General features: G+C 43.9%; 1 protein-coding gene across 2 annotated transcripts; it reads right to left on the bottom strand.

Annotated features, from left to right (window-relative positions):
- Nucleotides 1-73,216: 73,216 nt before the first annotated feature.
- On the bottom strand, nucleotides 73,217-276,226 carry si:ch1073-15f19.2 (T-cell surface protein tactile). 2 transcript variants are annotated; one of them, XM_068032910.1, is made up of 13 exons: nucleotides 276,103-276,225; nucleotides 184,067-184,417; nucleotides 169,364-169,476; nucleotides 143,355-143,568; nucleotides 135,333-135,397; nucleotides 133,410-133,497; nucleotides 126,986-127,162; nucleotides 122,193-122,308; nucleotides 118,997-119,135; nucleotides 106,978-107,040; nucleotides 105,828-106,214; nucleotides 98,571-98,682; nucleotides 73,217-73,773 (listed from the first exon to the last, which is right to left on the bottom strand). In XM_068032910.1, exons 1-13 carry the CDS (start codon nucleotides 276,167-276,169, stop codon nucleotides 73,689-73,691), a joined length of 1,977 nt encoding a protein of 658 aa, XP_067889011.1. In that variant the 5' UTR covers nucleotides 276,170-276,225; the 3' UTR covers nucleotides 73,217-73,688. The 2 variants fall into 2 exon arrangements, with proteins under 2 accessions (XP_067889011.1, XP_067889012.1); XM_068032911.1 differs by lacking the exon at nucleotides 98,571-98,682 and having other exon boundaries at nucleotides 276,103-276,226.
- Between the last annotated feature and the right edge of the window lie 12,132 nt (nucleotides 276,227-288,358).

The following is a 288,358-nucleotide window of genomic DNA, read 5'->3' as shown; positions in this document are numbered from 1 at the left end:
GGATATTGAGGGTCTGGTCAGGACAAAAAAGGAGGCATATGTCAGGTATAGGCAGCTGGGATCGAGCGAGTCCCTCGAGGAGTATAGGAGATGTAGAACTACACTAAAGAAGGAAATTAGGAGGGCGAAAAGGGGCCATGAGATTTCCCTGGCAGATAAGATAAAGGAGAATCCTAAAAGATTCTATAAGTATATTAAGAGTAAAAGGGTAGCGAGGGAGAGAGTAGGTCCGTTTGAGGATCAGTGTGGCAATCTATGTGTGGAGCCACGGGAAATGGGCAAGATCTTAAATGAATATTTCTCATCCGTATTTACCGTGGAGAAGGTCATGGAATCTAGTGAATTCAAGGGAGGGAACACCGATATTCTGGAGGTATTGGAGGTTTTGAAGCACATTAAGGTGGATAAATCCCCAGGGCCTGACCAGGTGTATCCTAGGATGCTTTGGGAAGCAAGGGAGGAAATTGCTGGGGCACTGGCAGAGATTTTTGTATCATCGTTAGCTACGGGTGAGGTACTGGAAGACTGGAGGATAGCTAATGTTGTGCCTTTATTTAAGAAGGTCAGCAGGGATAAGCCAGGGAACTACAGGCCGGTGAGCCTTACATCAGTGGTGGGAAAGTTATTGGAAGGGATTCTGAGAGACAGGATTTATATGCATCTGGAAAGGCAAGGTCTGATTAGGGATAGTCAGCATGGCTTTGTGCGTGGGAAGTCATGTCTCACGAATTTGATTGAGTTTTTCGAGGAGGTGACCAAGAGAATTGACGAGGGCAGGGCGATGGACGTTGTCTACATGGACTTTAGCAAGGCCTTTGACAAGGTCCTGCATGGTAGGCTGGTCCAGAAGGTTCAAACACATGGGATCCAGGGTGAGCTAGCCAATTGGATACAAAATTGGCTCGGTGATAGGAGGCAGAGGGTGGTAGTGGAGGGTTGTTTTTCAGATTGGAGGCCGGTGACCGTTGGTGTGCTGCAGGGTTTCGGTGCTGGGCCCTCTGTTGTTTGCCATATATATTAATGACTTGGATGTGAATATTAGGGGCATGATTCATAAGTTTGCAGATGACACCAAAATTGGTGGTATAGTGGACAGTGAAGAAGGTTGTCTAAGTTTTCAACAGGATATCGATCAACTGGGAAAGTGGGCAAGGGAGTGGCAAATGGAATTTAACGCAGACAAGTGTGAAGTGATGCATTTTGGGAAGTTAAACCAGGGCAAGACATATGCAGTGAATGGCAGGGCCCTGGGGAGTGTTGTTGAGCAGAGAGACCTTGGGGTGCAAGTACATCGTTCCCTGAAAGTGGCACCACAGGTAGACAGGGTGGTGAAGAAGGCGTATGGCATGCTTGCCTTCATCGACCGAGGCATTGAGTACTGGAGCTGGGACGTCATGTTACAGTTATACATAACGTTTCTTCGGCTGCATTTGGAGTACTGTGTGCAGTTCTGGTCGCCGCACTATTGGAAAGATGTGATTAAGCTAGAGAGGGTGCAGAAAAGATTCACAAGGATTTTGCCTGGTTTGAAGGGCTTGAGTTATAAAGAGACATTGGATAGGCTGGGTCTGTTTTCCCTGGAGAGAAGGAGACTGAGAGGGGACATGATAGAGCTATATAAAATTATGGGAGGCATAGATAGGGTAGATAGCCAGAGTCTGTTTACCATGGTGGGGGTGACTGAAACTAGAGAGCATAGATTTAAGGTGATAGGGAGGAGGTTTAAAGGGGATCAAAGGGGTAAATTTTTCACACAAAGAATAGTGGGTATCTGGAATGAGCTGCCTGAGGAGGTGGTGGAGGCAGGAACAGTAGGGACATTTATGAGGCATCTGGACAGGTACTTGAATGAGCAAGGCATCGAGCGATATGGAATTAATGCAGGCAGGTGGGATTAGTATAGATAGGCATTATGGTCAGCATGGACGCTGTGGACCGAAGGGCCTGTTTCTATGCTGTACGACTCTATGTCTCTATATCTCCCCTCAGCCTCTCTGCTCTAAGGAAAACAACCCTAGCCTTTTCAGTCTCTCTTCATAGCTGAAATGCTCCAGCCCAGGCAACATCCTGGTGAATCTCCTCTGCACCCTCTCCAGTGCAATCACATCCTTCCTATAGTGTGGTGCCCAGAACTGCACACCGTACTCCAGCTGTGGCCTAACTAGCATTTTATACAGCTCCATCATAATCTCCATGCTCTTATATTCTATGCCTCTCCTAATAAAGGCAAGTATCCCAAATGCCTTCCGAACCACCTTATCGACCTGTGCTGTTGCCTTCAGTGATCTATGGACAAGTACACCAAGGTCCCTCTGACCCTTTGTACTTCCTAGGGTCCTACCAGCCATTGTATATTCCCTTGCCTTGTTAGTCCTCCCAAAATGCATCACCTCACACTTCTCAGGATTAAATTCCATTTGTCACAGCTCCGCCCATCTTACCAGCCCATCTATATCGTCCTGTAATCTAAGGCTTTCCTCCTCACTATTTATGACCTTACCAATTTTCGTGTCATTTGCGTACATGGACTGCAGCGGATCAAGAAGGCAGCTCATCACCACCTTCTCAAGTGCAATTAGGAATGGGCAATAACTGCTGTCCTAGCCAGCGACACCCACAGCCCATGAATGAATAAAAAAAGCCTAGATAATTTGTTTTTGTGATGTTGATTGAGGGATAGTTATTGATCAGGACACCAGGGATAGATCTCTTCTTCCAAGTAGTACCATGAGATCTTTTACATCTACCTACAAGGGTAAACAGGGCTTCCGTTTAACGCCTCATTGGAAAGACAGCACCTCCAACATTGCAGCACTCCAATGAACAGGAAGGCATCAGATTTTATTCCCCAATCTTGTCGAGTGAGCTGGTTTAGACCAGGACCCAGGACTATTGCTGAAATTAGCATCAGCTCCCCTAAGCTATAAAGGAGAAAAAATTATGCTCTGAAACTTGCCCATTGATCCCTTCTGGAAAATGTAGCTGTTACTTTTCTGGCTCTGTGATTAATAGCACTCAGAAAATCATGCATAGTGCAATCCGGTGACACAAAGCCTGAAAATTATACCTTACACCTCTGGAGTTGAAGTGAGCTGAGAATCAGCATGAATGATGGCAGCCCTCACAGCAGAATACTCAGCTGACACTCATTGTCTGGGCTCACACATGAGGAATGGCCATTTCAGCAAAGTACTGAGAAGCTGTGTATACCCTTTGAAATATAACCTGAAAAGAGTGAGCACTTTATTGAGGGAAGCAGGCAAATGGGTTAAGAAGGGAAGCACATGGAATTGTATCGCACTGAAGGTCCCATTTGTCCCATCATGCCAGTTCTTTCAAAAAGCTGTCCAATTAGTCCCAAAGTCCTGCTCTTTCCCCAAAATGCTGCATATTTATCCAACTCCCTTTTGAAAGTTACAATTAAATCTACTTCCCCCACTTCAAGCAATGCACCAGATCATAAAGAAAAACAATTCTCCTCATCTTCCATGTGCCAGCCTTGGTTTTTCATGTTTGTGCTTTTGAACAGAGCTGTTCATTATTCTGTCATTAACACTCCCTCTGCACTAATGCTTTGTCTTTCACCACACCATTAGCACACTCTCTTTGCCTTTGCCCCATGACCTCCTTGTCAGTTAATTTCTTCTGCCCTCTGTCCTATCACACATTTTCCCTTTTGTTCTCTTCCCTGCCACCCCCACTTCACTTGCTTAAATCCTATTATATTTCTAACCTTTGCCAATTCTGATGAAAGGTCACAGACCTGAAATGTTAATTCTGCTTCTCTCCACAGATGCTGCCAGACCTGCTGAATATTTCAGGAACTTTTTTTTTTAGAGATACAGCACAGAAACAGGCCCTTCGGCCCACCGAGTCTGTGCTGACCAACAACCACCCATTTACACTAACCCTGCAGTAATCCCATATTCCCTACCACCTACCTACACTAGGGGCAATTTACAATGGCCAATTTACCTATCAACCCACAAGTCTTTGGCTGTGGGAGAGAAAGGCAGAAGCAGGCCTAGGAAATTCTCATATTGAACCTCCAACTGTCCGATTAGCGAATACAAAATGGCTAAGAAAATTAAACAATAGGCTTTTACACTGGCTTTCCTTAATTAATCCTTATTTGTCCAACTGACAGTTTTGTCCCAAATTATTGTTTCTAAAAGCTTTCCCACTACCGAGATTAAACTGACAAGCGTGTAGTTGCTGGGATCACTCATCCTTACACCTTTTCTTGAATAAGGGTGTAATATTTGCTATTCTCCATTCCTCTGGCACCACCCCTATACATCATGAGGTTTGGAAGATTATGATCAGTGCCTCCGCAGTTTCTATCGTTATTTCCCCCAGTCTCCTTGGATGCATCTCATCCAGTCCTGGTGACTTACCAACTTCAAGTACAGCCAGCCTATTTAATACCTCTTCTTTATCAATTTTTAGCCCATCCAGTGTCTCAACTACTCTTTTACTATAAGGGCCTAATTTTGTAAGTGAGTAGGTTTTGAATGCGTTGAAATCTCGCCCTTAGTTCCAGATTGACTTTGACGTGTACTCTGCCTACGGTGTGTAGCTAAAATCGTTTGCTATTGTATGAGATGTGAATCTGTACCAACTGTTTGGACAGTTTTGCTGTACACAGTGAAGTAAATCTCTCTAATATTTTATCTCATAGAGATATGCATCAGCTGTGGAAGTCTACAAGTGATTACTCAGCATCCACTCTTTGAAGGAGGGCTTTGTGATCCATGTAAGGTACTGTACATAAAATGAACTAGAGAGAAAATGCAAATGAGAATTGGAGTGTGTGCCAATTATGTTACCTAGTAAATGGCCTGTGGCTTTGCCACAGTAAGAGGGAATGGGATATCGTATCTATCGTAGACTTACAAATATTTTATTCAAATGGAATGGAATGCAAATTGTTTGTTTTACAGACTACAAGTGAAGATACAGAGTGGTCATTGTAAACAAATCTCATCTAACTGAAGAACTCACTTACAGAATGAGAAAAATGAAGAAAATATGCTACAGAACCACTTTTAGCAAGCACATTTAACTTTTCCTGATCACTCCTCGAATTCTGAATGGTTCTGGACTTGAGATGTGTGATTTTCTCCTTGCTTAACCTTTCTTGCCTCATGGGTACAAGCTGATTTGGTTTTCGAAGTACCTGCCTTTCTAGATGACTTTGAACTGCAAAATCGGCAACTTAACTTTCAGTTTGGTGCCCAGGCCTGTTCCTCATGTTTAAAACCCCATGAAATGATTTTCTTTTTCTTTTCTTCCTGTGTTTCTAGAAAGTGGGAGCGCTGTTTCCAAGTTGTTCCCCATTCAGGAATCCACCATTGGGTTTGGCAACCAAACTAATTACTTCCTTTTGCAACAATATATTCTCAGCAGATGCCTATTACTGGAGTCACATGATTGGAATCATATGCACAATAATAAGTGTGGATTTTTATTTAGGTCTCCAGGGACAAGAAAATGTGTTTCTTATTGTACTTTCCCCATTGCAGACAGCAAAAAGGATAGATGGCTCATACCTCCTGAGTCTCAGTAGCTTTGCATCCACTTTGTTTTAAAAAACACCATTTAAATATAAATCAGCCTAAAAACATTTCTGTGAAGAAAGAAAGATCAAAAGTTCCAAAATGTGACATCCATTAAAAGTAATGCTGTTTGCCTTTGGGTCCCACCTCTGGGTTTTTATCAAAATCACAAAAATATTGCTAAATAAAGATAAAATAAAATACATGTGACAAATATGGACAGGTAGGCATTCTGTGGGGCTTGCTGATCTCCCAGTATAACTTTAGAGGAAACTCCAGTGGTAGTTTTCGCTAGTTGTTGAGGGCTAACACCAGTCATTGAGGGTTTCTGCCAGTTATTCAGGGTTTCTGCCAATTTCCCACTGAAATTACAACTTGAGAGCTGCGAAGCTCCACAGAAACTCTAGGTGGCAGGTTCATGAATTGAAAGTTTTGTAAATTCAACACCAGAACATTAGAATTCTGTGTAAATGGCAACTGTCAGGTCCCATTACTTTGGCTTTATCCTTAAATTCAGAGATACAGCACTGAAACAGGCCCTTTGGCCACCGAGTCTGTGCCGACCATCAACCACCCATTTATACTAATCCTACCACATCTCCACCTTCCCTATATTCCCCTACCTATACTAGGGGCAATTTATAATGACCAATTTATCTATCAACCTGCAAGTCTTTGGCTGTGGGAAGAAACCGGAGCACCCGGCGAAAACCCATGCGGTCACAGGGAGAACTTGCAAACTCCGCACAGGCAGTACCCAGAATTGAACCCGGATCGCTGGAGCTGTGAGGCTGCGGTGCTAACCACTGCACCACTGTGCCGCCCAAATTAATAAATAATGCAAAAATACCATCAATTCAGGATATGCTATACTAAATCCTGCATAAGATTGTTTTTAAAAACATTATATTGAATTGCTTTAAAGATTAGGGCAAACGTTTATTGTGCATCCTGGGATTGCAAAAATAATGAATGAAAAGTATTTGAATTAATATTGAATTAAAAACAAAAATGCTCAAAATTGACTGGGTAATTGTACAAAATTGTACAAAATATTTGCCCATTACTGATGCAATCATTTCTAGGTTGCTCTGCTGATGGGTGAGGTTCCATCCAGGATTACAGTTTTTAAATATATTCTCTAGGCTCAATTCACATCCCTAAAGAGAAAAAGACAAGTTAGTGTTCCCGGTATAATCTTTACACAAAGAGCACTGAATCTGACAAAAGGTTTACACCTAAAACATTGGCCACTTCTTTGCTCCTTTCAGATACTGATTGACTACCATGCATATCTGTGTTTGCCTTTTTATTTGCACTGTAACAGCTGTGTGTTTCTTTCACAAGGACAACATCCTGGAGACTATATTCTTGTATGATCAGGATGGATACCAGTCCTTTTGCACAATTTGCTGTGGTGGAAGCAAAGTCTTGATGTGTGGAAATTCTGGGTGTAAGAGGTACATCAACCGTGCCTTTAAGGCATTATTCATTATTTATCAGAAGCTTTAACGTAAAATCTATAGGAAAACATTGGTGTCCTTGTTCTAGTGTACCACAAGTTGCCACCTGAATAAAGAATTAATTTCAAAGTTGATTCTCTTTATCCTATCTCTTGGACTAACTATGATAGGGCAGAAAATTACAAACATTCTACATGTACAGTCTGTGAAAGAAAAAAAAATTAATGTTTCACGTCGGTGAACTTTTATCACAAATGCTAAGTTAGGGATGTAATAGGTTTTAAGCAAGTACAGAGGCAGGAAAAGTGAAGCAGGGTAAGAAAGTACAAAAGAGAAGATCTGTGATAGGATGGAATGCAGGAGAAATTAACTAACTTTGTCTTAATGCGCAACATCTGTGTGTTAATGAGAAATGCCTGTCTGTAATAGTGTCAAGTACCTGTCTTAGTGCGCAATAGTAAAAGTTAGCATTGAGCTGGTATAATATCAACAGTATGCATCAGATGAAACTCAAACACATTACACTGCAGCAAAAATCCCACCAAAGCTTACACCATATGAGCTGCATTTATTGTACAGATGTGAGGATACATTTTGCGTATCTGTCTTCCGAACACAGAGCTTCATATGATCGGAATGTACATTAGTCCTTAACAGGAACAGATGTTGAAAATTCAGATGGATCAGGTCAGTGCACATTTTTGTATGGGATGCATTAGTTTCCATCCCCATGTTCCCCAGGGCATGTCCTTGCCATACAAGCTCTGCCCTGCCAGCATGAACTTTGAAAATCTTTCTTGTGGTGAGATGTAATGACTGATGAAAATGGCCCAGCCATCAGAACTTTCACAGATACTGTCACAGAGGTAGAAAAATAATAGATTAGTGATTTAGTACAAATGTTTGTTTCATTGCTTAACATGTGAACAATACAATTTATTACAGTTGCAGCATGCACCTGCTTAAAATTGACAGTAATTCTCATTTATTTTTGTTTGTCACAATCACAGAATTGTTACAACACAGAAGGAGGCCATTTGGCCCATAGCCTTTGCGCTGGCTCTCCAAAAGAGCAGTTTAACTCGTGCCATTCTCTGGCATTCTCCCCAAACCCTGTACATTCTTCCCCCTTAGATAACAATCCAACTCTCTCTTGAAGGCCTCTATTGAACCTGCCTCCACCACACCCTCAGGTAGTGCATTCCCTATCTTAGCTGTGTGAAAAAGTTTTGCTTCTTTTGCCAATTACCTTAAATCTGTGCCCTCTTGTTCTTGATCCCTCCACCAATGGAAACAGTTTTACCCTCTCTACTCTGTCCAGACTCCTCATGATTTTGAACAACTCTATCAAATCTCCTCTCAACCTTCCCTTCTCCAAGGAAAGCAGTCCCAACTTCTCCAATCTATCCACGTAACTGAAGTTCATCATCCCTGGAACCATCCTCGAGAACCTTTTCTGCACTCTGTCCAATGTCATCACATCTTTCCTAAAGTATGGCACCCAGAGCTGGACTCAGTACTCCAGTTGAGGCTGAACCAGTGTTGTATATAAGTTTAACATAACTTCCTTGCTTTTGTACTCTATGCCCCTATTAATGAAGCCTAGGATGCCTTTTGGTCTATTAGCTGCACTCTCAACCTGACCTGACACTTGCAATGATTTATGCATATATACACTCACATCCCTGTGCTCCTGCACTCCCTTTAGGATTGCACCCTTTATTTTATATTGTCTCTCCGCATTCTTCCTACCAAAATGAATTACTTCACACTTCTCTGCATTAAATTTCATCTGTCACTTGTCCACCTCTTCCACCAACCTGTCTACATCCTTTTGTAGTTCTGCACTATCCTCCTCATGGTTCAGTGTTTCCAAGTTTCATGTCATCCTCAAATTTTAAAATTATGTCTTGTACACCAAGGCCTAAGTCATTAATATATATCAAGTCCTAACAACATGCCCACCCCCCCCACCCCCCCGGGGAACTCCACTACAAACTTTCCTCCAGTCCGAAAAACTTCCATTAACCACTACTCTCTGTTTCCTGTCACTCAGCCAATTTCGTATCCATGTTGCTACTGTCCCTTTTATTACATGAGCTATAGCTTTGTTCACAAGTCTGTTGTGTGACACTTTATCAAATGCTTTGAATGAACAATGATGCCAATGCCTTGCAGGTGCTACTGTTGTGAGTGTTTGGATGCTCTTGTGAAGCCTGGCACTGCAGAGGAGGCTGAAGCAATGGAACTCTGGACATGTTTTATGTGCCATTCGGTTAAGTCTTTTGGGCTGCTCCGAAGGAAGAGGAGGTGGCAGCTAAAACTGAAGCAGTTCTTCGACCAGGAGAGTGTAAGTGTATAAGTGTAACTGCTACTTCAGTTGATTTTTCATGGTACTTAACAGCAGTGACTACACTTGCTTCAGTTGTCATTCATTGGATGCTTTGGAACATCATGGGGATAACATAAGGTGCTATATAAATCTACAATTTTCTTTTCTATAGATTGATTTTGTGTGGAGAGCTAAATGTGTGACTAAAAATGTCGGCTGGTCCAATCCTTCCCGATCAGTCATAAACAATTTATTTCTGTTCCATTGTAACTTCCTCCATCCATCTAGGCAACCTACTGCGCCATCTAACTTCTTATACTTTTTTAGATTAAAACAGGAATTGCAAAGGCTTTACTCTATGTAATGATATTATGGTACTGAAAGCTTAAACAATGAAAGAATAAAAACTAATGTATATACAACACTAATTTTATCTGTTAATTATAAAAAGGATACAGCCAATTTTCTTTATGGTTCTGGTGCTCAATTAATGCTTTAATTGCTCAGAGAAAATATTAGATTTCTGAAATAATTTAAAGCATTTTCAAAATGCAAGCAAGTTTATGTGCAAAAGTTTAACAGTATTATCAAACATTAATTTTGTAACAGAAACATCTTCGAATCTATGCACCAATCCCTATAGATAAACAAAATCCAATTAGAGTCCTGTCCCTCTTCAGCAATGTGACGAAAGGTAAGAACCAATTCATCCTAATTACTAACATAAAACTTTTCTGTGGCTTTTTTCACATTAATAAATGTGTACAGGTTTAAGTTAAATGCAGTGACCTCACAATTGTTACTGCTCTGTCTCCAACTCTCACTCCCTTAAAGCAAAGCTGCATGCCAAGAGCATGAGAGCACTGAATTTACCTGGTATACAGTGAATTCTTGATCTCTGCCAGACGGTCTGAGGGTGCATTCAGTGCAGTTGAGTCACACCTGTTCTAGGAGGGATGAAAAATTATCTCCAGATTACTTCCTTGCACCTTACAATAAACAGGTTCTGAAATACTCCTGAGGGGTAATTTTAGAACTCTGCAGTCCTGGCAGGCAGCCTTATCTTCTAGAAGTGCACATCAGAAGTTCAGGTTTGTGATTTTCCAACCATGTGCTGCCTGTCCCTAATTTTCAATATGCTCTTCTATCCCTGCTGAGAATATGAATTTGGTATGTTGGCCTACAGGAAAAAAATAAGCAAAATAAAGAGGGGAGAAAATTAAGTAAAAGTAAAATAATACTTCACGGTGATTGACGAGAACACAAAATTAATATCCAGAAGAGAATGGGCTTTTCCAATTACTCGCCTGGTGAATGCTCTGCTCAATGTGGACTGCAGTCATGGAGGCCACTTGAGCATTGGGATTGGCATTTAACTATTTCTACATTAACCAGAGTGATAGTATGGCAGCTGCAAGAGACCTCAGTGGCCTTGGATTAGTGGAGGGAGATAAATCAGCCATATTTTCTGCTTCTCAATGTCCAGTGAGCCCTGCTGAAAAGTGTTTGTGTCAGGGAAAAACAGCAGGGGTTGAACGGTGACAGGTTCAAACATAAAATATGATTCCACCATCTGGTTTTCTCACTGCAGAGTGGCACAAGACAATTACAGGCATGTTGCCTGATGATTTTAATGGATAGAAAATCATCAACTGCCTGCTCCCAATTTGTTGAGATGTGAGGCCCGATTTTTTTCAGCTCTAATGGTGTAAAGCCACCATTATGTAGGCGGGTGGGGCAGAATTTGGGGACGGGCCCGGGAAAGACATGTTTACGCCCCCTTATTTCACTGATTTTACAACTGGGCTGGGCTTTTATTACATCTACCCCCTTCCATTCAAATGTCACACAAAGGGATGGGGCTGGCAGGATGATGCCCTCTACCAGGATTCGTGACAGCCCTGCCTCTGTTGTCTCCAAACTATCGGAGGATCTGATCCTGACAGCAGTGTGGTTCACTGTCCTTTCAAAGGAGAGTTTCGCTGTGGCAACACCAATCCCCTGTGGAAAATCAGCAAGTTCAAATTAGATTTTAAATAATTGTTTTGAAGATCCTCAGTCCTCACAGCTCTCCCAGCCCACTGCCTCAGTTGTTCTGAGAAATGTTTCTGCCCCTCCAAAATATGTTAATGCTCCTGTACTCATCATTTGGGACAAGATCATGAGGACACGCATGGAATTTTCTTGCTCCCATCCTGATCTACCCCCGCTTGAGCTTCCAGTGAGTGACACTCCCCACTGGGAGCACCAGACTGTGGAGAGATACTTGAGAAAAGTCAGTGCCTGTGAAACTGTATCCCCATACAAGGCAGAGCTTTCACGAAATTGAAACAAAGCAGAAAAAAGAATGAATAGAAACAGAGAACAATAAAAGCAATTACATTTCAGTTGACTCATTCATCTCTTGTCTTCCTCTCCCTTATTGTGCACTATAACAAGCAAATTCATTGATTCCATGTTCCCAGCAGGTAGCCTTTCTTGAAGAGGGCATGGATTGGAAAAGCAGTGTCACCAGTGTTACATCACTATCTCCTTAAGCTGTGGCTCCACTTAGGGAGCACAGAATCAATGAGTTTACCATTAAATATGTAATTCCCTCTGTTGTATAGTATTTACTTTCTATGTTAATTCAGATTTACAGGACATTGGAATTTTGGACAGGGTTCATGATTCTAATCAAGAAATGTTAACATTTTTCAAGGATTTGGATGACATTACTCGGCAAAACGTAAGGACAACAAAATTAATCTTAGAAATAGGCTTTTGTGTACCCTTGACATCTTTGTAAAGGAACATACCACCATATATGTGATGAAGTATGCTCTGACTTCCTCATAATAGATAGAACAGAGAGGACCATTTGACTTTGTGATTGGTGCCTGCCCACAGAATGCTTCAGTGAACCATTATTCAGGTAAGAGCTGCTAACAGTCAGTTAAAAGCTAGTCTAATGATGGCCATGGAACCATTGTCGATTGTTGCAAAAACCCATCTGGTTCACTAATGTCCTTTAGGGAAGGAAATCTGCTGTCCTTACCTGGTCTGGCCTACATGTGACTCCAGACCCACGGCAATGTGGTTAACTCTTACATGCCCTCTGAAATGGCCAAGCAAGCCACTCAGTTGTACCTAACCGCTACGAAGTTAATAAAAAGGAATGAAACCGGACGGACCACCCGGCATCGACCTAGGCACTGGAAACGACAACGGCAAACCTAGCCCTGTCAACCCTGCAAAGTCCTCCTTACTAACATCTGGGGGCTTGTGCCAAAGCTGGGAGAGCCGTCCCACAAACTAGTCAAGCAACAGCCTGACATAGTCATACTCATGGAATCATACCTTACAGACAATGTCCCAGACACTGCAATCACTATCCCTGGGTATGCCCTGTCCCACTGGCAGGACAGACCCAGCAGAGGTGGTGGCACAGTGGTATACAGTAGGGAGGGAGTTGCCCTGGCAGTCCTCAACATCGACTCCGGATCCCATGAAGTCTCATGGCATCAGGTCAAACATGGGCAAGGAAACCTCCTACTGATTACCACCTACCGCCCTCCCTCAGTGATGAGTCAGTACTGCACCATGTTGAACACCACTTGGAGGAAGCACTGAGGTTGGCAAGGGCACAAAATGTACTCTGGGTGAGGGACTTCAATGTCTATCATCAAGAGTGGCTCGGTAGCACCACTATTGACTGAGCTGGCCGAGTCCTAAAGGACATAGCTGCTAGACTGGGTCTGCGGCAGGTGGTGGGGGAGCCTACACGAGGGAAAAACATACTTGACCTCGTCCTCACCAATCTGCCTGCTGCAGATGCTTCTCTCCATGACAGTATTGGTAGGAGTGACCACCGCACAGTCCTTGTTGAGACGAAGTCCCGCCTTCACATTGAGGATACCGTCCATTGTGTTGTGTGGCACTATCACCGTGCTCAATGGGATAGATTTTGAACAGATCAAGCAATGCAAAAATGGGCATCCAATAGGGGCTGTGGGCCATCAGCAGCAGCAGAATTGTACTCAACCACAAATTGTAACCTCATGGCCTGGCATATCCCCCACTCTACCATTACCATCAAGCCAGGAGACCAACCCTGGCTCAATGAAGAGTGCAGGAGAGTATGCCAGGAGCACAAGTCTTCAGTACTACAGCCGAGATGATGTCAGCACCCATAGCCTTTGCAGTATCTAGTTCCTTTAGCCATTTCTTGATATCATGTGGAGTGAATCGAATTGGCTGAAGACTGGCATCTGTGATGCTGAGGACCTCAGGAGGAGACCGTGATGGACCATCAACTCTGAATGAAGATGGTCGCTAGTGCTTCAGCCTTTTCTTTTGCACTGATGTGGTGGGCTCTGCCAGCATTGAGGATGGGAATATTTGTGGAGCCTCCTCCTCCTCCTCCAGTTAGTTGTTTAATTGTCCACCACCATTCATGACTGGATGCGGCAGGACTGCAGAGCTTTGATCTGATCTGCCAGAAAGAAAGAGGCGAGTTACAGCATGGTGGAGGAGCTGTGTCTCTTTATTTCTCTGAAGTCTAGTTTTTTAAACACTATTTTTAACTTAGTGCCACACCTCTGGGGCGATGGCTAGTCAAGTTCTCACAAATATAATCCACGACTGATTTAACAGTTCACTTGTTTTCTGCACAACATGTAGGTGTTTAAAATGACCTCTTGCTGGCCTGAAAACGCTCTTGTTGTCATGATGATCTATCTGCTGCGTGGTCTTTTACGATGTATCAAACATGCGAGTGCCAATCTAGATCAGACTTTTGCTTCCTACAAATTTTCACTACACAATGTAACAATAGATTATTCAATATTATTCTTCTTTTGCATAATGACATTATTGTCCCTAACAAGTACTAGTGCGATGCAATATAAATTTAAAATTCAAGAATGGATACGGATGGCCAAAATTTACAACTACACATAAGGTTTCTGTCTGAAGGATAACATTTACTTAAATTCCAACCCGTGCACCATTACCTGTGGTGACCCCAAGGATCTATCCTTGGTCCCCTCTTTCTGATCTACACACTACCTCTCAGCAAAATCATTAGTTTTCATAAGTACACTGACGACACCCAGCTCTATCTCACGACCACCAATCTCGACTCCTTCACTGTTGCTAAATTATCAGACTGCTTATCCAACATCCAGTAATGAAGGAGAAGAAATTTCCTAAAACTACATATTGGATAGACTGGAGCCATTGTCCCCGCTTCAAACTCCATTCCCGAGCTACCAACTCCATTCCTACCCCTTGAAACTGTGAGACTAAACCAGACTGTTTGCAACCTTGGTGTCAGATTTGATCCCAAGGTTAGCTTCCAATCACATATCCACAGCACCACTAAGACCACCTATTTCCACCTCTGTACCATCACCCAACTTTGCCTCTGCCTCAGCTCACGTTCTGTTGAAATCCTCGTTCATGCCTTTGTTACCTCCAGACTTGACTATTCTAATGCACTCCTAGCTGGCCTCCCACATTCTACCTCTGTAAACTTGAGGTGATCCAACACTCTGCTGCTCGAGTCATTACTCGCACCAGGTCCCATTCATCTATCATCCACGTGCTCAATGACCTGCATTGGCTCACAGTCAAGCAATGCCTCTATAGTTTAAAATTCTCATCCTTGTTTTCAGATCCCTCCATGACCTTTCTCCTCCCTATCTCTGTAATTCCCTCCAACCCCACAACTCCGAGATATCTGCGCTCATCTAATTCTGGCCTCTTGTGCATCCCTGATTTTAATTGTTCCACCATTGGTGGCTGTGCCTTCAGCTGCCTTGGCCCTAAGTTCTGATATTCACTCCCAAAACGTCAGTGTCTCTCTACCTCTCTTTTTCCTTTAAATCCCACCTGCCCTAATATCATCTTATGTGGCTCGGTGTCTAATTTTGCTTTATAATGCTTCTGTGAAGCACCTTGGGGTGCCTTATTACATTAAAGGCACTATATAAATATAAGTTGTCGAATATTTGTAACATTGTGTATCCTAATGGATTTTAAGAAAGTGTTTGGTAAAATCTCACATAAAATGCTGGATAACAAAATTGAGGCCCATGGAATAGGAGGGCCAGTGGCCAAATAAGTAAAAAAAAATGGCTTAAGGGCAGGAAACAGTGAGTCGTTATAAATGGTTATTTTTCAGACTGGAGGATGGTAGACAGTGGTGTTCCCTGGATCAGTGCTAGGCCCACTGCTTGTTTTGCTATATATAAATGACTTGGATCTTAGAATGCAGAGCAGAATTTCAAAATTGACCGATGATACCAAACTTGGAGCAGTAGTAAAACAGTAAAGATGACACAAACCACCTGCAACAGAACATGGATCGGCTAGCTGAATGGGCAGACGTGTGGCAGATGGAACTTAATACAGACAAGTATGAGGTGATGCATTTTGGCAGAAGGGATAGGGTGAGGCAATATAGACTTAATGGCACAGTTCTAAAGAGTGTGCAGGAACAGAAGGACCTTGGGGTGCACGGGTATTGATCTTTGAAGGTGGCAGGACATATTGAGAGAGTGGGCTTCATAAATAGAGGCAGAGTATAAAATCAATGAAGTTATGCTGAACCTATATAAAACTCTATGTAGCCCCTAGGACACTAGGTGACCAGTTCTGTCACCACACTTTAGGAAGGATGTGAGGGTCCTTGAGAGGATGCAGAGGAGATTTACCAGAATGGTTCCAGGGATGGGGGATTTTAGTTACCAGGTTAGGTTGGAAAAGCTGGAGTTGTTCTCCCTGGAGCAAAGAAGATTGACGGGATATTTGATAGATGTGTACAAGATTATGACAGGTTCAGCTAAGTTAGACAGGGAAAGACTGTTCCCATTAACTGATGTTACAAGGAGTAGGGGACACAGATTTTGGGCAAGAGTTGCAGGGGGAATGTGAGGAAGAATTTTTTTATGCAGTGAGTGATAATGACCTGGAACTCGCTGCCCATGAGGGCGGTGGAAGTGGAGACAGTCAATGGTTTCAAAAGGAGCTTTGATGCGGACTTGAAGGAAATAAACTTGCAGGGCTATGGGAATCGAATGGGGGGAGTAGGACTGACTGGTTTGCTCCACGGAGAGCTGGCATGGACTCGATGGACTGAATGGCGTCCTTCTATGCCATTAATGACTCTATGACTTTAATGGGCACCACTAACTTTATTGCCAATTTATTTGGTTAGTGTAAGGCAGTAGGTTCGCCTTAGATCATACATATGGTGGCAACACAATATCTTCCTTGCTCTGGACATTAGTTCCCTTTATGTTCCATAGATTAAACTATATAGCTTAGTTAGGGGATTCTTCATGCAGGGTGACAGCCAGTATTCCCTCTCTTTTTTTCAGAGTGCACAGCCCCTTTAAACTTTTTTGTATGTCCGCGCACATGCCGTAAATGCAGCTTAGAGGGAACATTGGTTTGAACATAGTGTGTGTCCCCATTGTGAGAAGCTAAGTGCCGGGAATACTAAATCGAACAGTTTACCTCCCATGTTAATATTGTTTGGTTCTCAGCAAGAAAAATTCTTTTTTTTCTGAATCAGGAAGGACTATCTTTCAGTATTACCGCATACTTCAATATGCAAGACCCAATGAAGCAGAGGAACGACCCTTCTTTTGGATATTTGCGGATCCAGAAACCTTAACTCGAAATGATATAAATGATGCCTCACGTTTTCTGGAGGTATTGTGCACTATCCACTTTATGGTTGCTTATGCCCAAGTCTCAGTTCCACTAGTACTTGCAGGTAGATAGATCATTATTAGTCAGACTAGAAATAACTCGGGCCACATTATACTGTTTTTGTATGTGAGAGATAGAAAGACTGCAGACCATAACTTCACACATGTTAGGAGTGGCTAGCAATCTTCATTCTAAGAAATGTTAAATAATGTGTTGCTCTGGATTTTGATGGTTGTTAATCATTTCCAATAGAACTGAGAGAGAAAATCGTTGTATGTCTGCAATTAGTACTTCAGCAGCGAAATGGTATCAACCGTTGTGGTGTCACAGGGCAGTAATGTACAGATATTCACATGAGCAAGCCAAGAAGAAATGCAGTCTTTGTGGGAGATTCCATAGTTAGGAGAACAGACAGGTAATTCTGTAACCATCATAATGAATCCTGCATGATGTGTAGCCTCCCTGGGGCCAGGATAAAGGACATCACGGTGAGGATACAGAATATTCTTCAGGGGGAAGGGAGTGAGCCAGACGTTGTGGCACAAGTTAGTACCAACGACATAGGGAGGGCAGGTTTTGAGATCCTAGGGCCAGACTTTCAAGAGCTATGGAGAAAGTTAAAGAGTAGGGCCTCGAAGGTAGTAATCTCTGGATTACTTCTGATGCCATGCACCAGCGAGAGTAGAAATAGGATGACAGGGAGGATCAATTGTGTGGCTTGAGGGATGGTGCAGGAGAGAGAGCTTCAGATTCTTGGGGCATTGGAACCAGCTCTGGGGCAGGAGGCACTTATTCAAAAGGGAAGGTTGACCTCAACAGGACTGGGATCAATGTCCTCGCAGGGAGATTCAGTAGTTTGGTTTGGCAGGGGATGGGCACCAGCATATAGAAGTAGAAAAGAGGAATGGGTGCATAAAGGAATGAGAGTGTTGGATAGTACAAGAGAAGGAAATAGTACTGTTACGACCAGGTGAGAAAGGTGTCTTGGGGTCTTTTACTGTCTTCACCTGGTCTTATTGTAACAGGGTTTATGTTTTAATCACACTATGTTTTATGCTCCCCCTTTGTGAATCCTTGCTCACCACTTTCCAATTATAAGGCAAAGAAATGAGCATTAACAGGCTTTCTTAGGCTTAAAGAAGAAAAGTGACATTTTATTTAAACTTAAACTCTAATTCGGTTAACGCCTACGAATACATGGCGCGCCCCACGTTAGCATGCATATATGATATGCACATGCAAATAGGGACATAAAAGAGCAGAAGTAAAATAAAATGGAGAGGTTTGAGGCAATATCAGAAGAGTGTCTTGTTTATTGTGCTTCGAGCTCACTGTAGTCCTTTTGTAAGTAGTCTTTCTTTTCGTTGGGGCCCAGTATTCTTCTTAAACCTTGTTCACTGTAGGAGACTTTTCTCTCTTGGGGTCATATATCTTCAGTGGTTTCCAAAGTTTGTGAGAGCGAGATGAGAGCAGACAGGAGAGAGGTCTTTTCCAGTCCAAGAGCAAACAGCCTTCTAAGTTTTAACCCTGTAGCCAGTTCAAATTCAAAAAACTCCAACAGTCAGTTAGTCATGTGACTAAACTGGTCTGACCAAGTCTGTTTATGTATTTGGCCTTCTTAATAGTTAACCTGGAATTCTTCAACGTCTGGTAATTAAAAGTCCATTGTGGATTAAATTGGGGCAGGGAATAGCCCCTTTATCCTTGGAAGTACTGTCTGTTGATATGCTAACATCTCTCCAACCAAAGTCTCCAATTGTTTTTTAAAGCAAGTTCTTTCTTCACCAACAATTTAAAATCAATGTTCATGCAGAAAAATTAATTTTCCTCATTCTTGGCAGGTGGGGGGCTTGCCTGACAGTACCATATTAGATAGGAGCAGACTAAGAAGGACTACAGGAAATAGAACAACAGGTTTAGAATGCATTTATGCAAACACACAAAGTATGGTGAATAAGGTTGGTGAGCTACATAGCTGTGTGAGAGTATGATGTACTAACAGCAGTAATGGAAATGTGGCTTTAAAATGGTGAGGATTGGATATTTAATATTCACAGTTACAAAGTGTTCAGAAAAGATGGGGACAGAAAAAAATGGAGGTGGAGTGGCAGTACTGATTCGGGAAGACATGCAGTGCTGCAAAGAGAGGATGTCCTTGAGGGAGCAAGGAGAGAATCTATTTGGTTAGAGTTGAGAAGCAAAAAGGGTATGATCATACTACTGAGGGCTATAGGCCTCCAAATAGTGAGAGAGAGATAGAGGAGCATATCTGCAGGGAAATCAGAGAGGTGATATTGGGGGACTTAAAGTACTAAATATTGATTGGAATAATGTGAGAGTAAAGGGTAAGAACATGGACTTCCAAAAGGCATTTGATTAAGTGCCACACAATAGGCTTGCCAGCAAAGTTGAAGTCCATGGAATAAAAGGGACAGTGTCAGCGTGGATATGATGTTGGCTCAGTGACGGAAGCAGAGTATAGTGGTAAACAGTTGCTTTTCAGACTGGAGGAAGGTATACAGTGAGGTTCCCCAGGAGGTGGTATTTCCAGCATTTTCTGTTTTGATTCCAGTTTACCTGGGATAAGTCTGTTCTCATCCCACTGAAATTAGCCCTCCTCCAATAAAGTAGTTTTACTCATGATTGCTACTTGTCCTTTTCCATAACTGACTAAACCTTATGATACTATGATCACTGTTCCTTAAAGGTTCCCCTATTCATGCTTGATCCACTTGAGCCACCTACTTCTCCAGAACCAGATCCAGCAATGCCTCTCCCTTGTTGGGCAAGAAACCTACTGAGCAAGAAAATTTTTCTGAACACATTTCAGAAACTCTTCCTCCACTCTGCACTTTACACAATTACTATGCCAGTCCATATTAGGATAATTAAAGTCCCCGATTATCAATAGTACTGTGGGTGTACCTACACCACATGGACTGCAGTGATTCAAGAAGGCAGCTTACCACCACCTCCCTGAGGGCAATTATGGGATATGCAACAAATGCTGGCCTTGCCAGCAATGCTCACATCCCAAGAACAAATGAAATAAAGCTATTCGATAGTTTTTACATCTCTCTGTAATTTCCCTGCAAATTTGCTGCTGTATATTGTTCCTACTAGTTGGTGGCCTATCTGATACACCCAGTAATGTAATGGTACCTCTTGTTTCTTAACTGTAACCAAATAAATTCCATTTTTGACGCCTTCAGGACATCCTCCTTTTCCAGCACTGCATTATTCTCCATAATCAATGCTGACACCCCTCGTTCTTCCTTTCCATCCCAATCTTTCCTGAACACCTTGTATCCAAGAATATTTAGCACCCAGACATGCCCTTTTTTGAGGTAGGTCTCCGTTATCACCACAGCATGATATTCCTATGTTGTTGTTTGTGCCTGCAGCTCAGCAGCCTTATTTATCGCACTTTCCATTTATGTATCTGCACTTTAAACCTATTTTAGACCTTATTGCATTCCCTCTTACTTTGACCCTACCAAACACCTTATTATTTCTGGATTCACTCAGCAGGTCTGGCAGCATCTGTGGAAAGAGAAGCAGAGTTAACGTTTCGGGTCAGTGACCCTTCTTCGAGTTCCGAAGAAGGGTCACTGACCCGAAACGTTAACTCTGCTTCTCTTTCCACAGATGCTGCCAGACCTGCTGAGTGAATCCAGCATTTCTTGTTTTTGTTTCAGATTTCCAGCATCCGCAGTATTTTGCTTTTACCTTATTATTTCTTACTGGAGTGCGATATGTATCTCCCAATCCTTGTGCACCTTGTTTCTCCTTTAAACTGTTACATCCTGGCTCCCATCCCTCTGTCAAGCTTGTTTAAACCTTCCCCAACAACACTAGCAAACTGCCCTGTAAGGACATTGGTCCTTGATCTGGGGTCCTTGATCTGTTAAGGTGCAACCTGTCTGGCCTGTATCAGTTCCACCTTCCCCAGAACTGGTCCCAATGTGCCAGGAATTTAAAGTTCTTCCTTCTGCACCATCTCGCCAGTCACAGATTCATCTCTATCCTCCTATTTCTATACTCAAAAGCACGTGGTACTGGGAGTAATCCAGAGATTACTACCTTTGAGGTCCTGCTTATTAGTCTTCTTCCCTAGCTCCCTAAAATATGCCTGCCTATGTCATTGGCACTGATATGGACCATGACCTCTGGTTGTTCACCCTCCCTGCTCAGAGTGCTCTGCAGCTGCTCAGTGACATCCTTGACCCTGGCACCAGGAAGGCAACATACCATCCTGGATTCACATCTGCGGCCACAGAAACATGTGTCTGTTCCCCTAACTATAGAATCCCCTATCAGTATTACTCAGTATTATTTTCCCAATCTTCCTTCTGCCCACCTGCCACCGTACAGCTGATCTGTGGACTTGACGCTGGTTGCACTCCCCAGATGAACCATCACTCTCACCTATATTCAGAATTGAATACCAGTTGGAGAGTGAGATTATGAGGCCAGAATCATGAGCTGAAAAGTGACGTATACCCTAGTTAAAAACACACACAGCTGAAGAGGTTATGTCAACAGCAACACAAAAAGACAACATGTGAATATGCCACTTGCTAGGCTATTGAACCATGAAGATGAGGAAGGTTAGCCATGGTTACAGTGGAGCACTGCAAATGGCCTCAATGCTCCAGGCTAGAAAAGGATAAAAATTGTCAAGGATTCCTGCTTTTGAACAATATCCAGTGAAATGTGTATGTGTAATTGCTGGGTGAGAATAGAATCCGACACAGTTATGATGCCTTTATGGTCAAATCACTCACTTTTTCATAAAGAATAATGAATTGGCAGAATGCCTCATCGCCAAAACTTTCAAACAAGCACGAAGACGTAGCTTGGCTGGTGGTAAGAAGGGCCGTCCCTATCAGATCCTTCTTGCACTCCCGGAGTCTCATCGCCTCCGCACGCTGCCCTCAAGGTGACTGTGGGGGGGAAGAGAGCATCGCCCACCTCCTTCTGAAATGTGTCTTTGCAAAGCAAATGTGGAAAGAAATGCAATGGTTTCTGTCGCGGTTCATCCCGAGCAGCTCTGTAACACAGGAGTCTGTGCTCTTTGGGCTGTTCCCTGGGACGCACACCGAAATATACATCAACTGCTGCTGGAGGACCATCAACTCAGTGAAAGACGCTCTTTGGTCTGCCTGAAACTTGCTGGTGTTCCAGAGCAAAGAGTTGTCCATGACCGAGTGTTGCAGACTGGCACATTCCGAGGTCCAGGACTACGTGCTGAGGGATGCATTAAAGCTTGGGACAGCCGCCGCAAAGGCTCAGTGGGGAAAGGCTATGGTGTAAAGTCCTCCTGTCATAGTATCCTGAGAGTCTGGAACCCGTGAAAAACCCCTTGGGCTATATGCAAAAAAATATGGTTTTGCTGCGTAATGCAAATGTACGTTGCATGTAAAATGGAATGGCAAGGGTTGTGAGGCAACTCACATTCTGTATCGAAGGAAACTGATTTCCTTTGCACTTTCTGGAATGTCAACTTGGAACTGTTTTGTCATGTCTTTTTTTTTATAGATTTTTATGAATAAAATATATTTTACAAAAAAATAAAGAATAATGAATTGGGTGAGATTCCAGAGGGCCAGTGGCTGCTGCCTGTTGAATTGTACTCCAGAGTCTCTCTACTATCATGAGAGAAGGGTGAGGGCAGAAGAGAAACACAGGACTGAATTTTATGTTGCTGCCGCCCTAATCGGCAGGACATTTTTTGAAAAAAATAAAATTTACTGATCTAGACCCTCTCCCACGCCCCCCCAACAACCATACGTTTAATTCCTTGCCCTTTTCCCCCCACCCCCACCCCCCACCCCCACCAAATATTTACCTTGTGCATCTGACCTTACCCGCCCCTAAACTTTTACCTTCAGACCTTTCCCACCATCCCCTACACCAATCAGGTTAGTTTGACTCCTCTACACCCACCCCCCCTACCTGCACTGAAATACTTACCTGCTCCGCCCTCCCCACCAGTGTTCCATATCTGATCTCCAAACGGAGATCCAAAGGCGGGGCAGTGCCAGTTGCCGCCACCAATATGGTATTGGAATGGATAGCGGGAACGGGTAAGTATTTAATTCATTAATTTAACTAAATTACCATATTTAAATTTTGATTCCATCTCTGGGCCACCACGAGGCCTCGCCGCTGGCAGCAATATTGGGCCGGACCTTCCTGGTGTTGAGGCCCATGGCGGGCTTCTCCCGGAGGCATTTTCCAACCTCCCCCTCAACAACAACCCCCCCCCCCCCCCCCACCGCCACAACCCCCGACATCGGGGGGGCTGTAAAATCCAGCCCACCATAATGGTGAAGAAATAAATGCAAAGCAGAAAAAAATAGTTTCCCTGCTGTCTACAGTGCGTAATGGAAATGTGCAGAACTGGGAAGTGCTATTTTTGATCCTCCAGGATTTATCATAAGCTACAGCAATTGGAAATTGTGCGCTGTCAAAGTTTGCAGAGGATATAAAACTAGACACTATAGTAAACCATGAGGAGGATAATAACAGACTACGGGAGGAGATAGAATGATGAAATGGGGAGACACATGGCAGATTAAATTTAACACAATGAAATGTGAAGTGATACATTTTGGTAGAAATGGTACAATTTTAAAGGGGTCACAGGAACAGAGAGGCCTGGGGTGTATGTAAACAAATCTTTCTAGGTGGCAGCACAAGTTGAGCAGGCTGTTAAAAAGCTGATCCTTGGCTTTATTCTTAGAGGAAAAGACAAGGCAGTTATGCTGAAACTTTATGAAGCACTGTTTAGGCCTCAGCTTAAGTATTGTGTTCAATTCTGACTATCACACTTTCGAAAGGATGTCAAGGCCTTGGAGAGGGTGCGAAATAAATTTACTCGAATGGTATCAGGACTGATGAACTTTAGTTAAAGTAGAGAGACTGGAGAAGGTGGGGTTGTTCTTCTCGCAGAGAAGGTTAAGAGGATATTAGATAAAGGTGTTCAAAATCATGAATGGTTTTATAAAAGTAAACAATAGGGAACAGTTTCCTGTGACAGAAGGAGCAAAAGAACCAGAGGCCACATGAGGAAACTTTTTTTTTTACACAGCAAGTTGTTATGATCTGGAGTGCACTGCCTGAAAGGGTAGTGGAAGCGATTCCACAGAAATTAAAAGGAAAATTGGATAAATACTTGTCGGAAAGAAAAATACAGAGCTATGTGGAAAACAGGGGAGCAGTATTAATTGGATAGATCTACCAATAAACCAGCACAAGCATGATGGGCCAAATTGCCTCCTTCTATGTTGTAGGTTACGGCCAGGTAGGAAATGATAGGAATGGTTTCCCTTTTTGCCTGTCAGCTGACCGCAGTGTTTTTATTAGAATTGTGTTTTAACCGTTGAGCATTTTAATGGTCAGTAAACAGACAAATGACTGGTTTTCTCATAGGCTTAAAGAAAGATAAATGTTTACTAAACAAAACCTGAAAATTTGCAACTTCACGCACATGCATGCGCACACGTGAGACAAGACAGAAAATAAAAAATAGCATGCATTTAAGTCTGGTGTTTTTAAAAGAGTTCATTGTGATGCCTTGTCTGTTTGCCCAGGAGGAAAATTTAAATGAAGAAGGCCTGTACTTCCTTTTCTCCTGGTTCACTGAAGTCAAGCTTTGCAGAGTTTCAGGTGGACGGATTATTTGCTGCAGACTTCTTTGGTTAAATCTTAGCTACAGTCCAATGGCGAAGATCCTGTTTTAGTCTCTCAGATGGGGAGTTTCCAAAGGTCACTTTTTCATCTCAGCCTCTAGGTAGTTTTTAAAGATGGTATTCAGCAGTGTCTTCTTGGCTGGAATAGAATTCTCCCAGCCTTCTGGCTGCTGGCTTTCTAACTCTGCTCTGGCTTTCTGCAAAGAAAAGTCTCTTTTTAAAAAAGAATTATCAGGCATTATTTCTGTCAGGTGACCAAAGTTGCTGTCCACTGGCGTTTTCAGACAATGTCCCGAAATGTGTGACCACAGTTAGACAATGATGTTTGAATGTTGCTCATCTTGAAGAAGCAGTGTTTGGTCACACCTATTATCCTGAGTTTGGGTGTGGAGACTCTATGGCCAGAATTGTTTGCTTGTCGGCCGGGACCGTTTACCGACCAAAAAGTCTGTGGCGATCCTGACTCCACAGGGCCTGGGGATCCAGACTGGATTTTACAGACCCCAGGCCCTTAAATGGTCTTAAGCGGGACTTCCACCTCATTGAGGCAGGAAGTCCCACCTGATGGAGCTACCGGCCAATCAGCAGGCCAGCAGCTCTTAGTCCCAGCAGCACCACCAGGAGCGGGGACTACACACAACTTCAAGATGAAGAGGAAGGACATTCCAGAAAAGAGGTAGGTTTTTGGGGTCTCACCAGGGGTGATCGGTCGGGTCCCAGCAAGGCAAGGGAGGGTCAATTAGGGGGGACAGGGGCATGTTGGGCGTTGGTGGTGATTGGGGCATCGGGGGCGGCACTCCATTGGGCACAGGGTGCCCAATCAGGAGGGCCCCCCCAGACTGTCAGAAGGCTGCCTGCTTTTGTCAGGCGGCTTTTCTCAGTCATGGGCCGTCCGCCTGCAACGGTAAAATCCCTGTGGTGGCAGGAGGAGGCCCTTAAGTGGCCATTAGTTGGCCACTTAAGAGCCTTGATTGGCCTGGGGTGGGCGGGCCGTTTCCTGCTGCTGCTGCCCAGCATAGAATGGCGGTGGAGGTGGGAGTGGGTCGGGAAGGGCCCCCCCGAGCCTCCCACTCCATTTTACGAAGCCCCCCCCCCCCCCCCCCCGCCATCAGCCCGCTCTCTGGGGGGCATAAAATTCGGCCTATGTCCGTAAAGGTCATTGTTATGCCAACTGTTTGACAACAGTAGTATTAACATTGAATGGGGTCTTTACCATTTCTAATGCTTTCTTCAAAGCTGGTCCAGACATGATAGGTTCAGTCTCCAGTGGTCATTATGTATATTTGCAGTACATGAGAGGTCACCTGACGTCTTACTTCATTTTTTCTTGTAGAAAAAGTGTGTCCATTCTGGGAGGTTAATTCATCAGTTCATTTTCAATAGTTCATAATTTCTCCTTGCACGACTGTGACCTGTATAATTCAATAAGCCTATAGCCTGGTACCGGCGATATGCTCCCGATCTTGCCATCTCCGAAAGCAATAAAAGAGTACGTCCCAAATAGCGCTAGGGCTTCTTTAGGTTGAATATAGAAAATTCAGAGAGGAAGTAAAAAAGGAAATGAGAGAGGCAAAGAGAGAGTATGAGAAGAGACTGGCACAAAAATAAAAGGAAATGTGTTCTGATGAAAAGTCACAGACCTGAAACAGTAACTCTGCTTCTCTCTCCACAGATGCTACCTGGCCTGCTGTGTATCTCCAGCACTTTGTTTTTGTTTCATATTTCTTGCATCTGCAGTATTTTTCTTTTATAAAAGGAAATCCAGATGTCTTATATAGGCACATAAATAGTAAAAGAGTAGTAAGAGGAGGGGTGCTGCCAATTAGGGACCAAAAATGAGGTCTACGCATGGAGGCAGAGGGCATGACTGAAGCACTAACTGAGTACTTTGCATCTCCCTTTACCAAGGAGGATGATTCTGCCAAAGCCATAGAATGGTTAAAGCATAGAAGGAGCTCATTCTCCCCATCGAGTCTATGCTGGCTTTCTGCAAAAGCAAGTTAGCTAGTTCCACTCCCTTGCCCTTTCCCTGTAACCTTTCAAGTGCTTATCCAATTCCCATTTGAAAGCCACAGGCAATGCATTCCAGATACTAACCACTTGCTCCCCAAAAAGATTTTCCTGATGTTGCCTTTGGGTCGTTTGCCAATCACCTTAAATCTGTATCCTCTGATTTTAGACCCCTGTGCGTCTGCCCATTCTACCAGCCTGTCTTCAAGGTGGAATAAGTGGACAAGTGGCAGATGAAATTTACTGCAGAGCAGTGAGTGGTGATACTTTTTGGTAGAAGAACCTGAAAAAGCAATATAAAATAAAGCAATTTTAAAGGGAGTGCAGGAACAGAAGGACCTGGTGTTTTATTTGCACAAATCATTGAAAGTGGCTGGACAGGTTGAGAAAATGTTCTTGAAATTTATAAGTAGAGGCAAAGAGTACAACATCAAGGCAATTATGTTGAACCTTTATTAAATATTTGTTCGGCCTCAACTGGAGCATTATGCCCAATTCTGGGCACCACACTTTAGGAAGGATATGAAGGCTTTAGAGAGGATGCAGAAAAGATTGAAAATGGTTCCAGGGATGAGGGATCTCAGTTACATGAATAGACTGGAAAAGCTGAGATTGTTCTCATTAGAGAAGAGATGGGTGATGGGGATTTGATGGAGGTGTTCAAAATAATGGAGTATAGACAGAGTAGATAGGGAGAAAATGTTCCCATTGCTGGAACAGAGAACCAGAGGACACAGATTTTAAATTATTGGCAAACAAACCAATGGTGACTAAGATTAATGTGTTGTTCCTCTGTCCATTACATTGATGGTGGCATTAGCCCATTTAACATCAAATACTCATCCATAAATGTTGTCAAGGATGGTGAATATGTCTAACATTTTGATATGTAATTCATCTGCTGGCCATTCCCCTCAATAATACGTATACCGTTTTGGATACGGTTGGGGTTACGACCTACCAGACGAAAACCGCAGTGGCCAGGTCTCTGGCACTGAGCCTGGCTCAGTGGCTCAGAAGGGAAGAGGGGAGAATAGGAGAGCGATAGTGATAGGAGATTCAATGGTTAGAGGAACAGACAGGAGATTCTGTGGTCGTGAACGAGACTCCCGGATGGTATGTTGCCTCCCGGGTGCCAGGGTCAGGGATGTCTCAGATCGAGTCCACAGGGTTCTTAAAGGGGAGGGGGAGCAGCCAGAGGTCGTGGTACATATTGGTACCAATGACATAGGTAGGAAAAGGGATGAGGACCTGAAAAGCGAATATAGGGAGTTAGGTTGGAAGCTGAAAGGCAGGACGAGCAGAGTAGTAATCTCAGGATTGTTACCGGTGCCACGTGCTAGTGAGGCTAGAAACAGGGAGCGAGTGCAGCTGAACACGTGGCTACAGAACTGGTGTAGGAGGGAGGGATTCAGATATGTGGATCATTGGGATACCTTCTGGGGAAGGTGGGACCTGTACAAGAAGGACGGGTTGCATCTGAACTGGAGGGGCACCAATATCCTGGGCGGGAGGTTTGCTAGAGCTCTTCGGGAGGGTTTAAACTAGTTTGGCAGGGGGATGGGAACTGGAGCCACAGATCAGTGGATGGGGTAGCTGTTGAACAGGCAGATACCGAGTGCAGAAAGTCTGTGAGGAAGGTTAGACAGTTGACAGGGCAAAGTTGCAGCCAGTATGATGGGTTTGAAGTGTGTCTATTTTAACGCAAGAAGTGTCAAGAATAAGGGTGATGAACTTAGAGCATGGATCAGTACTTGGAGCTACGATGTTGTGGCCATTACGGAGACGTGGATATCACAGGGGCAGGAATGGATGTTGGATGTTCTTGGGTTTAGATGTTTCAAAAGGAATAGGGAGGGAGGTAAAAGAGGTGGGGGAGTGGCATTGTTAATCAGGGATAGTATCACAGCTGCAGAAAGGGAGGTTGTCGAGGAGGGTTTGTCTACTGAGTCATTATGGGTGGAAGTCAGAAACAGGAAAGGAGGTCACTTTGTTGGGAGTTTTCTATAGACCCCCCAATAGCAACAGAGACATGGAGGAACAGATTGGGAGGCAGATTTTGGAAAGGTGCAGAAGTAACAGGGTTGTTGTCATGGGTGACTTCAACTTCCCTAATATTGATTGGAACCTCCTTAGTGCAAATAGTTTGGATGGAGCAGTTTTTGTCAGGTGTGTCCAGGAAGGTTTCCTGTCTCAATATGTAGATAGGCCGACTAGAGGGGAGACTATGTTGGACTTGGTGCTTGGCAACGAACCAGGCCAAGTGGCAGATCCCTCGGTGGGAGAGCATTTCGGTGACAGTGATCACAACTCCCTGACCTTTACTATAGTCATGGAGAGGGACAGGAGCTGACGGGATGGGAAAATATTTAATTGGGAGAGGGGGAATTACAATGCTATTAGGCAGGAACTGGGGAGAATAAATTGGGAACAGATGTTCTCAGGGAAATGCACGACCGAAATGTGGAGGTTGTTTAGGGAGCACTTGCTGCGACTGCTGGATAGGTTTGTCCCGATGAGGCAGGGGAGGGATGGTAGGGTGAAAGAACCTTGGATGACAAGAGATGTGGAACAGCTAGTCAAGAGGAAGAAGGAAGCTTACTTAAGGTTGAGGAAGCAAGGATCAGACAGGGCTCTAGAGAGTTACAAGGTAGCCAGGAAGGAACTGAAGAATGGACTTAGGAGAGCTAGAAGGGGACATGAAAAAGTCTTGGCGGGTAGGATTAAGGAAAATCCCAAGGCGTTCTACACTTATGTGAGGAACAAGAGGATGGCCAGAGTGAGGGTAGGGCCGATCAGAGATAGTGGAGGGAACTTGTGCCTGGAGTCGGAGGAGGTAGGGGAGGTCCTAAATGAATACTTTGCTTCAGTATTCACCAGTGAGAGGGACCTGGTCGTTTGTGAGGACAGCGTGGAACAGGCTGAGGTTAAGAGGGAGGATGTGCTGGAAATTTTGAATGATATGAGGACAGATAAGTCCCCGGGGCCAGACGGGATATACCCAAGGCTATTACGGGAAGCGAGGAAAGAGATTGCTGCGCCTTTGGCGATGATCTTTGCGTCCTCACTGTCCACTGGAGTAGTACCGGATGATTGGAGGGTGGCAAATGTTGTTCCCTTGTTCAAGAAAGGCAATAGGGATAACCCTGGGAATTATAGACCAGTCAGTCTTACATCGGTAGTGGGAAAATTATTGGAGAGGATTCTGAGAGACAGGATTTGTGATTATTTGGAAAAGCATAGTTTGATTAGAGACAGTCAGCATGGCTTTGTGAGGGGCAGGTCATGCCTCACAAGCCTTATTGAATTATTTGAAGATGTGACAAAACACCTTGATGAAGGAAGAGCAGTGGATGTGGTGTATATGGATTTTAGCAAGGCGTTTGATAAGGTTCCCCATAGTAGGCTCATTCAGAAAGTAAGGAGGCATGGGATTCTGGGAAAGTTGGCTGTCTGGATACAAAATTGGCTGGCCCATAGAAGTCAGAGGGTGGTAGTAGATGGAAAGTATTCAGCATGGAGCTCGGTGACCAGTGGTGTTCCACAAGGATCTGTTCTGGGACCTCTGCTCTTTGTGATTTTTATAAATGACTTGGATGAGGAAGTGGAAGGCTGGGTTCGCGTGTTTGCGGATGACACGAAGGTTGCTGGAGTTGTGGATAGTGTGGAAGGCTGTTGTAGGTTGCAACGGGACATTGACAGGATGCAGAGCTGGGCTGAGAAGTGGCAGATGGAGTTCAACCTGGCAAAGTGTGAAGTGATTCATTTTGGAAGGTCGAATTTGAATGCGGAATACAGGCTTAAAGACAGGATTCTTGATAGTGTGGAGGAACAGAGGGATCTTGGGGTCCATGTCCATAGATCGCTCAAAGTTGCCACCCAAGTTGATAGGGTTGTTAAGAAGGCGTATGGTGTGTTGGCTTTCATTAACAGGGGGATTGAGTTTAAGAGCCGCGAGGCTATGCTGCAGCTCTATAAGGCCCTGGTTCGACCACACTTGGAATATTGTGTTCAGTTCTGGTCGCCTCATTATAGGAAGGATGTGGAAGCTTTAGAGAGGGTGCAGAGGAGATTTACCAGGATGCTGCCTGGACTGGAGGGCATGTCCTACGAAGAAAGATTGAGGGAGCTAGGGCTTTTCTCATTAGAGCGAAGAAGGATGAGCGGTGACTTGATAGAGGGGTACAAGATGATGAGAGGCATAGATAAAGTGGATAGTCAGAGACTTTTTTCCAGGGTGGAAAGGGCTATCACCAGGGGGCATTATTTTAAGGTGATTGGAGGAAGGTTTCGGGGAGATGTCAGAGGTAGGTTCTTTACACAGAGAGTGGTGGGTGCGTGGAATGCGCTGCCAGCGGTGGTAGTAGAAGCAGATACATTAGGGGCATTTAAGCAAGACTTGGATAAGTACATGGATGATAGTAGAATGAAGGGTAGGTAGTTAGTTTGATCTTCAAGTAGGTTAAAGGTTTGACACAACATCGTGGGCCAAAGGGCCTGTACTGTGCTGTACTGTTCTATGAGAGTGAAGAAATCATGGTTTATAACCTAGGATGTGCTGATTTTGGCCTGAAAGAGTCAAGGAGTTGCTTCAATTAGAATAGCTTATGCAATCATAAAAACCTTAGTTTCTGAGACCTGTTTGATTTGCTGACTGAGGTATTAGAGTCAGTGCTGATGTATCTGGGAAAAAGCTCAATCCACTTCCTCAGCTCAACTCCAAAGCTCTTGCCCAATTCCCAAACAAGCAGTGCCTTTCTGAGCCACCTCCCATTTCTCTATCCCTCTGTGCCAAGCTGATTGCAGGGCTGCTTTGTACTCAGACATTTTTGACTTGTATCTGTTATTTTCACAAAGGTAAATTGTGGTCTTTGCTGCAGGCAGTACAGAGCTTCATGAATAAGCAGAAAATTAGGAGCGCTGTGATTTGGGCTTGTGCCCATATACCAGATACCTGTTTCTGATGAAGCACTCAAGAAAATATACTTCTTAATATCAGTTATTACATATCCCAGGGAGCAAGATTAGTCAAACCGAAGCAAAATAATGAGAAAAAGGCATACATTATGCTAAACTGCATTCTAACAGTTCTATCTCATGGGAAAAAATTGGACACAATGGAAAACATACGCCACTTAATGATGAGAAAAAGTTGAATTGCTCTAGTCTTATGTTATTGATCACAGAGTGTAGAAAGTATTAAATTATACAGCATAGCCCAGGAAAAAGAATGTCAGTTCGATTTAGTATATTGTGTTATACAGTGATCTTCAAAATGACAAATTGGACCAGGCGAGTATTATTAAAACAACAGTGACTAACAGAAAATTAACCAATTTTTGGAGTGGTGAAATCACTCAAACACCTCTCAAAACAAGGAAAATTTTAAGCAGTTTCAACTTCTGTCATTAGGATAGGGATAAATCAAAGGAAGGCTGGATTCTTTGAGTTGTTTAGTACAATGACAGTGATTACTACGGCAACATTTGACTGTAAAAACTGACTTGCTCCTTCTCTACAGTGTGATCCTGTAATTATTCATGATTTCTGTGACTCAGCAGTTCGATTGTGGAGTAATATACCCTCACTCAAGAGGTAAGATACTAATTAGATGCTAATTAATGGCTGGAGCATTGGGAACGCCATGAATCAGGTACATCAACCTCCATGTCTACCCATTATGCTCCTATCAAGAGAAACTATACTTTGAGTAGAGTCTTTGCAAGTTTGTCAACAGTAACAATTTGCTTTGATGTGTAGTACCTTTAATATTAAAAACATCCAAATGCATTTCAGAGGTATAATGAAAAAGTGGGCACAAAGCTTAATATAAAACAAAAAAGAGCTATAAATAGTGTGGCCAAGAGTTTTAAGGAGAGTCTTACAGGAAGAGAGGGAACGACCAATGAGGGGCAAGGGGGTTGTACAAGAGGTCATTGAGAAATGGAGGGTTGGGGAGGTGTAGATGGGGCTGTTGTAGTGCTGGTGGAAATTACAGCGATGGTATGAGCAAGGCTATGAAGAGATTTAAACATATGGAAAAGAATTTTAAATTAGAAATATTAGACGACCAAAAGTTAATGCAAGTCAACAAGGACAGGTGATTGTTCAGGGCCATGGGAAAGAGCAAGGGAGTGGGAATAATTTGATAGCTCTTTCAAAGAGCCAGCACATGAACGATGTCATCAGTGTACATATGGAAGCTGACCCTATGTCTACAGATGATGATGCCAAAGATAAGTATTTGGTTGAAGAAGAGGAGCGGGCCAAAGAGATTCTGGAAGACAAGGAGGGATAACACACTGTGGTTGCTGTCACAAATTTTTGTTCGTGACAGGTTAATGTCATTTTGGTGCTTTGAGAGGGTGGAAACTTGAGTGGAGAAATTCAAACATGGATCTAGGAAGGGGGGAGTACTAGGAGAGGAAACTGTTAGCTAGCTTAGGGGCCATGAAGGGAAGTTGGATGGTAATTAGTTTAATGAGAGTGGTTTTAAGAGAGCAGAAAGTATCCTTTATGGAAGAAAGAAGCTCAGAGAGAGCATGGGGTAGACGGGAGAGAAACAGGTTTCAAGGCTAGGACAAGTAGGAGTCTTAACTTCCTGGTCCAGAAGCAACAGAGACAACTGAATGAACAGTCTTTCTTTTGGTTACGTTACAAAGAAGTTCATGAGCTCCTCTTATTTGTTATTGGAGATGAGGGTGGAAGACACAGGGGAGAAGGCTTTGAGGAGATGGTTAATAGTGGAGGAAAGAAGCAGGATGATGCTGGAATAATGGTGAATTTTGAGGAGGGTAAGACCTGTTAGAGTTTGATATGCTCTAGTCAGATCTAGCAATTGATACCTGTTGTGTGCCAGTTACACATGTCTGCGCCCTGTGAATTTGAAGGAACGAAGATAGGGGCCATACTAAAGGGATCGGCCGGCATAGGAGGCAGCAAAGGTTCTTCTGGTGAGAAAGGAGGAGTAAAATTAGTGATTAAATAAATCAATGGCTGCAGAGATATTATGGTAAATGGAGGGCCAAAGGCTAGGCTCTTCAAAAGTGCAGTTATGAGTGATTTAAGGGAGTCCTTTCAAAGGCAACACTGAAGGAAGTGGAGTTGGAAGGGGGTAGAAGGATCTGGGTGGTGAGGGATCCCAGTAAGTGGCAGGAAATGTTCCCACCTGCACTTGGGAGTGGTCATGGATGGGGACAAGAGGTAAGGTGATTAGAAATCATGACCACGGGCAGCAGTTTAAAGGGGTTGGCAGAAAGAAGGGTGGAGCCTTGTGGATACTGGAAACACCTGCCCGTGGGATAGAGTACATTGATCACGCTATGCCATTGAAAGGGAGGGGTGGGTTTTAGGGAAATACCCTCAGACAGTGGAGAAAAGTAACGAAAGGCACTGCCAGCAATAACAGATAGGGATGCTGGGCAAATGGGAATATACAGTGGATCAGAGCTGGAAAGGTGAGGTGAGGAGTGTGTAAAGTGAAATAGGACTAGAGGGTTGTAGAGGGAGGCACAGCCATGGAAGGATTTGCAGAAAAAGTTGTAAAAATTCCATTGTTGCATGTCTACACTGTGATCTTTCATCCATTCACTTTAATGGGACAAAATTGCAGGCTAGGTGAGTGCAGGAGAAAAATTGAGACCCCAGGGACTTAAGATTGATGTAATTGGAGATGGAGAGTCAATGGAGGTCAACACGGCCATGGGTGGGAAGTGAGCAGGAGTTTGTACCAGATAGGATGTGGGTGGCAGATTTGTGGGTTAGTTGGAGTTTATGTAAAGTGAAACTTGAAATGCATTGTAACAGCCCACTCCCTGGCACTAAAACTAAAACATAATAAAACAGATTTATTTTTATTTCATTCACTGTGTGTAGATGTCACTGGCAAAGCCAACATTTGGTAAGATACTGAGGGGCCAGGATGAAAATCATGGTAGAAGCAAGTTTAAAGTTAAACATAATCCAAGCTAAAGCCAGAAAGACAGTTAATTGACTCAATAATTGCTCATTCTGCATCAAAAGTGGGGAACATTAGTATAGGAACAGGAATAGGCCATTCAGCCCGTTGAGCCTGTGTCATTCAGTACGATCATGGCTGATCATCCATTTCAATGCCTTTTTCCCCATATCCCTTTATGTCATTGGTAATTAGTAATCTGTCAACCTCTACTTTCAACATACTGAGCTTCCACAGCCCTCTCGGGTAGAGACTTCCAAAGATTCACAACCCTCTGAGTAAAGAAATATCTCCTCATCTGGCTTCACCCTTACCTCGAAATGGTGTCCCCTGGTTCGAGATTCCCCAACCGGGGGAAACATCTTACCTGCATCTACCCTGTCTATCCCTTTAAGTATTTTGTAGGATTCAATGATATCACCTCTCATTCTTTGAAGCTCTAGAGAATACAGTCCCAGTTTCCCCAATCTTTCTTCATAGAACAGTCTCACCATCCCAGGAACAATTCTGGTGAACCTGCATTGCACTCCCTCCATGGCAATAATATCTGTCCTGAGGAAAGGGGACCAAAACTGCACACAGTACTCCAGGTGCAGTCTAACCAAGGTTCTACACAATTGAAGCAAGACTTCATTACTCCTATACTCAAATCCTCTTATGATAAAGGCCAACATACCCTTAGCCTTCCTAATTGCTTGCTGCACCTGCATGTTAGCTTTCAGTGATTTATTGACAAGGACACCCAGATCCCTTTGTACATCTACACGTTCTAACCTCTTACCATTTAAGAAATATTGTGCACATCTGTTCCTCTGACCAAAGTGGATAACCTCATATTTTTCCACATTATATTCCATCTGCCATGTTCTTGCCCATTCACTTAGCCTGTCCAAAACCCCTTGAAGCCACTTTGCATCTTCCTCAAAACATACGTTCCCACCTTTTTTTTTTATTTATTCATTCATGAGATGCGGGCGTCACTGGCCAGGCCAGAATTTATTGCCCATCCCTAATTGCCCTTGAGAAAGTGGTGGTGAGCTGCCTTCTTGAACGGCTGCAGTCCATTTGGGGTAGGTATACCCACAGTGCTGTTAGGAAGGGAGTTCCAGGATTTTGACCCAGCGACAGTGAAGGAACGGCGAAAAAATCCAAGTCAGGATGGTGTGTGACTTGATGGGGAACTTGCAGGCGGTGGTGTTCCCATGTATTTGCTGCCCTTGTCCTTCTAGTTGGTAGAGGTCGCGGGTTTGGAAGGTGCTGTCTAAGGAGCCGTGGTGCATTGCTGCAGTGCATCTTGTAGATGGTACACACTGCTGCCACTGTGTGTCGGTGGTGGAGGGAGTGAATGTTTGTAGATGGGGTGCCAATTAAGCGGGCTGCTTTGTCTTGGATGGTGTTGAGCTTCTTGAGGTTAGTTGGAGCTGCACCCATCCAGGCAAGTGGAGAGTATTCCATCACATTCCTGACTTGTGCCTTGTAGATGGTGGACAGGCTTTGGGGAGTCAGGAGGTGAGTTACTCGCCTCAGGATTCCTAGCCTCTGACCTGCTCTTGAAGCCACAGTATTTATATGGCTACTCCAGTTCAATTTCTGGCCAATGGTAGCCCCTAGGATGTTGACAGTGGGGGATTCAGCGATGGTAATGCCGTTGAATGTCAAGGGGAGCTGGTCAGATTCTCTCTTGTTGGAGATGATCATTGCCTGGCACTTGTGTGGCGTGAATGTTAGTTGCCACTTATCAGCCCAAGCCTGGATATTGTCCAGGTTTTGCTGCATTTCTACACGGACTGTTTCAGTATCTGAGGAGTCACGAATGGTGCTGAACATTGTGCAATCATCCGCGAACATCCCCAATTCTGACCTTATGATTGAAGGAAGGTCATTGATGAAGCAGCTGAAGATGGTTGGGCCTAGGACATTACCCTGAGGAACTCCTGCAGTGATGTCCTGGAGCTCAGATGATTGACCTCCAACAACCACAACCATCTTCCTTTGTGCTAGATATGACTCCAGCCAGCGGAGGATTTTCCTCCTGATTCCCATTGACAGTTTTGCTCTGGCTCCTTGATGCCATACTCGGTCAAATGCAGCCTTGATGTCAAGGGCAGTCACTTTCACCTCACCTCTTGAGTTCAGTTCTTTTGTCCATATTTGAACCAAGGTTGTAATGAGGTCAGGAGCTGAGTGGCCCTAGCGGAACCCAAACTGAGCGTCACTGAGCAGGTTATTGCTAAGCAAGTGTCGCTTGATGGCACTGTTGATGACACCTTCCATCACTTTACTGATGATTGAGAGTAGGCTAATGGGGCGGTAATTGGCCAGGTTGGACTTGTCCTGCTTTTTGTGTACAGGACATACCTGGGCAATTTTCCACATTGCAGGGTAGATGCCAGTGTTGTAGCTGTACTGGAACAGCTTGGCTAGGGGTGCGGCAAGTTCTGGAGCACAGGTCTTCAGTCCTATTGCCGGAATATTGTCAGGACCCATAGCTTTTGCAGTATCCAGTGCCTTCAGTCGTTCCTTGATATCACGCGGAGTGAATTGAATTGGCTGAAGTCTGGCATCTGTGATGCTGGGGACTTCAGGAGGAGGCCAAGATGGATCATCAACTCGGCACTTCTGGCTGAAGATTGTTGCAAATGCTTCAGCCTTATCTTTCGCACTGATGTGCTGTGCTCCACCATCATTGAGGATGGGGATATTTGTGGAGCCAACTCCTCCAGTTAGTTGTTTAACTGTCCACCACCATTCACGGCTGGATGTGGCAGGACTGCAGAGCTTCGATCTGATCCATTGGTTATGGGATCGCTTCGCTCTGTCTATCGCATGCTGCTTACGCAGTTTGGCATGCAAGTTGTCCTGTGTTGTAGCTTCACCAGGTTGACACCTCATTTTTAGGTATGCCTGGTGCTGCTCCTGGCATGCCCTTTGCACTCTTCATTGAACCAGGGTTGGTTTCCTGGCTTGATTGTAATGGTAGAGTGGGGGATATGCCGGACCATGAGGTTACAGATTGTGGTTGAGTACAATTCTGCTGCTGCTGATGGCCCACAGCGCCTCATGGATGCCCAGTTTTGCATTGCTAGAACAGTTTGAAATCTATCACATTTAGCATGGTGATAGTGCCACACAACACGATGGACGGTATCAATATGAAGGCGGGACTTCGTCTCCACAAGGACCGTGCGGTGGTCACTCCTACCAATACTGTCATGGACAGAAGCATTTGCGGCAGGCAGATTGGTGAGGATGAGGTCAAGTATGTTTTTCCGTCGTGTTGGTTCCCCTCACCACCTGCCGCAGACCCAGTCCAGCAGCTATGTCCTTTAGGACTCGGCCAGCTCAGTCAGTAGTGGTGCTACCGAGCCACTCTTGGTGATGGACATTGAAGTCCCCCACCCAGAGTACATTTTGTGCCCTTGCCACCCTCAGTGCTTCCTCCAAATGGTGTTCAACATGGAGGAGTACTGAGTCATCAGCTGAGGGAGGGCGGTAGGTGGTAATCAGTAGGAGGTTACCTTGCCCATGTTTGACCTAATGCCATGAAACTTCATGGGGTCCGTAGTCGATGTTGAGGTCTCCCAGGGCAACTCCCTCCCTACTGTATACCACTGTGCCACCACCTCTGGTGGGTCTGTCCTGCCGGTGGGACAGGACATACCCGGGGATGGTGATGGCAGTGTCTGGGACATTGTCTGGAAGGTATGATTCCGTGAGTATGACTATGTCAGGCTGTTGCTTGACTGGTCTGTGAGACAGCTCTCCGAACTTTGGCACAAGCCCCCAGATGTTAGTAAGGAGGACTTTGCAGGGTCGACAGGGCTGGGTTTGCCGTTGTCGTTTCCGGTGCCTAGGTCGATGCTGGGTGGTCAGTCCGGTTTCATTCCTTTTTGCTGACTTCGTAGCGGTTAGGTACAACTGAGTGGCTTGCTAGGCATGTAAGAGTCAACCACATTGCTGTGGGTCTGGAGTCACATGTAGGCCAGACCAGGTAAGGACAGCAGATTTCCTTCCCTAAAGAACATTAGTGAACTAGATGGGTTTTTACAACAATTGACAATGGTTTCATGGCCATCATTAGACTAGCTTTTTATTCCAGATTTATTAATTAAATTCAAATTCCACCTTCTGCTGTGGTGGGATTTGAACCCATGTCCCCAGAGAAATACCCTGGGTCTCTGGGTTACTAGTCCAGTGATAATACCACACAGCCACCGCCTACCCTAGTTTTGTGTCATCCACAAAATTGTAAATATTATATTTGGTCCCCACATCCAAATCATTGATATAAACTGTGAACAGCTGGGGCCCAAGTGCTGATCGTTGCAGTAGCCCACTAGTCACAGACTGCCAACACGAGAATGACCCATTTATTCCTACTGTTTTCTGCCTGTTCACCAATCCTTAATATTATATTAATATAAAAGCAAAATACTGTGGATGCTGAAAATCTGAAATAAAACAAGAAATGCTGGAACCACTCAGCAAGTCTGGCAGCATCTGTGAAAAGAGAAGCAGAGTTAACGTTTCAGGTCAGTGACCCTTCTTCAGAACTTCTTCTGAAGAAGGACTCTTCTGAAGAAGTGTCACTGACCTGAAAAGTTAACTCTGCTTCTCTCTCCACAGATGCTGCCAGACCTGCTGAGTATTTCCAGCATTTCTTGTTTTTATCCCTAATATAATATTACCTCTCATCCCATGTGCTTTAATTTTGCTAACCAACCTCCTGTGGGGGACTTTATCAAAAGCTTTGAGAATCGAAGTATACCACGTCCACTGACTCCCCTTTATCAATTTTGTTAGTAACATCCTCAAAACTCCAACTGGTTCATCAAAAATGATTTCCCATTCATAAATCCATGTTGACTACACACAGATCGTTATTATCCAAGTGTCCATTTATCACATCCTTGGGAAATTCTAGAATTTATTCCAAACGACTGATGTAAGGCTAACGGGTCTTTAGTTCCCTGTTTTCTCTCTCTCTCCCTTCTTAAATAGTGGGGTGACATTTGCAACCTTCAAGTCTGCAGGAACCCCTGTTCCAGAATCTATAGAATTTTGGAAAATAATCACCAATGCATCCACTATCTGCAAGGCTACCTCTTTCAACACTCTGGGAGTGGAATATCAGGTCCCGGGGACTTATCGATCTTCAGCCCCACTAATTTCTCCAATACAACCTTCTTACTAATACTAATTGCCTTCAATTCCTCATTCTCCCTAGTCACTTGGATCTTTAATTCTGGGAGATTTCTTGTATCTTCTTCGGTGAAGACAGACACAAAGTAATCATTTAGCTTCTCTGCCATTTCTCTATTCCCCATTATAAATTTTTCTGACTCTACCTGTAACAGACCCAAATTTGTCTTAGCTAACTGTTTCTTTTTTACTTATCTATAGAAGCTTTTAGAGTCAGTTTTTATTTTTTGCTAGTTTACATTCATATTCTATTATTTTTTTTCAGTTTCTTGGTCCTCCTTTGCTGTATACTAAAAACCTCTCTTCAGGTTTACTGCTACTTCTGGCAACTTTATAGGCCTTTTCGTTTAATCTTATACGATCCTAACTTCCTTTGTTAGCCACGGTTGACTGACTTTTGTTTTTGGGTTTTTGTGCCTTGAAGGAATGTACAGTTACAGTGAACTATGTAATATTTCTTTAAAGACTATCCATTGTTTCGTACTGTCATACCTTTTAATGTATTTTCCCAATCCATCTTAGCCAATTTTCCCCCATACCTTCATAATTTCCTTTGTTCAATTTAACACCCTGGCTTCAGCTTGAACTGCCTCTCTTGCAAACATAATGTAAAATTCGAACATATTATGGTCACTCATCCCTAAAATGTTCTTTGACATCAAGATTAATTCGCCCTTTCTCATTACATAATACTAGATCTAAAATAACCTGTTCAAGTCAGTTCCTCAACATACTGCTGTAGAAAGCCATCCCCAATAGATTCCAGAAACTTGTCCTCCATAGCATTAGTGCTCATTAGTTCTACCCAGTCTATATGCAGATTGAAGTCACCCATGATTACTGTATTACACATGCTACATGCTTCTCTAATCTCATGATTAGACCATGCCCCACACTACCACTCCTGGTTGGTGGCCTATAAACAACTCCTACCAATGCTTGCTGTCCCTTGCTGTTTCTTAGCTCCACTCAAACAGATTCCACATTTTATTCTTCCGATCTGAGATCCTCCTTTACTAATATACTGATCATCCTTTATCAATGCAACACCACCTCCTTTTCCTTTTGCCTGTCCTTCCTAAATGTTGAATATCCTGTTCCCAATCTCGGTCACTCTGTAGCCACATTTCCGTAATGACAATTAGATCATATCCATTTACCTCTATTTGTGCCTTTAAATCATCTACCTTGTTGCCAATGCTATGTGTATTCAGGTACAGTGCCCTTAACCTTGTCGTCTTGACATGATTCTGCATTCTAAGCCTAGTTGATGCTTGCCTTTGTTTCACTTGCCTTCTAATGTCACTTGCTACTTTCCTACCTCCTGTTATCAGTTTCACTTACTTCCAATTTGAGCTACCCCTCAGGCTCCCATCCCCCTGACAGGCTAGTTTAAACACTCCTCAATGGCACTAGAAAATCTTCTGCGAGAATATCACTTCCAGTCCTGTTAAGGTGTAGCCCCTCCATATAGTACAGGTCCCACCTGCCTCAGAAATCTGAAGCCTCCCTCCTACACCAATTCTCCAGCCACATGTTCAATCAATCAATCCTCCTATTCCTGTGCTCACTAGCACATGGCACTGGAGTAAACCTGAGATTACTGCTGAGGTCCTACTTTTTAATTTCCTTCCTAACTCCCCAAAATCTGCTTTCAGGACCCCATTCCTCTTCCTACCTATGTCATTGGTACCAATGTGGACGACAACCTCTGGCTGTTTGCCCTCCTCCTAGAAGAATGTCCTGCAGCCACTCCATGACATCCTTGACCCTGGCACCAGGGAGGCAATACACCATCCTGCAGTCACATTTACTGTCACAGAATCCCCTATCACTATTGCTCTGCCACTCTTCTTCTTCCCCTCCTGTGCAGCTGAGCCACCTGAGGTACCACAGACTTTGCTCTGGCTGCACTCCCCTGAGGAACCATCACCCTCACCAGTATCCAAAATGGAAAAACAATTAGCAAGCAAGATAGACTCAGGGGACTCCTGCACTGCCTATCTGGTTCTCTTAGACTATTTGACAATCATCCATTCATTCTCTGCCTGCATACTCCTACCTGCAGTGTGATCACCTCCCTAAACATGCTATCCACATAGTCCTCTGCCTCACAGATGCACAACAATGACACCAACCACCTCTTAAGTTCCAAAACTAAGAGCTCAAGCTTCTGCAGCCAGTGACACTTCTTGCAGATGTGTTCATCTAGGACATATGGTGCATCCATGACTTCCCACATACTGCAGGATGTACATTTCACTTGGCCAAGCTGCCCTGCCATACTGTAACTTGAAAAACTACTTATTACAATTAGAAAGTTATTCACCAATCAGCTTTTTCCCCTGCACTGAAGAAAGACCAGTACTGGAGGCTGAAAAAAGATAGCAAAAAGGAGTCCCTCTCTCACCAAACTCCCACCTTACATTCTGTGCACTCAAAGCAGCACTAAGGAAGCCCTGCTTTATACTTTCTGAAAAACAACTGATTCAAGCTTCTGAAAACCAGTTTAAGCCAGCTCCTAAGTAACTTTTTGCAGCTGCTCCCAGAGAGTTTGTTAGCATTGTTTTAAGGCTGCAATAAAACTTAACTGCTCTTTACTCAAGGAGTAATTTTAGTTAACTGCTAAATTGAAAAAAAAACTAGACTTTAGATAGAAATTAACCCTTAAAACTCATCAGACTTACCAGACTCAGAAGCTCTCGGTCCAAGCATGTTTTAAGTTGATTTTAAACAGTCAATCTATTCAAGCACTCCTTTCTTTCAGCAATTTTAATAGTAGAGCAAATGTGACAGAAAGGGAAATATTATTCCTGTCTCTACATTTAAACAAGAAATAGTTCAAATTTCAGCACATACTAAGATTTAGTTAGAGAAGAGGTATAATCTATGCACTTTCTATACTATAAACAAAGAACATAGCAGTGAGTCAACGGCTGAAAAGATTGTAAGCTGGGTAAACAATAAAAATGAGGGATCTGTACTTTTATGTTTTGGCAGATGTAGCTCAAGGTAGCCAAATGGTATAAGAATGGGACATATTTCTTCTATTAGTTAGATAAACATCTCATTGGCAGACAGCCCACTGTCATATAGGCATCCTAGAGAGATCACTTTGGGCCTGGGAACCAGGTGATAGTGTTTGCATGTCATCTTTACTTTAATATAACACTTGTAGAATGGTTATATAAAATGGTTATTAGTCAATGTAATAAAGCTTGTTATTAGAAAAACCATCGTATGCATCATCAGCAAAATTATTGTCACTAACAATGCTTTGTTGCAACAGAGGCATTAAGAAATCCGCGAACAGTCAGGAACAGAATGTCTCACTGCTACCTTAATCTAACTGCTTCAACACCAAAACTGTGAATTCAGTGTTTATGTAACACTTACAGGCAAACTCATTCTGGATGGCTGGTGTGGGAAATGGGCAAGATCACATTCGGGCAATAGGAGCACACTTCTGAGGTTGGGGTAGAGCAGATGGAGCTTAACCAACAGACCTGTACCTGCCCTGGGAGTGCTTAGTCCTGATGTTTGGCCACCAAAAGGGAAAGTGTTCCATTCCTCAGCACTGGTATCATGTACTTTGACCAACACGATGTTCAATATGTGAATATAAGAGCATAAGAAATAGGAGCAGGAATAAGCCATTTGGCCCCTCCAGCCTGCTCCACCATTCAGTAAGATCATGGCTGATCTAATCGTGGTCACAACTTCATTTTCCTTCCTGCCTGACCCCAATAACGCTTTGACTCCCTTCTAAGATTAAAAATCTGTGTAACTCAGCCTTGAATATAATCAATGACCCAGCCTTCAGAGAAGGCAGACAAGTCGCCAGGACCTGATGGTCTATATCCAAGGGTTTTAAAGGAAGTGGCTGCAAAGATAGTGGAGGCATGGGTTGAAATATTCCAGAACTCACTGGATTCTGGGAGGGTCCCAGCAGATTGGAAAACCACTAATGTGACGCCCCTGCTCAAGAAGGGAGGGAGACAAAAAGCAGGAAACCATAGGACAGTTCCGAAGAAGGGTCACTGACCTGAAACGTTAACTCTGCTTCTCTTTTCACAGATGCTGCCAGACCTGCTGAGTGGTTCCAGCATTTCTTGTTTTTAAACCATAGGACAGTTAGCCTAACATCAATCATCGGGAAAATACTAGAATCCATTATTAAGGAAGAAATGGCAGGACATTTAGAAAAGCTTAATGCAATCAAACCGAGTCAACATGGTTTTGTGAAAGCGAAATCATGTTTGACAAATTTGTTAGAGTTCTTTGAGGATATAACAAGCAGAGTTAATAAAGGGGAACTGGTAGATGTAGTGTATTTAGATTTCCAGAAGCATTCGATAAGGTGCCACATAAAAGATTATTGCACAAGATAAGAGCTCACGGTATTGGGGGTAATGTATTAGCATGGATTGAGGATTGGTTAACTCACAGAAGACAGAGAGTCAGGATTAATGGGTCTTTTTCAGGTTGGAAAGACGTAACTAATGGAGTGCCACAAGGATCAGTCCTAGGGCCTCAATTATTTACTATCTATATTAATGGCTTGAAGGAGGGGGCAAAGGTTGAGTGAGTGGGCAAAAACTTGGCAGATGAAGTTTAATGCAGCAAAGTGTGAGGTCATGCACTTTGGTAGGAAGAATCAAAAGGCAGACTATTATTTAAATGGAGAGAGACTCCAAAAACGTGAAGCACAGAGGGATCTGAGTGTTGTTGTGCACGAAACACAAAAAGTTAGCATGCAGGTACAGCAAGTAATTAAGAAGGCAAATGGAATCTTGGCCTCTATTGCTAGGGGGTTGGAGTTTAAAAATAGGGAAGTCTTGTTACAACTGTACAGGGTGTTGGTGAGGCCGCACCTGGAGTACTGCATACAGTTTTAGTCCCCGTATTTAAGAAAGGATACACTGGCATTGGAGACAGTTCAGAAGAGATTCACCAGGCTGATTCCTGGGATGAAGGGGTTGATTTATCAAGAATAGCTAAACAGGTTAGGCCTTTATTCATTAGAGTTTAGAAGATTGAGGGGTGATATTATTGAAACGTACAAGATTTTGAGGAGGTTTGACAGGGTAGATGTTGAGAAGATGTTTCCACTAGTGGGGGAATCTCAGACTAGGGAACACAGTTACAGAATAAGGACGACACTCATTTAAAACTGAGATGCGAAGGAATTTCTTCTCTCAGAGGGTAGTGAATGTTTGGAATTCTCTACTCCAAGAGAGTTGTGGAGGCTAGATCACTGAATGTATTTAAAGAGGAAATAGACAGCTTTTTGAAATATCGGGGAGTTAAGGGATATGAGGAGCTGGCACGAAAGAGGAGTTGAGGTTTGGGGCAGATCAGCCATGATCTTATTGAATGGAAGAGCAGGCTTGAGGAGCCGAATGGCCTACTCCTGCTCCTGTTTCTTATGTTCTTAGCCCTCCTTAAGTAAGGAGACCAAAACTGTACCCGGCACTCTTGGGGTTGAATTTTACAACCCCCCACCCCCACTGGGGGGGATCGTGGCGGGTGGTGGGGGGGGGTGCGGAGGAGGGCCAGAAATGCCACCGGGAGAGGCCCGCCATATGCCTCAATGCCGAGAAGACCCAGCCTGATATTGCCGGTGGTGGCGAGGCCTCATGGCGGCCAGCAACACCACCCCGCACCCCGTCGCCTGGCAACAGGATCAAAATTTAAATATGTTAATTGAGTAAAATAAATGAACTAAATACTTACTTCCACCATCGGCCCTGATGTGATATTTGTGCCGGTGGCTGGCACTCCCGTGCCTTTGGATCCCCAGCCGGGAATCTGAGGCGGAACACTGGTGGGGAGGGAGGAACAGGTAACCTTTCAGGGTGGGAGGGGGTGCAGCGGGGTCAAACTAATCTGATTGGTGTAGGGGATGGTGCGAATGGATAAAAGTTAAAGTTTATGAACAGTGTGGGTGGGGGGGGGAGAAGGTCAGGTACACAAGGTAAGTATTTTGGGGGGGAAGAGGGCAAGGAATGAACTGTAAGATTATTGGGGGGTAGGAGAGGGGCCAGAAACATTTATCTCTTTAAGTATTTAAACTAAATGGAAGGGCTCGAAGCCCTTTAAAAATGGTGTCAGGGCCTGTGCAATGGCTTCTGACGCCATTGCCGGGGATGGACAGCCCTCCCCCTCTTCGTCATCGTCGTGGGCGGTCCGCCCTGGCCATTTAAATGATACGCCACGTTTAATATGGCGGCGGTTCCACGACGAGTGGTCAATGTGGGCGGACCGCCATAGTTTATGGCGGCAGACATGTACAATGCAGTCTTAGGTGTGGACTTACCATGCCCTGTACAGTTGTAGCAGGACCTCCCTATTTTTGTACACCATCCACCTTGCAATAAAGACCAACATTCTATTTGCCTTCCTAATTACTTGCATGCTAACATTTTGTGATTCATTCTCAAGGATACCCAGATCCCTCTGCACTGCAGCATTCTGTAGTCTCTCTCCATGTAAATAATATTCTGCTTTTCTATTTTTCCTACCAAAGTGGATAATCTTGTATTTTCCCACATTATACTCCATCTGCCAAATTTTTGCCCGTTCACTTAACCTATCTATATCCCATTGCAGACTCTTTGTGTCCTCCTCATAACTTGCTTTCCCACCTATCTTTGTATTGTCAGCAAATTTGGCTACAGCATACTCTGTCCCTTCATCCAAGTCATAAATATGGATTATAAATAGTTGAGGACCCAGCACTGATCCCTGTGGCACCCCTCTCGTTACAAATTGCCAACCTGAAAATGACCCATTTATCCTGACTCTCTGTTTCCTGTTAGTTTAGCCAATCCTTTATCCACGCTAATATATTACCCGCAACACCATGAGCTCTTATCTTTTATTGTAACATTTATGTTGCACCTTATCAAATGCCTTTGGGAAATCCAAATACATTACATCTCCTGGTTCCCCTTTATCCACCTTGTTCGTTGCATCCTCAAAGAACTCTAATAAATTTCATAAAACCACGTTGGCGCTGCTTGATTGTTTTCTGATTTTTCTAGATGTCCTGCTACTACTTCCTTAATGATGGATTCCAGCATTTTGCCATAACAGATGTTAAGCTAACTCGCCTATGTTTTCTGCTTTCTGTCTCCCTCCTTTCTTGAATAGGGGTGTGACATTTGCAGTTTTCTAATTCACTGGAACCTTTCCAGAATCTATGGAATTTTGGAAGACTGCAACCAATGCATCCACTATCTCTGCAGCCACTTCTTTAAAGACCCTAGGATGCAGGCCATCAGGTCCAGGGGACTTGTTAGCCTTTAGTCCCATGAGCTTTCCTAGTACTTTTTCTCGAGCAAGTTCCTCCCTCCCTTTTGCCCCCTGATTTTCTACAATTATTGGGAAGCTTTTAGTGCCTTCTACTATGAAGACTGATTCAAAATACTTGTTCAAAGTCTCTGCCATTTCTTTGTTCCATTATTAATTCCCCAGTCTCATCCTCTAAAGGACCAATGTTTACTTTAGCTACTCTCTTCCTTTTTATGTATTTGTAGAAGCTCTTGATATCTTTTCTTATATTTCTTGCTAGTTTACTCTCATATTCTAATTTTGCTTTTTTTTTAGTCATCCTTTGCTAATTTCTAAAAGTTTCCCAATCTTCTGGCCGACAAGCAATCTTTGCAAAATTGTATGCCTTTTCTTTCAATCTGATAGATTCCTTAACTTCCTTAGTTAGCCTTCTCGTAGAGTATTTCTGAAAGGAATACATCTTCATTGAGAATTATGAAATATCTTCTTAAATGTCTGCTATTGCTTATCTACAGTCTTACCTTTTACTCTGTTTTCCCATTCTACTTTAGCCAAATCGATCATCATACCTTTGTAATTGCTTTTAAGTTTAAGACACTAATTTCAGACCCAACGTTCTTAGAACAGTTATAATCACTCTTCCCAAAAGATTCCTTACTAAGTGATCATTAATTAAGCCTGCCTCATTACACATTACCAAGTCTAAATAGTCTGTTCGCTGGTTGGTTCCCCAATGTATTGTCCCAAATACATTCTGTGAACTCAGCCTCAAGGCTACCTTTGCCAATTTGATTTGTCCAATCTATATGGTTCTTCATAACTACTTAGCATCTGTCATCACAAAAGAGAACAATGCAGTTCGGAGGAGGAGTGTGAATTACTGGATGTGATAAACATAGGGAGAAAGGAAGTATTAAGGGGATAAGCTTGCTTAAATCACCAGGGCTGGATGAAATGTACCCTGCTGTTAAAAAAGCTAGCGAGGAAATAATGGAAGGTCTGGCCATTATTTTCCAATCCTCACTCAATACAAGTGTAGTGCTGGAGGATTGGAGGTCTGCTAATGTTGTATTTTGTTTAAAAAGGGAGTGAGGGATAGACCAAATAATTAGAGGCCAGTCATTCTAACCTCAGTAGTGGACAAATTATTGGATTCAATTCTGAGAGACAGGGATAAACTGTCACTTAGAAAGGCATGGATTAATCAAGGATAATCAGTGTGGATTCAATTAAGGGAAGGTTGTGTCTGACTAACTTGATTGAATATTTTGAAGAAGTAACAAGGAGGATTGATGAGGGTTGTACAGTTGATGTAGTCTACATAGATTTAAGCAAGGCTTTTGTCAACGTCTCACAAGGCAGACTGGTTAAACAAAAAAATCCCCTGGGATCCAGGGGAATGTAGCAAGCTGGATACAAAATTGGCTCAGTGGCAGGAAATAAAGGATAATTGTTGACCGGTGTTTTTGCGACTGGAAGGCTGTTTCCAGAGGGGTTTCGCAGGGCTCAGTTCTGGGTCCCCTGTTTTTTGTGGTATATATTAACAATTTGAACATAAATGTAGATAAATGATCAAGAAGTTTGCAGATGACACAAAAATTGGACCCATGTTTGATAGCGAGGAGGATAGCTGTAGACTGCAGGTGATATCAATGGACTGGTCAGGTGAGCAGGAAACTAGCAAATGGAATATAATTAAAAGTGTGATGTGATGTACTGGGGGAGGTCAAACAAGGCAAAAGAATGCATAATAAATGGGAAGATAGTGAGGGATCTTGGAGTCCATGTCCACAGATTCCTGAAGGTAGCAGGACAGGTCTAAAAGGTGGTTAAGAAGGCATATGGAATTCTTTCCTTTATTAGCCAAGGCATAGAATATAAGAGGAGGGAGATTATGCTGCAACTATATGAAACATTATTTAGGCCACAACTTGATTACTGTGTGCAGTTCTGGTCACCTCATTACAGAAAAGATGTAATTGCACTAGAGAGGGTACAGAGGAGATTTACGAGGATGTTGCCAGAACTGAAAAATTGCAGCTATGAGGAAAGATTGGATAGGCTGGGATTGTTCTCCTTGGAACAGAGGAGGCTGAGGGGAGATTTGATTGAGATATACAAAATTGTGAGGGACCTGGATAGAGTGGATGGAAAGGGCCTATTTACCTGAGGAGAGAGGTCAGTGACTCGGGAGTATAGATTTAAAGTGATTGGTGGAAGGATTAGAGGGGAGATGAGGAAATCATTTTTCACCCAGAGGGTGGTGGGGGTCTGGAACTCATTTCCTCAAAGAGTGTAGAGGCAGAAAACCTCATCTCATTTAAAAGGTGCCTGGATATGAATCCGAAGTGCCGTAACCTGCAGAGCTACTGGCCAATTGCTGGAAAGGCTGGGTGGCTCTTTTTTCTGGCCGGCACAGCCATGATGGATTAGGTGGCTTCTTTTTGTGCTGTATACTTTCTATGATTCTATATGAAGATTAAAATTGCCCATGATTATTGCTGTACCTTTCTTACAAGCCCCCATTATTTCTTGATTTATACTCTGTCCTACAGTTTAACTACTGTTCGGGGGCCCATAAACTACTCCCAGCAGTGACTTCTTCAACTTTCAATTTTGTATCTCCACCCAAACTGATTCTACATTTTGATCTTCCAAACCAAGATCATTTCTCAGTACTGTACTGATCTTATCCTTTATTAACAGAGCTACCCCACCTGCTTTTTCTTTTCTTCCTATCCTTTTGAAATGTCAAATACCCTTGACTATTCAGTTCCCAGCCTTGGCCACCTTGCAACCAGTATCTAATGGCCATCATATCATAAGTACATCATTAATTTCAATTTGTGCCATCAATTCACCTATCTTGTTATGAATGCTCCCTGCTTTCAGACAAGTTGCTTTTAATTCTGTCTTTTTACCATTTTTCCCTACTCTGACTCTATTTGTGGGTGCACTCTGACGTTTGTAAGCTCTGGCCCTTACTGTCATGCTCTGGTTATCGTTACCCATGTTGCTACCCTGCACTATTGCCTTGTCCTTTCTCTTAAACTTCCTAAATTTTCCTAAATTGAACCCTCCTCCCCTTTACTTTATTTACTTTAAAGCCTTCTCTACAATCCTAGTTATGCCATTCACCAGGACACTGGTACCAGCTTGGTTCAAGTGAAGCCCATCCCAATGGAACAGTTTCCTCTTTCCCCAGTACTGTTGCCAGTGTCCCCATAAATTGAAAGAGTGTGAATACAGGTTATCCTAAAGTAACACGTTTATTTTCCATGTCTTTTTCAGTAAATTTGCTGCAGATATGTATGACCCAGCTTGGGAGAAGAAAGGAAAAAAGGCTACAGAAGAAACTTATATGAAAATGGTCAAACAATTCTTGGTTCCCCTGAAAGATTATTTTAGAAGTTACTGTTAGTATGACGTTCATTTGTATTTTTGTGGTTGACTGGCTGATTTTACTTGTAAAATCTTGTTCCAACTTGTTCGCATGCTCTGTGTAGTGTACTGGTATCTTTACATGGTATATTTCCTGATCAGTGTCGTTCAGGATTGAATGCTCAATGTGCTCAGACTGGAACTCTGTGTGCTCCCTTTTCAAGCAGATGTTAACCCCTTTTAAATTATCAGATTAACGCTTAGGAAAATATAGCACACAGAAGAACGGAGGACTGATCAGAAATTTGACCTACACATTATAACCCTGCGATTCAGAATGGATATTTTAATAGTTTTACTTTAATGGGATGTTTTTGTGCCAAATATGTTCTTTTTCTTTGGTGATTAAGCAACTTTTTATTTTACTTCAAGTTTTTATTTTGACAGTTGCGTGGCAAGCTTACAAATAAAGTTCAGCAATTTAAAGTACCACAGAGTTGATTTTATTACTAGCCTAAACTCATAGAGCTAGACATTCCACTAGAGGCACAATTCCCCCCCAAATCGGCTAAATCAGTGCAAAAGGTCGAGAAATGTCAAGTGCAAATCAATCATGTTACTCACAGATGGTGGACTGCATACTCATTAAAAAAAATTGCAAACCCATTTTTATCCGTATTAATAAAACTGCATTAGATTAGCACTCGTAAATATATTTTAAATATATTTTAATGTAGGAAAATAAAAATAAACAATTACTTCCTAAAATCTGAGCTGCCCAATTGCACTAGTTCATGGAATATTTTATATTTGTGATTATGAACATAAGTTTGAGCAGAAACTTGAACTGTAACTTCACTTAGGAAAACTAACGCACTTTTGAGCACTATTTATGCCTGGATCGCTGATTGTGCAGCAAGTGGACGCTACCTCATAATGTCACTGCAAAATCGCACTGTGTGCAGTAGAGTTCCAGGTTTGTGTTGTCTGCAGGGAGCACTGGTCGCCAAGTGTTCATATCATGAACTTGTGACATCCAGTCCAACATTTCCATCCATTATACTGAACGGACAGAAAATCGTAAGCAGCGCATCTGCGGTTTACGGATACGCGGTAGCAATGGCCAAGGCTCTTCACCCACAGCATGATCTCTGCACAATGGGCCTGTAACATACTTCACAGTGCGGTGATTTTGCTCCTAAATATAGGAAAACCAACCTGTGACCCCAAAAGCTACTGTCCCATTGTCCTTCTCCCTATGATTGGATGGTCGAACAGCTCATCCTCAACCAAACGAAGCTAGTTTAAGAAGCCGCCTTCCCAAACAAGCAGGCGAGCTTCAGAGAAGGAAAAAGCTGCTCTGGCCATGTCTTTGCACTCATTGCTAACTTTGAGGCAAGGTTCTAGAAACAGCTGAAGACTGGCTTTAAGTACAGCTAACCACTGCCATGATGACTGTGTCAGGGACACCTAATTCCACTCCAACTGAATGCCTCCAGGTCTGTGTCCGGGTTCTGTCTCACGTTACCCCACCTGCCATTCGACACCGTGCCATCATGCTCCATGAGATGGAAGAATTCAAGAGTGTGATCTGGGAATAGGGTGCTTTGTAAAACGAGTGCTAATTCAGGAATTTGGTGTAAGTGGGATATCTCTGGAAGTGTTTCTCAATCTGTAATTTAGATTAGTAGTTAGAATTTGACTTAAAACTTTAAAACTGCAAAAGAAACTGCGAGCTAGTTAAGATACCTAGTTAACAGAAACTGTCTGACAGAGGCAGTTCACTGTCAATCAACTGACAGTGGTTGCTTAAATAAGTATTAGTTCGCAGTTGAAACTTGGGTGTGAGTCAAAGCTGTCTATGTAAGTAAACATTTTGCTACCGCACAGAATTGAAGCACACACAGAGTGATAAAGGGACACGTAAACCAAGTGCTAAATTGGAAATTTTTGCCAGTGGGCATTCTGGGCTGAGGGGAAAGGAGGTGGTGCCTTAAATCTTTTTATTTTACCTCCAGTAGCTGATGGGTGTTTTTTTGTCTCCAAGCTAGGAGACTGTAACTTGCTATTACTTTATTTAACTAGTTACTAATTTAGTAAAATAATCAAATAATTAAATTGTAGACAGACATGGCAGAGCAGGTGATGTGCCATGACTGTAACATGTGGGAGTTTGTGGAATGCATTGCAGTCCTAGACAACCATTAAGTAGAGCTTCAGAGTTAGTCAGTGGTCAGGGACAGGAGGGTGTGACTGTGAGTCAGGCAGATATAGGGATCACTTATGTAGAGTTGGAGGAGTAAACCGACCATGTGATGCAGGATGCTATTCAAGTGGGGGGAGTGAAATGGAATGTGATAGTGAGGGGGGACAGTACAGTGATGAGGATAGATACTGTTCTCTGCAGTCTCGACCGGGAGCTCTGAAGGTTGTGTTGCCTGCCCGGTGGCAAGGGTAAGGACATCTCCTTGTGGCTAGAGATGAACTTGGAGTGGGAGGGGGAGGATCCAGGTGTCATGCTCCACGTAGGAACCAGTGACATAGAACTAGGAATGCTGTTCTGCTGAGGGAGTTTGAGGAGTTTAGGGTGCAAATTAATTAAATTAATTTAAAGAGTGTGGGAAGAAGGGGTTTCGATTCATGGGACACTGGCACTGGTATTCGGGAAAGAGAGAGTAGTTCCGTTGGGATAGGCCCCACACAACTGGACTGGGTGCAGTGTCCTGGTGAATCATATGGAGAGGACTTAAAACTAAAAAGTGGAGAGGTTCAGGTGAAGGGAGATTTAGAAATCTGAAGAGAAAAGTCAAGACTATAGAACAGTGTAGTGATTTGGGTAAAGACAAGAATGGGACAGGAAGGGACAGAGAGTTTAATGGTAATGGTGCATCAGTGAATAAGGTTCATGAAAATAATAGTAATAAAAAATTAAGTGCTCTTTATCTGAATGCATGAAGGGACCTTACCAAGGCGGGAGGGGAGGGGGTGCCTCTGCCGCGCGGGGAGGATGCCTTGCAACACGAGCGCCCTCCTGGTGCGCTTGGGGTTACCTCCTTCATGGGCAATTTGTGGTCCACAGAGGACCTCCACCGAGAACAACTTTACTCCCTGGGACCCAACTCCTGCTGGACTGCACGACCACGCCCCCACCCCACCTTGCCGGGGCCTTCCAGACTGGCCCCGGCGACACTACCTCACCTATCTCTGGTCTGGGGTTCCAGCGCTGGGTCTGGGTCTGAGGCATCTGCAGTATTGGCAGTGCCGCCAGGATCAGTCTTGGTGGCATTGCCGATACTGATGAGCTGCCGGCCCTTTGATTGGCTGGCAGGTCTTGGAGGCCGGATCCCCGTCTTTAAAAGGACAAGGATCTCAGCTCCATGAAACTTTGAATTAAAAAGACTGCAGAATTGCTGTGCAGGGGCATGAAAAGGCAGAGGAAGGGCTCCCCCCCGCCTTTTCGGCCTGGCGCAGGGAGCCCCACCTTCAACACAAAATCCAGCCTCCAGTTATCAGGTGACCAAGGTTGGGAAATAAATATTCCAGGATACGTAACATTTCAAAAAGACAGAATGGAAAAGGAGGAGGAGTAGCCCTGATAGTAAAGGATGATATAAAGACAGTAGTGAGAAAGGATCTTGACTCAGAAAATCATGAATTAGAATCAGTATGGGTGGAGATTAGGAATAACAGGGTCAGAAAACACTGGAGGAAGTAGTTTATAGGCCTCTTGACAGTAGCTATACTGTTGGACAGAGTATTAAGCAAGAAATAATTGGAGCTTGTAACAAAGACAATGTAATAATTGTGGAGGACTTTAATCTTCATCTAGACCTGGACCAATCAAATTGGCAAAGGTAGACTGGAAAATGAGTTTGTAGAATACTTTTGCGACAGTTTTTCTGGAACAATGCATTGTGGAACCAACTAGGGATAAAGCTATTTTAGATCTAGTGTTGTGCAATGAGGCAGGGTTAATTAGTAATCTCATTGTAAAAGATGACTGAGAAAAAGTGGTCATAATACAATTGAATTCCATTTTAAGTTTGAAAGCAACATACTCCAGTCCCAAACAAGAATCTTAAACTTAAACAAAACCAATTACATGGGTCTGAGAGGAAAGCTGACTAAGGTTGATTAGGTGAATAGCCTAAAAGATATGGCGGAAAATAAACAATGGAAACATTTAAAGAAATAATTAAAAATGCTCTGCAAAATACTTGACGTTAAAAAACAAACACTCTGCAAGGAAGATATATCCCTGCTTAATCTGTATTAGATTAAAAGAAGACAGGCATTTCTGTAACCAGCATCTTGAGTCCTGCATGATGTGTTGCCTTCCTGATGCCAGTGTAAAGGACATCATGGAGAGGATGTAGGATATTCTGCAGGGGGAAGGGATGAGCCAGAAGTTGTGGTACACATTGTTACCAACAACATAGAGAGACATCCTACGGTCAGATTTTCAGGAGCTAGAGTAAGGCCTTGAAAGCATTTATCTCTGGATTAGTCCTAGTGCCACATGCTAGCGAGAATAGAAATAGGACAATTGGGAGGATCAACGCGTGGCTTGAAGCATGGTACAGAACGGAGGGCTTCAGGTTCTTGGGGCACTGGGACCAGTTCTGGAGCAGAAGGCTCAAAAGGAAAGGGTTGCACCTCGACAGGACTGGGACCCAATGTCCTCCCGGGGAGGTTCATGAGTGTAGTTGGGGAGGGTTTAAACTACATTGGCAGGGGGTGGGTACCAGCATATAGAAGTAGAAAAGAGGAATAATGTGCATAATGTGAGAGTGTTGGATAGTACGAGAGAAGGGAGTAGTTCCATATTAGAAAGGGGTGGACTGAGAAGGACTACAAGGAATGCAAAGACAGGTTTAGAATGCATGCATGTAAATGCACCAAGTGTGGTGAATAAGGTTGGTGAGCTGCAAGCACAAGTAGCAGTATGGAAAAATGATGTAGTGGCAATGATGGAAGTGTGGCTTAAAAATGGTGAGGACTGGATGCTTAATATACAAGGATAAAAAGTGTTCAGAAAAGCTAGAGAAGGAAGAAAGGTAGGTGGAGTGGCCATACTGATTAGGAAAAACATTGTAGTCTTGGAACGAGGGGATATCCTTGAAGGAGGCAAGGACAGAATCCATTTTGTTAGAGTTGAGAAGCAAAAAAGGTAGGATCATGCTACTGTTGGTATTCTATAGGCCTCCAAATAGTGGGTGAGAGAACTTGGGGTGGCACAGTGGCGCAGTGGTTAGCACCGCAGCCTCACAGCTCCAGGGACCCGGGTTCAATTCTGGGTACTGCCTGTGCGGAGTTTGCAAGTTCTCCCTGTGACCACTTGGGTTTCCCCCAGGTGCTCTGGTTTCCTCCCACTGCCAAAGACTTGCAGGTGATAGGTAAATTGGCCATTGTAAATTGCCCCTAGTGTAGGTAGGTGGTAGGGAATATGGGATTACTGTAGGGTTAGTATAAATGGGTGGTTCTTGGTCAGCACAGACTCGGTGGGCCGAGGGGCCTGTTTCAGTGCTGTATCTCTAAATATAAAATATAATATAAAAATCTGCAGGGAAATCACTGAGATGTGCAAGAACTATAGAGTGATGATTTTGGGGTACTTTAATTATCCAAATATCGATTGAGATAATGTTAGAGTGGAGGGGGAGGAATTTCTGAAATGTGTTCCGGAGTATGTCCGTGATCAGTATGTTCTTAGCCCACCTAGAAAGGAGGCATTGCTGGATCTGGTGCTGGGGATTGAGATGAGCCAAGTGCACCAAGTGTCTATGGGGGAGCACTTGGGTAAGAGTGATCATAAGGATTAGACTAGTAATGCAGAAAAGCAAGGAATGATATAAGATAGAATGTCTAGATTGGAAGAGAATTAGTTTCAATGTGATGAGAAGGGATCTAGCCAGGGTAAAATGGAACCAAAGACCAATAGGAAAAATTGTAATGGAACAAGGAGTTATTTTTAAGGAAGAGATGCTTCAGGTACAGGCTAGGTACATTCCAACAAGGGCGATAGGTAGGGGAACCAAAAACACGGTGCTGTGGTTGACTAGGGAGATGGATGTTATGATGAAACAAAAAAGGTGAATGAAGCATGTCAGGTGAATAATTCAAGTGAGAACCAGGCCAAGTACAATAGGTTAAGAGTGGAGGTAAAGAGGAAAATAAGACTGGTAGAGAGAGAAAATGAGAATAGAATGACAGTCAACATAAAAGGGAGCCCAAAAATCTTCTACCAGCATGTAAACAGTCAGTGAGTAGTAAGAGATGGAGTGGGGCCTTTTAGGGACAAAGAGGGTTTGTTTAGAGGCACAGGGCAAGGCTAGAATACCTGATGGGCACTTTGTATCTGTGTTTACTAAGGAAGGGGATTCTGACAAAATATCGGTACAAGCGGAGAGAGTAGAAGTAATGTATAGTGTAAAAATTGAGAGGGGGGAGGTACAGGAAAGGCTGGCTCTACTTAGGGTAGATAAGTCACCAGGTCTGGATGGCTTACATCCCAGGTTAGTAAAGGAAGTGGGAGTGGAGCTAGCAGAAGGGCTTGCCATAATCATCCAATCTTCCCTGAATATGGTAGGGTGGGGGTGGGGGGTGGGGGGGAGAGTGTGATGGTGCCAGAAGATTGGAGAGTGGCAAATGTGACACCCTGATTCAAGAAAGAGTGTCAGGACAGTCCTAGCAACTACAGGCCAGTTAGTTTAACATCAGTGATAGGTAAGGTTTTAATAACAATAATCAGGGCAAGAATCAGCAGGAACTAGGGGAGAATTCAGTTAATTAAGGATAGCTAGCACAGATTTGTAAAAGGCAGATTGTGCTTGACTAATCTAATTCAATCTTTTGATGAAGTAGCAGAGAAGGTTGATGAAAGGAATGCAGTGAATGTTGTCTATATGGATTTTAAGAAAGTGTTTGATTACGTACCATAAAAATGGATGATGACCAAAATGGAGGCTTATGGAATAGGAGGGTCAATGTTCAAATGGATAAAAATTTGGCTTAAAAACAGGAAACAGTGAGTTGTGGTAAATGGTTATTTTTCAGACTGGAGGATGGTAGACAGTGATGTTCCCTGAGTCAGTGCTAGGAACATTGCTTTTTTTGCTATATATAATTGACTTGGATCTTGGAACACAGAGTAGGATTTCAAAATTTGATGATGTTACCAAACTTGGAGGAGTGTCAAACAGTGAGGATGATACCAACCGCCTGCAGCAGGACATAGATAGGCCAGCAGAGTAGGCAGACAAGTGGCAGATGGAATTTTATAGAGTCAAGTGTGAGGTGATGCATTTTGACAGAAGGGATTGGGTGAGGCAATATAGACATAATGATTGTATTGAAAATGGTGGAGCAGGCTTGACGGGCTATATGGTCTATGCCTACTTTTATTTCTTATGTTCTTATGTTCATGAGCAACACTGACCTTCCCATTTAAGAAGACTTGAAAAACCCACCAAGAAAGCATTTAAAATCATGCTGGTCATTCTAGGAAACAACAACAAATATTCATGCAGCTGATTTCAATCCACTATCCAGATGGACAAATCGTGAAATGCATGCAGCATAAAAAACCAACACCTCATCACTGGTCCAACAGTAGAGGACCCTGGCTTTGATGTCCATCGGACAGCACTCTACTGCATTTGCACAGGCAAAGACGATGCAGCCACCTGCTCGATATGTGGAAGATGAGGGACAAGCCAAAGTGCTATTGTGGCCATGAGGCCCATGAGATCATGGAACACATCACACCAACTAGCCCACTAAGATCTGTTATGGGAGTCACCTCATTTCTCCACTCAACATCTCAGAAGGCCATCGAATAGATATCCCACTATAAGTTTTTCCCATCATATTAAAGTAATTGTAGCCGCATTTGTTATATTTTGTCGCCTGCCTCGAAAGTTCCACTAAGGAGCAATGATGCAAGTCAAAACACGCTAATGCAGAGGCAACTATCAACAGATTGGGCTATTTGCTGGATTATTGGAAAATAGAATGCTTTGCAACAGTTTCAGGCAGAAGCCATTACATTTTTTAAGGGAAAATCGGATAAATATGTAAAGCAGATGAAGGCACAGATCTTTGGGGAGAGCAACAGGGCAGTCAGATGTTTTGGATTGTTTTAGCAAAAAGCTGTCACAGACATGATGGGCTGAAAGGCCTTCTTCTATTGTTGTGATCCCCCTGGAGAGATCAACAAACCAAAAGAACTGAACCTACCCAATGACCCCTATTAAAATAATGGACAAAATCTCACTTTTATAACTTTTACTTTAACAATCAAACTAAAATCAAAATAAATTAAATATGAATTAACAGACAAATCACAGTGAATGTATATTTTATAAATTGCATGTTAACTATCAGATACAACAAAGATAGATCTCATGGATTTACTAGGCAATCCACTCAGCATATGTGGCACCTATTACAGCCACAAAGTCCTTCAAAGCTCTGATCTTCCTCAGGTAGATCTCTAGATCCCATCTTCCAAGATGCAGCCACTGGTTCTCTGTCAATAGGTCTCCTTCATTCACGAACCACATGGGTACGGTTTCCAGCAAAAACGGAAGACTGCTGCAGAACCTCCTCAGCTCTGCGCATGACAGTCTTGATGGCATGGATCCACCCGTATTATCTTAAGTAACCAAAACGGCTGTAGCAACTCGTATTTGCCTATGCCAGTTCTTGGATCCCACTTTCGCCTCCTTCAACCTGCTTGTACTGCCTGCTTTTGTGATCTGAGCTTGGATAGCTCTGAGTCTGTTATATTTGGTTTCAACCAGTTCTGTCTCCCCAGAACCGTGAAGTTTTTAGTTTCACTTTTAGGTAGGGACTGTCTCAAAAAAACAAGCTTTGAAACCAGAGTCAGTATAACTAACACAACATTCAACAATAATAAAAGCAAAATAGTGCAGATGCTGGAAATCTGAAACAAAAACAAAAAGTGCTGGAGATACTCAGCAGGTCTGGCAGCATCTGTGGAGAGAGAAGCAAAGTTAACGTTTCAGGTCTGTGACCCTTCATCAGAACTGGCAAAGGTTAGAAAAGAATTAAGTTTTAAGCTAGTGAAGTGGAGGGGGCGGGGGAGAGAACAAAGGGGAAGGTGCTTGATAGGGCAGAGGGTGATTAAATAACAAAGCTGTCCTGGGACAAAGGCAAAGCACGTGTTAATGCTTGTGGTGAAAGACAAAGCATTAGTCCAGAGAGACCGTAAAGAGCTGAATAATGAGCAGCTCTGACTACAGGCACATGGTTAAAAAAAAAATTTCAAAAAGCCTGTCATGCTCTGAAGTTATTGAACTCAACATTCAGTCCGCAAGGCTGTAGCGCCTAATCGAAAGATCAGGTGCTGCTCTTCGAGCTTGCATTGATGTTCACTGGAACACTGGAGCAGGTCATAGAGTCATAGAGACATACAGCACCGAAGCAGGCCCTTCGACCCACCGAGTCCGCGCTGACCATCAACCACCCATTTATACTAATCCTACATTAATCCCATTTTTCCCTCTCACATCCCCACCTTCCCTCAAAGACAGGTCAAAGACAGAAATGTTGTCACGAGAGCAGAGGGGAGTGTTGAAATGGCAAGCAACTGGAAGCTCGGGGTCATGCTTTCGGACTGAGTGGAGGTGTTCCACAAAGCAGTCACCCAATCTGCGTTTGGTCTCCCCATTGTAGAGGAGACCGCATGTTGAACAGCAAATACAGTATACTATAGTGAAAGAAGTACAAGTAAATCGCTATTTCACCTGAAGGAGTGTTTGGGGCCTTGGATAGTGAGGAGAGAAGAGGTAAAAGGGCAGATAATACACCTCCTGCGGTTGCATGGGAAGGTGCCATGGGAAGGGGACGAGGTGTCGGGGGTAATGGAGGAGTGGACCAGGATGTCATGGAGGGAACGATTCCTTCAGAATGCTGAAAGGGGAGGGGAAGATGCGTTTGGTGGTGGCATCATGCTGGAGGTGGCAGAAACGGCAGAGGATGATCCTTTGGATGTGGAGGCCGGTGGGGTGGAAAGTGAGGACAAGGGGAACCCTGTTGCAGTTCTGGGAGGGAGGGGAAGGGGTGAGGGCAGAAGTACGGGAAATGGGCCTGACATGGTTGAGGGCCCTGTGAACCACAGTGGGGGGGAATCCTTGGTTGAGGAAAAAGGAGGACATACCAGAGGCGCTGTTGTGGAAGGCTGCATCATCAGAGCAGATACGTCGGAGACAGAGAAACTGGGAGAATGGAATGGAGTCCTTACAGGAGGCCGGGTGTGAGGAAGTGTAGTCGAGGTAGCTGTGGGAGTCAGTGGGCTTGTAATGAATTTTAGTGAACCGCCTATCCCCAGAGATGGAGACAGAGAAGTTGAGGAAGCAAAGGGAAGTGTCGGAGATGGACCATGTAAAGGTGAGAGAAGGGTGGAAATTGGAAGCAAGGTTGATAAAGTTTTCCAGTTCGGGGCAGGAGCAGGAAATTGCACCGATACAGTCATCAATGTACCGGAAAAAGAGTTGGGGGAGGGGGCCTGAGTAGGACTGCAACAAGGAATGTGCAACATATCCCACAAAAAGACAGGCATAACTAGGACCCATGCGGGTACCCATAGCAACACCTTTTACTTGAAGGAAGTGAGTGGAGTTGAAGGAGATGTTGTTCAATATGAGAACAAATTCAGCCAGGCGGAGGAGGGTGATGGTGGATGGGGACTGATTGGGCCTCTGTTCAAGGAAGAAGTGGAGAGCCTTCAAACCATCCTGGTGGGGGATGGAGGTATAGAGAGATTGGACGTCCATAGTGAAGAGGAGGCTGGAAACTGGAAATTGTCAAAATGACGTAGACATCCGAAGAGTCACGGATGTAGGTGGGAAGAGACTGGACCAGCAGAGAAAAGATAGAGTCAAGATAGGAAGAAATAAGTTCAGTGGGGCAGGAGCAGGCTGAAACGATGGGTCAGCCAGGACAGTCCTGTTTGTGGATTTTAGGAAGGAGGTAGAAATGGCCTGTGTGGGGTTGCGGTACTATGAGGTTGGAAGCTGTAGAGGGAAGATCTCCAGAGGAGATGAGGTCAGTGACAGTCCTGTGGACAGTAGCTTGATGTTCAGTGGTGGGGTCATGGTCCAGGAGGAGGGAGGAAGAAGTGTCTGAGAGTTGGCGTTGAACCTCTGCAAGGTAGAGGTCGGTACACCAGAAAACAACAGCACCACACTGCAGGTTTGATCACAATGTCGGGGTTAGACCTGAGAGAACGGAGTGCAGAAAGTTCAGAGGGGGACAGGTTAGAGTGAGTGAGGGGAGCAGAGAAATTGAGATGGCCAATGTCTTGCCGACAGTTTTCAATGAAAAGATCAAGAGTGGGTAAGAGGCCAGGGGGAGGGGTCCAGGTAGAGGGAGAATGCTGGAGGCAGGTGAATGAGTCTGCTGGTCGGGGGGAGGACTCCTGGTCAAAGAAGTGAGCATGGAGATGAAGGTGACGAAAGAAGAGCTCAACGTCATGCCAAGTGCAAAATTCATTCAGATGGAGACGTATGGGGATAAAACTGAGTCCTTTGCTGAGTATAGATCATTCAACATCAGAGAGGGGAAGGTCAGAGGGTATAGTGAATACACAGCAAGGGGTCAGATCAGAAGGGATGGGGACAGAGGGAAGTGAAGGGCAAGAAGGATCTGGAGGGGCATTAGTCTCCATCAGCTGCTGGAGCCTGCGTTACTTAACACCTGACAGGAACAAAAAAAGATTTTTGTTAATGCGTCGGATGAGACGAAGGATGAAATGAAACTGCGGAGTAGAACAGCTTTGAGATAAGGTAAGGCGGTGCTTCTGGAAAGAGAGGCCCAGTGTGTACATGTGGCGACACATGGCACTGAGTGTGGATCTCAGGATGCGGTGAGAGCAGCAGTCCGAGGAACATTGTATGTTTCGGAGATACCTGTAATCCTGGGCAGATTCAAAACATGATGGGTGAAACTTCAGTTGGAATCCACGTGGAATAAGTCAGAGCCGGAGACTATCACTGAGGAAGGAGATGTGGCTGTGAAAACGAGTTTTATTAGACACTTTATCAAACACCAGGAGGGAAATAGAAAGCAATGAAGGTGAGCAAGGTAAAAGAGATAAACGAAAATCCCGTCGGAGAGAAGAGCAGAACTTCTTCAAGATAGGCGTTCCTGGAAGAGAAGTGGCAGTGAATTAAATACTAAAATAAAAGCAAAATACTCCAGATGCTGGAAATCTGAAACAAAAACAAACGGTGCTGGGAATATTCAGCAGAGAAACAAAGTTAACATTTCAGGTCAACATTCAAAAGTCATCTGTACAGACAACAGCTTGCACATATTTCTCCACTGGTCTCGCAATCCACCGACTCCATCACACTGTGTTGGATGCCTTCTTCAGCTTTTCCAAAGATTTATGTCATGTCCATGACTAGAATTAGCAGACTGCATTTTCTATGAACCGAGACCTGAGTATTTATTTAGTGATACAGCACTGAAACAGGCCCTTCAGCCCACCAAGTCTGTGCCGACCAACAACCACCCATTTATACTAATCCTACATTAACCCCATATTTCCTACCATTCTCCTACCTACCTACATGAGGGGCAATTTATAATGGCCAATTTACCTATCAACCTGCAAGCCTTTGGCTGTGGGAGGAAACCGGAGCACCCGGCAGAAACCCACGCAGACACAGGGAGAACTTGCAAACTCCGCACAGGCAGTACCCAGAACTGAACCCGGGCTGCTGGAACTGTGATGCTAGCTCCTGTGCCACTGTGCGGCCCATAATTTATTCCATTTTGTAGCATGGGGGTATAAGAAAGAGGAGCCGGAGGAGCAGTCATGTTTTAAGACTCTTGTTGGCTCCTACTGACTCCTCTGGCTCTGCTTCCCACCCCCTCAACTAGTCCTGGAGATGTCAGAAACAAAACTTGGAGGGGAGAAACAGGTGGTTTTGCTGTGTTTTTCCCTCCATCATGCTATTTCCAACATTGGCAGGATTGAGGAGCCAGGCGAGGGGTGGGGGCAGGAGCCGGGAGGAGCTTGTGGTGGGAGGGAGTGGAGCCAGTGGAGAGGAGCTGGTATTGGGGGGATAGGGGATGGGACCCGGGGATGTATCCCGGGGAAGCCGGGATGCCAGGGTGGATCTGGGGTTGCCGGGGGTTCTGGGGGCCGGGGAGGTGGTGGGAGAGGAGCTGGGCAGTGCTAATGTTCAATGGACAGCCCCCAGCAGTCTTTTAAACTGTTATAAAGGTGATAAATGTATTTTAAACTTTATAACAGTTTTAGGAAGTGTCCTAATTATTTTAAAATTTTAAAAAACATTAAAAAAACTTTGCTGTCATTGAGCGAACTCAAGGGGGCATGCCTTCTGCTTGTGACGTCAAAAGAGGCAATGACTTCACCAGCAGCACACCACGCTGCTTGTCCTGATGATAGGCCCAGCTGCAGGAAGAAGGGGAAGTTTTCCCTGCAAACTACGAACCAGGTAAGTTTGTATTTTTTGTGCAGTCAGCAGCGAAGCTGATAGGAATATCTGGGCTTTTGTATCATGGTCACATCATGCTCTACGTATTACGAACATACGAACTAGAAGCAGGAGTAGGCTTTTCGGCCCCTCGAGCCTGCTCCGCCATTCTATAAAATCATGGCTGATCTGTTTGTGGACTCAACTCCACGTTCCTGCCTACCTCCGATACTCTTTCTCTCCCTTGCTTGTCAAGAATCTGTCTACCTCTGCCTTAAAAACCTTCAATGACCCTGCCTTCACCACTCTCCAGGGAACAGAATTCCACAGACTCACGACCCTTATTTATTTAGAGATACAGCACTGAAACAGGCCCTTTGGCCCACCGAGTCTGTACCAACCAACAACCACCCATTTATACTAATCTTACATTAACCCCATATTCTCTACCACATCCCCACCATTCTCCTACCACCTACCTACACTAGGGGCAATTTACAACGGCCAATTTACCTATTAACTTGCAAGTCTTTGGCTGTGGGAGGAAACCGGAGCACCCGGCAGAAACCCACGCAGACACAGGGAGAACTTGCAAACTCCGCACAGGCCATCCCCAGAACTGAACCCGGGTCGCTGGAGCTGGGAGGCTGCGGTGCTAACCACTGCGCCACTGTGCCGCCCGGAAGAAAGAAAAAATTTCTCCTTATCTCTCTCTTAAATGGGAGACGCCTTATTTTTAAATTGTGCCCCTAGTTTTAGTCTCTCCCACAAGGGAAAACATCCTTTCCAGATCCACCCTGTCAAGTCCCCTCAAGATCTTATACGTTTCAATAAGATCACCTCTCATCCTTCTAAACTCCAATGAATACAGAACCAACCTGTCCAACCTTTCCTCATAAAACAACCCTCTCCTCCCAGGAATCAGTCGAGTGAAGCTTCTCTGAACTACTTCCAATGCAATTATATATTTTCTTCAGTAAGGAGACCAAAACTGTGCACAATACTCTCAATGTGGTCTCACCAGTGCCCTGTACAACTATAGCAAAACATCTCTACTTTTCTATTCCATTCCCCTTGCAATAAATGACAACATTGCATTTGCTGTACCTGCATACTAACTTTGTGTGTTTCATGTACTAGGACACCCAGATCTCTCTGCATCTCAGAGTTCTGCAATCTCTCTCCATTTAATAATATGTTGCTTTTCTATTTTTCCAACCAAAGTGGACGAGTTCACACTTTTCCACATTATACTCCTGTCCCTTCATCCAATTCATCGATATAGATTGTAAATAGTTGAGGCCCCAGCACTGATCCCTGTGGCACTCCACTGGTACAGCTTGTCAACCTGAAAACAACCCATTTATGCCTACTCTATTTCCTGTTCGCTAACCAATCCTCTATCTATGCTAATATGTTACCCCCTACACCCAGGGCACTTATTTTGTTTAGTAACCTGTTACGAAGAGGTGAGAAGGGGTCTAGGGGTTCCCTCTCAGCCTTTGCCTGGTTTAACCGTAACAGGGTTTAATTTTCAAAACACCGTGTTTTTAGCTTCCCCTCAGTGAATCCTTGTTTACTGCTCCAATTGTAAGGCAAAGAAATCAGACAGGTTTCCTTGGATTTAAACACGAAAGGTTGTAGTTTATTAATCTTAAACTCTAATCCGGCTAACAACTACGAATATGCGACACGACAACGCTAGCATGCATACGCAATAAACACACATGCAGACAGAGACAGAAAAAGTAGAAAGAATAAAGGGTGAAAGTTTGAGGCAATATCTGTTAGTTATTTACTGTCCTTTGAGTTCAATGTGAAGTCTTTGGTTGCCGGTAAGTCCTGCTATTTGTTGGGGCCCAGTTCATGCTTCAACTTGTTTCAGTGTAGGAGTCTTTTCTCTCTTGAGGTTTATATATCTTCCGTGGGTCGGGTGGCTTGGGAGAAAGCGAGAGAGAGAGACAGGCAGGAGAGGGGCTTCCTTGTTCCAACTTCAGTTGCAACCTGCCATCTGTTCCTTTCTATGTGGCACAATTCAAATAACCCCAGGTTGGTCCAGCAGGTTAGTCATGTGACTCGTTCCTTATTTGGAACAGTCTCTCCTGTGAGGTTTGTGGCTTGTATTATCTTAGCACTCTCTGGAATGCGCTTCCTTACACCTTCAATGTTTGGTGATCAAAATCCATTTGGGTTAATTGGATCAGGGAATAGTTCTTTGTCTCCACAAGCAGCGTCTCTTAGTATGCAAATGTCCGTCCAGCCCAAATATCTGACGATCTCTATAACAAGTAATTTCTTCACTCCAGCCACAGTTTAAAATTAATGTTCATATGATGAAATTAATATGCCTCATTCTTGGTAGGTGTGGGTCTGCATGACAAACCTTTAATGTGGCACCTTGTCAATTGCCTTCTGGAAATCCAAATACACCACATTCATAGGTTCCCCTTTATCCACGTTGCTTGTTACGTCCTCAAAGAACTCTAATAAAGTAGTCAAACATGACTTCCCTTTCACAAAACCATGTTGACTCTGGCTGATTGTATTACATTACATGAGATGGTTTCTCAGAGTTCCTGCTTTCCATTACACAAAACAGGCTCACCGAAGACCTTGATATTGTCCCTGGATTATAAAGGTGCCCTTTTTCTTTCAAAATTAAACAATTCTTTTGTAATAATCAGATAATCAAACTGTTAACAGATTTTTGACATTTTGGTAAACAAAGTGATAATTGTTTCAAATTTCTGGCTTCCTTTATAAATTTCCAAGATTGGGTTTCAGACATGACCATGAATAGAAATTATTAATCGTCTCTCAAGTTTCATACCATTAACATTACAAACAAGTTATATCACTCAACATAGTAACTTTATTTTAATTGATTTTAAAAGACTTGCATCTATATAGCACCTTTCACAGCCTTAGAGTACTTTATAGCCAATGAAGTACTTTTTGAAGTGTAGTCATTGCTGTAATGTAGGAGATGCAGCAGCTAATTTGCGCATAGCAAGTTCTCACAAACAGTAATGTGATAATGACCAGTTAATCTAGTTTTTTCTTTAAAATAAGGAATAAATTCTGGCCAGGACATCAGAGATGACTAGGGATGCTCTACTTCACAATCGTGCCACAGGATCTTTTACATCCACTTGAGAGGGCAGTCAGGGCCTCAGTTTAACATCACATCCAAATGACAGTGCCTCTGACAATGCTGCACTGAAGTGTCAGCCTAGATTATGTGTTCATGTTTCTGTAGTGGCACTTGAACCTATAATTTGCTGACTCAAGAGGTGAGAGTGCGACCAAATGAGCCATGGCTGACACAAGGCATCAGTACATGTCTAGTCTCTTTCCTGTACTCTCTTCTGAAACTTGGGGGGGCCAGGGTAGGTGGCGCGGGTGGGGGTTGGATTTTAACTTGGAGGAGAGTGTGTGTTTGGGTGTGGATTGGGGGAGTTAAAACTGGAAAAAACATCAACGAGTCGAAAAGCTGGCTCCAACCCGCCGACTTCCATATTTCACTAGAGCACGAGTGAAACCTCCTCAGGAGAGGTGGGTTGCCAATCAACATATGTAAAGCTCTCAGTTGGATGATTTGACAGATATTTGTACTTAGAATCAGATGCGCAGGTTTCCTGGCTTGTGGGAAAAAATATACAGTGAGTTATTATGATCTGGAATCTACTTCCTGATAAGGTGGTGGAAGCAGATTCAATAAAAAAAATTTTCGAAAGAAAATTGGATAAATATTTGAAGGAGAAAGATTTACAGGGCTATGGGGGTATGTGAAAACAGCAGGTGAGTGGGACTAATTGGGTAGCTCTCTCAAACAGCACTGAGACAATGGGTTGAATGGCCTCCTTCTGTGCTGTATGATGCAATGTGCATTCTATGATTTTCCAACCGTTCACATTAATGTGTACAGATGCATTTGGAGTGTGGCTTGAATTCCATTTAGCCCTCATCAAACAAATCTTTATACCATGGCTGCAATTTATAAAATAACCTCGATGCCCTCAATTGTCCCACCTGCACTCGGTACTCGTGAGGCTTTGCACGCCATACACTCTTTCTCTGTAACCATGCGATTTGTCATAGCAAACACCAAGCATCAAGTCCCTTCACATTATTTTTTTTCTAAATTAAATTTTGTCCTGTTATATAATACCTGTCTAATAAGACAGGCATGCTCTGCTGCAGTTGCCTTTAAAGTTTTGAAGGAAGCTCAGCAAAGAGGCAATTAAGTAGCTGCAGACAAATAGTGTGGTAATGATTTATAAGTGGTTGACCTGGAAAAGTGAAGTTAAATGTCTCAAACACCAAGGTTTTATTCACGTGTTTATTAAAAACATTTTAATATTTATGTGCTGGGAAGTCTAAAGGCTTATTTCCAACGTTGATATAATTCAGCTCTTTAAAAGATGGACCAAGCCAAGTACATTAGATTACTTATGTTAAGTTACACTGATGAAACAAGAAGAGTGATGGAGATATTTGAACCAGAAGTTTAGAAGTTATTAATTTAAACACTATTAGAGGAGAAGCATTCTGAATATTAAGTGGGAGCTTGTACTACAAATTTGTTCTATGTACATAAATCACTCTTTGCTGACAATTTACATTGATTTTAAGTATGCACTTATTTGCATTGCTGCTCCATTTGGTTTGACAAGAGTGCTTTTTAGTAAGAAGTTGGGATAATTGGTCAAGCAATTTGATGCTCAGTCATTTGAACAACACAGTACATCAATGTTCCTCATGTTTAGTACCACCTGAGCTCAGTAAACCTGGAGTGGAAACTGGCAAAGCTTTTAGACAACTAGGATGGAAGGAGGGAGGGAAGGAGGAAAGGAAGGAAGGAGGGAAGGAATGAAGGAAGGCAGACAGACACTGGGAGAACTCTCTTGCCATCCATCTGAACAGGCAGATATAATCTTGGTTTTCCATTAGGGGAATGGCTTTACTATCCTGCGTTTAATTAAGTCTAAATAATTTATGTGGAGAGTGCAAAATTACACAAGGTTATCCAAAGATGATAAAGTTTTCCTGTAATTTGTAAAAACTTTCAAAAGGAAATTGGATAAATACTTCAAGTGGAAAGATTTACAGGGCTATGGGGATATGGGAAAAGAGCAGGTGAGTGGGACTAATTGGGTAGCTCTCGCAAAGAGCACTGAGACAATGGGTTGAATGGCCTACTTCTGTGTTGTGTCATTCTATGATTCTATGTGCATTCCATGGTTTTACAACCATTAAAATTAATGTGTACAGATGCATTTGGAGTGGGGCTTGAATTCCATTTAGCCCTCAGCAAACAAATCTTTATACCATGGGTGCAAATAGCTGTGAAAACTGAGATATTTTGACTAAGCCACATGTCTCAACCCCTATTGTGTTTCTTAAGTGATAAGGAGTGCATGACAACCCCTGTCTCAGAACGTGTTTTAAACAGCAGATTATGAGGCAGCCCGCATGAATACATATATAAGGTGAACTCTGATCAGGTGAACATAGCAGATATTGGGCTCTGATGTATAGTGCTTACTAACACTACCCCATCTAGTAGTTGCTTGTTTATCACTTTAGAGGAAACAAAACCACTTCCCTCTTGCAGTGATCACTCAGAGAATATCACAGTATTCAACTTGATAGACTAAAAATAGACTGAGCTCCAAGCAGAGATAAAAGGAAACTGGCTTAAGATGACACAAGGCCCAATTTCAGAGACCAATGTCCTGCACGTCAAGGCTGCCTGAAAAATGTCCAAAACCTGTCTATACTAATGAGGCCCGAATACCTTTTTTGGATGTCCCATTGAAATTGGAATGCATTAAGTCGAAAGATGTTGGGCTTTCTGTGCTCAAATTTTCTAGTTGTGGATGTGACAATATCCCAGACACTGCCATCACCATCCCCGGGTATGTCCTGTCCCACCAGCAGAACAGACCCAGCAGAGGTGGTGGCACAGTGGTATACAGTCAGGAGGGAGTTGCCTTGTGAGTCCTCAACATCGACTCTGGACCGCATGAAATCTTATGGCATCAGGTCAAACATGGACAAGGAGATCTCCGACTGATGAATCAGTACTCCTCCATGTTGAACACCACTTGGAGGAAGCACTGAGGGTGGCAAGGGCACAGAATGTACTCTGGGTGGGGGACTTCAATGTCTATCACAAAGAGTAACTCGGTAGCACCACTACTGACTGAGCTGGCCGAGTCCTAATGGACATAGCTGCTAGACTGGTAATGCGGCAGGTGGTGAGCGAACCAACAAGAGGGAAAAACATACTTGACCTTGTCCTCACCAGTCTGCCTGCCGCAGATGCATCTGTCCATGACAGTATTGGCAGGAGTGACCACCGCACAGTCCTTGTGGAGACGAAGTCCTGCCTTCACAATGAGGATACCCTCCATCATGTTGTGTGGCACCACCACCGTGCTAAATGGGATAGATTTCGAACAGATCTAGCAATGCAAAACTGAGCATCCATGAGGCGCTGTGGGCCATCAGCAGCAGCAGAATTGCACACAACCACAATCTGTAACCTCATGGCCTGGCATATCCCCCACTCTATCATTACCATCAAGCCAGGAGACAAACCCTGGTTTAGTGAAGAGTGCAGGAGGGCATGTCAGGAGCAGCACCAGGCATACCTCAAACTGAGGTGTCAGCCTGGTGAAGCTACAGCACAGGACTACCTACGTGCCAAACTGCGTAAGTAGCATGCGATAGACAGAGCTAAGCAATCCCATAACCAACGGATCAGATCTAAGCTCTGCAGTCCTGCCACATCCAGCCATGAATGGTAGGTGACAATTAAACAACTAGCTGGAGGAGGTGGCTGCACAAATATCCCCATCCTCAATGATGGGGGAGCCCAGCACATCAGTGCGAAAGATAAGGCTGTAGCATTTGCAACAATCTTCATCCAGAAGTGCCGAGTTGATGATCCATCTCGGCCTCTTCCAGAAGTCCCCAGCATCACAGATGCCGGACTTCAGCCAATTCAATTCACTCCACGTGATATCAAGAAACAACTAAAGGCACTGGATTCTGCAAAGGCAATGGGCCCTGACAATATTCCAGCAATAGTACTGAAGACCTGTGCTCCAGAACTTGCTGCGCCCCTAGCCAAGCTGTTCCAGTAAAGCTACAACACTGGCATCTACCCTGCAATGTGGAAAATTGCCCAGGTATGTCCTGTACACAAAAAGCAGGACATGTCCAACCCGGCCAATTACCGCCCCATCAGCCTACTCTCAATCATCAGTAAAGTGATGGAAGATGTCATCAACAGTGCCATCAAGCGGTACTTACTTAGCAATAACCTGCTCATTGATGCTCAGTTTGGGTTTTGCCAGGGCCACTCAGCTCCTGACCTCATTACAACCTTGGTTCAAACATGGACAAAAGAGCTGAACTCAAGAGGTGAGGTGAGAGTGACTGCCCTTGACATCAAGGCAGCATGTGACTGAGTATGGCATCCAGGAGCCCTAGCAGAACTGAAATCAATGGGAAACAGGGGAAAAACTCTCCACTGGTTGGAGTCATACCTAGCGCAAAGGAAGATGGTTGTGGTTGTTGGAGGTCAATCATCTGAGCTCCAGGACATCACTGCAGGAGTTCCTCAGGGTAGTGTCCTAGGCCCAGCCATCTTCAGCTGCTTCATCAATGACCTTCCTTCAATCATAAGGTCATAAGTGGGGATGTTCACTGATGATTGTACAATGTTCAGCACCATTCGGGACTCCTCAGCTACTGAAGCAGTCCGTGTAGAAATGCAGCAAGACCTGGACAATATCCAGGCTTGGGCTGATAAGTGGCAAGTAATATTCCTGCCACACAAGTGCCAGGCAATGACCATCTCCAACAAGAGAGAATCTAACCATCTCCCCTTGACATTCAATGGCATTACGCTCGCTGAATCCCCCACTATCAACGTCCCAGGGGCTACCTTTGACCAGAAACTGAGCTGGAGTAGCCATATAAATGGCGTGGCTACAAGAGCAGGTCAGAGGCTAGGAATCCTGCGGTGAGTAACTCACCTCCTGACTCCCCAGAGCCTGTCCGCCATCTACAAGGCACAAGTCAGGAGTGTGATGGAACACTCTCCATTTGCCTGGATGGATGCAGCAGCAACATCACTCAAGAAGCTCGACACCATCCAGGACAAAGCAGCCCGCCTGATTGGCACCCCAACTACAAACATTCACTCCCTCCACCACTGACACACTGTGGCAGCAGTGTGTACCATCTATAAGATGCACTGCAGCAACGCACCAAGGCTCCGTAGACAGCACCCTCCAAACCTGCGACCTCTACCACCTCGAAGGACAAGGGCAGCAAATGCATGGGAACACCACCACCTGCAAGTTCCCCTCCAAGTCCCACACCATCCTGATTTGGAACTATATCGCCGTTCCCTCACTGTCACTGGGTCAAAATCCTGGAACTCCCTTGCTAACAGCACTCTGGGTGTACCTACTGCCCATGGACTGCAGTGGTTCAAGAAGGCAGCTCACCATCACCTTCCCAAGGGCAATTAGGGATGGGCAATAAATGCTGGCCTCACCAGCAATGCCCGCATCCAATGGATGAAAATAAAATGCAGCAGCCTCCAGAACATTTTTTTTAATTCATCTGGAGTTAGGAGGATCAGGAGTGCTCCTGTCAGTTCCATATACTCTTGACAGCCACTGCCACTGTGATCGCCTCCAACCTCCCCTACCCCACTCCTCAGCTGTCATCCTCCACACTTCCTGGCACTTAAATTCATGCTGCCGCCAGGCAAGTAGCCCAAAATTCATTGAACTGAAATTAGCCATGCTAACTTCATGGTCTTCATTCCAAAGCGCTAGACCATTGGAATCAGTGTCATAAAACCATTGCAATGAATGCACCATTGTTCAATTTCATGTAAAAATGTCTAATAAATAGCACACTGGGAGATCACCTTCATTACAGATGTAGACTACAAATTTAAACAATTAAATTATACAAGACCCCTGAAATTTTGATATTTAATTCCCTGGAGCAGATTTTCACAATGTTGGGGTTCAAATAGGTAATACTGTGATTGACAGACTTTGATATCTGTGAAAGAATTTGTTTTAGGTACATTTGAAGAAACAAGCATGCAACATTAGTTAATTGATCTTTTAATCCTTTTCTGCTACAAACCTAAATTCTGATTATGACATTAATAGTCTCCATTGAAATCAAAAATATTCACAGTAAACCTTAACATCTACAAACATTTTGTGTAAAAACTTACAAATGTGTTACAATTTAAGTACTTTCTCTGAATTGCAGAATACTAACAATAGATGCCAGCTGTTCTAAAAGCATTTTTAAAAAGACACAATATGAAACTGTATAACAGTGAAGCCTGGTTCATTTAATATATTCAAGGCTGAGTTAGATAGATTTTTGATCTACAAGGGAGTCAAGGATTATGAGGGGGCAGGCAGGAAAGTGGAGTTGCGGTCACAATCAGATCAGCCGTGATCTTCTCAAATGGCGATGCAGGCTCGAGGGACCAAATAGCCTACTTCTGATCTTATTTCTTGTGTTCTTGTGTTCCATCAATCCAAATACATCAACATCCTCCTCATTAGTTGACTTCATCCTGTGGCGATACCTGAATTGCTGTGTACTTTATCGGTGGAGGAGGGGGTTTGAATGGAGGTGGTCCATTCCTGTTAGGAAAGAAATCATAATCACAGTAATTCAGAAATTGTCTAATTTATTTTTTGCTGTAAATATCTTTATTTAATTTGATTTTCATATTTTCTCCTGACATTGGGGAAGATTTCCCTTCTGTTCCAAGGGCATATTGGAATGCCAGGGCACAGCGAATACAAGAAAATCTGACAGGGTGTGGCGTGTGACCATTTGGCAATTTCACTGCATCCATCCAATGCAATGTGCCCTAAGTCCAGCAAGTACAAGAAAGTCACCCAAGATGGACTGCATGCAAATAGGGCACTATTTGGAAGGAAAGTACTGTAATATGTCATATGATAAAAGGAGGTCTGACAATAAAGGAACGGTTCTCACTGTTCACCTTGCTGGCAGCTGCTCAGACTTCTTGTGGGCTTGTCTGTGGAGATTTCATCCAATTTCGTGTCTTTTTCAGTGCAGTGCCCTCTACAGGAGAATCTGTGGTGTGTTGGAGTAGGGCAAGCAACAGCGAGACTCTTCAACCAAAGACATTGAAGAATCCTCATTGAAACACACAGGGCTGAATTTTAATGTGAAAGAGTGTGTGGGTTTGGGAGCAGCTGGGCAGGTTAAATCTGGCAAAATTAATCTGGAAGCCAGCTCCAAACTGCTGATTTCTTCATTTAACTGCAGTGCATTAGGTTGTGTGCGAGCAACCCCCTTGGGAAGGGTGGGAATGTCAATATGTTAATATGTCAATTACAGTGCCTTAATGCAGGTTTTAGCATTTAACCATGAGTCTCCCAGGCTTCCTGGAACTAGCTCGTGAAAGAAAGGGAAGAGAAAAGCAACAATTGAGGGGGTTGAAGCCATGACATGGAAACGGTGGCATAGTGATCATGTCACTGAACTTGTAATGCAGAAGCCCAAGCTAATGCCCTGGGACATGGTTTCAAATCCCACCAAGGCAGCTGGTAGAATTGAAATTCAATTAATTCATAAATTCAATAATTAATTTTTTTAAATTTGGAATTGAAAGTTCATCTCAGTAATGATGCGAAGAAAATATAATTGAGTGTTGTAGAAACCCAGCTGGTTCACAAATGCCCTTTAGAGGGAATCAACTGTCCTTACCTGGTCTGGCCTACATGTCAGTCCAGACCAACAGCAATGTGGTTGACTCTTAACTGCCCTCTGAAATTTCCTAGCAAGCCATTCAGTTGTAATCAGGGATGGGCAAAAATTGCTGGCCTTGCCAGTGATGCCCACATGCCATGAAAGAATTAAAAAAAAGTCAGTTTTAGACCTGCTTGTTCACAGTACTTGTGAATGAGAGGCAACTTTACAAAGTTTGGAGTTGCCAGCTATAACTTTAGAGGTTTGGAGCTCTGATCTATCACATTCGCATACACTGTGCTACTTTAGACTGCAGACAAAGACCAAGATGAACACCAGCCACAGCCTGCTGTTAACAGACCTGCAGTTTCACAGGAGGGAGGGGATCAGCAGAGTGGAGGAGCTTGTAGGAGGCCATACCCGGCACACAGGGTCTACAACACAGTGTAATCTTACTCGACATGTTGGAACAGCAGTGGCTAGGGAGGCTCTGCCATGTAAGGTGGTGGTGAACATTTGCAGCCTATTGGAACAAGACTGCTGCCAATTGGGCCTGGATCTGGTGGCCATCCTTTATCAATGGCTGTCAAAGTCACCATCATCCTCAACGTTATGCTCTCTGGATCCCTCCAGGGCTCTGCCATGGCAGATGACATCTGTTGGAAACTTGCGTAATGAAGCACAACAACAATTCAATGAATGTCATGTGACTGCCAGATGTGCCATCGAAAAAGCCATCAGCACGCTGAAGATTTGCTTTAGGTGTTTGGGCACAGCAGGTGGCACCCTTGCAGCTTTGGACCTGCAGGAGGAACAAGGACCATCGAGGAGGAGGGGGAGGCTGAAGGTGCTGCGGTCTGTGCATCACCAGCAGCACATATTGCTGCCCAGCTATCTGGAATGGACTCATTATTACAAGGTTCACTTCGGTTCGACCAGTGAACCTATCTAACAGCCATATGCAAAAACTACATCTCATACCAATGCTACTAACACACAGCAATCCAGCTTCAATTTCAGAGCCCCCCCACCCCCCCCACATTACTCAGTATCAATTCAAGTCTTCCCATTCATCATCGCATATGTGAAAAGGCCACTTGCCAGTCAGCAAGCAAAAATGGGCAAGACGTGAAAGTGGTGCAAAACAATCATATTTAATTGGCTCACATATACAACAAACCTGTCATTCTAACTATATAACACAATCATGTGCATACCCTTGTACAACTTCAGATCTTTACTCTCACTTTTCCTAGCTCTTCCATGTGGTGCTATCCCTGAGGCTTCAGCATAGGTAAGGGCTGTTGTATTATCTGTGCTTAGGTCAATACAAACTCAGTCGACAGTGTACTCGGTGTTTTATTGAGACACTTTCCTTCCATGCTCTCCTAGCTGGTCATCATGGTGGCACCATGTGAGCAATTACATCACTTCCGGTCATGGCATGTGCATATGCATAAACACGCATTCAAATAGATTCACTTACTTCCACTATCACAACATCCCCCTTCCCTTGAATGGAGGATCAGTTCAGTTTAACACTGCCGTGTATACAAATAGGTATTTCTTATGGGGTAGAAAATGGTATCAATGTTACATGTTAGAGAAATCTCCAAGCCAGTTTGTGAAGATGAGACTGGGATGCTTTGGTGTAGGTTGTTTATTGCTTATCACAGAGTTTACTTCTGCTCTCCAAACAACACCACCAGCCAGTGCTGGCTCTTTATATAATCACACTTCAATACAATTAACTAATTAACACCCAACACCTGTTCACCCTATTATCTTGAACTCGAGAGGTATTTATCATCCATTAACAGAACTTCAGACCTAACATTACAAAGTGGGAATGTAATATTCTAGCACATATAATTTGCAAATTCATATCTTATACAACTTTTACACATTCTCCTATATTGTAACACTAAACATGTATAGTATCATGAGTCAGTCAACAGCAGTGAAATCCATTCATAATCTACAGAAAGGGCTCCCGAGGAAGTCAATGGGATCAGTTAGTATTAAGTCATTCAAATGCAGAATAGGTAGAATTCTTCAGAAATTATTTCAGGATACAATATAGGAGTAATTTGAGACATGGTAAGTGTATCATACACAAGAGGAACAGGTAACTTTGGACCTGTGCTGGGAAGGACATTGAGAAGTGTAGAGGAACAGAGGGAACTTGGGGCGCATGTCCACAGATCCCTGAAGGTGACCGAAGATAAGATTGTTAAGAAGGCATACAGGATACTTGCCTTTATTATTGGATGAGGAACTGGGCTGACCGATCCTTTGTTCCCTTCACCATCAGGTCAGCCTACCTGAAGGTGCTTGGGATATGGTTCAGAGGGGCAGGGGCATGCGCAAAAACCTGGAAGAAGCATATAGCCATGGTAAAACAAAAACTGAGCATGTGGGAGCTATGTTCTCTCTCCATTGTGGGTAAGAAGCTGGTCATCAGGTGCGAGGCGCTCACGTTGTTAGTGTATGTGGCGCAGGTCTGGCCCATAGCTCAGTCCTGCGCCGTGGCGGTCACCCGAGCCATCTTTCACTTTATCTGGAGATCGGAAATGGACTGTGTCCACAGGGACGCGATGTTCAAAACTCTACATAAAGGGGGAAAAAATGTGCCCAACATTGCCCTCATCTTGGTGACCACGTTTGTGTGTGGCTGCATCAAGCTATGCGTAAAACCCCAGTACGCAAACACCAAGTGTCACTACTTGCTGAAGTTCTATCTGTCCCCAGTGTTACGAAGGATGGGTCTGGCCACATTGTCGCAGAACGCTCCATTCAGTTGGACCAGGCCATACCATCTATCCTTCGTGGAAAAGTTTGTGCCGAGAAACACCTTTGACCACCAATTCATCAGGCAGTGGTCTGCACAGAATGTCCTCAAGGCCCTACGGGAAAAGGAGATGGGGGATCCTGTCAATAGTTCCCCAAGCAGACTGCCAAAGTCACTTGGCAGAATGCCTCATCACCAGAACTTTCAAACAAGCACCAAGACGTAGCTTGGCTGGGAGTGAGAAGGGCCCTCCCTGTCAGATCCTTCCTGCACACCTGCATTCCTGCACACTTACAGCATCTGCATGCTGCCCTCGAGGTGGCTGTGGTGGGGAACAGACTGTTGCCCATCACCTTCTGGAATGCCTTTGCAAAGCAGGTGTGGAAAGAGATGCAGTGGTTTTTGGCGAGGTTCATCCCATGGATCTCCGTAACGCAGGGCTCTGTGCTCTACGGTTTGTTTCCAGGGACGCACACCGAGACAAACATCAACTGCAGCTGGAGGACTATTAACTTGGTGAAGGACACACTTTGGTCTGCCTGAAATATGCTGTCTTCCAGAGCAAAGATTTGTCCACAACTGAGTGCTGCAGACTGGCACACTCAAAGGTCCAGGACTATGTGCTGAGTGATGCACTAAAGCTTGGGGCAGGCGCCTCAAAGGCTCAATGGGGAAAGGCCACTGTGTAAGGTCCTCCTGCCATAGTATACTGAGGAGCTGGAACACGTGTAAAACCCCTCGGGCTGTATGCACCAAAATATAGTTTTGCTGTGTAATACAAATGTACAATGTATGTAAAATGGAATGGCAAGGGTTGTGAGGCAACTCACTTTCAGTATTGAAGGAAACTGATTTCTTTTGCACTTTGCACAGGTAATAAGGAATGCAAATGGAATTTTGGCATTTATTGCTAAAGGAATAGAGTATAAAAGTAGGGAAGTGTTGCTGCAACTGTACAAGGCATTAGTGAGACTGCACCTGAGTATTGCGTACAGTAGTGGTCCCCTTACTTGAGGAGGGATGTAGTTGCATTGGAGGAGGTTCACTAGATTGATTCCAGAGATGAGGGGTTTGTCTTATGAAGAGAGATTGAGCAGTTTAGGCCTTTACTCTCGAGTATAGAAGAATGAGAGGAGATCTAATTGAGATATATAAGATGATTAAGGGGATTGACGAAGTAGACGTAGAGAGGATGTTTCCTCTTGTGGGGCAATCTAGAACAAGAGGTCATAGTTTTAGGATAAGGGTTGGCAGATTTAAAACAGAGACGAGGAGAAATTACTTCTCTCAAAGGGTCGTGAGTCAGTGGATTTCACTGCCCCAGAGTGTGGTGGATGCCGGGACATTGAGTAAATTTAAGGAGGAGATAGACAGATTTTTAATTAGTAATGGGTTGAAGGGTTATGGAGAACGGGCAGGAAAGTGGAGTTGAGGCCGAGATGAGATCAGCCATGATCGTATTGAATGGTGGAGCAGGCTCGAGGGGCTGAATTGTCTACTCTTGCTTCTAGTTCTTATGTTTATGTTCTGGAATGCCAAATTGGAACTGGTTTGTAATGTATTTTCTTTTACAGATTTTTATGAATAAAGTGTATTTTTGGTAAAAAAAAAATTGGATGAGGCATAGAGCAAAATATCAGGACTGTATAAAACACAGATTCGGCCACAGCAAGAATACTGCATACAGTTATGGTCACCGCTTACAGGATGGACGTTATCATACTAGAGATGGTACAAGGGAGATTTACGAGGATTTTGCTAGGACTGGAGAATTTTAGTTATGAGGAAAGATTGGATAGCTGGGGTTGTTTTCTTTGGAACAGAGGAGGCTGAAATGGGATTCAATTGAGGTGTATAAAATTATGAAGGGCCTAGATAGAGTGGAAATGTTTTCACCCATAGGATGATGGGGGTCTGAAACTCACTCTCTTCTCATTTAAAAGGTACTTGGATGTGCAGTCGAAGTGCCATAAACTACGGACCAAGTGCTGGAAAGTGGGATTATGCTCGACAAGTCCTTTTCAGCCGGCACAGACATAAAGGGCCTTCTGAGCCATAACTTTTCTATGTTTCTATCACAACAATGAGTTCTTACTTCTAAGCAACGAAGTGTAGCACTACCACCGTGCTAAATGAAATAGATTTCGAACAGATCTAGCAACGCAAATCTGGGCATCCATGAGGTGCTGTGGGCAGAATTGTATTCAATCAGTAACCTCATGGCCTGGCATATCCTCACTCTACCGTTACCATCAAGCCGTGGGACCAATCCTGGTTCAAAGAAGAGTGCAGGAGGACATGCCAGGAGCAGTACCAGGTATACCTCAAAATGAGGCGTCAGCCTGGTGAAGCTACAACACAGGACCACTTGTATGCCTAACAGCGGAAGCAGCATGTGATATTCAGGGCTAAGCGATCGCAGATCCAATGGATCAGATCTAAGCTCTGCAGTCCTGCTACATCCAGACGTGAATAGTGGTGGACAATTAAACAATTAACAGGAAGAGTAGGCTCCAGAAATATCCCCATCCTTAGTGATGGTGGAGCCCAGCACAACAGGGCAAAAGACAAGGTATTTGCATCCTTCTTCAGCCAGAAGTGCTGAGTGGATGATCCATCTCAGCCTCTTCATTGATGGTCCCCAGAATCACAGATGCCAGTCTTCAGCTAATTCACTCCACGTGATATCAAGAAACAACTGAAGGCACTGGATACTGCAAAGGCTGTGGGCCCTTATAACATTCCGCCGATAGTACTGAAGACATGTGCTCTAGAACAAACCACGCCCCGAGACAAGCTGTTCCAGTACAGCTACAAAACTGGCATCTGCATGGCAATGTGGAGAATTTCCCAGGTATGTCCTGTACACAAAAAACTGGACAAACCCTACCCAGCCAATTAGCGCCCTATCAGTCTACTCTCAATCATCAGCAAGGTGATGGAAGGTGTCATCAACAGTGCTATCAAGCAGCACTTGCTCAGCAATAACTTGCTCACTGATGCTCAGGTTGGGTTCCGCCAGGGATGCACAGTTCCTGACCTCATTACAGCCTTGGTCCAAACATGGACAAAAGAGCTGAACTCCAGAGGTGACATGAGAGTGACTGCCCTTGACATCAAGGCAGCATTTGACAAAGTATGGCATCAAGGAGCCCTAGCAAAACTTGAGTCAATGGGAATCAGGGGGAAAACTCTCTGCTGGTTGGAGTCATATCTAGCACAAAGGAAGATGATTGTGGTTGTTGGAGGTCAATCATCTGGGCTCCAGGACATCACTGTAGGAGTTTCTCAGGGTAGTGTCCTAGGCCCAACTATCTTCAGCTGCTTCATCAATGACCTTCCCTCCATCACAAGGTCAGAAGTGGGGACGTTCGCTGATGATTATACAATGTTCAGCACCATTCGCGACTCCTCAGATACTGTAGTAGTCCATGTCCAGATGCAGCAAAACCTGGACAACATCCAAACTTCGGCTGATAAGTGGCAAGTAACATTCCCGCCACACACGTGCCAGGCAATGACCATCTCCAACAAGGGAGAATCAAACCATCTCCCCTTGATGAACAACGGCATTAGCATCACTGAATCCTCCACTATCAACATCCTGGGCATTACCATTGACCAGCCACATAAATACTGTGGTGACAAGAGCAGGCCAGAGGCTGGGAATTCTGCAGCCAGTAACTCACCTCCTGACTCCCCAGTGTCTGTCCACCATCTACAAAGCACAAGTCAGGAGTGTGATGGCATATTTTCCACTTGCCTGGATGGGTGCAGCGCCAACAACACTCAAGAAGCTTGACATCATCCAGGACAAAGCAGCCAGCTTGACTGGCACCCCATCCACCACCTTCAACAATCACTCTCTTTACCACCAACACACAGTGTCAACAGTGTGTACCATCTACAGCAGGGTTGTCGAACCTTTTCGCGTGGAGGGCCACATTACAATTTTTGTCTTACATGGGGACTGGTGAGACAATATTGGAAAGATAAAGGCATTAAAAATTTATCTTAGTATTAATCAAAGCAACGACAAATCTACATTTTTAGAGTCATACAGCACGGAAACAGGCCCTTCGGCCCATCATGTCCGTGCCAGCCATCAAGCACCTATTCTATTCTAATCCCAATTTCTAGCATTTGGCCCGTAGCCTTGTATGCGATGGTGTTTCAAGTGCACATCTAAATACTTCTTAAATGTTGTGAGGGTTCCTTCCCCTACTACCCCTTCAGGCAGTGTGTTCCAGATTCCAACCACCCTCTAGGTGAAAACATTTTTCCTCAAATCCCCTCTAAACCTCCTGCCCCTTACCTTAAATCTGTGCCCCTGGTTATTGACATCTTTGCTAAGGGAAGAAGTTTCTTCCTATTTACCCTATCTGTGCTCCTCATAATTTTGTATACCTCAATCAGATCCCACCTCAGTCTTCTCTGCTCTAAGGAAAACAATTCTCACCTATCCAGTCTCTCGTCAGTCTCTCTTTTATGAAGAAGATTAATTTGATAACTTTGATGAACATCCGATCTTTTCTAGTAGTCTGAAGAGACCTCGTCTACTAACGAGGTCTCTGCAGACTACGAGAAAAGATTGGATGTCCACCAAAGCTACTAAGTATCATCATCTCATTCCATGACAATATGAAAGGCACAATTCAGCACAATTCAGCCTCATCAGACCCCTTTCCTATCCTGAGTGGCGTGAAACAGGGCTGTGTTTTTGCACCTACACTGTTTGGGACCTTCTTCTCCCTGCTGCTCTCACATGTGTTCGAGTCTTCAGAAGAAGGAATTTTCCTCCACACAAGATCAGATGGCAGGTTGTTCAACCTTGCCCATCTAAGAGCGAAGACCAAAGTACGGAAAGTCATCATCAGGGAACTCCTCTTTGTTGACGATGCTGCATTAACATCTCACACTGAAGAGTGTCTGCAGAGACTCATTGACAGGATTGCGTCTGCCTGCAACGAATTTGGCCTAACCATCAGCCTCAAGAAAATGAACAACATGGGACAGGATGTCAGAAATGCTCCATCCATCAATATCGGCGACCACGCTCTGGAAGTGGTTCAAGAGTTCACCTACCTAGGCTCAACTGTCACCAGTAACCTGTCTCTCGATGCAGAAATCAACAAACGCATGGGAAAGGCTTCCACTGCTATGTCCAGACTGGCCAAGAGAGTGTGGGAAAATGGCACACTGACACGGAACACAAAAGTCTGAGTGTATCAAGCCTGTGTCCTCAGTACCTTGCTCTACGGCAGCGAGGCCTGGACAACGTATGTCAGCCAAGAGCGGCGTCTCAATTCATTCCATCTTCGCTGCCTCCGGAGGATCCTTGGCATCAGTTGGCAGGACTGTATCCCCAACACAGAAGTCCTCGAGGTGGCCAACATCCCCGGCATATACACCCTACTGAGCCAGCGGCGCTTGAGGTGGCTTGGGCATGTGAGCTGCATGGAAGATGGCAGGATCCCCAAGGACACATTGTACAGCGAACTTGTCACTGGTATCAGACCCACCAGCCGTCCATGTCTCCGCTTTAAAGGCGTCTGCAAACGCGACATGAAGTCCTGTGACATTGATCACAAGTCGTGGGAGTCAGTTGCCAGTGATCGCCAGAGCTGGCGGGCAGCCATAAAGGCGGGGCTAAAGTGTAGCGAGGCGAAGAGACTTTCCAGTTGGCAGGAAAAAAGACAGAAGCGCAAGGAGAGAGCCAACTGTGTAACAGCCCCGACAACCAATTTTATCTGTAGCACCTGTGGAAGAGCCTGTCACATTAGAATTGACCTTTATAGCCACTCTAGGCGCTGCTTCACAAACCACAGACCACCTCCAAGCGCTTACCCATTGTCTCTCGAAACAAGGAGGCCAAAGAAGAAGAAGAATTCGATAAGATGAGAAGATTAATTTATTGACTTACTTTCTCATTACTATGCTAAACACTGAATTAGTGAGATGCCTGGCATTTTTTTACTTGCAGAAGTGGTCAATGTATGCCCGCACACTTGTAGCAATGTGGGGTATTCCAGATAGATGTCCATCTGTCAGGAGCGATCTTGATTTCTCTCTCTGACCCTCCCTCTATCTCAGAATCTCTTTCTCTCTCTACCTGTGTCTCCCCTCTCTGTTTGTTCCCCGTTCTCTCTGTGTCCCCCCTCTCTTTCTGTACCCCCCTCTATCTCACTCTGTCCCCTTTCTCTCACTCTGCCCCCTCGCTCTCACTCTGTCTCCCGCCTCTCTCTCTATCACCCCCCTCTCTCTGTCCCCCCTCTCTCTGTGTCCCTCTCTCTCACTCTGCCCCCCCCTCTCACTCTGCCTGCTCTCTCTGTCTGCCCCCCTCACTCTCTCTCCCCTCTCTCTCTCTGTCTCTTCCCCTCTCTCCCCCTCCCTTTCTCTCCCCTCCCTCGACTCCCTCTCACCCCCTCTCTTATCCCTCTCTCTCCCTCCCCCTCTCTCTCTCCCCCCCTCTCTTCCCCCCCTCTCTCTCTGACAGTTGCAGAGAGTGGGAGTGTTCAGCACAGCAGCTTGTGGTGGATTTGTTTTTTTTTTAAATCACGCTGAGTTCCACAGCTGACAGTTGCTAACATTGGGAACAGAGGTTTCTGCACCCTGTACAGACTCCGAGTCTGGGTGGGATTTTGAGCTGCCTGTTTTCCCGTCCTGAGGTTTGTGTGTGAAATGGCTGCCTTCAGGTGTTGGTGTCCTCCGTTTGGTACTTTTCCCTTCGTCGGCAAAGCGCAAGAGTTCGCAAGTAGGCAATGCTATTGGATTGCCTGGTTCGTGACTGACAGACAGTTCTGAGGTGAGACCTATTACTTCATAGTGTAGTCCCATTCAGTGTCATCACGTCGTAGGATTGTGGTTCTCTACAAACTTTTGACACTTCTGCTGGATCCACGTTTGTTCCTGTGGGTGTAAGACTCTCACCTTCTGACTGACATGGAGTGGCAGTAGTTCTGCATCAGCACGTTTATCATGAGTGTCCTTCATCCTGTTCTGCTTTTGTTGCAGTTGGTCTGCGATCAAAGGTGACTTCGTGAGGTGATGACTTGGGAGAGTAGTCCTCACTGACCAATGAGCAGAATTGCAGCTGGGGACGGCAATTTGGAATCCAACGGAGTTGCTCGAGGATGTAACACAGTGATCTGGATACCTTGTCCAGTTTCTGTGCATTAGAGATTTCACTGTTCTAACCATGCGCTCTGCCAATCCATTGGAGCAAGGATATTGGGGAGATGATGCGATGTGATTGACAGACCATTTCTTGTACATGCCTTGAAGGGTTTTCCACTGCACTGTCCGATTTGACTTCCATTGGATTACAGAAAAGGCTGAAAATGGTGCTTAAAGTGCTGGCCACTGCTGCACTTGACGGTCCCTGAGCCTTTGAATGATCGGATACTTGGGATGGTAATCGGTTCTGAGTAGTTAGACAGTGAATAGGTCCAGCGCTAGCTTGGACCATGTCGAGGATGGGATATTGTCTGGCTGGAGTGGCTCCTTCTGTTGTTTGGCTTGGTGTCCTTGGTAAGCATCACAAGTGTTTATGACCTTGTTAATATCTTTGCTAATGCCAGGCCAGAACACTGATTCACGAGCAAGACGTCTCGTCTTCTGAATCCACATATGGCCCTGGTGAAGCTGACCAAGTATGCCTGAGCAAAGCGTTGCTGGAATCAATACCTTATGGCCTTTGAAAAGCACTCTGTTGGATATGCCAATCTCATCCCGATATGACCAGTATATCCTCAGGTCTGTGGGTATCTCCTTGATGGCTTCTGGCCAACCATCACTGACAATCTGCCACAGGATTCTGAGTATGGGGTCTCGGGAAGTCTCTCTCTGCAGTTCCTCTCATTTGTTGTGACCAAACACATCAAGTCAATGTTGTAGACATCCTCTGTGTCCGCGTGTACCTCATTGACTTGGAAATCGGGTATGTCCTGTGTCCTTCCAGGATTAGGCAGTTTGCTCAAAGCAACTGACAGAACCATCTGGTTGCTAGGTTTGTGTCTGACATTGCAATTGTAACCTTAGATTTTTTTAGCAATCTCTGGAGGCATGATCGTGCACTTGTAGGCGGTTTCCTCCAAATTATTTCTAGATGCTTGTGGTCCATGTTGATCATGATTTCCTTACTGAACAGATAGATGTAGAATCTAGTGATTCCAAAAACGAGTGCTAGAGTCTCACATTCAATGTTTGAGTAGTTTGCCTGGGCAGGCAATAGACTCTTCGATCCAAATGCTACTTGTCTGCTGTCCGGCAGGAGACACACCCCAAGGCGAGGTATCTACCTCTACCATTGTCGCTTACTGTGGGTCATAGTACTGTAGGTACGATTTGGCTGCGAGTCCCGGCTTTTGTGCACTGACCCCATGAAGTCTCATGGACATCAGGTCAAACATGGGCAAGGTAACCTCCAACTGATTACCACCTACCACCCTCCCTCAGCTGATGACTCAGTACTCCACCATGTTGAACACCACTTGGAGGAAGCACTGAGGGTGGCAAGGGCACAAAATGTACTCTGGGTGGGGGACTTCAATGTCCATCACCAAGAATGGCTCGGTAGCACCACTACTGACCGAGCTGGCCAAGTACTAAAGGACATAGCTGCTAGATTGGGTCTGCAGCAGTTGGTGGGGGAACCAACATGAGGGAAAAACATACTTGACCTTGTCCTAACCAATCTGCCTGCCGCAGATGCTTCTGTCCATGACTATTGATAGGAGTGACCACCGCACAGTCCTTGTGGAGACGAAGTCCTGCCTTCACATTGAGGATACCGTCCTTCATGTTGTGTGGCACTATCACCATGCTAAATGGGATAGATTTCGAACAGATCTAGCAATGCAAAACTGGGCATCCATGAGGCGCTGTGGGCCATCAGCAGCAGCAGAATTGTACTCAACCACAATCTGTAACCTCATGACCCGGCATATCCCCCACTCTACCATTACCATCAAGCCAGGAGACCAACCCTGGTTCAATGAAGAGTGCAGGAGCTCATGCCAGGAGCAGCACCAGGCATACATAAAAATGAGGTGTCAACCTGGTGAAGCTACAACCCAGGACTACTTGCATGCCCAACTGTGTAAGCAGCTTGCGAAAGACAGAGCTAAGCAATCCCATAACCAACGAATCAGATCGAAGCTCTGCAGTCCTGCCACATCCAGCCGTGAATAGTGGTGGACAATTAAACAACGAACTGGAGGAGGTGGCTCCACAAATATCCCCATCCTCAATGATGGGGGAGCTCAGCACATCAGTGCGAAAGATAAGGCTGAAGCATTTGCAACAATCTTCAGCCAGAAGTGCCGAGTTGATGATCCATCGCGCCTCCTCCAGACGTCCCCAGCATCACAGATGCCAGACTTCAGCCAATTCGATTCACTCCGCGTGATATCAAGAAACGACTGAAGGCACTGGATACTGCACAAGCTATGGGCCCTGACAATATTCCAGCAATAGTACTGAAGACCTGTACTCCAGAACTTGCCGCGCCCCTAGCCAAGCTGTTCCAGTACAGCTACAACACTGGCATTTACCCTGCAATGTGGAAAATTGCCCAGGTATGTCCTGTACACAAAAAGCAGAACACGTCCAACCCAGCCAATTACCGCCCCATCAGCCTACTCTCAATCATCAGTAAAGTGATGGAAGGTGTCATCAACAGTGCCATCAAGCAGCACTTGCTTTGCAATAACCTGCTCAGTGTCGCTCAGTTTGGGTTTTGCCAGGGCCACTCAGCTCCTGACCTCATTACAGCCTTGGTTCAAACATGGAACAAAGAGCTGAACTCAAGAGGTGAGATGAGAGTGACTGCCCTTGACATCAAGGCAGCATTTGACCGAGTATGGCATCAAGGAGCCCTAGCAAAACTGAGGTCAATGGGAATCAGGGGGAAAACTCTCCGCTGGCTGGAGTCATACCTAGCGCAAAGGAAGATGGTTATGGTTGTTGGAGGTCAATCATCTGAGCTCCAGGACATCACTGCAGGAGTTCCTCAGGGTAGTGTCCTAGGCCCAGCCATCTTCAGCTGCTTCATCAATGACCTTCCTTCAATCATAAGGTCAGAAGTGGGGATGTTCGCGGATGATTGCACAATGTTCAGCACCATTCGGGACTCCTCAGATACTGAAGCAGTCCGTGTAGAAATGCAGCAAGAATTGGACAATATCCAGGCTTGGGCTGATAAGTGGCAAGTAACATTCGCGCCACACAAGTGCCAGGCAATGACCATCACCAACAAGAGAGAATGTAACCATCTCCCCTTGACATTCAATGGTATTACCATCACGGAATCCCCCACTATCAACATCCTCGGGGCTACCATTGACCAGAAACTGAACTGGAGTAGCCATATAAATACTGTGGCTGCAAGAACAGGTCAGAGGCTAGGAATCCTGCGGCGAGTAACTCACCTCCTGACTCCCCAAAGCCTGTCCACCATCTACAAGGCACAAGTCAGGAGTGTGATGGAATACTCTCCACTTGCCTGGATGGGTGCAGCTCCAACAACACTCAAGAAGCTCGACACCATCCAGGACAAAGCAGCCCGCTTGATTGTCACACCATCTACAAACATTCACTCCCTCCACCACCGACGCACAGTGGCAGCAGTGTGTACCATCTACAAGATGCACTGCAGCAATGCACCAAGGCTCCTTAGACAGCACCTTCCAAACCCACGACCTCTACCAACTAGAAGGACAAGGGCAGCAAATACATGGGAACACCACCGCCTGCAAGTTTCCCTCCAAGTCACACACCATCCTGACTTGGAACTATATCGCCATTCCTTCACTGTCGCTGGGTCAAAATCCTGGAACTCCCTCCCTAACAGCACTGTGGTTATACCTACCCCAAATGGACTGCAGCGGTTCAAGAAGGCAGCTCACCACCACCTTCTCAAGGGCAATTAGGGATGGGCAATAAATGCTGGCATAGCCAGTGACGCCCACATCCCATGAATGAATAAAAAAAAATGCATGTTGCTGGTCATCTTGCCAGGGAAATGCTATGTTTTCTTCAAAGGCTTCCTGAGTGAGAATGCTTTTTCCAAGAAATTTGGGACGTATGCTGCCAGCAGGTTGAACGCTCCTAAGAATCTCTGCGGTGAGGGCATGGAGTGAATGTCTTCAATTTTACTTAGATCTGGACCTGTGTTGGAATAGATAGACCCGAAGAAATTGATGTGGTCTGCCTTGATGGAACATTTCCTGCTCTTGAAGCCTAATCTTTCATGCCTGGCTGTCACCATCAGCACGTGGAGATTTCTATCACGTTCCTCTTTTGTGTGCCTGACCACAGCGATGTCATCTGCGATACGTAAGCAACCTGGGATGTGCTTTGTTTTTCAGTCCATGTGTTTCTGGAAGATGTCTTGGCTGACCAATAGCCCAAAAGGTAGATGAAGAAAGCATTATCTGACAAAAGGGGTCTGAAGGTCGTCAGCTCTTGTGATTAAGCTAGATGTGTGTTCACTGCAATGTAAACACAGCGCCTGGAGGACATTTGTGTAGTTAATTACACACTGCACTATGAAAGCAGGGGAGGTTGTGTGCATTAGGAATGTTAAGTAAAATCACCAGCAAATGAACCTACAGGTTTGTGTGATTCGTGAACATATGAACTTACGAATTAGGAACAGGAGTAGGCCACTCGGCCCTTCGAGCCTGCTCTGCCATTCAATAAGGTCATGGCTGAACTGATTACCCCACATTTCTACCTACCTCTGATAACCTTCCACCCCCTTGCTTATCAAGAATTTATCTACCTCTGCGTAAAAAAGCAGGACTTTGAGACAAAGGAGGGGCACCATCAGACAGAAGAGCTTGGGAAACAACAGAATTCATGGAGTATGGGTCAGAGAATGAGCTATCAACCACAGCATAGATAGAGAATCATGAACATAACTTTAATGGAAGACCATGTAAAAGGCTACTCTTTAAACTACATACTGCCAGACCCTGTCAATGCCTTTATCAAGGTGATCCAAAATGTTCAAGGCCAGAGTTCCAAAGGTGTCTCTTGTAAGAAACAAGATCAAAATGGAACAGCCATGCCAAAACAATATGGGTGATTCGGTTATACTAGAGCTTTCAACATAATGGGACAATTTGAGAATCAGTAGCACCTTCCGTAACTTTAGAAAGCGCCAATGCAAGGTCAATAAAAAGGACTCTGTAATGTATTCCTATGTTATGAGCATGCGTGATATGTCATTGTGAACATGTGATCTGGCCATGTGGTGTCTGTCTTTCTTTACAAGTTCCTCCACATATATAACAAATTTGGTGATGAAATGGGATTAAAGTGCAAAACATTTTTGCAAATGGCATAGAGACCATGATGACCTACTAGGATGAAGATTTTCGATTAGATTGTGTTGAGCCTCATTGTTTCTGAAAATGTATGGCTGCAATCACTTGAATGAATTCTACAGGGTCCTAGTGTCTATCTGATTCAACTAGTGACAACACTGGCTTTGGTGGCTTTGTTCTGATTCGGCTGACATAGCTTCTGTATCACTGTTATAGACAGCCATGTAAATTATTTACTGGGTCACTGTTACATTTGAAAGCGGGACAAAATGCTGCTACCATAGGATATATCGGAAGGGTAGGAATATATGATAAAGCTCGAGAATCATTCAATTCATACATTGAAAGAATGGAAATGTTCTTCAGAGCTCATAATATATTTGGGAAAGGTGAAATCAAAGGTGAAAGTGAAGAGTCCCAGACTCAGAACAAGGCAACTTTTGAGCGCAAGAAAGCAATTTTGCTAACAGAGATTGACCTGGAAGCGTATGGCAAGGTAACAAACCTGCTTGCTCTCAACAAGGCAACAGATGTACCATTCAAAATGATTGTCACCAAATTGGAGGAACAGTTCAACCCGAAGCCACTAGAGATAGCGGAAAGCTACAACTTTGGAACCAGAAACCAGAGAAGTAGTGAAACAGTTGTTGAGTACATTGTGGCACTGATGAATTTATCATTATATTGCAACTTTGGTAAATTCCTAGACCATACATTACAAGACAGATTCATGTGGATTAGTGCATGAAAGAATCCAGTTGAAGTTACTAAACACACAAAATCTTACATTTTAGCTAACGTGTAAGATTGCTTAGATAGCATCAAAGAATGTTTGGGAATTCCACCCCAAGCAATTGACTAGTACATTTTTTGTCCACTGTCAGAAGGCTTCTTTAGATTAGATTAGATTAGAGATACAGCACTGAAACAGGCCCTTCGGCCCACCGAGTCTGTGCCGAACATCAACCACCCATTTATACTAATCCTACACTAATCCCATATTCCTACCAAACATCCCCACCTGTCCCTATATTTCCCTACCTATACTAGGGGCAATTTATAATGGCCAATTTACCTATCAACCTGCAAGTCTTTTGGCTTGTGGGAGGAAACCGGAGCACCCGGAGAAAACCCACGCAGACACAGGGAGAACTTGCAAACTCCACACAGGCAGTACCCGGAATTGAACCCGGGTCCCTGGAGCTGTGAGGCTGCGGTGCTAACCACTGCGCCACTGTGCCGTCAAGTCTAAAGTGAGAAAACCTGATCAGAAGAGTGCTGTTGATAAAAGCTTTGTGATGCTTGCATGCTTGCCTTCATCGGTCAGGGCATAGAGTATAAAAATTGGCAAGTCATGTTGCAGCTGTACAGAACCTTAGTTAGGCCACAATTAGAATATTGCGTGCAATTCTGGTCACCACACTACCAGAAGGATGTGGAGGCTTTGGAGAGGTTACAGAGGAGGTTTACCAGGCTGTTGCCTCGTCTGGAGGGCATTAGCTATGAGGAGAGGTTGTCAAAACTCGGATTGTTTTCACTGGAACGACGGAGGTGGAGGGGCGACATGATAGAGGTTTACAAAGTTATGAGAGGCATGGACAGAGTGGATAGTCAGAAGCTTTTTCCCAGGGTGGAAGGATCAGTTACTAGGGGACATAGGTTTAAGGTGCGAGGGGCAAAGTTTAGAGGTGATGTGCGAGGCAAGTTTTTTACACAGAGGGTGGTGAGTGCCTGGAACTTGCTGCCAGGGGAGGTAGTGGAAGCAGATACGATAGTGACGTTTAAGAGACATCTTGACAAATATATGAATAGGAAGGGAATAGAGGGATATGGGCCCCGGAAGTGCAGAAGGTGTTAGTTTAGGCAGGCATCAAGATCGGCGCAGGCTTGGAGGGCCGAATGGCCTGTTCCTGTGCTGTACTGTTCTTTGTTCTTTGTTCTTATTTGTTACTACTGTAATGGCAACCACACAGCACAGGCATGTCATCACAGAAATGTCAAATGCTTTCATTACCAAAAGATATGCTGTATTGTAACTGCTTGCTGAGTGAACTCTTTCTAGTAGCAACGGAAAGCAGCAGCGTAACAAAGGTGGAGTTCATAATTTTGAAGTGAATCCAGAGTGCTTAAGTGAAGAGGAGCTAGGGTTGTATGGCATTTATGCCACTAACAACCACTCAAATGATAGATATTTGTACAAAGGTGCTAGTAAATCAACAGTGCATCAACACGCTTTGAGACTGAAGAGAGACTGGATAGGCTAGAATTGTTTTCCTTAGAGCAGAGAAGACTGAGGGCGGACATGATTGAGGTATACAAAATGATGAGGGGCATTGATAGGTTAGATAGGAAGAAACTTTTTCCCTTACCGGAGATGTTAATATCCAGGGGCATAGATTTAAGGTTAGAGGCAGGAGGTTCAGAGGGGATTTGAGGAAAAAAGTTTCCACCCAGAGGGTGGTTGGAATCTGGAACGCACTGCCTGAAGAGGTGGTAGAGGCAGGAACCCTCACAACATTTAAGAAGTATTTAGATGAGCACTTGAAATGCCATAGCATACAAGGCTACGGGCCAAGTGCTGGAAAATGGTATTCGAATAGTAAGGTGCTTGATGGCCGGCACGGACACGATGGACTGAAGGGCCTGTTTCTGTTCTGTATGATTCTATGACTCTATGATATTGATCACAACTGCAACAGATGGAGAGAATCTTCAAATGTTGGATGAAACGTTAAAAAGGCTCAATGATCACAATGTGAAGTTGAAAAGGAGCAAGTGTGCCTTTGTGCAATCTGAGATGGTGTACTTTGGCTTGAAAATCAATGAAAAAGGACAACCAGTGGAAGAGAAGATAGAACCAATAGTCAATGCCCCAAAGCCAAAACATGTGTCTGAGCTTAGATCTTTTCTAGGTGATTTGTGCCTCAGCTTGCAACGAATTTTGCTCCACTACATGAGTTGTTGAAGAAAAATGTGAAATGGGAATGGTCTAATGCACAAGATACTTATGATGCATGTAAGAGAAGCTTGACCAATGGTACACTACTCGTTTATTACGACACAAATTGTGACCTGAAGCTGGCGTGTGGAGTTGGAGGAGTTATCATTCAAGTTTTGGGTGATGGTCAAGAGAAACCCATAGCATTCAATTTTGTACCCTGACCAAGAATGAACGTAACTATGTGCAGATAGAAAAGGAAGCACTTGGAATCACCTTCGGAATCAAAACTTTCCACCAGTTTTTATTGGGTAGAAACTTTATGCTAATTACAGTTCATAAACCCCTAGTAGCTATTCTGGGTCCAAAGTCTGCAGCACTGACAATGGCAGCATCAAAGATGCAGCGGTGGGCTGTACTTCCCTCACAGTATGGTAGTCTGGACTCCACATTACCAGAAGGATGTGGAGGCTTTGGAGAGGGTACAGAAGAGGTTTACCAGCATGTTGCCTGGTCTGGAGGGTATTAGCTGTGAGGAGAGGTTGGATAAACTCAGATTGTTTTCACTGGAACGATGGAGGTGGAGGGGCGACATGATAGAGGTTTACAAAGTTAGGATGCACATGAAACATAGAAAATAGGAGCAGGAGTTGGCCATTTGGCCCTTCAAGCCTGCTCCGCCATTCATTATGATCATGGCTGATCATCCAACTCAGTAGCCTGTTCCTGCTTTTGCCCCATACCCTTTGATCCCTTTAGTCCCAAGAGCTATATCTAACTCCTTCTTGAAAACATACAATGTTTTAGCCTCAACTGTTTTCTGTGGTAGCGAATTCCACAGGCTCATCACTCTCTGGGTGAAGAAATTTCTCCCCATCTCAGTTTTGAAAGGTTTGCCCCGTATCCTTAGACTATGACCCATGGTTCTGGACTCCCCCACCTTCGGGGAACATCCTTCCTGCATCTATCCTGTCAAGTCCTGTTAGATTTCTATAGGTTTCTATGAGATCCCCCCTCACTCTTCTGAACTCCAACGAATATAATCCTAACCAACTCAATCTCTCCTCATACGTCAGTCCCGCCATTCCAGGAATCAGTCTTGTAAACCTTCGCTGCACTCCCTCGATAGCAAGAACATCATTCCTCAGATAAGGAGACCAAAACTGCATACAATATTCCAGGTGTGGCCTCACCAAGGCCCTGTATAATTGCAGCAAGATATCCCTGCTCCTGTACTTGAATCCTCTCGCTATGAAGGCCAACATACCATTTGTCTTTTTTACCGCCTGTTGCACCTGCATGCTTACCTTCATCGACTGGTGAACAAGAACACCCAGGTCTCGCTGCATATTCCCCTCTTTCAGTTTATAGCCATTCAGATAATAATCTGCCTTCCTGTTTTTGCTACCAAAATGGATAACCTCACATTTATCCACATTATACTGCATCTGCCATTCATTAGCCCACTCACTCAACTTGTCCAAATCACCCTGAAGCCTCTCTACATCCTCCTCACAACTCACCCTCCCACCCAGTTTTGTGTCATCGGCAAACTTGGAGATATTACATTTAGTTCCCTCATCTAAATCATTAATATATATTGTGAATAGCTGGGGTCCTAGCACCAACCCCTGCAGTACCCGACTAGTAACTGCCTGCCATTTGGAAAAAGACCCATTTATCCCTACTCTTTGTTTCCTGTCTACCAACCAATTTTCTATCCTTCGCAATACACTACCCCAATCCCATGCGCTTTAATTTTACACGCTAATCTCTTAGGTGAGACTTTGTCGAAAGCCTTCTGAAAGTCCCAATAAACCACATCCACTGGCTCTCCCTCATCAACTCTACTAGTTACATCCTCGAAGAATTCTGGTATATTTGTCAAGTATGATTTCCCTTTTGTAAATCCATGCTGACTCTGCCCGATTCTACCACTGTTCTCTAAGTGCTCTGCTATAAAATCTTTGATTATGGACTCTAGAATTTTCCCCACTACCGACGTCAGGCTGACTGGCCTATAATTCCCTGCTTTTTCTCTACCTCCCTCTTTAAATAGTGGGGTTACATTAGCTACCCTCCAATCTGTAGGAACTGTTCCAGAGTCTATAGAATCTTGGAAGATGACCGCCAATGCATCCACTATTTCTAGGGCCACTTCCTTAAGTACTCTGGGATGCATACCATCAGGCCCTGGGGATTTATCGGCCTTCAATCCCATCAATTTCCCCAACACCATTTCTCTACTAATACTGATTTCCTTCAGTTCCTCTCTCTCACTAAACCCTGTGTTCCCCAACATTTCTGGTATGATATTTGTGTCCTTCTTTTTGAAGACAGAACCAAAGTACGCATTTAGTTGGTCAGCCATTTCTTTGTTCTCCTGTTTCTGACTGTCAGGGACCTACATTTATCTTCACCAATCTTTTTCTCTTCACATACCTGTATAAAGCAATTGAGCAAATAGCAAATGAGAAAGAGGAGTGGACTGGGAGGAAAAACAACCAAAGAGATAGAAATGGATCAGGCCCTTTAGAATTATACATCTAGGGGTCAATATGAGGGTGTCCATCAAGTCAAAGGAGTCCAGAGAGGGCCGACAGCCATGATGAATTATTACAGGGGGAGATCTTTGCATATCTCCTTATCCTGATTAAGAAGAGCCAGTTCGTGGCCGTCTGTGAGTAGACAATCTGCCCTAGAAATTCAATGACATCATACCCATTTTTCAGGCACAAAACTGGCGGGAGGTGGTTGAGATGTGTGTGTCATTACGCTTTGGAGGTTCATCACTTGTCGTATTGATAAAGGCAGAAAAAGAGATGCCCAGAGCTGTGCCTGAAATTGGTGTTAGATCCTTTTCATATGAAACCTGAAAGCCTGTTTAAGTCCCCTTTGTAAAGGTGAGTGGCTTTGAATGCAGCCACGGCTGGGTCTAAGGAAATGCAGGAATGAATTCTACTGAGAGTTTCGGGATCCTGACGTCCAGCTGAAAAGCCGGTCCTGAGCCCACACTTGTTGGCAGTGGGAATGTCTTTGCAAATTTAACTCCTAATTGGCTGCCTGTGGGTTCGCCATCCAATGAAGTGGGCGGACTCCTGATGCCACCAGCCTAATCAGAGGGCCAGTAATGCCACCATGAGAGGTGGGTGCTGCTGAGGCAGCTTGGAGACCTCGAGGGCACTTCAAAATGGAGGTGCCCTCAGACAGGTATGTAAAAATTAAAATTTCGGGGGCCAAGGGCAATAGACACCATGGGACAGAGGGGATACTCCTCCGGCAGGATTATTGGGGCTGCCTTTTGTGCCCGCAGTCCCCCCTTTGGGTCATGGCGTCTCCAGCTCCGATGGACCCTGGGCTGCTGCAGGGAGACCATTTCCATGAAACTGGAGGCCTCCCCATGAGGCAGGGGAGACACTCCACCATCAGCAAAATGTGAGCAGCCCTATTAAATGGCCTGTAATTGGGTCCTTAAATTAAACAAATTAGCTGCCTGCCTTCATGCTGAAGTTCTCCACTGCAGCAGCAAAGACCATTGATGTCCCTTCCTAGACAGATTATTGCCACCCTCCCTCTCCCAATTCCTGGCCCCTCTTCCGATCACTTCCTACCCTTTCCTGGTTGCCCTCTTCCATCCCTCTCAATCGCACCCCTTCCTTTCCCTCAGCACTCGACTGAAGCATCAGCTGGATCATGAAGTTAAGCCCCAAGGTGGGGTTTGAACCCACAACTCGAAGACAGGGCTGGAATTTGTGAAGGAGGCGGATCTCCCAGAAGGGGCCGAAAAGGCAGGGGAACCCTGCCTCAGCCTTTTCATGCCACCCTGAGCGATCCTCCATTGCTTTCAAGCTTAAGTATCCCGCGTCATGATCCCCATCCCTTTAAAGACAGGGATCTCGCCTGCAAGAGCTGCTGGCCAATCACAGGGTTGGCAGCTCATGTGTATTGGCAGTCCCACTGGAGGGTGGTGGCCACTGCCAGTACTGCAGCAGCACGTCCCAGCCCAGCACCGGAGACCTGGACCTCAGTAAAGTGAGGCAGGGTTGCCATGATCTGTCCGGAAGGCCCTGGCGAGGTGGAGTGGGAGGGTGGGCATGAAGTCCAGGTGGAGGGGGGACCATGGAATTGTAGGTTTTGCTAGCGGGGGTCCTCTTTGGGCCACAGATTGTGCATGATGGAGGAACCCCACCCCAAGCCCACAGGGAGGGCACCTTGTATTACTGGATGACCTTCCTGCATGGCAGAGGCCCCACCCTGCTGCTGGTTGGATCCCAGCGGTGCCGGAAACAGGCCCTCAAAGTGGCCATTAATAGGCCACTTAAGGGCCTCAATTGACCTCTAGGCAGTAAGGCCATCATTGGCCTATCCTGCCCCCGGCAAATCGCTTAGCGATGGGGCAGCAAAGGGCCCTCCGCCCCCGCCTCAATTCTATGGCCACCCCACCTCCAACCCCATCTCAGGGGGGGACCATAAAATCACAGCCATGCTGGACTTGAATCATTACCTTAAATGTTATACTGTCTTCATATTTATATTGTGTTTGTCAAAGAATTTTCCAGTCATGTTTTGAATAACTAGCTTCTAAAAATTCATGCCTCCAAAAACACAATTACCTCAGATTCTTAATTTCAGTTGGAGTTAACCCATGCAATTCAACAGTTGCCCTGTCCAACATTTATCCCCCAACCAACAATACTAAAACAGATTATTTGACCATTTAACTGTATGCAGATTGATTGCAGCATTACAACAGTGACTATTTTCACAGGTAATTCTTTGACTATGAATGGTTTTGGGATATTCTGAGGACATGAAAGGCATTGTATAAATTTTTTATATATCAAAGTGCTCAGCTTGCTTTTGTGCTCAATCCTCCATCTGCCAACTTCAGAACTGTAGTGAAAGCTCAACCTATAATGCGAAATATCCTTATTTATTTGACTCAAAAATAACACAAAATAAGAACTTCAGTGATTCTACACAGTAGGATTGTTGAGGGGACTATGCTGAATGACCTTCATACTATACTTTTTCAAATTAATATAAATTGCTGTATGAACTGCAATGGAGACATACTTCAATTAATATCACATGAGCAACCCTTTAATAAAAATGGAAAATGCTGGAAACACTCAACAGGTCAGGCAGCACCTGTGGAGAGAAGGTTAGGATAATGTTGAATGTCAATGACCTTGCATTTTTTTTTTAGGAAATGTTGAACATTCTTTGCTCCATTATCAACTAAGCTTCCCTCCATGACTTTGTTTTCTGGTACATAAATGACTGTGCCCGTTATGATTCCTGTTTTCAACCTCAGCTGGAGAATTTGATTAATTTTGCTTCTAACCTCTAACCCACCATTACCTTCGCATGGTCTATCCCTGACTCTTCTCTTCCTCGGCTTCTCTATTCTGGGGGATTGACTATCCACTAATTATCTACTAAAAGCCCACTGACTTACAAAGCTAAAGGGTTCTAACAAAAACTCTTTCTCTATCCACAGATGCTGCCTGATCTGCTAATTATTTCCAGCATTTTCTGCTTTTATTTCAGATTTACAGCATCGGTAGTATTTGCTTTCTGCCAATGGTTTGTGAGCATGTTGATCAAAATTTAAAGTGTATTAATTATGAAGATTGACCAAACAATACTTACAATTTCTTTCTGACTTGCCAGTATCTGATGAGATAAGACAGTACAGCAGAACAGATCACCAAGATCAGGATTACAGTTACCACCACTGCCACTGACACAGTGTCTTCAGACTCTGCAAAATACACAATATCAAAGCAATAAAGAAGATCCCAAACATGGCGGGGGGGGGGGGTTAATTTTAAAACCACAATGCTGAATAAAGTGTGAGCGTAAATTGGAAATTCAAATTGCAGTCTGCAGACTTGAAAAATTACCCCTCCATACTAAATCTAACAGTGCTGAATTTCAGTGTCCCAAAGCAGTTACAGCAGGAGATCAGGTAAGCCTTGCAGAAATTCAGGGCCCATATGCTTTACCAATAAGAAAAGAAACAGGAATTAAGAATTTGGGGAAAAATATGCCATTCATGACTCAGGCTTCCATTACTTTCACTTTCATTATAAAATCTACCCTATGGGTATGTGGACAAAGTTGTGCTCCCAGAGCAGTACTTCACATTTCAGACATTCAGGCACAAGGACTGTAGTGGCTTAAGGAAAAGGCCCACCACCATCTTCTCAGGGTGAGTATGGATAGGCCATATATGCAACCTTGCCAGCATTGGCCATATTCCCTAAGCAAGTTTTTACAAAGCTCCATATGATTATGCATCTATTACTGTGGGCACCCTGACCTCTGTGCTGAAATTCCTGATTGGCATCCTATCACGTGGAGCAATACTACAGCAGTGCCAACTGGGAAAGTGCCAGTTTTCATTAAAATTGAACTAGTCTACATCTATATACAGGTTAAACCAGAAGCGAATAGTCAATGGGATGGAAAACCTCTTTAATCAAGTGAGATTTGTTTGTGGAGATTTAGCAAGGAAAATCGTCTTGCAGGAATGCTAATTCTAATTGCCGGGGCATGGGGGTGTGGGGGGTGTGATTGGATTAATTTCCAATAAATGTTCCAGAGCTGAGCAACTATATGAATAAAATAATTACACCTATTCATTTACTAAACATATCGACCCAGATTTTTCAGTCAGCAGTGCAGGAACAGCATTTGCAATTGCCTGACTGATAGCTTCCCGCAAAGTTTCCTTAAGCTTTTGAGTGGAGATTTGCACTAATCTGACATCTGATTGAATGTGGCACCCTCCACAGGGCAAGTGTGGCATCTATGAGCAGGGAAAACAACAGTGAAGCGCTTCAACCAATCAGATGAAGAATCCTCACTGAGACGTGCAAAGTCTAAACCAGGAAGTACAAAGCAGGAAGTACAAATTAGAATTAAATATTGTGCAGAAAGCAAAATGAAGATTAAGAAAGATAGTTGGGATTAAAGAGATAAAAGAGGCAGACAAAAAAAGAGAAAAAGTAATTTCCTTTGTTTCTCCAACACAAATTAACAACTTCAGCAATGAAACACCACATTGTAAAATTAATTTTTAGAATCAGAGTGGTTGTTTGACAGTAATTAGCACTCATTATGTAATTAAAATTTCACTTACTTCTGAATGCACCAGTCCTATCTTTTTCTGGCATGGTTAGTGGGGAACTAGTGCCCAATTTCAAACCATTGCAGTCATTTCAATTCTGAGTCTATCAGCGAGGACAACATCAGTGCACCCTGTGGAGGAGCAGGGAATCTGACAGCAACCTCCGATTTCCACATTTAAATCCACATATGTTGATCACAGAAGTTGCTGTCCGATTTAATCCATGATAATGGTGAGCTGATAGCCACACCATTATTATCTATGGAAAATCCTGGCTAATATCATTTCTATCACACAATTTCCTAGAATGACAAACTCAAGAGAAAAAAAATCACATCCAACTGAAGAGCCAGTGAATGAAATTGCTCTTCAGTTTTAGGGACAACAGGTGATAATGAATCAGCAATGAAACTGGACTTCGGTGACAGGGAGAACACGTGATCGTGATTCAGCAGTGAAACTGGCCTTTAGATTTAGTGAAAACAGGCGATAGTGAATCAGCAGTGAAATTAGACGTTGGTGAAAGGAAAAGCAGGCGATAGTGAAAGAGGAATGGTAGCATAGTGGTAATGTTACTGGATTAGTAATCCAGAGGCCTGAACTGATGGTGAAATTTAAATTCAATTAATTAATAAATCTGGAATTAAAAGTTAGTCTCCGTATGGGTGACCATCGTATCGGAAAAACTCATCTGGCTCACTAATGTTCGTTAGGGAAGGAAATCTACTGTCCTTACCCAGTCTGGCCTACATATAACTCCAGACCCACAGCAATGTGGTTGACTCTTAACTGTCCTCTGAAATGACCAAGTTGGCCATTCACTTGTATCAAACTGCTGCAGGAATACTGAAGAGGAATAAAATCCGACTGACCAGGCGGCATCGACCTAGGCACCAGAAACAACAAAAGACGCACCTTGCCCAGTTGAACCTGCAAAGTCCTCCTCATTAACATCTGGGGACTTGTGCCAAAATTGGGATAGCTGTCCCACAGACTAGTCAATCAACAGTCTGACGTAGTCATACTCACAGAATCATACCTCATAGCCAATGTCCCAGACCCCTCCATTACGATCCTTGAGTATGCTCTGTCCCACCGGCAAGACAGACCCACCAGAAGTGGCGGCACAGTGGTATACAGTCAGGAAGAGGTAGCGCTGGGAGTCCTCAACATTGACTCCAGACCCCATGAAGTCTCATGGTATCAGGTCAAACATGGGCAAGGAAACCTTCTGCTGATTACCACCTACCGCCCTCCCTCAGCTGATGAACCAGTACTGTTCCATGTTGAACACCTCTAGGAAGACTGAGCTGACCGAATCCTGAAGGACACATCTGTCAGACAGGGCCTGCCTCAGGTGGTGAGAGAACCAACAAGAAGGAAAGCAGACTTAATCTCATCCTCACCAATCTACCTGTCACAGATGCATCTGTCCATGACAGTATTCATAGAAATGACCACCGCACAGTCCTTGCGGAGCCAAAGTCATGTCTTCACAGTAAGGATACCCTCCATTGTGTTGTGTGACACTATTGCCATGCTAAATGGGATAGATTCAGAACTGATCTAGCTGATCAAAACTGGGCATGCATGAAGTGCTGTGGGCCATCAGCAGCAGCAGAATTGTATTCAACCACAATCTAACCTCATACCAGGCACATCCTTCAGTCTACCATTGTCATTAAGGCAGGAGGTTCAATGGGGATTAAAGGACAGCATGCCAGGAGCAGCACCAGGCATACCTAAAAATGATGTGCCAACCCTGTGAAGCTACAGCACAGGACTGCATAAATGCTAAACAGCGAAAGCAGCATGTGATAGACAGAGCTAAGCGATCCCACAACCACAAATCAGATCACAGTTCTGCAGTCCTGCCACATCCAGTTGTGAATAGTGATGGACAATTAAACAACCAACCAGAGGAGGAGGCTCCACAAACATCCCCATCCTCAATGATAGTCAGTGCATGTCAGTGCAAAAGAAATGGCTTTAGCATTTGCAATCATGTTCATCCAGAAGTGCCAAGTGGATAATCCATCCCAGCCTCTTCCTGAGGTCCCCAGCATCACAGATGCTCGTCTTCAGCCAATTTAATTCACTCCATATGATATCAAGATGGGGCGGAAGGCACTGGATAGAGAAAAGGCAAAGACAACATTCCAGCTGTAGCGCTGAAGACTTGTAATCCAGAACTAGCTGCACCCCGAGCCAAGCTGTTCCAGCACAGCTACAACAGTGGCACCTGACAATGTGGAAAATTGCCCAGCTATGTCCGATGGCAAAAAGCAGGACAAATCCAATCTGACCAATTACTCTCGATCATCAGCAAAGTGATGGAAGGTGTCGTAGACAGTGCTGTCAAGCAGCAATTAATCAGCAATAACCTGCTGATTGATGCTCAGTTTGCATTTCACCAGGGCCACATAGCTCCAGACCTCATTACAGCCTTGGTCCAAACATGGACATGGGCAACATGTTGACAATAAACTGAATGGCCTCCACTGTGCCATAAATGACTCTATGACTCTATAAGAGCTGAATTCAAGAAGTGAGGTGAGAGTTACTAATCTTGATATCAAGGAAACATTTAACTGAGTGTGGCATCAAGGAGTCATACCTAGCACAAAAAAAGATGGTTCTGGTTGTTGGAGGCCAATCATCTCAGTCCCAGGACATTGAGGCAGGATTTCCTCAGGGTAGTGTTCTAAGCCCAACCATCTTCAGCTGCTTCATCAATGACCTTCCTTCCATCATAAGGTCAGAAGTGGAGATGTTCGCCTACATGCAGCAAGACTTGGACAACATTACGGCTTGGGCTGATAAATGGAAAGTAACATTCACACCCCACAGTGTCAAGCAGTGACTATCTTCAACAAGACAGAATCTAACCATCACCCACCTCGTGCAACGACATTAGCATTGCTGAATCCCCCACTACCATGAAGATCCTGACGGTTGCCACTGACCAGAAACTTAACTGGACTGGCCATATAAATACTGTGGATATAAGAGCAGGTCAGAGGCTGGGAATTCTGCAGCGAGTCACTCACTCCTGACTCCCCAAAACCTGTCCACCATCTACAGGGAACAAGTTAGGAGTCTGATGGAATACTTTCCACTTGCCTGGATGAGTGCAGCTCCAGCAACACTCAAGAAGCTCAATATTATCCAGGACAATGCAGGCCGCTTGATCAACACCCCATCTACCACCTTCAACATTCACTCCCTCCAACACTGGTGCACAGTGGCAGCATTGTGTACCATATGCAAGATGCACTACAGTAACGCGCCAAGACTACTTCGACAGCACCTTTCAAACCTGTGAACTCTACCACCTAGAAAAATAAGGGCAGTGGACACGTGGGAACACCACCTGTAAGTTCCCCTCCAAGGCACACACGATCTTGACTTGGAATTATATCGCTGTCCCTTCACCGTCACTGGCTCAAAATCCTGGAACTCCCTCACTAACAGCACTGTAGGTGTACCTACACCACATGAACTGCAGCAGTTCAAGAAGACAGCTCATCACTACAATTAGGCCTTGCCAGCAATATTCGCATCCCATGAACAAATAATAACTCAAAGTTGTTCTTTGGTGATAAGGAGAATAGGTGATAATCAGCTGTGAAATTGATATTCAGGGATAGGGGGCAGGACCTTGGGTTGGGACCTGATATCGGGATCAAATGGGGTTCTCGACCCTGCACTGTGTTGGGAACAGTCACTTGGCAGCGATTTTCCCTGAGTTGGCCGATTAGTGGCCAAAAGGCATGCTCGCCATCCAATTAAGGTTGGTGAACGGGCTCTCAAAGCAGGAGAGTCAATAGGAGGCCCTCCAGCCCAGAAAGAGCTGCAACCTGCCATTGCAGGTAAGGGAGAGAGAGGGTGCCTCCATCTTGAGGCAACTTTTAAAACTTTTGATTCAAAAAATGGCCACAGCTGCTGGGCCACTATTGTGGAGAGAGAACCACACCACAAGGCAGCATGTGACCAAGTAGGCAGGGAGGGCCACAAAGCCTGCCTGGAGCGCAGGACCCCCAGTCTGCCGCTGGGAGGTTGCCTCCAGGCAGCTGATCCTTTCCCAATGCCGCAGGGGCCCGCAGGCCAATGAGAAAATTACAGGCAGCCTCTGATAATTGGCCATAATTGGCTTTTTACTTACCTTAATTGGCTACCCATCACTTTCAGGTCGGTAGTCCTTCTGCCTCCGATCCCACCTCCAGGAAAATAGCTCAGGGATGGAATAGTGCCAGCAAAGCGGCATGGTGCCAACAGCATAAGATTACGTGCTTGTCTGACTTCGTTCTCGCCCCATTTCAGGGCAAAAATTCTGACAAGGGTAACAGCCAATAGTGAATCAGCAGTGAAATTGTTCTTCAGTATTAGGGAAAACAGATGATTATGAATCAGTGGAGAAATATGTCTTCAGTGATAGGGAAAACAAGCGATAGCGAATAAGCAATGAAATTGGTCTGAAGTATGAAGGACAACAGGCAATAGTGAATCGACAGTGAAATTGGTGTTTAGTGATAGAGAAAACAGGCAATATTAAATCAGGAGCCCCTTTTATATCCCGTTCGAGTTTACTTTTAAATTCAATGGATAACAAAGAAAATCGGCTGAGTGTAAAATGATCTACTGATTCACAATCACCCATTTTGTGCTACTGGTGAAGACCAATTTCTTCCCTTTGTCCTCTAATTGTGGAATTATGCAGATCTCACAAGTTCATTCAAATTTATTTTTGTTATATTTTACTTGATGAAAAAATGCAAACGTGGGAGATGCAGTTGCAATGCATTTTGGAGTTTAGGGAATGCAGGACTCGTTCCTAATTCCACTGAGTTTCTTGTCATTCCAGGAGCATTCTGTGTGGTGAGGGGAGGAGTGGCGGAGGGAGGGGTGTGAAATCGGTCAACAGCAAAATTATTGGAAAAGAAAATGAGGACCAATGTAAAGGTTTCACTATTGCCCATTTAGTGCTATCGCCAAAAAAAACTTCATCTGCAGGGAATCTCTGCATCCAAAACAAGAATTGAAGACTTAGGAATTGGGGCAAAGAATTATTCTATTCCATCATCAGTGCATATATAATGAGAATAAAATTGTGCAAGCACAGCTACACAACCTGTTGTCAAATTTGACTTGGACCAGAGCAATGAATCAAAATTCATAGGAGTCAGTAAGAAACCTAATATACCAATGGGCTCTTTGTGCACTGAAGAGAAGTAATATTAAACTTATATTAATTAAAAGTTATCTAAAGTTAAAAATTATCCCTCTTGTTTAGCAGGAAACTCCTGCTTTTCACTAAAGGTATGGAATGAGCATACGGGATTATCTAAATAATCTAAAAAGATTTTTAAAAAGTAGTCTATCATGAAGAAATCATTTATCAGCTTCAAAGCTTCTCAATATTATTATTTTTAAGAGGGACACAATTATATATTTTTTGATTGGCTTAACATTCCAGAATATGTTTCTTTTTCCCAAGGAGATGCAAATCGCAAACAACAAAGATCTTCTCTGTTACCTTCAGGCTGATTCCACTGCCACTGAGTAACAAGATTTGAATATATGGACAATAAATAATTCCATCTTATTAACAATGGATGCTTCATCTAAAACAGGTCCATCTTTCACTAGAAGTCACTGTCCTGCATTTATTGAGCTAAAGAATAGTGTCACTGTTCCTTCTTGTTTCACCAAGTAATCTTAAAGTCACATGAAGCCAAATAATATCTTTACCTATACCCATAAGTAATATTTACCCTTGTCAGCGATGCCAATGCTCCTTGTCCTGTTGAAATAATTCATTGTAGTATACACTTTGGTTTTGTTGATTGGTATTTCAGTATTTTCCATTGATGATCTGGTACTGTTGGTTGATCCAAAGCTAATCGATGATTGAGTAGTGGTATACTGTCTCCCACTGGTGGATAGTGCATTGGTGATTGGTGGTCCAGGGCTGCTGGATGCTGTAATGCTGGTAGATGGTCCAAAGGCAGTTGATGTTTGAGGTGATTGAATGGTGGTGGACAATCCAGCATCAGTGAATACTTCAGTACTAGTAGAGTCCCCCAGGATAGTGGATGAGCCAGTGGCAACTGATGGCCAAATCCTAGTAGTCAAATCAGTGCTGGTATAGGAGTCAGTGCCTAAAGGAGATAGTTTCCAGCATTAATTATAGATCTGTATAGTAATAGTTGATACATAATGAGAAGCACAATTTGAAATAAATCTGGAACTATATTCATGAGATTGGGAAAATAAAGAAATTGGAATGAACCTTGAGTGTGATAGGACATCTGCCCTCCGTCAAGATGCACCCCTGATCCCAGTCAAGTTTCTGGACTCAGAATCATTTCAATATTTTGATGGATTCCCTGATCTCCCTTGCGGAGTTGCCTATAGCTGAGCAGGCAGAGATTGTCTATGTGGCTACTGCAGAAGCCTGCAACAGTGTATTGAAGCTAACAGACTCAGCGCTGTCCATTGTGAATAAAAGTGCTACTGAATATTTTGCTAAGCCTATACAATTGATAGCTCACTGACCAATGCTATTGGCTTTTGGGACATTTCAATCTTAAAGAGCCCTTGCACAACCTATACAAATTTTGGATGCCGTGGATGAATTATGGCGCACATAACAGGTGATACAAAAGGAGGCGTATATTCATTATTTGCATTGATAAACAGCTGCTCCTGCCTCCCATTGGGAAATGAAGAGGGAAACAGTGGAGTAGGTTCCCAACCTATTTTTCCGCCTGTCTGCCAAAATGTTCTCAAAACTGTCATTGGGTGCAAAGTAGTAAAACTCTCCATTTTCTGAATTGCTATGGCTCTTCGTGACAAACACGTAAACTCATAAAAAGTTTTACTTTTAGAGAAGAGAAACTTAAGCTTAATTTATATCCTTACCTGTAAAATTTGTTGTAGATTCAGGAGTGAATGCAGTGAGCCCTGTAGATGCTTCATATAGATCTAACCAAAAGAATAAACAATCTAAATCATTAAATTAAAGCAGTTTCTGTTGAAAATGTGTAGGCGAATAGTTACCTTCACTTGTATTAGAATTATAGGTTTGAGCTTACTTCAAGTACTTTTTTTCTTGTGTCAATTACAAAACTCTACTTCCATATGGAAGCTCATGCTCCCTATGAAACAAAACATGACCTTAAAAGAATATAAGAGCAGAAGAAATAGGAGCAGAAGAAGGCCATTCAGCCCTTTGAGCCCACTCTGTCATTCAATGAGATCATGGCTGATCTTCTACTTCAACACCATTTTCCTGCAGTATCCACGTATCCCTTGATCTTTTTAATATGTAGAAATCTATCGATCACAGTCTTGAACATACTCAACGACAGAGCATCCACAGCCCTCTGGGTGGAGAATTCCAAAGATTCACCACCCTCTGAGTGAAGAAATTCCTCCTCATTTCAGTCCTAAATGGCTGTCTGCTTATTCTGAGACTGTGTCCCCTGGTTCTAGACTCCCCAGCCAGGGGAAACATCCTTCCTGCATTTACACTGTTGAGCCCTGTAAGAATGTTGTATGTTTGAATGAGATCACCTCTTATTCTTCTAAACTCCCGAGAATAAAGGCCTAGTCTATTTAGTCTTTCCTCATAGGACAATCCCTCCATCTCAGGAATTAGTTTGGTGAACATCCGTTGCCCTCCCTCTATGGCAAGTATATCTTTCCTTAGGTAAGGAGACCAAAACTGCACACAATACTCCAGGTGCAGTCTTACCAGGGCTCTATATAATTGCAGTAAGACATCTTTACTCCTATACTAAAATTCTCTTAATTGCTTACTGTACCTGCATGTTAGCTTTCAGTGACTCATCAACAAGGACACCCAAGTCCCTTTGAAGTTCAACAATTCCCAGCCTCTCACCATTTAAGAAATACTCTTTTCTGTTATTCCTACCAAAGTGGATAACCTCACATTTATCCACCTTGTATTCCATCTGCCAAATGTTTTGCCCATTCACTTAGCCTCTCCAAATCCCCTTGAATCATCTTTGCATACTTGTCACAACTCACACTTCCACCTTGTCTTGTGTCATCAGCAAACTTGGAAATATGACATTTAATCCTCACATCCAGATCATTGATATAGATTGTGAACAGCTGGGGCCCAAGCACTGATCCTTGCGGTATCACATTAGTCCCAGCCTGCCAATCTGAAAATGACCCATTTATTCCTACTTTCTGTTTTCTGTCCATTAACCAGCTCTCAATCCATGCCAGTATATTCCCCACAATCCCATGTGCTCTGATTTTGCTTACTAACCTTTTGTGTGGGACCTTATTAAAAGCTTTCTGAAAATCTAAATATACGAAATCCACTAGTTCCCCCTTATCTATTCTGTTGGTTACATCCTCAAAAAACTCCAAAAGGTTTGTTAAACTTGATTTCCCTTTCATAAATCTATGTTGACTCTGCCCAATCCTACCATTATTTTCTAAGTGTCCTGTTATCCTGTTCTGAAGAAGAATCACTGACCTGAAACATTAACTCTGCTTCTCTCTCCACAGATGCTGCCAGACCTGCTGAGTATTTCCATCATTTCTTGTTTTTATTCCTGTTATCACATTCTTTTTTATAGATTGTAGCATTTTCCCTATGACTGATATTAGACTAACAGGTCTGTAGTTCCCCATTTTCTCTCTCCCTCCTTTTTTAAATAGTGGAGTTACAATTGCCACCTTCCTATCTGCAGGAACCATTCCAGAATCTATAGAATTTTGAAAGATCACCACCAATACATCTCCACTTGGAGAGGCAGGGATTAATCAGGGATAGTCAGCAGGGCTTTGTCAGGGGGAGATCATGTCCAACAAACTTGATTGAATTTTTCAGGAGGTGACTAGATGTGTAGATGAGGGTAAAGCAGTTGATGTAGTCTACATGGACTTTAGTAGGGTTTTTGATAAGGTCCTACATGGGAGATTGGTTAAGAAGATAAGAGCCCATGGGAGCCAGGGCAATTTGGCACATTGGATCCAAAATTGGCTTAGTGGCAGGAGGCAGAGGGTGATGGTCGAGGGTTGCTTTTGAGAGTGGAAGCCTGTGACCAGTGGTGTACCGCAGGGATCGGTGCTGGGACCCTTGCTGTTTGTATTGTACATTAATGATTTAGGCGTGAATATAGGAGTTATGATCAGTACGTTCGCAAATGACATGAAAATTGATGGTGTCGTAAATAGTGAGGAGGAAAGCCTTAGATTACAGGACGATATAGATGGGCTGGTAAGATGGGCAGAGCAGTGGCAAATGGAATTTAAGTCTGAGAAGTATGAGGTGATGCATTTTGGGAGGACTAACAAGGCAAGGGAATGTACAATGGATGGTAGGACCCTAGGAAGTACAGAGGGTCAGAGGGACCTTGCTGTACTTGTCCATAGATCACTGAAGGCAGCAGCACAGGTAGATAAGGTGGTTAGGAAGGCATATGGGATACTTGCCTTTATTAGCTGGGGCATAGAATATAAGAGCAGGGAGGTTATGATGGATCTGTATAAAATGCTAGTTAGGCCACAGCTGGAGTACTGTGTACAGTTCTAGGCATCACACTATAGGAAGGATTTGATTGCACTGGAGAGGGTGCAGAGGAGATTCACTAGGATGTTGCCTGGGCTGGAGCATTTCAGCTATGAAGAGAGACTGGATAGGCTAGGGTTGTTTTCCTTAGAACAGAGAAGGCTGAGGGGGGACATGGTTGAGGTGTACAAAATTATGAGGGGCATTGAAAGGATAGATAGGAAGAAACTTTTTCCCTTCGCAGAGGGGTCAATAACCAGGGGGCATAGATTTAACGTAAGGGGCAGGAGGATTAGAGGGGATTTGAGGAAAAGAAATTTCACCCAGAGGGTGGTTGCATTCTGGAACACTCTGCCTGAAGAGGTGGTAGCGGCAGGAACCCTCACAACATTTAAGAAGTATTTAGATGAGCACTTGAAATGCTATAGCATACAAGGCAACGGGCCAAGTGCTGGAAAATGGGATTAGAATAGAAAGGTGCTTGATGGCCGGCACAGACACGGTTGGCCGAAGGGCCTGTTTCTGTGCTCCATAACTCTATGTCTCTATGACTCTATAGTTTTGAAGTTCTGTTACATGCCCCACCCAATAACTATGGAACTGAATATTGGGCAGGCATATCACAGGTGGCTGATGCGATGTTTTGCTCTGCTGCCTATGATGAATTGCTATCTTGAAGTGTCTAACTGGTCAGACCAGTGAAGTGTAAGTGTACTGAGTTGGTGCTGAGGATTTATAATGCATTGGTTGCTGTTGACATCTCAGTGCAGAATGTCACAGAGAGAGCACGTATTGGACTATCAGATGCAAGGGATAGCATGGCCACTGCTGTGTCACTTCTTGGTCCAATTTCTATTCAGTCCAAAAGGTACAGCCACTGTACAGCTCAGAGGTTGGAGCACAAAACATAAAATAATCTCTACTAGGTACAAACTTGGTTGCCATGCTTCAGAAGAGACATTCGTGCATTGGAGAGGGTGCAGAGAAGTGCAACTAGACTAATTCCAAGGGTAAAGGAGATGAGCCGATGTCAGCCTGTGGCTGGATCCGTGGGAAACCCCTCGAACTGTATTGGTAAAATTTTGTGTGCTGTAAAATGTAAAAATGTATCAGGCATGACAAATGAAATGGAAGGGTTGTGAGGCAACTCATGATTGTATTGAAGGAAACTGCCCTCCTTTGCACTGTTTGTATTTTTTGACTTGGTGCTGTTTGGAACTGTTTGGTAATGTATTTTCTACAGATTTTTATGAATAAAGTATATTTTGGAAATTTAAAAAAAGTGAGCAAAGCTTAAGGTCTAAAGTGTGTAGAGAAAAAGGTTAATGGTGAACTCACTGAGGTTTATATGTATTAGTGTTCCATCTCTGGTTTAGTTTCCCATAGGTGAACCCAGAATATATGCAACTAAATCAGGTGGGGAGGGGAGTGTTAATGGACATCAATTTAAATGAGTTTAACGTAAATTTAAAATACATTTTTGAAAATACACTTTACTGAAAGGGTGCTAAATGTTAGAAATGCCCTGTAAATCAATGTAGTAGAGTTCAATAAACTTAGTTTTTTAAAAATGCATTTGGATGCTAGGCTGACTGAGATTTAATATCAGAGAAATGAGTACTACTGGGCTTGTAAGACCTTTCCTTCACCTTGCCTGATCTTATGTTCTTATGAAGATGATTATAATGTTTACGTGTGGTAGATATTCTGGGAAAAAGCCTCAAGTCTGAAAATGTTATCCAATACAATCTGATCTTCAAGTGACCTGTGATAAAACAGCCAAACTGATGCAAAGCAAAGCACAAAAGAAAGTCCCTCTGATGATTAGTTTGAGTTAAATAAAGCAAACAGAAATAGGACAGCATCCACTTAAGAATGGAATCAGCATCCATGAGGGACAAGTCACCAGACTTAGGCAGAAGTTCAGATGAAAGGTCATAAACCAGAATCGTTAATTTTGTTTCTTTCTCCACTGATGCTGCCAGACCTGTTGAGTATTTCCAGAATTTTCTGTTTTTAATTTTATTTCAGGTTTCCGGCATTTGCAGTATTTTACTCTTAGATTCAGGCTAAATTTAGTTTACTCAAAATTGTACAGAATGTTTGAAGGACAAGGCCTGCCCTGGATTACCAAGGAATCACAAGCATAATGGATTATTGTTACATTATCCAAAATGACTTATAAACTACATTGTTCAAACATATGTGTGTGTGTATATATATACACACACCTCCACAATGCCACATCGTTCACTACTGCATTGTAACCTGTGCACCAAACACACATTGTATCATTCCATCACAAATGGAAAGATATAAGAAAATATGATGCAACATCTGTATCTAAATTGTGATTATTTACGAAGCTCTGGGAACTACAAGACATGATATGGTGGCAAGAAGGTGTTGGTGAGTAGAACTCAAATCCTATGAGCAATGTAAATGCTGAATTTGATTGTGAAAAAACAGCCCGAATTAGTGCCATGAGAAAAACACGATAAATCACGCAAAAGAAACGCGAAATGGCCGCTACCACAGCAATGAATGCACAATTCCAGCCCATGATGAATTGGGAGGCCGATGATGTCATGGAGGCATTCAAAAAGTTTAAGCAAAAGTGCAAATTGACATTCAGTAGTTTTCTGAGAAGTATTCGTAAAGAGGAAAAGGTTAGCTACATTCTTTTGTGGACGGGAGAGAAAGGATTAAATCTTTTTCAATAGCTAGGAAATGAGTAAGGACAATAATAAAAACCCAGACCAGATTTTTGTGAAATTCAGCACACATCTTCAGCCAAAGTCAAACCATCGGATCTTCTGAATTTCAGAGCCTGAGACAGGAACAAGGTGAGCCTGTTGGCAAGTTCTTAATGAGATTGAGAGACATACTCAGCAAATATAAACTCAAGGACATGGATGAAAAGCTGGTAAATCAGTTCATTTGTGGTTCTGCACACCCTGATGTACAAAAAGCTTAAATTGGAAAGGACAAGCTTACAATATCACAGCCTGTAGACACTGCCTGAACACATGAAGCCATGAATAGACAGATGAAGATACTGATTACCCAAACAGCTGGCCTTCAGTTAAGTCAAGGGAAAGGAAACAGGATTGATGCAGTGAAACGGCAACAAAGGAATGCACACCAGAAAGAGAGAAAAAATGTGCAAGAGATATGGGTGATTATGTGAGTTCACAGAAAGAAATGTCTCGCATATGGATCAAACTGCAGAGCTTGTGGAAAGCACAATCACTAGGTAAAGATGTGCAGGACAAAGAAAGTAGATAGGAAAAGAATTACCAGAGACAGAGTAACAGGGCAAATGAGATATAAAAGAAACCGAAATATTCATACCCTGGAAGATGATGGGGAATTTGACGACTGATATGAATGCTGGGCTTTGTAGCATGAATTTGTTTTAAAAACTGATTTTTTTAAATGTAGTTTTGGATGGAGTCAGAGAAATCAGGTGACCTCACATCAACTCTGCTTAAAGACAAGACAGGGATCTTGCTTACCAGGATAACAAAGAACCCAGATCAAAGACCTTTTTGAAAAGCAGAGACTGCAGGGGTATAACACCTGAAGAACAAAGGCTTTCACACTCCTGGACTTTCAGATTATAAACAAGGTATCAGTGGTTCTGAAAACATAAATATGAATGCCATATATATTAATGACTTGGATGTGAATGTAGGGGGAATGATTAGTAAGTTTGCAGATGACACCAAAATTGGCAGTATAGTGGACAGTGAAGAAGGTTGTCTAAGGTTACAACAGGATATAGATCAACTGGAAAAGTGGGCAAGGGATTGGCAAATGGAATTTAATGCAGACAAGTGTGAAGTGATGCATTTTGGGAAGTTAAACCAGGGCAGGACATATACAGTGAAAGGCAGGGCTCAGGGGAGTGTTGTTGAGCAGAGAGACCTTGGGGTGCAAGTACATCCTTCCCTGAAAGTGGCAACACAGGTAGACAGGGTGGTGAAGAAGGCATATGGCGTGCTTGCCTTCATCGGCCGAGGCATTGAGTACAAGAGTTGGGACGTCATGTTACAGTTGTACACAACGTTGGTTAGGCCGCATTTGGAGTACTGTGTGCAGTTCTGGTCGCCACACGACAGGAAAGATGTGATTAAGCTAGAGAGGGTGCAGAAAAGATTTACAAGGATGTTGCCCGGTTTGGAAGGCTTGAGTTATAAAGAGAGATTGAATAGGCTGGGTCTGTTTTCCCTGGAGCGAAGGAGGCTGAGAGGGGACATGATAGAGGTATATAAAATGATGAGAGGCATAGATAGGGTAAATAGCCAGAGTCTGTTTCCCATGGTAGGGGTGACTAAAACTAGCGGGCATAGATTTAAGGTGAGAAGGAGGAGGTTTAAAGGGGATCAAAGGGGTAAATTTTTCACACAAACAATAGTGGGTATCTTGAATGAGCTGCGTGAGGTGGTGGAGGCAGGAACAGTAGCGACATTTAAGAGGCATCTGGACAGGTACTTGAATGAGCAAAGCATAGAGGGATATGGAATTAATGCAGGCAGGTGGGATTAGTATAGATAGGCATTATGGTCGGCATGGACGCGGTGGGCCGAAGGGCCTGTTTCTATGCTGTACGACTCTATGACTCTATGAACGGCTGTTGCGAGCAGCTGGAAACAATGGGAAACCCGGGAAGCTCTGCTGTATTCAGACTTGTGGACTTTGCATACTGGAAAAGACAATTGGCTGTTGAATTTTTATTCCAGATAAATGCAACAGATTTTCAGAAGGCAGGCAGGCTTTAAGGAAAATCGGAAGAAAAACATCGGTGGCAGTTTCAGAGAGGAGAGAGAGGGGGAGCACCTGCTCTCAGAATACTGATACAACAAAAGGCTACAAAGAGCTGAACCTGTTTTGAAAGTTGAGGTTTTCAGAGAAATAAAAGACCAACGGGATCACCAGAGATTGCCTTATTAACTGAAGTCCAGGTCGAAAGTGCTCGGAAAAGTGAGCGAAGAGGACGTTGACATTGAGAAAGGTCTGGGAGATCCAACCCATTGCAACTGGGAGGAGTTTGGAACTTTTAACTGACAAGATTTAGCCATCAAGCAGGATTGTGAAACATGGAAGTGTTGTGTGAGATTTTCAAATGTTTTAATAAATGAAGAACATACTTTTTTTTGTAATCTGGGTTATCAGCTACTTATAAAGTACTATTTAGTTAATGGGGATTTTGGTTTAGTTGCTATAATAAAAGTCTTAAAATGTGAAATCTTGTCGTGTAATTCTTTAAATTGGTCTGGGGAGTTCATATCTCGTGTTTTAAAGTTAACAGTCTCACCGAAGTTGTAACAGGGATGAAATAGAGAAAGGAACCATAGACCTACATGAAATGTCTGGATGTGCAAGTTGCCAAAGAAAAGAAATTTACAGAACCATACAGATCAGAAAGAAGGTCAGAGGCATGCCCATAACCATAAAGCTGAAGCTGAAGCTTGATAATGGAGGACAGAGTAACATCATCCTGCTCAGAATATACCAGCAGATCTTTCCTGAAAATCAGAAAGAGAATGGTTACCCAAAAAAGACGATTTGAAACCGAGAAATGTCATGCTGACAGCATATGGTGGGACTGAGATTTGACAGCTGGGAAGACCCAAATCAAAGGGACGCAGAAAGGAAAAGACGTAAGCTATATATTCTACGTCACTGTAACAGATGGTCCAGCTATCCTGGGATTGAGCAGTTGCGAAGAACTGCAGCTAATCTCGGTAAACCACGAGATGAAGGAAGCATCAATGAAGGCTGGAGGTAGCACACCCATTGAAAAGTGCCCTCCAATCAGAAGCAAGGAAGATCTGGTCCAAATGCATCCAGAATGTTTTGATGAGATGGTTGGATGCTTTGAAGATTTTGAGTATCACATTACCATTGACCCAGAGAAGAAACCATTGATTCATCCCCCACATAAAGTACCAGTCGAGCTAAAAGGAAAGTTTGAAAGGGAACTCAAAGAGATGGAAGGAAATGAAGTGATTGTCGAAGTCACAGAGTCTACAGTTTGGGTAAATTCCATTGTGGTGAGAGAGAAGTCAAATGGACGGCGATGAATTTGCTTGGATCCCGAAGATCTTAATCAAGCAATAAAGATGAATGACTACCCTACTCCAACACTGGAAGAGATCACACCAGCACTGGCAGGAGCAAAAGTTTTCAGCAGCTTGATACCAGAAATGGCTCCTGGAATGTGAAGCTTGATGAGGAATCTTCGCTATTGACAACATTCAACACACCCTTTGGATAGTACAAGTTCCTACGTTTACCTTTTGGCCTTCAAGTGAGCCAGGATGTGTTCTAGCAGAAAAAAGGTTGCGACATACAGGGGACACAAAGGAGCAATTGGCATATCCGATGATATCCAGTTCTCTGGTGTAGATGAGAAAGACCAGAGTACCACCTACATGAAGCCTTGGAGAAAACCAGAAAAGCTGGGATCAAGCTAAACACAAACAAATGTATTGTAAATGTGACAGAATGGCAGTTCTTCAGAATGGTGTACACACCTGATGGAGTCAAGCCAAGTCCAGAAAAAGTCACAGCTATCTCTGAGATGGAAGCTCCAAGAGACAAGAAAGAGCTGAGAAGTATTCTCTACTTGATCCAGTAAATGAGCTCTTTCATACCTCACATGTCAGAGCACACAGCAAATCTATGAGAACTGATGGGAGGCAATATTATCAGTGGTCAGAGTCACAATAAGTAATATGCAAGGAGAAAAGTCTGTCATACTACAGTAGAGTGAAACCTGTCACTCTGCAACTAGATGCTTCTATGAAAGGACTGGGAGTGTCCCTGATACAAGAAGGAAAGCTGATAGCATTCGCATCCAAAGATCTAACATCAGCAGAGACCAGATATGCCAAAATAGAAAGAGAACTTTTGGTACTTATGTATGGATGCGAGAAATTCCATACATATCTCTATGGGAGAAAGTTCATAGTGAAGATTGATCATCGTCCATTTGAATAGATCTACAACAAATATTTGTGTAGAGCACCAGCAAGACTTCAGATGTTACTCTTGAGACTTCAGAGTTACAGTTTCACTCTGAAATATAAGCCAGGAAGAGAAATGGTGCAAGCAGACACCTTATCTCATCTGTCACTGCATGAGAAACACGAGATAGAAGATGTATAAAAATACATAGCCTAGTGAACGTGATTGAGTCAAATCAGATATAAGACCAGTAAAGACAAAGAGTTACAGATACTCTCTCAGCAAGTGACTCAGGGATGGACGGAAAAGATGCAACAAACACAAACAATAATACAGGAGTATTGGTCAATCAGAGATGACATCTCACTAGAAGACAGCATTCTACTGACTGGACCCAGAATCATCATACCCGAAACTATGCAGAGAGAACTTCTTCAGAAGATACCTGAGGGCCACATGGGAATGGAGAAGTGTAAGCTTAGAGCCAGATCAGCTCTCCATTTGTCTGGATGGGTGTGGCTCCAACAACACTCAAGAAGCTCAACGCCATCCAGGACAAAGCAGCCCACTTGATTGGCACCCCATCCACCACCTTAAACATTCACTCCCTTCACCACTGATGCACAGTGGCAGCTATGTGTACCATCTATAAGACATACTACAGCAACTCTCCAAGGCTCCTTCAACAACACCTTCTAAACCTGCGACCTCTACCACCTAGAAGGACAAGGGCAGCAAATGTATGGGAACACCACCACCTGAAAGTTCCCCTCCAAGCCACACACCATTCGGAATTGGAACTATATTGCTGTTCCTTCACTGTCGCTGGGTCAAATTCCTGGAACTCCCTTCCTAACAACACCTACACACTAAGGACTGTAATGGTTCAAGAAGGCAACTCATCACCATTTTCTCAGGGGTAATTAGGGATGGGCAATAAATGCTAGCCTAGCCAGTGACGCCCACATCCCATGAATGAATAAAAAAAAATCTGTGTACTGGATAGGCATCAGCAGGTTATCAGCAACATCACCAATAAGTGACACAATATCATCATCAACATCCAGTACAACTTCTACAGCACCAGAAGAAACACGTACAACACCACCAGTACAGCATGCCAACTGTTCACAGACAGGGATGACAACAATCAAAACCACCAGGTGAAGGTACAACATCTTAATACCTGAATGATATTGTGAATAAAGTGTTCAAAATTACAAGTTTAATTGTAAAAGCTGATGGCAAATTTTCTTTAGTTTAGTCAAAAGAAAAAAACGTTTTTGGAAAAGTTATGTTCATAGTAAAAAGGCATTGCAATTTTTTTTTAAAGGAAGAGGGATGTTATATTACTATATTATCCAAAATGACTTAGGAATACATTGTTCAAGCATATGTATATATATCTTCACAAGGCCACATCACTCACTACTGCACTACAACCTGTGTACCAAACCCACATTGGAGGGGAATTTATGCTCTCCCCCTCTCAGGTTTGGAGGCAGAGAGAGCATATAATCAGGCGGGATGGTGACAGGGCAGGGGTGGCTGCCTTCCTGCCCTGCCACTATTTGAGGCTCTTAAATGGGCAAATAATGCCTCATCCCGCCGCCGCTGCTATTAGCCCAGTGGCAGGTGGGCCAGTTGCCACATGGGGAGCCCACCAAGCAAATTCGTGCGGGTTACTTGCCAGCTCTGGGGGTTGGGGAGGGGGGGGGATGGCGGTCCCTCTTTAAAAGGCACTTAGTGTTTGAATAAGGGACCCGGCATCGGGAAGGGGAGGGCCTGCTGAGAGCCACCCCCTTGCTCTCGCTGCCAACCCCCGCACCCCCACACCCAATTCCCCTGCGACCCCCACCCTGCGAAACCCTTCCTGCCTGACTTACCTCTGGCCTGGGTCCAGGGCCTCGGGTGAGTCCAGTATTGGCAGCAGCCACCGCCTCCGCGATGCTGTTACTCAGTTAAAGAGCTGCTGACCTCTCATTGGCCGGCAGCTCTTAGCAGACGGGACTTCCGTCACCAGGTCCTTGATCCCGGGGAAGGCCTGCCGCTGTCTACTAAAGTGCCTAATTGGCACTTGTTTCGGTGGCCTTCTGCCGAGGAGGCAACGCGGGGCTCCGGGGCTCTTGCCGCAGCTTTACCTGGTGGTCGAAAACCCCGTCGCCTGGATAAAATTCCGGCCATTGTATCATTCGGCCACAAATGGAGAGATGTGAGAAAATATGATGCAAGCTCCAGTATCTGTGTCAAATGTGTGATTATTTAAGAAGCTCTACAAGACTCTCAGGTCACTGGTCATATACCACTACTGGACTCTACAGGAGGAATTTTAATTTCCTCCCCTACCAAACAATAGAAACTGGGCAGGCAAGCAGGCAGTTAAAATACCCCGTGTGACATCTTATATCTTACCTTTAATGGTGACACTAATGTAAGAACTGCGATGTAGATTAGTCCCCGGAATATTAGCATCACAGATGTACTTTCCAACAGTCTCTTCAGTTATATTTTTCAAGGTCAACAGATTGGAATTTGATATGGTCCCATTAGCCTTCAAAAGAAAAGCAAGTATTCATACATAAGTGCTAAAAAGAGATTCAAAATTGATGCTGATATTTGCAAACTTTCCATAACAGTTGAATCACTCAGCTGCACAGCGGGATATAGCGAAACAGTCGAGAAGTTTGGATTTATTTCAGCCTGTCACTACCATCGGTGCCCAGCAGGGTGAGCCAGAACACTGATTTCTACTAACCTGGGCTGCCTCAGCTCATTTTGTAATACACTCCAACCAGCAGAGCTTGCTATGTCACAAGGAACACAAATCAAGTCTATAAGATTAAAATAGCTCTATCGACAAATTTAGCTCCTCTGATCTGTGTTAAAGTTCAGTGAAGCCAGATGGGGGTCAGAAGCAAAATATTTTGGATGCTGGAAATCGGAACTAAAATTTTGGAAATACTCAGCAGGTCTGGCAGTATCTGTGGAGAGAGAAACAGAGATCACGGCTGGAAATTTATGCCACCCCAGTGAGCCGGATGGTTCATTGTGTAAAAGTCATTATTCCATTTTGCCTAAATTGTGAGCTGCTGACTTCACTCTTCCCCCTTAGTGGAACGCCAGTGAAAACACAGCCCTCATTAACATATGATCTCCCCTCGGCACTCCACCGTTTGCAGCTGCGTGCAAGTCACAGAACACAAATGGAAAGGAGGTGACAGATGACATCCATTGAGGTCTGTCTTTATTGGAGTCTCTGTGAGTGGACATCAGGGTGGCTGGAAGTGAGTAATTATGAGATTGTCCTTTGCCTCCTTGGCATGTCTCTCAATCTACCTGGGCTCCAGTGCAAGGGCTTCAATATCCAGCACTGCTTGCTCCGCTCCCTCCTCTGCATCCTCCTCAGCAATGGAGGACTGTCAGTCAGTCATGTCATCGTCATGCAAGGCCTCCCCCCTCTGCAGTGTTAGATTGTGCAGTGCACAGCAGACCGCCAAGATACACGGGACCCTCGTTGGGGCATACTGCAGGGCTCCACTAGATTGATTGAGACAGCGGAATCTCATCTTGCAATGGCCTGCTCGATGGTCACTTGGGTGGAGCCATGGCAGTTGTTGTACCTCTTCTCCACTACATTGCGAGGTTTCCTCACAGGCGTGAGTAGCCATGTCTTCAATGGGTAGCCCTTGTCCCAAGAATCCATCCCTGAAGACAAGTGAGGGGCCTGAATAGCTGCTGCACCTGGGACTGTTGATTTATGTAGGCGTCGTGGCTGCTTTCCTGGGAGGTGGGCACATACCTGCTGGAAATGCTTTCAGTGGTCGCGGACGAGTTGAACGTTGATGGAATGAAAGCCTTTCTTGTTGATGAAGGCAGCTGGTTGGTCCAGGGGAGCCTTGATGGCCACATACGTGCAATCTATCACATCTTGCACCTGGAAAAATCCAGTGATGGCCCCAGATTCGATGGCCCTCTCTGCCTGACTGTCAAGGTCAGTCCAGTAGGGCACATAGTAGCCAGCCCTCTTGAACAGGGAATCGGTTACCTCCTTGATGCAGCGGTGAGCTGCTGCCTGAGAGACCCCACACATGTCCCCAGTGGATCACTGGAATGATCCAGGTGCATAAAAGTTTATTGTCACTGTGATCTTCAGGGCCACTGGCATAGGGTGACCCCCAAATGCCATAGGTCACAAATCGTCCTGGAACAGGGCATTTAAGTCGCTAACAGCCTTCCTGGAAAGCCGTAGTCTTTGCTGACAACGCTGCTTGGACATTTGGAGGTAGCTGATCCGAGTCCGGTACACTCTCTGGCACAGGTGAGCCCTTCTTGGCATGGCTGGCTGCTGCTGTTCTCGATGTGCAGCTTCACGGGCAGGTACAGCTTGAATTATGTAGGCGTCATGGCTGCTTCCTGGGAAGTGGGCACACACCTGCAAGAAATGCTTTCAGTGATCGAAGACCAGTTGAACGTTGATAGAATGCAAGCCCTTCCTGTTGATGAAGGCTACTTTCCAGCATTTGGTCCATAGCCCTGCAGTTTACAGCACTTGAGGTGCATATCCAGACACCTTTTAAATGAGTTGAGGGTTTCTGCCTCAACTACCATTTCAGGCAGTGAGTTCCAGACCCCCACCACCCTCTGGGTGAAAAACTTTTCCCCATCTCCCCTCTAATCTTTCTACCAATCACTTTAAATCTACGCCCCCTAGTCACTGACCTCTCTGCTAAGGTCAATAGGCCCTTCTCATTCACTCTATCCAGGCCCCTCACAATTTTGTACATTTCAATCAAATCTCCCCTCCTCTGTTCCTAGAAGAACAACCCCAGCCTATCCAATCATTCCTCATAACTGCATTTTTCCAGTCCTGGTAACATCCTCGTAAATCTCCTCTGTACCTTCTCCAGTGCAATTACATCCTTTCTGTAATGAGGTGACCAGAACTGCACACAGTACTAAAGTTGTGGCCCAAGTAATGAATAATACAGTTCCAGCATATCCTCCCTGCTCTTATATTCTATACCTTGGCTTACCAAGGAAAGGATTCCAAATGCCTTCTCAACCGTCTTATTGACCTGTCCTGCTACCTTCAAGGATCTGTGGACATTCACTACAAGGTCCCTCATTTCCTCTACACCTCTCAGTATTCCCCTTTAATTGTGTATTCCTTTGACTTGTTTGACCTCCCCAAATGCATCACTTCACACTTCTCCAGGTTGAATTCCATTTGCCACTTTTCTGCCCACCTGACTAGTCCATTGATATCTTCCTACAATCTACATCTATTTAAAATGTTAATACAAAGGAAATCATGCAGTATATCTTTCATTACTCCAGAAGTAAGTTAAGTTTTATTCAAAACTATGAAGAAAAATTGGACTAATATTCCAGTGTTTTGTAATCTTCTGTAAGTAACAAAAGTGTTTATTTACAGAAGCAACAGCTCTGGAGATCCTGTATATGCTCCACATTGATCCAGAATCTGCTCAGCCCAACAAACAAGCAACAATAACTAATGATTTGTACAGAATATAAAATTACAACATCATTAATATTTTAATTGTTTCAAAAGTGTTCTCCTTTTGTTTTATATCAGTGAGGCCACTACCTTTGTCCATCTGTAACGTGGAGTCACTGAACTGTTGACATGGCATGAAACGTTCAGAGCATCTTCAAGAAGCACCTCGTATGGACCCTCAGGAGTAAATTCAATGTTGCTGAGATCTGAAGACAATGGTTAAGAACATCCAGTAAAGGAATGCAGCCGATAGGTACAGGAGACACAGCAAAGAGCATAAAATACAAAAAAAAGCAAATGCTGGAAATCTGAAACAAAATCAGAAAGTGCTGGAAATACTCAGCAGGTCTGGCAGCATCTGTGGAGAGAGAAGCAGAGTTAACGTCATCAGCTGAAAGGTCACAGACCTGAATGGTTAACTCTGCTTCTCTCTCCACAGATGCTGCCAGACCTGCTGAGTATTTCCAGCACTTTCTGATTTTGTTGCGTAAAATACCAGATGTGATAACTTTGGAAATGTAGGAATAAGTGGGGTAGATACTTGTCCTAACTACCTGAGCATAGCACAAAGAGGAAAATTTGGTGGGACAATTACACACACAAAACCTACTTTCCTCCCATTAACTCAAGTCTTTTTCTAGAATGCAATTCTCCCTGCTTGATTCTCCTCTCTGTGTTGCACCTGGTACTATAATCCACCCCAGTGAATTATAGGACTTTTCCATAATTTATTGTGTATTATACAAGCTATTGTTGTGCGCTGTCCTAAAACCAATAATAACCTGTAGGATTTAGTGAGAGCTCTGTGTAACCAGATTTGCTGCAGTACATTCCTGTATGATGGCCACATCATATGCTTTAGTGATATGCAGTGAAGCTGCTCTGTAATTTGTGGCTCCATCACAGAGCACTCGTAGCCAATTTTGATGGCAAACAGAAAACACAACCGAGAAAAGGCATTTTATTGATGCGATGGGCTGACCTCTGTTTTATTAATTGGCAAGGGGACTGACTGCAAGCAGCAAAATCCCACCAGGAGACTGCTGCTGATATAGAAAATTGCCCAATGAGGGAAATAATCTGCAGCATCAATGCAAACTTGTTTCGTGCATAGTTTCACAAATTACTACGATTTAAAAAAAGCACACGCCTCTCTCTTGAAGCATTGGAGTGAACACCAAGGATCTCTCCATAGATTTGATGGCACTGTTGCTCTAGATGCTCACAATAAGGTCCCACAACAGCAATGAGGTAATGACCAGATAATCTGTTTTAATTATGTTGTCAAGAGATACATATTGGCCAGGACACCAGCAGAACTGCCCTATTCTTCTTCACATTGTACCATGGAAGATTTAGGACCACCTGAAAGGGCTGACGGGGCCTTGATTTCACATCTGAAAGACTCCCTTAATACTGCACTGAAGTGTCAGCCTAGATTATGTACTGCATTGGTATTTAAATCCACAACCTTTGGCTCAGAGCTAAAACTGCACTATGGTTGCCACTTAAATGACTTGCCGTCAGGTGTCAGCTTTGGTTCAGTGGTAGCACTCTTGCTTCTGAGTCAGAAGTTAATAGGTTCAAGCTCAGACATTTGCTGTTACATTACAAGAGTGACGGCACCTCAGAAATAATTCACTTTGTATGGAGTGCTTTAGGATTTCTTGAGATTGTGAAAGTTGCCAAATAAATTAAAATTACTTATTTTTTCTTTATCAGATTGTTTGAAGGAGGGAAACTACCTCCTGGTTTACACCTCACTAAGGTTGACTTTAACTGATGCTTGCAGACAATTGGAATAAGCAATATTTGGGCAAGCAAAGCAGGTAATTAATTCAAGAACATTTGCGGATACAGCACTGACCAGTGCAAAGCTCCCAGAAACTTAAAGCACATCCGCCATTTTATGAAATAAAAGCAGAATACTGCGAATGCTGCAAATCTGAAATAAAAACAGAAAGTGCTGGAAATATTCAGCAGGTCTGGCAGCATCTGTGGAGAGAGAAACAATTAATGTTTCAGGTCTGTAACTCCACAGCATGTCCATGACATCATGGGTCAGTTTCCCACTCAGAGACCCGATTGATAGGCTTGGCCTCCAGTCAGGCGGGGAGATGGTTAGTGAAGGCTGCAAGTACAGGTAAGCAACACTGACGGGAGGGGGGGCAGGTCAATGGCCTGGAGCTGGCAAAATCACAGGCCTGAGGGGGGAGTTGGAGGCCTCAGATAGGCTGCAATTGCAAGCTGTGTGGGGGAGTGGGGGGGAATTGGAGATCGGAGGCTGCTGCAGGGGCATGGATAGGCAATTGCAGGTCCCATAGTGGGGGGGAGTTTGAAGGCCAGGTTGGGGAGGGAGGGGGAGATCGGAGGGTGGAGGACGGAGGTCGAGCAGGAGGTGGGGTTGTTTTGAGGCCTGGTGGTGGGAAGTCAGTGGCCTTGTGGGATCAGAGGCCTCAGGAGAATGGCCATTGGGGGGTGGTGGGGTGGGCACCCAATTGCGGAGGCTCCTCATTCAGGCACCTCCTTGATCCACCAAGTTCTCGCTGGGTTTCTCAATGCTCGGGAAACCTGGTTGATAGCAGTTATATTCCAAATGTGGAATGGAAATGAGGCTCCCCGTCCATCCTATTAAGGCCAATCACAGTGTCCCAACCAACATCCCACCAAAATAATTATTTCTAGTCTTCAAGCAATTTTATGCGATTCACTTGTACCTGAAGTAACAAGAGTCAGTTAAGATATTTGATTCTCAGATCTGGCAATATTTTCTTTATTGTCAACCTGAACTGAAATGGATTATATCAACAGGGTTAGAAACAGTATTGCTTGGTCACAATATCAGTGAGTGAGAAGATGAGGCCTACTTTTGGGTGGATGTTTAAATGACAGCCTCTGTTCCATCTATTTTCCTGACTGGGAAGATCAGACCTTCATTTAAATATTTTAATTTTACCAAAAGGTATTTGGTTGTTTAACATATTAAAAAATACCATTGGCACAATGGCCAGAAATTTACATCGGGGTGGAGGCCCCGCCCACCAGCCGAAAGGTCGGGGGTGAGTCCATCTCTGCCGGGCCTGGAAGTCACGCCATGATTTTACATGGCCCAGGCCCTTAAATGGCCTTGGGCGTGACTTCCGCCCCTCTGAGACAGGAGCTCCTGCCTCCAAGAGCTGCCAGCCAATCAGCAGCCAGTCCCAGCAGCACCACCAGGAGCGGCAATGGAAGAAGCCCTGGAACTAAGGTTAGTGTGTGGGACCTCGCCGGGGACAATCAGCTGGGCCCCGGCAAGACAGGCCGGGGGTGTCATTCGAGGGGTGGGGCAGAGGCGGTCCAGCGGAGCAACTTGTGCTGTGGGGGGTGGGGGGGAGGACCCTTGGTTGGGCATGGTGCCCAATCAGGAGGGCACCCCCACCACCCAGCCCACAAGGAAGCCACCAGATTTAACTGGACGGCCTCCATAACTGGCGAAGTGCCCGGCCCACCGCTGAAATATTACAAGCAGCAGTGGGAGGAAGCTCTTAAGTCGCAATTAATTGGGCACTTAAGGGTCTCAATTGGCCTGGAGTAGGCATGTCATTTGTCACCTCTCCTGCCGCTTGTATAATTGCAATAGGGGCAGGAAGGCGACAGGAATGGCACCCACCCGCCTCCCGGGTAGCGGGCGTGGGGCACCGAATTCCAGACAACATACGCAAATTATGGTGGAAAGCATCTGTCCAGTTCATGTCATATTAGAAGGGTGCAGTCCTGCCTCACTGGGGACAGCATCCACCTGTTTGTTTAAGGGGATGTTTATGAAGTTGCTTGATCCAAATTAAGAGTGGCTTTCAGTTACACTTGTTACTCAATCAAAAGTGACAACAGGAGAAGGTTATTTCTGGACCAACTCTAATCTACACAAGCTAATTTACACAAGATACTGGTAAAGTATCAAAAACCCTATAACTGACTTATGTCCAGTGGAATCAGGAGAGTGTGCTAATCAAACTGTTAACACAGAAATCCACTGTTTGTACTCTTTTTCCCAGGGTGGAAGAGTTAGTTACTAGGAGATATAGGTTTAAGGTGCGAGGGGCAAAGTTTAGAGGGGATGTGCGAGGCAAGTTTTTTACACAGAGGGTGGTGAGTGCCTGGAACTTGCTGCCAGGGGAGGTAGTGGAAGCAGATACGATAGCGACGTTTAAGATACATCTTGACAAATATATGAATAGGATGGGAATAGAGGGATATGGGCCCCGGAAGTGCAGAAGGTGTTAGTTTCGGCAGGCATCAAGATCGGCGCAGTATTGGAGAGCCGAATGGCTCCTGTGCTGTACTGTTCTTTGTTCTTTGTACTCAGATGTTGGGACACAAGTTAACATTTGCATGATGTAAAGTCAATCCTCTTAAATTGAGGTTATGATACAGATACTGGTATTAGACAATTATGTGCAGAATACAATATGCAGTTGGTTGGTTGCAGTGACAAAGTGCTTTTCGAATGTGACATCAAACCAAGACCCCAACAGCCCTCTCAGGTGGATGTAAATGATCCCAAGGCATTCTTTCCAGAATGTCAAGTTTGGGTTGGGAAAAACATTTCTCAGACATTTTACATGCCTTATTGACACAACAGCTGAAGTGAGTTGTAAATTAACTCAAATATGTTACTGAATAAAATAACTATGATGCAAAAAATGTACTACAATTCATTTGCACAATATAGATAAACACATGCAAATAGCAATGTTGTGTAGAAATTACAGGGATGCAGAAATGAAAATTGAGAAAACTATTGTTATATTTTATTGAAACTACAAGGTTTGACAATAAGTGGATCTTTCAATGTTAAATGTTACATTATTAACTGAGCATTGTCTGCAGCAATCAATACTCACAGTTATTCAGAGGTATCTTTTTAGACTGCATAACTCTGCTCTTATTTCCAGGCAGTGAGAACACAGCATCACACCAAACAAACGTCCATTGGTCCGCTTTAATCTCTAAGGACAATCTTTTGTTCACTTCATATAAGCCATTTGAGTCCAGAAAGACTTCTGATACTATAACAGAACCTGAAAAACATTTGAGTTCAGCTTCAGTATTTTTCTTATGCTCCAAACAAACCAGATATAATGTGTAGGGTAAAGAAGGAATGAACTTGCAGTTATATAGCACCCTTTATGACCTCAGGATATTCCAAAGCACTTTACAACCAATGCCACTACTGTTTTGAAGTGCACTCACTGTAATAATGAAGGAAACACAGCAGCCAATTTACACACAGCAAGGTTCTACAAACATAGCCAGATGGCCAGATAAGAGACAACTTTTGGCCAGGACACCAGGAGAACTCTTCTAAACTTCTACAAATAATACTATGGGATCTTACAAGTTCACCTGAGAGGGCAGATGGGGCACTGATTCAGCAACTTATCTGAGTCAGTTTAAGGTACTGTATTGAAGTGCCAACCTAGATCAAAAGGGGGAATTTTATGCTCTCTCCCACATTTGGTTTGGAGGTGGGGAGAGCATATAATCGGGCGGGAACATTGGGTGCGGTGGGGCGGCAGAACCCTGCCATCTCCCTGCCTCCACCCAACTTAAGTCCAGGGCAGGAAGGCCTTTGAATGGCCTTCAGACCCAGCTGCCAACTGAGGCCTTTAAGTGGGCAATTAATGCCCAATTAAGGGCCTCATCCTGCCACCGCCAGAATTAACCCAGCGGGGGGGGGGAGGGCGGGGCGGGCCTGTCACCACACGGAGAGCACGCCAAGCAAACGCATGCGGGTTGCTTGCTGGTTCTGGGGACAGTGGGTTGGGGAGCCCCTCATTAAATGACACTTAGTGCCTGAACGAGGTGCCCAGCATTGGGAAGGTGGGGGAGGGGCCCACTGAGAGCCAACCCCCTGCCCTTAGACCCGATCCCCCACACCTCCTACCCCTGTGACTCCCACCTGGCAAAACCCCTCCCACTGAGACTTACTGTAGCCTGGGTCTAGGGCCTTGGTTGAGTTTTGTGCTGACAACAGTCACCACCTCTGCTGTGGCGCTGCTCAGTTAAAGAACTGATGGTCTGTGATTGGCCGGCAGCTCTCCTCAGGTGGGACTTCCAATGCCGGGATCCTTAATCCAGGGAAGGCCCGCCACTGTCCATTTAAATACCGAATTGGGATTTGATCTGTTGTGCCCTCCCCGAAGGAGGTGACGCATGGCTCTCGTCGGCACTTTTGCTGGTAGTCGTGACCCCCATTGCCCAGATAAAATCCTGGCCATAGAATCTGTGCTGGCTGACAAGGAGCCATCCAGATGAATCCCACTTTCCAGCTCTTGGTCAGCAGCCTTATAGGTTAAGGCACTTCAAGTACATATCCAAGTACCTTTTAAATGTTATGAGAGTTTCTGCTCCTACCACCCTTTCAGGCAGAGAGTTCCAGATCGTCACAACCTATTGGGTGAATAGATATCCCCTCACATTCCCTCTAAACCTCCTACTTCTTACCCTAAATCTATCTCCCTGGTTATGGACATCTTCACTAAGGAGAGTGGGGCTTTCCTATCCACTCTATCCAGGCCCTTCATAATTTTATACACTTCAGTTAGGTCTCCCCTCAGCCACCGCTATTCCAATGAAAACAACCCTCGCCTATCCAAACTTTCATAATAACTAAAATTCTCTAGTCCAGGCAACATTCTCATTAATCTCCTCTGTACCCTCTCTGGTGTAATCACATCTTTCCTATAGTGCAATGACCAGAATGCCACGCAATAGTCCAACTGTGGCCTAACTAGTGTTTTATACAGTTCCAGCCAAAACTCCCAGCTCTTATATCCTATCCCTATGCTAATAAAGGCAAGTATCCCATATGCCTTCTTGACCACATTATCTACCTGTCCAGCCACCTTCAGGGGTTTGTGGACATGCACTCCAAGGTCCCTCTGTTCCTCTACACTTCTCAGAATCCTGCCATTTATTGTGTATTCCTTTGCCTTGTTGGCTTTCACCAAATGCATTACCTCACATCTCTCCAGATTGAACTCCATTTGCCACTGTTCCGCCTACCTGACTAGTCCATTGATATCTTCCTGCAACCAACAACTTTCTTCTTCATTATCAACCACATGACTAATTTTTGTATTGTTTGCAAACTTCTTAATCATACCCCTTACATTCAAGTCCAAGCCATTGATATATACCACAAAAAGCACAAACATGAAAAAAAGTGGGAAGGTACATGGTAGAAAAATGAATGATGAAACAAAATAAAATAAAAAGGGGGGACCAGTCATGCTCTGAAATTATTGAACTCAATGTTCAGTCCGGCAGGCTGTTGCGTGTACTGATCCCTGTGGAATCCCACTGGAAACAGCTTCCAAGTCACAAAAACACCCATCAACTATTACCCCCTGCCTGAAACGTTAACTCTGCTTCTCTCTCCACAGGTAATACCAGACCTGCTGAGTATTTCCAGCATTTCTTGTTTTTATTTCAGATTTCCAGCATCTGCAGTATTTTGCTTTTATTTATTACCCTTTGCTTCCTAGCTCTGAGGCAATTATTGATCCAAATTGCCACCTTGCCTTGGACTCCATGTGCTGTTACTTTTGTGACCAATCTACCATGTGAGACCTTATCAAAGCCTTACTAAAATCCATATAGACTACATCAAATGCACTACCCTCATCAATCCTCCTTGGTACCTCCTCAAAAATTCAATCATGTTAGTCACGACCTTCCCTTAACAAATCCGTGCTGAATGTCTTTCTAAATGCAGATTTATTCTGTCCTTCAGAATTTTTTCCAATAACTTTCCCACCATCGAGGTTAGGCTGGCTGGCTTGTAATTACTCAGTCTATCCCCTTCTCCCTTTTTAAACAATGGTACAATGTTAACCGTCCTCCAGTCTTCTGGCACCACACCTGTAGCCAGAGAGGATTGGAAAATGATGGTCAAAGCCTTTGCTATTTCTTCTTTTGCTTCCCTTAACAGCTGAGAGTACATTTCATCCAGGTCTGGGATTTATCCACTTTCAAAGATGTTAAACCCCTTAATACTTCCACGCTCACTATGTTAATTTCATCTCATGATATGCTTGAGTCTCCGGAGTGGGACTTAAACCCACAACCTCTGACTCAAAGGTGAGAATGTCACCACTGAGCAAAGGCTGAATCTTTGTGCATGTATCCAGTGAAAAATTCAAAAGCCATGTATGATAACAACCATCCACATCAAGGAGCCACTCCAGGTATCTGTTGACATAGCAGTTCTGTCATTCGAATTAATACTACTGGAGTGTAGGTGGACTGTGTGTGGTTACACCATATACATTGATGGGCTGACTTCTTGTTGCTTGCCTTTCCTTTCACATGTTCATATATCAATATTGAGTTGCAACACAATGACACTGAAATTTACTAACTTTAGCAAAATAGTAAGTATGATTTTAAAGAGGTGGAATATGGCTAGAAAATACTAATGGACCATTCATCAGTTTTTAGTACTCCTTTAAGTACTCTCACTCCTCCGTAGATGGATTAAAGTAAGGGTGTGAAATCTACAGCTCTAGGGCCACATTTAACTTCCAGCACGGGCATTTCAGTCCCAAAGCTCAGGCAACATAAGCTTATTTGTGCTCATGTTTTTACTTGCTGTTTTGTCCAGATGAATTTGAGCCTGATGCCTGGAGGTTCCAGAAAGAACAGTTTTTAGCACTGGTGTCTTATTTGTGAATACATTCTAAACCAGAACCAAGATTTGTTAGAATCAGCAACTTGAGATCAATGGGAATTAATGGTAATAAAGATTTAACCTTTATAATAAATAGAAAATGCAGCAGATGCTGAAAATCTGAAATAAAAACAAAAAGTGCTGGAAATACTCAGCAGATCTGGCAACATCTGTGGAGAGAGAAGCAGAGTTAATGTTTCAGGTCAGTGACCTTTCATCAAAACTAGCAAAGGTTAGAAATGTAATAGGTTTTAAGCAAATAAAGCGGGGGTGGGGCAAAAGATAACAAAAGGGAAGGTGTTGATAGGACAGAGGGTCACAGAGAATAACTGACCAGGTGGTCATGGAGCAAAGGCAAAGGGTGTGTTAATGGTGTGCTGAAATACAAAGCGTTAGTGCAGAGAGGATGTTAAATGACCAAATAATGAACAGCCCTGACCAAAAATACAAACATTAAAAAAGTGGGAAGGTACATGGTAAAAAAATGAATGATGAAACAAAATAAAATAAAAATTAAAAAAAAAACTAAAAATAAAAAGGGGGGCCAGTCATGCTCTGAAATTATTGAACTCAATGTTCAGTCCAGCAGGCTGTGGCGTGCCTAATTAGTAAATGAGATGCTGTTCCTCAAGCGTTGGTGTTCACTGGAACACTGCAGCAAGCGCAGGACAGTAATGTGGGCATGAAAGCAGGGAAGAACAGCATCTCATTTACCTATTAGGCATGCTACAGCCTGCCGGACTGAACACTGAGTTAATAATTTCAGAGAATGACTGGCCCCACTTTTTTATTTTTAGTTCTATTTTCCTTTTTTATTTTAATTTTATTTTAATTTGTTTCACCATTCATTTTTTTTTGCCATGTACCTGCCCCCTGTTTTTTTTCATGTTTGTGTTTTTGGCCAGGGCTGTTCATTATTCTATCATTTAACACCCTCTCTGCACTAACGCTTTGTCTTTCACCATACCATTAACACACCCTTTGCCTTTGCTCCATGACCATCTGGTCTGTTATTCTCCATGACCCTCTTTCCAATCAACACCTTCCCTTTTGTTATCTTTTGCCCCACTTTCACTTTATTTGCTTAAAACCTATTACATTTCTAACCTTTGCCAGTTCTGATGAAAGGTCACTGACCTAAAACGTTAACTCTGCTTCTCTCTCCATAGGTGCTGCCAGACCTGCTGATATATATGCTGATATATATGGCCCATGAGGCTCCAAGGTACACAGATACATAACCCATGAAGACAATGACTTGGGCATGCCTACTCTAAGGAACATTAGCAAAAAGTTATTAAAAAAAGAGAATTGTGCTTGTTAAGAGTGTGTTAAATTCAATTGGTACAATCATGAAGAAAAATTAAAAAGTGAGTATTTCCGGACCTGGAATTAGTGAGTTTAATAAAGTATTACCACAACAGTCCAAGAGAACGTGGAAGGTGAATGTTCCCAAGGAGTGTAGAGGGTATAACAAACTCATAAAACCACACAGGCAACTGTGCCAGTTAACCACAACAACTTATATTTATATAGTGTCATGAACACAATAAAATGTCCCAAGGCACTCACAGGAACATTATAAAGCAATATTAGACATTGAACCACATCACGCGATATTAGGGCAGATGGCCAAAAGCTAAATCAAAGAAGTAAGTTTTAAAAAGCATCTCAAGGAAAAATGAGAGGTAAAGAATCAGAGAAGTTAGGGGGTGAATTCTGGAGCTCAGGACCTAGGCAGCTGAGGGCATGGCCACCAATGGTGGAACAATTAAAATTGGGAATGCTCAAGAGGCCAGAATTAGATGAGCCCGGATAGCTTGAAGGGTTGTGGAGCTGGAAAAGATTACAGAGTAAGGGAGGGGCGAGGTTATGGACTGATTCGAAAACAAGGATGAGAATTTAAAAATCAAGATGTTGCTTGACTGGGAGCCAATGTAGGTAAGCGAGCACAGGGTTGATAGGTGAACAGGATTTGTTGCAAGTTAGGACACAGGCAGCAGAGATTTGGATCAAGTTTACAGAGGGTAGAATGTAGGAGACCAGCCAGAAGTATCTTGGAATTGTTAAGTCTAGAGATAACAGAAGCATGAATAAAGGTTTTGGCAGCATATGAGCTGAGTCAGGGCCAACATCATGCGATGTTATGAAGGTGGAAATTGGCGGTTACGTAGTCTTGGTGATGCTGCGGATATGTGATCAGAAGCATATCTCAAGGTCAGATATGACACCAAGGTTGCAAACAGTCTGGTTTAGTCTCAGATAGTTGCCAGGGGGAGTTGGTAGGTAGGGAATGGTGGAGGAGTCGAGAATGGTGTAGGAGCGGGAAGAGAAGCCATTGCAAGTGCTACTCTGGCTCCAATTCGATAGATCAGAATGGAACTTGGCAAGTGCAGTCCACCCCCCAGATGACAGTAGAGAGGCATAGGAGGAGGATGGTGAGGTCAACCATATCAAGGGCTGCAGACAGGTGGAGGAGGATGAGGAGGTATAGTCACTACAATTTGTATCATATTTCTATCCAGTGAATGGCTGGGTAGCATTTAGACAATCACTAACAGCTACTGTTACAGTTAAATGCAAAGTTTTCATACCATTATCCCCATCTTGAAGAGGAAATCCATCCAAGTACAATGTTATATTTGGCTCTGGATATGCTTTTCGTGAGATACAAGTAACATTCTGTATCAAACAACAATTGTTTTATTTATGGTTAAAAAGAAAAAATCACACAAACGTACAGTATAGTGATGATTGGCGGTGCTTTGTGTCTGATGAAATTTTGAGATGCATTAGAGATTTTTTACATTTTAGCAGAATAATTTGATGAGTATTTCTTTACCACTGTTCATCTGACAAGTGTATCACTGGGGGTCAGATTTCAATTGTCTTTAGATGATGCCAGTGCCAGATAATATCTCTGATAGGGATCTCTGTTGTCAAATTTATTGTGGTAAAGATTGTGTGCAAAATAATCAACTTTGCACGTAGTTATGACCAATGTTGGAGGAATGCACTATCTTTCTCTAGTTCCACTACCCCACTGGTCACAACATATATTTAAATGTTTTATCTAGTTACCGATACAGCCAATGATATAATTTCTCTCTATTGGTTTCAGAATAAAAATCCGCCAACCAGGTTTCTTTAATAAACAACCAAATTGTTGATTTATTCTATAACAAGACTTATTCAATAAAGTTGTAAACCTTATTAACACAGTTTGAAATATGAAAGTATAAATATCTACCCTTCTAAGGTCTCCTAACACACATGCACACACACACCGGTTAAAGAAAAAAATAAAGAAGATGAAAAAACTGGCTCTGCTGAGATCAACTTTAAACAAAAAAAAATACTTTGGCCAAGTTATTGTCAATTCTTGAAGGCAAATGATAAAATATGGAATGCTCCAGATGGCCCTTTTGGTCTGGGGTCTGGGTCCACGTAGATGGCTGTCACTGGGATCTTTCTGGAGCAGTTCTGTTCAAGAGACATGGAGGATTAGTCTTGCAGGTTTTTTGGGAGAATTACTGCATCAGTGGGTTCAGCTATCACACTGGATTCTCAGAAGATTTTTCAAAATAGGTGGCAAAGGATGAGTTAGATATCTTCTCTCTTAGCAGGCTATTCGCCAACTGAACTCCAAACAATCTCCAAAAACGAAACCAAAACTCCTGACAGCCATAATCCCAGACATTTAATTTCTCTAAGTCCAAACAGTTCCGTAGTCCATAAAGGTCCAGCTGTTTACTTAGCTTCAGACATGTGACTGCCAGTAAATGTTATTAAACAAAGTCCTAAGTGTCATTCCAGTGACCCTTTAAAAAAAAAGTCCAGGCATCTTCCCAGGTATTTTCCATGGTCTTTTAAACACAAGTCCTGAAAAAAATATTAATAATGGAAGCACCTTCATGAAACATTGGTGAATTATTTAATTTTCCTGAAGATCCTGAGTTAGCAAAAGCCACTGCACATTGACAAATAATTCTCACCTGTTAAGTAAGGGTATATAACACTAAAATATTGAAGTGGCTGAGCCATCAACACCAGCAATATTTTCATGTCAATCACCGTTAATTTCCTTTCAATATTGGAAGGCTGCCATGAAATGTCAGATGTAATGTATTGTTCACAATAAAGTGCTTGGTAGTCAAGGTACGGGGCAGTAAGAATGCAGCAACCTTGATGGAAAAGGTTGAGAGGTGGGAGGAATGGGTTAAGAAGAAAGCAACTGCCCAATTGAATTGATCATTTTCCCCTTGATGGTGAGTTGCTGTGGTGTGGACTCTGTGTGTGTGTTTCCTTGTGTGCATCTGTTTCTGTGTGTGCGTGCATATAGAAAAAGTCCTGGATCTTACTGATGTACAAATCTTCCACAGATTTAAAACATAATTCTTGTTATTGCGCACATGCTTCAGCAATAGAGATTAATCACATCAATACAAATTGTGGGAGGACTCTTAAAAAACATGAAAGCAGCAGTTTTTATTAGTGGAAACGATTATAATACTTGCCAAGTGTAGTTTATTCAAAACAAAATAATCCAATTCCTCATGGATTTGTGGAGTTGTTGGTTCAGCTGAAATATGAAAGTTCCAAAATTTATATTTTCAAAAAGATTTGTTGCTACCTTATACATTGTAGAAATAATCTATAATTGCACACAACAAGCATAAATATTTCCATCGGAACAGGCAAACGTCAAGTGTCAATTTATTCTTATTTCCTATAAAAGACACCACTTACAGTATGTTGTGCCTTTGGGTCAGCATTTGGAGGAAGCTGCTTCAGAAAATTATCATCCAGTGGTGTACTTACATTGAACAGCTTGCTAAAGCTGCATTTAAACCACAGTTGCCAGTGCCAGCTTGGCTCAGTGGTGGCAATTTTGCTCTGAGGCAGTAGATTAAGGATTTAAGCCATACTCTGTGATATAAGCCTATCATCTCTCCTATAGGACTGTTGTCAAACCTATGTGATAACTGTTGTCATAGAGTCACTTATGGCAAAGAAAGAAGCCATTCAGCCCATCGAGTCCATGCTGGCTCTCTGCAGAACAATCCAGTCAATCCCACTCCCCCGCTTGATTACCATAGCCCTGCAAGTTTATTTCCTTCAAGTTCCCATCTAATTTCCTTTTGAAATCATTGATTGCCTCCACTTCCACCACCTCTGTGAGCAGTAAGTTCCAGGTCATTACCATTGCCGCATAAAAAAGTTCTTCCTCATATTCCCCCTGCATCTCTTGCCCAAAACCTTGAATCTGTGCCCCGTAGATCTTGTACCGTCAGTCAATGGGAACATTTTTTTCCTTGTCTAACTTATCTTGTTACAATCTTGTACACCTCTATCAAATCTCTCCTCAATCTCCTTTGCTCCAGGGCGAACAACCCGAGCTTTTCCAACCTAACTTTATAATTAAAATCCACCATCCCTGGGACCATTCTGGTAAATCACCTCTTCACCCTCTCAAGGATCCTTACATCCTTCCTAAAGTGTGGTGACCAGAACTGATGCAATGCTGTAGTTTTGGGCCTAACCAGAGCCTTATAAATGTTCAGCATAATTTCCCTGCTTTTATATCCTATGACTCTCTTAATGAAGCCCAAGATCCCATATGCTTTGCCAACTACTTTCTCAATTAATATGTCTTGCCACCTTCAAAGATCAATGCACATGCACCCCTAGGTTCCTCTGACCCTGCAAAGTCTTTAGAATTGCACCATTAAGTATATATTGCCTCAGCCTATCCCTTCTGCCAAAATGCATCACCTCACATTTGCCTGAATTAAATTCCATCTGCATATTCTGCTAGCCTATCTATGCACTGTTGCAGGCTGTTCACATCATCCTCACTGTTTGCCACTCCTCCAAGATTTGCATCATCAGCAACATTTTTAATAATAAACTTTGAGCATTAAGAAATTATCAAGTTAGCAAAGGTCACTGTACTTGACAAATAATTCTCACACGTTAAGAAACAACAGGAAAATATTGAATCTGCTGAACCATCAATCACCTCACTGTTAAGTCCCTTTCAATATTGGAAGTTGTAATGAAATGTCAGATGTAATTTATGTTCAGTTCACAGTACTGAGGGAGTGTTGCACCATTAGGGAGGCCGTGTTTTGGATGTAATGATACACTGAGGACCCGCCTGCCGGCTCAGCTGGATATAAAAGATTTCATTTTTAAAAATTCATTCATGGGATGTGGGCGTCACTGGCTAGGCCAGCATTTATTGTCCATCCCTAATTGCCCTTGAGAAGGTGGTGGTGAGCTGCCTTCTTGAACCGCTGCCGTCCATGTCAGGTAGGTACACCCACAGTGCTGATAGGAAGGGAGTTCCATGATTTTGACCCAGTGACAGTGAAGGAACGGCGATATAGTTCCAAGTCAGGATGGTGTGTGACTTGGATGGGAACTTGCAGGTGGTGATGTTCCCATGCATCTGCTGCTCTTGTCCTTCAAGGTGGTAGAGGTCGCAGGCTTGGAAGCTGCTGTCTAAGGAGCCTTGGTGCGTTGCTGCAGGGCATCTTGTAGATGGTACACATTGCTGCATCGGTGGTGGAGGGAGTGAATGTTTGTAGATGCGGCTGCTCAAGCTCCAGCGGCTGCTTTGAGTGTTGTTGGAGCTGCACCCATCCCGGCAAGTGGAGAGTATTCCATCACACTCCTGACTTGTGCCTTGTAGATAGTGGACAGGCTTTGGGGAGTCAGGAGGTGAATTGCTCGCCGCAGGATTCTGAGCCTCTGACCTGCTCTTGTAGCCATGGTATTTATATGGCTACTCCAGTTCAGTTTCTGGTCAATGGTAGCTCCGAGGATGTTGATAGTGGGGGATTCAGCGATGGTAATGCCATTGAATGTCAAGGGGAGATGGTTAGATTCTCTCTTGTTGGAGATGGTCATTGCCTGGCACTTGTGTGACACAAATGTTACTTGCCACTTATCAGCCCAAGCCTGGATATTGTCCAGGTCTTGCTGCATTTCTACATGGACTGCTTCAATATTTGAGGAGTTGCAAATGGTGCTGAACATTGTGCAATCACCAGCGAACATCCCCACATTGGACCTTATGATTGAAGGAAGGTCATTGATGAAGCAGCTGAAGATGGTTGGGCCTAGGACACTACCCTGAGAAACTCCTGCAATGATGTCCTGGAGCTCAGGCGATTGACCTCCAACAACCACAACCATCTTCCTTTGTGCTAGGTTTGACTCCAACCAGCAGAGAGTTTTCCCCCTGATTTCCATCGACTCCAGTTTTGCTAGGGCTCCTTGATGCCATACTCGGTCAAATGCTGCCTTGATGTCAAGGGCAGTCACTCTCACCTCACCTCTTGAGTTCAGCTCTTTTGTCCATGTTTGAATCAAGGCTGTAATGAGGTCAGGAGCTGAGTGGCCCTGGCGGAACCAAAACTGAGCGTCACTGAGCAGGTTATTGCTAAGCAAGTGCTGCTTGATGGCACTGTTGATGACACCTTCCATGACTTTACTGATGATTGAGAGTAGACTGATGGGGCGGTAATTGGCCGGGTTGGATTGTCCTGCTCTTTGTGTACAGGATATACCTGGGCAATTTTCCACATTGCAGGGTAGATGCCAGTGTTGTAGCTATACTGGAACAGCTTGGCTAGGGATGCGGCAAGTTCTGGAGCACAGGTCTTCAGTAGTATTGCCAGAATATTGTCAGAACCCATAGCCTTTGCAGTATCCAGTGCCTTCATGGCACTGTTCAAGGAAGAGCAGGGAAATTGCCTGGTGTCCTGGCCAATGTTTATCTCTCAACCAATTCCGAAACTTTGATCATGGTCATTATGTAACTGAACTTATCCCTGCCCACACTGAGGGGTAGATTTTCGTCTTCATTGCCTGGCTAGCAATTTGGCAGAGCAGATCATCTGCCCTTTGTGGAACCTGCCCAATTTTTATTCGATTGAAATGAATGCAATGAAAATAGTAGGTGCTCTGACAGGTGATTGATCTGTCCTGCCAAATTACTGCTCAGACAGTCAAGCCAAACATCTACCCTGATGCCTACACATGGACTTTCCAGTGGGACCTGGTAGATAGTAATCAGGATTAATTTTTCCTCTCCTTAACCTGGGCAATAAGGTTAATTGTACTGCCCCTGCCTTTTCCTCCTCCCCCAGCTGTGGTGAGTTTACTCAACAGAGAACAAGAATTGAAGCTGGGGTTTCCTGCTTCATGTGTCTCAGTTGCACAATTGGCAGTGAACTCATCAATTGTGTGATTGAAGCTGTTGGGCAGTGTGTCTTTAATTGCATTGAGAAAGCTGAGTGCTTACAACAGCACAGGAAAATACTTATATTTTTAATTGTTTCATTTCTCAGGATGTGATCTTTTCTGGCAAAAGCGGCATTATTGCTCATCCCTAGTTTGATACAAATGGAAGGTCTGCTGGGTCACTTCAGAGGACAATTAAGAATGTATTGGTAGTAGGGGATAGTATAATGAGGGGGATTGACACTGTTCTGTGCAGCTGAGAGCATGAGTCCAGAAGGCTGTGTTGCCGAGCCGGTGCCAGTGTTCGGGACAGTTGCTCAGGACTGGGCAGGAACTTGGAGTGGGAGGGGGAATATTCAGTTGTTATGGTCCATGTAGGTATTAACAACATAGGTAGGACTAGGAAAGAGGTTCTGCTTAGACAGTATGAGGAATTGACACCAAATTGAAGAGCAGGACCTCAAGGGTAATAATCTCTATATTATTACCTGAGCCACTTGCCAATTGGCAGAGGGCATATAAGATTATTGAAATGAATATGTGGCTCAAAGACTGGTGTGAGAGAAGTGGGTTTTTGTTCGTGGGGCACTGGCACCAGTACTGGAGAAAATGGGGGCTGTACCGTTGGGATGTTCTGCACCTGAACCGTGCTGGGACCAATGTTGTAGCAAACCATATAACTAAGGGAAGACGAGACTGCTTTAAACTAAACAAGGAGTTGAGAGATCAAGCCTGGGTAGATGTAACAAACCAAGGGATAGAGTCAAGGCAGGAGAGCAGAATCGTAATATGGGAAATGAAGGTCAGAGAATGGCAGCAAAGGACAGAGAGAAAACACCTCAGAACATACTAACAGTCAAGACAAGATGTTACAAAGATAACAAAAAGACAAAACTAAAAGCTCTGTATCTGAATGCACATAGCATTCAAAACAAAGTGGACAAACTGATAGCACACATTGAAGTAAATAAATATGATCTGGCAGCCATTATGGAGACGTGGCTGCAGGATGACAAGATTGGGTCCTCAATATTGAGGGGTATATGACATTCAAGAAGAATAGGAAGCTAGGTAAAGGTGAGGGGTAGCACTGTCAATCAAGGATGGCATTGGTGCAATAGTTAGAGATGACCATGGTTCAGGAGACCAGGATGTAGAATCAGTTTAGGTGGAGGTGAGGAATAGTAGGGGAAAGAAGTCACTAGTGGGAGTGGTCTACAGGCTCCCTAAGAGTAACAATAATGTAGAACGAAGTATGCAAGAAGAAATGTTGGGTGCTTGTGATAAAGGGACGGCAATAATCATGGGTGACTTTAATCTACACATAAACTGGAAAAATCAGATTGGCAATAGTAGCCTTGATGAGGAGTTCATAGAATGCTTTTGAGGTAGTTTCTTAGAGCAGCACATTCTGGAACCAACCAGAGAGCAAGTTATATTAGACTTGGTATTGTGTAATGTGACAGGATTAATTAATGACCTCAGAGTAAATACACCTCTTGGTAGCAGCGACCACAATATGATTGAATTTTACATCCAGTTTGAAAGAGAGAAGAGTAAGACTAAGACTAGTATTTTAAACTTAAATAAGGGAGACTATGTGGGCATGAAAACTGAGCTAGCTGAAGTGAACTGGGTTACTAGGCTTGGAGATAGATCAATAGAGAAGCAATGGCAGACATTCAAGGGGATATTTCAGAATACTCAGCATAAGTACATTCCTACAATAAATAAAAAATCTAAGGGGAGGACCCACCATCCATAGTTAACTAAAGAAGTTAAGGAAAGCATTAAACGTATAGAAAAAGCATATAATTGTGCAAAAATGTATGGCAGGTCAGATGATTGGTCAGAATATAAAGAATGGCAGAGAATAACTAAAAGATTAATCAGGAGAAAGAAATTAGAGTATGAGAGAAAGCCAGTTAGAAATGTAAAAATGGATAGCAAGAGTTTCTACAAGTATTTAAAAAGGAAAAGAGTAAGTAAAGTGAGTGTGTGTCCTCCAAAGAGTGAGAATGGGGAGTTAATAGTAGATAATAAGGAAATGGCGGATGAAATGAACAAATACTTTGCTTCTGTCTTCACTATAGAGGATACAAAAAACATTCCGGTAATAGCTGTAAATCAGGAAGTGAAAGGAAGAGAGAAACTTGATGAAATTACAATCATCAGGGAAGCAGTACTGAGCAAACTAATGGAGCTGCGGGCTGACAAGTCACCGGGTCCTGATGGGCTTCATCCTAGTGTCTTAAAAGAAGTGGCTAATGAGGTAGTAGATGCGTCGGTATTAATTTTTCAAAATTCGCTAGATTCTGGAAAGGTTCCATCAGACTGGAAAGTAACAAATATAACCCTGCTATTCAAGAGGCACTGAGAAAAACTTAAGGTAAACGGGAAAAGTCAGCATGACTTTGTGAAAGGGAGATCGTATTTAACCAATTTATTGGAGTTTTTTGAAGGAGTAACATGTGCCGTGGATAAAGGGGAGCTCATTGACATACTATACTTGGATTTGCAGAAGGGATTCGACAGGGTGCCACATAAAAAGTTACTGCACAAAGCAGGAGCTCATGGTGTAGGGGGTAACATATTAGCATGGATCAAAGATTGGCTGGCTGGCAGAAAACAGAGAGTATGCATAAATTGGTCCTTTTCTGATTGGCAGGAGGTGATGAGTGGAGTCCCACAGCGGTCTGTGCTGGGGCCTCAACTTTTTACAATTTATATCAATGACTTAGATGTGGGGAGCGATGGCATGGCAGCTAAATTTGCAGATGACACCAAGATAGGTAGGAAAGTATGTTGTGAAGAAGACATAAGGAAGTTGCAGACCGATATAGATAATTTGAGTGAGTGGACAAAAACTTGGCAGATGGAGTATAATGTGAGAAAATGTGAAGTTGTTCACTTTGTCAGGAATAATAAAAAAGCAGAGTATTATTTAAACAGAGAACAACTGCAGAATTCCAAGGTGCAGAGGGATCTAGGTGTTCTAGTGCATGAATCACAAAACATTAGTTTGCAGGTACAGCAAGTAATAAAGAAGGCTAATGGAATGCTATTCTTTATTATGAGAGGAATTGAAAATAAAAGTAAGGATGTTATGCTTCAGTTATACAGGGCGTTGGTGAGACCACATCTCGAATACTGTGTGCGGTTTTGGTCTCCTTATTTAAGGAAAGATGTAAATGCATTGGAAGTGCTTCAGAGGAGGTTTACTAGATTGATACCTGGGATAAGTGGGTTATCTTATGAGGACAGGTTGGACAGACTGGTCTTGTTTTCACTGGAGTTTAGAATAGTGAGGGGAGATTTGATTGAAGTATATAAGATCCTGAACAGTCTTGACAAAGTGGATGTGGAAAGGATGTTTCCTCTTGTGAGTGAATCCAGAACTAGGGGGCACTGTTTTACAATTGGGAGTCGCCCTTTTAGGACAGAGATGAGGAGAACATTTTTCCTCTCAGAGGGTTATGCAACTTTGGAACTCTCTGCCTCAGAAGGTCGTGGAGGGGGGTCATTAAATATTTTTAAGGCGGAGGTAAATAGATTCTTGTTAGGTAAGGGAATCAAAGGTTATTAGGGGTAGATGGGAGTGTGGAATTCGAGACACAAACTGATTAGCCATGATCTTATTGAATGGTGGAGTAGGCTAGAGGGGCCTACTTCTGCTCCTAATTCGTATGTTTGTAAGATTTAACCATATTGGAGTCACATCTAGGTCAGACTGGGTTTGAACAGTAGGTTACCTTCTCTAATCACATTAGTGAACCAGCCAGTTTTTCTTTTATGACAATCTGACGGCATCATGGTAACTTTTACTGATAGCTGCATTTTTTATATCCAGATTTGTTAAACTAAATTCATATTGCCATGGTAGAATTTCATGTTCTCTGCATTATTAGTCCAGTAACATAACCACCACTCTACCGTTCCCAGTAATTTTTGTTACCGGCATCTTGTCCTGCTCAATGAGAGCACAGGGACAGGAATTGCGCATGAAGGTCAGTGTACCTAATTAGCAGTGCTCCTAGTTTTCCAGTTAATCCTGGAAAATTGTGAGCGCTGAGAATTACCCAGACTGACCTCTACACTCGATTCCATGATGTGCATGCAGAATCATGGAAAATGTCCCTGACGGGCTTTACAATGTCAAGCTAGTCCCAAAACAGCACCATCATCACAAATATGTTTTCTGAATCACTTTCAAACCCTGTAATAGATCACATCCCATTGCAAAAGCTTTAATACAATTCAAACAGTTTATTTTTCAATGGACTTACCAAATACATTGACTTTAGTTGTGATGTTGATCCCTGAGTCATGCGATGTCACCACCTGACATATGAAATCTCCATCATCCACTGCCAGGGAAGAATTGATAGACAAACTATAGTTTGTTCTTAGTTGGATTCTATCTTTATATTGGCTGGAATTATTAATTTCATATCCAAGACCATTTGAATGTATAAGTTTTTCTAAAGTTCCATTGTTGTCCTATTAAAATAAAGAGAACATTTTAAGAGCTAAATCAAATTTGCTATGTTAACTATCAGAAAAATGTTCAACCTTCACTACGGATTCTCTATTTTTCTGTGCAAAATGTATCAGGTGTGTGGCATTCCTGAAAACACTGTGCTCAATACTAATACACCAAACCCCCTCAATAATATTGCATTTCTGGGTCAAGCAACATGCATTATTCCTCTTAACATGCTGTAGTCACCATCATCATTTGAATGAAAATCAAGACACCTGTCCTTTTAAAGACTAATGGCGTGGAGCCACATGATCTTTCCTTTTGCACACATAAGAGGCTTTTAAATGGACAATATTCCCTCTAACCACATCAATATGAGGCAGTCGTTAGACCCAGCACTTAAAATTGGACAGTGGGATCAGTGCTGGTTAAAATAAGCATTTAGAAGAGCAGCGATCTTGTGGGAGTATAAACACCTCATGTTTCCATCTGGCCACACCCCATCCTGGCTTGGCCGTTCATTCATTATCCTAAAATTCCTTAACTAACACCATCAGAGGGGAGGTGGTGGCATAGTGGTATTGTCACTGAACTAATAAACCAGAAACCCAGGGTATTACTCTGGGGACATGGGTTTGAATCCCACCACAGCAGAACGTGGAATTTGCATTCAATTAATCAAAAAATCAGGAATTAAAAAGCTAGTCTAATAATGCCCATGAAACCATTGTCAATTGTTGTAAAAACCCATCTGGTTCACTAATGTCCTTTAGGGAAGGAAATCTGTTGTCCTTACCTGGTCTGGCCTACGTGTGACTCCAGACCCACAGCAGTGTTGTTGACTCTTACATGCCCTCTGAAGTGGCCAAACGAGCCACTCAGTTGTATCTAACCGCTACGAAGTTAATAAAAAGGAATGAAGCCAGACGGGCTACCTGGCAACGACCTAGGCATCAGAAATGACTACAGCAAACCCAGCCCTGCCGACCCTGCAAAGTCCTCCTTACTAACATCTGGGGGCTTGTGCAAAGTTGGGAGAGCTGTCTCACAGACCAGTCAAGCAACAGCCTGACATACTCACAGAATCATACCTTATAGACACTGCAATCACTATCCCACCGGCAGCACAGACCCAGCAGAGGTGGCAGCACAGTGGTACTGAGTAGGAAGGGAGTTGCCCTGGGAGTCCTCAACTTCGACTCCGGACCCCATGAAGTCTCATGGCATCAGGTCAAACATGGGCAAGGAAACCTCCTGCTGATTACCACCTACCACCCTCCCTCAGCTGATGAATCAGTACTCCTTCATGTTGAACACCACTTGGAGGAAGAACTGAGGGTGGCAACGGCGCAGAATGTACTCTGGGTGGGGGACTTCAATGTCCATCACCAGGAGTGGCTCGGTAGCACCACTACTGACTGAGTCCTAAAGGACATATCTGCTAGACTGGGTCTGCGGCAGGTGGTGAGGGAATCAACAAGAGGGAAAAACATACTTGACCTCGTCCTAACCAATCTGCCTGCCGTAGATGCATCTGTCCATGACAGTATTGGCAGGAGTGACCACCGCACAGTCCTTGTGGAGGCGAAGTCAAGCATTCACATTGAGGATACTGTCCATCATGTTGTGTGGCACTATCACCGTGCTAAATGGGATAGATTTCGAACAGACCTAGCAATGCAAAACTGGGCATCCATGAGGCGCTGTGGGACATCGGCAGCAGTAGAATTGTACTCAACCACAATCTGTCACCTCATGGCCTGGCATGCCCCCCATTCCACCATTACCATCAAGCCAGGAGACCAACCATGGTTCAATGAAGAGTGCTTGAGGGCATGCCAGGAGCAACAACAGGCATACCTCAAAATGAGGTGCCAACCTGGTGATGCTACAACAGAGGACTGCTTGCGTGCCAAACTGCGTAAGCAGCATGCGATTGCAGAGCGAAGCAATCCCATAACCAACGGATCAAATCTAAGCTCTAAGGTCCTGCCACATCCAGCTGTGAGTGTTGGTGGACAATTAAACAACTAACTGGAGAAGGTGGCTCCACAAATATCCCCATCCTCAATGATGGGGGAGCCCAGCACAACAGTGCGAAAGTTAAGGCAGAAGCATTTGCAACAATCTTCAGCCAGAAGTACCGAGTTGATGATCCATCTCGGCCTCCTCCTGAAGTCCCCAGATGCCAGACTTCAGCCAATTCGATTTCCTCTGCGTGATATCAAGAAACGACTGAAGGCACTGGATACTGCAACGACTATGGGCCCTGACAATATTCTGGCAATAGTACTGAAGACCTGTGCTCCAGAACTTGCCACACCGCTAGCCAAGCTGTTCCAGTACAGCTGCAACACTGGCATCTACCCTGCAATGTGGAAAATTGCCCAGGTACGTCCTGTACACAAAAATCGGGACAAGTCCAACCCGGCCAATTATCGCCCCATCCGTCTACTCTCAATCATCAGTAAAGTGGTGGAAGGTGCCATCAACAGTGCCATCAAGCGGCACTTGCTTAGCAATAACCTGCTCAGTGACGCTCAGTTTGGGTTCCACCAGGGCCACTCAGCTCCTGACCTCATTACAGCCTTGGTTCAAACATGGACAAAAGAGCTGAACTCAAGAGGTGACGTGAGAGTGACTGTCCTTGACGTCAAAGCAGCATTTGACCAAGTATGGCATCAAGGAGCCCTAGCAAAACTGAAGTCAATGGGAATCAGGGGGGAAACCCTTTGCTGGTTGGAGTCATACCTAGCACAAAGGAAGATGGTTGTTGTTGTTGGAGGTCAATCTTCTGAGTTCCAGGACATCACTGCAGGAGTTCCTCAGGGTAGTGTCCTCAGCCCAACTATCTTCAGCTGTTTCATCAATGACCTTCCTTCAATCATTAGGTCAGAAATGGGGATGTTCGCTGATGATTGCACAATGTTCAGCACCATTTGTGACTCCTCAGATACTGAAGCAGTCCCTGTAGAAATGCAGCAAGACCTGGACAATATCCAGGCTTGGGCTGATAAGTGGCAAGTAACATTCGTGCCACACAAGTGCCAGGCAATGACCAACTCCAACAAGAGAGAATCTAACCATCTCCCCTTGGCGTTCAATGGCATTATCATTGCTGAATCCCCCACTATGAACATCCTAGGGGCTCCCATTGATCAGAAACTGAACTGGAGTAGCCATATAAATACCATGGCTACAAGAGCAAGTCAGAGGCTCGGAATCCTGTGGTGAGTAACTCACCTCCTAACTCCCCAAAGCCTGTCCACCATCTACAAGGCACAAGTCAGGAGTATGATGGAATACTCTCCACTTGCCTGGATGGGTGCAGCTCCAACAACACGCAAGAAGCTCGACACCATCCAGGACAAAGCAGCCCGCTTGATTTGCAACCCCATCCACAAACATTCACTCCCTGCACCACCGATGCACAGTGGCAGCAGTGTGTACCATCTACAAGATGCGCTGCAGCAACGCACCAAGGCTCCTTAGACAGTACTTTCCAAACCTGCAACCTCTATCAACTAGAAGGACAAGGGCAGCAAATGCATGGGAACACCACCACCTGCAAGTTCCTGTTCCAGGCACACACCATCCTAACTTGGAACTATATCGCCGTTCCTTCACTGTCGCTGGGTCAAAATCCTAGAACTCCCTTCCTAACAGCACTGTGGGTGTACCTACCTCACATGGACTGCAGCGGTTCAAGAAGGCAGCTCACCACCACCTTTTTAAGGGCAATTAGGGATGGCCAATAAATGGTGGCCGAGCCACCAATGCCCACATCCCATGAATGAATAATAACAAAAGTCATGGGAGTACCATCACCACATAGAAACATAGAAACATGGAAAATAGGAGCAGGAACTCGGGCCTGCTCCGCCATTCAAAAAAGATCATGGCTGATCATCTAATTCAGTATCCTGTTTCCGCTTTCTCCCCATATCCCTTGATCCCTTTGGTACTAAGAAATATATCTATCTCCTTCTTGAATATATTTAATGATTTGGCCTCCACTGCCTTCTGCAGTAGAGAATTCCACAGGTTCTCCACCCTCTGAGTGAAGAAATTTCTCCTCATCTCGGTTCGAAATGGCATATCCCATATCCTGATACTGTGACCCCTGGTTCTGGGCTCCCCAGCCATCGTGAACATCCTCCTTGCATCTAGCCTGTCTAGTCCTGTTAGAATTTTATAGGTTTCTATGAGATCCCCTCTCATTCTTCTAAACTCTAGTGAATATAGGCCTAGTCGACTGCATGGACATGGACTGCCAAGTTGAAGACCCACCAGCATCATCTCAGGGCATGGCCCACTCCCAAGAACTAAAAACGTGAATCAAAAAATGCTTTTAATTCTTTTCTAACTCTAATGTCTACAGCATATGACTTTTTAAAATTCACAATCAGCTCAATCACCCTTGTTAATGACGCCAAGCCAATCTACAGGGAAGGAAGCACTCAGCATTTGGTCCTAGGGCTGGTTTGTAAGTTTATTGCATAACTCAGAAAAGCCAAGGAATTCACTGTTCAAGGAGTTAAAAAAATGACCATTAGAAGCTCCTGAAAGCACATCTTGATCTGAGTCACCTCATGGGAAAATAGAATTGCAGAATAGTTACATCACAGAAGGAATTCATTTGACCCATTGTGTCCATGCTGACTTTCTTCAAAAGCAACTCAGCTAATCCCACTCCCTAACCTTTCCCCGTAACCCTGATCTTTTTTTCTTTTCAAGTAATTATCCAATTCCCTTTTGAAAGCCATGATTGAATCTGCCTCCGCTACACTCTCAAGTGAGATTCATTCAGATCCTAACTACATGCTGCTTAAAATTTATTCTCTTCATGACGCTGTGGCTTCTTTTGCCAATCAGCTTAAATTGGTGTTTTCTGGTTCTTCACCCTTCCACCTACAGGAACAGTTTCTCCCTATCTACTCTGTCGAGACCCCTCATGATTTTGAACACATCCATCAAATCTGCTCTCAACCATCTCTAAAGCAGGCAACTCCATCTTTTCCAATCTATCCATGTAATTGAAGTCCCTCATCCCTGGAACCATTCTCATAAATCTTTTCTGTATCCTCTCTAATACCTTCACATCCTTCCTCAAGTATGCTGCCTGGAATTGGACACAATACTCCAGCTGAGGGTTGAGGTCAAAGTTTCACCGTAACTTCCTTTCTTTTGTACTCTATGCTCCTATTTATAAAGCCGAGAATCCTGTATGCCTTATCAACCGTTTTCTCAACCTGCCCTGCCAGCTTCAATAATTTGCGCACATATACCCCCCGGGTCCCTCTGCTCTCCACCCACTTTAGAATTGTATTCTTTATTTTATACAGTCCCTCCTCATTCTTCCTACCAAAATATATCACATCACACTTCTCTGGATTTAATTTCATCTGCCACTTGTCCGCCCATTCCACCAGCCCATCGATGTCTTCTTGAAGTCTCTCACTATCTTCTCCACAGTTCAAAATACTTCTAAGTTTTGGGCCATCTGAAAATTTTGAAATTGTGCCCCACACACCTAAATCGAGGTTATTCATATAGATCAAGAAAAGCAGTGCTCCTAGTACTGACCCCTGTGGAACCCCACTGCATACCTTCCTCCAGACCAAAAATCAACTTTTCATCACTTCTCACAGTTTCCTGTCAATGAGCCATAGCGTCAAAGTTGTTAGAGCACAAAAGGAGGCAATTCAGCCCATCGAGTCCATGCAGGCTTTCTGTTGAGCAATCCAGGCAGTACCATTCCCCTGTTCTATCTCCACAGCCTTCAAGATTATTTCAAGATTATGGAGATTCTCTCCAATTTCCTTTTGAAACCATTGACCATCTCTGCTTCCACCATCTTTGTAGGCAGCAAGTTCTCGGCCATTATCACTTGCTGTGTAAAAAATTCTTCCTTACATTCCCCCTGAATCTCTTGCCCCAAACCTTAAATCTGTCTGCCCTAGTCCTTGTCCCATCAGCTAATGGGGATATCTTTTCTTTGTCTACCTTATCAAATCTCCCCTCAATCTCCTTTGCTGCAAGGAAAACAACCCCAGCTTCTCTAACCTAACCTTGTAGCCAAATTCCCTCATCCCTGGAACCATTCTGGTAAATCTCCTCTGTACCCTCTCAAGGACCTTCACAGTGACTAGAACTGGACGTAATACTCTAGCTGTGGCACAACCAGAGCTTCAAAAAGGTTCAACATAGCCTCCCTGCTTTTGTATTCAACACCTCTATTTATGAAGCCTAAGATCCCACATGCTTTGCTAACTAAACTCTAAATATAAAAGCAAAATACTGCGGATGCTGGAAATCTGAAATAAAAACAAGAAATGCTGGAACCACTCAGCAGGTCTGGCAGCATCTGTGAAAAGAGAAGCAGAGTTAACGTTTCGGGTCAGTGACCCTTCATCGGAACTCCGAAGAAGGGTCACTGACCCGAAACGTTAACTCTGCTTCTCTAAACTCTAAATATGTCTGATCACCATCAAAGATCAATGCACATGAACCCCCAGCTCCCTCTGTCCTTGCAAGTTCTTTAAGACTATCCCATTAAGTTTATATTGCCTCTCCCTTTCCCTTCTTCCAAAATACATCACCTCACACCCCTGTGTATTAAATTCCATCTGCCACTTGTCTGCCCATTCTGCTATGTCCTGTTGCAGGCGGTTCGTATTATCCTTACTGTTGCCAGACCTCTAAGTTTGGCAGCATTGGCAAATTTTGAAATTTTACTCAGTATTTCAATATCCAAGTCATTCATATAAATCACAAAAAGCAGCGGTCCCAGCACTGATGCTTGGGGAGCTCCGACTACCATCCTTGAGTCTGAAAAACAACCATTTACCATGACTCACCAATTTCTTTTAATCCTAGAGGAAATGTACGCCTTAAGTACTGCTGAGAATAGTCTTTTGAGTTTGGATCAAAGTGTAATTATTATAATATGTTATCTTGCCTAAGTTATTGACTTGTTCAATTGGACGGTTCAGTTTTGAATAATATTAGTGGGTCGCAAACTCTCTCCTCAGAAAAGTCTCAAGGGATAATTTTCATAACTGGGCTCAGGAGGAGGGAGCCTTTGGGACACATCTGATTAGGAGGATCTACTGACTGTAAAGAGTACAGGCCCTGATATTAGCCTGGAGCCCATTGGTTAGCCCATCTTTGGTCGAGTATCAGTGGGGCACCTGGTCGGAACTAGCATACCTCCACTGACATGTTTCCAAGGTGAGGACTGGAATGTGAAAACACCTGACATAGAAAAGCATCTGCTGCCAGCCCAGCAATCACACCTCTCCCCTGCAACCCCCTTCATGTTGATACACTTATAGGTGTGGGCGGAGGCTCCGTTCTCACAAAGCCATAGAGCAATTGGTAACTTAGGAATTGGTAACCCAGGGCTCGAACCTCGTGTGTTTGTTGTATTTGTGGCTATTCTGGCAGACTTCAGCTAAAGTTACTGCAAGTGTTCACAAGAACGATTACAGGTTTTTGGCCCATAGCTTATTCCATCACAATGACAACATGAAAATATGAAGTGTTTACGGGGCAAATGTTCCTGTTACTGTACCTGGGGCTGTTAGGTCACCTGAGTGAAGCAAAATCAGGAAAATTAAGTAGAGAAGTGTGCACGTTGCTAATGGAGCCTGCCTGACTTCCGGTGCAATCAGATTCCCCACCTGATTCTCCTGTATTTACCACAGCAAGATGATAACGACAGCAACACAAATAGAAAAATCTGCCTCTATTTCTGTCAATGTTCATTAAATAAGGATGAGCATTTTATGACGTCCTATTTTTAATCACGAAAATAAAAGCACGATACTGCGGATGCTGGAAATTGGCAGCATCTGTGGCGAGAGAAGCAAAATTAATGCTTCAGGTCGGTGACTTTCATCAGAACTCCTATTTTTAATCAGATTGACATTTGGAACTTTGCTTACTTAGTTGAGGTTTCCAAAAATATTTTGATCATCAGATTGACAAATACTGAAGTAAAAAGTTGCTCTTGCTAAAGGTAATTAACACATTACAGAAACTCTATTTTCATTTAGATTTTTTTTATGATTTAGAGATACAGCACTGAAACAGGCCCTTCGGCCCACTGAGTCTGTGCTGACCATTAACCACCCATTTATACAAATCCTACACTAATCCCATATTCTTACCACATCCTCACCTGTCCCTATATTCCCCTACCTATACTAGGGGCAATTTATAATGGCCAATTTACCTATCAACCTGTGTTATATGCGTACAAGAATCATATACAGTCAAGAATGCTGATTATTGGGAATATTAGTGAGTGAAAAAAAAGGAGTGAGAGAGAGTGAGAGACAGATACAGAGGAGAGAATGAAATAGCGAAAGAGAAAGGAGCAGGGAGAGGGAGAGAATGATAAAGAAACACAGGCAGGGTGTGAGGGACAGACGAAGAGAAAGGAAGGAAGAAAGGGAAAGAAACAGAGGCCAGAATTTTGCGTGAGTTGGACAGGAGCCTTCCATCGACTGAAAAGTCGGTGGTGATCCTGCCTCTGCCGGGCCTGGGGATCCAGTCTGGATTTTACGGTCCCCAGGCCCTTAATTGATCTTAGCTGGGTCTTCCACCTCATTGAGGCAGGAAGTCCCACCTAATAGAGCTGCAAGCCAATCAGCGGGCCGGCAGCTCTTAGTCCCTACTATGCCACCGGGAGCAGTGGCCACTCCTGGGACTGCAACCAGCTTCGTGATCAAGATGACGGAGAGGACAGATAAAGAGATAAGTTTTTGGGGCCTCGCCAGGGGTGATCAGTCGGGCCCCAGCGAGGCAAGGGTGGTCGATTGCAGGGGCAGGGGGTGTGTTGGGAGTTGGGGGTGGTTGGGGCATCGGGGTCAGCTCTCCGTTGGATATAGGGTGCCTGATCAGAAGGGCCCTCTCCCGCCCGCCACCCCCCCCCCCCCCCCCCCACCACCAGCCTGCTCTTTGGCCGGGGGGTTGGGGAGGGGAGCGTACAATTCCAGCCAGAGTGAGGAACAGATGTGGAGAGGGGGAAAGAAAGAGAGAGAGAAAGACAGCCAGATTGTGTGGGAGAGACAGACAAGGAATAAGGGACAGAGAGAAAGTGAGGGGAATGATAGTGAGACAGAGCATGAGAGAGGGAGAGACAGACAGGGAGTGACAGTGAAAGAAAGGGAGATGGCGTGAGAGTGAGTTAGACAGGGACTGAGAGAGATAGAGAGTGAGAAAGAGAGAGGGAATGTGAGTGAGACAGACAGCGACTGAGATAGAAAGAGAGATAGGGAGTGAGATTGATAGAGTGGGAGGGACAGACAGACAGGGAGAGTGAGAGAGAGATTCAGACATGGAGAGAGAACCAGACAGGAAATGAAAGAGTGAGAGAGAGAAAGACAGCAGGTGTCATAGAGTCATGGAGTCATTCATGGCATAGAAGTAAACCATTGACCCATCGAGTCCATGCCACTCTCCGCAGAGCAGTCCAGTCAGTCCTACTCCTCTGTTCGATCCCTGTAGCCTTGTAAGTTTATTTCCTTCAAGTGTCTATCTAATTTCCTTTTGAAATTATTGTTTGACTTCGCTTCCACCACCTTTGTGGGCAGTGAGTTCCAGGTCATTACTACATGCTGTGTAAAAAGGTTCTTCTTCACATTCCCCTTGCATCTCTTGCCCAAAACTTTCTAACTGAGTCCCCTAATCCTTGTACCATCAGTTAATGGGAACAGTTTTTCCCTTGTCATAATTTTTCAAATCTCCCCTCAATTTCCTTTGCTCCAGGGAGAACAACCCCAGATTCTCCAATCTACAATTGTAACTAAAATCCCCCATCCCTGGAACCATTCTGATAAATCTCCTCTGCACCCTCTCAAGGACCCTCGCATTCTTCCTAATGTGTGGTGACCAGAACTGGATACAATATTTTAGTTGGAGCATAACCGGAGCTTTATAAAGGTTCAGCATAACTTCCCTGCTTTTATACTCTATGCCTCTATTGTGAGGAAAACCACACCTGCCAAGAATGAGGCATATTAATTTTGTCATATGGAACATTAATTTTAAACTCTTACTGCACTGAAAACATGGCTGCACCTGCATTCTAATAGGACAGTGGCTGGACAGATTTGCATTCTAAGAGACAGTTGCCTGGAGAAGACAATGGAACTGCTCCCTGATTCAATTAACCCAAATGGATTTTGATCACCAGACACTGACTATGTGAAAGTCAGCATTCCAGCCCCCTACTGAGGATGTCTACCAAGACTGAAAGAATCCACAAAACCTCGCCGGGCGGGTTGACCCGATAAAAAGAACTAGTCACATGACTGACCTGCTGGCCCTGGCTTGATTTGAATTGTGTTCACAGAACAGTTTGAAGTGAGACTACAACTGAACTTGAAGAGTGAGCATCTCCCTCTCTCTCACAAAAAGAAGAGACTGCAACTGGATTTCAAGAAGACAGCAAACCATCGAAACAAGTTTGAAAATGTGTACTGGGCTCCAATGAGACGGCAAGATTTAACTGCACCCAAAAACTTTATATCAAAATCAAAAGATAGTAAATGAAGTCCAGCTGTTGCTTCAAACCTTTCCCCTTGATTCTTTCTCCTTTTCTGTCTCTCTCGACGTGTGTGTTTATCACGTATGCATGCTAGTGTGGTCGCGTCGCATATTTTACTAGTTTTGACCAAATTAGATTTTTAAAGTTAATAAACTTACATCTTTCTTGTTTAAATCTAAGAAACCTGTCTGGTTGATTTCTTTGCCATTACAATCAGAGGGCAGTGAACAGGATTCACTGAGGGGAAGCTAAAAACATGGTGTTTTAAATAATTAAACCGTGTTACGGCCAAACCAGGATAAAGTTCAGAGGGAAACCCTAGACCCCTTTCTCACCTGGCTGTAACAGAAATTTTGGGCTAGCATCTGGATTTGACGCACAGACAAATGAGAAATTGGAAGTGGGAAGTCAAATTGATCCCAATCAAAAAGAGAAAAGATTTCAATACAGGTTTTCTTGTGGTTGTGTGTGCTCGAGTACTAACATGTCTGTGACTGTAGCTAGTAGCTCTCCAAGCCAGGGTGAAGTAACTTGAGATAAGTTAAAAGCACTGTCGATGGAGGAGTTGAGAAAAATGGCTGAGCAGTGTGGGATCACTGTCCGTGCCAAGGCTAGAAAGTCTGAACTCCTAAGACTAGTGGCCAACCATTTTTCCCTTGAATCTGAAGAAGCAGAAACAGGGTTAGGATTAGACTCTGGCAGGATATTGCTAGCAAAGATATAATTGGAACAGATGAAACTTGAGTTAGAAGACAGGAGAAAGAAAAAGAGAGAGAGGAGAGAGAGAAAGAAACAATTTTCTAGAAGGAATGTGAGGAAAGAAAAAGAGAAAGAGAGACAGGAGAAAGAAAAAGAGAGAGGAGAGAGAAAGAGAAGGAACCTTCCAGAAGGAATGCGAGGAGAGAGAGCTGAGGCAGCTTGAATTAACTAGGGGCTGACAGAGCAACCCCAGTGAAAGCATAGCCAATATGGAGGATCATAATTCAGGCTGGGCACAGAATTGTTAAAATTTACCCAACAGATCCCAAAATTTAATGAGGGAGACGTGGAAGCATTTTTTGTATCTTTTAAAAATCTTGCAAAACAGTTAATGTGGCCAGCTGAGGCTTGGACTCTTCTGCTACAAAGCAAGTTAACTGGAAAAGCCCGTGATTTTTATTCCCTGTCGCCAGATGAAAGTTCACCAAATTACGAACTGACAAAAAGTGCTATCCTCAGGGCATATGATTTAGTATCGGAAGCCTATCACTAAAAGTTTAGAACACTCAAGAAGCAAGCTGATCAAACTTACTTGGAGTTTGAGGGAAGTAAGCAGCTGGCTTTTGACCAGTGGCTGAGGGCTCTTAAAGTACAGCTCAGCTATGAAAATCTCAGAGAAGTAATTTTGCTTGAGGAATTTAAAAACTCTCTCCCACCCTCCATAAAGACACAGGTAGAGGAACAAAACGTTCATGGAGCCCGGCAAGCTGCAGTTCTGGCTGATGAGTTTGCTCTCATTTATAAGTCAGTTTCCCAGGGGAAAACCTTTCCTAATCACCCTCACAAATCCAAAAAGGACGAAGGATGGGAAGGTGATAGAAGCCCAAGCAGTCCTGGGAGAGAAAGAAAAGCAGGAGACACAGTGAGCCCTCCTTCAGCCATAAAGCATAGTGCTGTAGGTAGGAGTGAGACCCGGAAACCTGTGTGCTTCCATTTTAACAAAACAGGTCATTTGAGAGCTGACTGTTGGAAACTATGGGGAAAGCCTGTAGGGTAATCAGGGCACACCGGCTCAGTACAGGAGAAGGGATCCGATGGAAAGCACAGCAGAGCAAGCTGTGGCTTTAACTGCAGCAATAGTAAGACCCAGAAAGCATACTGCTGCGAGAACAGGAAAATGTAATATGATTCCGGAAGGTTATCAGGATTTTGTGTCTAATGGGAGAGTAACCCCATACCCCTCGAGTGGGGCAAGCAAGCCTATAGTAATCCTCAGGGACACAGGGGCCACTAGATCCCTTTCACTGGGAAAAGGCCTGACCTTTCCCCAGAGAGTGCGGTAAATACCAGAATGGTGGTGAATGGTTTTGGAGGGCAGTGTATGCCTATACCTTTACATCGGGTGCACTTGGAGTGCAACGTAGTTTAGGGAGCGGTGACCATAGGGATTGTTTCTAGTTTTGCCTGTGGATGGGGTTGACCTGCACCTAGGTAATGATCTGGTGGGGGCGAAGGCGGTAGCTTCCCCAGTAGTGAAAGAGAGACCGAAGGAGGTCAGAGAGACAGGGCAGTGGCAGGAGACAGTCCCCTGCAGTTCTGCTGCTTGTGTAGTGAATCGGGCCATGACCAAACCAGCTCTCCCAGAGGAGACCAAATTGGCACTGCAGGCAGATGACCATGAGGTCTGTCTGTCTGAGACTTCTTTTGGAAAGTTAGAAAACCCAGGGAATGAATTGAATGAATCTTCCCTAGCCGAGGCTAAGCGAACTGACCCAGTATTGAAAGAGTTAGCACAGGCTGCCCAGTCTGAAACTGTAGCAGAGGGAGTCCCTGACTACTATTATTTAAAGAATGAGGTACTGATGAGGAAGTGGAGTTCTCCTTGCAATCCTGAGAGCAAGGAGTGGACAGCAGTTCACCAGTTAGTGGTACCACAGAGGTATCGGAGAGAAATGTTAAGAATGGCCCATGAGATTTCAATGGCTGTACATGTCGGTATACGAAAAACCAAAGCCCGCATAAGACAGCAGTTTGACTGGCTTAAGCTCCACAAGGATGTGGTGGAGCATTGTAGAAGTTGTCACATGTGCCAGGTTGAGGGGAAACCCCAACCTACAGTGAAATCTGCGCCCCTAAGTCCTGTATCGGTGTTTGGAGGACCGTCCAGCAGAGGGCTGGTGAACTGTTAGGGACGCCTGACGAGGACAAAAGGGGACAGGCAGGCACAAGGCTGGCAAGAAGTTAGAGAGGAAAGGGGAAAAAGGGACAAAGAGGACAGGTTAAAGGAGATCCAAGAGGAATCCCAAATGGAAGGCCTACTGTCTGGTCAGCCAACCCTGAAATGTTTGAAAAGTTTGATCCCACATCCTCCTATGTAAATGTAGACACCAGCATCCCCCCACCAGAGTTGCTAACAGCATTTACAGAAACCTGTAGAGACAAAGAAGGTCCTCAAGAGGGCAGAGAAACCATGAGGGTGATGCTTCACCTAGCTGAAGTGCCACAGGGGAGTGCAGTAGAAACTGGACTAATACATGCAAGCAGGAGTGTCCCAGAGGACAAAGGGAAGATTAGCAAAGAATTCTCCCCCACAGTCAGGAGAAAAGGGAACCAACCATCCCCTAAGATGAAAAGCCCTTTCATGACTCATCAAAGTACTGAAAGAGAGTTCAGAATGGATCCACCCACTACTGACTCTCATGAGCAGAACTCCAACCTAAGGCTAACTAAATCTAACCCTCCTCCTGCAGACCTCAACAGGAGCAAAGGCACCCGAGACAGTCATGGAAATGTGCAAACTGCAAACATGTGGGATGCCCATTTCCAAACCATTGCAGGCTGATAGTGGAGAAATCTCAAACCCCTTTGGGACAACACATAGCTAGACCCACCTCAAGGGAAAAGGGGCAGTTTAAAGCAGCACTGCTACAAAGGAAAGACAGGTGGTAACAATTTTTAGGTTTTGTGAATGAATGAGAATGAATGAGAGAAATGCATGCATATTTTCCTGTACTTACTCTTCTCGCTATTCTCTTTTAATGAAATGTTCTTCTAAAATCACATTTCATTCCACTGGATGTTGAGGTGTGAAGAAAACCACACCTGCCAAGAATGAGGCATATTAATTTCATCATATGGAACACTAATTTTAAACTCTTACTGCACTGAAAACATGGCTGCACCTGCATTCTAATAGGACAGTAGCTGGAAACATTTGCATTCTAAGAGACAGTTGCCTAGAGAAGACAATAGAACTGCTCCCTGATTCAATTAGCCCAAATGGATTTTGATCACCAGACTTTGACTGTGTGAAAGCCAGCATTCCAGCCCCCTACTGTGGATATCAACAAAGATTGAAAGAAACATTGCCAGGCAGGTTGCCCCGAAAAATAAAAGAGCTAGTCACATGGCTGGCCTGCTGGCCCTGGTTTGATTTGAATTGTGTTCACAGAACAGTTTGAAGTGAGACTGAAACTGAACTTGAAGAGTGAGCATCTCCCTCTCTCTCTCACAAAAAGAAGAGACTGCAACTGAATTTCAAGAAGACAGAAAACCATCGAAACAAGTTTGAAAATGTGTACTGGCCCCCAACGAGATGGCAAGATTAACTGCACCCAAAATCTTTACATCGAACTCAAAAGACATTAAATGAACTCCAGGTTTTGCTTCAAACCTTTCCCCTTGATTCTTTCTCCTTCTCTGTCTCTATCTTGGTGTGTGTTTATTGCGTATGCATGCTAGCATGGTCATGTCACGTATTTTAGTAGTTTTAACCAAATTAGAATTTTAAGGTGAATAAATTTACACCTTTTTTGTTTAAATCTAAGAAAACCTGTCTGGTCGATTTCTTTGTCATTGCAATTGGAGAGCAGTGAACAAGGATTCACTGAGGGGAAGCTAAAAAACACAGTGTTTTAAAAAATTAAACCGTGTTACGGCTATACCAGGAAAAGGCTGAGAGGGAACCCCTAGACCCCTTTCTCACCTGGTCATAACACTACTTACAAAGCCCAAGATCCCATATGTTTTGCTAACCACTGTCTCAATATATCCTGTAACCTTCAAAGATCAATGCACATGCACCCCAGGTCCTTCTGTTCCTGCTCACTCTTTAGAACTGTGCCATTAAGTCTATATTGCTTCACCCTATCCCTTCTGCCAAAATACATCACATTTGTCTGTATTGAATTCCATCTGCCACTCGTCTGTCCATTCTGCTAGCCTATCTATATCCCGTTGCCGGTGATTCGTATCATCCTCAACGTTTGCCGCTCCTCCAAGTTTGGTATCATCAGCAAATTTTGAAATTCTACTCTGTATTCCAAGATCCAAGTCATTTATATATAGCAAAAAAAGGGCAGTGGTCCTAGCACTGAACCTTGGGAAACGCAACTGTCTACCATCCTCCAGTCTGAAAAACAACTATTTACCATGACTTGCTGTTTTCTGTCCTTAAGCCTTTTTTTTTATCCAATTGGACACTGAACCTTCTATTCCATGACTATCAACTTTTTTAACCAGCCTTTTAGGTGGTGCTTTATCAAACGCTTTCTTAAAATCCATATAAACATCTTCCACCACATTCCCTTCATCAACATTCTGTTACCTCATCAAAAAATTCAATTAGATTGGTCAAGCATGATCTACTTTTTATAAATTCATGCTGGCTATCCTTAATGAACTCAAATCTCTCCAAGTGCATGTTAATTTTTTTCCTTATTATTGTTTCTAAAACCTTACCCACCACTGAAGTTAAACTGACTGGCCTGTAGTTGCTGGAAATGTCCTTATACCCTTTCTTGAATAAGGCTGTCATACTTGCCACTCTACAATCTTCTTTCACCTCCCCTGTATCTGAGGAAGATTGGAAGATTATGGCAAACCCTTCCGCTATCTCCACCCCCACTTCCTTTAGCAACCAGGGATGCAAGCCATCCAGATCAGGTGACTTATCTACCCTAAGCATAGCCAGTCTTTCCAGCACCTCCTCCCTCTCAGTTTTTATCCTATCCATTGCCTTTACTCTCTCCGCTTCTACTGATATTTTGTCAGCATCCCCTTCCTTAGTACACGCAGATATAAAGTACTCATCAAGTATTCTAGCCTGGCCCTGTGCCTCTAAGCATATGTTACCCTCTTTGTCCCAAATAGGCCCCACTCCACCGCTTACTATTTACATGCAGTTTGAAGATTTTTGGGTTCCCTTTTATGTTGACTGTCATTCTATTCTCATATTCTCTCTTTGCCAGTCCTATTTTCCTCTTTACCTTCCCTCTCAAATTATTGTATATGGCCTGGTGCTCAATTGAATTATTCACCTGACATGCATCATACACCCTCTTTTTTGTTTCATCATAATCTCCATCTTGTTGTTATCCAAGGAACCATATTTTGATTTCCCCTAACTTTTCCCCTTGTTGGAATGTACCTAGCCTGCACCTGAAGCATCTTTTCTTTAATTATATCCCTTTGTTCCATTACATATTTTCCTGTCAGTCCTTTGTTCCATTTAAACCTGGCTAGATGCCTTCACATCGCATTGAAATTAGCCCTCTTCCAATCTCGCCATTCTACCTTATATCATGCCTTGCTTTACGAGTCTAAACCTTATGATACGATGATCACTGTTACCCAAGTGCTCCCTCACAGACACTTGCTACACTTGGCCCACCACATTCCCCAGCACCAGATCCAGCAATGCCTCCTTTCTAGTTGGGCTGAGAACGTACTGACCAAGGAATTTCACTTGAACACAATCCAAAAATTCCTTCTGTTATGCAGGCCCCCACCTGCCAAGAATGAGGTGCATTAATTTCGCCACATGGATGTTAAATTTCAGATTGTTGCCGGGAAGAAGAGAAGGCTTGTGACAAGGGGTTGCCAGGCCCCTGCCTGGAAAGACATTTTTGCATATGGACAGACAGTGCATGGAACAAAGGAGCTATCCCCTGCTCCAAACAATCCACAAACAGACATGGTCAAACCAGTTAGTCACATGACTGATCTGCTTGGCAGTCTGGTTTTTTTCTGAATTATACAGTTTTAAACAGAGTTGGCAGATGGCAGAATGCTCCTGGACTGAAAAAGACCTTCTGCCTGTCGGCCTGCTCCCATCTCTTTTTCACAGAACTCCAAAACCCACTGAAGAAACATGAAACCCATGAGACAAATGTCTCCTATAGTGAACAAGGTTTAAGAAGAATATTGGGCCCCAACAAAAAGCAAGATCTACCTACAATCAAGGACTCTACAGTGAGCTCGAAGACCCACAACAAAAACTCTTCAGATATTGCCTCAAACTTTTCCACTTTTTTTTTGCTCTTTTCTGTCCTGATCTGCTTGTGTGTATCGCATATGCATGCTAGCGTGGGTGCATCGTGTATCCGTAGCACGAAACAAATTTGAGTTTAAGTTTGAGTTTAATAAATTTCAATCTTTCTTCTTTAAACCTGAGAAAAACTGTTGTGATAGTTTCTTTGCCTTATAATTGGAAAGCGGTGAACAAGGATTCACCAAGGTGGAGCTAAAAACACAGTGTGTTTAAAAAAAAGCCCTGTTACAGTAAGACCAGATGAAGGCTGAACGGGAACCCTGGACCTCTTTCTCACCTGGTCATAACACTTGCTTGTGAATAATGTTTCAGCAACTTTAGTCTGTAAAATTGTAGTCTGGTTGATAATATCTATTACTTAACGAGAATTTGGTTACATATTGTGAGATTACAATGAATTCACTTTTTTGTACAGATTTCTGCTCTTGAGTCACATCTCTGCAAAGCCACAGTACAATAAAGGCTGTGCTTTCCAGGAGACAAAGGTGTATTATGAGAATAGCTGCTAGACCACTGGAATAGAAGATAGTACTAAAACCCCAAAAATGTAACAGTTGAGAAACATTCAGTTGCCATGGAGTAAATGTGATGCAACTGGTTATGCTAGCAGAATAAAATAACTGAACATAGCTGTCTAGAGATGCCCAAAATGATGAAGGTCTGTTGGTTACGACCTAAAAGGTCAGATAGTCTCCATGGTATCTGGAGTATTATAATTAAAAAAGCATGTAGAAACTTTTCAAATAGGAAAAGCAATGTAATGGGCTGAATTCAAAGAGCACCTAGTTCAAAAATAATTGGGTCATAAAGCATTATCAATCCAAAAAGGTATCAGATTTGAATAATTATGAATTCAAAGCTGCATTATTAGCATTGAATGTATTCCTGAGTTTGCAAGGCAGTTTACCATGCAAACATAAGGTGGAAAGAGAGGTGTAAAAATAATAGGTCAATAATAGTCGGGGATTTCAACTTACCTAATATCAACTGGGATAGTCTCAGTGTAAAAGGCTTAAAGGGGGCGGAATTCTTAAAATGCATACAGGACAGCTTTTTGAGCCAGTACGTAGAAAGTCCTACAATAGAAGGGGCAGTACTGGACCTAATCCTAGGGAATAAAGCTGGACAAGTGGTAGAAGTGTCAGTGAGGGAGCATTTCGGGGATAGTGACCGGGGATAGTAAGGTTTAAGGTAGTTATGGAAAAGGACAAAGATGGGCCGAAAATAAAGGTACTGAATTTGGGGGAAGGCCGATTTCAATATGATAAAACAGGATGTGGCCAGAGTGGACTGGGAGCAGCTACTTGTAGGAAAGTCTACATCAGACCAGTGGGAGTCATTCAATAAGGAAATAGTGAGGGTTCAGAGACAACATGTACCCGTTAAGGTGAAGGATAGGACCAACAAGTCCAGGGAACCCTGAATGTGAAGGGATATAGAGGATTGGATCAGGAAAAAAAGGAGGTTTATGGCAGATTCAAAGTGCTGAAAACAGCAGAGGCACTACACGAGTATAGAAAGTGTAGGGGGGTAAAAAAAAGTATTAGGAGAGTGAAGAGGGGTGATGAAAAAACACTGGCAGGCAAGGTAAAGGAAAATCCTAAGGCATTTTATTACGATATTGAGGGCAAGAGGATTATCAGGAAAAGAGTGGGGCCCGTTAGGCACCAAAGTGGCAATCTGTGTGTGGAGCCGGAGGACATAGGTGAGGTTTTAAATGATTACTTTGCATCTGTGTTCACTATGGAGAAGGACGATGTAGGTGTAGAAATCAGGGAGGGGGATTGTGATATACTTGAACATATTAACATTGAAAGGCAGGAAGTATTAGCTGTTTTAGCAGGCTTAAAAGTGGATAAACCCCCAGGCCCAGATGAGATGCATCCCAGGCAGTTATGTGAGGCAAGGGAGGAGATAGCAGCGGCTTCGACACAAATTTTCAAATCCTCTCTGGCCACTGGAGAGGTACCAGAGGACTGGAGGACAGCGAATGTGGTACCATTATTCAAGAAGGGTAATAGGGATAAACCAGGTAATTACAGGCTGGTGAATCTAACATCAGTGATTGGGAAAATATTGGAAAAAATTCTGAGGGACAGGATTAATCTCCACTTGGAGAGGCAGGGATTAATCAGGGATAGCTAGCAGGGATTTGTCAGGGGGAGATCATGTCTAACTAACTTGATTGAATTTTTTGAGTTGGTGGCTAGATGTGTAGGTGAGGGTAAAGCAGTTGATGTAGTCTACATGGACTTCAGTAAGGCTTTTGATAAGGTCCCACATGGGAGATTGGTTAAGAAGGTAAAAGCCCATGGGATCCAGGGCAATTTGGGAAAGTGGATCCAAAATTGGCTTAGTGGTAGGAGGCAGAGGGTGATGTTCGAGAGTTGTTTTTGCGAGTGGAGGCCTGTGGTGCTGGGACCCTTGCTGTTTGTAGTGTACATGAATGATTTAGACGTAAATATAGGAGGTATGATAAGTAAGTTTGCAGATGACACGAACATTGGTGGTGTAAATAGTGAGGAGGAAATCCTTAGATTACAGGGAGATATAGATGGGCTGGTAAGATGGGCAGAGCAGTGGCAAATGGAATTTAATCTTGAGAAGTGTGAGGTGATGCATTTTGGGAGGACTAACAAGGCAAGGGAATATACAAAGGATGGTAGGACCCTAGGAAGTACAGAAGGCAAGAGGGATCTTGGTGTACTTGTCCATAGTTCACTGAAGGCAGAGGCACAGGTAGATAAGGTGGTTAGGAAAGCATATGGGATAATTGCCTTTATCAGCCAAGGCATAGAATATAAGAGGTTATATAAGGGAGGTTATGATGGAGCTGTATAAAACCCTAGTTAGGCCACAGCTGGAGTACTGTGTACAGTTCTGGGCACCACACTATAGGAAGGATGTGATTGCTCTGGAGAAGGTGCAGAGGAGGTTCACCAGGATTTTGCCTGGGCTGGAGCATTTCAGCTATGAAGGGAGACTGAAAACGCTGGGGTTGTTTTCCTTCGAACAGAGGAGGCTGAGAGGGGACATGATTAAGGTATACAAAATTATGAGGGGCATTGATAGGTTAGGTAGGAAGAAACTTTTTCCCTTAGCGGAGGGGTCAATAACCAGGGGGCATAGATTTAAGGTAAGGGGCAGGAGGTTTAGAGGAGATTTGAGGAAAAATCTTTTCACCCAGAGGATGGTTGGAATCTGAATTGCACTGCCTAAAGGGGTGGTAGAGGCAGGAATCCTCACAACATTTAAGAAGTATTTAGATGAGCACTTGAAACGCCATAGCATACAAGGCTACGGCCAAGTGCTGGAAAATGGGATTAGAATAGTTGGGTGTTTGATGCCCGGCACGGACACGATGGGCCAAAGGGCCTGTTTCTGTGTTGCATAACTGTATGACTCTATGATTCTATTTAACTTCCTTTTTCATCAAATTGTATCAATTTAGTGTGAATTAAATGATGGAAATTTTTATGCCATGGATGAGCTCCCAACAGAAACTGCGTTCAGACTAGCCATGCTGTTTTTGTAAACAGTTTTTAGTTGATGAAGACAGGACGTTGTTGCCATTATTGGGTTCGAAGAAGCTGAGCAGCTCAGTCCCTACAGAATAAAATCTACTGATTATTAAAGAAATTATATTCCTTTTTTCTCGTTACATTAGGGCATTGTAGTCCGATTTAATTCAGATCTTTTATTTTCAGATTCCGGATGCATTTGGGGATAATTTTAACCCTACCCCACCCCTTGACTGCTAGGAAAGGGTTAAGTGAGTGGGGGTTAAATCAGTAAATATGTGAAAGCTGACCTGCTGTGAACACATTTCCTTCAGTTTAATCACTGCAGATTTGGGGATGCCTGAGTAGAGGCAGATCTGTGCCGATAATATTTGAATGAGGCACCATTTCTCAGATTTTAGCAGCTATTTAAATATAAAGCTGAACTGTTGGGTTTTCTTTTGTTTTTATTCATTCATGGGATGTGGGTATCACTGGCCAGGCCAGCATTTATTGCCCATCCCTAATTGCCCTTGAGAAGGTGGTGGTGAGCTGCCTTCATGACCGCTGCAGTCCATTTGGGGTAGGTACACACACAGTGCTGTTAGGAAGGGAGTTCCAGGATTTTGACCCAGTGACAGTGAAGGAACGGCAATATTGTTCCAAGTCAGGATGGTGTGTGACTTGGACGGGAACTTTCAGGTGGCGTTCCCATGCATTTTCTGCCCTTGTCCTTTTAGTCGGTAGAGGTTGCAGGTTTGGCAGGTGCTGTCTAAGGAGCCTTGGTGCATTGCTGAAGTGCATCTTGCAGATTGTACACACTGCTGGCACTGCGCGTCAGTGGTGGAGGGAATGAATGTTTGTAGATGGTGTGCCAATAAAGCAGACTGCTTTGTCCTGGATGATGTCGAGTGTTGTTGGAGCTGCACCCATCCAGGCAAGTGGAGAGTATTCCATCACACTCCTGACTTGTGCCTTGCAGATGGTGGACAGGCTTTGGGGAGTCAGGAGGTGAGTTACTCGCCGCAGGATTCCTAGCCACTGACCGGCACTTGCAGCCACGGTATTTATATGGCTACTCCAGTTCAGTTTTCGATCAATGGTAACCACTAGGATGCTGAGAGTGGGATTCAGTGATCATAATGCCATTGAATGTCAAGGGGAGATGGTTAGATTCTCTCTTGTTGGAGATGGTCATTGCCTGGCACTTTTGTGGCGCAAATGTTACTTACCACTTATCAGCCTAAGCCTGGATATTGTCCAGGTCTTGCTGCATTTCTACACAGACTGCTTCAGTATCTGAGGAGTTGCAAATGATGCTGAATATTGTGCAATCATCAGCGAACATCCCCACTTCTGACCTTATGATTGAAGGAAGGTAATTGATGAAGCAGTTGAAGATGGTTGAGCCTAGGACACTACCCTGAGTATCTCCTGCAATGATGTCCTGGATCTGAGATGCTTGACCGCCAACAACCAGAACCATCTTCCTTTGCGCTAGGTATGACTCCAACCAGCGGAGAGTTTTCTCCCTGAAGGGCCATGGAGGAACCCAAACTGAGCATCACTGAGCAGGTTATTGCTAAGCAAGTGCCACTAGATAGCACTGTCAACGGCACCTTCTATCACTTTATTGATGATTGAGAGTAGGCTGATGAGGTGGTAATTGGCCGGGTTGGACTTGTCCTGCATTTTGTGTACAGGGCATACCTGGGCAATTTTCCACATTGCCGGGTAGATGCAAGTGTTGTAGCTGGAACAGCTTGGCTAGGGACACGTCAAGTTCTGGATCACACGTCTTCAGTACTATTGCCGGAATATTGTCAGGGCCCACAGCCTTTGCTGTATCCAGTGCCTTCCGTTGTTTCTTGATATCATGCGGAGTGAATCGAATTGGCTGAAGTCTGGCATCTGTGATGCTGAGGATTTCAGGAGGAGGTCGAGATGGATCACCAAATTGGCAGTTCCGGCTGAAGATTGTTGCAAATGCTTCAGCCTTATCTTTCGCACTGATGTGCTGGGCTCCCCCATCATTCAGGATGGGGATATTTGTGGAGCCACCTCCTCCAGTTAGTTGTTTAATTGTCCACCAACATTCACGGCTGGATGTGGCAGGACTTTAGAGCTTAGATCTGATCCGTTGGTTATGGGATCGCTTAGCTCTGTCTATCGCATGCTGATTATGCAGTTTGGCACGCAAGTAGTCCTGTGTTGTAGCTTTACCAGGTTGTCACCTCATTTTGAGGTATGCCTGGTGCTGCTCCTGGCATGCCCTCCTGAACTCTTCATTGAACCAGGGTTGATCTCCTGGCTTGTTGGTAATGGTAGAGTGGGGATATGCCAGACCATGAGGTTACAAATTGTGGTTGAACACAATTCTGCTGCTGTTGATGGCCCACAGCACCTCATTGGTGCCCAGTTTTGCATTGCTAAAATCTGTTCAAAATCTATCCCATTTAGCATGGTGATAGTGCCACACAACACAATGGACGGTATCCTCAATGCGAAGGCGGCACTTCGTCTCCACTAGGACTCTGCGGTGGTCACTCCACCCAATACTCTCATGGACAGATGCATCTGTGGCAGGCCAATTGGTGAGGACAAGGTCAAGTATGTTTTTCCCTCCTGTTGGTTGCCTCACCACCTGCCGCGTAACCAGTCTAGCAGCTATGTCCTTTAGGAATCGGCCAGTAGTGGTGCTCTTGAGCTACTCTTGGTGATGGACATTGAAGTTCCCCACCCTGAGTATATTCTGTCCCCTTGCCACCCTCAGTGCTTCCTCCAAGTGGTGTTCAACATGGAGGAGTACTCATTCATCAGCTGAGGGACGGCGGTAGGTGTTAATCAGCAGGAGGTTTCCTTGCCCATGTTTGACCTGATGCCATGAGACTTCATGGGGCCTGGTGTCGATATTGGGGACTCCCAGGGCAACTCCCTCCCGAATGTATACCACTGCGCTGCCACAACAGGATATACCCGGGGAAGGTGACGGCAGTTTCTGGGACATTGTCTGTAAGGTATGATTCGGTCAGTAAGACTATGTCAGGCTGTTGCTTGACTAGCCTGTGGGACAGCTCTCCCAACTTTGGCACAAGTCCCCAGATGTTAGTAAGGAGGACCTTGCAGGGTTGACAGGGCTGGGTTTGCCATTGTCATTTCTGGTGTCAGGTGGTCCATCTGATTTCATTCCTTTTTATTGACTTCGTAGCCGTTGGATACAACTGAGTGCCTTGTTAGGCCATTTCAGAGAGCATTTCAGAGTCAGCCACATTGCTGTGGAGTCACATTACCCAGACCAGGTAAGGACAGCAGATTTCCTTCCCTAAAGGACATTAGTGAACCAGATGGGTTTTTACAACAATCGACAATGGTTTCATGGCCATCATGAGACTAGCTTTTAATTCCAGATTTATTAATTGAATTCAAATTCTACCTTTTGTTGTGATGGGATTCAAATCCATATCCCCAGAGCAATACCCTAGGTCTCTAGTCCAGTGACAATACCACGACACCATCGCCTCCCCTGCTAAGGGCTGGGCAATGCCAGCAGCTACAGTAGTTAAGCGATTTTGAGAGTGCAGTTTTTGAGCCAGAAGGAGCAGGAGCACTCCCCTGCTCTCTTAGGTAAACTGACCCCACCATGATCTTGAGACACCCTGCGATCCACCCATCGCCCCCACCCCCCAAATGCCCCGATCTTTCACTCTCGTCTTTCCTCTTCACTGCAGTGCCATGACTATCTTTTTTCAATTTGTGCTGGATGGGAAACAGAGTAAAACAACTGCTAATGAGATCCTGCCATTAAATTTGGCAGGATTTCCACGTTCTGAGCATTTCTGGATGTCACCCCAGATTCCCGCCCACCCCAGCCCAACATGTAAATATCGGGGCCTTTGCATCTTAAGGAATGCCAGCTATTCTTCCTTCATGTAAACGACAAATACTGCCAGTTAATTCTGAACGTCAGGTTAGGAACCACCAGTTTAAGTGCAGCCTGTTGTCTGTCATTTCATCATAAAATAGTAAGCATCACAGAAAATGTTGATTTCTTTAAACAGTCAAATAAGCTTCTACTGCATACAGGAAATTACACAATTGTGTGCTCCAGAACTTCACTCAATGGGACTACATGATGGGGCGGGGGTAGGATTGTACACACGGTGCCCAAGATTTTCTGTCCATTAAAATTCATGAATGAAAAATCATGGCTGCATGCAGATCATTGTCCACAGTGCAATCCCATGGCAATGTACTGAGACAGGCAGCAGAAAATTTACCCTTTCAATGTGCATCCTTTAAGTGGCTTTAAATTGGCTTGTCTGGCTTTATATCAATTTTTATGTAACAGTACCGCAATGTTCTCTTATAAATTAATCAACGTATTGAATTAGGCAGACACTTATCCTAGGTAAAGTCCTGGAGGACACCATCTACTCCTGATAACTGCATTGGATCTCAACCAATAACCTTGAGTGATAACAAAGGACCACATCGGCTTCAGATTCCGTTGTCTCCTTTTAATATAAGCACTGTACACATTTAATGTGCAGCTAACCACTGCTCAAACACTGCAGTACTTCCCACCTTACGCAGTTATTGCAGTGACTAAATGAAACAGTTAAAACAAAATCTTGTAGAGAATATTGATATTTATAATTAACAAAGCAGTGTAACATTTCGTTAATATTATGTATGGTTGAGGAATGTTAAGAGCCTTTACATACTCTAAACCACGCCAGTGTAATATCGTGCTTGGCAGGAACAGTGAAGCCACAGGGGATTAATATTGGGCTGTTCAGCATTACTTCAAGTAAGATTCCATCCTCCTGTAAAGTAACTGAAGGAAAATCCACAATTAGTAAGTGTGCAGACTTTTAAGACTTTAAAAACAAAACTGCAACGGTGGTGAGAATGTGCATTTGCTCAGCTGATTAAACATTCAATCAAAAACCTGAAATACCAAGGGGCGATTTTCCCCAGATACTTCAGGTACTAAAGTGCCTCTGAGGTGCCCAAGATGGGGTCTTCAGCCACAATATCTGTTTGCCCATGTTTGGCACAAGATACCATCTCGTTAAAGGAGTTAAGCGCATGCTAGGAACAGCCACCCTGGGATCGGTGAAGATCTGATTGACAATTAAAATGCCTGCTAGCACTCATTCAAGAGGCTGCATGGTATTTTGGTAGCTAGCACTTCAATTAAGGACCAGATGAACAGGAGTAAAGAAGCCACTGTTGAGAATTTCATGCTCTACCGAAAGCCATGCTCAGCTTTCACCGTTCATTTGCTGCTGCAGGCTTGAGGAGGACTTTTCAGACACATTGGGAGACTTTCTGGGACAGTTTGTCAACGCTTCACCAACACTCTACGGAAATTCTCTGAGAGTTTCACCTAAAGAGAGTGGATGCTGTGCCACTCTACCTTATTGACACCTAATAGGAATCACCAGGAGAAAGAGAGTGCTTGCTCATGATCATCTTGTTAGGGGTCTCCCTTGGTCTGGAGGAGGAATAGGAGGAGGACATGAGACCAGGCAGAGCAGCACCAGCTACTGCAGCAGAGAGGGCAAGGAGGGTGAGTTGGCATTCTTTCCCTCCTGCGGGTACACTCCTTCTCTGGACCTCCTCCTTCAGGACATTTCTATGCCCGCTCCCTAGATCCCCGAGCGATTCAATAATTTCTGTTGTGTCTCAGCCAGCACACTCCACCCCTTCAGTGAAAGTGGGTGCCTGGATACTACATGACAAAAATTGCTTCCACTTGGCACTTGAGTGCCAAACTCGCAAGTGTCTGTTTTAGCACTTCCAGGCAAATCTAAATTATGGTAATCATCAAATAACCCCATTGCAGGCTAAAACCAGACTTTCAAACAGGCATATTTAACACCTGTTTCCACCATTTCACCAAAATAACCCCCAGAGCTTTGCAATGCACTTTTCATTGAAAGAAGGTTGTTTTGTTTACATATGTGTATACATGTGCATCCACCTGAGCATTTGTATGTGCTTATGTGTGTAGATGTGTACAGCTTGCACATAGTGTGGGACGATGGGGTTTTCCATTGATTATCTGGTGCCACTGTTAATAATTATGTATTTTTCCACAAGCTGTACAGAATCACAGAATAATACAATGCAGAAGAGGCCCTTCGGCCCATCGAGTCTGCACCGATGCATTAAAGATACCTGTCTACCTAATCCCATTTGCCAGCACTTGGCCCATAGCCTTGAATGTTATGATGGGCCAAGTGCTCATCCAGGTACTTTTTAAAGGATGTGAGGCAACCTGCCTCGACCACCCTCCCAGGCAGGGCATTCCAGACCGTCACCACCCTCTGGGTAAAAAAGTTCTTCCTCAAATCCCCCTTAAACCTCCTGCCCCTCACCTTAAACTTGTGGCCCCCTCGTAACTGACTCTTCAACTAAGGGGAACAGCTGCTCCCTGTCCAACCTGTCCATGCCCCTCATAATCTTGTACACCTCGATCAGGCCACACCTCAGTCTTCTCTGCTCCAGTGAAAACAACCCAAGCCTATCCAACCTCTCTTCATAGCTTAAATGTTCCATCCCAGGCAACATCCTGGTGAATCGCCTCTGCACCCCCTCCAATGCAATCACATCCTTCCTATAATGTGGCGACCAGAATTGCACACACTACTCCAGCTGTTGCCTTACCAAAGTTCTGTACAACTCCAACATGACCTTCCTGCTTTTGTAATCTATGCCTCGATTGATAAAGGCAAGTGTCTCATATGCCTTTTTCACCACCCTATTAACCTGCCCTTCTGCCTTCAGAGATCTATGGACAAACATGCCAAGGTCCCTTTGTTCCTCGGAACTTCCCAGTGTCAGGCCATTCATTGAATACTTCCGTGTCACATTACTCCTTCCAAAGTGTATCACCTCACACTTTTCAGCGTTAAATTCCATCTGCCACTTTTCTGCCCATTTGACCATCCGGTCTATATCTTCCTGTAACCTAAGACACTCCACGTCTCTGTTAACCACTCGGCCAATCTTTGTGTCATCCGTGAATTTACTGATCCTGCCCCCCACATAGTCATCTATGTCGTTTAAATAGATGACAAACAATAGGGGACCCAGCACAGATCCCTGGACACTGGCTTCCAGTCACTAAAACAGCTGTCTGTCATCACTCTCTGTCTCCAACAGCTAAGCCAATTTTGAATCCACCTTATCAAGTTACCCTGTATCCCATGTGCATTTGCTTTCTTGATACGTCTTCCATGTGGGCCTTTGTCAAAGGCTTTGCTGAAATTCATGTAAACTACATCAACTGCAGTACCTTCATCTACACACCTGGTCACATGCTCAAAAAATTCAATCAAATTTGTTAGGCATGACCTCCCTCTGACAAAGCCATGCTGACTATTCCTAATCAAATTTTGCCTCTCCAAGTGGAGATAGATTCTCTCCTTCAGAATGTTTTCCAATAGTTTCCCTACCACTGACGTGAGACTCACTGGTCTGTAGTTCCCTGGCTTATCTCTACAAGCTTTCTTAAATAGTGGGACCACATTAGCTGTTCTCCAGTCCTCTGGCACCACATTTGTAATTATGGGTGACTTTAATCTGCATATAGATTGGGCAAATCAAATTAGTCACAGTACCGTAGAGGAGGAATTCTTGGAGTGTATACTGGATTGTTTTCTGGACCAAACATTGAGGAACCAACTAGACAACAGGCCATCCTAGGCTGGTTATTGTGGAATGAGAGACGAATAATTGACAATCTAGTTGTGCGAGACCCCATGGGGATTAGCGACCATAATATAATAGAATTCTTCATCAAGATGGAGAGTGACATAGTTGATTCTGAGACTCAGGTCCTGAATCTTAGTAAAGGAAACTACGAAGGTATGAGGTGCGAGTTGGCTATGATGGATTGGGAAATGTTACTTAAAGGGATGACGGTGGAAAGGCAATGGCAAACATTCAAAGAGCACATGGATGAACTGCAACTGTTGTTTATTCATGTCTAGCACAAAAGTAAAACAGGAAAGGTAGCCAAACCATGGCTTTCAAGGGAAATTAGAGATAGCATTAGATCCAAGGAAGAAGCATATAAATTTGCCAGGAAAAACAACAGACCTGAGGATTGGGAGCAGTTTAGAATTCAGCAAAGGGGGACCAAGGGATTGAGTAAGAAGGGGAAAATAGAGTATGAGAGTAAGCTTGCGGGGAACATAAAAAGTGACTGTAAAAGTTTCTATCGGTATGTGAAGAGAAAAAGATTGGTGAAGACAAATGTAGGTCCCTTACAGTCAGAAACAGGGGAATTTATTATGGGGATCAAAGAAATGGCTGACCAACTAAATACATACTTTGGTTCTGTCTTCACAAAGGAGGACACAAATATCATACCAGAAATGTTGGGGAACACAAAGTTTAGTCAGAGGGAGGAACTGAAGGAAATCAGTATGAGTAGAGAAATGGTGTTGGGGAAATTGATGGGATTGAAGGCTGATAAATCCCCAGGGCCTGATGGTCTGCATCCCAGAGTACCTAAGGAAGTGGCCCTAGAAATAGTAGATGCATTGGTGGTCATCTTCCAAGATTCTATAGACTCTGGAACAGTTCCTACAGATTGGAGGGTAGCTAATGTAAAGCCACGATTTAAAAAGGGAGGTAGAAAGAAAACAGGGAATTATAGACCAGTCAGCCTGATGTCAGTTGTGGGGAAAATTCTAGAGTCCACGATCAAAGATTTTATAGCAGAGCACTTGGAGAACAGTGGTAGAATCGGACAGAGTCAGCATGGATTTATGAAAGGGAAATCATGCTTGACAAATCTACTGGAATTCTTCATGGATGTAACGAGCAGAATTGATGAGCGGGAGCCAGTGGATGTGGTTTATTTGGACTTTCAGAAGGCTTTTGACAAAGTCCCACATAAGAGATTAGCGTGTAAAATTAAAGCGCATGGGATTGGGGGGTAGTGTATTGTGATGGGTGGAAAATTGGTTGGCAGACAGGAAACAAAGAGTAGAGATAAGTGGGTCTTTTTTCCGAATGGCTGGCAGTGACTAGTGGAGTACCGCAGCTATTCACAATATAATATTAATGATTTAGATGAGGGAACTAAATGTAATATCTCCAAATTTGCAGATGACACAAAACTGGGTGGGAGGGTGAGTTGTGAGGAAGATGCAGAGAGGCTTCAGGGTGATTTGGACAAGTTGAGTGAGTGGGCTAATGCATGGCAGATGCAGTATAATGTGGATAAATGTGAGGTTATCCACTTTGGTAGCAAAAACAGGAAGGCACATTATTATCTGGAGGGCTATAAACTGAGAGAGGGGAACATGCAATGAGACTTGGGTGTTCTCGTACACCAGTCACTGAAGGTAAGCATGCAGGTCCAACAGGTGGCAAAAAAGGCAAATGGTATGTTAGGATTCCAGTACAGGAGCAGGGATGTCTTGCTGCAATTATAGAGGGCCTTGGTGAGGCCACACCTGGAATATTGTGTGCAGTTTTGGTCTCCTTATCTGAGGAAGGATGTTCTTGCTATAGAGGGAGTGCAGCGAAGGTTTACCAGACTGATTCCTGGGATGGTGGGACTGACGTATGAGGAGAGATTGAGTCAGATCGGATTATATTCGCTGGAGTTCAGATGAGTGAGGGGAAGATCTCATAGAAACCTATAAAATTCTAACAGGACTTGACAGGGTAGATGCAGGAAGGATGTTCCCGATGGTGGGGGAGTCCAGAACCAGGGGTCGATATGTGGTAAACCATTCAGGACTGAGAGGAGGAGAAATTTCTTCACCCAGAGAGTGGTGAGCCTGTGGAATTCGCTACCGCAGAAAGCAGTTGAGGTCAAAACATTGTATGTTTTCAAAAAGGAGTTAGATATAGATCTTGAGTTTAAAGCGATCAAAGGGTATGAGGCAAAAGCGGGAACAGGTTACTGAGTTGGATCATCAGCCATGATCATAATGAATTGCGGAGTAGGCTTGAAGGGCCAAATGGCCTACTCCTGCTTCTATTTTCTATGTTTCTAAACGTAAAGAAATTTTAGCAATTAAAAGATCAGGCCCAACACAATTATTTTTATTTCTTCGTCAGGTCACTGACCTGAAACGTTAACTCTGCTTCTCTCTCCACAGATGCTGCCAGACCTGCTGAGTATTTCCAGCATTTCTTGTTTTTATTTCAGATTTCCAGCATCTGCAGTATTCAGCTTTTATTTTTATTTATTTCTTTTTCAGAGAAATATTTACCAATGTTTTAATTGTTAAGCCCACTGCACAAAGCTGAAGTTGACTTTCAGAAATTAAATCCCTTTTTTAATGGAATTGGCTTCCCAGTGGATTGGTTTGTTGTATAACTGCTCTGTCTGCTCTGACACTGAGCTTGATTGTTAACAATCAGCACTGCTAGACAGGGAAAGCAAGTGGACAACAGGTAACACACACTCGACTGTGAGGTTCCCCATAGCCAAACAGCCTGCTGACATTGTCTATTGACGTCCAAATATGAAAGATAGGCACTTGGATGGATGTTGCTTGTGGAACGTTTCCTTGGCTTAACTGAATACATTTGGAGAAGATAAATAAGAGGCCTTAAATTTTAATGGATGGATTACTCAATTTGCTGAAATGGCCTTTTTCATCTCTATTTTTGAGTGAAGGAAAAAAAATAGCATTTAATTTATTTAGAGATACAGCACTGAAACAGGCCCACCAAGTCTGTGCTGACCAACAACCACCTATTTCTACTAATCCTACATTCCCTGCCATTCTCTTACCTACACTAGGGGCAATTTACAATGGCCAATTTACCTACCAGCCTGCAAGTCTTTGGCTATTGGAGGAAACCAGAGCACCCAGCAGAAGTCCACACAGTCACAGGGAGAACTTGCAAACTCCACGCAGGCACTACCCAGAACTGAACCCAGGTCACTGAAGCTGTGAGACTGCCGTGCTAACCATTGCACCACTGTGCCACCCTTCAGTTTAGTGCACCACAATACTAGCTTGGTACTATAAATTGCCGCCCTAATATTGAGACTTCCTATGTAAACATTTCGAATGGGCATCTTATCTGTGAACAATTGTCTATAACAAACTAGTTTTAGGCTCTCTCCACCAGGTAGCTCTGTGGAGTCTGTTTCTGAAATCTTTCTTCCAAATCCATTGCCACCATGTATATAAAAACAATGTTGTATTCACAAAATGACAGTGAGCAATGTCACAAGTAATATACCAGAATGGATAAAACATGTAGGGTGTGTGGGCAGGTTTTCATCTGCTGCATTTGTGCAAAATGTATCACTTGGGCACCACCTACAGGGGGAGATGGGAAGGACAGTGGCGGATCACGTATATTTAGTTTAGTTTAGTTTAGTTTAGAGATACAGCACTGAAACAGGCCCTTCGGCCCACCGAGTCTGTGCCGACCATCAACCACCCATTTATACTAATCCTACACTAATTCCATATTTCTACCACATCCCCACCTGTCCCTATATTTCCCTACCACCTACCTATACTAGGGGCAATTGCTAATGGCCAATTTACCTATCAACCTGCAAGTCTTTGGCATGTGGGAGGAAACCGGAGCACCCAGAGGAAACCCACGCAGACACAGGGAGAACTTGCAAACTCCACACAGGCAGTACCCAGAATTGAACCCGGGTCGCTGGAGCTGTGAGGCTGCGGTGCTAACCACTGCGGACTCTCGACACATTTAAATTAATGGACAGATAATCAGGTTAGCTCCATTATGGAGAAGCCAGTTTCTAAATTCTTACTTTAAACTTTGTTGCTATCTTGTATATTTTTTTAAAAATTACATTCAGGGCACACACAAATTACAATTTATAGTACCAAGCTAGTATTGTGATGCAATATACTGAAATGTTAATTCAGTATATCATGGATAAATGGGAGCTAAGCACAGGTGCAGCCTGACTATAAAATGACAGCACTGTTCAAGATCTCAGCCAAACTATCAGGAGTAGTGCTGATCATAAATCAGAGAACAAAAAAAGATATGTTAACTGTGCAGCTCTCCTTAATATAGATTAGAGATACAGCACTGAAACAGGCCCTTCGGCCCACCGGGTCTGTGCCAACCATCAACCACCCATTTATACTAATCCTACACTAATCCCATATTCCTACCAAACATCCCCACCTGTCCCTATATTTCCCTACCACCTACCTATACTAGTGACAATTTCTAATGGTCAATTTACCTACCAACCTGCAAGTCTTTTGGCTTGTGGGAGGAAACCGGAGCACCCGGAGAAAACCCACACAGACACAGGGAGAACTTGCAAACTCCACACAGCCAGTACCCAGAATCGAACCCGGGTCCCTGGAGCTGTGAGGCTGCAGTGCTAACCACTGCGCCACTGTGCCGCCCTTTCTTCAAAACGATTATAGAGGGATATCAGCAGCAGGCCGAACAAACATTCCCACCTATGCCCCCATAACAATCTCTCTCTCTCATTGAAACTTTCATGGATGCCTTGGTTATCTTCAGATTGAACAACTCCACTGCTACTGGCCTTGAATCCTCCACCCTCCATAAACTCCAGCATATTTAAAACTCAGCTTTATGCAACTTGTCCTTCACCAAATCTTACTCGCCCATCACCTCCGTCTTCGCTGACCTACATCGGCCTCCTTTCTCCAATACACTAAACCTAAAAACATCATCTTTGTCATTAAATCCCTTCATGCTACCCCTCAACTTCCCCCAAACCCCCTCCACCCCCAATCACTGCAATCTCCTCTCACCCTATATTCCCTGAACACGCCATTTCCCTGACCCTAGTCTTTTGGGTATTTCCCCCAACTCCCCTGCTTCCTTCACCCCACTGTTAACAGTAAGAGATTCAGCTATCCAGTCTAGTTCCCTTCAATTCCCTCCCTAAACCTCTCCATCTTTTCACCTACCTTGCCTCATTTAAAAAGTTTCTCGAAACTCAGCTCTTCAACCTCGTAACTTCTCTCTTTCTGACTTGATATTTGATATTATCTGTGAAGCACCTTAGTATGCTATTTATGTTAAAAGCACTGTAGAATATGCAAGTTGCTGTTGCAGGGTTAAGTCCTTCTTTAGCATATTAGATTAAAACTAATAATCTGTCCTTCCCCATTAAACTAGAATTATGAAGTTGTTTTTTATTTTAACATTTCATATCAGCATTGCTTCAGTGGTAGCAATCGCACCTCTGAGCCAGAAGGGCAGAGAGTTCAAATCCCACAGAATCACAGAATAATACAGTGCAGAAGAGGCCCTTTGGCCCATCGAGTCTGCACCGATGTATTAAAGACACCTGACCTGTCTACCTAATCCCATTTGCTAGCACTTAGCCCATAGCCTTGAATGTTATGACGTGCCAAGTGCTCATCCAGGTACTTTTTAAAGGATATGAGGCAACCCGGCTCTACCACCCTCCCAGGCAGGGCATTCCAGACCGTCACCACCCTCTGGGTAAAAAAGTTCTTCCTCAAATCCTCCTTAAACCTCCAGCCCCTCACCTTAAACTTGTGCCTGTTTTTCATGTAGGCAGAGCTGCTCGTTATTCCGCTATTAACAGTCTCTCTGAACTAATGCTTTGTCTTTCACTACAAGCATTAACACACTCTTTGCCTTTGTCCCAGGACAGCTATTTAATCTCTCCTGCGTTCTACCCTATCATACACCAACTCTTCCCCACCACCACACCAACCTCCCCCCCCCCATCCCCACCACCCCCTACACTTGCTTAAAACCTAATTCTTTTCTAACCTTTGTCAGTTCTGATGAAAGGTCACAGACCTGAAACATTAACTCTGCTTCTCTCTCCACAGATGCTGCCTGACCTGCTGAGTATTTCCAGCTCTTTCTGTTTTTATTTCAGATTTCCAGCATCTGCAGTATTTTGCTTTTATTAAGGTAATGACCTGAACCATTTTCAACAGCTCAATTCAAGTAGGAAATTTCAAACTGTGGATAACTGGTTTGTTACAGGCAGCACAGCTTTATCAAGCTCTGCTAACTAAATGGAAGCATTTCTAAAACAAATAAACATCCCCCTTTTGATGCTTCTGTGCTTTCCCCCTCATGCCTTAGTTTAGTTTACACTGCTGTTTGTTATTTTTAGTGGGAGGGTGGAAGGTTTTTATGCTCATCGAGAGAAAGTTTGTCATTGTTCTGAAAAAAAAGTTACTACATTTAATATTAAGCGGCAATTTTAAGAGTACTCACTCATGTCACAGAGCCTAGCCAGCCAGTTGTGTAATTCTGGACAATAAGAATCATGGAAGGTCTTGCCGTCATCTCCTGAATGTGATGTTATCCAGGGAGGCTCCCCATTAGCTCTCTAAAGTTAGCATCAAGCATTCTCAATCTAGTTGCTTGGAGTAAGATAAAGTTTCAACTATCTGAACAATGTACCTTTACTCTGAGACTAGTGCTGTTAACATAAATGAGAAATTGCTCTGCTTTCTTGAAAGCTGTGCAGAGGCAACAAAAGGCTTAGACTGAAGGTAGTCAATGATGAAGGAGGTCTGTTGTCCCACAGAGAAATTTATGATTCTATTTGAAACCATGCAGACCTTATTTACGGGCTTGCAGATGAATGCAGAGCTATACCAATCTTCATGGCCATAGATATTAGAATGGCCATCTGGTGCGTGCATACCCTTTTAAGGTAAATAAAAGATTATGCATTTATGTAGCACCTTTCACATCCTCAGGAAGTCCTGATGTGCTTCACAGTCAATTAAGTACTTTTTCAACTGTACTCACCATTGTAATATTGGGAAATATGTTAGCCAATTTGCTCACAGCAAAGTTCTGCAAGTAGCAATGACCAGATAATTTGTTTTACGTGGTGATGTTGAGAGATAAATGCTTGCCAGGACAACCTCCCTGCTCTTCCTCAAATAGTTGTCATGGATCTTTACGTTAGTCTAAGAGGACTCATGGGATCTCAGTTTAATGACTCATATGAAAGATGCACCTTCAACAGTGCAACATTCCTTCAGTACAGTAATTAAGTGTCAGCCTAGATTATGTGCTCAAATATGAGAGTGGGGCTTTACAACATCATCTTTTAACTCCGAGACAGGAGCAGTTGCACTGAGCCAAGACTGTCACCATATTGTGGTTCAGGATGGTGATGTTAATTCTATATGGTGTAGAAACAGATGGGCTCAAATGATTTTCCAGCCAGCGTAGATGTTTCTACAGACATAAAACAGGCTTGCATGATTGGCTTCCAGCTGGAATCTTGCTGTATTTCATTTTCTGCCCAGTCCTTTAGGCTGGCATGAAGTAGTTTACAACAGATTGTCCATAAGCTTCATTTTATTGGCAATTCTATAGTAGCTACAGAGTAATTGTGGTGTCCTCTCATTCTACTGCTTCTTTTCTATCACAAAACCAAAAATGATTAAATGACAAGGGCTGTGCCATGTGCTGGAATCTGACCTTCAGACAAAACTGACCACATAGACGGCACTGCTTGGGGCAGTGAAAGTAACCTGCACCCTGGCCTTCTCGGGTTCCAGAACCTTCCTAGTTATCAGAGGATGCAAATGCAACATCAGTCAATCCGCAGTGCACAGATGCATCAGTCGGGTCAGTACTGCTTTGTTTACTACAGCTAACAGCTTGTCCTGAAAGAGAGGGGACAGAATGTCAGTGATTGTGTTGCAATGTATTTGAGTGATGTTCCTGCCATAGCTGAACAGTTGAAGGTACATGGAGGCAGCAAGAGGTGGGTGTGAGGCTGGCGGACTGGCAGTATTGGTAGGAGTATCTGGATCCTGAGGGTTTGAGACTGCTGATGGATGAGTGATGGGGTGTGGTGCTTTAATCAGTGTGAGATTTGGTAATGAGGTGGGTAGGAGATGTCATGTAAAGATGCATTCATTGTCCTTGACCACCCACATGAGGTCATTAGACTTCTTGTGGCACTGCTGCCAGTTCCTCGGCTTCAGATGCTAGGAATTGACCACCTGCTCCCACTTCCTTCTGAATGTGGTCCTTGAGTGTTTCCTGCTCCTTGTCAAACCACAGCATCTCTCCTTCTGCCCAGCTCCAATACTAATGCCTCCAAGCACTCCATCTGTCACCCTGGATCTCTCTTTCTCTGCCCTGGTGATCCATTTTCCATCATTTCAATTCCAACAATATTATTCAGTGCAGATTTCTTTAAGAGGGACAGTCTGCTTTTAGAAGAGCAGGCTGGCTGCACCATGTGATATCTGCACATTGCTGCTCGGACCCTTGCTGAGCACTGACACAGCCAGCAGTGTGAAGAAGAAGGAAGCAGCGCAAGATCTGCTCAGCCACATGCTATAATTATGCAGATGAGGTGAGTGCACCAAATTTGCATGTCTCCCATCTCAATGGGGCGGCACAGTGGCGCTGTGGCTAGCACCGCAGCCTCACAGTTTCAGTGACCCGAGTTCAATTCTGGGTACTGCCTGTGTGGAGTTTGCAAGTTCACCCTGTGACCGTGTGGGTTTCTGCCGGGTGCTCCGGTTTCCTCCCACCGCCAAAGACTTGTAGGTTGATAGGTAAATTGGCCATTACAAATTGCCCCTAGTATAGGTAGGAGAATGGTAGGGAATATGGGATTAATGTAGGAGGGAATGTGGCAGCAAATATGGGATTAATGTAGGATTAGTATAAATGGGTGGCTGATGGTTGGCAGAGACACGGTGGGCCAAAGGGCCTGTTTCAGTGCTGTATGACTCGATGACTAATTGGAACCGGCACTCGTAGGTTTTGAATCACTCACCCCACGCACAAAAACTGGGGCACACAAACGTCTAGCCCAAGTTCTTTCTTTCTTTACTCCTCTCTCTGGGCCCTCTGATCAGCGGAGGGTCCTGGCAAAAGCCCCCAGAATCATCAAACTGTAGCACCCCTGCATCTCGTGCCCCTGACTTAAATTGTACATTTTGCCATTGTTGGGTCTTTCCCTAATGCAGGCACAGCACCTGCTCCAACAGGCAGTCAACCACGGCTAACAAAGGAAGTTAAGGATTGTATAAGATTAAAAGAAAAGGCCTATAAAGTTGCCAGAAATGGTAGTAAAGCTGAGGATTGGGAGGATTTTAGAATACAGCAAAGGAGGACCAAGAAACTGATAAAGAAAGGGAGAATAGAATATGAATGTAAACTAGCAAAAAACATAAAAACGGACTGTAAAAGCTTCAATAGGTACGTAAAAAGGATATGTTTGGCTGACAAATGTGGGTCCATTACAGGCAGAGTCAGGAGAATTTATAATGGGGAATAGAGAAATGGCAGAGAAGCTAAATGATTACTTTGTGTCTGTCTTCACTGAGGAAGATATAAGAAATCTCCCAAAATTAGAGATCTAAGAGCTGAGGGAAAATGAGGAATTGAAGGAAATTAGTATTAGTAAGAAGGTTGTATTGGAAAAATTAATGGGGGTGAAGGTTGATAAGTCCCCAGGACCTGATATTCTACATCCCAGAGTGTTGAAAGAGGTAGCAATGGAGATAATGGATGCATTGGTGATCATCTTCCAAAATTCCATTAATTCTGGAACAGTTCCTGCATATTGAAAGGTAGCAAATGTCACCCTGCTATTTAAGAAGTGAGGGAGAGAGAAAACAGGGAACTACAGACCTGTTAGCCTTACATCAGTAGTAGGGAAATGTTAAAATCTATTCTAAAGGATGTGATAAATGGACACTTGGATAATAATGATCTGATTGGGCATAGTCAACATGGGTTTATGAATGGAAAATCATTTTTGACGAACCTGTTGGAATTTTTTGAGGATATTACTAACAGAATTGATAAAGGGGAGTCAATGGACATAGTATACTTGGATTTTCAGAAGGCTTTTGATAAAATCCCCCACTGAAGGTTGGTTAGCAAAATTAAAGCACATGGCATGGATTAAGGATTGGTTAACAGACAGAAAACAGGGAGGAATAAACGGGTCATTCTTGCGTTGGCAGGCTGTGACTAGTGGAGTACTGCAAGGATCAGTACTTGGGCCCCAGCTGTTCACAATATATATCAGTGATTTGGATGTGGGGAACAACTGTAATATTTCCAAGTTCCCAGATGACACAAAACTAGGTGGGAATGTGTGTTTTGAGGAAAATGCAAAGCGGCTTCAAAGGGATTTGGACTGGCTTAGTGAATGGGCAAGAACGTGGCAGATGGAATATAATGTGGAAAAATGTGAGGTTATCCATTTTGGTAGGAGGAACAGATGTGCGGAGTATTTCTTAAATGGTAAGAGATTAGAAAGTGTAGATGTACAAAAGGACCTGGGTATCCTCATCAATAAGTCACTGAAAGCTAACATGCAGGTGCAGCAAGCAAAGATGAAGGCTAATGGTATGTTAGCCTTTATCGCAAGAGGATTTGAGTACAAGAGTAGTGAAGTCTTGCTTCGATTGTATAGAACCTTGGTTAGACCGCACCTGGAGTATTGTGTGCAGTTTTGGTCCCCTTACCTTAGGAAGGATATTATTGCCATAGAGGGAGTGCAACGAAGGTTCACCAGACTTGTTCCCTGGATGGCGGGACTGTCCTATGAAAAGAGATTGGGGAAACTGGGCCTGTATTCTCTAGAGTTTCGAAAAATGAGATGTAATCTTATTGAAACCTACAAAATACTTAAAAAGATAGACAGGGTAGATGCAGGTAAGATGTTTCCCCTGGTTGGGGAGTCTAGAACCAGGGGAGATAATTTCAAAATAATTGAGAAGCCACTTAAGACTGAGATGAGGAGATATTTCTTTACACAGAGGGTTGTAATTTTTTGGAATGCTATACCCCAGAGGGCTGTGGAAGCTTAGTCATTGAGTATGTTTAAAGTAGAGATTGACAGATTTTGAAGTACCAATGACATAAAGGGATATGGGGATAGTGTAGGATAAGGCATTGAAGTGGACGGTCAGCCATGATTGTATTGAATCGCGGAGCAGGCTTGATGGGCTGAATAGCCTATTTCTGCTCCTATGTTCCTATGTCCTATGCTCCTATTCATCCCCATCCCCAAATTTCACAGCGAGTTCTTAAGATCTGGAATGCACTCCTGAAAGGGTGATTGAAGCAGATTCAGTAATAACTTTGAAAAGGGAATTGGATAAATACTTAAAAGGGGAACGTTAGCAGGTAAATGGTGAAAGAGCAGGTAAGTGGGACTAATTGGATAATTGTTTCAAAGAGCTGGCAAGGCATGATGGACCAATTGGCCGTCTTCTGTGCTACACCATTCTTGATTCTGTGAAGAGTGGGGTTGATGAAAGTTAATTTTATTTTCCTTCTCTCAATTTATCAAACCTTATCCTTTATTTTTGAAGCTCAGAAAAAAATTGCATTTCACATTACTTGTATTGAACAATTCTTTGCTAGAATGTAAAATCTGTATTGAGAAATAAGTTAGTTTTATAAATTACCTTTTTTGGCAACAGTGAGAATGATTGACACCTTTAGGCTTCCATTTGGAAAAGTGATGAATGAACACGTGTATTTTCCAGAAGCAGGCATTTGTACATTTGCGATACGAATGCTTCCCATTCCGTTGGTTGGTGACTGTGATTCAAACTCAACAGACTCCACATAGCGATGGATGCCGAGGTTATGGTTAGCAAGTATGATGACCTGTGACTCATTATTCGTTTCTTTGCTCCATTGAAGCTGCACAACTGAAGTATTTTGTTCTCTTGGCAAGGTGCATTTTAAAGTGATATTCTCACCAGGTGATGCAACAACATTACAATCGTGCTCAATGGTGAGTCCTTGCAGAACTGAAAAAACAAAAGATATAATTACATAGGTGCAGAATCATAGAGGCTGCACTAACCAAGATTGCCAAAGAGGTTTCTTTTTGGTGGGTTGAAACATGAACTGCTTGTTGCACAAAAAGATCACAGTCTAATACAGTCAGTTTGTAATCACACTGAAAAAAGACTCAGTGTAACTCTGAAAGCTACTGAAGCTTCCTATCGCCCTGATCCAGAGAAATGTCTCCTCCTGTCCTAATGTGACTGACTATACCACAACAAAGATATTATTTCATCAAACCATCTGCAGAAAGATGCATTAACCTGAAATAAATTGTTGCTCTGGATTGAGGATTTAGAGAAAAAAAAATCCAACAATCTGTGCTGGTGCATGACACATTAAGTGTAATTTTAACTCCCTCCAACTGGTGGAAATCAAAATGAAAGTAGATTCAACAGTACATTTCAAAAGGGAATTGGATAAATACTTGAAGGTGAAAAATTTACAGGGCAATGGGGAAAGAGCAGGGAAGTATTGGGATAGCACTCCCACAGAGCTGGCATAGGCATGATGAGTCAATTGACCTATTTCTAAACTGCATCATTCTATGAGTGTCTTATATTCAGGTGTATGCGTGTACACCAAATATTAAACCATACCATAGCATAACCCAGGGGTGTATCAATGGGACCGCCTTGTGATTTTAGTGGGAAATTTATGCCTTTCACATATGTGCTACTTCAATTTCTCCAAAGGTGCACTGAGAAATCACTTGGTGAGACAAGACCCACCAAGAATCATTAAGCTGCCTCAACATTGACTCCAACCCTCATGAAGTCTCATGATGTCAGGTCAAACATGGGCAAGGAAACCTCCTGCTGATTACCACCCACCGCCCTCCTTCAGCTGAGGAATCAGCACTTCTTCATGTTGAGCACCATTTGGAGGAAGCACTGATGGTAGCAAGGGCACAAAATGTACTCTGGGTGGGGAACTTCAATGTCCATCACCAAGAATGGCTCGGTAACACCACTACTGACCAATTTGTCTGAGTTCTAAAGGACATATCTGCCAGACTGGGCCTGCAGCAGGTGGGCCAATCTACCTGTCGCAGATGCATGCCAATGACAGTATTGGTACGAGTGACCACAGTACAGTCCTTGTGGAGACAAAGTCCCATCTTTACACTGAGGATACCGGCCATCGTGTTGTGTGGCACTACCTTTGTACTAAATGGGATAGGTTAAGAACCGATCTAGCAGCTCAAAACTGGGCATCCATAAGGCGCTATGGGGCATCAGCAGCAGCAGAATTATATTCAACCACAATCATGGCCTGGCATATCCGTCACTCTACCATTACCATCAAGACAGGGGACCAATCCTGTTTGCATGAGGCATACCTAAAAATGAGATGCCAACCTGGTGAAACTACAGCACAGGACTACATGCATGCTAAACAGCAGAAGCAGCAAGCGATAGACAGAACAAAGCGATCCCACAACCAATGGATCTGACCAAAGCTCTGCACTCCTGCCATATCCAGTCATGAATAGTGGCGGACAATTAAACAACTAACCAGATGAGGAGGTACCACAAATATCCTCATTCTCAGCGATGGGGGAGCCCAGAACATCAGTGCAAAAGATCAGGCTGAAGTATTTACAACCATTTTCAGCCAGAAATGCCAAGTGGATGATACATCTCGGCCTCCTGCTGAGATCCCCAGCATCACAGATGCATGTCTTCAGCCAACTCAATTCACTCCACGTGATATCAAGAAATGGTTGAAGGCACTAAATACAGCAAAGGCATTATCCCAGCTGTAGTACTGAAGTCTGTGCTCCAGAACTAGCCACGCACCTAGTCAAGCTGCAGTGCTGCTACACACAGGCATCTAGCCAACAATGTGGAAAGTTTGCTAGCTATGCCCCCTCCTCAAAAAGCAGGACAATACCAATCCAACTAATTACTATCCTATAAGTCTACTCTCAATCATTAGCAAAATGATGGAAGTTATCAGTGACAGTGCTATCAAGTGGCACTTACACAGCAATAACCTGCTCACCAATGCTCAGTTTGGGTTCAACCAGGGCCACTCATCTCCAGACCTCATTACAACTTTGGTCCAAACATGGACAAAGGAGTTGAATTGGAGAGGTGAGGTGAGGGTGACCACCCTTGTCATCAGGGCAGCATTTGACTGAGTGTAGCATCAAGGAGCCCTAGTAAAATTTGATTTAATGGGAATCCAGTGGAAAACTCTGCACCAGCTGGAGTCATATTTAGCACAAAGGAAAATGATTGTGGTGGCTGGAGGCCAATCTTCTCAGCCCCTAAGGTGCCAATCACCTTAAATCAGTGTCCTCTGGTTCTGGATCCTTCCGCCAATTGGAACAGTTTCCCCCATCTATTCTGTTCAGACCACTCATGATTTTGAACACCTCTACCAAATCACCTCTTAATCTTCTCTTCTCCAAGGAGAGCAGCCTCCAACCTATCCATGTAACTGAATTTCCTCATCCTTGGAACCATTCTCCTGAATCTCTACAGCAACTTCTCGAATTCCCTAAAATCCTTCCGAAAGTGCATACCCAGAAATGAACACAACACTCCAGTTGAGGCCGAACCAGTGTTTTATACATGTTTATCTTGCTTCCTTGCTCTTGACTTCTCTGTCCCAATTTATAAAGCCCCCAGGATCCCATATGCTTTATTAACCGCTTTCTCAACCAGCCCTACAACCTTCAATGATTTGTGCACAAGGTCCCTCGGCTCCGACACTCCCTTTAGAATTGTATCCTTTAATTTATATTGCCTCTCCTCATTCTTCCTAAGAAAATGAATCACTTCACACTTTTCCGCATTTAATTTCATCTGCCACTTGTCCACCCATTCCACCAGCCGTTCTATGTTTTTTAAAATTTGTTTCAAGGGTTGTGAGCATTGCTGACAAGGCCAGCATTTGTTGTCCATCACTAATTTCCCTTCAAAAGGAGGTGGTGAGCAGCCATTTTGAACTGCTGCAGTCCATCTGATGTGGGTACACCCACAGTGCTGTTAGGAGGGAGTTCCAGGATTTTGATCCAGTGATAGTGAAGGAAAACATGCAGAGTGACCTGAGGAGCCTGTCACTGGAGTGCAGGAAGAAATTCCTTACCGTCAAAGAGTCTACTGAGAGCTCGACGGGGAGGAGCAGCTGACCTGATTGCCCATGAGGTGGTCGTCGAGGCTCAGGGCCTCAATCCGGCCTCGGTTGCCCTTCTGCCTTTACAGCTGGGAGCTGGGAAAGAAGTTCCACCGTGAGCTGGATGGCGACCACGAGTGCAGCGTCAGCCTGGAGGGCCTGGAGGACGCCGACATCGAGGAGGATGTACAGGCTGTGGGCTGGCCCGCTCGCCAGGGTCGTGACCACCACTGGAGGCCTCCCCCCCTCGCAACACCTTCCCCCCCCGCACCCCTTCCCCCATCCCTCCCCCTCCCCCCTTGCACCCCCTTTGCACCTTGCACCCCCTGACCCCCCTCGCCCACCCCGCTCCTCCTTCCCCCAGAATCCCTTTCCCCCCACCCCCTCCCCCTTTGCGCCCCCTCCCTTCTCGCACCTCCTCCCCCCTTCCCTTTCCTTCCATGAAATCGCACTACTTGTTAGGGCCCCTGTTCAGGGATAGGAGCTTACAACCTCACTGCCTTGTGGGCATCTCAGGAGAGACCAAAGTTATGGGAGTAAACCCTAACAGAAAATCCAGAGCGGAACCCCTAAGGCGATCATGTGGCACCTTTGGCACGTTTCCGGCAGTTCCTGCAGCCATACCGGTGCCAAACATCATGCTCTGCACTCCTTTAGACCCCACCAGGAAGGCTGAGAGGGGGGTTTTGATGCTCTCACAACTCACAACCTCCATACATTCCACCCAGGCATGCGTCATGGAGAGGTCACTCCATAGTCGCCTCACAGCAACCAAAACAACACGGAAGGCAGCAGTTACGAGTTATAAGTCCAGCTCAATTGCCGTAGAGTTGGGCGCCATGGGTTGCCTTTGTCAGTGGGAGAGGTCATTGCATCTCACTGGACAGCTAACGCCCGCCTCAAATTGGGCAGCCCCCGGTCAGAAAGGTTCTGTCCCGCCACAGTTCACCTACTTCAATGGGTGCTTGGAGCTCAGGGTCATTGCCCGACAAGTGGACTGCAGCAACACACCAAACAGCATGACAAAAAAAGGTGGAACGTCAGAACTATGAGTCCTGGCCTATCGGAAGACCTTACACAAATCAACGACTCTTGGAAGATCGCCATCAGTGGACTCAATGTGGACATTGCAGCACTTCAGGAGACACGCCTGCCTGTGAGCGGATCTCTAAGAGAGCAAGACTGCACCTTCTACTGAAGAACCAAGACAGCATGGAGTGGGCTTTGCCATCAGAAACTCTTTGCTCAGTGTGACAGTGTCACCTTCAAATGGCTCGGAATGCATACTGTCCATCCGACTGCTCAGTGACCCGGGTTCAGTTCTGGGTACTGCCTGTGCGGAATTTGCAAGTTCTCCCTGTGACCGCGTGGGTTTTCGCCGGGTGCTCCAGTTTCCTCCCACAGCCAAAGACTTGCAGGTTGATAGGTAAATTGGCCATTATAAATTGCCCCTAGTATAGGTAGGGGAATTGAGGGATGGTGGGGATATGGTAAGAATATGGGATTAATGTACGATTAGTATAAATGGGTGGTTGATCGTTGGCACAGACTTGGTGGGCCGAAGGCCCTGTTTCAGTGCTGTATCTCTAAATAAATAAATAAACACTCTGCTCCCCACCTGAAGTTAAAGACTAGTTCTATGAGGAACTCCATAATATCATTAGTAGCATTCCTAGTACCGAACGTTTGTTCCTGCTGGGGGACTTTAATGCCAGGGTTGGGGCCAACCATGACTCATGGCCCTCCTACCTTGGGCGCTATGGCATTGGCAGGATGAATGAGAATGGACAGAGACTGGAGTTATGTACCTATCACAATCTCTGCATCACCAACTCATTCTTTCATATTAAACCCTGTCACCAGGTTTCATGGAGACACCCAAGATCACGTCGTTGGCACCAGCTGGACCTCATCGTCACAAGGCGAACCTATATAAACAGTGTCTAAATCACATGCAGCTTCCACAGTGTGGACTGCGACACCGACAACTCCGTGGTGTGCAGCAAAGTTAGACTGAAATCAAAGAAGATACATCTCTCCAAGCAGAAGGGCCGCCCGCACATCAACACTAACAGAATTTCATATCCACAGCTGTTACATAAGTTTCTAAATTCATTTGAAAAAGCCCTTCAAAACACTCCTGCAGGGGATGCAGAGACCAAGTGGGCCCACATCAGAGACGCCATCTATGACTCAACAGTGACCACCTTTGGCAAACATGTGAAGCAGAATGCAGACTGGTTTCAATCTCACTTTGAAGAGCTGGAACCTGTCACAGCTGCTAAGCGCACCACACTGTTGAACTACAGGAAAGCCCCCAGCGAGTTAACATCTGTAGCACTTAAAATAGCCAGAAGAGCTGCAAAAAGAACAGCCAGGTGCTGTGCAAATGACTACTGGCAACACCTATGAGTCATAGAGTCACCTATGCAGTCGTATTCAGCTGGCCTCCGACACCAGAAACATCAGAGGAATGTATAATGGCATTAAAAGAGCTTTTGAATCAACCACCAAGAAGATTGCACCCCCCCCCCACCAAGTCTAAATCAGGGGAAACAATCACAACAATGCAAGCAAATGAGCCGATGGGTGGAGCATTACCTAGAACTGTACTCCAGGGAAAATGTTGTTACTGATACCGCCCTCAATGCAGCCCAGTCTCTGCTAGTCATGGATGAGCTGGATGAACAGTCAACAAAATCAGAACTCAGTGATGCCATTGATTGTCTAGCCAGTGGAAAAGCCCCTGGAAAGGACAGCATTACCCCTGAAATAATCAAGCCTGCTATACTCTCAGCACTCCATGAACTGCTTTGCCTGTGCTGGGATGAGGGAGCAGTACCACAGGACATGCGCGATGCCAATATCATCACCCTCTATAAGAACAAGGGTGACCGCGGTGACTGCAACAACTACCGTGGAATCTCCCTGCTCAGCATAGTGGGGAAAGTCTTCACTCGAGTCATTTTAAACAGACTCCAGAAGCTGGCTGATCGTGTCTATCCTGAGGCACAGTGCGGCTTTCGAGCAGAGAGATCCACCATTGACATGCTGTTCTCCCTTCACCAGCTACAGGAGAAATGTCGCAAACTACAGATGCCCCTCTAGGTTGCTTTCATAGATCTCACCAAAGGCTTTGACCTCGTCAGCAGACATGGTCTCTTCAGACAACTAGCAGAGATCGGATGTCCACCAAAACTAAGTATCATCACCTCATTTCATGACAATATGAAAGGCACAATTCAGCATAGCGGTGTGTCATCAGATCCCTTTCTTATCCTGAGTGGCATGAAACAAGGCTGTGTTCTCGCACCTACACTGTTTGGGATCTTCTTCTCACTGCTGCTCTCACATGCGTTCAAGTCTTCAGAAGAAGGTATTTTCCTCCATACAAGATCAGATGGCAGGTTGTTCAACCTTGCCCGTCTAAGAGCGAAGACCAAAGTACGGAAAGTCCTCATCAGGGAACTCCTCTTTGCTGACGATGCTGCTTTAACATCCCACACAGAAGAGTGTCTGCAGAGACTCATCGACAGGATTGCAGCTGCCTGCAATGAATTTGGCCTAACCATCAGCCTCAAGAAAACGAACATCAGGGACGTCACAAATGCTCCATCCATCAATATTGGCGACCATGCTCTGGAAGTGGTTCAAGAGTTCACCTACCTAGGCTCAACTATCACCAGCAACCTGTCTCTCAATGCAGAAATCAACAAGCGCACGGGAAAGGCTTCCACTGCTATGTCCAGACTGGCGAAGAGGGTTTGGGAAAACAGCGCACTGACACGGAACACAAAAGTCCGAGTGTATCAAGCCTGTGTCCTCAGTACCTTGCTCTACAGCAGCGAGGCCTGGAGAATGTATGTCAGCCAAGAGCGACGTTGCAACTCATTCCATCTTCGCTGCCTCCGGAGAATCCTTGGCATCAGGTGGCAGGACCCTATCTCCAACGCAGAAGTCCTTGAGGCGGCCAACATCCCCAGCATATACACCCTACTGAGCCAGCGGCGCTTGAGATGGCTTGGCCATGTGAGCCGCATTGAAGATGGCAGGATCCCCAAGGACGCATTGTACAGCGAACTCGTCACTGGTATCAGAACCACCGGCCGTCCATGTCTCCACTTTAAAGACGTCTGCAAACGCGACATGAAGTCCTGTGACATTGACCACAAGTCCTGGGAGTCAGTTGCCAATGATCGCCAGAGCTGGCGGGCAGCCATAAAGGCGGGGCTAAAGAGTGGCAAGTCGAAGAGACTTAGCAGTTGGCAGGAAAAAAGACAGAAGTTCAAGGAAAAAGCCAACTGTGTAACAGCCCGACAACCAATTTTATCTGCAGCGCTTGTGGAAGAGTCTGTCACTGTAGAATTGGCCTTTATAGCCACTCCAGGCACTGCTCCACAAACCACTGAACACCTCTAGGTGCTTACCCATTGTCTCTCGAGACAAGGAGGCCAAAGAAGAAGAAAAAGAAGAAGATAGTGAAGGAACTATGATATATTTCCAAGTCAGGGTTGTGTGCGGCTTGGAGAGGAACTTGCTGATGGTAGTCTTCCTATGCGTCTGCTGCCCTTGTCCTTCTAGGTTGAAGAGGTTATGGGTTTGGAAAGTGTTATTGAAGGAGGCGTGGTGAGTTGCTGCAGTACATCTTGTATATGGTACACACTGCTGCCAGTGCGCGTCGGTGGTGGAGGCAGGGAATGTTAAAGATGGTGGATGGAATGCTATCAAGCAGACTGCTTTGTCCTGGATGGTGTCGAGCGTCTTGAGTATTGTTGGAGTCACACGCATCCAGGCAAGTGGAAAGTATTCAATCATACTCCTGACTTGTGCCTTGTAGATGGTGGACAAGCTTTGAGGAGTCAGGAGAATTCTCAGTCTCTGACCTGCTCTTGTGGCTGCTCCCGTTCAATTTCTGGTCAATGGTAAATGCCAGGCTGTTGATTGTGGGAGATTCAGCAATGGTAATGCTGTTGCATGTTCAGGGGAGATGGTTAGATTCTCTCTTGTTGGAGATCATCATTGCCTGGCACTTGTGTGACGCGAATGGCTTCTTGATGTTTTTCAGTATCCTCCTCCCAATTCACAATACTTTGAAGTTTTGTGTCAACTGCAAATTTGAAATTGTGTCCTATATACCCAAGTCTAGATCATTAATATATATCAAGAAAAACAGGGGACCTAACGCTCAGCCCTGGAGTACCCCACTCCAATCCGAAAGACAATCATTCATGACTACTCTGTTTCCTGTCACTCAGCAAATTTCATATCCATGCTGCTACTGTACCTTTTGTTCCATGAGTTCTTAATTTGCTGACAAGCCTGTTATGTAGCACTTTATCAAATGCCTTTTGGAAGTCCATGGACACCACATCAATCGCATTACTTTCAACAACATTTTTGTTACCTCATCAAAAACTCAAGCAAGTTAGTTAAACATTGCCCTTGACAAATCCATGCTGGCTTTCCTTAACTAATCCACATTTGTCCAAGTGGCTATTAATTTTGTACCGAATTACCATTTCTAAAAACGTTCCCACCACTGAGGTTAAACTGACTGACCTGTAATTGCTGGGCTTATCCTTACTCTCTTTTTTAAACAAGGTTATAACATTTGAAATTCTCCAGTCCTCTGGCACCACCCCTGTATCTAAGGAGGATTGGAAGATTATGTCCTCTGCAATTTCCACTCTTTCTCGGCCAACTATCTTCAGCTCTTTCATGAATGACCTTCCCTCCATCTTAAGGTCAGAAGTGGGGATGTTTGCTGATGATTGCACAGTGTTCAGTACCATTTGTGACTCCTCGGATACTGCATGCAGCAAGATCTGGACAACATTCAGGTTTGGGTTGATAAGTGGCAAATAACATGCGTGCCACAAAATTGCCAGGCAATGACCATTTCCAACAGGAGAGAATCTAAGCAGCTGCCCTTGACATTCAATCGCATTACTATTACTGAAGCCCCCACCACCATCTAGAAGGACAAGAAAACCACCAACTGCAAGCTCCCCTCTAAGCCACACATCATCATGACTTGAAACTCTATCACCGTTCCTTCACTCTCACTGGGTCAAAAACCTAGAACTCCCTTCCTAACAGCACTGCGGCTGTACCTTTGCCATATGGACTGCAGCAGTTCAAGAAGGTGATTCACTACCAGCCTCTCAAGGGCAATCAGGGATGGACAACAAATGCTGGCCTTTCCAGCAATGCTCAGATCCCAGGAATGAATAAAGAAAACACACAACGCAGCAGTTTTAATTAGATTAACAGTTCAAATATTACAACTTGTCTTTGTATAACGATACAAAAATAATAAACATGCAATGCTTCCCCCATATCAATGAATCAACTTGCTTGGCTTACTTAAACTAAATAATTTAGAACTACTCCCCCTAATTCGAATCATGTTTCAGCTTTTCTTGTACCTCCCTTGTACCTCTTTATGTTTTACCACCCTTTCTTCACAACCAGAAAGAAACCAGAGACATCCCAACACAATGGTTGTGAAGTGTATACCAATCGTTGATAATGACTAAGCAATTTCCTATTATTTATAGCCAATGAGGATTCAACATCTAAGCTTAAGTCATTAGCATTTTGACCACCTACCATCTCTGTGCCTTTTTAAGTTGTGTGAGTGCACTATACTTTGAAACACATCTAAAAAATAATTCTTTTTCGAAATCCTTTCTGGGGAAAAATGTTCAGATAAAATCACAAAAAGATTGGCAGTCACCCCTGGTCACTTTTATGTGCTTCCAATTAACTGGCTACAAATATCATTGTCAGAGTTCTGGAAAATCATACTCTGTTAATGCATTATTTAAAGCGACTTGTGATGCGCATGATAGAAGCTTACAATTGCAGACTAAAAAAAATGTTCCTTTTGAACCAGCTGTAAGTCTGTCATTTAGTGGCTGCTAATTGGAGTCATGTTGAGGGATTTCCAATTTTCTAAATTAATGCTTAATACAATAGGCACCCAGATTTCAGCATAAACATTTCCAATATACTGAACCAATTAGGATGCTGAAATTGGTCATCCAGAGCAGATCTTAGAGATCTTTATTTAGAATGACAATCCCAGTACAAAAGGAGGAATCTTCCCATTTTTCATTCTCCAACAATAACTTTAGATCCATTCTGATAACCTAACTGCAGTAAGTTTTATTTGTGAGACTGCTTCATGGTATAATAACCTATATATGACACATTACTATATGGCTGACCAGTGCTTACAAACAGCCAGGATGGGGTGGGCAGGCAGGATATACAATGGCTTCTTTGATGAGCTGAACTGGAAGTTCAATATTACGGAAAAGCAGCTCCTACTGGCCATACAAATATCTGAAGAAAACCAAAGATTTCTCTGTTTCTAGATTGCCCTGCAGTAGTCCCATTCAGGATCATTGGTTAGGCTGCTCGACACCTAGTACCAATGAGTAATGGGTGTACCATGCAACACTGCGCCCATTGGTACTGTAAAATTGCATCATGTTTCTACAACCAGCATAGGATCCCTATTTGCATATTACATATCAACATGAGCAGTCCATTCAGCCCATCAAGTCTGTTCTGCCATTCACTGAGTCAGCCATATACAGATTATTAAACTACACAGCATTCTCACAAATAAAAAAAAACTTACTTCAGTTAGAGTTATCAGAATGGAGAATGAAAAATGGAAAGATTCCTCCTTTTGTACTTGGATTGCTGATTTTTATGTCATCCAAAGCCCTTGATACCTTTCTCCAATGAAAATCTATTGATCTCACTTTTGAAAATTCAACTGAGCCTTTTGTGGGAATAGAGTTCTAGGTTTTCACTCCCTTTTGTGTGAAAAATTGCTTTCTGATTTCACTCCTAAATGGCCTAGTTCTAATTTTAAGATTATGTCCTTTTGTTCTGGATATCTACACGAAAGGAAAATGTTTCTATGCATCTCCCCTAATGAATCACTTTATCATTTTAAACACCTTACTTAAATCATTCCTTAACCTCCTAAACTCAAGGGATGCAAGCCAATTTTTTCAACTTCTCCATAACCTAGCCCTTTAAGTTCTGGTATCATTTTGATGAATCAGCGTTGTACCCCCTCCAAGGCCAATGTATCCTTACAGAATTGCAGGAAAGACAGAGATGTTTCTTTCCGACATGCTGAGCAGAACCATCTATCTAATAGAAAATTTGACAAGGATGTCTTGTGAGTCAAGTTTGGAAATAGAAAAAGATATCAAGATCAGATTTCTATCCATTTCAGCATTAGAGAGGGATTCAGCATGCAGAATGGAGTGATATTCAAAATTACACCATTCTGTCTGAGGGAAGAGATGAAGCACAGAATTTACTTGAGTGATTTACTGGCCTGTGGTGAAGAAGGATACAGACACATACATATCAAGATGTGATGTAGGGCAGCAGTTTCAAGGGCAAGGGTAAGAAGAACCATTTATTAGTTAACAAATATCTGACAGGCTTTGCAGAGAAATAGGATATGAAGCGGATGAAAGAAGCTATCCCATACATTCTTCAAAAGAAGAGGACACTCCATTTAAAAAAGCAAAAGAGGAAAGAAGTCATAATTCAGATCATGGTATTCCAAAATAGGTTATATTGAGCAATGGACCAACAGTTAATTGAATGGAATTGCACAATCTAAATTTAATCATGTTGCCAGCTGACCAAAACATTCAAAATCAAAATGACAAGGCAAATAATGCCAATAAAATTTCACAGGCCCCTCTTGAAAAAAGAGAAATCACACAAGTCCGGTTCCGGCATAGATCCTTATCTCCCTTTTCTTGTCTGTTAGAACATACCAAGTGAAATACAAACCGACTCGTCATCTCAAAGCAATCAATTTTTCCGTACATTAAACCAACTTCTGAAACCAAGGCCACTAAATGATGTAAAAGTGAAGTTATACTTCAGAGAAGTCACATAAGTCCAGTTCTTAAATAAAGGTATGAAAGAGTTTGAGGAATTTACAGAAGGACATGGCAAAATTTAGCTAGCAGAACAAATACATCAGCAAGTGGATATGTGATCCTGCCATGTAATAACTGAAGATGAGAAGATGCTTTGAGAGGAACAGGAGACAGGTATGGAAAATAGAACCATCATGAGTGGTGAGATTTGAGAATCTAGTGACTCCATAGCAGAAGTGAATCTACCCAGCTAGTCCACAATGAACCAACTATGGTCCCTACAGAAGATAAGATTGTAGCAAGTCACCAACAAAATAATGAGCCAGCACTGCAACTAGAACAATAGAGAGTCAATTCTCCAATCAACATTACCAATAACAGACTGGCTACTCTCAGAAGAAGCAGTACAGTAATGCCAAAACCACGTGATGAGTTTATCCAACAGTAACTTTATATGGACTGTTAATACTGGAACTGGATATGTGATATATAAATGTTATTGTTGATGAAATGTTCCTATTTAAAAATTTCTCTTTGAAAAGGGAAATGTTTTAATATTGATGTAACTTTGTACTCATTGCCAAGTACAGGGAGTTTCCTGATTATTACCTCTGACCTGGAAAACTTGACAGTTACATGTGATCTAGCTGAAATAGCTGATCAATACACGCCATGGTGTAGAGTTTCCACAAGGTAATGCAATTCTCCTGAAATCACCAAGCACAAAGGATCGATGAATTTCAAAAGCAAGTTATGTTCAGCGCAACTCGAGTTTCCGTGATCTTTTGCGCTGGTTTAAAAAACATTAGGTTAGAAGCTGACCCACCTAAAAATTGACCACGACCCTGATCAAATTAAGCACCAATGTAAGTTTCTGCTAATTGTGCCAATTTGAGGGCCTTCAGGGAGGCTCTTAAAATTAAGCTTCATTTGAGGCACAAAGTCACTAATATTAAAAAATGTTTAATTTACTAAGAAACTATCTGATATAAAACTAACACCAATGAAACTGGTAGATAGATCTGTATAGTTTTTAAAGTCATTTTCAGTTACTTAAAATTGGTTACACACAGGTGGTGAAATAGACACTTCTTAAAAAGGCTATTTTTGTGATAAACCCATTATCACCTATATTAATAAAACTGCACCAGGGGACCACTCTTAAATACATCAAGGAATCTTTTCTAATGCAAGGAAAAACCAAGTACCAGTATGTCCTAAAACACTGCCTGATTGTACTGGTTCATGGACAAATTTACATTTGTGATTATGCAAGTGAATTCAAGTGAAATCTTGAACCATAAAATTAATTCAGAAAACTAGCACAATTTTGAGGCCAGATTGCCAATTGCACCCAAAGCAGAAACTCTACACGTGCATGTTTTGAAGCTCTGAAGTCTTTTCCAATTTGTTACTAATTGAACTTAGGATCAAACCTTACGACATCCATTTTTCTTCCTGCTTGAGGGAGACAATATGATGCAATATGATACTCAGATGCAGGAAGCTTTATGAGGAGATAAATTCAACCAAATTCAATATGCGCGAGAACACAACTTTGTTCATGTAATCAAAATAACTTCCCATAATCAATTTGCAAAGGACAATCAAACAATGTTCTTGCAAAGATAATCAACCAATTCTGGACTTTCTCAAATGTATATTTCACACCCAAAATTGACAGCTGGTGGCATTAGAGGTGGCGGGAAGGTAAATTCAGTACAGAATTATTCTTGGACTATGGATGTGGGGCCTTAATTCACTGACTAGCTTTTTATTACTACAGACTTCTTAGATGAGATTTTCCTGAATCTATGTCCAAGTGCACTTGATTGCCTGGGACCAACAAATACTGGAAAATCAGGCAGGTCAGAGATCACATCTAAAAGGAAATCTGCCCGATTTTACTACATCCAGGTAATCCTGTGCACACAAGCGCAAAGTTAGAAAACTCTCCCCTTTAATATTTTACTAACCGATCTTCAATGTCATTGCTCGTTGGTAGTCTCAAGTCTGCAGCATGATTATGATGTTGAAGTGCTCACCTGGCTGTTACATTAAGAACACTGCTTTAAACAGGTAAATCTAAGTATTTCCAGCTATTTATATACCATTGAGGTCATTCAGAGGGGAATTTTAACTTGTTTGTAAACTTTGGCTCCAGAGCAGGTGTACGACCTAAGATTTTCCATCAATTAACATTAACAGAAAGGATGCACTGCTCAAATTTCAATGGATTGTCCAAAATGAGCAAAATTCTGCTCTATAAGTCCGATGGCTGCATCTCAAACATTTGGTATATAGGAGTAGATTTTCTGTGATCTTTTTCACAGCTTTGCAGTCTATATATTGTTTTAGACCATGAAACTCAGGGCCGGATTTTCAAAGCAGAGTCTGTTGTGATATTACTTTAAGGGGAATATCTAAAATGGTTGTCCATCACCACACGGGATTTGATGTACAGACCCATGTGATCTCTAGGCAGTTGTTGCAAGCAGCTCCATAGATAAGACTTGTTACCCTACCTTCCTACGATTACTGTTTATAAGTTAGCATCTTCAAGAAAAGAACCCACCTTTTAGATTCACCAATCTTGTCTGTCTTATTGGTGTGTTTGTGTTAAGCAAAAAAACACAATATGGCAGCAGCTGGTGGTTGTTGGAGATCTGACTTCAAGTTTCTGTAGATCCTGCAAAGCTGAACCCAGAAACACAGGTATAAAGGTTTGAAAGACATTAGGCTCCTCTGCGATCCTTGCGGCTGCGTCTGTGAAATGACTCTGCGATATTGTTGGTGCCGACCTGACAGCAAGTCTTCATCGTTGGGATATCATACCTCGGGTCAACTGGCAGGTGACGAGTCTCAATTCTATAACTTTATGTTAAGGGAACATGAGTCTAAGACAAGCTGTGATAATGGTTTCTGCAGGAGACAATCAGTCAAAAGCCGACTCTAAGATGTGGGTGTGGTGTGTAGAACTCCGTCAGGCAGGAGCACCATTATTGCTGACGGGCCACTGGATCAGGAGCTCAGGGGTACAATTGATCAATTGTGACATGGCCTGGCAGATGCATCCGTGCAAGGCAGCCTTCAGGTATTTGAGAAGGCCAGAAGACCATCATGAGTGTTAGGGCCATTTTTGCACCAAAATGCTGTTTTGTGGGTGGGGCCTATCCGAAGCACAGGAAGGCAGCAACAGTGCCACCAATTCCAACTCTGACAACAGGGTGTGGCCACTGGAACAATTGCAAGACAGTACCACAGATTTCAAGCACTGAGAAGCTGTGCTAGATAAAGTTTTTTATTCTTGCCAGCAACGCTGCCAAAACAAAATGACAATGAAGTTTCCAGCCCTAAACTGGAAGGCAGCTGACCTCTTCACTGAATTTAAATTATTAAATGGAGCTGTGTTTTCTTGACTTGGCCGTTGCTGAGCCAGATAGACAAGCAATTAAAGTTAAGATTGCCATTGGGAATGAAGGCCTCCACAGGTTAAATACATCTGGTCTTTCGGAGGATGACTTAAAAGTCCCAACTAAAATATGGTCCTCATTGGAAGACCAGTTGAAAGTCTAACACAACTTTAGAATATGCTGTCTCGAGTTTATGTCATTCTGTCAAAGATGACAACAGACCAATTCGTGACCCAATGTAGAGTTAAGGGGCTTAATTGCGATTTTTCTGAGGTTGAGCTAGCTGACAGGATGATTGACCTTGTGATAGCTTTCTTTGAAACATTCCAATTTCCTTTGAAGCATTCCAAAAATACCTCCTTGACCAACTCAAAAGCTACAATTTAGATGCCTTGCTTAAAAGCGATTGTAGATTTCAAGCCATCCTTATGGGCAGGCAGAGCCTACAAGCTCTGTGCACTTCATCTACTATTGGCACCATTGCCAACACAACCAAACCTGGCAAACCATGTAGGCGGTGTGGTCTCATACATTCTCCAAGAAATTGTCAGGCCTTCCATGATATTTGCAAAGCATGTGGCAACAGAAAGTATGAAGCGCCAATGCAAGAAACCAAAGGCACAACAAGTCTAGCCAAAATTGGATGCACAAGTACAGCATCCCAACAGAGGGAAAAGTCCAAAAATGCAAGGCAAAAAAGACATGACATAACCAGCCAACTGTAAGGTTGGAAGGTGAACATGACCAAGGCACTAACACACAAAGTAAGCAGGGGCTTCATACTGTCAGCCTCGCAGAGTTATTGACACAGTGGGACATTCGTAACCCTTTGTTCACATCCGGATTATTTGCCCACAAAAACCTGGCAAGCACAAACTCTGGATCAAGATTGACACAGGTGTGAGGGCCAATTCTATTGCTCCGTATCCTGAAGAACATGTATCCACAGAAATGGCAAACTGTGGCTCAACAGACCACTGCCAAGCTCACAGTGTACAATGGTTCAGCAATTTAGTCTTTGGGATCCATAATGAGTGCAGATATAACAACTCACCCCAGTTACCCCAAATTTTTACATCGTGCATACCATCAATTGCAGGCCGACTGGCATGTAAAAAACTCACATTGGTGACAATCCAGAGCATCAACACAAATGCTGAGCCTACTGACCAGAAGGACAAGCCAACCACATTTATGGCTGATTTAACCTCACTCTACCCAGACAGGTTCGACAAGATTGGCAGTTTTAAGAGCGATGCATTTTGCACATGCGCACCGAAGCCATCCCTTCGATCGATCCTCCACACAAGCCAGACTAAAGATTGAACTGGGTAAGATAGAGAAAGATGCCATCACATGTGTGGTAAAGAAAGATGGATCCATCCAAGTTTATTTTGACCCAAGACACTGAAGCGATGCCACATTAGATCATAACCCTAGAGAAATTAAACCCTAAGTTGGCAAATATAAAATTCCTTACCAAACTGGATGCCAAACACAGGTACTGGTCAGTCCATTTGGTGAAGGCATCTCAAGAACTAACTCTGTTTCACACTCCATTTGGAAGATACTGTTTCCAAAGATTACCATTCAAGCTATCCATTAGACAGCTCGTCTTCCAGGAACATATGGACTGCATCATATGCGAGGTCCCAGGATATATCTGCATAGTAGATGATACTGCTGTTGTTGGTAGAACGAAGCAGGAGCACAACCTTAACCTATGTCTCCTCATGGAAGCAGCATGCCCAGACGGACTCGTTTTAACAGCCAGAAGTGCAACATCAACATGAAGCAGATTAATTTCTTCGGGCCCATCTACTCAGATGCAGGTATCTATCCTGACCTTTCCAAGCTGGAAGACATCGCTGCAATGCCAAATCTGAAAGACAAGCTAAATCTGCAATATTGCCCAGGCCTATTTACTTCTTACTGCCATATATTCCAAATTTCTCTCAAAAATCTTCATCTCTTCGATAGCTGATGCTTAGTTTCTGTTCCAACAGACTCCTGACCTCATTACAGCCTTGGTCCAAACATGGGCAAAAGAACCGAACTCAAGAGGTGAAGTGAGAGTGATTGCTCTTGATATCAAGGCACCAAGTGTGGCTACAAGGAGCCCTAGCCAAATTTAAGTCAATGGGAATCGAGGGGAAACTCTCCACTGGTTGGAGTCATTTCTAGCACAAAGGAATATGGTTGTGGTTTTTGGAAACCAATAATCTCAGCCCCAGGACATTGTTGCAGGAGTTCCTCAGGGTAGTGTCTTAGGCTCAACCATCTTCAGCTGCTTCATCAATTACCTTCCTTCCATCATAAGGTCAGAACTGGGGATGTTCGCTGATGATTGTAAGATGTTCAGTACCATTCACAACTCCTCAGATACTGAAGCAGTGCATGTCCATATGCAGCAAAATCTGGAGAACATTCAGGCTTGGGCTGATAAGTGACAAGTAACATTTGTGCCACTCTTGTGTCAGGCAATTCTGATCTCCAATAAGAGAGAAGCTAACTATCTCCCTTTGACATTCAATGACATTACTGAATCCCCCATTACTATTACTGAATCCCCAACTATCAACACCCTGGGGGTTACCATTTGCCAGAAACTGAACTGGAGCAGTTACAAAAATACTGTGGCTACAAGAGCAGGTCAGAGGCTGGGAATTCTTCAGTGTGCAACCCACCTCCTGACTCCCCAAAGCCTGTCCACCATCTACAAGGCACAGGCCAGGAGCATGATGGAATACTCTTCACTTGCCTAGATGAGTGCTGCTTCGACAACACTCAGGAAGATCCTGGAACTCCCTCCCTAACAGCACTGAGAGTGTACCTACACCAGATGGACTGCAATGGTTCAAGAAGGCAGCTCGCCACAACCTTCTCAAGGGCAATTAGGGATGAGTAACAAATGCTGGCCTAGCCAGCGATGACCACACCCCACGAAACAAATAAAAAAAATCTCCTGAAGAAGGAGTTCCATTTTTGTGTAACACAAAGATCATCAGCACATGATTTATGACTTCAAAAAAATCACTTAGTGAGGGTCTGTTGACACTCCAATTCGATGAACCAGCAGAGGAGACCACGTTAGAAGTCGATGGTCTCAAAAGTGCCTTGGAGCTTTCTTTCTTCAGAGAGGAAAGCCTATTGCATTCACATCCAAGAGACTTTCGACTGCCCAAAAAATGATTCCAACACTGAGCAGGAAACTTCAGCCCTTGTCTTCAGGATTCAACGTTTTGATACATATCTCTTTGGGAAAAGATTCATCGTCCAAATGGATCACAAACCCCTTGACATGATCTGGCAGAAACCATTGATAAGTGTGCCACCTTGACTGCAACGTCTGCTTGTTAAAATTCAAGGTTACGACTATGACATCCGCTACAAACCAGATAGTATCATGATCACATCTGATACATTACCCAACCTGTCCAAAACCGGTGACATTTTATTGGATCTTCAGGTCGACCTCATTGATTCTGAACCTGAAGATATACTACATGTTGACCTTATGAATTTTGGCATGTACAAATGCCAACAGCTTTGACAGGAAACATTGCTACTTTGTAACAGCTGTAGAAGACCCTGATTGATGGCAAGACGGATCTTTCCAGGACATCCCAGAGCTTATTTGATCATTTTGGCCATTCAGAGACGAACTTGGAATATCTGAGGGTGCCATCTTTAAAGGCAAACAAGTACTTGTTCTAAAATCTCTCAGACAGGACATCTTCCAACAGTTACATCAAGCACACATGGGAATAGACTGTACAAGATGGATGGCCAAAGAAACAGTTTATTGGTCGGCGATGAAGAATTGTGAGGTATGCCAAGCTCACATGCCCAATCTTCAGAAAGAACGTCTATTACCCCATTAAGTTCCTGCACTTCCATAGACCAGCAGCAACCCTGACAGCTTTGCACTAACATGCACCAGATTGGTTGGAATTGTCAAAATTAGATTTAAAAATTACCTTCTCGAGTAAAATTACCTTTAACAAGCACCTAAATGGCCTAATGGGTTACTAATTGGTGACGTGCGTGTTCCCCAATCCCCCGCCCCGCAACCCTGTTCCCTGCCAGCAAATAAACCACATCCACTGGTTCCCCCTTATCTATTCTGCTAGTTACATCCTCAGGACATTTTTCAGTACGATTTGATGTACTTTCTCTCCCTCTCATATATACAGGCGAACACAAACAAAATTTATGCACAAAGGTACATGCGCACTTTCCTTTCCTTTTTGGCCTCCTTGTCTCGAGAGACAATGGGTAAGCACCGAGAGGTGGTCAATGGTTTGTGGAGAAGCAACTTGAGTGGCAATAAAGGTCAATTCTAGAATGACGGACTCTTCCACAGGCGCTGCAGGTGAAGTTGGTTATCGGGGCTGTTACACAGTTGGCTCTCTCCTTACACTTCTGTCTCTTTTCCTGCCAACTGCTGAGCCGCTTCGGCTCGCCTCTCTTCAGCCCCACCTTTATAGCTGTCCACCAGCTCTGGCAATCACTGGCAACTGGCTCCCACGACTAGTGGTCAGTGTCGCAGGACTTCAAGTCGCGTTTGCAAACGTCTTTAAAGCAGAGACATGGACGGTCAGTGGGTCTGATACCAGTGACGAGCTCGCTGTACAATATGTCCTTGGGGATCCTGCCATCTTCCATATGGCTGACATGGCCAAGCCATCTCAAGCACCACTGGCTCAGTAGTGTGTATATGCTGGGGATGTTGGCCACCTCGAGGACTTCTGCGTTGGAGATATGGTCCTGCCACCTGATGCCAAGGATTCTCTGGAGGCAGCAAAGATGAAATGCGTTGGGACGTCGCTCTTGGCTGACATACGTTGTCCCGGCCTCGTTGCCATAGAGCAAGGTACTGAGGACACAGGTTTGAAACATTCAGACTTTTGTGTTCCGTGTCAGTGCGCCATTTTCCCACACCCTCTTGGCCAGTCTGGACATAGCAGCAGATGCCTTTCCCATGCACTTGTTGATTTCTGCATTGAGAGACAGGTTACTGGTGATGGTTGAGCCTAGGTAGGTAAACTCTTGAACCACTTCCAGAGCGTGGTCACCAATATTGATGGATGGAGCATTTCTGATGTCCTGTCCCATGATGTTCGTTTTCTTGAGGCTGATGGTTAGGCAAAATTTGTTGCAGGCAGCCGCAATCCTGTTGATGAGTCTCTGCAGACACTCTTCTGTGTGGAATATTAATGCAGTATCGTCAGCAAAGAGGAGTTCCCTGATGAGGACTTTCCGTACTTTGATCTTCGCTCTAAGACAGGCAAGGTTGAACAATCTTCCATCTGATCTTGAGTGGAGGAAAATTACTTCTTCTGAAGACTTAAACGCGTGAGAGAGCAGCAGTGAGAAGAAGATCCCAAACAGTGTGGGTGCGAGAACACAGTCCTGTTTCACGCCACTCAGGATTGGAAAGGGGTCTGATGAGGCACCATTATGCTGAATTGTGCCTTTCATATTGTCATGGAACGAGGTGATGATACTTAGTAGCTTTGGTGTACATCTGATCTTTGCTTGTAGTCTGTCGAGACCACATCTGCTGACAAGGTCAAAGGCTTTGGTGAGATCTATGAAGGCAACGTAGAGGGACATCCGTTGTTCGCGGCATTTCTCCTGTAGCCGCACTGTGCCTCAGGTAGACATGCTGAGCCAGCTTCTGGAGTCTGTTTAAAATGACTCGAGTGAAGGCTTTCCCCACTGTGCTGACCAGAGAGATTCCACGGTAGCTGTTGCAGTCACCACGGTCACCCTTGTTCTTATAGAGGGTGATGATATTGGCATCACGCATGTCCTGTGGTACTGCTCCCTCATCCCAGCACATGCAAAGCATTTCATGGAGTGCTGAGGCTTGCAATTTCACATTATTTTCACGTACTTTCTCTTCCTCTCAAATATACAAACAAATTGCAGGCACAAAGACACATGTGCACACACACACAAATATATGCCCTTTTTCTCTCTGTCTGTCTGGAAGAATAATCTTTAGAAATAGTTACCTAAAATTATGTCAGAGAAAACTGAAGAGGTCAATGTTTCATCTTGCGATTATTAATGCCAAGAGGAAGCCACAAGAAATCAACTTGTGGCTACCTGAATAAACACCAATTGCATTAACAAAAAAAAACCCTCTTGTATAGCTACTTATATAATTAAACTCAGGAACAATTCAAAACTTAATTGGTTCTGTTGTTTGTATCTCCCAAAAATTGACTGTGACTAAGTGATAGCTCAGTCAAAGGGCTAGCAGAGGTGCCATGTAGGTAATGGATCCTTCTGTGCTGTTAAATTCTATGATTCTATGACTTTATTAAACCTAACAGGCAAATTTCTGCAAGTATGGCAAGAAAGGATGTGAAGGCAGTCGAGAGGGTGCAGGAAAGATTCATGAGAATGGCTTCAGGGATGAGGAACTTCATAGATTGGAGAAGAGAAGATTAAGAGATTTGATATGTGTTCAAAATCATGAGGGATCTGGTCTAGATAGGGAGAAACTGTTCCCATTGGAGGACACTGGTGTAACGTGATTGGCAAAAGAAGCAATGCTGACATGAGGAAAAATTTTGTAAGCAGCGATTGTTTAGGATTGGTAATGCATTGCCTGAAAGTGTGATGGAGGCAGATTCAATCTAGGCTTTCAAATGAGAATTGGATAATTATCTGGAGAAAAAATTTGCAGAGGGAAAAGGCTGGGGAGTGGGACTGGGTGAGTTGCTTTTGCAGAAAGACAGCATGGATATGACAGGTGTGTGAAGTATTAGATGTGATAAATATAGGGAGAGAGGACGTATTAATGGGATTAGCATCCTTGAAAGTTGGTAAATCACCAGGGTTGGATGAAATGTACCCCAGGCTGTTAAAAGAAGCAAGAGAGGAAATAGTGTAAGGTATGACCATCATTTTCCAGTCCTCACTGAATACAGGTGTGGTGCCAGAGGATTGGAGGACTGCTGTTTAAAACAGGAGCGGGCGATAGACCGAGTACAGGCCAGTCAGTGTAACCTCAGTAGTGGACAAATTATTGGAATCTATTCTGGGAGATAGGATAAACTGTCACTAATAGAAAGGCATGGATAAATCAAGGACAGTCAGCATGGATTTATTAAGGGAAGATCTTGTCTGACCAACTTGATAGAATTTTTTGAAGTAACAAGGAAGATAGATGAGGGCAGTGCAGTTAATGTGGTCTACATGGATTTTAGCAGGGCTTTTGATAAGGTCCCACATGGCAGATTGGTTAAAAAAAAAATCCCATGGGATCCAGGGAAATGCAACAATGTGGATACAAAATTGGCTCAGTGGCAGGAAACAAAGGGTAATTTAGACAGGTATTTTTGTGACTGGTAGACTGTTTCCAGTGGCGTTCTGCAGGACTCAGTACTGGGTCCCCCGCTTTTTGTGGTATATATTAATGGTTTGGACATAAATGTAGGGGGCATGATCAAGATGTTTGCAGATGACACAAAGATTGGCCATGTGGTAGATAGCAAGGAGGACTGCTGTAGACTGCAGGAAGATATTGATGTTTGGCCAGATGGGCAGAAAAGTGGTAAATGGAATTCAACCCAGAGAAGTGTGAGGTGATGCAGTTGGGGAGGTCAAACAAGGCAAAGGAATACAAAATTAATGGGAAAATACTGAGACGTGTAGAAGAAGTGAGGGACCTTGGCGTGAATGTCCATAGATTCATGAAGGTAGCAGGACAAGTCGATAAGGTGCTTAAGAAGGCATATGGAATCCTGTTCTTGATTAGCCGAAGTATAGAATATAAGAACAGGGAGGTTATGCTGGAACTGTAAAACTCATTGGTTCGGCACAACTTGAGTTCTGTGTGCAGTTCTGGTCACCTCATTACAGAAAGGGTGTAATTGCTCTAGAGAGGGTACAAAGGAGATTTACGAGGATGTTGCCAGGACTGGTAAAATGCAGTTATGAAGAAAGATTGAATAGGCTGGAGTTGTTCTCCTTGGAACAAAGAAGGCTGAAAGGAGATCTGATTGAAATGTACAAAATTTTGAGAGGTCTGGATAGAATGGAGGTGAAAGGCCTATTTACCTTATCAGTGATTAAGGGGCATAGATTTAAAGTGATTGGTAGAAAGATTAGAGGGGTGATGAGGATTTTCTTTTCACCCAGAAGGTGATGGGGGTCTGGAACTCACTGCCTGAAAGGGTAATTGAGGCAGAACCCCTCAACTCATTCAAAAGGAGTCTGGATACGCACCTCAAGTGCCGTAATCTGCAGGGCTACGGACCAAATGCTGGAAGATGGGTGGATCATTTTTCAGTCAGCACAGACACGATGGGCCAAGTGGCCTCTTTCTGTGCCTTAAACTTTCCATGATTCTATATAACAATTCTATGATGCTATGATTGAGAAAAAGCTTGCATTCATACAGCACCTTTCATGATCTTAGGTTATCCCGAGGGGTTTTAAAACCAATTAAATACTTTTAAAGTTTAATGATTGTTGTAATAAAGCAAACACAGCACAGTCACACAAACAGCAACACAATAAATGACCAGATAATCTGTTCTGTTCATGTTGGTTGAGGAATACATGTTGGCCAAGATGCTAAAAGAACTCTCCTGCTCCTCTTCAAATAGTGCCATAGTGTAATTTATGTCTGTCTGCGAGTGCAGTTGGAGCTTCAGTTTAACGTCTCATCTGAATGATGGGATGTCTGATTATGTGTTCAGGTCTCTGGAAGAGGGCTTGAACCTTCTGACAAAGAGGGAAGAAGAGTCAAGTCTTGCCAGGCTTATCCTCCATGCAAGCACCTCTGGGAGAAAAGAGTATAGAAAAGGTACAGCCTTCAGATCACAAAGGACAAGGTTAAGGCATTGAAAGAAAATAAACTGTAATATGAAAGCCTTAAATTGTAACAGTAGAAAATTATTCATCATAAAAGAGAACAAGACACTTTAAAATCTGCTTCTATGTGAAAATAGTCACTAACTATTGAAAAAAATTAAATTCAAAAACATCACACTACATTGCTTAATGATAATAGATTTTCATTTGAAAACTTGTGGCTTTATAAGGATCATATTGGAACAACAAAAACTAAAATTTAAGCCAAAGCTTATGAGGAAGTTAAGTTTGAGAGCTCCAGCTGAACTGTGAATTGTCACTGAATTGCCAAACCACACAGTCTATCAGAGGTTTGCCTGCTGTGTGCAAAGTGCAGACAAGCTGCAAATTTGCCACATCTCATGTCTTTGCAGTGAGCAACTCATTTCCATTAAATAATGTTTTGATATTGTAGCGTATTGAGAATTGCATTGTGCATTTTGTCCACTTAAGGCTACCATACACACATATACCAGCAGAAGGAGTCTCAAAGAGAATAATCTATGTTTTAACAGCACATGCAGCAATTATGTTTCTTACTGACTCTGGATGAGAAGGATGTTCCTTCCCAAAGACATCGCAGATATAGTTAACTTTGAAAAATGAATGAATTTGTGACCATTTGTTGACAATGTGTCCATTGCTAGCATTTCTTCAATGCTCTGAATCTAAGGTAGTACTTAACTTTGTTTGTTTTTGGGATGTGGATGCACTGGCCTGCACTGTTACCTGTCCCTTGTTACCCTGAAGGCATTATGAGCCAACCACATTGTGTGGCCTTGGAGTCACATATGGGTCAGACAACGTAGGTGTGGTAAGTTTTCTTTCACAAGGAACCAGTTGGCTTTTCTGACAATCCAGCAGCTTTCATTGGCATTTTCTCAGATTCTAGTCCACAAATTACCTCAATTTAGTATCACAATTTGCCATAATGGGACTTGATGCTACAACAGCTGCAGCATCAGTGCAAAGCAGTTTCATTTTATACCTAGATTGCCATTGGAGTAGCAGTGAAACCTGAATCCAAATTGAAGCAGAGTGAGTTCGTTAACACTCAATTTACACTCCACAAGTTTAGTATTTATATGAAGCCAAAATTACTGACTTGCTAAGGGCAATAGTGCAAGCATTATTAGTGTGTGTCAGTGTATGCAGATTAGGCAGATCGTGATGTCAGTCTGTATCTAACATTGCTTTGATGCCAGCACGACCATTTTGGACCTTGCCACTCTAGTTAACACCCTCTGTTAAACATACACAGTTGAACACGCACTCAGCAGCAGGGAGGACCCGGCATGAGCTGGCATTAAAGAAATCATTAACAGCTTGCAGGCTAGTTGTTGATTACTTGCTACTGGCTTTATTTGTGTTTGTGGAAGTGCCAGGTGCTTTGAGGAGTTGGTTACAGTTAGTGAAGGCTGCAGGGAGTCATGTTGCATGTGGGGAAAGCATTGGCTTTGGGCAGACCTTTTCCTCCCAGTCATGAGTGCCATAGTAGCAGACCCCATTGGGCTGCAGCATGAGAGGGAAATGGTGCAGTGGCAGTGGATTTAGTGACTACCTCAGTTGGAGGAGGAGGAAGAAGGGAGGATGCAATCGGCATCCACGTCCCAGACAGGTTGTCCGTGATCACCTGACTGAACATTGGTTCCCTTGAATACAGTCCCAGATCCCCATTGTATAATTATCCCTCAGTTTTGGACCATCACAGAGTCCACTTGGCTACAATCTTATAATAAAAGCCAACATCAAACAACACTGCCATACCAAATGTATTCAACAAAACATCCAATATTCTATTCAAAAGTCAACTAATCACTCTTGTGCGTTCCCTTAGTGCCTGTCTTTGAGTGTCTTTCCCAAGCCTAGTACTCCTGCGAAGTTGTACCCCAGTGGTCACAGCATGGCTGGTGGAAGGCTGCTAAATTTCAATGGAGGAGACTGCAGATGGCCCTTCAGGACACCCTCGAGCAGCTCTTGGCCTAGAAAGCCCAGTTTGTCTCTCTGACTGACAAGCAACAGCAAGGATACTGGTGGAGTGTCAGTGGTGGAAGCACGAAAGTTGTCATCCTGAGAGCGGAGAGCAGTTTCAGGCTCCACAGAGCCACTGCCACTCCCCCAGGGTGGTGCCTCAGCAATCCCAGCCAACTGTAGGAGGACAGATTGCTGGACAGCTTTGAGACCTGGTAAGCCCCATTGAGCACTGGTATCTGCAGCCATGATGGCAGCAGTCTCAGCCTACGTGGCACCAAGCTGGGGCTTGCATGGCAACGAGTTGAGATTTCATGACCTCAGTCTGAGCTTCCACTGCAGGATTTAGACATTGTGTGGTTTTGACTTGTGCTATAATATGGAAGCTGAGAAATCGGCCATCAGACTCTGCATCATATTTGGGCCTGCAAGTGTTCTCATGGAGTTGGCCACTACTTCCACGCTGGAAAGGGTATTCTCCAAGCTCTGCATGAAGCCTTGTGCCAAGGTAGATCTGGACTCCTGTCTGCTCCTTGACAGTGACAGGAGACTTTCTGGCAGGCCAGCAAATGCACCAAGCATATCTCTGTGCATTCCCATCAGCTTTCTCCTGTATGCCACCCCATCAAATTTCTCATCTGAGTCCTCTGTAGCTGAACTTGTGTGCGACCTCACCCTCCGGGGAGCTGGCATCTATGTGATCCTTTCCGCCTCCCCCGGCTGTAGCCCACTTGTGCCTGGTGACTCACCATGTGCAGATCCTGCCTCTATGTTACTCTCTAAAGTTTCTGTAGTACCAGTATCTGAGCTGATGGCTGCACGTTTTAGATTAAGTGATCATGTTTCTGCTTCATCAGCCTCTTCTTGTGCTAGAACTTCAGCCTCCAGCACCACTGCCTGGCCAGGTGACAGTTCTCATAAAGGCACAAGGGCAAAGTTGAGCTGGGGGAAGTGGGGGAAACAAGAGGTGCATGATTACAGCTTGTAAATCATAACAGATGGCAGGATGAGGGTGAAATGGGATTTGAGAAGGTTGAATGGGTAGGGACATACCATCATCCTCAATAGTTTCAGCCCTGCTACGAGCCACAGCCTCAGTTGTGGTCACATCAACGATTTCCAACACTGTCTCCTCCATGGGGGTGAGGATGTGCAGCCGTGCCTACCACCCACTGGTTAGGTTCTGCTGCCTTTGGGTACAGACTACTTCGTCCTACAAGTGAGAATGAAGTATGTCAGTAAGTGTAGTTCAATATTTTTGGGCGATATGCCTGAAACAGTTGAATAGTTGACAATGTGTGCAAGCTGTGAGATGTGAGTGTGTGGCTTGCAGCAGTGCTATGTGTGTGAGGGTGAGGTGATGCTATGAATATGAGGTATGAATCATGGTTGATAGATTGTTTGTAGACAACTCAGGTGGGTGTGGTGACTCGAGACATGTGTGAGGCGAGTGGTTTATTTGCATGGATATAGCATATGAAGATGCATTCACTGTCCTTCACTACTTGTGGTAGATCATTCATCTTCTTTCAGCACTCCATCCAGATCCTCGAGGTTAGACTGCTGGCATTGACCCAAAGGCTAGCTTCTCCCACTGCCTTCTTAGCATCTGTCTGCAGGGCTGCTTGGCCCCTGAGAGAAGAGGACCTCTTTCCTCCTGTGCACTTCATGCACAAAAGTTTTCAGTGCTGCATTGGAGAAACTTGGGGCACTCCCTCTGGTCTGTTGTGTCATTTTCAAGGTTCTTCCTGCACTTTACCTTCTCTTTCACCATCTCCATCCTCTGCTGCAGCCAGAATGCACCTTGCCATTAAGAGGTGCGGGCTAGCTTTAAGTGGTACTGACCTTGCAGAAACTTGGCCCATTACTGAGGAGTGCAGCCACTCAACAGCACATTCAGTTCTGGGCTGCATGCTCCTATTAGCAGGCAACACAAAATTTTTACGCAGGTTAACCATGCATCATGATCTCCCCCCGCCTGATTTCAGAGGTGAGCCAATCTTGCCCCAGGCAGTGGTGTAGTGGTATTGTCACTGGACTAGTAACCCAGAGACCCAGGGTATTGCTCTGGGGACACGGGTTTGAATCCACCACAGCTGAAGGTGGAATTTGAATTCAATTAATAAATCTGGAATTAAAAACTAGTCTAATGATGGCCATGAAACCATTGTCGATTGTCATAAAAACCCATCTGGTTCACGAATGTCCTTTTGGGAAGGAAATCTGCTGTCCTTACCTGGTCTGACCTACATGTGACTCCAGACCCACAGCAATGTTGTTGACTCTTAAATGCTTTCTGTAATGGCCCAGCAAACCACTCTGTTGTATCTAACCACTACAAAGGTGATAAAGAATGAAACTAGACAGACCACCCGGCATCGACCTCAGCATCGGAAACAACAACAGCAAACTCAGCCCTGCCGACCCTGCAAAGTCCTCCTTACTAACATCTGGGAGCTTCTGCCAAAGTTGGGAGAGCTGTCCCACAGACTAGTCAAGCAACAGCCTGACATAGTCATATTCACTGAATCATACCCAGACACCGCCATTACCATCCCCAGGTATGTCCTGTCCCACCAGCATGACAGACCCAGCAGAGGCACAGTGGTATTCAGTGGAGAGGCAGTTATCCTGGGAGTTCTCAACATCGACTCCAGACCCCATGAAGTCTGATGACATAAGATCAAACATGGGCAAGGAAGCCTCCTGCTGACGACTGCCCCCACCCCCACCCCCACCCCCACCGCCCCCAGCTGATGAATTAGTACTCCTTCATGTTGAACACCACTTGGAGGAAGCACTCACGGTGGCAAGGGCACATACTGTACTCTAGGTGGGGATCTTCAACGTCCATCACCAAGAGTGGCTCGGGAGCACCACTACTGACCGAGCTGGCGGAATCCTAAAGGACATAGTGGCGAGACTGGGTCCGTGGCCGATGGTGAGGGAACCAACAAGAGGGAAAAACATACTTGACATCATCCTCACCAATCTTCCTACCGCAGATCCATCAGTCCATGACAGTATTGGTAGGAGTGACCCCTGCACAGTCCTTGTGGAGACAAAGTCCCGCCTTCAGATTGAGGATATCTTCCATCGTGTTGTGTGGCACTACCACAGTGCTAATAGGAATAGTTTTTGAACAGACCTAGCAATGCAAAACTGGGCATCCATGAGACGCTATGGGCTACCTGCAGTAGCAGAATTGTACTCAACCACGATCTGTAACCTCATGGCCCGGCATATCCCCCACTCCACAATTACCATCAAGCCAGGGGATCAACCTTGGTTCAATGAAGAGTGCAGGAGGGTATGCCAGGAGCAGCACCAGGCATACCTCAAAATGAGGTGTCAACCTGGTGAAGCTACAACCCAGGACTACTTGCGTGCCAAACAATGTAAGCAGCACCCACAACCAACGGATCAGATCTAAGCTCTGCAGTCCTGCCACATCCAGTCGTGAATGGTGGTGGACAATTAAACAACTAACTGGAGGAGGTAGCTCCACAAATATCCCATCCTCAATGATGGGGGAGCCCAGCACCTCAGTGCAAAAGATAAGACTGAGGCATTTGCAACAACATTCAGCCAAAAGTGCCAAGTTGATGATCCATCTGGGCCTGCTCCTGAAGTCCCCAACATCATAGATGCCAGTCTTCAGCCAATTCGATTCACTCCATGTGATATCAGAAACGACTGCAGCGCTCGATACTGCAAAGGCTATGGGCCCTGACAACATTCCAGCAATAATGCTAAAGACTTGTGCTCCAAAACTTTCCGAACCCCTAGCCAAGCTATTCGAGCACAGCTACAACACTGGCATCTACCCGGCAATGTGGAAAATTGCCCAGGTATGTCCTGTACACAAAAAGCAGGACAAGTCCGACCCAGCCAATTACTGCCCCATCAGTCTACTCTCAATCATCAGTAAAGTGATGGAAGGTGTCATTAACAGTGCTATCAAGAGGCACTTACTTCGCAATAACCTTCTCAGTTTGGGTTCCACCAGGGCCACTCAGCTCCTGATCTCATTACAGCCTTGGTTCAAACATGGACAAAAGTGCTGAGCTCAAGAGGTGAGGTGAGAGTAACTGCCCTTGACATCAAGGCAGCATTTGACCGAGTATGGCATCAAGGAGCCCTAACAAAACTGGAGTCAATGGGAATTAGGGGGGAAACTCTCTGTTGGTTGGAGTCGTACCTAGCACAAAGGTTGTGGTTGTTGGGGGTCAATCATCTGAGCTCCAGGACATCGCTGCAGGAGTTCCTCAGGATAGTGTCCTAGGCCCAACCATCTTCAGCTGCTTCATTGATGACCTTCCTTCAATCATAAGGTCAGAAGTGGGGATGTTCGCTGATGACTGCACAATGTTCAGCACCACTCGTGATTCCTCAGACACTGAAGCAGTCTGCGTCGAAATGTAACAAGACCTGGACAGTATCCAGGCTTGAGGTAATAAGTGCCAAGAAACATTCGTGCCAGGCAATGACCATCTCCAAGAAGAGGGTATCTAAGCATCTCCCCTTGATTTTCAATGGCATTACATTTACTGAATCCCCCATTATCAACATCCTGGGGGTACCATTGACCGGAAACTGAACAGGAGTAGCCATATAAATACCATGGCTACAAGAACAGGTCAGAGGCTAGGAATCATGCAGCGAGTAACTCAACTCCTGACTCTCCAAAGTCTGTCCACCATCTACAAGGCACAAGTCAGGAGTGTGATGGAATACTCATCACTTGCCTGGAGGGGTGCAGCTCCAACAACACTCAAGAAGCTTGACACCATCCAGGGCAAAGCAGCCAGCTTGATTGGCACTCTATCCACAAACATTCACTCCCTCCACCACCGACGCACAGTTGCAGTAAGTGTGTACCATCTATAAGATGCACTGCAGCAATGCACCAAAGCTCCATAGACAGCACCTTCCAAACCCACGACCTCTACCACCTAGAAGGACAAGGGCAGCAGATACATTGGAACACCAGGACCTGCAGGTTCTCTTCCAAGCCACACACCATCCTGACTTGGAACTATATCACCATTCCTTCACTGTCGCTGGGTCAAAATCCTTGAACTCCCTTCCTAACAGCATTGTGGGTGTACCTATCCCATGGACTGCAGCAGTTCACGAAGGCATCTCACCACCAACTTCTCAAGAGCAATTGGGGATGGGCAATAAATTCTGGCCTGGCCAGTGGCGCCCACTTCCCCATAAATGAAAAATAAAATTCTCTGTTTCTGCAACACTTTTAAAATTTTAGTATTTAGTTTATATTGTCTCTCTTCATTCTTTCTATCAAAATGTATCACATCACACTTCTCTGCATTAAATTTCATCTGCCACTTGTCTCACCATTTTTTCAGTCTGTCTTCATCCTCCTGAATTCTGGTACTATCCTCCTCACTGTTAACCATATTTCTGAGTTTCATATCATCTGGAAACATTGAAATTATACCCTGTATACAGAGGTCTAGGTCATTAATATATGTCTAAAAAAGCAGTGGTCCTAATATCAACCCCTAGGGGACATTAGTGTACACTTCCCTCTAGTCTGTGAAGAACAGTTCACCACTAGTCTCTGCTTTCTGTTCCTTAGCCAATTTCATATCTGCGCTGCCCATTGCCCCTTTAATCCAGTGGGATTCAGTTTTGCTGATAAATATATTATGTAGTACTTTATCAAAGTCATGAACTGAACATCAAATTATTCAAACATCATTTGTTTTTGCCAAATTTATGCTGGCTTTCATTTATTCACCCATGTTTTACCAAGTGATAATTTTGTATTGGATTATTGTCTATACATGTTTCCCCACACAGATGCTAGACTGACTGGCCTGTAGTGGCTTGGTTTATCCCTTTCCCCCTTTTTTCAACAGAATTAGTGTCATTTCTGCATTGTTCTGCGATAAATCAGATATATAAAATATCCAGCAAACCGCCGAATACATAATGATCTAACTGAATAGCAGAACAGGTTGCAGGGGCTGAATGGCCCTGACCTCCCTCATGGGGAACAGTCTTGTTCATTGGGAGTGCAGATTTCCTGGGGATCCCAATTATCCGATTAAAGATTAAAATCTTTGGCCTCCAAATCTAATTCCTTGATCTGCCTCCCCATCAGGCAAGATTCCATGTAGTGAGCCAGGTCCTGCAAGGTAATAGGGTAGATTTTCAACTTGACGGCCCAGTGCAGATCGGTTGCCCGTTATATAAATTGTATGATCTTCCATCGAACAGTTTACGTAATGGGCTACCAATCCACAATGCCTGTTTCACAACTGGAAATCAAGTTGAAAATTTCCCCAAGGGTCTCTTGTGATTCTCAAAAGGCAACCTCTGATGTGTCACAAAATAGCTGCACAATATTGATGACAATGACCATGTTGTAAGAGAGCAGCTTTATATTTTTTATCCTTTGGTCTGTCTCTTCCAGTTTACTTGCTCCACAGAGACCAGTGAATTCAGAACACAGAAATCATGGAGGAATCTAAAAATAACACAGGGTTACTAGAACAGAATATTGCCAAACAAAGTTTGTTGAGTTAGTGTCCATCATTCACAGTTTTTATTGCAGGAGGAAAGCTCTTCAGAGGAAAAGTTTTTATTTAACAGCATTGGAACATCGGAATATAAGAACAGAAGTGGGCCATTCAGCCCCTGCAACCTGTTCTGCTACTCAGTTAGATCATGGCTGATCTGTATCTTAAGTCAATTTATCCACACTAGTTCCGTAACTTTTAATGAACTTGCCTAACAAAAATCTATAAATTTCAGTTCTAAAATTTTTAATTGACCTAGCCTAAATAGCTTTTTGGGGGAATGATTTCTAGTTTCCATTGCCCTTTATGCGAATAAATGACTGACACATTGCTGAACAGCCTATCTCTAACTTTAATGTTATGTCCCCTTCTTCTGGACTCCCATACCAGAGAAAATAGTTTCTCTCTACCCGATCAAATTCTTTAATAATCTCAAACAACTCAATTAGATCATCTCTATTCTTCTATACTCAAAGGAATACAAACCTAGTCTATGTAATCTGTTATTTTAGCTCAGGTATCATTCTGCACCCCAGTAAGGTCAATATATTCTTTCCGAGATGCAGAGCTCAAAACTGACCACAATGTTCTAAATGAGATTTAACCAGAGATTCATCTAACTGTTACATAATTACCAACCCATTGTTACTTATTTATTTTGTGACCTGCTCCATGGTATCAATTTGAATGAAGGAAACCCAAAGGGGTTATATTGGCAATTTAATCCTGTGGTTTGCAGCATCATAAACTATGGAAGCAAAACTGGAACAATTTCAAAATATTGAAGTTAGATTACTGCTGTGATCTCATCACTGGGTAGCTGTTATCATTAATAATGGGAGTGAATTTCTTCAACTTTTCTCCCACTCCATTACTGTAACTTTAGTGGAAGTGCACCGGAAACAACCGTTTATATGTATGAACAGAATTTGTTCCAAATATCCGCCAAAGTTATGATAGTGGAGTGGGAGAAGCGGGAAGGAAATACAGCCCCAATATTTATGCTTCATTTAATAGGGGTGTGTTCATTATTTTATGCCAACACCACCAGTCAACATGCATTGTTGATTACTAATGAACATCAGAGGTGCTTCCATGACCTGGAGCTCCTAGTTGGGAGCAGTTCTCACAGGGAGCTCATCTCATGAGATCCCAGGGCTGCAAGGCAATGATTTCCTGAGGTATGTTCCCTACTGGAAAGTACCAAAGCATGTGATCATTGCTGTTGCCCTGTCCATTTGTGCTCAGGCCCACATGCTTGAGAAGTATTTATCATAGGTTGATCAAGAAATGGCTTGTACTTTATTACTGAAAAATTCTATAGTGTCAAATATTAGTGGATGATACATACAGGGAACAGGTATATGCTGGGGATTGATACATAAAGAGGGCAGGTACGTATTGGGGATTAGTACATATGGGCTGGTACATACAGTGGGCAGGCATACATTGTGAAATAAAAACAAGAAATGCTGGAAATACTCAGCAGGTCTGGCAGCATCTGTGGAAAGAGAAGCAGAGTTAACGTTTCAGGTCAGTGACCCTTCTTCGGAACTGGCAAATATTAGAAATGCCAAAGGTTATAAGCAAGTAAAGTGGGGGTGGGGCAAGAGATAACAAAGGAGAAGGTGCAGATTGGACAAGGCCACAGAATAGCTGACCAGAAGGTCAAGGAGCAAAGGCAAACACTATGTTAATGGTGTGTTGAAAGACAAAGCATTAGTACAGATAGGGTGTTAACGAACTGAAGATTGAACAGCAGCAAGCACAAACATGAAAAAAAAGTGGGTAAGCAAACTAAACAAACTAAGCTGAAATGAAATAAACATAACAAAAAAATGTAAAAAAAGAAAAAATAACTAAAAACAAAAGAAAAATGTGGGGCCCGTCATGCTCTGAAATTATTGAACTCAATGTTCAGTCCAGCAGGCTGTAGTGTGCCTAATCGGTAAATGAGATGCTGTTCCTCAAGCTTGCGTTGATATTCACTGGAACAGTGGAGCAAGCCCAGGATAGAGATGTGAGCATGAGAGCAGGGGGGAATGTTGAAATGGCAAGCAACCGGAAGCTCAGGGTCCTGCTTGCGGACTGAGTGGAGGTGTTCCGCAAAGTGGTCACCCAGTCTGCGTTTGGTCTCCCCAATGTAGAGGAGACCACATTGTGAGCAGCGAATACAGTATACTACATTGAAAGAAGTCCAAGTAAATCGTTGCTTCACCTGAAAGGAGTGTTTGGGGCCTAGGATAGTGAGGAGAGAGGAGGTAAATGGGCAGGTATTACACCTCCTGCGATTGCAGGCAAAGGTGCCATGGGAAGGGGACGAGGTGGTGGGGATAATGGAGGAGTGGACCAGGGTGTCGCGGAGGGAATGATCCCTTCGGAATGCTGACAGGGGAAGGGAGGGGAAGATGCGTTTGGTAGTGGCATCACGCTGGAGGTGGCGAAAATGGAGGAGGATGATCCTTTGGATATGGAGGCTGATGGGGTGGAAAGTGAGGACAAGGGGAACCCTGCCACGGTTCTGGGAGGGAGGGGAAGGGGTGAGGGTAGAGGTGCGGGAAATGGGCCGGACACGGTTGAGGGCCCTGTCAACAACAGTAGGGGGGAATCCTCGGTTGAGGAAAAAGGAAGACATATCAGAAGCTCTGTCATGGAAGGTAGCATCATCGGAGCAGATGTGTTGGAGACGGAGAAACTGGGAGAATGGAATGGAGTCCTTACAGGAGGCAGGGTGTGAAGAAGTGTAGTCGAGGTAGCTGTGGGAGTCGGTGGACTTATAATGGATATTAGTAGACAACCAATCCCCAGAGATGGAGATAGAGAAGTCGAGGAAGGGAAGGGAAGTGTCGGAGATGGACCATATAAAGGTGAGAGAAGGGTGGAAATTGGAAGCAAAGTTGATAAAGTTTTCCAGTTCGGGGCGGGAGCAGGAAACGGCACTGATACAGTCATCAATGTACCAGAAAAAGTGTTGGGGGAGGGGGCCTGAATAGAACTGGAACAAAGAATGCTCGACATATCCCACAAAAAGACAGGCATAACTAGGACCCATGCGGGTACCCATAGCAACACCTTTTACTTGAAGGAAGTGAGTGGAGTTGAAGGAGAAGTTGTTCAATGTGAGAACAAGTTCAGCCAGGCGAAGGAGGGTGGTGGTGGATGGGGACTGGTTGGGCCTCTGTTCCAGGAAGAAGCGGAGAGCCATCAAACCGTCCTGGTGGGGGATGGAGGTGTAGAGAGATTGGACGTCCATAGTGAAGAGGAGGCGGTTGGGGCCAGGAAACTGGAAATTGTCAAAATGACGTAGGGCGTCAGAAGAGTCACAGATGTAGGTGGGAAGAGACATGACCAGCGGAGAAAAGATAGAGTCAAGATAGGAAGAAATAAGTTCAGTGGGGCAGGAGCAGGCTGACACAATGGGTCTGCCGGGATAGTCCCATTTGTGGATTTTGGGAAGGAGGTAGAAGTGGACTGTCCGGGGTTGTGGGACTATGAGGTTGGAAGCTGTAGAGGGAAGATCTCCAGAGGAGATGAGGTCAGTGACAGTCCTGTGGACAGAAGCTTGATGTTCGGTGGTGGGGTCATGGTCCAGAGGGAGGTAGGAAGGAGTGTCTGTGAGTTGGCGTTGAACTTCTGCAAGGTAGAGGTCGGTAAGCCATACAACAACAGCACCACCCTTGTCTGCAGGTTTGATGACCATGTCGGGATTAGACCTGAGAGAACGGAGTGCCTCAAGTTCAGAGGGGGACACGTTACAGTGAGTGAGGGGGGCAGAGAAATTGAGATGACCAATGTCTCACCGACAGTTTTCAATGAAGAGATCAAGAGCGGGTAAGAGGCCAGGGGTCGGGGTCCAGGTAGAGGGGGAATGCTGGAGGCGGGTGAATGGGTCTGCTGGTCCGTAGGAGGACTTTTGGTCAAAGAAGTGAGCCCAGAGGCGAAGGCGACGGAAGAGCTCAACGTCGTGCCGGGCGCGTAGTTCATTGAGGTGGGGATGTAAGGGGATAAAACTGAGACCTTTGCTGAGTACAGAACGTTCAGCATCAGAGAGGGGAAGGTCAGAGGGTATAGTGAATACACGGCAAGGGGTCAGATCAGAAGGGGTGGGGTCAGAGGGAAGTGAAGCGGAAGGAGGATCTGGAGGAGCATTCGTCCCCATCAGGTGCTGGAGCTTACGTTCCTTGACATCTGAAAGGAAGAAAAAAAGTTTTTTGTGAATGCGTCGGATGAGACTAAGGATGAAATGAAACTGCGGAGTAGAATAGCTCTGAGATAAGGTGAGGCGGTGCTGCTGGAGAGAGAGGCCCAGTGTGTACATGTGGCGGTGCATAGGGAGGCACATTGGCGCAGTGCAGCCTCACAGTTCCATGGACCCGGGTTCGATTCTGGGTACTGCCTGTGCAGAGTTTGCAAGTTCTCCCTGTGACCGCGTGGGTTTTCGCCGGGTGCTCCGGTTTCCTCCCACCGCCAAAGACTTGCAGGTGATAGGTAAATTGGCCATTGTAAATTGCCCCTAGTGTAGGTAGGTGGTAGGGAATATGGGACTACTGTAGGGTTAGTATAAACGGGTGGTTGTTGGTCGGCACAGACTTGGTGGGCCGAAGGGCCTGTTTCAGTGCTGTATCTCTAAATAAAATAAATAAATAGCACTGTGTGGATCTCAGGATGCGGCGAGAATAGCAGTCCGAGGAACGTTGTATTTCTCGGAGATACCTGTCGTCCTGGGTGCATTCAAAACATGATGGGTAAAACTGCAGTTGGAATCCACGTGGAATAAGTCCGAGCTGGAGACAGTCACTGAGGAGGGAGATGTGGCTGTGAAAACGAGTTTTGGTTGACACTTTATCAAATACCAGGAGGGAAATAGAAAGCAATGAAGGTGAACAAGGTAAAAGAGACAAACGAAAATCCCGTCCCAGAGAAGAGCAGAACTTCTTCAAGGTAGGTATTCCTGGAAGAGAAGTGGCAGTGAATTAAACACTAAAATAAAAGCAAAATACTGCAGATGCTGGAAATCTGAAATAAAAACAAGAAATGCTGGAAATACTCAGCAGGTCTGGCAGCATCTGTGGAGAGAGAAGCAGAGTTAACGTTTCGGGTCAGTGACCCTTCTTCGGAGCTGGCAAATATTAGAAATGTCAAAGGTTAGAAGCAAGTAAAGCAGGGGTGGGACAAGAGATAACAAAGGAGAAGGTGTAGATTGGACAAGGCCACAGAATAGCAGAATATAGGCATACATTGTGGACTGGTATCTTCAGGGTGCAGGTACAACAATAACAACTTGCATTTAAATAGCATCTTTATTGCAGTAAGAAATCCCAAGATGCTTCAAAGGAACGTTATCAAACAAAATTTGGCACTGAACAACATGAGGTATTAGGACAGTTGACAGAAAGCTTGGTCAAAGAGGTAGGTTTTAAGGATTGTCTTAAAGAATGGGAAAGTCTTAGAAAGGTGAGGAAGTGTAGAAAGGAATTTCCAGAGTTCAGGGCCCAGATGGCTGAAGGAACAGCTGCCAGTAGTAGAGCGAAGAAAATCAGTGTTGTACAAGAGAGCAGAATTGGAGGATTGCTGAGATCTTGGAGGCTTTTAGGGCTGGTGCAATTACAGAGATAGAGAGGGGCGAGGTCATGGTGGGATTTGACAACAAGGATGAAAATACTGAAATTGCTGGGCGGGAAGCTTACGTAGGTCAGCAAACATGGGGATGATGTTTGAATGGGGCTAGATGCAAGCTAGGATATGGGCAGCAGAGTTTTGGATGAGCTGAAGTTTACCGAGGGTGCAAAGTTGGAGGCTGGTTGGGGACTAGCATGCAATGGCAGCTGTACACACTGGGAACTGGTACACACTGGGAACTGGTACATACTGGGAACTGGTACATACTGGGGCAGGTTGACACTGGGAACTGGTACACACTGGGAACTGGTACACACTGGGAACTGCTACATACTGGGAACTGGTACATACTGGGGCAGGTTGACACTGGAGACCATTACAAATACGGGGAAGGTAAACAGTGGGGTCTGGTGTGTACAGATGGCAGGTACGCACTGAGGGCTGATACACACAGGGGCAGGTTCACACTAGGGGCTGTTACAAATAGGGGGCACATATACACTGATGCACACTGTGGTTTTGGACATAGTGATTCCTGGTACATAATGGGACCTGGTTCATTCTGGGATCTGGTATGTACTGAGATCTTGTAAGTGCTGGAGCTCAGAACATGTTGCAGGCCATCACATGCAGCGAGAAAATTGAGTCCTTGTAATGAAAATCTTAAATGCGAGTACAAAGAATGTATTTAGAATTTTGTTATAGCGAGTGACCAAGACAAAAGTTTCCCAGATGCAATTACAATTTTGTTTTGAATAATAAACAAAGATTGTCCACCACTCCCATAGAATTATAGTCACAGAGTCATCATGGCACAGAAGGAGACCATTCGGTCCAGTGAATCTATGCCAGTTCTCTGCTGTATCCCCATAGCCCTGCAAGTTTATTTCCTTCAAGTGCCCATCCAATTTGCCTTTGAAATTATTGATTGTCTCCACTTCCACCACCCTCGTAGGCAACAAGTTCCAGGTCATTACCATTTGCTGTGTAAAAAAGTTCTTTCTCACAGCCCCCCTGCATTTCTTGCCCAAAACCTTAAATCTGTGTTCTCTAGTCCTTGTACCATCATCTAATGGGAGCAGTTTATCTTTGTCTACCTTATCTAAACCTGTCATAATCTTTCATTACTGTGTTTCTTGCTCTTATTTTAATACTGTGTTCATCGATCTGCAGTCATACACTGATTAGTTTATTGCCAGAGAACAATTGCATTGGTCTGTGTTTGAAATAGTGCTCTTATTGCAAAATATAATGCAAATGATAACAAAGGCAGTTGATCTCCTTCAGAGCCATACCAATAATGAGCTAGTGACCACAGTTTCCTGTTAAACTTTTCAGGTTACTGCTGCTGACGGTGTCTGTTGCACGTATTCAGGACATCAGTGTCTTGACCACATCCTTAATCAGACGATGATCACAAAACACAGATTATTGGAAAGAATGAGACTGTTTCTCAGATCGGCAGATTATGCCCTGTGATTGGGAACCTGTTCTTCATATAAATTTAAATGAGATGGTCACAGTTACCAGTAAAATGACGTCGTATCAAAGCTCCACTTGAAGCCAGATATCACATGGCTGTTCAGCACTCTTATTGTCTCTGAATTACAACTCGGAACATTTTCTTTAATAATTCAGAATGAATGAATATAATAGATATAAACAATATTTCCAGAGTTATTTATTCTGTAAAGGAATATATTATCACAATGGATGACATAGCAATAATTTCTGAGCATTTTCTATTTAGGAGGTTCAGATTAATTTAATTGGCGCAATTTGATGACTTTGAAGCTCGGATTGATTACTTATATAGATTTCCATTACAATCAGTTATATATTCACAAAGAACATCTGCCATGTAAGCTTTATGAGCAGTGTGTGGGTTTACATCCTGTCTGGGCGAGGATGCCACTTGCAGAAAGAAGTTATTGTCTGTTCCTTTACCCTCTGTAAAGCTTCCTTTATTCCTCAATGTATGTAAATTTGCTATACAATAATATAACTTTGTTAAAACATGTCAACTCCGCTGGTATCTCACTCATATATAAATGCAAGTCTCTCTTTAATTGTCCCACAGGCAAAAACTAAAGTCAATGAATTGATAGGCAATGCATCAGCTTCTCTACTTGAAAAACAATTAGGAATGAACATAACACATTACACATGGAAGGGACGCATTAAAGTACGATAGATATAGAACTGTGGTTTCAAAGTAGTCATTCCACTTCAAGTCTTTGCCAGCTGGTACTTATCTATGCTGGTTCCCTAGATTCTGGAACGGTTCCAGTGGATTAGAAGGTAACAATGTAACACCCTATTCAAGAAAGCAGGGAGAGAGAAAACAGAGAACTATCGGCCAGTTAGCTCGACATCAGTTATTGGGAAAATGCTGAAATCCATTTTTAAGGAAGTGGTGACTAAGGAGTGACAAATGTGCAATGACAATCCTAGTAACTACAGGCTCGTCAGTTTAACATCAGTGGTGGGTAAGGTTTAGGAAACAATAATCAGGGATAATTATCAACAGGAGAAGTTTCAGCTAATTAAGGAGACCCAGCACAGATTTGTGAAAGGCAGATCATGCAAGGCTAATCCAATTAAATTTTTTGATGAAGTAACAGAGAAGGTTGATGAAGGGAATGTAATCGATGTTGTCTATTTAGATTTTAAGAAATCATGGCCAGAATTTTACATTGAGCGGGAGGCCCTGCCAATGGCCAACAGGTCAGGGGTGAGCCCACCTCTGCCGGGCCTAGAAGCCATACTATGATTTTACATGGCTGAGGCCCTTAATTAGCCTCGGGCAGAACATCCACCCCTCTGAGGCAGGAAGTCCCACCTCCAAGAGCTGCCGGCCAATAAATGGGCTGGCAGATCTCAGTCCCAGCAGCACCACCAGAAGCTGTGGCCACTGTTGGCACTGTAACCAGGGAGAGGAGCAAGAGGGATGCCGGCCCCAGAAAAAAGGTAAGTTTGTGGGGCCTCGCCGGGGACAATTGGATGGGCCCCAGTGAGGCAAGTGGGGGGGGGGGTGTCAGTAGTGGGCGGGGGAAATGTATTTCAGTGGGGGCGGTTGGGCCATGGGGGGGGCCCTCTGTGGGGCAGCCCACAAGAGGCTGTCAGATTTTACTGGGCAGCCTCCTGGGGGTCCTGAGTCACCCGACGTCCACTGGTAAACTACCAGTGGCGGCGGGTTGAGGCCTTTAAGTGGCAGTTAATTGGCCACTTAAGGGCCTTGATTGGCCTGGTGTGGGTGGGCCGTTTCTCACCGCCACCGCCCCTTGAAAAATTGCGGCAGGAGCTGGAAGGCAACAAGAATGCCCCCCATTCCCCCCATTCCCCCCATTTCCCCCCTCTTCCCCCTGCCTCCCACTCCATTTTACAACCCACCTCCAGCCTGGTCCTTCAGTGGGGTGTAAAATTCTGGCCCATTTGACAAAGAAGTACATAAAAGGATGATTTAATAAAATTGTGGCCCATGGAATAGGAGGGTTAGTGTCAGCTTGGGAAAAAATTGGCTTTAGGACAGAAAGCAGTGAGTCATGGTAAATAGTTGTTTTTCAGGCTGGAGGGTGGTGTATAGTGATGTTTCCCAAAGGACAGTGCTAGGACCACTGCTTTTTTGATAAATATATATATATATATATACATATAATGATTTGGATATTGGAACAGGGAGCAAAATTTCAAAATTTGTCAAATTTGAAGAGTGGCAAACAGTGAGAATGATACCAATCGATTGCAACAGGACATAGATAGGCTAGCAGAATAGGCAGACAAGTGGCAAATGGAATTTAATACAAAGAAGTGTAAGGTCATGCATTTTGGGTAGAAGGCATGGGGAGAGGCCATTTAGACTTAATGGCATAGTTCTAAAGTGTGTACAGGGACAGAGACCTGCCGATTCATATGAATATATCTTTGAAAGTTGCAGGACATATTGGGAGAATGGTTAGCAAAGCATATGGGATCTTGGGCTTCACAAATAGAGATATTGAATACAAAAGCAAGTTACGCTGAACCTTTATAAAGCTCTGGTTAGGCCTCAAGTAGAATATTGTGTCCAGCTTTGGTCACCACACTTCAGGAAGGATATGAGAGGGTCCAGAGGAGATTCACCAGAATGGTTCCAGGGATGAGGGATTTTAGCTACAAGGTTCGGTTGGAGAAGCTGGGGTTGTTCTCCTTGGAGCAAAGGAGATTGAGAGGAGATTTAATAGAGGTGTACAAGATTACGACAGGTTTGGATAAGGTAGACAAAGAAAAGCTGTTTACATTAACAAATGGGACAAGGTCTATGGGACACAAATTTAAGGTTTGAGCAAGAAATGCAGGAGAATGTGAGGAAGAACTTTTTTGCAGCGAGTGGTAATAACCTGGACCTTGCTGCCTTCGAGAGTGACAGAAGCAGAGAAAATCAATGATTTCCAAAGAAAATTGGATGGGCATTTGAAGCAAATAATGTTACAGGGCTACGGGGTTAGACTGGGGGAATGGAACTGACTGGATTGCTCTGTGGAGAGCTAGCATAGCCTCAAGGGGTGAATGGCTGCCTTCTAGGCTGTAAATGACTCTAAGCCTGGTAACAGGGCACTTAGAAAATCATAACATGGTTTTATGAAAGGGATATCGTGTTTATGACAAATCTATTAGAGTTTTTTTGAGAAGGTAATGAGCTGGGTAGATAAAGAGAAGCATATTTGTAGTATATTTGGATTTTCAACAGGCATTCAATAAGATGCTGGACTCATGGAGTTGGGGATAAAAAATTAGCATGGATAGAGGATTGATTAAAAGACAGAAAACAGAGAGTAGGAGTAAATGGGCCATTTTCAGTTTGACAGACTGATACTAGTGGGGCCACAAGGATCAGTGCTGGAGCCTCATCTATTTACAATCTGTATTAATGATTTAGATGAAGGAACCAAGTGCTGACAATACAAAGCTAACTAGGACAGTAAGCTGCGAGGAGGACACAAGAAGGGAGAATTTTAACCTAAAAATCAGGTGGATGGAAGGGTGAAAGTCTGAGAAATCTGTTCCCCAACACAAACCCGCCTCCATCCCACCTATTCCCAGCTTTAACTGAGGCTGGAAGGTGGGCAGATTACCAACCGGCTCCAAAGAGGTAGGTTGGAACTTTAAATATGATAGTGAGGCTGCAAGCCTCATTGTCATTCAGGTTTTCTATTTTAACTGCTGCCGGCTGGGTTTCCCGAGTGTCGAGGCAAGGACTTGATGGATTCAGGAGGTAAGTATCTTCACACCTACCTCCTGGATTCAGGTGCCTGCTTGAAGACCCTCCATAATCAGGCACCCCCCCCCCCCCCAGTGGCCTTTCCCACCAAGGTCTCCAATCCTACCATGAGGTCTCCAACCTCTACTCTCACCAAGAGGCCTCCAGCCTCCCCGCTCCCCCAGAACGACAGCCCACTCAATCAACCGCCCACTTCCAGCCTGGATCGAACCGCCCTCCTCCCGATTGACTCCCTAACTCAGATCAACCCCTCCCTCCAATCAACTCCCCTTTGATGGACCCCTCATCTGATCAAAAGCCTCTAATTGAACACCCCATCAATCAAAGCCCTTCCCATTGAACACCCTCAATCAAGCCACTTCCAATCAACCCCCACTCCTCGACCCCTCCAATCAAACCTCCTCCACCCCTCTCCAGTCAACACCCCTCCACACCACACCACACCTCTCCTCCACTCCATCCAGTTGTCCTCTATTCCTTCTCCTGTCCCTGATCAACCCCTTCCGTACTGCTGCTGCAGCCATTACCGATCAGCTTTCCACCCAACTGAAGGCCCAGCTGTCAGTCAGGCTGGCATCTGGACAGGGAACTGATTGGTGCTGTCATTAACATGCTTTTGGAATGTTAACTCTGCAGCATGTTGGGGTATCCCAAATTGTGGAATCCCCACTTTCTGCTCAACCCACTCCCTGCAGGTCAGGTAAGTAGAAATTCCCAAGGAGTCTGCAAAGGGATATAGACGTCATGTGGGTGGACAAAAAGGGGGAAGATGGGATATAATGTGGGAAAATGTGAGGTTATTCATCTTGGTGGGAAAAATAGAAAAATAGAATATTTTATATAAACGGTGAGAAACTATTAAATGTTGGTGTTCAGGCTTAGTGAGACTACACCTGAAGTAGTATATACAGTTTTGGTCTCCGTACCTCGAGGCGGTCAGCATCCCCAGCATATACACCCTACTGAACCAGCGGCGCTTGAGATGGCTTGGCCATGTGAGCCGCATGGAAGATGGCAGGATCCCCAAGGATGAATTGTACAGCGAGCTCATCACTGGTATCAGACCCACCGGCCGTCCATGTCTCCACTTTAAAGACGTCTGCAAATGCGACATGAAATCCTGTGACATTGACCACAAGTTGTGGGAGTCAGTTGCCAGCGATCGCCAGAGCTGGCGGACAGCCATAAAGGCAGAGCTAAAGAGTGGCGAGTCAAAGAGTTGGCAGGAAAAATGACAGAAGTGCAAGGACAGAGCCAACTGTATAACAGCCCCGACAACCAATTTTATCTGCAGCACCTGTGGAAGAGTCTGTCACTGTAGAATTGGCCGTTATAGCCACTCCAGGCGCTGCTCCACAAACCACTGACCACCTCCAGGCGCTTACCCATTGTCCCTCGAGCCAAGGAGGCCAAAGAAGAAGAAGAGGTCTCCATACTTAAGGAAGGGTATACTTGCTTTAGAGTGGCTGCAACAGAGGGTTCACTAGATTGATTCCTGCGATGAGAGTGTTATCATTGAGGAGAGATGAGAAGAATGAGAAGTGATCTCATTAAAACATGCAGGATTCTGAGAGGGTTTGACAGGGTAGATGTGAGAGGTATCTTCTCCTGGCTGCAGAATCGAAAACAGCAGTTGGCAACCTTTTTTTTGACCTGAAGAGCCTTTTAAAAAAAAATTGTCTAAAATAAAAACTATTGGAGCCACGAGATGAAAAAAATAAAGAATGGTGTAAGGGCATGCCTTAAGAGGAAAAAAATGTTTCTCAGAATCTAAGGAACATTATGCACTTATTGATGCTGTAAAAAGTCATTTGCTTTAACTTCTGTCTGATACTTTTAAGAATGACTGCAGTTACTACTGAATTTCATGTAATTTCAATCTTGTAAATAGGTAAGGCAAAATGTAGTTTCTACATCACAGTTACTTTTGTTTCCAAAGTTGAGTCTTGATGCTACCCAAATCTTAAATATGCCTTCGGCTTTATCAACTATTTCCTGGAGAATCATAACTTTCTTTTGCATAGAATTAAGACAAGTTTTTTGCCTAGTAGTTCTCATGATTAAAACAATGCTTCTAATAGCACATTTAATTTATCGTCTCAGCTATATTAGAAACAATAATGGTCGCAACCATAAAAACCTGTTCCTCGAACCAAAGACATTATTGGTAACCTTGGTGTAGCTATACCACTCGAACAGTTTATTTAGAGCACAGTGATGCTTTTGTTAAAGTAATCATTTGAAACCGTAAAATGTAGCATAATGATTAGCCTTTTATCCCCATCTCCATTTCAAAACATGGCTCGTACTTCTTCAGCAAATGAAATATTGTGTGTAATATTTTGCCTAATATTATTTATATAGTTTAGTAAATTCTAACATTAAATAATTGTGAATGCTAAATTCTTTAACATCTATGAATTGAATCATGAGATAAACTGTCCACAACTAGGAGACCTCACTGTTCAGGACGATTTGAACTTTTGATTTAGCTTTTTAAGACCACAATTACTGTACATTTTTCAAAATAATCTCAAAAAATGCTATTTTGAAGCCCGACAGCGTACAAATTGATTAAGCAAATTAATAACTCAATAAGGAAAATTGTTTTGCTGCCTAGCTCTTTGATTTGTCATTTTCTTGACTAAACATTTTTAAGCTTTATTTCATGATAATGCGATACAACTGGAAAAGATTGGGAGCCACAGATGAGATGTCAAAGAGTTGCATGGGGCTCTGGAGCTGTGGGTTGCTAACTCTTGGCCTAGAACTAGGGTTCATAGTTTCAGAATAAGGGGCTGGCCATTGAGGACTGCGATGAGGAGAAATGTCTTCACTCAGAGGGTTGTGAATCTTTGAAATTCTCTCCCCCAACAGGCTTTGGGTGCTCAGTCATTGAGTACATCCAAAGCTGAGATCAATAGATTGTTGAATTCTCAGGGAATCAAGGGATATAGGGTCAGGAGAGAAAGTGAACTTGAGGTTGAAGATCAGCCATGATCCTGTTGAATGGCAAAGCAGGCTCGAGAGCTCCTATTTCTCATGGTCTTAGGTCCTTATGTCAAATGGTTCATTCCATTAGAAGAATGAGCTGGTTTTAACAATCATTATTTGGTTACTCTGTTTCAGGAGTGACAGCTACAAAATGATAGATAAGTTGGTCTTAAAATTTGAAGTGGTACCAATTTAATAATTTTTGATCAGTTTGTTGTGACCTGTCTGAAGAGATGCAATGACTTTTGTACACTTGTGTTCCTGCTTTCATTCTATCTATGTAATATTAAAAACCTTACATCTGTATTGCTTCCTGTTAACTTTTTCCATTATAAGTTCCTATCATCAGCCAGAAGTGCCAAGTGGATGAGCCCTCTTAGCCTCCTTCTGAAGTCGCCAGCATCACAGATGCCAGTCTTCAACCAATTCAATTCACTTCACATGATATCAAGAACTGGCTGAAGGCACTGGATAGAGCAAAGGCTATTGAGCCGTGACAACATGTAATACTGAAGACTTGTGCTCCAGAACTAGCCATGCTCCTCGCCAACCTAGTACAGCTACAACACTGGCATCTACCTAACAATGCAGAAATTGGCTAAGAATTTCCTGTCCACTAAAAGCAGGACAAATCCAATGCAGTCTACTGTGAATTATCAGCAAAGTGATGAAAAGTGTCACTGACCATGCTATCAAGTGGCACTTACACAACAATAACTTGTTCAATGATGATGGGTTCCGCCAGGGCCACTGGTCTCCAGATCTCATTATAGCCCTGGTCCAAAGATGCACAAAAGAGGTGAATTCCAGAGGTGAGGTGAGAGTGACTACCCTTAACCTTAAGGCAGCATATGACCAAGGAGCCCTAGCAAAATTGAAGCTAATGGGAATCAGAAAGCAAACTCTCCACTAGTTGGAGTCATACCTAGCACAAAGGAAGATGATTGTGATTGTTAGAGGCCAATCATCTCAGCCCCAGGACATTGTTGCAGGAGTTCCTCAAGCCCAACCATCTTCAGTTGCTTCATCAATGACCTTCCTTCCAATATAAAGTTAGAAGTGGGGATGTTCGCTGATGATTGCGCAGTGTTCAGTACCATTTGCAAATCCTCAGCTACTGAAGTGATCCATGCCCGTGTGCAGCAAGACCTGGATAACATTCAGGCTTGGGCCGATAAGTGGCAAGTAACAATCGTGTCACACTAGCGCCAGGCAATGGCTATGTCCAACAAGAGAGAATATAACCATTTTTGCTTGATGTTCAATGGCATTACCATTGCTGAATCCCCCACCATCAACATCCTGGGAGTTACCATTGACCAGAAACTTAACTTGATCAGCCATATAAATACTGTGGCTACAAGACAGGTCAGAGGCTAGGAATTCTACAATGAGTAGCTCACCTCCTGACTCCCCAGAGATTGTCCACAATCTAAAGGCACAAGTCAGGAGTGTGATGGAATATTCTCAACTTCTCTGGATGAGTGCAGCTCTAACAATACTCAAGAAGCTCAACACCATCCAGGACAAAGTAGCCCACTTGATCAGCACCCCATCCACCAGCTTATACATTAACTCCTTCCACTACTGGCAAACAGTGTATACCATCTACTAGATGCATTGCAGCAACTTGCAAAGGCTCCTTCGACAGCATCTTTCAAATCTGTGACCTCTGCCACCTAGAAGAACAAGGGTAGCAGACATAAAAACAAGAAATGCTGGTATCACTCAGCAGGTCTGGCAGCATCTGTGGAAAGAGAAGCAGAGTTAACGTTTCGGGTCACTGACCCGAAACGTTAACTCTGCTTCTCTTTCCACAGATGCTGCCAGACCTGCTGAGTGGTTCCAGCATTTCTTGTTTTTATTTCAGATTTCCAGCATCTGCAGTATTTTGATTATATATAAGGGTAGCAGACAGATAGGAACACTCCATCTGCAAGTTCTCCTCCGAGTCACACGCTATCCTGACTTGGAGCTATATCACCATTCCTTCACTATTACTTGCTCAAAAACTTGGAACTCCCTTCCTAACAGCACTGTGGGTGTACCTACACCACACAGATTGCAGCAGTTTAAGAAGGTAGTTTACCACCAACTTCTCAAAGGCAATTAGGAATGGGGAATAAATGCTGGTCTAGTCAGTGACACTCACATCCCATGAATTAATTTTTAAAAGTCTAAATTTGTAAAAGAAACTACCAATATAAACATGTGATAATGTAACCAAACCCTCTTACCAGTGGAAACACTGCACTACTACTGCTGACAGGAGGTTGTAAATGCAGTGTTACAAGTTTACAAAGGTATTTTCCATCATAAATGTAATAAAGAAATTTCTACAGAAAAGGACAGAACATGACTTTAACGTAGAGACTAAATTACATTTATGCATTCTAGTCCAATGATCCCCTGTTTTCTAATTCCACTTTACCTGAAGATCATGCTTTACCTTCACCCAAAAGAAAAAAAAACGTATTTACATAGTGCCTTTCACAACCTCAGGGCATCCCAAAGTACTTTACAGCCAATTAGATATTTTTGAAATGCAGTCAGTATTGTAATGTAGGAAACACAGCAGCCAATTTGCACACATCAAGGTTCCACAAACAGAAATGTGATGTTGGCCAGATAATTTGCTTTATGTTGCTTAAAAGTGGCCAGAACAGCAGGGAGAGCTCCCTTACTGTTGTTCAAAATAGTGCTGCAGGATCTTTTACATCCACCTGAGAGCAGACAGAGCCTCAGTCCCAAACGAAAGACAGCTCCTCTGACATTGCAGCACTCCCTCAGTACTGCACTAGAATGTCAGCTGATATTTTATGCTCAAGTCCCTGAAGTGGGATTATGAACTCACAACCTTCTGACTCAGAAGCTATGGCTGACAATCCATCCTTCTGTAAGGCTGCGGAGGAACTTAATTGAGGTGTATAAAATTATGAGGGGCCTAGATAGAGTAGACAGGAAGGACCTGTTTCCCCTAGCAGAGAGGTCAATTACCTGGGGGCACAGATTTAAGGTGATTGATAGAAGGAAAGACTTTGTCACCCATAGGGTGACGGGTGTCTGGATTGCACTGGTGGTGGAGGCAGAAACCCCGAGTTCTTTTAAAATGTACCTGGATATGCATTTGAGGTGCTGTAACCTGCAACGCTATGGACCAGATGCTGGAAAGTGGAATTAGATTGGTTAGTTTTCAGCAGGCACAGATACGACGAACTGAACAACTTCCTTCTGAGCACTAATATTTCTATGGCTCTATGGTTCTAACCTCCAAATTTGACGATTTAAGTGCTCTCCTGGCTGGCCTCCCATCTTCAACGCTCAATAAACTTGAGCTTGTCTAAAATCTGCTATCCCATTGTAACTCACATCAATTCCCATCATTCCTGTGCTCACTGACTTACATTGGTTACCGGTCCAACAACACTTCGATTTCAAAATTCTTATCTTCATGTACAAATCCCTCCATGGTCTCACCCCTCACTATCTGTGTAACCTATCTGTGTCCTACAAAACTCCAAGAATTCTGTATTCTTCCAATTCTAGCACTTTGTGCTTCCCAATTTCCTTTGTTCCATCATTGGTGGCTGTGCTTTGAGCCGCCAGGGCCCGAAGCTCTGGAATTCCCTCCCTAAACCTCAGTGCCTCTCTACCTCTCTCTCCTCTTTTAAGATATTCCTTAAGACCGACCTCTTTGACCAAACCTTTGGTCACCTGTCCTAAAATCTCCATCTTTGGCCTGATGGCAATTCCTGTCTAGTCATGCACCCCGAGGCATTTTACCTGGTGCAGAGATTATTGAACCAGACAAGAAGGTTATTTGATGAGCAGATCTCTCTTGACAAAATCTGCTCTTGAAGGATTTTGCTGAATGAAACCAGTGTTATGAACAGTGAGAATCACCCCTTGTCTCAGTATTACTGTTGGATGCATTCAGGGAAAAGCTACAATCCCTTAGATATAGGACAAATTAGTTCTTGAACTTGTTTGTGCCTTTCTCTGTGAAAACTTTTAACAGAAGCTTGACAAATGGATGAGGATTTGCACTCCTGATGGGACTCATTGATTATTTTAATGTACTGGAATTAGTTTTGAACATATATATTTTAATCAAGTTTGACTTTTTGTGTGATTTTCTTTCTTTTTATTGTTATTATTCATATGTAATATAGTAATGAATGAGCAATGTGCCCAAAATGAATTTCCATATGGACAATAAATAAATTGAATTGAATTTATTACATTGAATGTGTTATGGAAATGCACGTTATTGTAATTGCTTTTTGACTGCTCTTGGTCTCTTATTGTGCAACAATACAGGTGATCAGCTGATAATATCTTGAAATCTTTGGGGTTGATCTTGTTTGATGGGCAGCCAACTGGCAGTGCATGAAATTGAGACTTTCCCTATTTTGAATTTTGCAGGCAAGCTGAAGATACTAAATCAGTGTCTCGATATAAAAGCAGTAAGTGCTGGAAATAATCAGCAGGTCTGGCAGCATCTGTGGAAGGAGAAGCAGAGTTAACGTTTCAGGTCAGTGACCTTCCATCAGTGTCTCGATGCAGTTCACCGGTCCTTGGCCTCAAGAATGTTAGCCACCTAAGATGCCTACAGAAGCCTACAAGTTTGTCCTTGGAGTGGGAGGAAGCAATGCCGAGGTGGGGCGAGGCCCGGCTGGAAGTAATCTGTCGTATGTTTGTTGTGGAGCCAGCAGGTGCACCCCTGTTCCTTCTAGCTCCATTAGAAAAGAAATATTTAAGCTGCATATTTGGTCTCTGTAGCACCCATTGCTTTGCTGCTACAGGTGCTGTTTTGGTACTAAAATGGCATCCACTCCACTGACATGCTCACTTCCAGCATGGTCCTCATCAACCACCATCTTGGTGAGGGCTGTTGCATGGGCTTTAGGATCATGTGTCAGCCTGTAACACAAAAGCAAACTATTGCAGATGCTGGAAATCTGTAAAATAAACAGAAATGCTGGCAATACAGAGCAGGTCAGGCAGCATCTCTGTTTTTATCTCCACAGATGCTGCCTGACCTGCTGAGTATTCCCAGCATTTTCTGTTTCGAGTCAGCCTGTAATGCCAATTTGCCATTTTGGACCTTGCCATTCCAGCTGACACCCACCCTTAAACACGCACAGCTGAACATGTACTGAGCAGCAGGAAGAACACTCACCAGCGATACTTAAAAGGGATCATCAACAACTTGCAGTTTAGTTGCTTATTACTTTCTACTGCCTCTGTTTGAGTTTCTGGAAGTGTTGGGTGCTTTGAGGAGTTGATTAAAGTTAGTGAAGTCTGCAGGGAGTGGTGGTGCATGTGGGAAAGGCACTGGTTGTGACTCCAAGGGCTCTGGGTACAACCACTTGCTCCTAGTCAAAACTGATAAAGAGGAGATATGTGAAAAGCTGGCTGTACTTAAAATTGATAAATCACCAGGACTGAAGGACTTCCATTCCCCCATAGATACAGGGGTGGTGCCAGAGGACTAGAGACTTGCAAATACTACACCCTTGTTCAAAGAAGAGTGTAGGGATTATCAACTTGGAAGGAACCATGATGAAAGAAACAATGAATTGGAGGAATTATGAAAATAAAAAGTCAACCTTTAAACTGTAGCAGAAGAACATGGACATGTACCACAGACAAAATGGAGCAGTGGTCAGGTGATCCCTCCTGTATTGACAATACACAGCTCTGGCTGTTGTGGATGAAACTCAAAATCTCATCTAAAATAGCACTGTGGAGAACCCATTGAAACTGAAAGGAGCACCATTGCATATTGATGACTGCTACCTACATGAATGAACTAACAAAAGGTTCTAGAGACAGACTGACTCACAGCCCAAACCAAAATTAATAAGAGTGAAGCAGCACCATTATAACAAAATGGTTTCCATTCAGACATCAATAGATAGCCATGGTTTTAATATCCTGGTCCATTGTTGGTTACACCAGGGGAGAGGACCATGTGTCACCTAACAGAAAGTCAAATGTGATGTTAAAAGGTAAATCTCTGCAAAGAGAAAGGGAGATCAAGCCAAGATCACAGAAAGCCAGTTTCCAGCCAGAGGCTGTAAGAGAGATTCAGATAAGTAAGAAAAACTCTACTGAACAACAACTTGAACAGCCACTACAGCAGAAACATTACAAAGTGACTTTGAGACTCTCCATTTGTGAAAGTAACCAAAATCACACTACCAGCTTTGTGCTGAGTTGTAATCACAAGACCTTTGTAGCACCTCCATGACTACAAACATCCAGGCTTTCACTTTTTAAAAGACTTTTCTCTGAGAAGATTCAACGGTTTTTTGCAAATCACAAACTCTTACATCGCCTCAGACTTTGATTGCATCCTACCTTTTTGTCTCTATCTATCTATTCTTATGTATGTGTGTATGTGAATGTGTGTGTGGGTGAGGTTGCGACCATTGTGGGAATTGTTTAAAAATAAATAGTTTATTTTTAACTTATGAGAAAACCTGTCATTTGTCTGTTTATTTGAACCTAAAAACACTCAGAGACTAATGTACCATTTGTAACAAAAGACAATTGTGGTCTGTAACAGGAAAAAAACCAGCAACTACAGGCAGGTCTGGTTAATCTCGATGGTGGGAAAGCTATTAGAGATGATAATCTGGGACAAAATTACTAGTCACTTGGACAAATGTGGATTAATTCAGGAAAGCTAGCATGGATTTGATAAAGGAAAATCATTTTTAATGAACTTGATTGAGTTTTTTCATGAGGTAACAGAGATGGTTAATGAGGGTAATACTGTTGATGTGTTATATATAGACTTCCAAAAGGCATTTCATAAAGTGCCACATAATAAACTTGCTAGCAAATTTGGAGCCCCTGGCAGTATGGATGCAAAGTTGGCTGAGTGACAGGAAACAGAGAGTAGTGGTGAATAGTTGTTTCTTGGACTGGAGGAAGGTATACAGTGGAGTTTCCCAGGTACTAGCATCACTTCTTTTCTTGATATATATATGGAGCAAAACATGGAAATATTATGAACTGTGAGAAGGATAGTGATAGACTTCAAGAGGACATAGATAGGCTGGTAGAATGGACAGACATGTGGCAGATAACATTTAATAAAGAAAAGTGTGAAATGGAACATTTTGATAGTAAGAATAAGCCAAGACAACATAAAATAAAGGGCACAATTCTAAAAGGGGTACAGGAGCAGAGAAACGTGGAGGTATATGTACACACATCGTTGAAGATGGCAGGGCAAGTTGAGAAAGGCATACAAGATCCTGGACTTTATAAACAGAGGCATGGAGTACAAAAGCAAGGAAGTTATGATGAACCTTTATAAAACTCTGGGTTGGATTCAACTCTTTTTTATTCATTACTGGGATATGGACATCACTGGCTGGGCCAGCATTTATTGCACTGCCTAAGAGAATGGTGGAGGCAGATACATTTGTGGCTTGCAAAAGGGAATTAGATAAGCACCAGAAGAGGAAAAAATTGCATGGATATGGAGAAAACGAGGGATATGGAATTAGCTGAGTTGCAGAGAGCTGGCATGGACATGAAGGGCTGAATAGCCTCCTTTTGTTATATATGCATTCTACGATTCTCTGCTATAGTAGCAGTCCCCTTGGTCTGCAGCATGAGAGTGAGATGATACAGAGGGAGCAAAAAAGAAACCAAGCTGCTCGCAGAGGGAGGAGGAGAAGGGGAGAAAGGGGGAGAGGGACTCTCAGTGGAGGCATTATCCACCTAGGCTATTTCCCGGAGCACTTCACTTACCTCCACCTAAGCCAGGAGCAGTGTATGTGAAGGAGTTGCTCACAGAATTCTGCCACCTCTTGCAGCAAACCCGCAGCCTCCAAGCAGGGCAAGGACGATGCTGCTCGTGATTGTGAAGATGACCGAGGCCCTTTCCCTTCCAGATTCTTCCAGGCTATAACAGGTGATATTTCTAACATCTCCCAGTTTGCCATCCGCTGTTGCATCAGAGAGATGACCAAGGATATCATTGTGTTCTCCCTGAACAAAGAGAAGCAGGCAAAGCAGGTATGTGGCTTTGCCAGGATAGTGGGCTCCCCATGGTGCAGGGTGCCATCGACTACATGCATGTGGTTTAACGGTGCTGCATCTCAATGCTGAGGTGTATTGCAATCACATAGGTAACCATTCACTGAACGCATCCACACTCCACACAACATGCTGGTGAATGTCTGCTATCCTGGTAACAGTCGTGATGTGCTTATTTTGTGCCAGTCCACCTGCTGTTCCATCAATCTTTCAACTACCATGCCAAACTAGAGGGTGGTTGCTAGATGATAAGGCCCATCTGCTCTACATCTGGCTCATGACTCTTCACTACAAACCAACCACACGATGCCAGTGTGCATATAGTGAGAGCTACGCTGCCATGAGAAATACAACTGAGCAGACAATTGGGGTACTGAAGCATTTGTTCCACTACCTCAACCATTCTGTAGAAGCCCTCTCGAACATGCCAGAGCAGTTGACCTAACTCAGGGTGATCTGCTGCATCCAGCACAACCTGGCCAGCTTGCCACCACAGATTCAGTGACCATCTCAGGAGGAGGAGGAGGAGGAGAGAGAGGAGTAGGAGCAGGAGGACGATGAGGCAGCCAGCACATCGTCATTCATGAGCACCTTATTCAACTCCGATTCCCATGAATGCAATCCCAAATCCCCATTGTACAGCTGTCCCACAACTTATCGTCCCTCTGTTATGGACCAGCACATTGTCCTCTTGGCATAATCTGAAATAATGGCCACCAAAGAACAACCACTTCATCCCAACTTTATCCAACAAAAAACTCTATCCTCTAAATTTCATGCAGTGCCAATATTTGAACTGGTGGCTACGAGTGTGAGATCAAGAGATGGTGTTTCTTCTTCATTGGTCTCTTGTTCCTCTAGGAAATCAGCCTTCTGTGCCACAGGCTGTTCTTGGGTAACTGAAAGCTTAAAGGCACAATGACGGGTTGGGGACGAAAGGAAGAGGTGCGTGGTTACACCACATGCAGATTGTAAATCATGACAGATTGCAGGATGAGGGTATAGCGTGATGTGAGAAGGTGGATTAGGTAAGAACATATTGTCCTCGATGGTTTCAGCCCCCACTGCTGGCCACGGTCTTAGTCGTGGTCGCACCAATGATTGCCAGCACGGTCTCCTCCATGGCGGTGAAGACATGCAGCCATGCCTACTGACAGTGGTCAGTTAAGTGCTGCTGCCTCTGATTGTGGGCCATCTTGTCCTGCAAGAGAGAGGGAAGTGTGTCAGTGAGTGGCGAAATGTGTTTGAGTGATGTTGCTGCCACAGTTGAATAGCTGGCAATGTGTGCAAGCTGTGTAGCTTACAGCAATGCTAGGCGTATGAGGGTAAGGTGAGGGAATGGATGTGAGGTCTGAGTCGTGGTTTATAGAGATTGTTAGTAGATGAGTGAAGCGTGTGTGGTAAATGGAGCAGTGAGTGAGGCATGTGAAAATGTATACACTGATCTTGACCACTCATATGAGAAAAAAAGAAACGCTTGCATTTACATAGAGTCTTTCAAAACCACCAGACGTCTCAAAGCACTTTACAGCTAAAAGCACTTTTGAAGTGTAGTCACTGCTATAATGTAGGTAAGATCATTAATCTTCTTTTGGCACTGCATCCAAGTCATTGGAGCTAGACTGATGGCATTGACCCAAGTGCTACCTTCTCCTATTGCCTTCTTAGTAACCTTTGGAGGGTCTCTTTGCCCCCTGAGGAAGGGATCTCTCTCCTCCTGTGTGCTTCCTACACCAAGGCCTCCAGTGCTGCATTGGAGATAATTGAAGCATGATCCCTGGCCTGTTGTGCCATTTTTCAAGGTTCTTCCTGCTCTTTCACACTTGCAGCTCATTCTGCAGGCAGAATGCACTTTGTCTTTAAGAGGTGCTGGCTGGCCTTAAGTAGGGTAGGTTAGCTTGAAGTGCTGCTAGACTGTCATGAACTTGGGCCCTCTGCAGATTGCAGCCACTCAGCATTGCATTCAACACTGCACTCACCTCCACTATCACTTTAATTAGCAGGCAACACGAAGTTTGCGCGCATCCTGCATTATTTTGAATGGGTGCAAGTTAATTGCTCATCACGACTCATGCTGTCGTTTTCAGGGTGTATCTAATTTTGCACTTTTATTTTCTTAATTTTCTGGTTGTTTCTTAATGTGTCCCTTAAAATTGTAATTGAGATCCTAAGTTTGTTATTAGGACCCTGAATTGCATGAGATAGAGGCCACCTGTTTCAGACAGGTACTCCAGCCATCCAACGTAGGCCCCTCTGAAAGTTGCAGCTTTTGACACTCCAATTAGAACTTTTCCCCAGTGTCATGGGAAGTTCCAGACAGGGTAGTGACAGTGAGACCATGCCCGGGATTTTACTGGGAGCAACGACTTCCTGACAACAGGACCTAAGGCAGGTGGCATGGCCATGCGGTTGGGGAGGTGGAAGTGGGAGTTTTGAGGTTATCCAATTAATGGCCGTCAGGCATGGGAGCTATCCAGTTAGCAGACGTGTGAAGGAGTAAGTTCTGGCTCAGGCGAGGCTGGTGCCATCTTTAAAAAGCATCCAGCAGTACTTTTAAAAGCAGCAGCCCTGGAGGAAAAAGCAAGGGAGCCCTAACAACTGCAGAAATCATGACATAGAGTCTTAGAGAGATACAACACTGAAACAGGCCCTTTGGCCCACTGAGTCTGTGACATCAACCACCCATTTACACTAATCCTACATTAATCCCACACCACATCCCCACAATTCTCCTACCACCTACCTACACTAGGGGCAATTTACAATGACCAATTTACCTATCAACCTGCAAGTCTTTGGCTGTGGGAGGAAAACGGAGCACCCAGCAGAAACCCATGAGGTCACAGGGAGAACGTGCAATCTCTGCACAGGCAGTACCCAGAATTGAACCCAGGTTGCTGGAGCTGTAAGGCTATGGTGCTTGCACTGTGCCACCCCAGCATAAGCCAAAGACAAAGCAGGAGTAGCACCTCGGTTCTCTGATGACTCCCTGCAGATGCTCCTCCGGTTGCTTGGGCACAGAGGGAAGTCCTGTTCCCTCAGAATGGGAGGAAGGAGACAGTCTTGTCAAACTAAACAGGCAACAATGCAAATAGCACAGCAGGTTAGCACCTTTGGGGGTAGTCCAATGTAAGTGGCTGCAGTGTCGGAAGAGGATCAATGACCTCATGCGTTCTGGCAAGGTGAGTGAAGTGCATAATATGAAGCTTGCAACCTTAAATGTGATTAAAGAGGAGTATGCGATTGGAGAAGTGGGTGCCCACCGAGGCATCAGCATTGGCTGTCAGATGCATGTTAGCCTCTCTGTGGAGGTCACCAGTCAGGCAGAGCCAGTACTGATTGGTTGCATGCAGGAGGCAACCCTGTGGCACCATGATGGAATGTTAGGCTGCTACCATCATAAGCATCGTGTATGTCTTTGACAGATGAGTTATAATGGAATGTTATGTGATTGCAGGAGAAGAGAACTCCCAATGTGAGAGAAGGATCAAGAACTGTAGGTGGAATGCCATACATGGTGATCCTCACATCAATGGAAGAAGAAGGATTAGAGCTCGCAGGGCTGGAGGCAGGGCAGGGCAGATGGGTGTCCTTAGAGAATGAGTGCCCTAATGGATGGGCGAAATAGAGCCTCTGGCAAATACAATGCATAGTGCTCATGTGTGCACCACTGGTCACATAGAGCTCCAGATGATGAGTGGTCAGAAGGACATGTTGGAAAACATACTGCCCTCTCATCACTCTTCTCTCTTGCAGATAATTGTCCAGCTGCCAATCCTGTGGGACAGCATTTTACCTCTGAGGAAGAGGAAGAGGAGAAGTCCTCAGAGGGTGCACCATCACATCATTCCCCTGCACTCTCCAACAGCACAGATACTCTCACATTGGTGGGTAAGTAGCAATGGAGTCACAATCTAGTGAACACTGCACAGATGTGCTCAAGCAGATGATGGAGGCAGTGACAGTTGTGGCCACTTACACAATCACAAATGGGAAGCCACGGTGATGCTGAGCTTCAGGGTGATGACTTGTCTTTGGAATCATCAAGACAAAAGATGCAGGAGCTGCAGCGTGAGGTGCGTGAATATTTGGCAGAGCTTCCAGAGACTATGTGCACTCATGCGTGAGTGATGGAGAAGTCCATCCAGGCCATTTCTCTGGTGTGCATGCACAAGGCATCCTCCATTGAGAGAGTTAGAGAACTACATCCAGAAAACCACCAGTAGATGACAGTGATTTGCAAGGACCTGCATGCCATCACCTCCTCCATGAGCTCTGTGGAGCGATGGCTGGGTGAGAGGTGAACAAGATTCCTGGAGTCATTGCCAGGTGCTCATGCTGTTCAGGTGAGCAGGGAGGAACAAGTGTGCCCTGAAAGGGAAGAGAAGCAGCTGCCTGAAGCAGCTGGGGGTTCCTCTAAGGGTGTTCCTGGCGTGGATGCCAGGTCCTCGTCCCCTCTGAAGGTGACACCAACTCCTCAGGAGTTTACGATGACAGAGGTGGCTCCTGCACCTGTACAGGCGGCCCTCATTGTGCCTGGGCCCTCAAAGCCTCAAGCAACAAAAGGATGGCCATCGAGAGCCACAGAGCAGAGGGGTCAGCAGCCTGCCTCCACCTCAGCAGCCAACACAAGAGGAGCACCAAGTAGGAGCACCCACAGTAAGAAAGTCCATCTAGCTGCACTTGGGTTTCAAGGGATTATATAAATATTTGTCACCTTGCTGTTTAATGTTCTTTAATGAATTCTGTTATGCTGTGCCACAAAAAGAATCCTTTCCTTATTTAAAGACCACTGGGCCATTAACAGGTCAATGGCTCTCACAAAGGATGTGATGGAAAGAACCACACCGAATGTAGTCAGTGCATTTCCTATATTTCCCATGCCGTTGCCATATGTGATGACAAGTCCAAGGATATGGTAAAGGCAGTCAGAAAAAGGGCAACTGGACTATAGAGATGGAAGGTTTATTTGATTCAATGCGAGTTTAAGGAAGGCTCATGAGACACCTGTCTGTATTAGTGAATCCTTTTGATGAAGGCTGCTGCTTGGTCTGTGGGAGTCTTGGTGGCCACATGCATGCAGTCGATGACACCCTGCACCTGGGGGAATCCAACAATGCCACCGAAACCTATAGTCCTCTCAGCCTGATTGTTCGAATCGGTGCGAAACCGCGTGTATTGGCCGCCCCTCTTGAACACACTATTGGTGAACATCTTGATGAAGTGATGAGCCACAGACTGGGAGATCCTACAGATATCTCCAGAAGATCCCTGGAACAATCCCGAGGTGTAGAAATGCAGCACCACGGTGACTTTCAATGCCACAGGCAATGGGTGGCCATCACTTCCCATTGGGTGCAGCTCCTCCTCCATCATAGCACACAGCTCGGTGACCGCCTCCCTGGAGAGGCACAGTCTTCGGTGATACTGCTGCACAGTCATATGCAGGAAGCAGAGCCTCTGATAATATATTCTCTCTGGTGGGTAGTATCTTCTGCACACAAGAGGCTGGTTTATCTGCCCTTCTGCACCCTTCTTATCCTGTGTCTCCTTCCAACCTTATGATCCTGGTGCCCCTCTGCGTGCTGCCGCCCGCTCCCAATGCCAGCAGCTCTCTTCCTCTCTGATGCACCTACTCACTAGAGGTTACAAGGCCGAAGTGAATGAGGCCCATAGCAAATTTCTGCACTCACTTCTGAGGGCCTCCCAGCCTCCTCACTGTGTACATACAAGTGCCAGGATAGAAAGAACTCTCAACCAGAATGCGTCTGCTGTGCTAGCCGAGTTTAGCTCACCTCCAGATTGCTGCTGCTGTCTATTCAGTATCATCCTCCCTCCCAGGGATGAGGGAATTTAGCTACAAGGTTAGGTTGGAGAAGCTGGGGTTATTCTCCTTGGAGCAAAGGAGATTGAGGAGAAATTTGATGGAGGCATTGAAGATGATGACGTGTTTAGATAAGGTAGACAGAGAAAAACTGTTCCCATTAACTGATGGTACAAGGACTAGGGGGCACAGATTTAAGGTTTTGGGCAAGAGATGCAGGGAAGATGTGAGGAAGAACTTTTTTACGCAGTGAGTGGTAATAACCTGGAACTCATTGCCTATCTGGGTGGTAGAAGCAGAGATGCTCAATGATTTCAAAAAGAAATTGGATCGGCACTGAAGAGAAATAAACTTGCAAGACTACAGGGATAGAGCAGGGGATTGGGACTGACTGGATTGCTCTAAAGAGAGGCGACATGGGCTCGATGGGCTGAATAGCCCCCTTCTGAGCCATAATGACTCTATGACTCTATGAGAGATTAGAATTTGGAATGCACTGCCTGAGAGTGCGGTGGAGGCAGGTTCAATTGTGGCTTTCAAAAGTGAATTGGATGGTTATCTGAAGAGAAAAAATTTGCAGGGCTATAGAAAAAGGGTAGGAAAGTAGGACCAGCTGAGTTACTCTTGCAGAGAGCTGGATACGACAGGCTGAGTGGCCTCCTTATTTGTTCTAGCCGTTGTATATTTCTGTGAGTCTAGGCCAGACTGAACCTGCAGCGGGCTGGATGGGGGGGTGGGTGTGGAGAGAGCCAACATGGAGGTGCAAGTTTACTTGACTTCACCCTCACCAATCTACCTGCTGAAGATGCATCTGCTCATGACAGAATTGGTAGGAGTGACCACCACACAGTCCTTGTGAAGATGGAGTCCCATATTCAAATTGAGGACTCCCTCCATCATTTTGTATGGCACTAGCATCATGTTAAATAGGATAGATACAGAACAGATCTAGCAGCTCAAATCTTGGCATCCATGCGGTGCTGTGGGCCATCAGCAGCAGCGAAAATATGTTACAGCAAAAAATGTAATGGCTCGGCATATCCCTCACTCTACTATTACCATCAAGCCAAGGATCAATCCTGGTTCAATGAGGAGTGTAGGATAGCAAACCAGGAGCAGCACCTGGCAAACCTAAAAATGAGGTGCCAACCTAGTGAAGTTACAATTCAGGATTACATGCACACTAAACCACGAAGCAACATTCCAGAGACAGAGCCAAGCGATTCCACAACCAACAGAAAAGATCAAGGCTCAGAACTCCAGATGTGCTCTAACTAGAGCTTTATATAACTTAATTCTCTGTCCTCCCCAACAGTTCCAAACTTCTCACCATTTAGAAAAAACTCTGATCTATCATTCTTCGGTTCAAAGTGAATGACTATATTTTAAAAAGGAAGAGTATAAAAAGATATAGGGAAAGGTCAGGGAAATGGGATTTCAGTAGATAGCCCCAGTCAAATCACAAATAATAGCACAGGTACGATTGGCCAAGCAGCCTTTATTAGCGCTGTACTCTTCACAATTGTTTGATTTATTACAGTACACATGAGAAAAAAGCAAAGGTTTTGTAAACCCTCAATGCTTTGAGAAAGAGCAGCAATTGAGAATCTGGTCACTGCAGTCTCTAATAATAAGCCTCATCCACAAGTACAGTCTGAACAATTCAGGGCAGCTAACTGAAGGAGGTTTAGGTGGCTGGTGAAAGAGTGAAACTGCATGAGTTTATGTCAGGGACACAACCTGAAACCCTATAAAGTAGAACTAAGAGAGCAAAGACCTGAGCACAATGCATACAAAGAATGAAAGAAGATGAGAGAGGAAAGCGATCCAAAAAATTGCAAGAGAGAGTGAGGAGTGTGGAAAATACTGCAAGGAAAACTAGAGAAATAATTTAGTTTCAGTGAACTCAGAAGACAGAAAAACAATCAACAGCGTGGCAGCTGCCTTTGGAGAGAAAAAGCAAGTAGCTATATCACAAAGGTCAATAGCACATTCAGTGAGATGAAGTGTGGCACAATACAAGGGCTCATTAAAGGCTGGCATGTTCAGCAGGTTACACTTCTCATGCAGTGTCAACTAGAGCTTGTGTCTGTATACTGCTGAGCAGCAGAGCATAGGATCTGGACGTGATAATTGCATTCCTGCCATTTCTGATTTAGTTCACTTTGACTGTACCACAATTTTATCAGAACTGGGAGTCTGCTGTGTTATCATTTAATCACATTTCGTTGAAGTAAGACGTCACGCTGGCAAAATAAGTGAGCATAATCTCCTCGATTGAGAAGAAAATTACGTATCTGAGGAATTTTCACAGCAGCTCCTCAGAACTTCAGCACCAAGACGTCTAGTAAGATATACATATGAAATAATGCTGGAATTCAGTCACATGCTACATTCATGTTTGTTTACAATCGTTTTATTTTTGCATAGAGTTTAAGTTAAGTTTTTAACATGCTTTGTCTTAACTTAACAGCGCTTATCTCCAGAGCTCTTCTGTGTCATCGTCCATACTAATCTTTGGCTGTCACCTGTATCCGTGGAGTCCATGCTATATTTTGTCCAGGTATAAGCTCTTGCTTTTTCTATGTCGATGGATGCCATGTTTCTGCAATACTGACTATATTGCATGGAAGCATCTTGGTATCATTCATACTAAAATGTCATTGTTAACTTAAATCTTACCCTCAAGAAGTTACATTTTCTGAACAGGAGAGCTGGTAGATGTATACTTGAGCCAATTGATAGTTTACTTCCTTACTTACAAATGGTCATGTTGAACTGGACACAATTAAAGAGGTTCTGAGGTACCATGATTTTTAAGTTTATTCATGGCAGCTTATCGAAGAACTACCACCATATAAGCATCAAACAATTGAGGTACTGTGGCCACAGTCTTGGTGAAATACTTGGGTCAAGCAAGAGTGACAGGGTGGGATTCTATTTATCCATGCCTTTTGATATTTTAATTGGGAATGCCATAGTTATTGAAGGGGTTATAAGCAAGCAGTTCAATGAAGAATGGCCAGGGTAACCCAGCAAAGAGTCACCATTGTTATTCCAGTGCATTGAGATGCAGGAGTCACTGAACAAGTAGCACAAGATCTAAGCCTTCTTGGAGATTTTGTTTTGAAGACATTATTGGGGATAAAGCACGATATCCAGAGGTACATTTCCAGTCAAAATATGGGATGGTTGGGAAGCAGTAATACAATACTTTTCTGAGGATGAAATAGCCTTACATATCTTACTTGCTCAGGGGAAAAACATGGCTACTCATGTGCTACTGCCTGGCTGGGGAAGAGCAAACTATTCAGCATGAACCAGCGAGAACAAAGGACAACACTTAGCTACCTTTTCAGGGCAAAACAGGGGGTCAAATAGGGCATGAAGGCAATTTGGAGTCCATCAGACAGTACATCATGTTCATCATAGATTCCATGGATTTATAGATTGTATAGGTGGGTCAGAGGTACCAGGCATAGAGTGGTCCATCTCTGGGGTAGATTTTCATGCATCCATATATCCCTAAGACTTTTGAGGTCTGGGAGGACCAACAACATGATGATGTGCCTTGTTTAGATGCACAGTCGTCATGAGTCAGCTGTAAGGCTCCTATGTGACGGACCTCCCCTGGAGAGTGGAGGTCTCAACAGGAGAGCTGGTAGATGTGGATTCGAGCTGGATGAACTAGTTTGTGGAATATTGCTTCTCACATATCAATTCAACTCTGGTCAATGGGAGGGAATCCAAACCTTCCTGTGACTTGTTCAGATTAATTATTTTGGGTTGGTGTTCATTTGAGAACAGATTCCAGGGACCCCCAATTGGGGGAAGGGGAAGTCGTCAGTTTAATTGGCAGCTCTATTGGCAGCCCTACTAACCAACCTCAGGACAGGGTAAAGTCAAGCTGCTGGCTTTCTGTCCAGGCTATGTAACAAAGGATAGAGGATATGGTATACTGTCAATTCCATTCTGGGAAGGAGCCAGACTTATCCAGAGGAAGCTCTTTTAAATTGTACCAGTCAGGTAAAGAGAAAAGGCTGACCAGAAAAATGAATAAATAGCCTGCTAACAGGACAGTGTGGAATATTTAACTTGTTATGATGTGTGATATTGGAATTAAGTTAAAGTAAGTTGAGAGTTACTATAATTGTACTCTGTATCGCCACTTACCCGGCTGTAAAATAAAGCAGCTTGCCGATTTGTGCCTACCCTTGTCTCTCTAAAGTCTTAATCACTGTGACCTTTGGAAGTCTGACAAAGCACACCATGCTTTTCCAAGGATTAGAAGGTAGTAAACATAACTGCACTATTTAAGAAAGGAGGAAGAGAGAAAATGAGGAGCTATATGCCAATTAGCCTAACATCAATAGTTCTCAAAATTCTACAATCTTTATTAGGGACGTGGTAACAGGGCACTTGGAAAATCATAATATGATTAAGCAGAATCAAGATGGATTTATGAAAGGTAAATTATTTTTGACAAATCTGTTAGATTTTTTTTGAGGGTGTAGCTAGTAGTATGGATAAGGGGGAACCAGTGAATGTAGTGTATTTGGACTTGCAAAAATCATTTGATAAGATGGTACACAAAATTAGGACCTCAAGGTATTGGGGATAATATATTAGCATATAACAACATGAGGATTGGTTCATGGGCAGAAAACAGAGAGGAGGAAAGAACAAGATATTTTTGGGTGTAATTAGTGGGGTACCACAAGGTTCAGTACTTGGGCTTCAGCTATTTGTAAGCTATATTAATAACTTAGAGAGGAAATTGACTGTAACGTATCCAAGTTTGCTAATGGCACAAAGTTAGGTAAGGGGTGAGGAGAACACAAAGAAGCTGCAGAGGAATATATACAGGTTGGGTGAATGGAGAAGAGCATGACAGTTGGAATACAATGTGGTGAAGTGTAAAGTTATCCACTTTGCTAGAAAAAATATAAAGAAAGGAAGAATAATTTTGAATGGTGAGAGACAGGGAAATGTTTGCATTCAGAGGGACGTGGGTGACCTTGTACATTTAATCACAGAAAGTTAACATGTAGGTACAGAAAGTAATCAGAAAGGCAAATGGTATGTTCGCTTTTATTTTACACGAGAATTGGAGTATAAGAGTAATGAATTCTTATTGCAATTATACAGAGCATTGGTGAGGTCACACCTAGAGCACTGTGTGCAATTTTAATCTCCTTTGGTGTGTCAGCTGTGGTTCAATTGGTACTACTCTTGCCTCTGAATCAGACGGTTGTGTGTTTTAAGTTCCACTCCAGGACTTGAGCACAAAAATTTAGGCTGATACTCCAGTGCAGAACTGAGGTCCTGTCTGCCCTCTCAGGTGGATGTAAAAGATTCCATGGTACTAGTTTGATGGAGAGCAGGCAAGTTATCACCCATGTCCTGGCCAATATTTATACAGAATATTTACTCCCCCATCAACATCACAAAACACATTATCTGGCCATTATCACATGGCTGTTAATGGGAGTTTGCTGTGCCCAAATTCGTTACCATTTTTCCTACATTACAACATTACTTCAAAAGTACTTCAAAGTACTGTAAAGCGTTTTGGGACATCCAGTGATCGTGAAAAGTGCTATCTAAAAACTGTAAGTCCTTATCTAAGAGAGGAAATACTTGCCCTAGAGGGAGTGCAACGAAGGTTCACTGGACTAGTTCTTGGGATAAGGAGATTGTCCTGTGAGGAGAGATTGAGTAGACCAGGCATATATTCCCTGGAGTTTAGAAGATTAAGAGGTGATCAAATTGAAACATAGAAAATTCTTAGCCATAGATTTAGAATTCATAGATTTTTGGGTACAAAGTGAATTAAGGGATGTAGGGATAGTGTAGGAAGGTAGAGTTGAGGACAAAGATTAGCCATGATCTTATTGAATGGTAGAGTAAGCTCAAAGGGCCAAATGGAATACTCCTGCTTCTATTTCTTATGTTCTTTCGTTCTTAGGTTTTTGCTACATTAGGCCAATAGTCAGGAAGTGTTGAATTTTAATATTTCCCAGTTATTCCTTTCAGTGTTTTCCAAAGTAACCATTAGCATAAAAGAACGTGAAAGAACAAAATTCTAGTTCATTTAGTCAGTAGTGCTGGATTCTCTGAGATGTCCCCTCTTAGAATTTATTGGTGCACACTACATCTGTTTTTGGGTGTGGAACGGGTACAACGATGATCACTTTAGTAGTGGGACAGTCTTTGCCCAATTTGCACTTACATTTCGGGCCACTGCTAAATTTGACAGGCCAATTTTCCAGGTGCTCAACTTTACGCCTTTTACAATTGTAAACGAATGGCCTAACACCCGTTGTATATCCCCTTGCCGAAATTGGTTGGGGAGGAGCAGACCAGGACCCAGGCTTTCATGTAATTCGTTAGTTGTCTCTGGTGGTCACAAGTAAAAGCTAAGTTAATTTTATTTTTGCTTTAAATCAGAAATCGTTGCCATGGAGTCAACTGGAGCTAGGGAAAAGGAGCTAGCTGTCTTTGGAGGCATGGCAGGCACCAGCAGTTCACCCAAATAATGATAATGAGGCCCAAAGCCAGTCCAAAACTGTAGTTGGGGCACATGCTATCAGTGCTCCACTGGTTACCAACCCGAAATTGGACCACAATCAATTTTACCCCTATCTGTCTAGTACTTTCTTCATAAACTCTGAAATGCCTGAATTTCTTTGTTACTGTTACTGTCAGCGGTGTAGTGCTGCTGATTTTTTTTATATGTACAATAATTATGAATATTCAACCATCCCAAGCTCCCAATGGAGAACAGATCAGGAACAGAGCTTTGAAACTGTAGTCCCTGTTCTTTGACCTATGCTCCCACTTGGAACATTGGAGTGAGGAATTAATATAATACACACACACACACACAGAGGCTAATGTCCTGGGGACATGGGTTCAAATGGAACTTAAATTCAATTAATTAATAAATTCAATTTATTAATACAAAATCTGGAATTGAAAGCTAGACTCAGTGGTAGTGCCATGAAATTACCATTGATTGTCATAAAAACCCATCAGGTTCACTCATGTCCTTTAGGGAAGGATATCTGCCATCCTTACCTGGTCTGGCCTACATGTGACTCCAAGCACACAGCAATATGGTTGACTCTTAGCTACCCTCTGGAATGGCCTAGCAAGCCATTCGGTTGTACCAAACCGCTACAGAAAAGTCAAAAAGGAATAAAACAAGAAAGACCAGCTGGCATCGACTCAGGCACAGGAAAGCTCTCTTCCTAACATCTCTGTGGGAGCACCCGCACCAGATGGACTGCAGCGGTTCAAGAAAACGGTTCACCACAACCTTCTCAAGGGCAATTAGGGATGGGCAACAAATGCTGGCCTTGCCAACGACGCCCATGAAAGAATAAAAAAAACACATATCCATTACGTTTTTCTAATTAGAGTTTTCCGTTTAATCACGCAGGACATTAGTCATTACCAATCCCGTTATCTCTAAATGTTGAACAAGTACAATACTAACGTCAAGATGTATCCTATAAGAATGGAAATTTCAAAATGGTCATATTTTCCATTGCTCTGATCTTCATCAGAAAGAAAATGGATCTGTTAGTGGTTTCTGCTCATCGTGTACGAGTCTTCTTTTAGACTAAAAGAAAAGGTGATTATTACTTGCATTTATGCTTCAAACCCAACACCGAAATGATAGAGAGATAATAGAAGTGGTCATGGGAGGGTTATGTTTTGCAGAATTTCCAGGCAGGTAGCAACAACTCAGTTACCTAAAAGGTCCAACATGTTTGTGCTGTATGTTCTTTAAAGGTCTGTATGTTTTTATCTTTAAAATAGAGCATAGATATGGCAGAATTCAAGCTCAGAATAAATTTCTCCTCAGTTCACTTCATGTTCAAGGATTTGAACGAGCAACTCCAAAAACCATGTTTGGTGTCATGTCACAGTGCATGTAAATTAAACAGTTCATTCAATTTTTGAACCAATATAAATACAGTATCATCGCCAGTGAATTATTTCAGTTCTCTTTTTATTCATTCACAGACAGTAGGCATCACTGGCAAGGCTAGCTTTTACTGCCCATCCCTAAGTGTCCTTGAGAAGTTGTTGGCAAACTGCCTTCATGAACAAACACAGTCCATGTGGTGAAGTTACTCCCACTGCGCTGTTCGGAAGGGAGTTCCAGGACTTTAACCTAGCAACAATTGTAGGAATGGCAATATATTTCAAGGTCAGAATCATGAATGAATTGGAAGGGAAGTTGGAGGTCGTAGTGTCCCCATGTGCCTGCTGCCTTTATCCTTTCAGATGGTAGAGGTTGGTAGATACTGTCAAAGAAATCTTAGCGATTTGCTGCAGTGCATCTTTTAGATGGTGCATACTGCAGGCACAGTGCACCAGTGGTGGAGGGAATGAATATTTAAGGTGCTGGATAGGGCGCCAATCAAGTGGGCTGCTTTGCCTTGGCTGGCGTTGACCTTCTTGAGTGCTGTTGGAACTGCACTCATCAAAGCAAGTGGAGAGTATTCCATCAGACTTCTGACTTATGTCTTGTAGATGTTGGAAAAGCTTTGTGGAGTCAGGAAGTGAGTTCCTCACTGCAGAATACTCAGCCTCTGACCTGCTCTTGTAGCCACAGTATTTTGTGGCTGGACCTGTTTAAGTTTCATTATTTTATTTTATTTATTTAGAGATACAGCACTGTAACAGACCCTTCGGCCCACCGAGTCTGTGCCGACCATCAACCACCCATTTATACTAATCCTACACTAATTCCATATTCCTACCACATCCCCACCTGTCCCTATATTTCCCTACCACCTACCTATACTAGGGGCAATGTTTAATGGCCAATTTACCTATCAACCTGCAAGTCTTTGGCATGTGGGAGGAAACCAGAGCACCCGGAGGAAACCCACGCAGACACAGGGAGAACTTGCAAATTCCACACAGGCAGTACCCAGAATTGAACCTGGGTCACTGGAGCTGTGAGGCTGCGGTGCTAACCACTGCGCCACTGTGCCGCCCTTTCTGATCAAAGCTAACATCAAAGATGTTAATGATGAGAGATTTGATGATGATAATGTCATGGAATATCAAGGGAAGGTGGTAACACACTTTTGTTGGACATGGTCATTGCCTGGCCGGCACAAATGTTACTTGCCACATATCAACCCAAGCCCAAAAGTCGTCTATGTCTTGCTGCATGTGGGAACAGAATGCTTCATTATCTGAGGAACGGTGAATGGAATGGAACACTGTACAAGCCTTAGTGAACATGCCCACTTCTGTCCTTTTGATGGAGGGAAGGTCATTGATGAAGTAGCTGAAGACAGTTGGGCCTAACCTGAGGAATTCCAGCAGTGATGTCTTATGACTGAGGTGATTGGCCTCCAACAACGACAACTATTTTCCTTTGTGCTAGGTGTGACTCCAACCAGTGAGGAGTTTTCTCCTGTTACCCATTTACCTTCAGTTTTACCTGGGCTCCTTGGTGTGACACTCAGTCAAAAACTGTTTTGACATCCAGGGCAGTCATTGTCACCCCACCTCTGGAACTCAGCCCGTTTGTCCATTTTTAGATTAAGGCTGAGGTGTGGAGCTGAGTCGTCCTGACAGAACCCAAACTGAGCATCTGACATTAGGTTATTGCTGCATTAGTGATGCTTGAAAGCATAACAACACCGTCCATCACTTTGCTGATGATTGAGCATAGGCTGAGGGTCAATGTTCCCTTTAATCTGTGCAGCTACACAGCAACCTGAAAGTACCACACGGGGAGCACACAAGGCTTTATGCAAGCGCGACCGCATAAATTTTTTTTAAAGGGATTGCACATTTAAAGAAATCACCCACGTACTCGAAAAAATATTACAGGGAATGTGCTGATGGGGTGGTAATTGACCCCTTTGGATATGTTCAGCTTTTTGTGGACAGGAAATACCTGGGCAATCTTCCACTTTGTCAGGTAGATGCCAGTATTGCAGCTGTACTCGAACATCTTGGCTAGTGGGTGGCCAATGCTGGAGCAGAAGTCTGCAGTATTACAGCCAGGATGTTGTTGGGGTCCATAGTCTTTGCTATATGCAGTGCATTCTGCCTTTTCTTGATGTCACATGGAGTGAATTGACTTGGCTGAAGACTAGCATCTGAGGTGCAGACCTCAGGAGGAGGCCAAGCTGGATCATCCATTCGGCACTTATGGCTGAAGGCAGTTGTGAGCACTTCAGCCATGTTTTTTGTCCTGACATGCTGGGTTCCGCCATCATTGAGGATGGGAACATTCATGGAGTCTCCTCCCATTATCTGTTTAACTGTCCACAACCATTCATGGCTGGATCTGCCTGGACCGTAAAACTTTGATCTGATCTGTTGGCTGTGGGGTTGTTTAGCTCTGTCTATAGCATGCTGCTTCCAATGTGTACCATGCATGCAGTCCTGTGTTGTAGGCTGACACTTCATTTTCAAGTATGCCTGCTGCTTGCTCCCGGCTTGTCAGTCTACATTTCCCATTGGTTACCTGGCTTGATAGTGAGTGAGTGATATGCCGGACCATGAGGCGACAGATTATGGTGGAATAAAATTCTGCTGCTGCTGATGGTCCACAGCATCTCATGGATGTCCTGTTTTGTGCTGCTACATTTGTTCTGAATCTATCCCATTTAGCCTGGTGGCAGTGCCATAGATCAGTGTGAAGATGGGATTTTGTCTGCACAAAGACTATGCAGTGGTCACTCCTACCAATACTGTCATGGACAGATGAATCTGCAACAGGTGAGGCTGAGGCCAAGTATGTTATATGTTTGTGTTGTTTCTCCACCACTTGCAAGCCCAATCTGTCAGCTATGTCCGTCAGGACTTGATCAGCTCCATCAGTACTGGTGCCACCGAGCCACCCTTGGAGATGAACATTGAGGTGCCCTACCCAGAGTACATTCTGTGCGCCTTGCTATTCTCCATACTTCTTCCTGATGCTGTTCAATATGGAGCAGTACCAATTTATTAGTTGAGGGACAGCAGTACCTGGTAATCAGCAGAAATATTTTTTGTTCATTGAATGTGTGCATCGCTGGCAAGACCAGCATTTATTGCCCATCCCTAATTGCCCTTGAAAAGTTGATAGTGAGCTGCCACCTCGAACCGCTGCAGTTCATCTGGCATAGGTACACCCACAGTGCTGATAGTGATGAAGTTCCAACATTTTGATGCAGTGACGATGAAGGAAGAGAATAGTGTGTGACTTGTACAGGAACTTGGAAGTGATGGTGCTCCCATGCACCTGCTGCCCTTGTTCTTCCATGTGGTAGAGGTCACAGGTTTGGGAAGTGCAATTGAAGAAGCCTTGGCAAGTTGTTGCAATGCATCTTGTAGATGGTACACACTGCTGCTACTGTGTGCCAGTGATAGAGGGAGTGACTATGTAAGGTGGTAGGTGAGGTGCCAGTCCTGTTGGGTGCTTTGTCCTGGATGATGTCAAGCTTTTTGAACGTTGTTGGAGCTGCACTCATCCAGGCAATTGAAAAGTATTCCATCACACTCCTGACTTGTGCCTTGTAGATGATTTTCCTTGCTCGTGTTTAACCTGAGACCATGAAACACCATGGGGTCCAGAATCAGCGTTGAGGACTTGCAGGGTCATTTCCTCCTGACTGTATACCATTGTGTCACCACCTCTGGTAGGTTTGCCCTGCCAGTGGGACAGAACATACCAAGGGATGGTGATGGAGGTTATTTAGGGCGTTGGCTGAACGGTATGATTCTGTCAGTATGATTATGTCACATGGTGCTTGACTAGTCTGTGGGACAGCTCTTCCAATTTTGCACAAGTCCCCAGATGTTAATGAAGTGGAGTTCACAAGGATGAATGGACCTCTAAAGTATCTGAGATGTACTTTGATTCCAGGTGGTACGTCTGATTTTATTCTTATTCTTATTATTCCTTTTTGTTCAGGTTCGATACAATTGAGTGGCTTACTAGACCATTTCAGAGGGCAGTTAAGAGTCAACCACATGCTGTGAGTATGAAGTCACATAAAGGCCAGACTGGGTTGAGAGAGCACGTTTCCTTCCCTAAAGGTCATTAGTAAATCAGTTACATTTGACTACAATCCAATAGCTTCATGGTCAACATTACTAACACGAGTCTTTTATTATTACTGGCCCAATAATATCACTAATATACTACAGGTATTTCAGCCAGTGGCAGAGTTTAGGGAGCAGGATCCTTCCACCTCATCCTCTGCCACAGGGGGAGTACCTCATAGAAGTGGGAGAGAAAGAAAGGCGCCAGCCACACCATTGATTTCACTTAATGGGTCACATTTTATTTGTTTCATGGGATGTGGGTGTCGCTGGCAAGGCCAGCATTTGTTGCCCATCCCCAATTGCGCTTGAGAAGGCGGTGGTGTGTCGTCTTCTTGAACTGCTGCAGTCCATCTGGTGTGGGTATACCCATAGTGCTGTTAGGAAGGGAGTTCCAGGATTTTGATCCAGCGAGAGTGAAGGAATAGCAATATAGTCCCAAGTCAGGATGGTGTGTGGCTTGGAGGGGAACTTGCAGGTGATGGTGTTCCCATGAAATGGCTGCCATTATCCTTCTAGGTGGTAGAGATCACAGGTTTGGAAGGTGCTGTCAAAGGAAGTGTTTTGAGTTGCTGCAGTGCATCTTGTGTATGGTGTACACTGCTGCCACTGTGGAGGTGGAGGGAGTGAATGTTTAAGGTGGTGAATGGGGTGCTGATCACCATCTTGGATGGTGTCGAGCTTCCTGACTGTTATTGAAGCAGCACTCATCCAGACAAATGGAAAGTACTCCACCACACTCCTGACTTGTGCCTTGTAAATGGTGGACAGGCTTTGGGGAGTCAGGATGTGGGCTACTTGCCACATACTTCCCAGCTTCTGACCTGCTGTTGTAGCCATGGTATTTATGTGGCAGCTCCAGTTCAGTTTCTGGTCAATGGAAATGCCAGGATGTTGATAATGGGGATTCAGTGATGGTAATCCCATTGAATGTTCAAGGGGGATGGTTAGATTCTCTCCTGTTGGAGATAATCATTGCCTCGAACTTGTGTGGCGTGAATGTTACTTGCCACTTATCAGCCCAGGCATGAATGTTGTCCAGGTCTTGCTGCATATGGAAGCAGACTGCTACAGTATCTGATGAGTTGCAAATGGTACTGAACAATCATCAGCGAACATCCCCACTTCTGACCTTATGATGGAGGGAAGGTCGCTGATGAAGCAGCTGAAGATGATTGGGCCTCGGACACTCCCCTGAGGAACTCCTGCAACAATGTCCTGGGCTGAAATGATTGGCCTCCAACAACCACAACCATCTTCCTTTGTGCTAGGTATGACTTCACCAGAGAGGAGTTTTTCCCCTGATTCCCATTGACTTCAAATTTTTCTAGGGCTGCTTGATACCACGCTCGGTCAAATACTGCCTTGATATCAAGGACAATCGCTTTCACCTCACCTCTTGAGTTCAGCACTTTTGCCCATACTTGGACAAGGCTGTGATGAGGTCTGGAGCCAAGTGCCCTGGTGGATCTTAAACTGAGCATCAGTAAGCAATTGTTGCTGTTTAAGCAACGCTTGATTATACTGTCGACAACACCTTCCATCACTTTTCTGATGATCGAGAGTAGACTGAGGGTTTGATAATTGGCAAGATTGGATAGGTCATAATTTTGTGCATAGGACAAACCTGGGCAATTTTCCACTTTGTCGAGTAGATGCCAGTGTTGTAGCTGTACTGGAACAATTTGGTAAGGAGCATGGCTAGTTCTGCAGCACAAGTCTTCAATACTACAGCTGGGATGCTAACAGGACTCATAGCCTTTGCAGTATCTCATACCTTCAGCCATTTCTTGATATCACGTGGAGTGAATCGAATTGGCTGAAGACTGGCATCTGTGATGTTTGAAACCTCAGGAGGAGGCCGAGACCGATCATCCACTCAGTATTTCTGGTTGAAGATGGTTGTGAATTTCAGCCTTTTCTTTTGCACTGACTTTCTGGGCTCCATCATCACTGAGGATGGGGATATTTGCAGAGACCCCTCCTCCTGTTAGTTGTTTAATTGTCCACCACCACTCACGACTGGACGTGGTAGGACTGCAGAGCTTTGATCTGATCAGTTGTTTGTGGCATTGCTTAACTCTGTTTATTGCATGCTGCTTCCCCTGTTTGGCATGCAAGTAGTCCTGTGTTATAGCTTCACCAGGTTGACACTTCATTTTTAGGTATGCCTGATGCTGCTCCTGGCATGCTCTCCTGTGCTCCTCATTGAACCAGGGTTGATCCCCTGTCTTGATGGTAATGGTAGCGTGAGGGATATGCCAGGCTATGAGGTTACAGATTGTAATTGAATACAATTCTGCTGCTGCTGATAGTCCACAGCGCCTCATGGATGCCCAGTTGAGCTGCCAGATCTGTTCTGAGTCTACCCCATTTAGCACAGTAGCAGTGCCACACAACACGATGGAGGGTATCCTCAGTGTGAAAATGGGACCTCATTTTCACAAAGATTGTGTGGTGGTCAGTCCTACTAATACTGTCATGGACAGATGCATCTGTAACCTGGGTGCTGTTGTCCACATTTATTTGCTCTTTTGTTTTCATTACAATATCACTTGTTTAGGTTATCAATGTTTTTGTTAATGTTATGATGCTTCATGTCAGAAAGAGGATGGAGTTTTGTTAGGTGGATGGGGGTCCTTGGATTGCTGTATTTCCATGCTTTGTAATTTTGGAGAATGTTAGCAGTGGAAACGTCATTCTGCATGGTCATGGCTGGCAATGGGCCTTCACAGATGTGGGTTGTCATGGAATGATAGCTCTTCATGCTGGAAGGTGAGTTTGGGATCATTGGTCAAAGGGTTTGGAGGTGATCAGCTGAAACGCTGCTGAACAATGTGGCCCTTGCTGCAATTCCAGCCTGCTGTTCACCCCGAGGTCTTGGATGGCATCGATGTGCGTCCTTCAATGCCTGGGCATCGACCACCTCTGGGGCGATCCCTTCTCCTCCTTTTCCTCCCTTTCTTCCTCCTCCTAGTCCTCCTTCAAGGTGGAGTGGCATTCTAGGTCCTCCTCCTGGTCCATCTCCAGGCCTCTTTGTTTTGTCATCTTGTGCAGGGCTTAGCAGACGACCACAATATGAGACATAAAAACAAGAAATGCTGGAACCACTCAGCAGGTCTCGCAGCATCTGGCAGCATCTGGCAGCATCGGTCTCGGCCTCCTCCTGAGGTTTCAAACATCACAGATGGCAATATGAGACACTCTGGCTGGCTCATACTGGAGGGCATCACCTGACTGGTCAGGGCAACAGAAGCACATCTTCAAGATGCCAGTGGTCTGTTCAATGCAGGTTCATGTTAGTAGATGGCTCTGGTTGTAGCACCTCTCTCCATCCATGTTCAGGAAGAAAACTGAACCTTATGCCTCAGCAGCCACTGCTTGTGGGCCTGAACAGGTGCAGCATCTGGGACTCTCACAGGCCAGGGGAGTCATGACAGCTTACTGGGAACTGGGTGCAGACCTTCAAGATTCACTTTCTGTGGTCACAGACCAGCTGGACATTCAATGAGTGGTAGCCCTTTCTGTTGAGGAATCTGACTGGCTTATCTGTCGGTGCCTTGATGGCTACAAGGGTGCAATCGATGATCTGAGGGAATCCATCGATTGCGGCAAAGCCCAAAGCCCTCTGTGCCAACATTGACCCACCTGTGTCAAAGTGGACGTAGTCTCCAGCCTTCCAGATTAGGGCATCCCTGAACTGCCTGATGGTGTGATGAGCTGCAAGATGCCACCAAGGTCCTCACCTGATTCCTGGAACGACCCAGTTGCATAATAAGTCAGGGCGACAGTGACCTTGACAGCTACAGCTAAGGGACTGCTATGGCGGCCGTGAGGCCTCATGTCATGGTGGATCAGAGCACAAATATCTGAGGCATTGGTCTGGATAGCTGCAGCCTCCTTATAGGGCACTCTGACATTTGTAGGTTCTTGACTCTTGAGTACACCCAATGTCTAGGGTAGCACCTTCTTCCCCTTACAGCCCCCCACTGTGCCTCTCTGGCTTCCTGCTGTCCAGGAGGTTGCATCTGCTGAAGCTCATCCTGGCTGCTCTGTCCAATGCCAGAGTAGTCTGATCCCATCTGAACTCTCTCAGCTGGATTTGTTCATTCACCAGGCCTTCCCCTGCCAACTCCAGCTGCCCAAATGATGTCAGCGGTCTCACTTTCCTCTCCAGATTCCTACCACCCACCACTAACAAATGCAAGACGTTCAGCTCCAGCAATGGCCATTATGTGGCAATGTTTGAGCAGCTGAGCATTCTGCACTTCTAAAATATGTTAAACAGCCCTTCCAATAGCCGGCATGACCCCAGCATTGTGCATGAGCACCCTGCCCTGTTCCAGACATCGCATTTTCCCCTTGCCCTCCTATTGAAAATTGCCAACTGCTCCTGACAAGCCTTTTACTGAACTCCACAGCTAATTCACTGGAGCTGTGCAGGCTTCCCATTCCCTCACTCCCTGCGTCCCTTTCAAAATTGTTTTGTGTTCTGCAGACGGTGGGACCCAATGCTGACCTCCAAGAATGCGATGCTCAAATCGTGCACACACTCATTCCCACACCCACTAGCATTTCAAAATTCAGACATTTCTATCTTATCTACGCTATCAGGTCATTCAAACATATTAAACAGCTCAATTAAACAATTCATTAATCTTCCACGCTTATTAGAATACAAGCCTAGTCTATGCAACCTGTCTTCATAATTTAACCTCTTTTAGCCCAGTATCAATCTGATGAAACAAAAACAAGAAATGCTGGAATCACTCAGCAGGTCTGGCGGCATCTGTGGAAAGAGAAGCAGAGTTAACGTTTCGGGTCATCAGAACACAGAACCGTCTGCAGAACACAAACGTTTCTGACCCGAAACGTTAACGCTGCTTCTCTTTCCACAGATGCTGCCAGACCTGCTGAGTGATTCCAGCATTTCTTGTTTTTGTTTCAGATTTCCAGCATCCGCAGTATTTTGCTTTTATCAATCTGATGAACCTGTGCTGCGCCCTCCGCAATGCCAATATAACTTTCCTGAGGCACAGAGCCCAGAACTGAGCACCATACTCCAGGTGCACTCTAATCGGAGCTATATATAACTCAGGCCCCTAAATCTCTCTGCTCTTCCACAGTTCCAAACTTCTCACCATTTAGAAAATACTCTGATCTATCATTCTTAGATCCAATATAGATGATACTGTCTAAAAAGGAAGAATATGAAAAGATACAGGGAAAAGTCAAAGAAATGGAATTTCAGTAGACCACCCCAGTCAAATAGCAAATACCAACACAGGTACGATGGGCCAAGCAGTCACCATTAGCGCTGTACTCCTCACAATTGTTTGATTTATTACAATACACATGAGAAAAAAGCAAACAAAAGTCTTGTAAAGCCAATGCTTTGAGGAAAAGCAGCAACTGAGAGTCTGGTCACTGTGGTCTGTAATAATAACATTCAGCCTCATGCACAAGTAGTTTTGGTCTGAACAATTCAGGGCAGCTAACTGAAGGAGGTTTAGGTGGCTGGAGAAAGAGGGAAACTGCATGAGTTTATGTCAGGGACACAGCCTGAAACCCTATAAAGTAGAACTGAGAGAGCAAAGACCTGAGCACAATGCATACAAAGAATGAAAAAAGATGAGAGAGGAAAGCGATCCAAGAAATTTCAAGAGAGAGTGAGGAGTGTGGAAAATACAGCAAGGAAAACTAGAGAAATAGTTTAGTTTTAGTGAAGTCAGAAGACAGAAAAACAATCAACAGCGTGGCAGCTGTCTTTGGAGAGAAAAAGCAAGTAGCTATATCACAAAGGTCAATAGCACATTCAGTGAGATGAAGTGTGGCACAATACAAGGGCTCATTAAAGGCTGGCATGTTCAGCAGGTTACACTTCTCATGCAGTGTCAACTAGAGCTTGTGTCTGTATACTGCTGAGCAGCAGAGCATAGGATCTGGACGTGATAATCGCACTCCTGCCATTTCTGATTTACTTCACTTTGACTGTACCACAATTTTATCAGAACTGGGAGTCTGCTGTGTTAACATTTAATCACACTTCTTAACAGGAATAAGATGTCACGCTGGCAAAATAAGTGAGCATGAACTCCTTGAGCGAGAAGGCCTGCAGAATTTCAGCAACAAGATTTTTAGTGAAATAATCTTCATCTGAAATACTGTTGGAATTCAGTCACACATTACATTCACGACTGTTTCCAAAATTCTTAATTTTGTGTAAAAGTCAATGTTAAGTTCAAATTTTAACATGTTTTGTCTTAATCTCCATAGCTCTACTGTACCATTGTCATTGTCATCGTCCATCTTAATCTTAGGTTCTCACCTGTATCCATGGATTCCATTCTATATTTTGTTCAACTATAAGCTCTTGTTTTCTCCATATTGATGGATGTCATGTTTCTGCAATACTGACCATATTTCCATGGAAGAATCTTGGCATTATACATCCTAGATTAACTTTTAAATTAATTCTTACTCTCAGGAAATTAAATTCACTGAACAGGAGAGCTGGAGGATGTATATTTGAGCCAATTGGTAGATTAATACCTTACTTACAATGGTCATGCTGAATAGGGTTCTGAGGTACCCTGATCCTCACGTTTATGCATGGCAGCTAATTGAAGGACAACCACCATATAAAGGTCAAACAATTGAGGTACTTGTGGCCACAGTTTGGGTGAAATACTTGGGTCAAGCAGGAGTGACAGAATTGGACTCTATTTATCCATGCATTTTGATATTTTCATTGGGAATGCCATAGTTATTGAAAGGGTTGTAGGCAAGCAGTTCAATGAAGAATGGCCAGGGTGACCCAGCAAAGAGTCGTCATTGTTATTCCAGTGCATTGAGATGCAGGAGCCACTGAACAGGTAGCACAAGATCTTCTTGAAGAATTTGTTTTGAAGACGGTACTGGGGATAAGGCACTTTATCCAGAGCTGCAATTCCAGTCAGAACATGGGATGGTTGGGAAGCAGTACTACAATAATTTTCTGGGGATGAAATAGCCTTACATATCTTACTAGCTCAAGAGAAATACATGGCTAATCATGTGTTACACTGTCTGGCTGTGTAGGAGCAAACTATTCAGTATGAACCAGGGAGGATCCAGGGCAACATTTAGCTACCTTCTTCAGAAAAAAACCGAGAGAATGCAGCAATATTGTCAATATGGCACAAAGGCAATTCGGGGCCCATCAGACAAAACAGTTAAATTCACCATAGATTCCATGGAAATGTAGATTGCGCAGATGGGTCAGAGGTACCAGGCATGGAGTGATTCATTTCTGGGGTAGGTTTCCATGCCTCCATGTATCCCTGGGACTTTTGAGGTCTGAGAGAATCAACAGTTGAGACGATGTGAAACAAAAACAAGAAATGCTGGAATCACTCAGCAGGTCTGGCAGCATCTGTGGAAAGAGAAGCAGAGTTAACGTTTCGGGTCAGTGACCCTTCTTCGGAACTCGAAGAAGGGTCACTGACCCGAAACGTTAACTCTGCTTCTCTTTCCACAGATGCTGCCAGACCTGCTGAGTGATTCCAGCATTTCTTGTTTTTGTTTCAGATTTCCAGCATCCGCAGTATTTTGCTTTTATTATAGTTGAGACGATGTGCCTTGTTTGGATGCACAGTCGTCATGAGATAGCTACAAGGCTCCTATGTGAGGGACCTCCCCTGGAGAATGGAGGTCTCATTAGGCAGTGGGACCATGTCGGGGAGCCGTCCCAATGCAACTCCCTGCTAGTTTCGCAGCACCCCCTCCCTGCCACCCCCACTTCCAAGCCCACCTCCGCGGGACCAGCAAAAGTCAGCCTATTAGTTCTGTTTCTCTCTCAAAGGACGCTGCCTGACCTGCTGATTATTTCCAGCATTTTCTGCTTTTATTTCATAACAACCCTCTGTGTGAAATAATTTCTCATTTCCCCCTTGTCAATTATTTTAACTCTATCACCTTTAGTTATCAACCCACTTGCCAGACAAAGTGATTTCTCACTATTTTCTCTATCAAAATTCTTCATAAATTTAAATACATCTATGAAGTCTCCCCTTTACCTTCTCTGTTCTAAGGAGAACAATGCCAGCTTCTCCAATCTCTGCAAATAACTGAAGTCTCTCATCCCTGTATCATCCTGGTAAACCTCCCTGTAGGCTCTCCAACGATTTGACATCCTTCCTAAAATGTGGTGCCTAGAATAGTACACTATACTTTAGCTGAAGCTGAACTAGTGATGTATAAAGATTTATCATGGCTTCCTTTGTTGTGTGATTGCCTCCAAGAGTGATGTCCCTTTTAGAGCTTAGTATGCTAATGAGCTGAGTACCAGGATGCAGTCATGTGACTACATGCCAGTCTCACTCTGCAACTGTAACACCAAGAGGCGAGTAATGTAAATAGTTACCTCTGTACAGTACAATAGTTTAGCTGTTTAATCAACCTGTTTGAGATCTTCAACAACTGGATTCCACTCATCTCATTTATATTGCATCAGACAATATAAAAAGCTTCTCATTATATCATTGTTTTTGTATTCAATACCTCTATTTACAAAGCCAAGTATTCCATACATTTTTAACTACCTTAACAACTTCTCTTGCAGTTTCAAGAATTTGTGAATTTGCACCCCCAGGTCCTCTGCTCTTGCACCCCCTCAAAATCATATAATTTAGATTATACTGCTTCTCCATGTCATTTCTCCCAAAGCACATGACATCACACATTTCCACATTAAATTGCATCTGCCATGTGTGTTCCCATTTCACCAGTCCTCCTGAAGTCTGCTACTTGCATGAATACTAAATATTACATTGTCAAGTTCTGTATCATCTGCAAACTTCAAAATGTGGCTACAGGGTGAGCAAGACTGGGAACTGAATATTTAGGGTTTCATAATTTAGGAAGGACAGGCAAAAAGGAAAAGAAGGTGATGTTGTGCTGATAATAAGGGATGGGTTCAGTAAATTAGTAAGGGAGGATCTCAGATCGGAAGAATAAAATGTGGAATCTGTTTTAGTGGAGCTAAAAAACAGCAAGGGGCAGCAAACATTGGTTGGAGTTGTTTATAGGCCACCAAACAGAGTGGTAGTGTGGGGCAAGATATTAATCAGGAGATTATAGAAGCATGTGGCATGGGTAATATAGTAATCATGGGTCACATCAATCTGCAAATAGACTGAGGTAGCCTTATACGCACTAATACTGTGGGCGACGAGTTTCTGGATTGTTTTAGGGATGGTTTTCTAGAGCAATATGTTGAGGAACCAACTAGAGAACAGGCTATCTTAGATCTAATATTATGGAATGAGAAAGGATTAATTCATAATCTTGTTGTAAAAGAACCTTGAAAGAACCATAATATGATAGAATTTTACATTACGTTTGAAAGTGAGGTAGTTCAATATGACGCCAATGTTAAATTCTAACAAAGGAAATTATGAAGGTATGAGGGGCAAATTGCCTGAGGTAGATTGGGGAAATACATTAAAAGGTATGACAGTACATAGGCATTGGATAGTCTTTAAAGAATTATAACATAGTTTACAGCGATGATACATTCCTTCGAGGCACAAAAACTCCAAATGAAAAGTCAGTCAACTGTGGCTAACAAAAGAAGTTAAGGATTGTATAAGATTAAAAGAAAAGGCCTATAAAGTTGCCAGAAATAGCAGTAAACCTCTGGAGGATTGGGAGGATTTTAGAATACAGCAAAAGAGGACTATGAAACTGATAAAGAAAGGGAGAATAAAATATGAATATAAACTGGCAAAAAACATAAAAATGGACTGTAAAAGCTTCTATGGGCACCTAAGAAGGAAACATTTGACTAAGACAAATGTTAGCCCATTTCAGGCAGAGTCAAGAGAATTTATAATGGGGAATAGAGAAATGACAGAAAAGCTAAATGATTGCTTTGTGTCTGTCTTCACTGAGGAAGATACAAGAAATCTCCCAGAATGAGAGATCCAAGAGACTAGGGAGAATGAGGGATTAAAGGAAATTAGTATTAGTAAGAAGATTGTACTGGAGAAATAATGGGGTTGCAGGTTGATAAGTCCCAGGGACCTGATATTCAACATCCCAGAGTGTTGAAAGAGGTAGCTATGGAGATAATGGATGCATTAGAACATAGGACATAGAACATAGAACAGTACAGCACAGTACAGGCCCTTCGGCCCACGATGTTGTGCCGAACCTTTAACCTACTCTAAGATCAAACTAACAACCTACCCTTCATTCTACTATCATCCATGTACCTATCCAAGAGTCGCTTAAATGCCCCTAATGTATCTGCTTCTACTACCATCGCTGGCAGCACATTCCACGCACCCACCACTCTCTGTGCAAAGAAACTACCTCTGACATCTCCCCGAAACCTTCCTCCAATCACCTTAAAATTATGCCCCCTGGTGATAGCCCTTTCCACCCTGGGAAAACGTCTCTGGCTATCCACTCTATCTATGCCTCTCATCATCTCGTAACCCTCTATCAAGTCACCTCTCATCCTTCTTCGCTCCAATGAGAAAAGCCCTAGCTCCCTCAACCTTTCTTCGTAGGACATGCCCTCCAGTCCAGGCAGCATCCTGGTAAATCTCCTCTGCACCCTCTCTAAAGCTTCCACATCCTTCCTATAATGAGGCGACCAGAACTGAACACAATATTCCAAGTGTGGTTGAACCAGGGCCTTATAGAGCTGCAGCATAACCTCGTGGCTCTTAAACTCAATCCCCCTGTTAATGAAAGCCAACACACCATACGCCTTCTTAACAACCCTATCAACTTGGGTGGCAACTTTGAGCGATCTGTGGACATGGACCCCAAGATCCCTCTGTTCCTCCACACTACCAAGAATCCTGTCTTTAAGCCTGTATTCCGCATTCAAATTCGACCTTCCAAAATGAATCACTTCACACTTTTCCAGGTTGAACTCCATCTGCCACTTCTCAGCCCAGCTCTGCATCCTGTCAATGTCCCGTTGCAACCTACAACAGCCTTCCACACTATCCACAACTCCAGCAACCTTCGTGTCATCGGCAAACTTGCTAACCCAGCCTTCCACTTCCTCATCCAAGTCATTTATAAAAATCACAAAGAGCAGAGGTCCCAGAACAGATCCTTGTGGAACACCACTGGTCACCGAGCTCCAGGCTGAATACTTTCCATCTACTACCACCCTCTGACTTCTATGGGCCAGCCAATTTTGTATCCAGACAGCCAACTTTCCCTGAATCCCATGCCCCCTTACTTTCTGAATGAGCCTACCATGGGGAACCTTATCAAACGCCTTGCTAAAATCCAGATACACCACATCCACTGCTCTTTCTTCATCAATGTGTTTTGTCACATCTTCAAAGAATTCAATAAGGCTTGTGAGGCATGACCTGCCCCTCACAAAGCCATGCTGACTGTCTCTAATCAAACCGTGCTTTTCCAAATAATCATAAATCCTGTCTCTCAGAATCCTCTCCAATAATTTGCCCACTACTGACGTAAGACTGACTGGCCTATAATTCTCAGGGTTATCCCTAATCCCTTTCTTGAACAAGGGAACAACATTTGCCACCCTCCAATCATCCGGTACTACTCCAGTGGACAGTGAAGACACAAAGATCATCGCCAAAGGCGCAGCAATCTCTTCCCTCGCTTCCCGTAATATCCTTGGGTATATCCCGTCTGGCCCCGGGGACTTATCTGTCCTCATATCATTCAAAATTTCCAGCACATCCTCCCTCTTAACCTCAACCTGTTCAAGCATATCAGCCTGTTCCACGCTGTCCTCACAAACGACCAGGTCCCTCTCACTGGTGAATACTGAAGCAAAGTATTCATTTAGGACCTCCCCTACCTCCTCCGACTCCAGGCACAAGTTTCCTCCAGTATCCCTGATCGGCCCTACCCTCACTCTGACCATCCTCTTGTTCCTCACATAATTGTAGAACGCCTTGGGATTTTCCTTAATCCTACCCGCCAAGACTTTTTCATGTCCCCTTCTAGCTCTCCTAAGTCCATTCTTCAGTTCCTTCTTGGCTACCTTGTAACCCTCTAGAGCCCTGTCTGATCCTTGCTTCCTCAACCTTAAGTAAGCTTCCTTCTTCCTCTTGACTAGCTGTTCCACATCTCTTGTCATCCAAGGTTCCTTCACCCTACCATCCCTTCCCTGCCTCATCGGGACAAACCTATCTAGCATGTTCCAAAATTCTATAGATTCTGGAACGGTTCCTGCAGATTGAAAGGTAGCAAATGTCACCCTGCTATTTAGGAAGGGAGGGAGAGAGAAAATGGGGAACTACAGACCTGTTGGCCTTACATCAGTCGTAGGGCAAATGCTAGAATCTATTCTAAAGGATGTGATAAATAGACACTTGGATAATAATAATCTGATTCGGCATAGTCAACATGGATATGTGAATAGGAAATCATGTTTGACGAACCTGTTGCAGTTTTTTGAGGATGTTACTAACAGAATTAATAAAGGGGAGTTGGTGGACATAGTATACTTGGATTTTAAGAAGGCTTTTGTTAAAGTCCCCCACAGGAGGTTGGTTAGCAAAACTAGTGCACATGGGATAGGAGGTAATATACTGGCATGGATTAAGGCTTGGTTAACAGGCAGAAAACAGAGAGTAGGAATAAATGGGTCATTCTCACGTTGGCAGGCTGTGAGTAGTGGGGTACCACAAGGATCAATACTTGGACCCCAGCTATTCACAATATATATATCAATGATTTGGACGTGGGGACCAAATGTAATATTTCAAGGTTTGCAGATAACACAAAACTTGGTGGGATTGTGTGTTGTGAGGAAGATGCAAAGTGGCTTCAAGGGACTTTGGACAGACTTAGTGAGTGGGCAAGAACATGGCAGATGGAATATAATGTGGAAAAATGTGAGATTATCCACTTTGGTTGGAGCATCAGATGTGCAGAGTATTTCTTAAATGGTAAGAGATTAGAAAGTGTAGATGTACAAAGAGACATGGGTGGCCTCGTCAATAAGTCACTGAAAGCTAAACATGCAGGTGCAGCAAGCTAAGAGGAAGGCTAATGGTATATTAGCCTTTATCACAAGAGGATTTGAGTACAGGAGTAGTGAAGTCTTGCTTCGATTGTATAGCACCTTGATTAGACTTGGAGTACTGTGTGCAGTTTTGGTCCCCTTACCCTTAGGAAGGATATTATTGTTAAAGAGGGAGTGCAATGAAGATTCACCAGACTTGCAACCCGTGCACCCAGACCAAAACTGGCCCTTAATGAGCTGACAAGGAGCTTGTTAACAGGATTAACTGGCCTCATTCCCAAATCAGGTGGGGTTCTGGGGCCTTCCTTTCCCTATCATGTGGACAATCACCTGTGAGGAATGGCAGCATAAAACCGGCAGCCCTACCTCCGTGTCCGCCCCCATCAGACGGGGGCGGCACAGTGGCGCAGTGGTTAGCACCGCAGCCTCACAGCTCCAGCGACCCGGGTTCAATTCTGGGTACTGCCTGTGTGGAGTTTGCAAGTTCTCCCTGTGTCTGCGTGGGTTTCCTCCGGGTGCTCCGGTTTCCTCCCACAGCCGAAAAAAGACTTGCAGGTTAATAGGTGAATTGGTCATTATAAAATTATCACTAGTATAGGTAGGTGGTAGGGGAATATAGGGACAGATGATGATGTGGTAGGAATATGGGATTAGTGTGGGATTAGTATAGATGGGTGGTTGATGGTCGGCGCAGACTCGGTGGGCCGAAGGGCCTGTTTCAGTGCTGTATATCTAAATCTAAATAAATATTATTTTAAATAAATCTAAATCTAAAACTCCTGTTCTAAATTTGTAAGAATGGACTTTGCTTGCTTTTATTATTGTTTATCTCCATTTTCTTGCATCTGTTTATTGCCGGGAATTATCACTCACCCTCACATGTACTCCATGGCCATATATACTTAACTGCTCTGTGATAAAAGCCATCTGTCCTAAGAATTAGCTGAGATGCACTAGTGATGTGTTTGTCGCGGTAAGTGTTAACGGTGATAGAAGTGTCTAGCCAATCTGACTAGATTGATTATACTCCTCTATCTCCTTCAATGAGATTGAACAATCAACAAACAAATCTGATTCAACTCATCTTGCTTTAAAATTCTGAGCCATTTCCAATAACCTCTGAAGTAGCAACAGCTAAAGCCCCATTACCATTGCCTGCTGCACACATCAAAAACACCAATGTTATACCAATTAGGGAAATTTGCAGCTTGCAGTTCAGACTCAGCGCCAAGTAAACCTTTAGTTAAGCTTGTTTAGTTATTCCTACTCCTCCCACAGCACTTTTTGGAGAATTCTTCCATTTCTGTGTAGTACATTCTTTCCGTTACAGTGATCCGAAAGCCAGGAAACTTTGAATTTTAAAACTTCCCAGTATACCAAGACTAAACCAAGGAAATGTGAAACAAGAAAATTCCAGTTCGTATCAGCAGTAATGCTGAAATCTTTGTCAAACCCTCACTTGGAATCTATTCATATGCATTGCACCTGTTTTTTGGATGTAACACAAGTGCAATGATGACCAATTTAACAGTGGGACAGTCTTTCCTGATTTGCACCTGCATTCAAACCGTTGCTAAATTCATCAGGTCAGTTTTCGAGGCGACCTGAGTGACCAACTTAAAAAAAGCAACTTGCATTTATATAGCACCTTTAACATAATAAAATACTCCAAGATGCTTTATAGGATCATTCTGGAACAAAAATTGACACCTAACCACATGAGGAGTTATTAGGCCAAATGACCAAATGTTTGGTCAAAGAGATTGGTTTTAAGGAGTGTGTGTCAAAGAAGGAGAGAGAGGTGGAGAGTTATAGGGAGTTAATTCCGGAGCTTAGGGTCTATGTAGCTGAAGGCACTGCTGCCAATTGTGGAGTGATTAAAATCAGAAATGCTTAAGAGGCCAAAATTTGTGAAGCACAGAGATCGAGGGGGGTCATATGGCTGAAGGAGATTACAGAGTTAGGGATGGGTGAGGCCATTGAGGGATTTGTAAATGTACACCAGCGGCCGAATGTGTGTTTTAGGTTCCCTTGTCAAAATTGATTGGTAATGAGCAGTCCAGGAGCCAAGACTGCTTGGAATTCTTTAACAGTCCCTGTGGACAGAAATGAAAGGTAAATTTACTTAGTTTTTTTTAAAATAAGAAACAATTGCTGTGGAGCCAAGAGGAGAAGAAAAAGAGCTGACAGTCTGTGGACGCATGACAGACATCCACAGCTCATCCAAATAATATAAAGGCCTAATTTTGGGCTGGCTTCGGATTTTCAGGTTGGCATGTGCACTGGTGGTTATGAACCTCAAAATGGACCATAATCAGTTTTTACCCCTTTCTGTCTGTTTCTTTCTTCATAAACTATGGAATGCCTGAGTTTCCTGCCTCCTTTGCTGTCATCACTGTCAGCATGTTATCAGGCTAGAGTTGCTGTTTTTTATATATGTGCAACAATAATGAATGTTTCTCATCTTAAGCACCCAAAGTTAAGCAGATCAGAGGCAAGCCTTCAAAACTGTAGACCCTGTTCTTTGATCCATGCTCCTACTTGGAACATTGGAGTAATGAATTAACACACACACGGGCATACATATCTGCTTTGCTTTTCTAAGTAGAAAGTTCCGTTTAATCTCGCAGGGCGCCGTTAGTTTAATAATCACTTGTTTCTAAATGCTGAACAAGTACAATAGTAACTAATGTCAAGATGGATCCCATATGAATGGAAATTTCAGATTGGTTGTACTTTCCATTGCTCTGGTTTTAATTAAAAAGAAGGACCTGTTAGTAGTTTCTGCTCATTGCGTACAAGCTATCTTTTGGATGAAAGTAAAGGTGATTTTTATTTGCATCATGCTCCAAACTCTTATCTGACAATGATAGAGAGATAATAGAAGTGGTAGTAGCTGGGTTATGTTTCCCAGTGTTTCCAGGCAGGAAGCATCAGTTCAGTTACTTAAAGGGTCCAACTTTTTGTGTTGTTTTTCTTCAAAATGGTACGTAGATTACATCAGCATTCAAACTCAGAATGAATTACCTCATGTTCAAAGCCTCGCAACATCAAAAATATTGTATGGTGTGATGCCACAGTGCATGTGTACTAAACAGTTTATTCAACTTTTGAACCAATAATACATAATTTTAATATCATCGCCAAGGAATTATTTTAGTTATTAAAATGTTTCTCACCCTACCTCTGTTGAACTTGAGGCTCAAGCTGCAGAAAGCTATGCTCACACCACTCTCTGAGAACTATCGTTAGCACCCAAATCATCGGGGTCCATGCGTAAACAGTTGGGTCTGGAGATCGCTTCCATGTGTAATTAATTATGCTTTTATCCCATCTTTAGCAGGAACCACATCACTGTGATGCTAAAGACATAGGGGAGAATTTCTGTGGAATTCACCCAAATCTCATCATAATTTTAACCAAGACTGGCAAAAACCCAGGAGAATCGATGGAAAAGGTTCCTTTGAACTGATTGCGGTGGCAGGCTTGCAATTAAGTCAGGTATGTAAATATATTTAAATATTTACATGCAGGGCCGATTGCCAAGAGGTGGGGGTGCCACCATGAGGTCTCTCCGCCTCTGTGAAGATCGGGCTGGCCCCTTACGGCGTCAGGGTCGGGGATGGGCCTCCTCCGGAGTAATCTTCAGGCCTCCCCCACCACGGACCCCGACGCCTGGGGGGGAGCTAAATTCAACCCTATGTGTGAGCTTTAAGTAATATCTGTCAAAGATTATTCACAAGTAAGTGTTTTCTTCTCCAACCATCTATCTAGTGGGTCAAAATTGGCCATGGAATTCGGGGGACCAATGGATCAATTTGTCTTACAATGTTATCAGTATCTTCATAATAAACGACCATAGTGCAATGAAACAGCATTGCACAATACAATGGTTTCTATCTGAAGCTCAATACAGTCAGCAGTTTTGAAAGGTTCCCCAGAGCCTCAATCAGTTTACCCAGTGAGTAGGTGAAACTTGCAAACCAGGAAGTAGTTTAATGGACTCAGTTAGGTTTCAGTTTGAGTCGAGATACTTCTTTCCCAATTCAATTTTTCACTAGCTATGTAATGCAAGCTATGCAAAATCAATCTTCTGGAGATTGAAATAAATTCTTCCCTTTAACGCTACTGATATACAGCAATATGCATCAAAACCACACGTCAAAAATTCTGTCTCTTTCACTGTCACAATGATTTGACAGCGATACAAATCCATGTGATAGGAGCACTGAAGACAGAATTTCTCCCCTTTACTTTGAAAGTGCTTTCCTGACACAAAAAATTGTTTTTATTCATTCCTGGGATGTGGGCATAACTGGCAAGGCCAGCATTTGTTGCCCATACCGAATTGCCATTGAAAAGGAAGTTGCGTGCTGCCTTCTTAAATTACTGTAGTCCATATGGTATAGGTACACCCACAGTGCTGTTGGGAAGGGAGTTCCAAGATTTTGACCCAGCAACAGTGAAGGAACGGCGATATAGTTCCAAGTCAGGATGGTGTGTGACTTGGAGGGAAACGTACAGGTGGTGGTGCTGTCATGTGCATGCTGCCTTTGTTCTCCTAGGTGGTAAAGGTTACAGACATGCAAGGTGCTGTCAAAGGAGCTTTGCTGAGTTGCTACAGTGCATCTTGTAGATGGTACACATTGCTGCCTTTGTGCGCCCCTGGTGGAGGAAGTAAATCTTTAAGGTGGTGGATGGGGTGCTGATCAAGTGGACTGCTTTGTTCTGGATGGTGAGGAGCATCTTGAGTGCTGTTGGAACTGCACTCATCGAGGCAAGTGGAGAGTATTCCATCACACTCCTGACTCATGCCTTATAGATGGACAGGCTTTGGGGAGTCAGAAGCTGAGTTACTTGCTGCAGAATTCCCAGCCTCTGACCTGCTCTTGTAGGCCACTGGAACAACATTACTTCACTTCATTTGACCAGAGTACAATACAGCGCTAGCAGCATTGCTACCCTTACTGTTGCAAAATGGTAACTGGAGTTTGTGTCACTAATTTAGATACTTTGCTGTATTCCTGGTTACACTAAAACTTTGAGTAATGATTTAACACAGATTACAATCAATGCATGCTCAGTGACATAGCATCGTACCGTATTGTATTATATAACATCATATATACCATTATATGTATACCGTTAAATGTGTGCATGTGTGATAGATCATGATAAAATTAATATCATAAGACATATTTCTTAGGGAAATTTAGTTTGATCCCTGGCCATCATTGGTAGCATATCAAATTAATTGTATCATTTTATGTCAGTTTCATTCTGATATTTACTGTATGCATTGTTTACACTGGTCATCTTATGCTGGGATAGCTCAATGCCACTTTCATAATTACAAGCATTTGTAACAGATTCACTTATTCTTAGTCAGGTTATTGTTCTTTGAATAAAAGCAAAATACTGCGGATGCTGGAAATCTGAAATAAAAACAAGAAATGCTGGAAATACTCAGCAGGTCTGGCAGCATCTGTGGAGAGAGAAGCAGAGTTCTTAGAAACTGCTCTGAGTTTGCATTGTTCTCATTTGGCAAGTTTGTTCATGATTGGATTGAAACATGATCATCACATCATGAAAAGGAAGCATCCCTCTTCCTGCCTTGCCCTGCCTTCTCTCCTCGTGCCATCAGTAATATTTTTACATCATTGATTGGAGTGCCAAATAACAGCTACACCACAAGGCATAACTAATAACGCTCCACCAGGGAAATCGGTGCAACACCACACCACATACAGAATGTTAATGTCACAGATATGTTCGCTAGTTACTGGTGGACCTAACATTGCACAACACACATTACAGGACGGTGAATGTAACTTCAACTCCCTCAGAGAAGATGCCACCAGCACACACAAAGTATCCACATCTGCATTTCTTTCATGACATAAACAGTTTGAATGAAGATGGGAACACTTACCTTGGACAAGATTTAACAACACAAAGAGAGAGAGTAGAGAATAGCCATGTTTTTCTTGTGCAGCCATAATTTACATGTCAGATCATCACAGCTTGATCTGCTATTGTGGTTACACAGGAAGCTGAGCCCAACAGCTAGTCAGTGAACCACAGCACGAATGCTAGCTTTAACATTGCTTCACTTCACCATACAGCCACATCCGTTCAACAGGGTAGTTTAGCAGCAGCAACACCTGCAGCATCTAACAGTAGCGCACACAGGTAAGAGATGACTCGTGCAAATATACTTGATCAGACAGAATCTCCAGCAAGAATAATTTGCTTTTTGTTCCCCCTAAGAATGTCAGCAATATTCAATATCAAGTAACACAGCAGCAATTATCTGGGTATCCTGGGCAAAACTCTTCCCTCAGTCCACCCCACAAAAGGCAGATTATCTGGTTGTTCAACTGAAATTTGTTGTTAAGTAGCTCCTTTAATGTATAAAATACCCAAAGATGCTTGCATAGAATTGTATAGAAGTTAGACAAGGGAAACAGGCCCTTCAGCCTAATCAGTCACAGTTATTTATCCTCCACATGCACAGTAGTCCAAATCCCATGTGCTGACCCTGTTCCCATATCCCCTTATTCCCATTTCCGTCACCCACCTCTCTAACCTATTCTTAAATGCTGACATGGTCACTGCTTTGCCATTAACTCTGGTGGTACATTGCACACCCATACAAACATTTGTGTAAAAGGTTTCACCTGATCGGCCTCATTTAATCTTATATCTATGCCCACTCATTCTATACATTTCAACCACTGGAAACAGCCTGTTTTTTATCCTGTCCAATTGCTTTGTAGATTTAAACACATCCATCAAATTGCCCCTTAATCCCCTCTGTTCTAATGAATACAGGTGCAATTTTTCAAGTGTTCCTTCAGAGTTATATTTTGTCATACCAGGCAGCATCCTAATGATGTAGCTGTTCTATTGTCCTGTAGCTTTTCTATTGCCTCCTATTGTGAGGAGCTCAAAAGTGCACACAGCAGGCTAGAAATTCCTTTAGACCCATTTTTGGCCCAACTGAGAGGTCAGCCAGATAATGGGACTTGAGCCTGGCTAACATTGATTGGGAGAGGTGTCAATGCCTATAGCCTCCAGGATGGAGCGGGGTGGGGGGACTGTTGTGAATACCGTGGATTCAGTTGAGTTCTCCTGCTTCTACTGGAATCTATGATTTGTTTTTATTAATTTACATAAGAAATAGGAGCAGGAGCCTGCCCCACCATTCGATAAGGTCATGGCTGATCTGCCCCAGACCTCAACTCTTCTTTCATGCCAGCTCCTCGACTCCCCGATATTTCAAAAATCTGTCTACTTCCTCTTTAAATACTTTCAGTGATCTAACCTCCACAACTCTCTGGGGTAGAGAATTCCAGACATTCACTACCCTCGGAGAGAAGAAATTACTTTACATCTCAGTTTTAAATGAGTGTCCCCTTATTCTGTAACTATGTCCCCTAGTTCGAGATTCCCCCATTAGTGGAACCATCTTCTCAACATCTACCCTGTCAAACCCCCTCAGAATCTTGTACGTTTCAATAAGATCACCCCTCATTCTTCTAAACTCTAACGAATAAAGGCCTAACCTGTTTAGCCGCTCTTGATAAATCAACCCCTTCATCCCAGGAATCAGCCTAGTGAATCTCTTTAGAACTGCCTCCAATGAAAGTATATCCTTTCTTAAATACGGGGACCAAAACTGTACACAGTACTCCAGGTGCAGCCTCAACAACACCCTGTACAGTTGTAACAAGACTTCCCTATTTTTAAACTCCAACCTCTTAGCAATAAAGGCCAAAATTCCATTTGCCGCCTTAATTACTTGCTGCACCTGCATGCTAACTTTTTGTGTTTCATGCACAAGAACACTCAGATCCCTCTGTACTGCACTTTTTTGAAGTCTCTCTCCATTTAAATAATAGTCTGCCTTTTGATTCTTCTGACCAAAGTGCATGACCTCACACTTTCCTACATTAAACTCCATCTGCCAAGTTTTTGCCCACTCACTCAACCTATCTATATCCCCTTGTAGATTCCTTATGTCCTCATCACAACACACCCTACCACCTATTTTGTGTCGTCAGCAAATTTGGATATATTACACTCTGCCCCCTCCTCCAAGTCATTAATATAGATAGTAAATAATTGAGGTCCCAGGACTGATCCTTGTGTAATTCCCCTAGTTACGTCTTTCCAACCTGAAAAAGGCCCATTAATCCCAACTCTCTCTCTTCTGTGAGTTAGCCAATCCTCAGTCCATTACCTCCAATACCGTGAGCTCCTATCTTGTGCAATAATCTTTTATGTGGCACCTTATCGAATGCCTTCTGGAAATCTAAATGCACTACATCTACCAGTTCCCCTTTATCAACTCTGCTTGTTATATCCTGAAAGAACTCTAGCAAATTTGTCAAACATGATTTCCCTTTCACAAAACCATGTCGACTCTGTTTGATTGCTGATAGTCTTTGCAGAATCTCAAGCAGACCAGACATGACTCCTTCCCCACTCTGTGATGTCCAGTTTGGGGGACAGGGCCTAAAACAGGCCTTTAATCTTTAATTTACATACGAGAATGTTTGGTTTTCCAGCAATTACTGTCAATCATTTGATAAAGCTATTGGTTCTGATGAAGGGTCGTTGACCTGAAACATTAACTCTGCTTCTCTCTCCACAGATGCTGCCAGACCTGCTGTGTATTTCCAACATTTTCTGGGTTTACTTGAGAGCTTGCAGGTAGTGGTGTTCTCATGTGTCTGCTGCCCTTCTTCTTCAAGGTGGTAGAGGTCACGGATTTGGAGGCTTGTCAAAGGAGGCTTGGCTAGTTGCTACAGTGTATCTTGTAGATGGTACACGCTGTTGCCACCGTGCGCTGATGGTGGAGGAAGTGAATATTTAAGGTTGTGGATGGGGTGCCAATCAAGCAGGATGCTTTGTCTTGGATGGTGTTGAGATTCTTGAGTGTTGTTGGAGCTACATTCATCCAGGCAAGTGGAGAGTATTTCATCACATTTCTGACATGTGCTTTGTAGATGGTGAAAAGGAGTCAGGAGGTGAGTTACTCTCTGCAGAATATCCAGACTGTTCTTCTAGCCACAATATTAATGTGGCTGGCCCAGTTAAGGTTCTGGTCAATGAAGACCACCAGGAGGTTGATGGTGGTGGATTCAGTTATGGTAATGCTGGTGAATGTCAAGGGAATGACTGGGTACTAAATATTCCTGGATAAAAGGTGTTCAGGAAAGCTAGGGAAGGAAAGAAAGGAGGAGGGGTAACAGTATTGATAAAGGAGAATATTACAGTGCTAGTGAGAGAGGATATCCTAGAGGGGTCAATATTTGGTTAGAGCTAAGAAATAACAGAGGTACCATTATGTTGCTGGGTGTATTCTATAGGTCACTATATAGGAAAGATATGGAGGAATACATTTTCAAGGAAATTACGGAGAGGTGCAAGAACTATAGAGTAGTTATAATGGGGGACTTTAATTATCCTAATATTGACTGGGAGAGTAATAGTATAAAGGTCAGAGAAGGGGCAAGAATTTTTAGAGTGTGTTCAGGAGAATTTTGTACATTAGTGTATTTCCAGTCCAACAAGGAAAGAGGCATTGATGGATCTGGTTCTGGGGAATGATGTGGGTCAAGTGGATCAAGTGTCAGTATGGGAACATTTAGGGGACAGTGATCATAATATTATAAAGTCTAGGTTGACTATGAAAGAGGACAAGGAACAATCCAGAGTAACAATAATTAACTGGGGAAGGGCCAACTTCAATGGAGTGAGAATAGATTTGGCTCTGATAAATTGGAATCAAAGATTGCAGACAAAATTGGAACTGAACAATGGGCTGCCTTTAAAGAGAAGATACATTCCCACATGGGGAAAAGGTAGGGCAAACAAATCCAGAGCTCCCTGGATGATGGAAGAGATACAGAGTAATATGAAGATGAAAAAGGGTGCATTGATAGATGTCAAGTGGATAATACAATTGCAAACCAGGCTCAATATAAAAGGTTTAGAAGGAAAATTTGAAAAAAACAAATAAGACAAGCAAAGACAAAGTATGAGAAGAGGCTGGCAACTGACAGAAAAGGAATTCCAAAAGTCTTCTATAGGCATATCAACAGTAAAAGGGTGGTAAAAGGAGGAGTGAGGCCAATTAGGGACCTAAAAAGGATTTACACATGGAGGCAAGGAGCATGCCTGAAGTACTAAATAAGTACTTTGCATTTGACTATACCAAGGAAGAAGATGCTACCCAAGTCATGGATGAGACAATGGATGTGCTAAACATTAATAAAGAGGAGGTCTTATATAGGCAGGCTGTACTTAAAGTTAATAAGCCACCAGAACCGGATGAAATGCATCATAGGGTACTGAGGGAAGCAAGAATGGAAATTGTGGAGGTACTGGTGTCAGGCTCATGCGAGTAGAATTTATGGACTATATAATGAACTTATGAAACAAACCCAAAACGGATGCTTTTCCTACAAAACAAAATAGAGTCAAGAGCTTGGGTGACCTTATCCTATATTGCAAATATACATGGAAACTGCAAAACCCCGAGCCAATCTTTATGTCTGGACAGCCTTGGAGAAGGCATTAAAATGTAAATAACCCATTCTGTGTTAATGGCTACTTCTCTCCAATGAATTTGGTTAACAACGGCATTACAGACTAGGTGACTCCAAATTCAAACTCAAGAGAAGGGGTATGAAAAAACTCCACTTTATCAAAATAGAATGAGGATGAGTGGCACACCAGTTTCCATTGCCTAACAATGGCCTTACGATCAGACACCATTGATGAAAACAATGAGAGGGAAACTCTGGTCACATGACAGAAACCAGGATTCTGTTAAGGAGTTTTAATAAGACACATTCTGTACAGACAAAGGAAATCCATCTATGCCTTTGAAGAGACTGGACGTTGCCTATGATTACCAACTTTGAACTATGTGTAGGCAGTGACTGGAGTTTGGCCTTGAACTCCATACCTGAGAAATTGTACCAGGGTTTTCACCATTGAATTATGACTGAAAGATAACCACAGAAGCCTGCAACAACACATCCATCATCCTGAACCTTCCAAGCATTTTTTTCTTCATAAAAAAGGAAAAGCAGGTCTGCACTGTTTTAAGTCTTTACCATGGGGAAAAAGCAAGTTTTAAAACTTTTAAAAGCACTAGGCATTATTTTCTAATCTCTATCTTTTCTTGTGTGTTTGTGCATCTGTATGCATATAAGAGTGGGTATAGTTGCATATATTTTCAGGTGTTGTATAATAAACATTTATCTTTCTTTTAAACTTAGGAGAAAACCTGTAATTTGTCTGTTTGTTGACCATTAAAACGCTCAGGGGTTAAAACACTTTTTAAAAAGTGCTGTCTTTGGTCAGTTGAGAGATGAAAAAGGGAAACCATCCCTGTCATTTCCCACCTGTCTGTAACACTGGCCATAATCTTCCAATCCTCCTTAGATACAGGGGTGATGCCAGAGGACTGGAGAATTTCAAATGTTATACCGTTATTCAAAAAATGGTGTAAGAATAAACTCAGCACCTACTGGCCAGTCAGTTTAACATCAATGATGAGAAAGCTTTTATAAACAATTTGGGACAAAATTAACAGTCACTTGGACAAATGAGGATTAATTAAGTAAAGCCAGCGCAGATTTGTGAAGAGCAAATCGTGCTTAACAAACTTTCTTGGGTTTTTTGATGAGGTAACAGAGATAGTTAATGAGGGTAATGCTGTTGGTGCGGTGTACATGGACTTCCAAAAGGCTTTTGTTAAAGAGTCACATAACAGGTTTGTCGTCAAAATTAAAGCTCGTGGAATAAAAGGGACAGTAGTAGTATGGATGCAAAATTGGCTGAGTGACAGGAGAGAGTAGTTGTGAGCAGCTTTTTTTTTGGACTGAAGGAAGCTATGTAGCGGAGTTCCTGAGGGGTCTGTGTTAGGACCCCTGCTTTTCTTGATATATATTAATGACCTGGAACTGGGTACACAAGAGACAATTTCAAAATTTGTGGATGGCACAAAACCTGGAAGTATTGTGAACTGTGAGGAGGATAGTGATAGACTTCAAGAGGACGTGGACAGGCTAGTGGAATGGGCTGACAAGGGGCAGGTGAAATTTAATGTAGATAAGTGTGAAGTGATTCATTTTGGTAGGAGGAATGAGGAGAGACAATATAAATTAAAGGGTACAAATTCCAAAAAGGGCGCAGGAGCAGAGGGACCTGGGGGGGTACATGTGCACAAATCATTGAAGATGGCAGGGCAGGTTGAGAAAGCGTTTAATAAAAGCATACAGGATCCTTGGTTTTATAAATAGGGGCATAGAGTACAAAAGCAAGGAAGTGATGAAAATCTGTATAAAATACTGGTTCAGCCTCAACTGGTGTATTGTGTCCAGTTCTGCAAACCACAATTTCAGAAGTATGTGGAAGCATTGTGAACTGTGAGGAGGATAGTGTAAAACTTCAAAAGGACATAGACAAGTTGGTGGAATGGGCAGACAGGTGGCAGATGAGGTTCAATGCAGAGTGAAGTGAAGTGATTCATTTTGGTAGGAAGAGCATGGACAGACAATATAGAATAAAGGGTACAATGCTAAAGCAGGAGCAGAGGGAACTCGGTGTATTTGTGCATAAGTCATTGAAGATGGCAGGAGAGGTTGAGAGCAGTTAATAAAGCATACAGTATACTGGGCTTTATTAATAGGGGCATAGAGTACAACAGCAAGGAAGCTATGTTGAAGTTGTATAAGACAGTAGTTTGGCCTCAGCAAGAGTACTACGTCCAAAGACGTGAGGGCTTTGGAGAGAGTACAGGAAAGATTCATGAGAATGGCTCCAGGAATGAGGAATTTCAGTTATGAAGATTGATTGGAGAAGTTAGGACTGTTTTCTTTGAAGAAGAGAAGGCTGAGAGGTGATTTGATAGAGGTATTCAAAATCATGAGGGGTCTGGACAGAGTAGATAAAGAGAAACTGTCCCCACTCGTGAAAGGATCAAGAACGAGAGGGCACAGATTTAAAGTATTTGGTAAGAGAAGCAAAAGTGACATGAGGAAAAAGTTTTTCATGCAGCAAGTGGTTAAGGTCTGGAATGCCGTGCCTGAAAACATGGTGGAGGCAGGTTCAATTGAAGCATTCAAAAGGGAATTAGACAGTTATATGAAAAAGAAAAATATGCAGGTTTATGGGGAGAAGGCAGGGGGATGGAACTGAGGGAATTGCCCTTTCAGAGAGCCAGGGTTACACAATAGGCTGAATGGCCTCCTTCTGCGCTGTAACAATTTTGTGATTCTGTGATTGTGCTGTGTTCTTAAGTCTTCTTTAAAGACAGATGCAGGCTTTATATTTGGACACTATTTATTTTCTTACTTATCTAGATTACATGATTTCAGGTACAGGTCTTTTCCTTGCTGGCGTGTATCTGTTCTCGGTAAAGCTATGTGCTGAGTGAGCATCTCAAAATGGTGTCTCCTTATATATGTCTGATCGTGTTATCAGCTGCATCAGCGGCCTATTCTCTTAAAGGTATGGTTTCTTAAAGGTGAAGTTATCACTTCACTACATTACAGGCAGGACTGCAGAGCTTTGATCTGATCGTTAGTTGTGGAATCTTTTAGTTTTGTCTATCACATGCTGCTTCACGCTGTTTAGCAGGCATGTGGTTCTATGTTACAGCTTCACCAGGTTGGCACTTCATTTTTAGGTATGCTTGCTGCTCCTGGCATGCTCTCCTACAGTCCTCATTGAACCAGGGTAAGAGTAGAGTGAGGAATATACCAAACCATGTGTTTACAGATTATGGTTGATTACAATTCTGCTTCAGAAGGCCCACAGTGCCAATTGATACCCAGATTTGAGCTGCTAGATTTGTTCTGAATCTATCCCACTTACCACAGTGGTGGTGTCACCGAACATGTTGGAGGGTGACCTCAATGTGAAGGTGGAACTTTGTGTCCTGTAGGACTTTCTGGTGTTCACTCTTCGCAATACTGCCATGGACAGTTGCATCTGCAATGAGGATGCGATCAAGTTGGTTTAGTTGGTTCTCTCACCACCTGCCATAGACTGAGTCTGGCAGCTATGTCCTTTAGGACTTGGTCAGCTCAGTCAGTAATGGTGTTACTAAGCAACTCTTGGTGATAGACATTGAAGTCCCCCACTGAGCCTACAATCTGTGTCCTTGCTACCCTCAGTGCTACTTCCAAGTGATGTTGAATGTGGAGGAGTCATAGGCCAGAATTTTACACCCCCCCACCCCCCAAAAGAATGGGCTGGTGACGGGGGAGGCGTAAAATGCAGTGGGAGGCTCAGGAGGCCCTTCCCAACCCGCTCCCGCCTCCGCTGCCATTTTACGCAGGGCAGCGGTGGTGAAAAAGGGCCCACCCGCCCCAGGCCATTTAATGAGCACTTCAGGGACTCTGCCCGCCACCATGGGGATTTTACCTTTGGCCAATTGGGTGGCCTACGCCTGAGAAAAGCCACCTGACAGCCTGGGGTGGGGGGGGGGGAGGTGCCCTCATGATCAGGCAACCTGTGCCCAATGGAGGGCTGCCCCTGTTGCCCCAACCACCCCCAATACCCAACATGCCCCCATCCCCCCCAATCGACCACCCTTGCCTCGCCAGGGCCCGACTGATCACCGCCAGCAAGGCCCCAAAACTTACCTTTTCCCATGGTGTCCTTCCTCCTCTTGTTGATGCTGGGTTGCAGTCCCAGTAGTGGTACCGCTCCTGGTGGCGCTGCTGGGACTAAGAGCTGCCGGCCACAAAATGCAGTCTGGATCCCCAGGCCAGACGGTGGCAGGTTCGCCAGACTTTTCAGTTTGCTGCCGTCTGTTGAGGGCAAAATTCAGCCCATAGTCATAGGGCTGAATTTCGTGAGCCTGTTGCAGGTCCCAAAGGCAGACCCAAACATGGATGGCGTCGCCACTCATCACGTGTGTGGCCGGCCAACCGCAAGCATGCAGCGGCCGGCCGATTTAAATGCAGGAGGCACAACGCCCATCCCATGGGAGGATGGGGGTGGGTGATGAGACGCTGATGGCATCATCAGCGGAGATGGACACAGGTACTGACACCATATTTAAAATGCTGCCAGCCTTGCTTAAACTGCTACTTCACTGATTTTGGTGCTGCTGTGCTGCTGACCACCCTGCCTGGAGTCCCTGTGCTGCTGTTCCACTGTGCTGCTGACCATGGCCTCAATAGGCCAGGAGATTTTCAGAAGTCTAGAGGGAACATGTCAGGCAGAGGACGCTGGGTGGCCCCACTGTTTAGCGATGCCTCCCTGGAGATTCTTCTCCAGGCTGCATGGGAAAGGCAGGAGGTCCTCTTTCCAAAATGACAAGAAGAGGTCCTCCCGCCTGACCAAGCAAGCCTGGATGGAGATCACCGAAGAGCTCAGTAGCCATGGGGTCACCCAATACAACTCGGTTCAGTGCAGGAAGAGAGGCAATGACCTGCTTCATTCTGCCAAGGTGAGTGCTCCATACCACTCTCCTCTTTGGGGCTTGCATGTGGCTACATGGGGTCAGTGTGACATACAGAGGGAGTCACCACAAAAGTGATGGCAAGGGATTTAGGCATCACCACATCTTTCCAGATGCATGGATGCAACTCGGTGACAGGCCACCTTCTTTCACAGCTCAGCCCAATGACATCCCCTCAGAGCGAACTTGGGGAGTAGCCATGTAGGAAACCCCATCAGGGGATGAAAGGTTGCCACTAGCAGAACTGTTCTCTTGCTCTGCCTGCCAAGTTTTACTATGTCCCTCTTTTTACTTGCAGGACAAACCGGCCCATAACACCAGGGAGACCTCGTGGACTGGCGAAGGAGTAGTTAATATCAGGCCTCTTTCCACAGCTGAGGAGGAGGCACTGGAATTAGCGGGGACCCAGAGCAGCCTCTCAATAGCTGATGGTGAGACTGAAGTCTCCGCATAAGAGAGTGAGGATTGTCTTCATTCGACATCCACCAGACAGCAGCGATCATAACATGATTGAATTTTACATTCAGTTTGAGGGAGAGAAGAGTGGGTTTAAGACTAGTATTTTAAACTTAAATAAGGACAATTATGAGGGTATGAAAGCAGAGCTAGCTAAAGTGAACTGGCAAAGTAGGTTAAGGAATAGGTCAATAGGGATGCAGTGCAGACGTTTAAGGGGATATTTCAGAATACACAGAATAGATATATTCAGACGAGAAAGCAAAATTCCAAGGAGAGGATCCACCATCTGTGGTTAACTAAAAAAGTTAAAGATAGTATCAAACTTAAAGAAAAACATAAATCATTGCGCAAAGATGGGAGGCAGGTCAGAAGATTGGACAGAATATAAAAATCATCAAAGAATGACCAAAAGATTGATCAGGAGGGAAAAATTAGAGTAAGAGAGCAAGCTGGCTAGAAATATAAAAACAGACAGTAAGAGTTTTTGTAGATATTTAAAAAGGAAAGAGTGAACAAAGTGAGCATTGGTCCTATATAAAGTGAATCTGGGGAATTAATAAAGGTAAAAAAGGGGATGTCAGATGAATTGAACAGGTATCTGTCTTCACCATAGAGGATACAAGTAACATCCCAGAAATAGCTGTAAATCAGGAAATGGAAGGGAGGGAGGAACTCAAAAAAAAATTACAATCACCAGGGAAGTGATACTGAGCAAATTCTTGGAATTGTGAGCTGACAAGTCTCCGAGTCCTGATGTACATCATCTTAAAAGAAGTGGCTCGTGAGATAGTTGATGCGTTGGTTTTAATTTTCCAAAATTCCCGAGATTCAGGAAAGGTTCCACTAGATTGGAAAATAGCCAATGTAACTCCTTTTTTCAAAAAGGGAGGGAGACAGAAAGCAGGAAAGCAGTTAGCTTAGCATCTGTCATAGGGAAAATGTTAGAAGCTATTATTAAAGACATTATAGCAAGGCACTTTGAAAAATTCAAGGTAATCAAGCAGAGTCAATATGGTTTTGTGAAAGGGAAATATGTTTAAACAATTTATTGGAGTTCTTTGAAGAAGTAACATGTGCTGTGGATAATGGGAACCGGTGGATGTACTGTACATAGATATCCAGAAGGCATTTGATAAGGTGCCACATCAAAGGTTATTGCAGAAACTAAAAGCTCATGGTATAGGGGTAACATATTGGCATGGATAGCAGATTGGCTAGCTAACAGGAAACAGAGAGTAGGCATAAATGGGTCATTTTCTGGTTGTCAAGATGTAATGAGTGGTGTGCCACAGGGATCAGTGTTGGGTACTCAACTTTTTACAATTTATACAAATGACTTGGAAGAAGGGACTGAAGGTATGATTGCTAAATTTGCTGATGGCACAAAGATAGGTAGGAAACTAAGTTGTGAAGAGAACATAAGGAGGCTACAAAGGGATATAGATAAAGTGGGCAAAGATCTGGCAAATGTGTATAATATGGGAAAATGTGAAATTGTCCACTTTGGCAGGAAGAATAAAAAAGAAGCATATGATCTAAATGGTGAGAGATTGCAGAGCTCTGAGATGCAGAGGGATCTGAGTGGCCTAGTGCATGAATCAAAGAACAAAGAACAGTACAGCACAGGAACAGGCCATTCGGCCCTCCAAGGCTGCGCCTATCTTGATGCCTGCCTCAACTAACACCTTCTGCACTTCTGGGGCCCATATCCCTCTATTCCCATCCTATTCATATATTTGTCAAGATGTCTCTTAAACGTCGCTGTTGTATCTGCTTCCACCACCTCCCTTGGCAGCAAGTTCCAGGCACTCACCACCGTCTGTGTAAAAAACTTGCCTCGCACATCCCCTCTAAACTTTGCCCCTTGCACCTTAAATCTATGTCCCCTAGTAACTGACTCTTCCACCCTGGGAAAAAGCTTCTGACTATCCACTCTGTCCATGCCTCTCATAACTTTGTAAACCTCAATCGTGTTGCCCCTCCACCTCTGTCGTTCCAGTGAAAACAATCTGAGTTTATCCAACCTCTCCTCATAGCTAATGCCCTCCAGACCAGGCAACATCCTGGTAAACCTCCTCTGTACCCTCTCCAAAGCCTCCACATCCTTCTGATAGTGTGGCGACCAGAATTGCACGCAATATTCCAAGTGTGGCCTAACTAAGGTTCTGTACAGCTGCAACATGACTTGCCAATTTTTATACTCTATGCCCCGACCAATGAAGGCAAGCATGCT

Source organism: Heterodontus francisci, chromosome 6 (genome assembly GCF_036365525.1).
Source record: "Heterodontus francisci isolate sHetFra1 chromosome 6, sHetFra1.hap1, whole genome shotgun sequence".
Lineage (NCBI taxonomy): Eukaryota > Metazoa > Chordata > Chondrichthyes > Heterodontiformes > Heterodontidae > Heterodontus > Heterodontus francisci.
This window is presented reverse-complemented; position numbering and strand designations above follow the sequence as displayed.

What these genes read in the sequence shown, in the direction of transcription:
- si:ch1073-15f19.2 (XM_068032910.1), bottom strand. Translation starts at nt 276,169, where the DNA reads ATGGCTGCACAAGAAAAACATGGCTATTCTCTACTCTCTCTCTTTGTG. An exon ending in TCTTCAAGATGGGGATAATG is followed by an intron (nt 127,163 to 133,409) that starts GTATGAAAACTT and finishes AATGTTTTTCAG; the next exon opens with GTTCTGTTATAGTATCAGAA. An exon ending in CATTGGCATCGCTGACAAGG is followed by an intron (nt 98,683 to 105,827) that starts GTAAATATTACT and finishes TGTATTTTGCAG; the next exon opens with AGTCTGAAGACACTGTGTCA.